Below are 274,331 nucleotides of genomic sequence, written 5' to 3'. Positions count from 1 at the left end.
TTAATAACTGAGCTTACTTATAACACAGACACATAATAAGACAAATATAAAAAGAATTATAAAACAATTTAATACTAAATACATACATAATACATTAATAATATTACAAAGTGCTTTAAAAAAACATTAACAAAGAAGACAAATGAACATATTACAACCAATTATGATAAAACATCTTAGATGGTAGAACACCTTATTATAAGTTCCAGGTAGTTCCAGGAACTGTTTAACATTTTGAGAAATACAGTTATTTACTTATTGCGATCAAGAGAAGATCAAAACCACCATCTATCTGTCTGTTCAGATGGTTAGCTTAGCATAAAGCCTTAAAACAGGGGGATGCAGCTAGCTTGGTTCAGTCCAAAGCTAAACTAAATCAGCCTACCAGCAACTCAAAAGCTTACTAATGAACACTTTATCTTAATCTGTACAAAAAACAACCTCCTGGACTTACCCTGTATGGAGCGGCGTTTTTATGTATCCGTACAGGCATGGACCGCGGAACGCATCTGAACAAGGGGGGGCCATAATTTCAAGTCACGCGGAGGGGGTGGGGGGGCATATGCATTGAAACAGACAATATTACTGATGTATTAAATAACGGGGCAGAGCACTTTTTTTATTCCGATGCCACACAGTCACATCTACAGTACACGCATGAACACGAACACATGCTTGCTCAGATTAAGCCCTCTGATCCCACTCTAACATTCACACACAACAGGCCAAGCCTATTTACACATAAACGCACAGATGAAACTATAGCAAACAACAAAGTACATCCAGTCCACAACCACAACCAAAAATCTTCTTGCTGCACTGAATCTAAATCAACATCATATTCATTATCATCACAAGTCAGCACTCATATCAGACTGATGTGTGGACACACACACACACACACACACACACACACACACACACACACCCAACAACAAAACAAGCGCAGCTGCTCAGTTACTGAAAAGTAACCAGAACGCTGAATTTCTGACCATTACTGCCCTCAACCGCAACGTGTATATCCACTCCTGCCCGCTCCCGCAAACTCTGAGAATTTATGCTCGCACAATAATAGAGATGCATTGATTTTGTGTCTTCTCCCGTCCTGCAGGAGAAAACACGTCATTTTATAGGCTATTAATAAAGAGATTCATGGGGTTGTTTGTTTCGTTTCCCTGGTCTGCATGTCTTTTGACACACTGATCAGGAATAGCGCTCCTATTTCGTTGTTTTCATTTAATTTTTAATGAAATAAAGGCTGTTTCATATTCTATTTTCCTCCTCTGTATTTATTTATTTTTCTACCTTTATATAATCACACAGTGATTGGGGTTAAGGCAAGCCCGGTGCCAGGATGAAGTGTGTAATAGATGCAGATGTGTGTAATAGTCGCGCGTAATGACAGCTTGTCGCCGGTGAAACACAATAAACTGCACGTCTTCTTTCATGTTTGTCTCATGACAGATGGAGCTGACAGACAGACAGACAGACAGACAGACAGACAGACAGACAGGTGGAGCAAGCGGCAAATTGGTATGAAAGCTGGTTCAGGGCATATTCGTCCATTTATGAATAAATATGGAGTGGAAACGCTCATGCCTGTGCACCAAGTTTCTGTGTTGACATCCTGTCGCTAGGCTACATCTTCTTCTTCTTCTTCTTCTTTTTCTTCTTCTTCTACTGTTTAATGAGGACCCGCGGGACCCGGCAGGACCCAATCCCAATGCAGCCCTCTATGTCAGAGTACAAAAGTTACCCGGGTCATGGCCCCCCTGGCCCCCCTGGCCCCCCCAGTTCCGCGGCCTATGCGCACCTGTGATAGCCACAGCCAAAGGGCATTATGTTTTTGGGCTGACCTGTCCCATTCCTCTGAATGCGATATTTCAATAACACCTTAGGGAAATTACTTAAAATGTGGCACAAATGTCCACTTGAACTTAAGAATGAACTGATTAGAACTTAGTGGCACAAATGTCAAAGGTCAATGTCACTGTGATGTTATAAAACATGTTTTTAGCCATAACTCAAGAATTCATACACTAATTATGACAAAATCTCACACAAATGTCTCATACAAAAAATTATGAAGTGAAGATGTTTTATACCCAAAAGGTCAAGGGTCAGCTTCCCTGTTACATCACAATGGTTTCTGGCCAATATTTAACACCATATCCCACCAACAGAAGGAGAGACATTTGGTCAGATAATGAACTTGCGACTTAAACTGTGGTGATTTTCTGTGCTGCCAGGGATAAGATGTGTGTGAAGCATCCATGTTTTAGAATTTTTAGCTTCTTTGCAGCAACATCCATATTTGAAGCATTATAAATGTCATGGCTACATATGAATCTGGACAGAAATGGATGTAAACTGTAAACTGTGACTGCAACTTGACTGGTTCGTGGAGGCATACAACCACAAGGTGGTATTCTAATTGTTTCATTTTCTGAGCTACAGTGTTTATTTTCTTCAACAACCTGTTTAAGTTTATTAAGAACATATGAAATACAATATGGATGTTTACAAAAATCCTAACCTGGAAATCCAGATGCCCCGCCCCTAGCAAATTCGAATTTGCACTGCACGGGGATCTGGCCCCGACAAGCAGAGCCCGGTGAATCGCCATCGGACCAATAGCAGAGGCGGGCTCTGGGCGGGCATAACATGATGAGGACAGCGCTGCGCTGTAGGAGTCTAGTAAACAGCCAAGATGGCAGCTGCCAAAGGAACGCGTCCATTCAATTTAGCTTTGGAAGAAACGCTAAGCCAACTACACTTATCTTTTTTCCTTGAGAGAGAAACAGAAGACTGCCATAGAAGCCTTTGTTTCCAGGAAGGACGTTTTTGCCGATTTGCCATTGGGATACGGCAAAAGCATAATATATCAGTTATCCCCACTGGACGGCAAACCAGTGGGGCTTACTGCAATGAATACGTCACCTTGTTTTTTGCTCTGATTGGCTATCGTGCTATCCAATTGCATGTGGCAGCATTTAATATGCCTCAGTTAGTGCCACCCCTTGGGTAGGAAGGGTGTATCGGTGAGGGCCAGACTCAAAATCTTTCTAGATTTGAGTCTGGATTTCCAGGCTACAAAAGTCCTGCATTTTCTTTACAATATATACATAAATAGTGACAAGCTGTGGTAAAGCAGTTGAAAAATTATAACACACACACACACACACACACACACACACACACTGTTACAATTCCTTCCTTGCATACTGTCTATAACATTTACTTTGTATACATCAAGTTTGAATGAATTTTATTGCAGAGCTTCCCCAGTTACGTCCAACATACAAGATAAATCCTTGCCCCTAAGACATCTTATAAATGGTCCCCAGATACATTCTTGTTTATCTTTAATTGTGTATGTATTTTTTTCCAAAGGAAAACACATAGACATTTCCTTAAGCTAATGCCCAGTGCTTGGTCTCTGGGTGCTTTTCCATATTATAGATCTTTTGGCTTGTAGATGGTATGTGTCTCTAAAAATGTTCTCACTGCATTTTATTTTATATCCCTTTGGATAACTGCCAAAAACAAAGAATTTAGGATCTCCAGTTAACTGAACTGATAAGATCTCCTGTACTACCCGTCAAACATCTGTCCATAATTCCATAATCCTGCTCTGTTTATTTCATTTTCGCATTCCTTCACATGAGGCTTCTCCACATTCTTCATTCCCTACTGTAGTTGACATGATATACAAAGCCCCCTGCGATCCTCACAATGACATTGGAGTCAAACCGCAATAGAAATATCCTTGATTCGCTATTGATACTCATGATGAAAAAGATTGGTTTAAGATTGATTCGATTACTATCAATGTGTTCCTCTCTGATACGCATAAAAAGCAGTAATGCCAATATTCCCAGACCAATCCATCTATGTGCAGGTGCTGACAGTGCACATTGGTTTGGCCCTGTTGCCCTTGTAATACAGTTGGTATTGATCAGCAGCACAGACAAGGCAAGACAAATTGAATCCAGGCCTCACCAGTGGGCAAAAAAAACACCAAATTCACTCTCAGGGCATCAGGTCGGTGGGTCCCAGTTCATTCACTGTCTCTCTCAGTCAGGCAGACGTTCAACTGGCGTCTGACATGAAGACAGCCTATCATCACTTTCCTTTGACTGGCAACAGTCCTAGTAATTAGGCACTAATAACTGCAGTGTGCAGAGCTGAGACATGAAATGAACTGTCTGTGCTCTGCTGGAGTTCCCCACTGGGCATGGCAGCTGGAGAGCTGCACAGTCGGGAAAATGCATGTGTAAAGCGTGAGTAAGGTGTGTGTGTGTGTGTGTGTGTGTGTGTGTGTGTGTGTGTGTGTGTGTGTGTATATGTGTGTGGAAGGAAACAAGTTGAGCATGTGTGCGCGTACTGTATGCGCATGCATGAGTGTTCATCTTTTCATATTTGCACGACTTTTGGCTGAGTATCCACATAGTAAGGTAAGACAATAGACTTTAATAATCAGGAAGTGCTTTTTCCTATTTTTCGTCAGACTATAGTTGGTACGGTTTATAACAAAGAACTTTTTCATATTTGCTGAAACTGTCACTATATATCATTCAGCGCTAAGTGAGACAGATATCTGTAAAAAAATACTATCTGTCTGCCAACTCTATTGCCCTATAGCACCTCTAATAGCCTTACAGTATGTGAACAAAAACAAGCAGTCAGGGCCCAGGAGTCCCAAAAGCAGCTGTCAGTCATGTCAATCACGGCCCGTGAACTGTGATGAATCACGATTTTGGTCCTGCTTTGCCTATTTCTCGCCACCTGTGCTCAGAAACATATTTTAGTGTACTGTTTAGCTGTAAATGAGAAAGTTGTATTTGCAGTAACAGAATCTTGGTTCATATTTGATCAGCACTCCCTAGTTTGACTGCAGTTCATGAAAATCTGACATGATTGACAGCTGCATAAGAGACTCCTCGGCTCTGATTGGTTGTTTTTTGGTGCGCTGCAATAGATTCTAGCTAATGTTCCTAGAGGCAGTGGGAAGACGAGGAGGGACATGATTGTTTTTGACAGATTATCTCATGCTCGTCTTTCAGAATATAGTGACAGTTTCAGCAAATATGACACAAAGTTCTTTTCATAAAAGTTACGAACTGAAACTTTAAAACACATTGAGCAACATTAAAGGAAAAGTTTGACATTTTGGGAAATACACAGTTTAATTATTTGCTTTCCTTCAGAGAGTTGGACCACTGCAACCACTAAAGTAAACATGAAGCTACCACAAGGAGATGGTTAGCTTAGCTTTGCAGAAAGACTGAAAATGGAGAGTTAGTCACCTTGGCTCTGTCCAATTCCAACTGTAAAGCTCACCAATGTTTAAAGACACTAAGTTGTGTTTTTACAGAGAGTTATGTGCCAGACTATTTCTTTGCCAGGAGCAGAAACTTGCTGAAGTCTCTGCTGGTTGTTTGGCAACCTCAAAGTGATGACAAGACTCCAGGAAGTTGGTGTTCCAGCAGAGAAATAGTGGGACACATAACGATCTGCAACTTGTTGCCTTTTTTATTTATTTATATTTATTTAACCATGAAGTCCCAGTGAGATTAAAAATGTCTTTTACAAGAGAGACATGGCCGAGGTAGCAGCTAATCAAAGCACATTTAAAATGCAACAAATACAACATATAATACAAAAATCCACAATAAAACAACAACTATTCAAATATAGTGACCTCTCAAGACAAACAAGCACATGTCTCTGTCACCACATTCTTTATGATGCCCTTAAAATCATCAATGGATATCATTTTAGATCTTTTTGGAGATTGTTCCATGTTACACTTAGGTTTTTGTATGGATCAAATAATGCCGTTACCCTCAGACAGAGCCAGGCTAGCTTTTCCCCCTTGTTTTCAGTCATTATGCTAAGCTAAGCTAACAGGCTGCTGGGTGTAGCTTCATATTTACTATACAAACATGGCAGCGGAATCATGTCATCCAGCTCTTCTTTTCTTTCACCTTTAATGGTCAAAAGTAACTCAGACTTTCTTTACTGATAAGAATAAGATAATGCTGTGATCTACTGTACCAGGACACACTTTGGTCCCTAATGTCTTCCAGCACTGATCCAGTGTATCCGTGTTTTCCTTGTCCGCTCATACACACACAGAAAGCATCTCATTAGCTCTACCCTACTTTGTCTTCAGTGAGCTGTGTGCTAACAGAGGCTGATTGGCTCTGTGACTTTCAGTGCCCAGCAGCTAGCACTTATTATAAAAATGGTTCGGCACACTCTGATGAGAAGCAGCATTTCGCCATGCAAGGACCAGGCCTCAGCGGACGATGCTTTGCAGAGACGGGGAGCATCACTGCAACAGACAGTGACGAGGATTGTGACAGCAGTTGGGAGCCCCACAGAGGAGGGGATTATAAAGTAAGGACATAAAGCGGAAGACAAAAGGAGAGTGTGGAAGGAGGGAGAGAGACAATGGCTGTAGATCATGAAGAAGAGGATTCCAGGCAGGCAGAGCTGTCAGGTTTTCCCTGTGTGTGATTTCATTATGCGGCTGTCCCCGGCTCTCCAGTGGTGGCTGTGCTCACAGGATTAGATTAAGTTGCCAACCACTGTCATAAAAACATGGAGAATGTCCCTGGGCTTTTTTGACAGTGTTTGTAGAGAGTGCGAGGAAGTGTGTGAACACACACTCAAATCAGTGATGGTTGGCCACTAATATGAGCTAGAGTATGTAGTAAAGCTTGAATGTACAGAGGAGGCAGCTGAAAGGGCAAAAGGTTAACGCTGCTTTAGGTCAGTTTTATCATTATAAAACATCTCTAATCAGACTGAGTCACAAAATCACACTGCAACATCAAACAGTAGCTCCATCCATCAATAATAAAAATGCAGATTTCTCCATTAGGAGGTCCATTGTTGACCTTTTATTTGAGTTAAAGGAACAAGGAGAAGCAATGTTTGACAGGTCCCTTAATAATAGAAAAGGCAAGGTAAGGACTTACGCCTTAACTGCTCTGTACACTCATTATAGGGGATATGCATGTTAGTTATGAGCCATATAAATTGGTCTAGGTGATTCGAGCAGATGCAGCACAATCTTAACATTGCACTCACACACCCCAGCATCCCTGACCAGAATTATAAGAGCCGGACTTGGAATGGGCCGGCTGTGTGGTTGTACTTTAATCAAACGTGTGGAGACAAGAGATGTAGCACTGAGCGATTTAATGGCTCGAGGCTTACAAACAGAACAACCTAATACGAGAGGGATGAGGCTGCCTCTTTTCTGCACCTTCTAGCTTTGTACTGGGACTTGGCCCCTGGCCCACCGACAAACTAACAGACAGAAAGTTAGCAAAGAGTAACTCTTATCATATCAGTCCAATCCAAAACATAACAGCTCTGAATCCAATGCTAATGAGATAGTCTGTGTACAGGTGGAAAATCAATGGTGCAGGGATGACAACAAAGAACTTAAAGAGGACCTATTGTGCTCATTTTCAGCTTCATACTTGTTTTTTTGGGTTTATCCTAGAACATATTACATGCTTTAATGTTCAAGTGACATTTTATTTTACCCATACTGTCTGTGCTGGAACATCTGCATTCACCCTCTGTCTGAGATGCTCTGTTTTAGGACCTGTCTCATTAAACCACCTCACAAAAAAGTCCAGTCTGCCCTAATTGGTCAACGTTTCCAGGTCTGCACTCTCGACGTCTCTGCACTGTCACTGCAGCCAAATTATTCGAACAGAGTATGGCAACACCGTCTTCTGTGAGCAATCACAAATAAAACTTCTAAACCAAACAACATGATCCAAAATTGGGGAAATTAACATTGGCAACCAAGGCTACATGTTTCCCTGATGTTAGCATGTGGCTAAGCAGTGTGCTTGCAGCCTGAAAATGACTGTAACGAGTACAGCAGCACTTCCTGGCGTGAAAAATAAAAAACTAGAAGGGTCACTCGGAGAGGGCAGACTTCTGGCAAGCCCAAATGCCGGTGGTGCTCATATGACGGTTACTGCTGTTAGCACTGTTAGCTGCCGCCATTTCTGCTCAGCCACCTTCATGTTTGTGTATGACATCCGAGGTCAGAGCTTGGTGCATACATTTCAAGTTTAATGTGAGTCGAAAATAACTGGTGTATCTGCTCCAAATTTGAATGGGTTCCTCCTTGACCCATGCTTCACCACTCCACATAGGGTCATGAAAGTCAGGCCAGTAGTTTTTCCGTAATCCCGCTAACAAACAGACAAATACATGGACAAACACACAGTTGGCATCGAAAACATAACTCTCTCACTTGGAGGAGGTTATAAAAGCTTCTAAGCCAAAATCTTCAGAGCCGCATGCATTTCAACAGGAATAAAGTCCAAATTTACATGATGAATTACATGATTACATGTTTCCCTGACACAAGCATGTAGCATTAAATAGCAGTTTACGTAATGTAAACACTTGCAGTGGTGTAGCCTGAGCACATGACCATATAAAGAAATCCATCGTGAGCCGATGTCATGGGGACTACTTTGAGATACGTCCAACTCATTATTTGAAACGTTGGCCATGTTTAATATAAACAACTGACACTGGAACATTACATATATAACAGAAAATAAGGAAAAGCACATTAGGTCCCCTTTAATGTTGAATTCTAACAAAATCTCCATCTTAAAATGACATGGTGCTCTAACTTTATTAATCTGTACATTAGTAGATACATCTGTAGCTTAGAATTTGGACAGAAACACCCAGCTGCATGTTTCAGTTTCATAGAAAGTGATTAAACTCTGTCTTTCCATGCAATGGTTAAGTTTTTAATACTCAGTAGGGCTAAGGTTAAGTACGGTAAGGTTAGGATTGGGTAATTATAAAACCTGGGCAACGTTAGGGAAGGATTGTGGTTACATTTCCACCACCCTGATCTCCACACCTTTACTATCAGCCTCACTATGGGTCACACTATTTTCAATATTGGCACTGAACGCCTGCACAGAACTGCCAAAATGCACCTAATTTCTGGGCAGACTGGGCTGGTGTCTGTGGTAACAATGACCCTCTGTTGTTCAGCCTGAGCTGCACAAGATGCAGCCTACACCCACCATCACAGTTCACCTTGCAACAGAAAGACCGCCAGAGGTTCTTGCTCTTGAACAGAGAAAGGCAACATATTTTTATTTCACTTTCAGATTCTTGTTCTGGAGCAATTTGAAGTTGTTTTTTGAGTCTGTATTTCTAAAACAAAATGATGAGCTGAAGAAGCATCCTACATGAAGCTGAATGCTCTTTACAATAAGGCGCTCAGATCACACAGAAAGCATTTTAGCAGCTGGAACGTGGCTTTTTGTAATTGTTTTAATGAGAATGAAGCTTTTTGCTTGTTTTTGTGTTGCTACACGCCTTGTGTTTCTGTGCTCTAGGTGCCTGGCGTATTTGCCAGAGCCCCCTGAACTCAACTCAGAGTGGAAAAATGCCCCACGTCATCTTCTTGTTTTTTTCCCATTATCCAATCAGATGATCTGAGAGGCGGGCCTTCTGTGGTGGTCACGACAACCAGTTTACAGTTGGTAAACAATGGAGGAGAAACTGGTGGTGGCAGTTGCTGGATACTCAGAGCTATACAGCAGGTTGTCAAACTGTACCTGAATCATCCTAAAATATGCCCACAAACAGCCATCATGGAGGCGAAGCTCCTGGACCAACTGGTGGTACTCCCCGTGATCCACCCTCTTTTTTAGAGTCTCATGTACCCACACAGATCTCCGTTTCCCTCTGCCCAAAAAACTATTTACTGACAGCCTCTCACCCTCAACCAGAGCTACAGCAAGTACCCTCTGCCTTTCCATTTTAGAAACTAGCGATTAATTACTGTGAAATAAATGAAGTAAATGAACAGTAGATTGATTAAAGGTTAGAGTAAGGAGGTGATGGCGTGGTTGCCTGGTAACAATAGGCACAGCAAGCCTTTTTTTACTAGTGGCATTCAGTTAAAAAAAAAAAAAAAAAGGCAGTGTGGTGCACCTCGTGTGTGCAGCCTGCAAAATGCTTTCTGTTGTGGCCTAACTCTGCCGTGCTCACCTTTTCATCGTCCTCATCTTCCCAGTTTGCTATTGTCTTTCTATACCTCTTTCACTCTAAGCTCTAATTCCTCCTCCTCAGTCATCAGAGCATCCCATCCTTTCCCCCTCACTCCTTCTTGCTCTAAATCAGCTCATGCTTCTTTCTCACTTTGACCTCAATCTGTGCATGCACCTTTGCACAAGAGTCCATAGCCCGGCTTCTCCAGTTCTCATATTCACTTTCTTCCATCCCTTTTTTTATATAATCTATAGCTCAGTATCTTCTTCCCATCACCAGCTGGCTTTGTCTACCTGGACTTCTTTTTGCTCAAAGGCCCCTTTGATCCTCTCACCTCTCTTCTTCCAGGCAGCTCTGATCTGGTCGTTCTCCTCCTTCTGAGCACAGAGACTTTCCTGGATGGAGGTGGTTTCCTTTACATCTTAAAGTATTTGGTGTCATCTGGTTTGCACCGTATGTTCCCTTCTGTTTGCTTTTCTTCCTCTTAATGTTTTTGTACACTTTATGTCAATATATAGCATTGAGCTGAAAGTGTGTTGGTCCTGAACGTCTTCTGCAGATTTATTAATTTTCTTCATTCACTTATCATTTAATTAACTGCACAGTTACACCAGGCTGAAAATGGACTATTATCTCCTTCTGCCAAGATCATATCTGGCTAATTCCAGTCCTAACAGCAACATTTACAATACTGGAAAAAAGAGGATGTGTGAAAAAGAACATCCACTACAAATAGAGCTAATGTGGAAGGATAATATTTATTGTTGCCAGTCAAAGCCAACAGTATTATCTGTGTGTAATTGAAAGCCATGGGCATGTTCTTCTTCATGGTGTTAGTGATACATATCAGGGGTCAGGTTAACTGCAGGCAGCAGTCTGCAATTGCAGCACAGCTTCCCTCTGTGGAGTCTGAAATAACACAATGATAAAGATAAATCACTTCCCTCTGCAGATACAATCATATTGCATGGTACACTGCGCGAGAACACACACTGCTATGTAATGCTGCAGGGCGGATGTGGATGTGTGGATTGTTTTGGACTGTGTATTCAACTGTGCATCATATATCTGGGGATGTCCCTCGCAGTGCACAATGACTGTGAATTATACTGTACACTTAGCTCCTGTTGTTTGAACTGTGCGTACTGTGAAACTCGGCAAGCTGTCACTGAGTCCGCACCAGTGTCACCAAGACAAATCTGTGTGCGTCTAATGTACTCAGTGATTCAGGAGACTGTGAACCTACTGCATCTGAATGATACTAAAACAGCTTATAAAACTTTTCCGGACAAACTATTGTATAAAATCGGGCTAATCTCATGAAAACATATGATTTCTTATCAGGCCAACAGAAGCAGTGTCAGTATTTTAAATTAGAGCTCCATGAATTAACCATCTCAGTCTGGCTCTGGCTTGAGATCGTATCTGGTCATATGTTATCGCCAGGGCTGGACAGTGACAAAGTTCATTTATTTAAGTGCTGTACTTAAGTAAAGTTTTTGAGTATTGTTACTTGTACTTTACTTGAGTATTTTTTGGAGAGTTATTACTTTGACTCCACTACACTACACATCTGTGGTTTGTTTGTCGAGGTGGTGCTCCCATACCTCTACCTCGTGCATGCAGCTCCTCAGTAGAGACAGGTAGATTGGAGAGGTCATCAGCAGGCAGTTGTATTTGGTAATATGATGTTACTATGGCTACGGCAGCAGATGGAGATGGAGATTCCCACCAGATCACCCATGGCCTCATGTCAGGTTTTAAGTTTTTGAGATGAATAATGATCTGTATGAAATGTCTGCTCTTTTCTCTGTGCACAAACTTCATCACGGGCTACAAGAACTCATCATCCAACCTGAGAAAGCTTGGTATGTAAACATTTGTTTAATTCCAGATTAATATTCTCAACAGAATTGTCTGTGCTTGTAGTAGTTGCAGGTTTTGTGGCATGTTTGGCCAAATGACTGTTTATGGATTTACCCACGAAGTTGTCGGACAATGTTAGAAATATTTTTACTCAACGTTTTTACTTTAGCTGTGGATTTATGTAGGACCTGGTGTGTGTATGTGTGGTAAATTAAAACAAATGTTAATTGGTGTTTCTATTGCCTTTGCAGCACATTCAATATGCTTTTTATTTTACAGGCTGTTCAAGCAAGTCAGTAGGTTGATTTAGAGTCATTAAGTTCTGTAACTGTACTGTGACAATATACTTTATATTTATATACTTTATATATATATTTTTAAGTACTTTAAATACTTACATTTTTAAAAGCAGGTTCTTCCTCAAGTAATAATGTGACTCAGTAACTTTCACTTGTATTGGAGTAATATTTGACCAGGAGTATCTATACTTTGACTCAAGTAATAGAGTTGTGTACCTTGTGTACTACTGGTTTTAACTGCACTGAATATTCCATGTGTGGAGTTTACTACATCAGGATACATAAAATAATATGATATTGTATGTCAAACTGATTTTTCATGTTGTAAAATTGTAATTATATAAATTTCTGTGACTGTCTGTGTAAAAAAACTGTCTCCATGTGGTGCTAACAAACACTATTTAACAAATGTCAACCTAGTTGCTAGAACGAATGTTTCAAGAGCCACGTAAGCACATATTTTGGTAATAATATATGTGTTCATATGACATATCACATAGGTTCTGCTATTATTTAAGTTTGCACAACTGTTTCTGTATATTTTAAATAGGGTATAGAAGTGGACAATGCTACGGTTATGTTTATACTTTATTTGTTAGAATACAAGCACAAGTTATTCATGACAGGTGTGGTGCCGTAAGGAAGATAGAGCGCATGACAGACACTGTCATGCATATAGACAGCATAAAGTTGTGTTGGTTTGGATGGTAGTAAGTTTTAGACCATGTTTTGCAGTGTTGAAGTATAGCAATACGTGAGAATATATAGAAAGAGGACACTGAGTCAGTAGTAGACCGCATGGGATACAATTTTGGAAGAACTTGACCTGCTGTTTTGTCTCTGTTTTTTGTATTCTCAATAAACCTAATTGAACATTTTCTCTGCCTCATGTGAGTACTGTGGATCTCCAGAAAAGGACCAGAAACAGGAGTCAAAACCGAGACACCTCACAAACTAAGTGACCTGGGAGCTTTGGTATGTTGAAGCAGCCACTATAAATGTTGGCATTGTACATTTATGCAAATCCTGTATTTGTTACGTTTGTATGTTTCATATGCAGACATGTTGTATTGTTTCTTTATGTTTCAATTTTCAATTTTATGCCGTAACACCACTGTGGTTAACATATGATTATGTTGAGGCACAAAAACCACTTCGCAGGGTTTGGAAAACATCATGTTACAGCTGAATATGCATGGTTTGGTTGCCACAAATACAGCTGGACATTTCCTGAACTGTTATTTCTGATGAGAAACTCAGCTCATATACATTTAATCTGAACTACCTCATATGTCAGAAATGTACAAATGTAACAGATCTGTGGTTTGCAGAAATGTACAATGCCAACATTTATTCTGGCACGCTTTCAAAATGTTCAGTTACAACACACTTTATTACTGCCTTACTTAAGCCTTACTGACTTTACAAACCTACATTTTGTATTATTCTGGATGTCTATATCTTTCCTATACAGTTTCAACTGGCTCTGTGAAGGCGTTTATTTTTATCCACCTCGCCCTGCAGTAAGAAGGGCACTGAGGTCACTCTCTTTGTTCCTGTGCATCAACCTGCTGGGCTGAGGTCTGCTTCTTCAGACACAGAGAGAGATGAAAGGAACACCAGTCTGAGGTCAAAATGTTCTTTGGTTCTCCTTTGATGAAGATGCTTTATGGAGGTGATACGGAAGACTAACGTTGTTGAACACACACCAGGTTTGTTAACTTTAATATTTTGACCCTAAGATGACACTTGCAGGATCAGTCTCACTGTCTCCTTTGGTATTCTATTACTATTCTATTCTATACTTTTAAAATAAAACCACGCCATTTTCAATCCAGGTGTTTGTCGATCACAAAAGACCGGAAGCAATATCAGACAATATTACATCACATATGGCGCCTGGCAAACCATGGATATTTTTACGGTGACATTTAAAATGACAGACAGCGTGGGCTCTCTGTGTGTTTATTTGGAGCTTGCAAACAAAACAGCAAAATAATTTCAATCTTGGAGAAATCTGTGCAAACGTCTCCGAAAGGCCTTGTTAACATACATTTACATATATGTGTGCAACACGCCGTGCATGGTATAAAAATAGAACGTGTGCAAGTCTCTGAGGGAGGAGGATCTTCAACACAACAAAGCAGAAAAAGGTGTTACCTCCGTATAATTCATGAGTCGAAACCCTGATGGAAATATAGCAGAGCAGTGTCGTAAAATTTAACAGAGGAATATAATGTGATATACAGACACAAAAGACCTAACAGAGAGCTCAAAGGAGCAGCGGACAACATGATTTAATCAGTCAAGATAATAACAACTTCAGCTTTCAGTCACCATGCATTTACACTGTGTGGAGTGCAGTTTGATTATTACTTTAGAGGAGTAACAACTACAGTCTGTACATGCATCATACAGTATGTTCACTCTCTTTTAAGCCTGTAAAAGCACTGCTGGTGATAAGCGCAATATCACATACAGATAATCTGCACACAAAAGAAAAGATCCACTGAAACTGCACCCCATTCTAACTCGACAAATACTGCCACATGATAACCATCTCAGAAAATATTTTGGTTTCATGGTATCATGGTATTACAGAATTTACATTATTATCAGTCAGGATGAACCTTAAAGGATGACAATGGAAGGGTTATTGTTGGTTGAATAAAACTTTTTATTACTATAACTGTAGTCTGAGTGGGCAGAAGTTCGCTGCATAGATCAGCCTCTCATTGGGCGGAACGAGCCACCCGCTGAAGTCCCGCCCTACCACCTCCGGTTGTGTAGCAGTTTTCAACCGTTTTCAACGCGTCCTTTACTAATTTTTGCGGTGTTTGATCTTGCGGGGATGTAGCCATTTTTCTGCCATGGTTCGTGTCCTGTAGGTGGTATTTTTGTGGGTGTGTTACACCAAAACCTGTTTCCCCCTGGCAATATTTTTGCAAGCGCACCGTTGCTGTGGCACCGCCCATAACGATTGTGATTGGTTGAAAGAAATACAAGCAGCCGGGGCGTTTTTTTCTCCAATCTTAAGTGAGCGAGACTACTATATCACTATCATGAAACTCACTGAGTGGTCAGTGGTGTTCGCTGATGTTCTGACATAAAAAATGTAGCAATAAATAAAGGGGAGATTCGACGTCCAGTTGCATTTTTTTTTCCAATGTCGTGGATAAGCAAATGTACACAGTATGATAACTGTCAACATTTACATGACGGTATGGGGTGTCTGTGGCTTAGTGGATAGAGCAGGCGCCCCATGTACAAGGCTGTTGCCGTAGCGGCCCGGGTTCGACTCCAGCCTGTGGCCCTTTGCTGCATGTCACTTCCTCTCTCTCTCTCCCCCTTCTCACTTATCTGTCCTATCAATTAAAGGCTAAAATGCCCAAAAAATATATTTAAAAAAAACCAAAACAAACAAAAAAAACATTTACATGACGGTATACCTTGAAACCAGTATATCACTGCAACCCTATGTGTCAGTGGACCTAAATGTGAAAATATGATGCATAAGGTGGCCTCCTGTATCAGTTTTAGACGCTCACGCACTGTGTCTTAATTGACGTTCATTACACACATTGTGTCTTTTCAAAATACATTTCCATTTTCACAGGAAATGTGCAGTTTCTGCTAGTTATGTTCATATAGTCTTTTTCGAAATAAACTTACGACATAGGTAAAACACAAAACAAAAGCATGTGGTTAGGTTTAGAAAACAAAACACCATGGTTTTGCTTAATATATACTCTACAGTTTTTACTAATGTCATGTCACGTCCATTGACATACATCATGTGACATGTGTAACTAGTAGGGGTGTAAATCACCAGTTCCATCGCGATGTGATATTATATTGATTCTTTGGATATTTGCTGATATTACAAAGTCTGCCTCAATACGACTGCCTGTCCTGCTCGTCCAGGCAGGTAGCATTACCTTGTTTTTTTCCCTATTCTCTTCTCTTTCCCTATAATAACATTGTTTTCCCGAGTAAATAACAGTATCCTCATCGTCTCTCTTGGCTGCTTAGCATCTGCCTGCTGCTGTTTGATGGTGATACAGACTTTCAAAATGTGACACAGACTTTCAAAATAAAAAAGCATATCCTAAAGAAGATGATACAGATCTATGTTTTCACTTTGCATCAATAATACTGGATCGCTGAACACTGAATCGATATTTTGATCCAGATCGATGGATCATTAGACCCCTAGTAACTACTGCAGCATGCTACACATACTAGCACAATACTTATATTAAAATAACTCCACTGACTATTGGTTTCTCATGGGAAACTAACAGTGGGCTTAGGGGAAGTCTGTTTGTTTGACCCATCCATAACACCTTTCGCTCGCCCTATACAAACTTACTCACTCTTTATACTAAGGTATTTGCCAGACACGTCAGAAATAGCAGCTGCCTGGTACGTATCAAAAGGTGCCACTGTGCTACGAAATCTGATGCTATGTGTATTCGACAAGTTGGGAGTGAGAACGGACTGGAAACCGAGTTAAACAAAAGTAGAGCTTTTGCTAGACCTCCATCCGTCATTGTTATGTACATAAACTAGTTCCACATTTACCACTTTAGAGACTGCAATGTATCAATCCACTCTGCCCTGAGCAATCAATCCAGGTGTCACATGAATGATGAACTGTACCAAGCTGACGTGAGTGACTGCAGAGTCGACGATATCAATCCTGGATCCAGAGCCCTGCTGGTTTACATTAGGGTCTTCTCATTAAGGGCTGTTTTACTCAGGGAACTATTCTAACCAGGTGGGACACACACACACATACTGTACATACACACACTGCCAGCGTACATTTCCCTTTATGGTTCCCCTCTATCCATTGTACACAATATGCAAGCCTTTGCTCCTGTGACTTACACATCACATCTTGCCTTCAGGAGGTGTTCACTGTCTCCTGTGGGACTACCAGCTGTTTCCCAAAATGTCCCTCTCTCCGCCACTAGCTGGCCGACAATGTGCCTGCTCATAAATGTTTCACTGCTGTCTGCCCTGTGGACAACGTTGTGTTCTTTTTCATTTCCTCAGCTCCGATCATTTGCCTTTTAGTTGCTGCTGTTCGACACTTAAACATTTGTTTATGTTGCCGAGCATACTGGTCTCAAGACGGACTTCATTTACAACCTGAAGCTACACCTTTATCGTTCCACTAAAGAAGTTTCCTAATTCATTGAGTTTACCCTTCACTGTCCACATGTCTGAACACATACATTATGCCTCTGAAAAGAAATACATTAACATCATTATGCTCAAAATCTGTACAATACTGTATAACACTGATGATTTTCAACCAGCCTTGTATCATAACAATGTGGGTAGTATGTGTAAATGAACTGTGGCAAACTTCCCTCCATCTTGCCAGTGCCCATATCTCCCTGCTCACCTCTCAGCTTAGATCTACACTACTGAGGCACCCAAGGACTTTAGGCCACTTCTTCTTGTGTCACGATCTGACCTGTGTTTCTAACTTCCCTGCAGTTAATGTACATTATACAACAGTTAGTTCCGGCCTTGCAATCTGATTGGTCGAGAGACAGTAAAACCGTGATGATATTGGAGTACAACATCACGGTTATTTCACTGTGTATGTATCACTCCGCCTCACAGCTGATTGCAATCAACAATCAAATCAATACTGACGGTCAGTGTCAGTTAGGTCAGCAGTTGCGTTGTAGGCTAATTAATTCATCCACTGTCAAACAGCCAAAAATATGGATTGATTTCCTAAAATGAGTTTTGAATTGAACTATGAATGGTCATCAGAGGAGGATGAGGGAGAGGAGAAGCTGAATCCATCTGAGCACACATCCAGGTTTGTCAGTGTTTCATCAGCGGAGCTCAATGACTTGGAGAAAAGCAACATACTGTCAGATCAGAAGGCAGAGTCGGCTGTGCCTGTGAAGCGACAGTCCACCATGCAGTCACCAGAGACTTATTTCACCGGCTGCACAATTAATGGAAACGTGCAGATAAATGTGTATAAAGAGTAAGTGCCTGGCGCACCATGTCTGCGTTACATAGCAACGGTGACAGCGGAGTCCTGAGGGAACTATTTTTGTTGGTGCAAGACAAATAAAATGCTTAAATTATCTATTTTGTCCTCATTTTTCAACATTTCTTAACCAGCCTTGCTTATTTAACTGCTGAACTGTTGTATAAAAGCAATATCACATTCGAGCTCGTGATGTTGTACTGTGATATCGTCACGGCTGTGATTCGGTCGTAGGCACGAGGCCGCAGGCCTCTTGTGTGATATTGCTTAATTAAGTGTCCTTTACACTGTGAAGGACAAAATTATCTTGGCTTTAACTCCACAATGCAGGCATCGCATATGGTGCTGTGCTTCCTTAACTTCATAAGCTTCCACAAAAGTAGCAGTAGCATCTGCAAAACTGCATGTCTTCCTTCCCTCCGACGATCTTAAAGGGACAGTTCACCCCAAAATTGAAAATACATTGGAGATATCAGCAGTAGTGATATCTGCCTTCTGATGTAACTAGGTGGCCCTTGGCCTGTGGTGCTCAAAGTGCCAAAAAATACATTCGGAAAACTCAACAGCAATGTCTCCTCCAGAAATTATGACCCAGTTAGTCAAGCTAATCCACAGACTTTATTGTGAGCAGTTTCATGTAGGACCTATTTTCTTTCTGCTGAACTACACCCGCCGACCGTATCATCGCACAGAGGGATGCATGTATCTACTCATGGATGAAAGGCTCGTGCTCATGACAGTGCTGGATGAAAATTAATGGCTTCCTCCTCAGCTGATCTGTAACGTTAGCTGGCTCAGTGGTGCTAGGTGAGCTAGCAGTAGATACATGCTTCCTTCTGGGCAGTGATACAGTTGGTGAGTGTAGTTTGGTAGAAACAAAATAGTTCCTACACAAAACTGCTCACAAGAAGGTCTGTGGATTGTCTTGAGTAACCGGGTCATGATTTCTGGAAAGAGACATTGCTGTTGAGCTTTCAAGTAATTTTTTGGTGCTTTGAGCAGCAAGCTGAATGCCACCCAGTTCCATCAGAGGGCAGACATCTCTAAAGCCAATATCTCCAATGTATTTTCGATTTTGGGGTGAACTGTCCCTTTTGAGATTGTTGGAGGGAAGGAAGTCATGCAGTTTTGCAGATGTTTCTGAGATATTTGTGGAAGCTTATGAAGTTAAGGACGCACATCACAATATGTGATGCCCGTATTGTGGAGTTAAAGCCAAGATGATGTTGTCCTTCACAGTGTAAAGGACACTTTAAGTACCAGTGCAATCTCCTCTCGGCCGACATCTCCAACACTTGGCAACTCACACCAAAACATCTAGATCAGGGATGTCAAAGTCATTTTAGTTCATGGGCCGCATACAGCCCAATCTGATCTCAGATTTATTTTGTGTGAAAAGAAATACAAGTACGTTCTGTAGATGTTCATCCTTTTACAAAACAGATGCACAGCCTGAGAGGTCGCAAGAAAAATAAATTCAATTTCAGTCTTCTTCTCACTGTCATTACATGCGCATTTATCCACACATTTCCTGATACAGATTCTTTTGAACTGAAGCTGCTGATTGACAATATTTTGCACAATGTTCATTATCTTTAAACATGGTCACAGTAAGTATTCACTGTTATTTCAGAGAACCGTATTCTGGTCAAAAAGCCTCCGAAGCAGAATACACATTGTTTAACTTACTCCTGAAACCTAGCACCTCTTAGTCAAGTCATCAAGTGGGCCAGATTGGACCCTTTGGCGGGCTGGTTCTAGCCCATGGGCCATATGTTTGACACCCCTGATCTAGCTTGACAAATAGCACTACAGGTAAGAGGAAAAAAAAGTGTTTTTAATTTGGGGGTGGACTGTCCCTTTAAGCAGAGTAATAGGACTGTTTTTGCAGAACAAGGACCCCAAAGCCATTCTTCAGTGCAAATCCACTCCAGCTTGTCAGGCGCATTGACAGTTACCCAGAGACACACAGGTCAGGTCAGAGCGGCAGAGATGTTATGCTTCATTTGTAATCGGTTCCCTATTCTCCCATCCATCAAGACTCCATCGGGACCTTACTGGTGCTCCAGTGACGGTCCATAAGGAAGCTGAACAGCCTTCACGTTGCATCCACATCAGAGCTTTGTGAATATTGGTCCTGCTTCTCTTTGTCTCAAACCATTTCCATTTAGATGTGCAGGAACCAGATAGAGGTTTCTCTGGATTTTGGATTGGCGTTGCTGCTTGCCATTTGAATGCTCAATCTAACAAACACAGCCTGTATTGACTTTTACAAATGGATGTATGGATTTAGGACAAATTATAATTACCACCCCTCAGTTTGTGAAATTGATGTTGAAGGGGATGAAAAGGAGGGAATGGAAGGAGCTGGGTGCTGTTAGATTGATGCAAAAGGATTATACAAGCCCGCTGGAAATAGGCACTGTTCTGTCTGGAAAAATCCCCATTACTTTTTATTTCAACTAAGAAATTTAATAAAGTTAAAACGAAAAGCTCGGTCTCTCTGATGCAATAAATTCAACATGCTGTTGTTTGGGAATTCACCAGAGAAAATCTAATTAGCTTATTATACCGCTGTAAACCTTTACTAGATATAATTAATCCTACAATAAATGTGAGGGGAGTGCCTGGCAAACATTTCATAAAATATAATAACTATAAAATGTAATGTAGAGACATTATATAAACATTATAGTGGATTAAAAGGAACACATTTTGTTACAGTGAAGCACCAGAGGCAAACGGTAAACACCCGTTTTTGAAAAGGGAGGATAAAAAGCCAGAACATAATTTTACTTTAGAGCTTTTGTTATGAAGCTCACACCCACGCACTAGTGCACACACTCACTAGGGAGTCACTATGGTACATGTAGCCCAGTGAAATAACAATTTCCACTGATGACATGATGACTGGTGCATGAAAATGCCTCCCAACGCTCACATTTGTTGTTCATCAACAGGAGGCAGAAGCTCCGTTTGGCTGATTCTGATGAAAAGGGCTTACACAGCGTATGAATATTTGAAGGAGTTGGGTGGTGACTTGGGAGACATATTTGCCCACGGCATTCCTATTGGTTTATTGGTGACGTGATGACACGGAGGAGTTGGGCTTAACACTTTATAACGCTTCTCTGTCCGCGGCGAGCCACTCTGTTAAAGACCACTGCTGAAACTTCTCACGTACTGGAAGCTGCCGAGAAACCTCGACGTTACCGGCCATCATGAGCGAGGTAGGACTATTTTATGTTTTAAAACAAAGACGCGTCGGGATTAACCCAATTACGCACGATACGCGCGCGCTAATGCGCAGAGGGAAGCACCATTAATGAGAGTTTTTACAGCCAGGCGAGCTGTCGCTGTCGACGGATTTCTGTTAACTGATGAGATTTCTGATCCGACATTTAGTGATGCAGCGCGGATACAATTCATTACAGAGTGTCAGATGCTGCACAGCTGCTCCGTCAAAGCGTAAGGAACACCAGGGCGCATCAATGTGCTGTGTACTACTACCCCTGGAGCAACACTGGGGATTTACGATAGATAACGGTATTTATTTTTTACAACAATAGTTCAGACCTACTTTACGCACAGTCCTTATTTAATACTGTGTGTTTTGACAACAAATGTGGCTAAAATTGAGCGCAATATGAACAGATTCTACTTGGAAAGCATAGTAATGTAAAGTCTCATGTATTGTAGGGACACAGAGAAGCGTCTGTGGATGATAGTACATAGTGGGAGCGCAGGTGGTTACACACGCACCAACTACACTGTATATCACTGTAGGTTTATCTCTCAGTATAAATAACCCAGCAGTCTCGGGTATCAGAGATCTGTAGGGGGGTTACAGCTTGCAATGGAAAACTGCTGTAAGGTTTTCCCACAGCTCGCTCCCCTCTGACTCCATACAGTCACAGATGTTCCTGCTCCATGTATTTAAAAGTGGATGGAGGAGGATATTAATAGCTCCCTATAATGGATAGCTTTTACTCTGCAGCAGCTCTAAAGTTCAATGCCCTGGAGTATTCTGCTAATGTCACTACTAGTATTTTAGGTTTTTTGGAGGGTACTTGGGTACTAATTTGGGAAATATCATGCAAAATGTCAGCAGAGTGTTTATTTTACAAAATAACATGATAATGGTGAATAACTGACATGAGTACCCGAAAACGCTGATGATGTCTGGCTGATGCTGTGATGTTTTCTCCACAGACTCATTGTTTTTCATTTGCTTGTCAGTTGAGTGACACAGTCATAAGACTTATCTGCGTCCATGTGGCACCTAGTTGTCAGCGTTTGAAATATTCGGGACACGTCAGCAGGTTGTGGGACATCAAAGATGTTCAGCAAACACCTCTCAGTTGTAAGCAGCAGGGACGGGGGCTAGTCGCGTTCAAGTTCAGTCAGTCAATGCAAATTGTGAATTACAAATCAGCTCACAGAAGTCGAGTTTGATCTATTTTTGAGAAAATCTTTAGAATTGCGGTTCTCACTCTCACTGATGCGCCCCATTGTTGTGACACTTGGAAAGATGGAATGACTTTGACTTGCGATTCTGCTCTGAAATTCTGCTTTGACATTTTATCAGACAAGCACAGTATAGCGTACCCTGCTCCATGTTAGTATTGACAGAAGCTAAGTGCATTTCTGGGAGTATTCTTGTTTGCACACTTATATGTGGGTAAATATTTGCTTTTTAACAGTGTATATGCTTACATGCAAACTGGTGTTTGTGTATCCCTGTGCATGGAAAAACACAGGCGGATATGTATGCACAAAGGGTAATTTAGGAGCCTGAGATGTTGAGAGTCATTTGGCTCCACGGAGTGAGTAACAGCAGCAGTAAACCTCCTTAGACCTGGCACTTCAAACTCAGAGGTATTAAAAAAAAAAAAAAAGTCCAAATGCCTTCAGGTAAAGAAGGCAGAGTTATTTGAGTTCAATCCTGCAGTCTGGCGGGTATACAGTCTGTCATTCCCTCAAATGGATCGGTGGCAGACATTACCGTACTTCCCTGCGAGCTGTTTATAACAAGTCATTCACTGGCCGCCTCAATAAAAGATGAATTCAGGGAGCGCACACAACAGGAGCTATAACAGCTTTTAAATAATTGAATCCTTTGCTGGGAGCGAAATCACCTGAGCCTTTTGTTTGGTTATAATGTGCAAAGTAAAGGGAAGCTGCCATCTCCTGTTGATTAAAAGATGTGTAATTTTAGGGAGAACATGGCCCCGGTGCAAATGTGAGGAGGAGGAGGCAGCGGAGGGGATGTGAATTTTTCTGCTTAGTAATAGCTTATGTTTTGTCAAGATACTGCGCAGGGTGGAGTTGTTCTCAATCAAAGTCATGAATGTATTCGGTCGCCAAACTTGACATGAAGCCAGAGTCCGAAGCAGAGCAGCTCAGCATGTTCTGGATGGATGAGTCTCGCAGTGGTCAGCACTGCAGCACCCTCCCTCATCCAACCAACCACACTCTGCCCTTGTTCTCTGCACCTCCCTTTTTTTTTACCCCCTTATCTACACAAACCTGCTCAGAACAAGTACAATACTCTAAGGTAATGCTGTTACACAGTTTCACCTCCACATCTCAGACTTTTACCTCTTACTCCCTCTCTCTTTGCCTCTTGGCAAGTGAACCAAAGCTTTCAAGGGAACAATCTAAGTCCCCAAAGCTTCTGACTTCTGTCAGTGTGTTCATGAAAAACTGTCAGGTGCTCCAGATGGTGGAAAATGGCTGACTCAGACACTTTAATACTTTTCTGTAATACTCAGAGTTTAGCCACTGACACGGTTACTAACTATCATCACAGCCAGTCTTAGTTATAACTTGCTGTTTGTGTTTGTTTGTTGTTGTGGATTACAGAGCAACATTGTGATATTTTAGAAATGTGACACAAAGTCATTGAAATTAAATAAGGGCAGATGCTATGTGCACCCAGGTGTCTGTAGCCAATAATGCTATATGCACCCAGAGTGGAATAGCCATGGTAGCTATTTACACCCTGGTGTATATTCCTGGGCGTCCTAGCAGCGTCAAAATATGATGTTAACACAAACGGGTCTATTCAGGTATTCTGCGTAGGTGCATTCAGCAGCTTTATACATCCTATAAACTGAATTTCATTGGTCAACTAAATCTAAAATTTATAAGCCAACATTGACTCACATGGGACTTAATCCCAGTCTCCTGTGTGAAAGTCCTGTGCTTAACCTACTCACCCACCGTGGACTGTGTGGCTCTTTATACTACGTCACCTGACTTTCGGACAGTAAATTTGAGTATCTGAGACTAACTAGTAGCCCCCCTGTGACCCTGAAAAGGATAAGCAGACACAGGTAATGAATGAATGAATGAGATTGGCTAGTACAAGCCCAAACCATGACCCCTTTTGCCCTAATCCTAACTGCTTCTGACCTTGGGGTGTTAATTTGACAAGTACGAACCTATCATAGCACGCAATGGGATTTATAATAACACATTGTAGGGTTGGGTATAAATAGTTGAACAGCTGCAGTGTGACGATTCGCACTCAGGTGCAAATAGACACTCAGTTAAAGAAAACTCCACAACCCCTCTCAGAATAGGCCATTTCACAACAGACAGTTTGACTTGTCCTAATAGGAAAAGGACAGGTGTTACCAGGCCAGCCGTTGGGAAATATGGGCAGGGGGGCTACATTTTCCAAAGTGGGCCCCTCTTCGACACCCATCAGCAAATCACTACACATATCACGATGCAAAATGTTATGCTTTCTACAATGATAATCCAATTTATCATATTTCCACATGTATTTTATTATTATTTTTTGCCAAAAAAAAAAGCCCTCCAATGAATGATTAGAGAAACGTAAACTCAAACACTGACTTAAGAAATTACTACAAGGTTAACATCATATAATCAAATCATGATCTGACCCTTCTGTCAGATGGACCGCACCATTTCACAATGCCTGCAGGGGGTGGGAGCATCAGATGGCATGTTGAAATGTGTTTTAGTGATAGAAATACATTTATTTATCATGTAGATACATATAAACTGTATTGTCGGTGATATAAGTCAGTAAGTAAATTGTTGTACTTGATCCAATTTAAATGTCAACCACAGACCATTTGATGGGCCCCCCATTGGCCTTGGGCAGGCATCATCTGTACCCTTTGACCCACCCCCCGACGGCAGGTCTGGGTGTTATTAATAACCTTTATACTGCATCCACACAATGTTGACAGAATGAGAAGAACAGAGGAACCTGTAGGAAACACTCACTGGGAATGCATTCGTCCAAGATGTTCAAGATTAGCAGCTTTTGCGGGGTGATGCATTAGCAGCAGTTTGTTAACATGTGCAGCCAGATATAAACGGTTTATAGATCCTTTTTAATTTAGCTGAATCAGATAATATTGGACTTAATCTACACATAACTGCCAGCAATGGTGGCTTTGCGGCCAAGTTGCCAATCGTTGTTGACCCTCCCTGTACCTCTTTCCATTAAGTGAGAAATGCTGTCACTGTCCCTCTGACTCTGATTTCCAAGTCAGAGGCTGACTAATGTGTTTTTCCAACTTGGTTGCTCGTAATTACAGTCTAAATGATTTGAACGCAGCACCAGTGAGACAACACTGGAGGTGGGCATGGCACACCTGAATGCAATGCACTCATACTTGATGATATTGCTTGCACCTGTGCTTCTTCTGCTATGACAGCTGTTAAAAGGTCCCATTGCACTCAGAAGGGTTTTCTAAAAAGCACTCAAAAACAACTAAAATCAAACCCAAATTCTACGGAAACATCCGCCCTTTGCAGCAAAACATTTGCTCAAGACACTAAAGATGGATGTAAAGATGGCATGACTAGCAGTAAGTTTCCTGTAGGTGGTCAGTGTGTTTCTGTAGGTTAGGTAACTTTGCACTGAAAAAGCCACTGTAAAGAATTACGGCACATTTCATGGAATATTTTTCCAAGTATGCTTGAACTCATGTTGACTCACAGGTATTTTTGGACAAAAAAATGCACTCTGTTATTTTCCAGCAGTCACTGACTCACAACAAAGCCATCTTCAAGCCCACAAAACTCATACGACAGCAGCCAATCTTGAGTTTCTGCAGCGTCCTATAAGAATTAGTTTGTCTGTCACTGTCACATCAGCTCCGTCAGTGTTGGTGAGTGCAAGAAAAAGAAGTTTAGACTTTGGAGACGGTGTCAAATTAAGTCAAAGATATTCTTAGATCTTATTGATCTTACCTCGACACCTCCCATCCATATTCTGCTCTGTGCCAATTAACATCAAAGGAGCGTTGTTACGTACTGCTGTAACTTAATGCACCATCACAGATGTGGTGGGTGTGTTTATGAGCAAGTATAGGGAAAGTTGTATGTATGTGTATGTGCATTTGGGAGCCGATAGGGTTTTTTTTGTTTCCACCATTAATTTTATGACTTGCAACATTTTTGAACAAGTTTGCCCAGCTGGGAATGGACAGAAATGCTAATTAGCTTGATTAAAAAATTAGCATAAACTTAGCCTTGATTGGCTGCCAGATCATTACTACAAGTACCAGCTTCTTTGGGAGACTTTTTAATGATGATAAAAAAAAGCCTTTGGTTATGTCGGTGACTGCAGTGGGGAATCGTACACGGTATTCAAGCTACGCTGAATAAGCCCTGCCCTGCTTTAAAATCCAACAGCCCATGGACAGGAAACATAAATTTGACAGAAAAAAGCTGCTAATCCACTTTAAGCAGAGATTGAAATTTCTCTAAGTACTTTAACTGAAATAACCCCGACCAGGGATGTAACGATGAGGTCATCACATTAATAGTCAGCACAAATCAGGCACTTCTGAATAGCTTTTTAAGACCTTTGCTTACTGAGCAAAGTGAGCCTATTGTACTGCGCTGCACTCTATGGTAAATGGAGAGGCTTCAGTTTCATTTTGTTGCTGAACTTGTCTCCAGTAGATCTCCCTTTAGCTTCAGCGTTCTTCAGCAAATGACTTTCTCCTCACATGACACTGAGCAAACACCATCACATAATTCAAGGCAATGACTCTCCATCCTCTAGTCGTCTACTTTAATGCAGGACTGACACCCTCACACATCTTCACCCCCACAGACCTCAGATTGGACTGTTTTATCAAGTCAACACTAAGCTTTGGATAGGAACTGCACCAGGAGGTGTATTAAATCCACTATTGTAATGTCTCCACCAGAGATGGTGACTCAAGTCAGACTCAAGTAGCAAATTTGAGGACTTAGGACGTGATTGACGAAAACTAATGAAAGACTTAACTTGACTTTGACTTGGGTATTTATGACTTGAGACTTAAGACAGATGACTCAAAATGACTTGACTTTTTTAAGTCTTTCTAGATACTGAGAAATTACCCTACATTTTACTTTTGAAACATGACTGGGTGATTTCCAGAGACTGAAACCCTAACCCTATAGAATAATGGACGTAGCTACCGTGACATCAACCATTGATCTCTGGACTCCTGTTGTTACTCCTCAGTTTGGACAAGAGGGTCAAACTGTGGAGGAGCAAGGGGTGGGACTGAGAACCAGACACTCTCCACAGACAACCTGTCACACAAAGTGGCCACACCCTTGGTCATGCATAACATGGGGGTCTGTAGGGATAAACCTGCTTCTGGAGCCAGCCTCAAGTGGCCATTCAAAGAACTGCAGTTTTTGACACTTCTGCGTTGGCTTCATTTTTAGCCCTAGAGATTGCTGCTTGGCAATTTTTAGAGCAATGCGTGCAAACCTGGCAACCTTCTTGGATGCAGCAGGCCAGCCAACTCATGGAGTGGGCTTTAGTCCAAAAATAATAGCATTTGAAATAAAATACAGGAATGTCTTTTTTTTAATCTAACTTATTAGCTAATTGGCTGGTCAAACATTAGAAAGTTAATGTTCGACCAGATCATCAGAATTTCATATGACTTGACTTGTGACTTGCTTGACTTATAGTAGGGATACAACTTGACTTTCTTGATTCCTACCACAGTAACTTGTGACTTGCACATGTGTGACTTACTCTCCAAACAAAATTGGATGCATTTTTCACTACAGTTTGATGCCTCATGTTTAATAACCTAAAGTGAGACTAATGGCATCCATTTTTATTCGGGGTCATTATCTGGGGTAGCTGTGGGGATGTAATTTAGAGAGTGATTTTTTTCTCCCCCCCTCTCTTTGGTCGCTCTCAACACTTTTCATCAGCATTTGTTCCCAATCCCATTTAAAAACTGAGTTCAGCAGGTTTCACCATGAGTACCATGAGGTGCTCAATCCTTGATATGCATGCTGCGTCGCTGTGGGGAGAAATCAGCATTTACTGTATACTTAGCAAAAGCCAAATGATAGGTCTGTCCTAGTCTCTCCAGATTGGCGAACCTACAACAGGAAGTCGTCTGTCCCTACGTTCAAATATTAAGCAGCTTTAGAGCATGTACTGCTGGATTAGGGGACTTTTGTGATTTGTGTAGATCTGCTGTGTCGCGGCCTCCAATGTTGTTGGCCAGATTCTTGTTAGCTGTCCAACAGACAGATGGAGCTCACTTGGAGAGATTGTTTTTCACCCTAATGGTACATGGGGTTAAATTGGCGTGGCTTTGTAAATGGACTAAAATTTACAGAAATAAATACACACTCAGTTGTGATGATTTATTGCTGTCAGTCTGTCATTGTTGTAATGGACTGTGTGCACCAGCAGTGAAAGCATTTTGATGACATTTTGCCTCTACAGATGTTTGTATTGTAAAAGTAGTTTTAATGTCATGGAGAGCTACATCTGTTTGGTGAGTACCACATGGCTGTTGGTTGGTTCATCACTTTTGTCCAAACTGAAACATAAAAACAACTCTGTACATGTATTCATAGTCCCCAGAGGATGAATGCTACTGACTTCGGAGATCTCCTCCTTTAGCGCCACCATGGCATTGACATTTGTTTTTGAATAACATGCCTCTATCCAACTATTGCCAGAAAATCTGGTACACACCTTTGTATCACCCTCAGGATGATTGTAATAACTCCAGTGACTCCTTTAACTTTTCCTATAGCTGCATCATCATGTTAAATGTATTGTATGTGTTAATAACTGATGACCAGTACTTTGGTTTGTGACCAAATATCTGCTAAATAAAGACATTCCCGTCAGCCTCAGCTGTACTTTGTGTTTAGTGCTAATTAGCAAATGTTAGCCTGGTAATACTTTAAAATAAGAGGGTGAACATGGTAAAATTATACCTGCTGATGTTAGCATTTAAACCTAGTTCAGACCAATGATTCAGGACGAGACAAAACCATTTCAGAACGTTGCAAAGAAAAGCTGCAGCAGTGTGAACTGACCGGTCTGAGCTCAACTCAAGCCGGCTGATGATGTCACCTGCAACTTAGCTGGTCAAATTGCGAGTGACTGGTTTTAAAAAGTAAAGCACGTCACCTGTTTCAACAGCCAATCGGCTTGTAGTGAAGTCCACTCGTCAAAACCAAATGACCATAGACAGCTTTGCCAAGCCATCTGTAGCCAGCATCTCCAGTATTTTAAGAAGTTACAAATTATATTCAGCAACAAAATAAGCCTGAAATGCTGGAAATTAGGACGGAAGTATAGAGAGTTGTTGCATAGAGATGATACACCATCTCATCTAGTTGCATTGGCGTGAACTGGCAGGTTTATAGAATGTTGCAGAATGGCACATTACAAGTAGTTGCTAGTTTCAACTCATCTTGTTGCGAATCTTTGGTCTGAACTGGGCTTTAGCTGACCTGTAGACTCTAAGTCTTGTCCAGCAGAAAATAAAGTTAAAATCCATTTAAAGAAAGAAAAGCAAAAGTACTCAGAGCTTAAAAGGTACTTTCTCATAATGTCAGGCTGTACTCTTTTTCTAAAAAGTGCTGGTTATGTAACCATTTACAAACGACAGTCACTTTGCAAGTATTTTCTAAATAAGAGCTTTAATCTTTAAATGGTTTAAATAACTCTATTATTTCCACTTCAAAACAATCCACAACCTAATAGTATTAGCGTATTTATTATCTTCATGTTGATTCATATCAGGTTTCCCTCGTGAGTCTAATCAACAAACACTCCATCAACTAACACGATCTTTATCAACAGCAAAGAAGATATAAATGGCAATTTACTCAACCGCAGCATCATAAATCACTTGGATTGCTGCCGAACGCACGGTGAAACTATTACACTCTGGGTGGTTAAGTGACTTGGATGAAAGCAGTTTTTGTTATGCATGTGTGGCTGTTTTCTGATTATTATGCAGCCATAAATTCACAAGCTGTGTACACAAGGCTGACGGGCTCCTGTTCCTCAGATTCACTGATTGTAATGTAAAGTGAATCAATAAAATAAATTGACATCTTTATTAAGCCTGTTGCTTTAGTGAAGTGCTTTGGAAGGTGTTTACCAAGCTTGTTTCATCCTGCCGCTGATGGATGTGTTGTTGTACTACATGTATGCAAGAGAAAAAAATCCTCTTTAAGTTTCTGCTTTTCATGTGGATGAAAAATTATAATGAAAAATTAACACTAAAGTATGTTGTTGAATATTACTCTACATCAGCATCCAAACTGTAACATCGGGATGTGAAAAGACAGTTTGACAACTATAAAATGTGTTAATGTATGATAACAGGTGTCATCTCTGTGTAAAACAAAACACATCCTCTCATCTTTGCTCCGTGCGTACACCCACAGTCATGAAAATCACACATTCCAGCGATGTCAGCAACAGCGTGCCATGTGTGCGTGCTGGTGTGTACATTTCAGTCATTCACCTTACGAGTGGAGTGGGTGGGGAATGGCTGAATTAGCAGAGCGACATTACTGCTGCACGCTGCAAATTTACCTCCCACAAAATCATTACAGCATCACACTCCACAGATTTGAGGCTGAAAATATCACTTCAGGGACTGCGGGGCTCTGCAGGCCAATCTAATAAGTAAGGAGGTTATAGAAACAGGTTTGTGACTGCAGGGTCCCCAGTATAGATATATATGGACAAATGGAAAAATCTTGCTAGAGGCACATGAACGTCCCTCAGTCATCACTATCAATGTGATCTTGAGCAATGAAACCTCAATTACAAATGAGTAAATATGTGTTACTTTGCCCTCCCCATTCTCTCCCTCAGGCTGTAAATTAGACTGTTTTTGTTGTTAATTTGCTTTGGTTAAATAGGATTTTACAAATTGTATTAATAATATTAGATGTTGCCACAGCAGTGATTAAGATATCAAGTTATACAATATAAGGTGTTATCCTTCAGCTGCTTTCCTAAAATGTAAAACCGATACCAATTATTTGTAATCAAGGAGACCCATAAGTGATATTTGGGAATGACATAGTATTAAAAATGAAAATCAGTAATTCTGTTCATTCACTCTAGGCATTTAGTTCTAGTCCAGTTGTTTGGGCAGTTTTGGCGTTTGTCATCCTGCACCATCACGTAGGGAAATCAGATTCCTGTGATTAACAGAAGTTTACGCAGCACTTTTATGCTTCTGATGTGTATATTTTAGCTCACAAAAAAATAAAAGATTCTAATCACTATTGGTACTATTAGACTGCGAATCAACTGCATGTCGTGAATAATGACTAACGGGGGGAGACAGGGAGAAAAGAGGGCTTCTTGTACAGCTATGATTTGGGGCTTATTACTGCGGGATCACTGTCACACACTTTTTAATAGACTTAATGAACTGACAACTGAGTCAGATACAAGCACAGCAGTTTTAACAGCTTTTTAATCAGGGAAAATACCCATGCTGATGAGCATACATGTTGCCATGGTTACCAAATGATGAGGATAAATAGGTTGGCCTCATACAGATCAATTATAAGACTGTGGACACATCTCTGAGCAGCAGATGTTATTTATTGATAGTTAAGCTTTTGAAATTATGCTAAAATCACATAACTGCAATCATAAAATTTTGTGGTTGGGTTTGTTTACTTTCACACAACAAACAAACTGCACCAGAGTCCGCTTGACGGCAGACTGAGAACAACTATTAACATGCTCTTGGTTCGGTTGTTTGGTCCACACCAAGGTTTAAGTGACAGCTTTCACACCAGGTCAAATGAGCCATAGTAACCGGGAAAATGGACCCGAGTTTGTTCTCAATTGAATAAAACTGATGAAGTGTAAAAGCCCCCTTAGAGACAAAATTTAGAATAACACAAACTCCATCACGTAACTTTGTTAAAATGCCTTTCAGTACATTTTTAATCAAATGCTGCCAAAGAGCTTTTCAACATTATCTTGAAAAAAAAAAAAAACCCAAAAAACAAAAAACAGATGGTGACAGAAGTGTAGGCACGATGCACAAACTTTCTTTTATCACAAATCTTTGATCTAATCTTAATGTGCAGTTCTCTGGTTTATCAGTTAAATGCATGAACTACACTACAGACTTAAGTCTCTACTTTTTCCAGAACAAAATGTCTACACAAGCCACTGAGGGGTGAACAGGTGAACTTGTTCCAGATGCGTGTTCTGGGCTAAAAATAAACCAATGTCCAGTGCGCTTAATCTGTCTGGATTTGTTGATCCATTTATTCTCAATTCAATATACGCATTCTCACTATAGCACACAAGGGTGACAGCATTATCCATATATAATCATTATTACATTCAGCATATTCAGGTTTACACACCAATACTTTCCACATGCTTCCATAACATGGTCAAAAACTGTTTGCTTCTCATTCCACACATCTGATTCCCATTACCTGGAGCATATGCACTTAACACATGAATGCTCCACCCTGTATGTGTATATTTACCTTGTTTAGATAAGGATAAAATAAACAAAAACTACATTATGGCTCCAACATTACTCACAGTGACAAACAGAGTGAAGGCCAGGTCAACAATCCGTTGACTCTTATTGTAGATACCACTTGAAGCTCAATGAGACTACGTCTATGCAAGTCTATGCAGTCTTACAGGACGAGCATAAGATCTTGACAGATTTTCAAATTTTCGCTTTCTTAAATGTTTTTTTGTCTGATATGGTAGATGACGCATGAACAAGACATTAAATGTGGGTGAAAATACTTCTATGCACATTGTACAACCATGAATCACAGTGTTAAGAGTTCATACTTAGATTTGTGTGTTCAAGAAGAAGAATTAAAGTTTGAATGGTTCCCATTTGTCTTTATGGAGACTTGATACAGCAGCTTAGATTTAGAGCCCAATTGTATGGTTTTATGATAATGTTAAGGATCAAGTCATGAAGACAATTTTATGTTTGATTTCCAGGGTCAATCTTTTTTTTTTTTTCGGGACATTTAATACCTAAACTGAGGTCATGACTCATTTGTTGTTATTGTGATAGAAGCCTGTTTGAGTGTCTACCATGGTACCCTTGGTAATGGTAAAAGGCAGATCAGTAAGTGTATATATCCTACATGGAGGAGGTTGGGGTGGCTGCTCATCCTGTTTACATTTACTCCAGTTAACTTTTTTTCTTCAGCAGGACTCCTGTGTTAAATTAGCAAAATACCTTTGACTCCACAGAACATTTTTAACATTTTACCCGACAGATTTTGGTGCTTAATATCCTGTGTTTTTATTGTCATGAGCTGTGGAGCACAGAATTGGAAGAAGCTGCAATAGGATAGAAGCCGAAATACACTTATTTATCTCCATTTTAAGTTGATACTACTTAAAATTCTTGACTTTGCTGAACTAAAGAATTGATTTTAGTGCAAGTATGTTTCCCTCATTTGGTGGTGGGTTGTATGTCTTTATATGAAGACTTAAAAAGAAGGTCAGGACAGTTGCATTAGACTGGTTAGGCCCAAAAGCATTAGTTTTATTGATGCTATTCTGTGCTCTTCCCATTATGGACTAAATGGAGCCTAACTGCTGTGCTCATTTCTAAAGGAGCTCATGTGGAAAAGAAAACCTGCTGCTCACAGTTAACATGGTGTCTCTGTGGATGTTGGAGTAAGAGACAAAGATGAGACAAATTGGCAACGTGGATGGAGATTTGTAGCAGTTGGCAGTGAGGTGAGACATGGATTTACTTGACAAGCGGACATAAATCATGAGCTGACAATGAACGTCTGTCATCGCATCTCGACGCTCGATTAATTTGGGACTGACCTGCCTCCTGAGAGCACAGTAGATCCATATGCTACTGTTTATGCTCCTGGATATTGATGCCAAATCATAGAAACCTCTTCTGGGTCCATTCCTGATAAACACTAAGGCACAAACAGTGAAATAAACAACACAAAATCAGTTCACTGCTCATTCTTAATGAAGTTTAACTGTGTTTTTGGACAGATGTTGAACTAATATTTAACATGTTATCACTCTGAGAAAGTATCAGATGGAATCAGCCACACTCTTTCTTTCCCCATAAATCCTGCAGGACCCTCATGTCCCGCAGGTCTTTTCTATCACCGTCTTTCCTCAAAGCGACTCTGTCACAAACCCCTCTCGTCTGAGCAGGCACACGCCAGAAGCCAACACGTGCCCTCTGCAGATGTCACTAGAAATTCACTGCAACTTTTGAGGAACTGTTTTATAAGACACTGCCTCAGAACCACATTTAAACACGAGAGGCAAATCGTGTCTGATGGTCTCATTACTTTGAAGAAATTTGGAGCAGTCGGTCTGGTTTCCTGCAGGTTTTTTTTTTTAGCTTGTTTCCTTCACACAGAAATTAGCTGGAGTGAACCCTTGATGTCCTGTGCGTGATCCTGAGCAGGTGGTTTCTCAACAGATTCTCCCCTCACGGAAAACCAGCAACTCATTTTTTTCTCTTGCCTACGCTTGAAGAACAAAAAGAAGAAGAAGAGGCGGTTTGGCCTTATGTTCTTTCTGCTTGAATTGTCTCTGGCCTACTTCTGCTTTTTTAAATTCTTAATGGCCATTGAGTGTGGCAGGGAACTCTTGGACTCTGCAAGCTGCCAAGTCTTAAAATAACCCCAGAGATGAACGAACAGCATTATTAAATTATTTCCCCGATTCCTCACCCTGCATTTTCCCCCACCACTTTACTTTGATTGAAGTTACTAAGCTCTACACTAAAAAAATTGTTTTGATTAGGACCTCACTGAGCATGGAGAAAGCATCTAAACTATGAGTCGATTCTGATTCCTTACATTACTATGACATCAAACACCTGGCTATCTCTTCCCTGGGAGGTTGTTATATGAGATGTTTCCACTCGACAGTCTCTGGTGGGACAGCTCAAGCAGAGGACAGATTCATCATTCCTCATAATTAGGGTCTTAATTTGAACACCTTGCTCTTTTCAGTTCATTGCAAAGCTACTCTCCTGCTGCTTGGCCCACAAAAGCAGACTGGAGAGTTATCTGGGTCGCCTGGTTACGTATAGCGAACGCTCTCTGTGTCACATGGACCCCCCTCGCAGCTGATGGGCGCTTGGCAATGGATGGAAGCAACAGAGTCGTCCGCCAACAAGCTGGCCTTCCTCTAAACAAGCCAGTCTCTCCGGGTCTCAGCTCCCCAGCCCAAAATGGTCAGTGTTGCTGAGCCAGATGAAGTAGCGGAAGCCAAAACATCAATCATCGCATTATGCCAGCCATGCTTATGAATCAGCTACTACAGATTAACAAAGTAAGAAGCTTTCGGGATCCACAATATTGATTTTCTCATTCTAATCTGCTACGAATAGTGAGATGCTTCAATGTCCCACGCATTAGAATGAAGCCAAGAAGCTACAGGAAGCTGCCATCTGACAACAACTTCAGCCTTAAAATATAACTTCTCTGGAGGAAGAAGAACCAACACAGTTTTTTGAAGCAGCAAACAGAAGCGAGAGAGAGTGGTGATGAGCACAAAGGCCAGGTAGGGCTGAATTCAAATCCAGGATGCCACAATGTGATGGACTCAATAGAAGAAGTACTGGTACTAAATCTCAGGCAGCCTGTACGTATACCTACCAAAAGTAATACACCACAATTCATATATAATGTGCATAACTATGAGTCAGTAATGAGCCACATAATCTGGAAGGCTGCGATTATGTGACCAATGCCAACCAGGAATAATGAACTAAGTCCTATTATGACCAAAAGCTAGTCTAGGGACACAGGTTGCGCTGGTGGATGGATAAAAAAAACACAGGACTTTCCCCAAAGGAGACTGGTGTTCGGAAACATATGAAACCAAGTTAACTTTGAGTTATTTTAAGGTACGCTGTTACCGTGTTTCTTTTCCTAAACCTACCTGCGCAACTTTACGTTAAGTATGTAGCTTTACAGTAATTAACATCATTCATAGGGTGCTAATTTGTTAGATATCATATGCCTGTTGTATGAGAATACATTGAGGCAATAAAGGTGGTTGTTTTCGCTGGACAATAACTGAAAGAAAATTTAAAAAGATGATATACTTTTACACTTTGAATATGGCGTTTTCAAACATGTTAAACAAGCAAGATATCACATTTAATTAATTAGCTTTAGAGGTGCTGGTAGGCAGATTTTGTAAGCTTTGGACACTGCTAGGCTAGCTGGTCTGGGCTAGCTAAAGGAGGCTAGCTAAAGAAAGCGAATGGCTAGCTAAAGGGAGATAATGGCTGCCTCTCATTTCACTCTCAGCAAAAAAGAGAAGAATGCAATCTATTGTACCAGGACCTCGTAAAAAACCTACCCGTGACATAGGAAAATGAAACAGACATTCAAGTCAGAACTCCAAGTTGGTAACGAGATCCATCTAGCCCGAGTTCTCAGACATAATCAAACATGATGTCACAGCAAAAATGGTGGCGCACACAATAAACTTCTTATGTAGTGCCTGTGTTGTGAAACAGGCTATAGCAGCAAAAATGGATGCACACAAGTGCTCCAACTTTAGGCTGTACACAGTAATATACTCCATTTGCACAATTTTGCACAATTTTGAGCTGTTGCACGTTATTTGAACAGCAAAGATGAGCAAGAGAGCTGCCTTATTTTATACGCCATTTCTCTTCGATAATGTGCCATGGTAATTGGTAAAAGGTCCTCTGTAGATGCTTGTGAATCTCAGAAACTTGCCATACAAACATCAATTTGCTGTGAGTGTCCATATTTCCCGAGCAGATCCAGTGGGACGCATATAGATTAGAAGTTGGGAATACCCACTCAGAATTATCAACTTCCAATATATATATTATACAGCATCTGTATATCTTCCAAAATGTCGATCTGTTCCTTCGAATCAACTGAAATGTCTGTTGAGTCCATCTCATTTCTGTACATTCTTGAACTTGCTCTGAAAACAAGTGTTGCTGTTTCGACTCACTGGCAGACTGTTTTTATTGTGATTTAATTGAAAAACAGATTCTCGCCCTCACCACACGATTAAATGTGTTGCAGAGAGGAGCACTTTAACCCACTGCACAGCTTCTGTAAATCAGCTGGCTGATTGAACCAAAACCCCGGATGATCACAGGGAACTCCCTCATCTATTTACTGGCCTGCTGGTTAGTTTGTTGCTCCTTTCATCACTGCAACACGCTCTGTGGCAGCACGCTTTATAATCCCAAAGTGAGGAAACCAATCCCCAGAGATTGGCGACACCCCCACTAATGAAAGGAACGCCGAAAAATGTAATCTCGCCAATTTCAAGGCTCATTAAGTTGTGTAACAGACGGGAGTTTCAAGAAATAATTCGAAGAGGAGCTGCAATGTGTTTCTTCCCCCTCCCCTCCTCTCTCTCTTCTCCTTTTTGCTTTTTCTTCACTGGAAATTGCTGTTAATCAAAGTATTTTTTAACCACAGCACCAGCTGTATTAAGATGAAAATAAATGATTTTTATTCTAGAGGTCCTTTATAGTTTTGTGATTTCAGGCTTTTCTGGGGCATGACGGCATTAGTACTTATTGGCTTGGTGTCGACTGCATTATGTGAGCAGAGAGTTTTACTGCTGCATTGCAAAAATCCCCCCCAAATAAAATGTTAGGTTTAACAAAAAAAAAAAAAAAAAAAAAAAAAAAAGTTTGTGAGTCAGTGTGAGTGGTTTGATCACAGCTTTTCTGGGGACGGCTCCTTGGTTGCATGACAGCTGGCCTGCTTTTTGCTTAGACTCATAATTTTACCAAAAAGCTCAGAGGAATACAAAAGAAGCAAAAACAACTAAATGTGTGTCTCAAACACTGACAGGCGCATGCAGCGTGTGGAGGTGGCTTGACAACGGCTGCAGAAAGAGAACGGTGGAGAAGCTGCGACTGCTTTGGAAAGAATACAGCTAATATGAAAACAGAAGTGTTCGTATCATCTTCAGCGTCAGGGCCTGACAGCTGTTCACCTCAGCAGAGTGTCACCTCAGGAGTCCTGGCTGCCACAGAGGAAATGGAAAGTGTGCAGCTGAGTTTCTGTGCCTTGTGGTTCGCCAGGCAAGACCGTGCCAAGGTCCCAGCGTCGCCAGTCACAGTCAAACAGCTGATGTTTATGACAAGCAAATCAGCTGCTCTTCCTCTCCCCCTGCTGACTCGCTGTACTTGTCCCCAAGGCTCCGCTGAGGAGAAAAAAACCCATCTCCGCACTCGACTTGTAGATAGTAAAAGATACCAACCCACCTTCATCTCAGTGTCATTTCCACACCTATGCTCAGCGTGGGGATTAACACGAGCCCTTGTGTTGAAAATGTCATTATTTCTGTAAAAGGCACAGTAGGTGTATTTCCTGAATAGACTGTGGAAAGGATGTGAGAGCATTTAAGGATATCAACTGTTGTAAAAATGATTTAATGAGAAAAATCAAATGACATGAATGGTATCGTCATTAAATGTCATTTTCTCAGTTTCAAAGGCTGCAGAATTTTTGAGGCACATCTTTGGACTGGGAGTTAAGATACATTTCAACCTTAATTCATGCTTCTATTTGCCTTTCAACTGGCTTTCTTTATGTTCTAATTACTGTGGTCAAACTACTGTCTGCCTTTTCAGAGAAAAAACGTCCCAGGGAATGTCACTAATTATGTTTCATGGTAATTACTGACCTCTCTGTTGCACTGCAACAATACGAACCCACCCACTTCCTCTTCATTTTTACCCAGACGTGGACTGGCTGCCCAACAAAGAAAAGAAAATCCAAAAAAATTCTGCAGCAGGGAGTTATTGACCCAGCACTGATTTGGCAGTGTTTCAGTATGCCCTGTAGCCTTTATGACAGTATGGTTTATGTAACTGCCAATGGAGCTCATACAGATGAGTGGTCTGTAGCACACAACCATGTGCACACACACACACACACACACACACACACACACACACACACACACACACGAAAGCCCTCGTAGTAAAGAGCACACACACACTCCCACTGCCTGCACTGTGAGGATGAGCAGGCTGATTTCTGAAGAGCTGAAGAGGCAGGAGGAGAGTGAGGTTAGAGGATCAAAAGGGAAACAGTGTTTTACTGTGCAGGCTTTCAGCTGAGCAGCGTCCTCCATACGCTGAACGTCGCCAGAGTTACATCCCGTTATGAATGATACCTACACAGATAGATTGATCGGTAGTTTATTTGCCCCCTCGGAGGGAATCCTCTTCCACAGTAGGTGCATACGCAGACATACAGGCTTGTAAAAAATATATATGTATACAAAGAAACAAAGACATGGAAACACGTACAGTACAGGCCAAAAGTTTGGACACACCTTCTCATTCAATGTGTTTTCTTTATTTTCATGACTATTTACATTGTAGATTCTCACTGAAGGCATCAAAACTATGAATGAACACATGTGGAGTTATGTACTTAACAAAAAAAGGTGAAATAACTGAAAACATGTTTTATATTCTAGTTTCTTCAAAATAGCCACCCTTTGCTCTGATTACTGCTTTGCACACTCTTGGCATTCTCTCCATGAGCTTCAAGAGGTAGTCACCTGAAATGGTTTCCACTTCACAGGTGTGCCTTATCAGGGTTAATTAGTGGAATTTCTTGCTTTATCAATGGGGTTGGGACCATCAGTTGTGTTGTGCAGAAGTCAGGTTAATACACAGCCGACAGCCCTATTGGACAACTGTTAAAATTCATATAATGGCAAGAACCAATCAGCTAACTAAAGAAAAACGAGTGGCCATCATTACTTTGAGAAATGAAGGTCAGTCAGTCTGGAAAATTGCAAAAACTTTAAATGTGTCCCCAAGTGGAGTCGCAAAAACCATCAAGCGCTACAACGAAACTGGCACACATGAGGACCGACCCAGGAAAGGAAGACCAAGAGTCACCTCTGCTTCTGAGGATAAGTTCATCCGAGTCACCAGCCTCAGAAATCGCAAGTTAACAGCAGCTCAGATCAGAGACCAGATGAATGCCACACAGAGTTCTAGCAGCAGACCCATCTCTAGAACAACTGTGAAGAGGAGACTGCGCGAATCAGGCCTTCATGGTCAAATAGCTGCTAGGAAACCACTGCTAAGGAGAGGCAACAAGCAGAAGAGATTTGTTTGGGCCAAGAAACACAAGGAACGGACATTAGACCAGTGGAAATCTGTGCTTTGGTCTGATGAGTCCAAATTTGAGATCTTTGGTTCCAACCGCCGTGTCTTTGTGAAACGCAGAAAAGGTGAACGGATGGATTCCACATACCTGGTTCCCACTGTGAAGCATGGAGGAGGAGGTGTGATGGTGTGGGGGTGTTTTGCTGGTGACACTGTTGGGGATTTATTCAAAATTGAAGGCACACTGAACCAGCATGGCTACCACAGCATCCTGCAGCGACATGCCATCCCATCCGGTTTGCGTTTAGTTGGACGATCATTTATTTTTCAACAGGACAATGACCCCAAACACACCTCCAGGCTGTGTAAGGGCTATTTGACCAAGAAGGAGAGTGATGGAGTGCTGCGGCAGATGACCTGGCCTCCACAGTCACCGGACCTGAACCCAATCGAGATGGTTTGGGGTGAGCTGGACCGCAGAGTGAAGGCAAAGGGGCCAACAAGTGCTAAACACCTCTGGGAACTCCTTCAAGACTGTTGGAAAACCATTTCAGGTGACTACCTCTTGAAGCTCATGGAGAGAATGCCAAGAGTGTGCAAAGCAGTAATCAGAGCAAAGGGTGGCTATTTTGAAGAAACTAGAATATAAAACATGTTTTCAGTCATTTCACCTTTTTTTGTTAAGTACATAACTCCACATGTGTTCATTCATAGTTTTGATGCCTTCAGTGAGAATCTACAATGTAAACAGTCATGAAAATAAAGAAAACGCATTGAATGAGAAGGTGTGTCCAAACTTTTGGCCTGTACTGTACATGTATCTCTTCATATCAGTGTGTTAAATCAACAGTGCTGATATGTTGCTATGCAGCAGTGCAACCAGGACATTAAATCAACATGGTGACTTTGATTGTGAGGATGTCTCACAGGATCAATGTAAAGCTCTTCCTTGATTTACGCTCTGTTAGCTTAGCATAAAGACTGAGAGCAGAGGGAAACATAATCTGCCTATGAGCACCTCTAAAAATCAGAAATCAACACACTAGATCTTGTCTGTTTAATTGGTACCACTGACTGTAAAAATAATGGATGTAGCTTCCGTGATGTCACTCATTGGTTTGTGGACTCCAGTTTTGAAGCCATTTTGACTGTTGCTATCTTGTTGTTTTTTTTGTTTGTTTTTTTTTTAAAGCGACTACATTTAGGCAAGAGGGTGGCGCTGTGGAGGAGCGAGGGGTGGACCTGACTGAGTAGCTGGGGTCACTATTGCCACTCAGAGTGGTCCCGCCCTTAATTATGCATAACTGTAAGCCTTAATAAAATGTAAACAGGTGAGTTATATAAAAAGTCCCCCCCCCCCCCCCCCTTTCAGTTGTCATGACGGAGGAAATTAGCTACAGAGCCCAAATCCGTTTTTTGTACCAGGCTGTAAACATGTAAGTTGGGCATTTTAACATGGGGTTCTGTGGGAACTCACTGACTTTTGGAACCAGCCTCAAGTGGCCATTCAAAGAACTGCAGTTTTTGGCACTTTGGTGTAGACTTCATTTTTCAGCCCCACAGGTTGCTGATTGATCTGTACTAAACCCAAAGTGTAAAAGTGACATGTTGTGTGGTCACCATGAGTTTCCAAGGAAAGTGGTGGAGACTGCAGTAAGTCACTCTGTATCACCAAAGAAGGGAGAATTCACCACCTTTAATGTGGACGTCCAATCTGTGCGGATGGTACATGTAGTCGATTGAAGCGGTGGTTCCTCAGCATGTGCTATACTGATGGAAAAAGCTGAGTTTGCAGCTGCAACATCGTGTTCCTCCTGCATCCAGTGCTGTCATTTGACATGACAGTGATATGGTTGGACACAGGAGGAACTACAGGCTATTTCAGCTTGGTTTTTGCCTCCGGTAGCCGGGGGGGGGGGGGGGGGGAGTGAGCTTCCATATTGTCTTTGCTTGTACTGCAAACTGACAATGTATACAAGAGTGAAAATGACATCTGAAACATGAGTGCAGAGGATGTTTTAGACACAAATAAATTTGAAAACATTTTGGCTGACTTGGATTCAGCCATATTTATTTGAGCCAGAGTTTTTGGGCAAAGAAATACAGGTTAGAGAGGCTGAAGTTCACAAGAGATGCATTCTGGTACATGTAGGTGCTGCCAACACAGCTCAACAAGCAGGAGAACTAAGCTTTCTCTATCAGTACAGAGTGCACTGAGGAATTTATTGCTTCAATTAAATGCATTTGCCATCAGCACTGACTGGACACCCACATAAGAGGTAGTGAATTTTCTCTTTAAAGGATAACTTCGGTATTTTTCAACCTGGGCCCTATTTCCCCATGTGTATGTGTGCGTATGATTCATAGGTACAACTCGTTCTAAAATTGGTTCAGTATTGAGGGAGCTGGGAGCCGTGAAACGAGCTAAAACGGTAACGGGGGCAAATGCGTCCCGTATAAGTTTGCGCATTAAAAGTGCTTTTTTTGCCACTGACTGGTTCAGATCGCCAATAAATTCTGCAAATAGCATAGTAAACGTTTCCCTTACCTCTGGGCTGTGTGACGTCATCTCGCGAGAGCTTTGCTCCACTGTGTCTGTAGCTCTCTCTACTCATGGGACAGCCGTTTTCTTGAGGAAGAGGTGTTTCGGGATTGGATGTCTTCTCTTCTTCGGCTGGCAGTAGTCATCTTGGGAGAAGTGAGCACTGCAGACTCGATGGTCTGCAAGGCGCAGTGTCTGGAGAGGAGTGTTAGCATCCATTTGTAGCACAACTAGCCACAACTTCAGCATCTCACCATCCGACAAAAGCAGCCTATGAAAGCTGTACGGGGTGTTGCGTGACGTCCTGTTCTTGCAATTCGGATAAGCACAAACACGAACCATTGTTTTCAATCGATGTGGTAAAACTCTAAGCTGTACTCTGGGACAACCAGCGCCACTCGGAGCGGCGCTCAGCATGGCTCCTCTGTTTTTTTCTGGCAACAAGCAAAGCTCTCACGAGATGACGTCACAGCCCAGAGCAAGTGAAGGGTAAGGGAAACGCTTAGTATGCTATTTACAGAGATAACACTGTCGATCTGAACCGGTCAGTGGCAAAAAAAAGCACTTTTAATGCGCAAACTTATATGGGACGCATTTGCCCCGTTACCGCTTTAGCTCATTTTGCGGCTCCTGGCTCCCTCAATACTGAACCAATTTTAGAACGAGTTGTACCTATGAATCATACGCACACATACACATGGGGAAATAGAACCCAGGTTGAAAAATACCGAAGTTATCCTTTAAGAGGTGAAGGTAGGAGTACAGATCCAGGCTAGCTTTTTTCCCAGTTCCCAAGCTAAGCTAACTTGCTGTAGCTTCATATTTCCCGTATACATGTAGACATAAGGCTGGTATTAATCTTTTCATCAATGCTAATAATCCTGTTTCTGAAAATGGTGAACCTTTCCTTTGAAGTTTCTTTTTATTAAAACATGAACTCTTCAAATTGGTTGTTAATTGTAGCATGACATTAGTACATACTGTTGAATGAATGAATCTTGGTGATTTTGTGCAAAACAATAAACGCAATGCAAACAGCAGGAGAGATAATATAAAGCAGAAAAAATTACAATACAAAATATGAAAAAATGTATAAAAATATATCTGTTTTTGAAGTGAAAGAGCAGCATAAGGCTCCATGTCCGCGTGGATCCATCTGCTTTATTAAGGCGTAACCGCATGAAGATTAAATTTAAGAGTGCAGGCTTGATTTTTGGGCTTGAATGCACATTAATCTCCACATCCACTGAAATAGAAAGGAGAGCTTAATCAAAGTCGTTTTCACTCATATTGACCACACAAAAACTGAAAACACTTGCCTCCAGCATCCTATTCTGCTGGGCAGATAACTGTGTTTGGCTCAGAGTGAAGAACATAAAGGCTTGCTCTCGGCAGAATGAAAGGAGGTGGATGTTTTGAAAGGATTCTCTGTGAAAACCTCCACATACTCTCTCTCCTCTCCGTGCCCTGATGAATGTGCCCAATTGGAGATAAAACATATTTACATTCCTCTGATTTGCAATGTGCTTACAGTATATGCTCACTGAATCTTCTGTTATTCTGCTTCACTGTCCCTATGGTTGTGTGTATGTGAGCCTGTATTCTTGTCTGCATGAATGTGTATGTGTGTGTGTGTTTATTTTTTCTCCTTGAAGTATCCTAATTGAAAGCCTGAAGGCACAAATTCTGATGCAGCCATGGAGTTTGCCGGCAGTGTGCTACAGTAGCTCTGCTGTTTGTGTGTGTGTGTGTGTGTGTGTATTCCACCTAAAGGCACACAAAAACACACACATCAAAACACTGTTTGTTGACCTTGTGTCCCTCAGAGTCTATTAATGATTAATGAGAGGTACAATATGTATCTCTCTGCTCTCTATCTCCCTTGTCAACATCACATAATTACTGTTTCTCTTCTCTGCTTTTTTGGTTTCTGGTTGTCTCTCCTTCTCCCAGTGTGTCTCTGTGCAATTGTGTATGTCCTGATGTCTCCACAGGTGTGCGCATTTGTTTGCCAGTGTTAGCGTGTGTGTTTTCATATGCAGGTTTATCTGCAGTGTGAGGATAGCCCCTTTTCCCCCTCAGTAATCTCACTCATCGAGCTGCTGTTACTGCAGTTTACATTTGGCTTTGCCCCAGAGCGGCTCAGCTGTAATGGTTCCTCCTCCCTCCGTTGCCCTCGGCAGTGTGTTATAGTTTCTCATCACCTCTGCACCAAGCTGAGCTCTCTCGTCATAAACAGAATGACCTCAAGTCATGTCTTGTATTCAGGCCAAGTTGTGACCTGTGAAGCCCCGCAGAGCGTGTTCTGAGTGTAACATCGTGATCGTCCTGGCCGAGCAGCGCCCACATCCACAGTGTTTCTATCTCAGAGGAGAGATTCAAAGCTTTCTATTGGTGTGGACATGGTAAAACCAATAATTCTGAACTATTCTGAAATGAAGATCATGAAAACATTTCAAGAATTATCTAGGGGTGTTCAGTATAAGAACACCACAGAAATTAAGGTTTTTACACTTGGGGGAGGTGGAACAGTTGGCGAATCAATAAAAGGTTAATATGACTAAGTGCAATGGAGATTGATTCAGTGAAAAGAATGATGACAGTCAGGATGTACCTTCATTGCAAATGCCACTGCAACCTCTCTTTGCAGTCTTTGGATGACTATAACACACTCATGCACACAGGGCTGTTACCACAACTCTTCCCAGAACACATAGCTGTAATATTACTTGCTCAAAACTCTATTTCCATTGTTGAGTGTGCTCTCCGTTTTTATACATCCACTGCTTTCCTTCATTTGAAGTTAGACTGGGGCTCTTTTAATTACGCCATCTCATTGTGCCTTTTTCATCTGCACTGGCAACTGCCTGACTTGAGACTCTGCACCACTTCCTGCTTGTCTCGTTCATTCAGCTCCCAATATTCCTATAACATTAGTGGATGGAAAAGCACATACATTTGTATTTTCTTTTGCCAATTTTCTGAAAATTTAGTGAAATTTGTGCTACCTTGTCCTCATTAACAGTGACATAGAAACTTGAGCATTTCAAAGACAGACTGTCTTTAATGTTAATGCACATTTGATGTGGTTTTCGTATGTTTTTTTTTTAATGGCAAACCAAAATGCTGCTAATTTTATTTGTGGTTTTCAGATCTTGTTGAAAATTATTTCAGTGTGTGCATCACTACTTTTGGACATTTCTAGCACATGTAACAATACCACAATAATACTGATAACCGTGATAATTTTGGTCAGTATAATCGTGATATGAAATTTCCATGCCATTGCATCTCCACATACAGAGCTGGAATGATTAGTCAATCAACAGAAAAATAACTAGCAACTATTTTGATAATCCATTAATCATCTCAGGAATTTCTTTAATCAAACGTGACTGTTTGAAATTGTGAGAATGCTGCTTTTCTCTGTGGCATGTAAAACTGAACTGAATATCTTTAGGTTTCAGAGCTTTAGTTGGACAAAACAAGCAATTTCATGACATCATTTTGGGCTTTTGGAAACTGGAATTGACAATCACACTATTTTTCTGACATTTTAAAGACTGAACTATTTATTGACCGAGAAAATAAGCAGATTCATTGTTAAAAAAATGTTAGTTACAACCATATTTGTTAGTGGATTGATGTCATGAAGTAGAATCACTGAAAAGAGCTGAAACTATAAGTTGATTAATCGATGAGTTGATCTGAAGAAAATAAATCACCACCTATTATGAGAATTGATTGTTTCAAGCAAAAATGTCAAACATTTGCCAGTCCCAGTTTTTGAAATGGGAGATGTTGCTGCTATTGTCAGCTTTATTGTCATTTACTATCATAAATGAAGAATCTTTGGGTTTTGGACTCTTGGTTGGACAAACACAACAAACCGAAGATGTCAGTAGTTATGTTTCCATCCAAAAGTGATTCGAATCATTAGGAAATGCGCATTAAAACAAATACGAATCCTGTGTGTTTCCATTAAATGTACAGACTTTGGTGAAAACTATGAACTCGTGCCAGTTTTCCGCAGAACCAGAAACAAAACAAGTCTTGCATTCTTCTTCTTCTACGTTTTCTGGCAGTTGGCAACCAGCTTGTAAATGCATTACCGCCTTCCCGACCCGGAGTGTGGATATCACCATGGAGAGAGGTGCGCTACTTCAAGACTTAATTCGAACATAACTGTTTCCATCCACCATTTTGCAAATCAACATTTTTTCAAATCAACCAAAACCCGGCTAAAGCGAGCGTGTTTTAGTTTGTGCGAATCAGGGGATTTTAATTCGAATTTTGGCGTTTCCATCATAATTTTTCGATGCGATACTTCTAGATGCGCATCTAAACAGGCTGATGGAAATACGGCTACTTTGGGGTCTGGGTAATTGTGATCAGCATTTTTCACGTGTTCTTGACATTTCATAGACTAAGCAAGTAGTCAATTAATTGTGAAAATAATCAGCAGATTCGTCGACAATGAAAATCATGAGATGCAGCCCTGTTGCTGACTAATATCTGTTTGAAACATAATGGCACTGAAGGCTAAAAAAGAAGAGGAAATAAACAACATCATCAGCGAATTGTACCTCCACCTCTATGCACACTGAGGTATAAACTGTGAAGAAATGATTAGTTAATATATTTTTTTAGGATTAAGAGATTTTCACCAACCACCTGAAGTAAGACCTGATGTATAACAGTCAAACTAAAATGAGAGGAAGATGATTCAGGTTTGAATGTATCGTTTGTTACAGACATACAGTGTCTCAAATGGATTACAAGAATCAGAACATGAAGAACATTTGTCCATAAGTTATGAACCAAGCTGGTTTCTCGTGCCTTTGAATCTCCTTATAGGCCTATGGGACTGTTTAAATGATGCAAAAGCCTATACAGCCCTTGCAGCTGGCCTGTGTGTAATACAATATTAATCTTATTGCAACAGTGCTGCAATATTACATCAACATTATATCTCCAAAAGCAAACACAAGTAACTTAACTAGATGAGCTTGAGGGCAGTTTTGTTTGCAGAGAGCATCGATGCAGTAAAATGTTGGGTTTCCTCTCTCTCACCCAGCTGGTGCTGTAGTAGTTTTTGGGCGCCACATTAGCGTGTTGTGAAGGAGCGGCTGCAGCAGCTCCAACACAGGCACCAGTTCATTTCATGGCCATTACGAGAGGCTGATGGAGAGACTCAGCTCCTCTCTTTGAACTGGGATTAGTAACAGGGAAGAACAAAACTGTGCTCTTATCTGGCTCTGATATTTGTTTGGAGCTGCAGGGGGGCCGGAAGAAAGCTCAGCTGTGAGACGGTAATGTGAAACACCACAAAGCAATTCGATAAGTCGTTTCACTTCAGGTTTTTTTCCTGACAGACAAATGGAAACAGAGAGCAGGAATCATTCTGATTAGCTTCACAGGTAAACATAAACTGTAGTGTTGTAAGCCCGTATCGCACACTTCAAGTTTTCTTTTTTTTTATTTTTAAACAAAAATTCAGAATTTCATCAAAGACCAGCCTCAAATTAGACATTTCTTCCCAAAAGGGATGGATATGTTGTGCTCTGAGCTCGCACTCCTCACCACCCATCCCTCCCCCCAGCATCAAAGCACAGCACACGCTGTTTGAAATTCATTGAAAGCATTGGATTAATAATGCAGAAAGAGAAGCTCAGAAAAGAGGACACATTGCACGATGCCTTCTCGACTCCTCAGCTATTAAAGCATGGAAACCTTTCTGACATGACCAAATGGGAAACCTTTGAACGAGCGAGGGAATAGCTGTGAAAAGGTTGCAGTGAAAGTAGCTGGAGCTAAATCTCCCAGGAGGCAGCCAGATACACGCTACCTAAATGAAACCATTTCCGTGCTCTGTTTTGTTACTGTGCCGACTCCCCCGTGCCTTCCCTCCAAATGTGTTCAAGATGGAATAAAAGAATCAGTCTATATGAAATGCTTGATTGAAATACAGTTATAATAAATCTTGCTAATACAGCAATTTTCTTACACAGGTTTTGCAAAAACAAAACAATGCTTTAAAAGGACAACTTAAATATGAACAGTATAGGAAGTATTAGGGTGCTTTCAGACCTAGAGTTCACTTGCTCTGGGGTGACTAATTTTGTTACAAAGCTGCATAATTGCCTAGAGTTGGTTCGTGTTTTCACAGCAGCATTTAAGTGGACCAGATAAAATGCCTTGTGTGAGAAAGCTGCTCTTGATTGGTCAGAATTTCCATGTGGGAAAAATCCAGAAAGTAAACAAAATGTTGAAGAAGAGTACACTTGCAAGATAAATGTGACACTTTCTAATGTCACAATGGAGGGACAACTACGCAGGTTGATTTTAGCGCTGCTCATCATGGACTATATTGCTGTCATTGTTCATTTTAGTCAAACCATACAGTTTGAAAACGAGGTGCGGCTCCAACTAGAAAACAGTGTTTTGATGCATTGGATGTGTTGAATGTGCATATTAAGGCAGTACAGGAGGAGGTGCACATTAATAATCCTCCAGGACTGTAACATGCTCATGTTTACCCCAAACAATGTGTCATGTGACTGCAGTTGGTTCAGATTGAGGTCGAAACACGTTCTCACCACAAATGAACCGCACCACAGTTTGTTTGTAACCAGACCAAAACCACCTCTTCAAGAAGGTCTCAGTCAGGTTGTTTTGGTGCACATCTGAGTGTGACTACTGTGTTCACATCTGCCCAAACAAACTGCTCTTAGAGGGCAAACAAACTTGAGTTTGATTGAACCGAATCAAACAGGGCAAGAGTGAAAGCACCCTTAAAGTGTGTATTTTACGTCCAATTATTTGCGCGAATACGGCCACTGGAGTATTTTGCAGTTAGCAAATATTTACCCTTAACAGCTGTGCTAAGATTTTTGCTTATAACTAAGCAGTAACTATGGTAGCTAAGGGCTAACTTGGTTTGAAGTAAAGTACTACCAATAGCTGTCATGAAGTGTTGTAAACATGGTGAACACAGAGGCTCTTTGCTCTGAAGCCGGCAGCACTCTATTATTTTTCACACTGTCACAGCAACATGCTACCGCTTCACTCCTTCTGTTCTTTATTTTACGCAATAGAAAAACAAATTAAACTACTCACAGCATTTTGCTATGCGGCAAGTCAGCAAATCAGCTTACACAAGTCCCAAATACATATTATCAGAACTTACAATGTAGCCCTGTGGCTTCTCTAACTAATCCACGAGCCCTCTCCTTGTTTGCTCTGTCTCTGTATAGTACTGAAGTTGAGTCGTAGAGCTCCAGGTGCCCACAGACACATCCTCCATTTCTGGTTCTCGGTAAAATCAGGAGAATCTCTATTAGAGCCCAACACTGATAGGCTGTCCCAATGGCGTCACATGAATTTCTCGCCAAAGTTGAAAAATTGCAACTCCCGTAGACAGCATGAATTTTGTGTCTTTGCGTCATTCACATCGTCATGTCTGCACTTTGACTTTGTGTTGAAGGCATTTGAAGGTATGATAATTCATCTCTGGTCATTACCAGGCTCCAGGACTTATTTGACTGCAGAGACCAGAAGCCTAACTACTGCAGTCCTAACTCTCCCTCCCTATTTTCTTTTTTTCCTGCAGACAAGAGCAGGCAGTTGATTCTGGTCATTTATCTTCCAAATGCCAATGTTGGTAGAAGTACGTGTTAACTGCAGAGGGAGGTATTGATCCAGCTATTCTCTCTTCATCCTCTGTTACTTCTTCACTACAGGAAAAAAAAAATCCCATCATCACAGCCCCCACCCAGGCTGTGCATATGAACACACAAGCTGACAACTTGTCTCCCAGCTGGCAATAGACTGTGCAAGTTAATGATAAGAAGAGCGACACTGTAAATGGTGCCATGATTTCATATGAGGGTTTTTTGCCCTGCACAAACATGCCCAGGTTCAAATTGACACACATTAATTTATTGGACTCTCAAGACAGACAGAAATCAAACATGACAAAACACGTTATTAACGACATCATTTTTAACTCACTATCTGGTCTGAACAGTTTCTGGGAGTTTCCATCAGGGAGCGTTTCCTCCACAGTGTCTGATTTTAAATTTATGTGAATGTTTTTGTGACGTTTGTGACAGTGACAGAGTGTTGGACTTTGGAGTTTTTGCACTCCTCTCAAGTGAATCCCACCTGCTCTTTGGTGGTGGCTGTGAAGATAAATGGGCCACCAAGGCGGCCCAAACACTGCACCAGGGACATCAATTATAACAGGCAGAGCTAATGATGAATTAATTAGCAATGGGCTGATATGGAGGGGCAGCAAACAAGAGGATCATTTGATGGCAGATTTTTAGTTGCATTAGCACTGAGGTCGATGGTCCGCGACGTATACGTATTTACCTCTCAGTAGTTATTTTACTTGTTCCATCCATCTAATCATCTGACTTTCTGCAAGTGAGCAATAGTTTAGTTCACAAAATATCAAACTATTCCATCAAGAATCGCTATGAGGTGTAGTTTAAAGATTATTTTTCTGACTACAGCATGAAGTTTCCATTCAAAACTTGCATTCAAAAATTTTGCTGCAGGCACTAAACCTCTCACCACAGCCCATTCCTCCTCCTTCCCTTTCCTCAGTCTTTCCTTGCTCTCTCTTTGCCACACTTGCTCTGGCTCCTTTATCATTTCCTGTGATACCCCCTCTCACTCTTGTCCTGATGCAAGTTAAAAGCAGGATTATAATACGCTTCTAAGAATAGCTTCCCCTAATCTGCTCTTTGTGATGGAGTGTCACCCCTCTCTAACACGATATCTGCTTTTCCCTTTTCACGCCTCTAATGCTGTCGGCACCTGCCCGAACCCTGTAGACCTCAGCGTACAAGTACTGAGGAAGGATTTATGTAGCCTTTTTCTACTTCAACTTTTGAATTAATCCCCTAACATAAAAAAACATATATAGATGACCAATTATTTTTATTTCCACCATCATTTTGACATTTATATCAGCAGTCAGGCAGCGGACATCTCGTTATGAAGCGAAACTCTTTCAGCTCTCTTGTGTTAACTCTGTTTTTAAGTGTACATTGACAAACTCACACATCACGTCAGAGGAAATGGGGGAGACCTACATTAACACAGCCACTCTGTGTGTTATTTCTCTGGAGATCACTGCCTATTTGCAGTTTAACATGAGGAAAGAGTGTGTTTGGAATACAGGAGTAATACTGCAGTGGGAATGAATGGCTGCAGGATAATGAAAGCTGACATTTAGATAAATGTTGCTGCATTAGTATGTAAGAGTATAATGATTATGTTATATTGGCTAAGTGCGGCCGTGTACAGTTATGCAGCATCGCATCTGAAAGTAATTTGTCGAGTGAGAGAGAGTGTACAGTACCTGGTGAGACTTTGTGCTTCGGGCTGTGTAGAGATGTTTGGTTCTACAGTAGGTGGTTTTCTCATTTGCATCCATCAATCTGCCCGTTTCTTACACTTGTGAGTCTTGTGGTGTGGACTGATTTTAAACGAGTGTGTGAATGTGATTATGACCATATGGCCAAGAAGAACAAACACCATATAATCAGTATGAATTCTCACAGTTGGGTAGTTTGAGATGTGTTTTTCTCTCTCCTTCTTTATAATGACTATAGACTGTTGAATGAAACTCTCCATATAGACTGTTTCATTGCTATTCTGTTGCTACAGCAACAGCTTTGGTCCCTGTTTACTTCCTGTCAGCTACCAAGGAAATTATAAAAGAAGGAATGGCCATGACGACAGTGACAGCGTTCGAGGAGCTAGACTTCAGTGTCAATTACATTGGAGTCAATGGGGCGGGCACTGCAAATCACACTTTAACCCAGAGGTTTCTAACTGGTAGGGTCATGGGCCCATCCTGAACGGACCACAAATGACTTGCAAATATGTCAAGTTTTTAAAATACACACTTTATTTTGACATCTAGTGAAGTCTAGTCTAGAGTGAATGACTAACGGACAGTTACTTGACAGACACAGCAAACTAGCTTGACGACATGGCCAAATGCAAGTATGATGCTGAATGTATTAAACTGTGTGGAGCTTGAACTAATGACTAAGGAGAAATCTGGACCCCGTGGCTGGACCAGTTGGGAACCACTGCTTTAACCAATGATATCCATGTTGTTTCAACTTTGACTGAAAAATCCTTCCACCAGATTAAAAAACACACAGCATGTGATGTTGACTGACATTTTATATCTAAATATCCACGTTAGTTTCATTATGATTGGTCTCCAAACTGATCATGGCTCTGTCCAGAGGCTGAGATGCAGGTGCTGGACAGAGCCATGATCAGTTTGGGGACCAAAAACAAGGACTGTTTCTTCTTTTACAGTTTCCTTGTCAGCTACCAAGGAAACTGTAAAAGAAGGAAGGGTCATTACGTCAGCGACAGCATTCAAATTTTACATTAGTGCCAGACTTTGGTACCACTTTTATTGAAGTTATTGGGGCAGGCATGGCAAGTCCCACTATAACCCATCATATCTGTGCTGTTTCACCTGACTGAAAAAGGCGTTAACCAAATAGAGAGACAGATATTATGTTGTTGTTTACGTTTTACGATGTTTGGAACAGTCTAAATGCTGAATGTAATTATTAGATCAATGTGTAATATATATTTTAAGCAGTATATATCAATGCCACTGCATTATTTTGTAAAATTAGATTTAATTTAGAGGCACTTTACACTTACAATAAAGTACACTCTTGTATGTATTATTAGGGCTGGCACAATATCAGATTCTGATTGCACAGTTATCATGGCCGAGAGAATTCATGATAATGTTATTTTTGTAGTATCTGTAGAAAGTTTGATATCATGATATCGAATGATTAATATCAGTATTCAATATTTTAATTATCACGGTTGTCGTCAATTCTGGTATATTGCAATATACCCACCTGACACAAATTAATCTCAATTTGTGTAATGGAAAAACACATAATGATGCATTTGACATCTTACAGAACTCTCTGCTTTTGGATCTTTTAAGCTTCCTTTGCTTGAAATAAGCACAATAAAACATAAATGTGGGAACAGTGGCAACGAGGTCATTTTCTCTGTTTCATATTAACATGTTTCTGACCTCTGTGGTGTCACAGTGCCAAACTGTAGAAAACAGCAACACCTCTGGCATCGTTTCACTCGTGGTCATACCGTATATTGTCCTCAGGCCTTTATATTGTCACAGGGCCCTCCGCCTGCCGGGTCTCCTCTGCCTGGCTCATGTGGTCAGAACAAGGGGAACCCACTGGCTAAAATACTCCCGAGGGGAAGCTTTAGAGAGCGTGCTAGCAGATTAGGTGGCAGCTTAGCCCCCAGTAGATGTCAGAACAATCATGAGGACGGGGCTTAATTAGTAAAGGGCACGGAGCAGTGGCTTGTATTCAACTCATTTGGATATGATGACAAGATTGTGGGGAATTCTCTATCGTTTTGCTGAAGTCCGGTGGATTTCATGGAAAACTGCAGTTTGACAGAAATGTACTGTGAAAAGAAACGTCCATCTGATTAGTTTTTTCTTTCTTGTTGTTTTTGCATCACAGAGACAAGGATCTGGAGCAGCTGCTGGCAACAACAAGACATCTGGAGCACAAGGTAAGGAAAAAAAGGCATTTATTTTCAAGACATCCATCCGCAGTGTTATGTTTAAGACAAACTCTAACAGCCCCGAAATTAAGCTTTTAAAAATTTGGGCTTTTGCACCATTTTTCAAAATAAAACCATCAACTTGATTTACAGTATGTTCGGGGAGACAGAAAGCAAGTCAGAGGATGATTGAAGTGACGACAGGATGAGGGGGAGGGAGGGTAAGTGGGCCACAGTTTACAGTACACGTGGGCCCATGTATCTAAGATCTTTAAAAGGCACGTCACATCATTGACAGTAACGGGGTCTGAAGGACAGCTGCCATCAGAGTCTACACACACACAACCTCACCTCAGGGCTTTCCGTCAGATCTCATCATGATCTGACATGAGTTTAGGGTGCCATGTCATCGTTTATATGACATGGAGAAGCTTTTATAACGAGCATTTGAATTAGTTAATTTGCCATTTCTTATCAATTTCCTTCATCTCGGTCATGTTATGTGATGCCCTCGAGTCAGGACTGCACTTATTCTGAATTTATACATGATTGTTCATCAGTAATGACTCACTTTCCAGAACAGGAAACTGAACTGAATCAGCGGATCAGCTTTGCTAATAGTTTGGCGTTTCACAGAGGTTCTATACCACACCACTCTACAGTTTCCCTATAAATCTCTTGACAAAGCTGAGGATTGCTCTCAGCTTTAACGTCCTAACTCAGCTGGGTAAAATAATACAGACACCGGGAGACAAAACTGAGATGACCATCAGCTCCTGTAAATCCAACTCTCTGATGATTGCCTCCCTGAGCAGAGATAGACTGCCTGCATCATTTCTGTCCTGGGGGAAATAAAGATCAGCTCCACGCACCAAGTGCATTACAAATCATGTTTATTGTTGAGCTTTCGGTCATTAAACCTATCATAGCGAAGCAAATAAAAGCTTCAACGAGAAAACTAATATCTTCCCTGCTTTCACCTCGTCTAAATCATGGCAGTGATTTGGTGCGTTGCCCTGACTCAGCACCACTTCAGTTTGAGATGGCTGCAAGAAGAATGAGGCTTGTGGTCTATCTGCCTTCCTGACTTACTGTATTCCCCCTTTTAGCCTATAGATCAACAGGAGATCAATGTTGGCACTGCACCTTCAGAAACTTCACAGACTCTCAGTCTGAAGAGGTCAAAAAAGACACAGCTGACCCTCCCATGGCCATGTTGGTTTTACATGCAAGTGACAGGCAGGCCGCTGTGATATCAGAAATATGACTATAAAAATGTGATAAAGAAGGGAATAAGCATTAAAGGAGTACTTCAGCTACAAAATGATTACTTGCAAATCAGTTAGTTGTGCCATGTTGCCTTGAATTCCTGAAGAAAACTTTATTTTCTCACATGCCTCCATGGCAAACTGATTGGGGATCATGCTTAACAAGAGCAAAACTTTAAAAGAACATCCATTTACAAACTCTCACACAACTTGAACAGTATAATCCAAGTCTCATTTGGTAAGTACTGACTGTACGAGTAGTTAAATGAGACTTTGATTATACAGTACAGATGTTTTGATTAAGGGTGCTTTCAGACCTACAGTTGTCTTGCTTTGGTCCGAATCCGGGACTAATTTTGTTATTAAGTTGCATAACTGGCTTAGAGTCGGTTCGTGTTCTCACAGCAGCATTTACAAGCGGACCAGATCAAATGCCTTGCACGAGAAAGCTGCTCTTGATTGGTCAGAATTTCCATGTGGGAAAACCTGGGAAGTAAAGCAAACGTTGAAGAAGAGTACACTTGCAAGATAAATGTGACACTTTCTAATGTCACAATGGAGGAACAACTACGCAGGTTGATTTTAGCGCTGCTCATCATGGACTATATTGCTGTCATTGTTCATTTTAGTCAAACCATACAGTTTGAAAACGAGGCGCGGCTCCAACTAGAAAACAATGTTTTGATGCATTGGATGTGCTGAATGTGCATATTAAGGCAGTACAGGAGGAGGTGCACATTAATAATCCTCCAGGACTGTAACATGCTCATGTTTAACCCAAACAATGTGTCATGTGACTGCAGTTGGTTCAGATCCAGGTCGGAACACGTTCTCACCACAAACGAACTGCACCAGAGTTTGTTTGTAACCGGACTGAGACCACCTCTTCAAGAAGGTCTCGGTCCAGTTGTTTTGGTGCGCACTTGAGTGCGATTGCTGTGTCACTGTGCTCCTGCCCAAACAAAAAGCACTGACGGGGCAAACGAGCTTGAGTTAGACTGAACTGAACATGGCATGTTCAAGGCATGAGAGCAAAACAAAGTTTACTTCACAAATTCAAGGTAACTAACTAACTGATTTACAGACTGTCATTTTGTGGATGAAATATTCCTTTAAGAATAATCTCAAATAGTCTTGGTTGATTTTTCTATTTCTTAAAACAGTCCATCTCAAAGGGTGAGGAATAATCCTCTATCTTTATAAATAGCAAGTAACCACCTGAAATGCATGTTAGATAAATACCACGTTATTCATGATTGAAGGAAGATTTAAACCCGGCTTAGACCCTGTTTGAAAAAAGAAAATAAATCACCCTGTTAAAAAGTGTCACCTTTCAGCAGCATTATTCACCAACACCAATTAATGGGATCCAGATTACTTGGAGCAGTTGGCTAAGTTGAAGCACTGTGCTGCAGGAGTCTAATTTTTCACTGCCTGTAGGATTCAGGTCCACCTTTCTATTCACTTAATAAAAAGAGTGAGGGGAAGTACACAGCCTATAGTACACACACACACACACACACACACACACACACACACACACACACACACACAAACACACACACACACAAAGCACTCCTTTGTTGTCTGACCTTGACAATTAATTTGATGCCTGGAAAAACTGCTTTCCCAGCGTGTCTGAAGCGTGCCTCTCAATGTGGAGAGAGATTGGGAGAGAGAGAGCTCTTAGAGTGGGCGAGGAGGGAGTAACGCTGCTATTGACTCTCGCCCACTCTGCATACCCCCAGCACACAGTCTGTAGAGACAACCTCTCACAGGCTCAAGGACAGCCACACAGAGATGTATTCATATTCACTCAAACTCTTTGGTAAAGTACAAGTACATGCAACCGTGATGCACCTGAGTGATGCTGCACAGGCTGTTTACCTGACAACAGCACTAACAGGGCGGCTGGACAATGGCAGTGTTTATTGTAAAGATAACGGCACAAGATTGAATGTTCATCAAGTGGAAACAATTGAATCAAACTTTTTACGCTCTGCTGCATCTTGCTGTTTATTTCCAGACACAAAATACAAACCGCACTGGGGACATTCAAAGTCAGGGGACATTCAGCGTTCATGTTGATGATGTTTATTTTGTAATTAAGAAAACTTGGATCATTAAGATCCTTTACTTTAGAAGCAATACTGAAGTGTAAAAATAAACAAGTGTGTTGTTTCAAAGAGGAAAAGTACAGAAGAATTAACAGCAACAAAATAAAGGTGCTTAAAATGCAGAACAGCCTCTGTTACTGTGTTTTATTGTGTTTAATTATTGGATCACTACTACCGATGCATTAATGTATTGAGGTACTTTAATGTCAGAGCTGGTTGAGGTGGACTTAATATAATATTACTTTGGTGTAAATTCTTTATTAGTTAGTGCCGAGACAACCAGGCCTTTATTTGAAACTGGTATATATAAGGGACAGACCTCTATTTCTGATTTCCTGTGTTTTCAAATCATATTTTATCATATTTTGAATAGAAGCCTCCCTGTTTTTTATCTGCTTGTTATAATTTGTTACTAAGGCAATCTCAAAACTTCCTGTGTTTATCTGTATAATGTACATTTCCACTGACGACACCGATTCCATCAACAACAACAACAACAACAACAGGCATGTCGGAGTTTCTCTTCACCAACAGTACCATTTTGAATTATTTACTCAATTCTTGCGCATTAATTTTGCCGTTTTTCTGTTGAGCTTCCATCAGTGGTCACATTTCCATGTAATTGTCAAGTGAAATTTAAGTGAACTTTTTAATGCCACAAAAACAGAAAAGCGATTAAGGCCCCTTTCCATCAAATGGTTTGGGGCAAATAAACATCAGAAGCTGGCGGTATAGACTACACTACACATGGCTATATTCTGCCAGTAAACAGGGTCGAAGAAGTAGAGATTGTGAATTGGAGACAAAGCAAGTTGCCTTACCTATCTACGGGAGAAAAAAAAGTGCGTATTTTCATTGCTCCTTCATGTCAGCTATTATTGGCCTGGTTTCATGCTGCCTGGACACAAAGACAAATCATGTCGTTATGGGAATATCCAGGAAGACGAGATAGCTGATCAGTTAAATGTTTGCTACATCAGAACTTAGCTGCTGAAGATGTTTTCATATCAGATTTCGTGCATCAACTCGTTTGCAACAAAATGCAATAAAACCAGCCCACTGAGGAGGTTTTATTGCATTTTGCCATTTCCATACAGCTCTTCTAACATGATACGTCAAAATGTGCATAAGAATACATTTACGAAAAACACAGCTAGTTAAGCTCAATGCAGGAAGGAATATAATGTTTAACATCAAAAGTTTTCCAGCAACTCAAAGGGTATAAACCCTTTCATTCCTTGGAGAAATTTAATTTGGAAAATCTGAAGGATGTGTGGAGCTTTATCGACAGTAACTTAACAGCTCTCAAGGGGAAAAAAAAAAAAGAAATACTCGATGCAACAGTGAATCTAGCTGAATAAGTGAGTGGGTGGTGGCTGTATTTGAGTTATAAGAAAAACAGAAACTCATGGCAGCAGATTGGTGATTATGGAATGACTCTGTTGTTGTTTTGATCGAGTTAGTGCTGGGGCAATGAACATAAAGTTAAATATAACATGAGTTATCAGAGTGCTGGTAATTCCATCTCTCTGCACACCAACAACACAGTCTCACTCTGAAGTTGTTGAAATCCGGCGCTTTGTCAGTGACTTGCGGCATCAGACACCAACAAAAAAAAAAGCCATCCTTTCATGCCTGGCTGGTAGCATCAGGGGGAAATACGGCAGGACAAAACAAAATTTAAGGCAGTGACAGTCCAAGTAGGGTAGGTGGGACTCTCACCTACTTTCACTTGGTAGGTCGGTGTTTGCTACCCGTAAGATTGTAAAACCAAACCCTGTTCTATTTTTCCTAAACCCAACCATGTGCTTTTGTTGCCCAAACATAAACCATGTGCATTTTTTGTTGAAGGAAACAACGTCAATTTGCAGTCTTGTACCGACATAGTGCATTTATTTTGAAAGAGACAGATGCAAACGGTACATTTCCTGTGAAAATGGAAGTATATTTTGAAAAACTACAATGCATGTAACAGACAGAACTTGACATGCAGCCCAGAACGTCAACAGGAACTGCCCATTGGTCCGACATCCCATTGTTTCGACCATATTAAACCCATTGTTCCGAAGTCCCGTTGTTCCGAAATCATCATGGTGCCCTGTGGTTAAGGTCTGGTTAGGTTTAGGCACAAAAAACACTTGGTTAGGGTTAGGAAAAGATCATGGTGTGGGTTAAAATGAAAAAGAAAGTGACAAACACATAAGCTGTGAGCCTGCTTCGCCTCAAGCCTTTCCCAGCTGACCCAGAGCCGGTCGCGGAGCCGCCAGGAGCTGTTCAGCACCGCAGAGAGCTCCACACACAACCCCGACCCCAGAGTTAATAACAGGAGGTTATGGTGTTTCACTCTCTTCTCTCTATGACACTTGTATCTCGACCAGTAGCCTACTTTTGTTGCATTTGCTGATCCTCTATGGTACACAAATACAGTATAGCCTAGTATAATCACATAATGGAACAACGGGACGTCAGACTAATGGGATGTCGGACCAATGACATGGACCCAGCGTCAACAACCAGCACACCCAGGGTACCTTGCACGTCAGATCTAGATGTGGAAAGTCCATGATCAAACGTTGATATGTGACGAGGTCGGAGTGAGAATGTGTTGCACACAAATACAGTCATATACTGTATACCTGGGTGAAATAATAGGAAGATATGAAAAAATATATAGTACCCAGGTCTAACTGAATAAAGTTATTTAAAAAGAATAAATAAATGCAAAAATAGAGTTAATGTCCTTTGTCACGTTCCACCACTGATTCCAACATGCTCAAAGTCTCAGTCCCTGCCCCTTAAAAGTCGTCTTATATGACATTGGTCCACATGGTTGGAGTCCAGATGTTGTGTATTTGGGCCATACACTCCATATGTTAACTGACCTTTTGAATCCGAGCACAACACAGACCGGTCCCGGTCATGTCAACAGCCAGGGCAGCATCAGCATACTACAGCTTTACATCAGACTGTATAAACAAACCACATTGACAGGAACGTTAAGGCATAGCACTCAGTAATCCTTTGGTATGATGTTATCATATGTGAAATAACCATCTGCTTGCTCATAGATTAAAAATGCTCCATTTCCTTATGTTAATGTTAAGCCTGAACAGTATTGTCAAAGAACAATGTGGAAACTGCTATGCCAACAGCACCTCCCCCCTCATTTCAAACAGGCACAGGCATAATTTCAAATTGGCTCACCTTAGAGATCAAAGTCATCCTTTTATAATTAGCTGGCGACAAGCTCTCAAAAGTGAAGTTGACCCATTTTCGACACACTTTTTTAATTAGCTTTACTGTACTCAATTATAGCCATAATGAATTTGTCTTATTCTGTCAGATATTGTTAGTAAATCACACCATATTGCTGTTTCAGAAGCATTCAGTGCTAGAAAGAGCTGAAACCACACATTTCCTCTGTAGGTCTTTGAACAACCCACGTTCTTTGTTTTTTTTTAGAATGCACGACCACATCCAAGTAGGTTACACAGACGCTCCCTCGGCAGAGCAAAATAAAAGTCGACACACACAATGGAAAAACCGAGCACACAGTAGCAATCAATAGAGAACCACTCCTTCATGAGCATGTGTGTATTGATCGCCGTGGTCCCTCTCATGCTTTGCTGCCCCCCTGGTGTGTGAAGGCCTGAGGGGTCGCTGATACTTTCCTTTCAACTTTCACACACTGACTTTCAGCCACAGACGGACACAGTGTGCACATACACACACATTCCTAGGCACATAAATACACACACTTTTACACCACACACACTCTCTCTCTCTTAATGTCTTTTGAAAATATGTAGGATGCCTCTGAGACCGGACTTTCAGCTTTGAATGATGTTACAGCAGTGCCTCACTCCTGATCAATATGGCTTCAGTAGCTTTTTTAGAAGTTACATGAATGACAAGATGGAAGGCAATTATAATGAAATTTAAAACAGTGATGAGAAACATAATTAGTTTGGAAACCTGTGAGTCCAAACAACAGATTACAATATCCACCAATTCCCCCAAAAAATCAGGCAATCAGAACTTCTCAAAGGGTTTCTCAAAACCTCCCTGGGATACAGTAATTTAAAATGCAAATGCAGTGCGTGTGTCTGTGTCACATATATATGTATAAATACATATATATATATATATATATATATATATATATATATATATATATACACACACACACACACACACACATACATATACATACATACATACATACATACATACATATATATATATATATATATATATATATATATATATATATATATATATATATATACAGTACAGGCCAAAAGTTTGGACACACCTTCTCATTCAATGCGTTTTCTTTATTTTCATGACTATTTACATTGTAGATTCTCACTGAAGGTATCAAAACTATGAATGAACACATGTAGAGTTATGTACTTAACAAAAAAAGGTGAAATAACTGAAAACATGTTTTATATTCTAGTTTCTTCAAAATAGCCACCCTTTGCTCTGATTACTGCTTTGCACACTCTTGGCATTCTCTCGATGAGCTTCAAGAGGTAGTCACCTGAAATGGTTTTCCAACAGTCTTGAAGGAGTTCCCAGAGGTGTTTAGCACTTGTTGGCCCCTTTGCCTTCACTCTGCGGTCCAGCTCACCCCAAACCATCTCGATTGGGTTCAGGTCCGGTGACTGTGGAGGCCAGGTCATCTGCCGCAGCACTCCATCACTCTCCTTCTTGGTCAAATAGCCTTTACACAGCCTGGCCTGATAAGGCACACCTGTGAAGTGGAAACCATTTCAGGTGACTACCTCTTGAAGCTCATCGAGAGAATGCCAAGAGTGTGCAAAGCAGTAATCAGAGCAAAGGGTGGCTATTTTGAAGAAACTAGAATATAAAACATGTTTTCAGTTATTTCACCTTTTTTTGTTAAGTACATAACTCCACATGTGTTCATTCATAGTTTTGATGCCTTCAGTGAGAATCTACAATGTAAATAGTCATGAAAATAAAGAAAACGCATTGAATGAGAAGATGTGTCCAAACTTTTGGCCTGTACTGTATATATGTATATGTTGTTTGGAAGGCAGTTCAGGCTACAACTAATTTAATTATCATAACTGTATACAATATTAAGTTAAAAATTTTTTGAAGAATTAATAATAGTTGATTAAATGTCAACAGTGACATACCCGCCACAAGAGACCAAAGTAATGCCTTGAAAGTGCTTCTAGGATAAACAGTAAAAACACACAAAACTAAAAACAGAACTTAATTTAGCTCTAAATTTACCTGTAGAGCTGCAACTAACACTTTTTTCATTGTTGATTAGTCTGTTGATTATTTGCTCGATTCAGTTTAGCTCTATAAAATGTGAAGAAAAATGGTGAAAAGATGACGTCCTCAAATGTCTGGTTTTGTCGACAGCCCAAAGATAGTCAGTGCACTGTCAATGAGTTAAAAAAGAAGAGGAAAACATTCACATTCAAGAAACTGGAAACAGAAAAGTCTGACTTATTTTTCTTACAAAACTACCCAAATTGTTTAATCGATTATCAAAATTTTGAGTTTGAAAACTCAACCGGAGTCAGTGATGATGAGTTTTAGAATAAGGTTACAGTGCTAACGTTAGATAGTAGAGTTAATGTAACTAGTAAGTGGAAACACACAAGGAAGATCACGTTAATGTTTCAGAGGCTACGTTACAGTAGGCTCATGTCAGCCATTAGCAACTGGATGCTGTGTTGTCATATAACATTATGGGCTCTAGTTCCCTGGCGCAGCGCAGGTGGCGCAGGGTGGCAAACTCCGCGCAGAGCTAGTTTCGAGCAGCGCAACCTGAGGCGCACTCAGTTTGGTAGTTTGGCAGACCGAGGTACGCTGAGATGGGTGTGGCGGCGCAGCAGGGGGAGGTGTCGACAGATCCAGCTTGGCACAGTGACAGTTTCATGCCAAAAGGCTTCGCCAAAGGTGCGCTAAAAGCTCGCCATCTGAAATCAGATCTACTGTCAGCGCAGGGGGAGCGCAGCCGGTGTAAGCCGAAGTTTGGCTGACTGGCGGACAGTGCACACACGTCACCAAAAACCTCACAGGCAGGTTTCCAGAATATCAGGCACATTAACAAAAACATAAATAGCCACAAAACCACTATTCAATGCAATTATCTGCAATCAGCACATAAATTTATCTCTATATCGACTGTCCCGTCACATGTCAGATCAAAGGGGTTTGGCACCGTTTGGCACTGTTTGGCACACATAATGGAAACCCAACCTGATTTGATTAACACAGCTGCAAACTAATGAGTTCACATCCCTCTCAGCCAACCACAAACAGCCACAGCATCAGATAGGGAGTATATATTCAGCATCTGTCATCTTAGAAAAGTCAAAAGAAAAGAAACAGAGTGAGACTGCGAGAGAGAAAGAGAGAGAGCGCACGCGCATGAGAGAAACGCAACATCGATTTACAATTGTGGTGACCTCCTCCCAGGCTACCTTTGCATCATCAGCCCGTGGAGGTCTGCTCACAGTTCCATATATTCGGACACTGCGAGCTTGGACCTCCCAGACCAAAACACAAGTTTCAGTAAACTCTCATTACACCTTCGCGCGGCGCATTTAAGGGCGAGGAGAGGGGCTCATTTGATTGGTGTGATGTGTGTAAAACCCACTCCACGCCTTCTCTCCTCCCTCTTTCCAACTTGCGCCGGTAGGAGAGATGGAGGTGGAAAAGAGGAGTAGCTGCGCCAGGGTGCACGGTGTGCCAAACTTACAAAATCCGCCTGGCCACACCCAGTTGGCGAAGCACAGGTGCGCTGCGCCCCCGCCGCGCCCGGTCTGCGAAACTAGAGCCCTATATGTTATATTAGAAGCAAACTAGGTGGGAGAGAGATGTCATTCGTGCGGTTACGTCAGTCGGAGGCCTCCACGTGGGGAAGACAGACAGGATGCTCGGCCAATCATTGCACTCGGTCCGAATGCAATGTTTGGTCAGAGTTTTTTTAGAACAATATGAGAATGGTATAATTATGAGTTTTTATCTAAACAAAGAAAAGCGTAAAATTTCCAGAAAGATAAGTGTCGCTTTAATAGATGCCAACTAATTACTTTATCGATTAATTATTGCAGCCCTTTTAGCTTTGTAACCGACAAACTGACAACAGTAAATGTTTTACTTTTTAGTTGATAAATAACTGATGTGATTCCTTGATAATGAAGATAGTCATCTAACAATTTTTAAACTAAATATTTTTTCCACCTATAATTACATTTCATAGTGCTAAAATAGTAGCTTTCTGAAAATCCAGTGCATAGAATGGATAATATATATTACCTTAATTCACTTTTTTCTGACTAGCAGCTTAGGAAAAAGTGCAAAGTTCAAATATGCAGCCAGGAACATTTAAGTGACAAGTGCAGCATCTTAAGCCCGAACAGATGTCCACACACTGCATACAACACTACCACAACACTACTACAACAATACCAAGTCTAACTTTACTTTCTACAATCTGTCCCTCATGTCTCAAGGTCTAAAAGTCCGTGTTTAATGCCTCCCGTCCTCCGCTTCCACAAATCCCTCTCATGGCTCAACTGGTTTTAAGCAGTGAAATCAATAAGACGTCCCAGCCTTCACTGGGCTTCGGAGCAGCTTTTAAAAGACATTTTGAAAGACAGACAACCAGGAGTGGTCTTATCATGTCACTCATGATCCCATTCCATCTAAACTATAGATAAAGTTGGCAACATGCAGGAAAGTCATGTCTGGAGAAAGTAAATCCATTGAGCCTCAAACCTAGAAGCACGTAAGCCTCTATTCCAGTCGTTGCCACACACCAACACCATAAATAAAAACATTTTTCTCCCCCTTGCTGAAAGCGCAGTCAAGATGATCCAAACTGGCACTCTGACAGCAGATAGAACACTCCCATTGGGTCAAGACAGGGACACTGAAAGTGCTGCCAGAGGTAATAGGTTTGATAATCCGTTGTGTGTGTATGTGTGTTGAGGAGGAGATGAATCCTCAAACGGAGACAAATGATCCGTCATTGTCACATTCAGCCACTGCCTCCTGTCTTATAAAAATTGATGAAAATCTGCCCTCAGGACTCGAAGCCTTCATCAAGATGATGATGGTTCTCTTTAGATAAATGATTCCTCTTAAATATTAAACTGGACTTGATTAGTTTGCGTTGTTACAAAAACGTGTATAGCACATGCATGACTGAGAGCTTAATTGAATTGGCTGACACTCATATTGATACACAACATAGAGAAAATGTTGCTCTGAAGTGATCGCTCTCAAAGGCTGTTTATATGAGTATCAAAAACTAGATGGATGCCAACTCAGGGTTGGCATCCATCATTGTCAGTCATCGACTACTAAGACTGGAATTGACCTATGGCTAAGCCACGCCCCCCTCCACTCACTCGGACAAACTATCAACATTCAGTGACCGGCGCTATGGCAGGTGTCAGTACACGGCATTTCGCAGGAGGCAATTGATGATTTTTGGGGACATAACGATCAGATGTCATTGAGAAGTAACCAAAAGGGCCTAAACTACGCATTGGAGGGATATATTCATCATTTTATTGTTGAGAAGGTCGATGAAAATCTTAAATTACAAGCCAAAATTTACAAGTGACAGTGTACGCTTGTGAACCACATCACATTGCCGTCGCCATCAAAGACAACAAGTTAAAGTGCCACTGAAGTTAAGGGTTTTGGCTCAGAATATGAGAAAAGGATAACAGCCTTTTTACCATCTTTACCAAGAGTGTCTCTCCGTTAGTTTGGTGTACTGTATTTACATAACGTTTGCCAACCTTTGTTATCTTTGCGATTACAGATAAATTACTGAAGCTAAGCTCCAGGAGTTAACGTTAGCTTAACTAGAGCCCTTTGGACAACAGCTAACAATGATGTACGATCACCAAAGTACAAAACTAGAACAAAATAGGCTAATGAACTCCCAGCAAACAAGGTGACATGATGAACAACGCAGCTAAGAGCTAACGTTAGGCTAACTTTAGCTAAAGTTAGCTAGAGATGTTAAAGATAACTTTATATTTCTTTCCAGCAAAGTGACAATATGTTGCCTCAAACACAATGTTGACTTACCTTAGAACAGATGTAGACATCCTCGTTAATCTTATTCAAGTTGAGTTGATGTTGTGGTCTAACGTTACCACACAACTTTATCCAAAGGAGACACTTTTCTCTGTTGAGATGTGGTTTAAAGTGTAAAAAATACACCCGGTCGCCCAGCCTCTCAGGATACCTTGTGTCAGAGTTGCATGTACCCCATGCACACCGTTTGACCATTTTTAAACTTCAAATCCCTGAAAAAGCTCATAAAACTGAACAAAACTGACTTTCTGTAATGCATTTCAATGAACGTCCAGGCAGAGAATGTCCGAGTGTATGGGAATGGCTATACGCACTGTGATTGGCTCATCGTGTTTGAGGGCGGGACTTAGCCATAGGTCAATTGTGATTTAAAAGCCCATGTCCCCCATCCCGGTACCATTTTGGTCATCTAGTTTTGCCTGATGAAAGTCTAATCACGAAACGTTGCAGCATTAAAGTCATTATTTTTGCAACACACACAGTGGTGAACGTTCAGGCAGAACACTGAAGTCGCACTTGCATTAGCTGATTGCCGTTCATGTTTCACAATCACTGGCTCCTTCATAGCCGTGTGGTTATCAGCTGACTCATAATGCAAGTGCACAGAGTGATCATACTGCTACTGCCAATGGTGACACAGCTCCCTCCACCACCCCAAGCTCCACTTATATTCTGTATTTCTGGTATAAAACATTTATTACGGGGGAATTTGTGCTCCCAGCAGTATCCTTGCTGCTACTTGGATTCTGAGTTCCCTAAAAGAGCTGAACCTTTTTTTTTTATTCTCAAACTAAACAAGTTTTTAGGAGTCGGCCATTATTAGTAATCAAGGAGTTAACGTACATTCAGTATATACCATTTCTCTCTTGTGATTCTCTTTTGCTCCTGTGGCAGATGGTTACCAGCAGAAGCACTGGGTGTTCCTGCAACTTTAGCATAGAGGGTTGTGATGTTTATTACAACTTCAGTAATATCTGCTGCCTGATGTTTGACACTCAGCTCGGCTCGCTCATGGGAGCAGCTCCAGTCTGTGTTTGTCTTTGCCCGTCAGAGCTACAGTAGCCATCAGTAATGCTGATAGGCTATTACTCATGATGTGTAACCAATCAGGACTACAGATGCTTTGATGATCTAATAGGCACTTTCACTGAAGCATATATGTATAACCATTTGCCATAAGTCACTGACTAGAACAAAAAAACTTGACTTCTTTAATTACTTTTTTGAGCCACACATTCTCTGTTGTCACAATTATAATACTCCTTCCAACACTTAAAGGCAGCACTGGATCACATCCTGCGTGCGCCTCGACTCCGATGATCCAGACATCTTTAAAAAAATGTCACTGGCTTGTCTTACAAAGATTATGAACATGTCTGGTGTTAACACGGAGGAGGGCACAGCTCGATAGCTAATGCTGGCGGGGCGAAAGCAGCAGGCATTAGAGTGTTGGAAAATTCATTATCAATTAATGCAGGATTCAAAGCTCGGCTTGACACAGCAGTTAATGTTTCCTCCTTGAGCAGCGAGAGAGAGGTACTCAAGCTCAGCCCCAAGGGAACCCGAGGATTAGCTGCACAGTCAATACACGAGTCGCCTCTCTGCTTTTCTGCCTTCAGTTCTCCTCTATCACCCATCTCTCCTCTTCTTCCTCACTGTCTGACATGTGTGTTTATCTACACTATAGGCTCTGCTGATCAAACTCAAGCAGGTCAGTGCCTTGCAGGAGTGTTGTAAGGCAGAGAAGAAGAACAGCCCCCATGCTGAGCTTTGGAGAGAAACAATTAGTTCCTCTGAAATATTATAAGGTTAAAACAGCTAACTGATGATTACGTTTCATCTCAGCGTGAGAATCATTTTAATGTCAGTCAGTGACGACTGGTAAATGGCTAAACAGGGACTGATAAAAAGAAGCTTACATTAGCGACACTTTATATAAACAAAGTAAATCAGTCATAATCATCCTGTATATTCTGAGTGCAGAACAAGGATCATGATTTCACAGAGCCTGAGAAAGACATATTTCCTGATTGTTATTCTTGGCAAAATAAGCTGTCGCAGACAAACGTCGGAGTCACAGTGAAACCTGCTTCGGTAAATGTTAGCCTGTCGTGGCCTTTCCAGGTCCTGAATATCCCCGCTTCATTATAACCTCCAGCTCAGCTGGTCTCCCTTCAGCAGCACGTTCATGCACATGCACATCACACATTTTAGTCAATAGAAGACAAATATCATGTGCACCACATCTGCTCTTCAGCGGATCCTTTTCTCCTACAACTGCTGTTTTTATCGTATGTGTAAATGATTACATGGTGCTGTGCATTTTAAAATACTTGCGGTACATTGTACATTTCCTGTTTAAAACCAGGTCCAGTCACAACATAATCACAGCGTGTCCAGATTGAGTCAAACATACATTTCCGTGGATTAATTCAGGAATAAATTCTCTTTCTAATCCGTTCAACAGTCTTCTTTACGTCTACTTTCTTTAGGTCTTCATTCACCAGGAGATAAAATACTCTTGTCTCTCCTAATGCCTGCTGAAACCAGTTTTTACTGGGATTACAGTTGTGCCCTCTTGGTCAGTGTTGGCTGAGCTCCAGAAGGGATTAAGAACTGGAGATCAATTCATGCTTTGGCCTTTGACCACTGAAACAACTGCTCGGGCTCCCTCATAGGAACTCTGCTCCACTATTATAATGAGGGATGGGGTTTAGGAACACCAGTGGAAATTCACTGTGCAACACTACATTATATTACACTCACAAATGAAGAGCTGGCGTTTTACTGTGTCAGTATTAATGTCGAGATAGACTTTCTGAGAGTATCAGCTAATGAGTCCTTGTAAGTTTTTTAATCAGTGTCATTTAAGACTGATAGAAATGGTACAAACCTTATATAGAAGAACATTGTAGTAGTTGAAATCATATCCCTGTTTTCCAAGCTCACTGTTCTTGCACAGCATGTATAGTTCACAGCGATGACGGTGCCAGACTTAAATCTTGAAATTCATGGTTACTTTCAATTGATTTCAGAGAGAGGTAACCAAAAAGCTTTTCATTTCCAACCAGAAATTATCCCTTTTGTCTCTTGAAATGACAGCTGTAACTGGCAGATTGTATTAGCTGGGTAGCTAATTGAGTTAACCTTAGCTCCACAAATTAGTTGAAAACGCCATTTTCGGTGGACTCAATGTTCTAAGCTGACCCATTTTAAAACAAAAACCCTGTAAGAGGGGCCTTAAATATATAATTGATGACTACATACATGATGTCATGCTAAAAGACAGAGGCTAAAGCTGCATGTTTCAGGCAAAAAGTCACCCTTCTCACCAGTTGATGATCCATGTGGAAGACATGAAAATAAATATGTATATTTTTTATTGCAGTGTAGAGCTAGTTAGCCCTTTACATGTGATAACAAAAATTTGGGTTCAGACTGCGATTTGGTTCCAAAATAACCCTGTTTGGCTACATACTTGGTTATATTTTTAAATGTGACAAGGGGGTTTTTGCAAACATAAACCTGATATAGTACCATCCAGGACCTACTACCATGCATTGGAGGAATATTACACAGTGGATGTGTCAGTTAAGATCGACAGCTTTTTATAACATTACCGGAAACCACAAAAACGAATGGAATTAGAAAATGACGTGCTCCTTAGCCTTACGAGTAATGGTAGAAAGCCAGTTAGTTGGACATGCTAACAAGTGCAGCATACATTAGAAAACACAAACACACAGTTTAATCCATTCCCTTCACTTTTGCTGTTCTGTTTTTGACAGATGACACCCTCCAAAGTTTTTATTGACTATTTATTTATTATGACTCTTATTAGAACCCAAAATCTACACGACTGTAGCATTTAGAGAAATCCAAAGATTGAGAGACCTGCCTTGTTACAGTTGCTAAGCTATGATGCACAGTGCTGTCCAAGGGCGGGGACATGGCCATGTGATTCAGACCGCTCTTTGTTCTCTGCTGTTAATAAAACCAGTAATTTCCTTTCTCTTCCAGATGCATCCAAGACGGACCTCCCAGAGGACTTTGACATCGACATGGAAAACCCGGAGACCGAGAAGGCGGCTGTCGCCATCCAGTCCCAGTTCAGGAAGTTCCAGAAGAAGAAGCGCGATGAGAAGTCCTAGTGAGCGCCACGCTGCTCTGCCACTGTGTGTAGAGACGGCAGGTGGAAGCGACGGCACAGTGACGATGGTGTGATATTTGCATGTAAACAAATTCATACCTGTTGGAACTCCAGGGGTTATGATGGGGCTGGGGGGGAGCGAATGCAATAGCCTGTTTATCATATGACATGTCTGTGAATTTTCATTATCCTATTATTATAATTACTATAATTTATTATTTGACTGCTGTATCAAGAATTAAGCAACAGGAGGAGTTAGAAAGAAAATCTGGTTTCTGTCCTGTTCCATGTATCATGAAGTCTAGCTGGTGTTTGTGTTAGAATATGTTTTTGTACTTATCCAAGCCTCAGTAGTTAAACCTGCAACATCACTTTCTGTACAGCTTCGGACTACGTTTCCCAAAAAACACCTGAGTATGTGTGAGTAGATGGAGCAAAAGCTGATGTTGGAGTGATGGTTGTTTTTAGGAAACTTAGCCTTGAGCTTTCAATCTTGAACAGAATATTTCACCCAGAGGCAGTTTTCTTACCCGCATGGTACTATCAAGGTGTGTATCAATGTACATTGAATAAATAAAGAGTCTGTGTGGAACTTGTGTACGTCTATGTAAATACAACAAGACAAACACCTCAATCTACATATCAAAAGTGGCTGCTGCAGAATGTCTAATACATTGCATTATTATACACTCTGCAGGGATAGCAGTGGGACTTATATTTTGATGACAAGCTATAAATAGAAACCTCTTCAGAATGAGCTCGGCTGAATCTATTCCCTTCACAGCTTGATGACCTTCCCCATGTAGAGCCAGGCTAACTGATTGACTGATTCCCACTGAGCTGTTCTCAGCTGTGGGCACTTTAAAACCACCCAAAACAGCATACACCTCCATAAACACTGTATATTTTAGTCCAGAATAATAGGTTGATATTACATGGTGGAGTACAGAATAATTTGACAAGGCTATTTCCGTCTTTCTTTAGTTCTTGATAGAAGTTTGAGTTTAAAAAACTAATTTGAGAAAGCACTGGCATTTGATTCTTGTCTCAGTTGCCCAGCTTCTGCTCCATACTTTGTTTGACTTTCCTTCTGCTCTCTATAAATAACTGGACGGCCAAGACTTTGGCTGTGAGGCAGCTGTCACAAACAAGCCTTCCTCCTTTCAAAGTTTATCACAGAGCCGCAGACAGTTTCCATCATTATACAGTATACTGCTCAGGCACATTATGTGGTCTCCCTCATTAGCTGCATGAGGAAAAATGGGAAAGCACACAAACACTGGCAAAAAATACTGCATGTGATACAGCTAGAAGATGAAGTCCTATATTTCAAAGGAATAGCGTATCATAACATATCGTATGTCACATAGAAAGACATAATTTTACAGTTTTCTGGCATAAAATCGATCTTTATTTTATGGACTATTTTAAACAGCAGGGTTCATTTGCTGGTGGTGTGGCTTTATGGACGGCAGTGTTTGTCTGTTGGTCCACCACTTTGGTCCCAGTTGAAATGTCTCAGAAACAGTTCAATGGATTCAATGAAATTATGTGCAGAGAGTCATGGTGCCCAGAGGATGAATCTCTCTGCCTCTGGTGATCCTACGGCATGGCATTATGGAGAAAAAACAAAAAAACAAAAACACTGACGATATCATGAACCTAAGATGATACCCAGCCGCATACCACCGTGTCGATATAACACCAATATTGATCGCCCAAATTGATCCCCTAGCTTTTCCTCTGTTGTAGCATTACCAGTAGGTCAAAGTTCTCAACATTTACCGGATGACTTGGCAGAAAATATTGTACAGACATTAATGAATCCCAGACGATGACTCTTAATGACAATGGTGATGTCTGACCTTTCCTCTTGCGCCTCCATGAGGTTGACATTTGTGGTTTTGAGTGAAATGTCTTGGCAGTTACGGGACGGATTGCCATGAAATTTAGTTCAGACATTTATTTTCCCCACAGGGTGAACTGAAATAACTTTTGTCATCCCTTAACTTTTCATCTTAGAACCATCGTCAGGTCAAAGAGGAGAGGAGAGGAGAAGGCTCTGTCTTATCTCTTTAGAAACTAAGGTTATTTTGTGCGGTAGATGCCTCATATCCAGGTCAATTTACACACCTGTGAGTAAAGCATTTAAACAAGAAACTTTGTGCTTACTTGAAGATGTCAGCACAACAATTATAACAACAAATAACGGGTAATGTCAACAATGAAGCAAGCAAAACAGATCAGCCCTACAGCTTCAAGTGAATATTGCACTGCAACAGGAATAACCACAGAAACACATAACTGTGAAATGTAAATTTGAAAACTCCATCTAGATACAAAAAAAGTAGGTATTTCACATGCACCAATTGTATTCTTCCTGGAGGTGGGCCTTACTATGTGCAAGGACCACTGTGACGTACAAAAGCTGTCAATCTCAAAGTGAACTGACAGATTTCCTCACAGAGATATTAATGTTATATATTGTACGAGCCCCAGACCTTCTGGTGCCGAAAGGAGGGGCAAGGACACAAAAAATTTGCACTGCTACAACTCCATCCTAGAGAAAACAATACAATTACCTGCAAAACTAAAGACTGTACCATCATCCTCTGCTGCACTTTGTGTTAAAGGCTAATTGGAAAAAGTTGGCATGCTAATATGCTGAACCAAGACAGTGAACATCGTAATCATTGCACCCACCAAACATCAGGATGTTAGCATTGCCACTATGAGTAGGTTAGCATGTGGATGTTGCACATTAGCAAAGCAGGCTTGGCCCTGTTTCTACCAAACACTTTCAGTACGGTGCCTTTGAAACTAAAAGTAACCCTTCAGGCATGGTACCAAGAACCTAGGTCCACTTAGCGTTTCCACCACAAACAGTACCCTTAAATGTGGGCGGGGTTGTTGTCACTCACTGCTCTGTCCAGCACCTGCTGTATTTCCTTATCACTGGTGACACAGAGGGAAGTATGCACCTTGTTTATCGTCCACAGAACAGGGTTGCATGCTAATATTTTCAGAACAAAATAAAACATGCTGCAGTGAGAGTCTCTCTCAATAGGTTGTTTAAAAACAGTGGGTTTGCGCATTTAGTCCTTCTCAGGCAAGCTCAGGGGTTTAGTGTTGCCAGAGCCCACAGGAACGATGCTCCACAACGCTTTTTTTTTTTTTTTCCTCCAAGTGAAGATTAGAATATACACAGTTCACATAACCTGGGCGAAATTAATATATGTAAACACTTAAAGATCCACTCATTACTAAAAGTGTATGTCATCCAAGAGAGAAAATAAAAAAAATTTGAAATTTAAATTGTGATGGGGGATTCACGTTGTCACCTCATGCATTGAGTAACACTACAAGTTAACGTTCCACCTTAAAAGTCGCCAGCAGTCTGCCCAGTGAAATTTTTTTTTTTTTTAACTCCAGCTGCTGCAAGAGGCAGCAAAACATCCTTTCATTTCATAGTAATATTTTACTTTTCTATGTAAAACTCATGAGCCTCAAAACCAGTCACAACTCAGCCCTGAGCAGAGTGACCGTCCGCTATTGACCAATCAACAGACTGCAGTGTTCACAGCTCCACCTTTTAGTACCAGATCTGGTTGCTATGTACCCGAAAATGGGGACGGTACAGAATGGTTCCATTGGTACCATCCACAACTTTTCACAGTGGAACCAAAAAAATGTGCACCAAACTGAACTGAACTGCTTGGTGGAAACGGGGCTTTACAGAGCTGCTAGCATGGCTGCAGACGTTTGTCTTGTTTCTACAGTAGCAGGATGGATGCAACACCTTAAAATCTTAGTCATAACTGTGGGTTTGATTTTGTAATAGATATCAGGGTTTTTAAAAATGCCCCAATGCATTATCTTAAAGAGTACTTGAATAATAAGGGGCTCCACTTTGCATTACAAGTTTAAATGTGGTGGGACATTTCTAATAACCAAGAGTCATTTAAGGTCTGTATACAGCATCAGTCTTAATAAGAATTCTGCTCCGAATAAATCTCCAAACCAGCAGTTAAACAATAAATACGTGACTATAATCTTTATCTATAAGAAGTGGTTTTACACTTTACAAGACAGGAATTTATACTGTCAAAGGTTAAGATTCTTTTACAGTCAGGATCAGGACACTACACAAGGGTGGGTCGCTGAACTGTATGATATCAAGGTCAGTGATGACCTTTGCACCCCAGGGAATTGATCCTCACAGCAGATCAGCTGTGTAAGCCTGAGAGGATTAAACTATCATGACAAGCTCCCCCGATTCCTTGATATCCACAGCCAGATGGTTTATAGTGCAAAACAGCCAAATAAAATGTGTCCATTAGATTTTTATATAGTTGAAAAAATGCCAAATGTCTCATGTCTGATTTTCCTGCGAAGAAATCATTATAGGCAGGTTTGGTGTCACAGTTTTCTTCCATAAAAGGTTGCAGCACAATGACCTTTATGTTTCCAGTGAAGGTCATTGTCTCATGGAAATAAAAGACTCACTGCTGTTGTTTGTTTGTTTGCCTTTTTTATTTCCACCCAGATGACTACTAAAAAGGATCCTGCCAAGTCAACCAAAGGCCCACAGAGAATAACCGTCCTCCCGAGGCTCTGCTAGTCTCTTTCTTGTGTTTGTGAGAGTGTGTGGTAATAGAATTTAAATCATAATATTAACATATGGAGATTTTCTTCTGATCTTGCATAACAACAAGTCTCTCTCCTCTCCCCTCCTCTGCGCTGCTCCCAGCTGATGAAGAGAGCCAGACTGGGAGGCTGACAGTGAACTGTGTCATCACCTCTGGGTGCTCACTTCGTCCCTGGAGTGTGACTGGAAGGTGTACTTGTCTCACCTCAAAATTGGAGATAGATTACAGCACCACAGTCTCCAGGCAGAGGTGCACTATTTTGTGCACTCTATTCCAAGTTATTGCTTGGAATAGAGTGTTAAAGTCAAGAGAGGCACCTTACCATGTGCTTTACACAAAAAAGCCCAGCACTCATTCATACAGTCTGAGTCTAGACCATGTTTGGGACCGAGATCAATCAATCATTCTGGGGATAATGATATGCTGATAAATGCACTGAAACTGAACTATGGTGAAAATTTTCACATGCACTGAGAATGAGATTGTAAAATTCATCACATGCCATCTGTTCTGCCCGTAGAAGTATATCAGTCCTGCAGACGTCAGAATAAATCTTTAACATCCGGTGGTGGGCATTTTCCCCTGAGAGCCAGTAAAAGCAACATATAAGGCCAGCCTTACACTTATCGACTTCTCAAGCAGTTTCACTGTTGCAGACAAATTTCTGATCTTGGAATAAAATAATGAGAGTCTCTCTGGAGTTGAAGCACGCTCCCGTGATCTTGATCGTCTGGTGTATAGTAGTAGCACAAGCTGTCTTTTGAGTTTTCAGTCTTTTTCTTGTCTTGACGTTGCGATAAAATCTAACACATATGATACTATTGTGTTTTTAGTCTTGGTTCATGCAAATAATGAAATTCAATGATGCAATGAAGCACCAAACAGGAAGCAGCACACTGGGTAGACACTTAATGTGCAGGGGACAGTGGGGAGACACAAGGGTATGAGCAAGTCTTGGTGTTCTTGCACTTTGTAAAGGGAGGAGAAACTGGTGGAGTTGTGGAGTAAACGAGTTGGTTTTAAATTCAAAATAAATAAATACCTAGCGGACCAATTCACAGCTCACATTTTGGTGCCAGATTGTGTAAGTAGCACGTGTGCAGTCAAAAAAGAGAGAGCTTGTGTGTGATGGTGATGTATGACAGTGTGGCTGAGGTGATTGGAGCAGAGTGTGAAGTTAAACGTAGCAGTGATATGTGTGTACAGTTTAGGCTATTAGTCAGTGAATATCAAGATCAAGATTAACTCAATTGTCCAACAAAGTGGGAAATTTGTCTTGAGCTCTACATCCATGCTGGAGCCATAAAAATACATCATACAACACATGACATTAACAAATAAAACAAATATAAACATTATACACATAGCAATAACAGAAAAACAAAAAAAGATAAATAAATACCTCTACAAAAATACAAATCAGCAAATCATGATAACCCAATGCGAGTTCTGGCTTTATCTGCCATTATTTAACAGATTTATAGACACAGGTATGAATGAATTTTTTAATCTGTTCAGTCTGCAACAAGTCACTTTAAATCTCTACCAGAGGGCAGCAGCTCGTACTCTATATGCAGACCATGAGAGGAGTCATTGATCATCTTATTGTCTTGACATAGAGTCGTCTGCTCAAAAATAGTCTGCATGGAAATGTGTTCTTTGACACCAATTATTTTCTATGCAGCATCGGAACAGTTTAAATCCTACAACTCCTCAAGACCTGAGATAATTTATCGTGTCTTGCTTGCTACCTGCTCATTAAAGTGAAGTGGGTTAGCTCAGAAATTAGCAAGTGAAATTAGCCTAACAAGGCTGCCTTAAGGTGGACTGTTAAGGTGGACCATCTGTTCTCCTTAATCTTAGCTCCACCTTAACAGATATTGTAATTAGTACTGTCAGTGTCATTACATGTTATTGTAGTTGGGTTAGATTTAAATATAATATATTTGAGTACTTTAAACTGTTCTTTGTTCAACTTTCCAGAGCAGTGGTTCCCAACTGGTCCAGCCCCAGGGTCCAGATTTCTCCTTAGTCATTAGTTCACGTTCCAAACACTTTAATACATCAGGCATTATACTTGCGTTTGGTGATATTGTCGAATTAGTTTGCTGTCTCTGTCAAGTAACTGTCCATTAGTCACTCAATCTACAACAGGAAATGGCACTATTGAATAAAGGTTCTGTGCCAGAAATTCACTGTCCTTAAAAATGAAATGTGTTTTTTACAAACATCACACATTTTTGAGTCACTTGGGGTCAATTCAGAATGGACCTGCAACCCACTTTTGCGACCCACCAGTTGGGAACCACCGTTTTAGAGTATCGCTGTAGCGCTGGTATTGAAAACAAATCCAAAAGATACCCAACCCTTCTATTGACAGGTGACATCTGTTGTCTTGTGTGTCTAGAGCTATGTGTTTTTGCTGACACTTAAGGCAGTGTTCATATGTCAAAGCTCTTAAAGGGAGTTTGGTGTAAATTTTTTCACCAGGAGCAGGATGGGAAATAATCTCTAAAGGAATCTACTTGTAATCTTGCAATTAGTGGTCCTGCAAGATCTCTAGTCTTTGCAAAATCTAATAGTCTGTGACTTAAGTCTTTTAGTGTATGGTTGGCATAACATGAAGGCAGTGTCAGATATATAGGCAATCAAATTATCTTACTTCACCACACTGTAGAGGGCAAAGAAGGTATTATTGTTTTCTTTGTTTATGTCAGGACAGCTACAGAAATCAATTTCACACTATGAGGTTATTGATAAAAATCATCCACATTTTCATGATTGGTTCACACACTGCTGCCTGCATCCACTTGTGCATGCACTGAACATATTTCTGTGGAAATAAAAAACAAATCTGGTCATATTGGATCTTTTCATGCGTATTAGTGTATCTATGGAAACCGACCATCTCATGCATTCTTCTGGCGTTATTTGATTTGTTTGACACTGTGGACTCACGGTCCCTGCAGATGGGGAGATGGATGATTTCACTAGGTTTGATTCATTAAATTTACATTAGTCATTAGTGGCCTGTCACACTAACAGTAACGTGAATTTGATCTAATCAGCGAGTGTGTGTGTCTGCAAGCATGGTGTGAGGAATTTCACTGCCAAAAATAGCAGCCTGCTGTGCGTAGAAGTGACTGATGCTTCCACTGGAATTACATAAAAGACTTTAACTTTATCATACACAAGGTGTAAAAGGTGTTTCTATTCATTATAAGCGCATACCATCAGCAATTCCTTCCTCTCTCTGTTGGCTACATGCAGCATTTTGCCTCTATAGTTGAAGTCTTTGACGTTTGCACAATAAAGTTTTTCCACTGTTAAATCGACTGCAGTGAAAAGACAGGAAATTGAGTTTTGATGGATTAAATCAAAACTTACTTCTCACAATGAGGAACAAAACAAAAATCTTGCCGTCACTCTAGAAGCTGATTAGAAGTTCATATATACATGCTTGTTGTCAGAAACACAGACAGGTGCCTGAGGAGTTGGTTTTAATGTCTTCACATGAAACACACCTTCATGTTGTTCTTCCTGTTGTCAAACTTGAACAATAACTATTTACAGAGTTTACAGATCTAAAGTCATCCATAAAGCAACAGAAGCTTTATGAAACATCTGTCAGCTTTGATTGATTTTAAGTGAAGTATAACAACAACAAGCTCTCGTTTAAACTTATTTTCAAACTATAGTATTTTCAGGACACAAAGTTCTTCTCAGTTTCTCTTGAGTGATTTGGCTGATCAAACTCTAGTGGTGATGATTAAAGGAAAAATCTAGTGGTTTCCAAGTTGCTGCAAAAGTAAATCCCTACACAGTTAGCTACAATAGCGAACTCATTTCTGTGTTCAATTCATCTGCTCACAACAGGGTCTGTGCATTATCTTGAGTAACAAGGTCAGAGACATTGCTGAAGAGTTTTTCAAATGTATTTTTTTTAGTACCACAACACCATCTAGTTCCATTATATTTACGAGAGGTAATGGCTATAACGACTATGTATCGATAGTTTCAATCAAGATATAGATTTAGACAACACTGTTTATATCGATATGCACATGTGACGCTAAATCAATCTGTGAGATGACTGAAATTATGAGTTACACACGTGTGATGCAGCACTGTGCTGCTAGTATGTGTGTGAGGTCGATCACAGACACAGACATTTCATCTTTAATATTTTCTTGTCTGTGCCTGTGTCATTCCAATTTTGCCATGTGAAGCACTTTGGGCTGCATGTTTGCATGAAAGGTGCTGTATAAATAATGCTGAGTTGAGCTGGGCTGAGTTGAGTTGAGTATATAACGCGGACAAAGTGTCTCTCGCTCCTTCCCTCCCTCGGCCTCTCTGTTGATGCTGTGTACAGAAATAAGATTATTAGCCTATATAAATGAAGAATATTTAAATCATCTTCCAGCACTAGATTCATTTGAAAGGCCATGAATAACGACTTTTTAACTCCCCCCACAAGGATTTTTAAATGCTCCAAATTACAATGGATTTAGACCTACATTATACTTTTATATTCATGTTGTAGTTTTGTATCTGTGCTGTGTGCAAATGTTAACGTACAGCCCTGCTATATATTTTATGTCATTTTTCATTTACATTATGTGCAGCTGGAAAACAAAACATGTTTTGCATGTTCTTCTTCATCTTCCTGTATTTAAAATACACGGGCCAGACGTGGCCGTCAAAGAGGGTCTGGCACCGTGTAGTTCCTAGAGCACCTCCTCTTTTTGCATTCTTGATATGGGATGGAAATAAAGTAACTTTGGTTGAGCACGCCGATCAAAGGTCGGTAGGTGTCTATGCAATTTATTTTGATCACAGTCTGTTTTTATAAAAGTGCTTGTGACATCTCAAATGTGGCTTTGACTTGGGGTGCCAGTGCTTTAGTGGACAGAGCATGGCCCCATGTACAAAGGCTCAGTCCTTGCTGCAGTGACTGCAGGTTTGATTCCAGCCTGCAGCCCTCTACTACATGTCACTCCCTCTCTCTCTCTCTCTCTCTCTCTCTCTCTCTCTCCCCACTTCATGCTATGCTGTCCTATCATTAAAGGCAAGGAAAGCCATAAAAATAATTAAAAATATAAACAAATGTGGCTTTGACTTGCAATGGAACATGTAGCCCATTTTGTAGAAAATACAGATACATAGCGTGTATTGCTGTTCAGCCTTAAAATAAGGAGATATGAATATTTGTCCATGTCGCCAGCCCTATGAGAAGGTAGACATCTCTATGGCCAATATCTTCAACAATCTGCAACTCACACGGAAAGAGTCTAGATTCATAGATTGAGCACTACAGGTAAGAAGAAAAATATGTGTTTGTTTTTGGGGTGAACTGTCTCTTTAAAATTAGATCCAGGTTTCCTTTATCTTACTGCCAACTGTCTGATACCTGTATGTCATCCGGTCTGCTTTGTCTCAGGTGATTAACATAGTGAATATTAGACATTAAGTATCTAGGGTAAGGTTCACACGTTTGCTTTTTGTTGTATGACAGCTGACTATCAACTCTGAACTTGTGATATGGAGTCATGGCTGAGGTGTTGTTATACTGCATCTAAGTTTCAGTTAACTGTCAGCAGCCTCAAACATGAGCTCTCTATTGAGAGCAGTGAGGTCCAGTCCAACAGAGCAGTTACCAGCTGATCCTGTCGAGGGTGATGTCATCTACAGAGACATAATTCAGTAAGTACAGAGTCTATTAGTCATGTTATATAATGCAACGTGATAAGGATCAAGTGGCATTTTTATGACTACAGCAATACAATCGATCGTCGTACCTAATGGGACTACTCTTTGTTAATATTTTACCAACAGAGTTTGCTACATAAATACTTCATGAATGCAACTCTATTTACTGTGCAACACAGCTGCTAGTAGGGCTTCTTGAGTTAACTTTATACAGGTAGCAGTTACATTTGGCGGTATGACACAGAGAGTGAAGTTCCCAACACAAACGAAAGGCTATGCAGTGTTCTTGAGCAAACACCTCAGTAAATAAACTGTTAGAGGCATATTTATTTATTACAATATTAGGCGAGTGATTAAACATGACATACTGTAGCTAGAGGATTACTAGCAGCAATTGCAGATGCATCTATATATTGTCTTTGCAAGATGTAAATCCTGCAAATGGCTCATGGCATTTTCATCAGTACGCATATCTTGAGCCTTAGGGCGAAGCAAACGTTCAGAATCAGCTGATGTCAAATGACCCATAGCTTTAAGCTTAGATACAGGGGTGACGGTTGCTGCAGCTGTAGCCGCTCCAGCATGTAATAAGTGAGCGGTATAAAGTCTAGGAGCCTGCAGGACAGGGAGATGACGATGATGAGAAGTCACTGGTTTCTTCTCCTTTGTGGCTCAGGCTGGCATGAGGATTTCATTTCAGATAGCAAGCAGTGATCAGAATAACTTAATATTTCCTGTCACGTTCTGCTTAAGGAAGATGTTGAAACAGTGTGAATATAAACATTTGTGCAGCAGTATGATGATGTGAGGGGCGAAGGAATCCTTAGCGTTCAGTAAACCAATCACCTTTAACAGCCAAATGAGAAGCTATAAAGAAAACTGCTTCAATTTCTGTGTTAAAACTAAAACATCCAATTTGGACCAGCGTCTGCACAAGTGAAAGATCATTTCTGCCCAAAATGATCCCTCTTTCTGTCTCTCCCATGTGCCATCTCACTCTATCTATGTGTGATGGAGTGTATTTTCTCATTTCATCTTCAGGTTCAAACAATGTCCTAGAAACCTCCCCCCCCCAGCAGCACTCCTGCTCCACTGACCTTGTGATTGTGAATCAACCCCAGAAACCAGGTGCTATTTATACCTGGTTTTCTCCCTCGCTAATGAGACCTCACCTTCACAGTTGCAAATCCCTCTTCAGAGGACTATCTAATATATTTTCACAGGACTATAATGACTATATCTTTCACTAAAGATTTTTTCTTTTCTTTTCACTTAATAAAATTATATAAAATACAATTTCAGTGAGATGTAATGCTGCCAGTTCTTTCAACGTGTACATTAAGAAAAGACTGTAATAATGAATATTAAACTGTGCAGTCTTAGGCAGTGTCTTCATTTAGGATCCTTGTGGCCTGAAGGTAGAAACTCTTCCAGCGCCTCTCAGTACTGACTTAGTGTAACTGGCACCTTCTTCCTGACCTCAACAGGGAGAAAAGGTCATTATCTGGGGGTGGTTAGAATCTGGAATGACTTTCCTGGCCTTATTCTTGCAACGCCTGGTGTAACCATCCTTTAGGCAAGGTAGAGAAGCGCTGATTGTATGTTCAGCCGAATGAACCACTCTTTGGTGCTGTTTCTTTACCAGGTGGTGATGTTACCATCAGAGAGCTCTCGATGGTGCAGGAATAGAAATTCCTCAGTATTTGCGGGGTCACTTGGAATTTCCTCCAGCGTCCAGGTAAAACAGGCTCTGCTTTGCTTTCCTCACCAATGATTCGGGGTGCATCACAGTAGTACAGTACACCCACAGCAGAGCGCATTCGTTATACTCAACTGAAGTTGCTACACTGACCACAAAAACCATGCTGCTTATCGTTCTTTTTAGATGCCCGGTCTATCTTTTTTTCTCTATGTGCAGCTACGTGGCCCTTCAACAGGTAAGAACTTCATAGAACTGTGTAAAAAATGAGTACACTCTATTTAAAAATTATGAAAATTAATACCTCATTGTACCAGAGGCAATGCGAAGCAGCAGAGCAACACTGTGTGTGTTTTTACATTTCACACTAAAACAAATAAATCAGTGCATCCCGTAGTTAAAATGAGCCAGTTAATTACCTCAGTGGTAGTTAGTGTTGTGTATACTGCCAAACCTTCCATAAATAAGTACATTATCAATTGGTAAACTCAATACACACACCGTGAAGCTGGCAGCAACCACACGCTGCAAAGACGGTGTTAGTGTAGCATGTGAAAAACACTGCTCCGCTCCACCTACGTGACACAACGCAACTCTGCTCCATGTATTTCAGCTGTAACATGGTACATGTCTCAGCCAAGCAGGCAACAAGGATGCCAACACCTGTACATCTGATAAAGGCAAAGACCCTCAGAGGTGGTTAATCAGATCTGATAATATATCAGAGGAGGACGGTCAGATTTGTTTGGGCCTAACAAAAGCTCAGGGGGTCATTTTTGACTGCACAACCTTTTTAACCTCACAGCAGACGGGTTAAAGCAGCAGGTCCGCTTCTATGTCCGTCAGCTGACAAAAACACAACGAGGAAGCAGTGTTCCATTAATCCCAAAGCGGTGTGACTGAAAACTGTAAAACATTATCAAGTCAAACTGATTGTCTTGATTCTGTTGTGCTGATGTCAGAATTTGCCTTAGATAGCGTGATTCCACGGATCCACTCTGCATTGTGTTCAACTCACTGCACAGGTTAATGGTTTTGGAGTAATATTTTTGAGAAGTGTTGCTCCCCCCATCCTCCCTCCTCTGGAAACTTTAAGCGGATTAATACACCATGTCATCATCTCAGGACGGCGCCAGGACCACGTGGGTGCAGTTTACCCCGATGCCTGCACAGACCATAACCCAGCACAGCACCTCAGGCTAAAAAACTGCAGAAACTGCATGATGCCATTGAGTCACTGCGGACCAAAATCCCTGTGGAAAAGAACCAACAAACTGCTGATGTATCCTCAAAGAATACAGCCTTGATGCAAAATTGGGTCCTGCAGAGTGTACTGTATCATCTGGCAAATCTACCTGGAGGTGAATTCATACTTCTGTGGGGAAATTAGAATGTCACAAATATATAAACATTTATTTGAAGGAGCGCTGCATTTTGAGGACATTTCTCAGAGACTGTGGATTAACCTGAAGGTCAGGATATAATTCAGGATATAATCTCCAAATAATGTCCCATTTTTTCTCCATTATTGCTGAGAAAATAATACACACAGGCACAGTGGGACACAAAAGGTCAGAACGGTTTCATCTGTCTAGATAAATATGTGAAAATGACAAGACAATCTGCTTTAAATTGGGGTAAGTCACATCATTTTCTGTTGTTTTTATGGAAATAAAAACTCCCTTTTTGTGGAAATCAGCAGAGAGACTACATTAGGACGTGCAGTTGTAATGTATTATGTAACTGTGTGCAATACTATACCTTGCTAGGTTAGAAGAAACTACAAAAGATACCAACATAGCACGAGTGGCAACTGAAAAAAATGTCCCAGTGTTAAGTAACTCGGGCAATCTATAGCACTCCTGGTATGCTGTAACTCTTGTGGCCTTGAAACGTTATAGCATGTCACTAATGGCATTAGACCGTCGGTGAAAGAAATCACTCTGACGAGCACAAGAAGGGAAATGAAAGTTCAGAAAGTGAACAAGCAACTCAAGTCAAGAGGGCGTAAGATCACAACAAACTTGTCTTATAAGGTAAGATTATCAAACAGAGCATTTGTGTTACTTGTCCATTGGCTGTGGTCTTTGCGGTGTGTCCAAATGCAACTTTTTGGCCGAGACACAGGCGACGTGGGGCGACACAGTCAGCCATCTTCACCACTAGTTCCTTGATGCCAGCTTGGTGTGTCTGGGCCTTTAGGTTTTGGGTGGATGACATTTTTTTTCCTCTAGGTCTTTGGTTTATTTTCCAGCCTTCTTCCATCTCAGGAATATTACCCACCTCCGTCCATCGCTCTCCTTTTCAGCTGCACAGACTCTCATCCACACATTCATCACTACCAGACTGGACTACTGCAATAGTCTCCTCTACGGTTTGTCGGCCAAAACACTCAAGAAACTACAGTATATCCAGAACTCTGCTGCTCGTCTTCTCACACACTCTCGCATTCGTGACCACATCACCCCCATCTTTCATAACCTCCACTGGCTCCCCATCCCCCAGTGCATCCACTTCAAACTCTTCATCATCACAACCTGGCTCCCCCCTACCTGTCTGAGCTCCTCCACCGGCACACTCCCTCCCGCACTCTCAGGTCTGCTGATGCAAACCTCCTGTCCCCTCCCACCAGGAATAACCACCACACCTGGGAGGACAGGGCCTTTTCCATTGCTGCTCCCACCCTCTGGAACTCACTCCCTAAAGACATCAGAGACTCCTCCTCACTCTACACCTTCAAGAAAACCCTCAGCCCTTATTATTTTTGATGCTTGCCATTTGTGGGAGGCTTACACTTATTTTTTTTATATATATATTTTACATAATTAAAATATGTATTGCATGACTTCTGTTGTGTTTTAGAGTCTACTGCTAGAAAAACTGCTTCAGGTTGAAGTAAAGCGGTGTTATCCTTCTCAAGACACTGACTTAAGTTAAGCAAATAAGGAGACTCTCCAGACAAGTAGTGTGCAAACAAACAAATCACTGAGCTGACAACACGCCTCTCTCGCAATCCATCATTGTTGAATGATGAAATAAGTCGCAGTACTCTGAAAGATTTACTCTTGTTTGGTTTGCCAGTGTTACAGTCCTACTGAAAAGTCCCTTTTTGAGAAACCAGCTGTGTACAGTAGGTCACTCTAAGTCCCTCTGTTGACAGCTTGAGCTCAAATCAGATCAGTTATGTGAGCAGTTGGTGGAAGCTTATCTCAAGCACATTACAATAGCAAGAGTGAATGCAGCAGCGGCTCTACTGAGATTCAAACCCTTGGACGCTGGTGGTATTAGTGCCTTGCTCCGCACACAGCTTTATTAAAGATCAAAATCTAACTCCTTATTATGTAGCATGCTACAATAGATTATCCGTCTGTGATACAATACATTCAGCAGACACGTGGTTCATGTCTAATTATCTATGACCAATTACAAGTATGATTAACAGCCCCTTTAGACATTGACGCCTCTTAATAAGACTCTCCATCATTTAATTGTGGTCATTAGCATGAGACACGTAAAGACCATAGCTGTCCATGCACATCTGTCCCTCAGACATATTGTCAAAACATTTAACATGTAATGTCTTACCCTACAGGATGTACAGAGAAAAGTAAGGTGGTTACTTTACCCTAACTGACCTGGAAGGGAAACCCATAATGTTTAAAAAGGCTGCAGCTTTGACCACCAACCTCAAATCAAAGTTCAGCAACAGCAGTTCAATGTCAGATACTGCAAGATATGCATTCGCTTTAAGTCCACGGCCTTAATCCATGGGAGAAATACTGTAGGTGTGGTGGTGTAACCAGTTAGCTGCTGTGAACAGGTCACTTTGTCCTGTCTGACAAAAGAACCTCATGGGAAATAATTTTCTTGTCAGAAACAACCTGTGCTCCTCAAGTCCTTCACTGAGGACAAGGACAGACGGACTGCCAGATCAATAGAGTAATCTGAGACGGAGAGAGGAGGAAGATGGAGGTCAAAACAGAGTAGAGAAGAAAAATAATGATTAGGGGAGTGCTGTGAGAAACACAGGGGGAAAGTCCTTCCGTTTCATGCTCTCTAATTTACCCCCCTGTCTCCTGCCAACTCTTCAGGCACCTCATTATGAAACCCAGCTGGGAGGACGCAGGTCTATTTCGAACCTGCTTCTGCACACTGACATTGCACGTCATGCTACAGTATCCTCTGTGGACAGTTAAAAGAAACTGACTCCCGGCGGTGCTTAGTTGACAGGGTTCGTGAAAAGTTTGTGAGACAACTCATTTGCATTTGATTTTGGTAAGATATTAACATATATAATCAGCTGTTGCTACCAGCACCTACAGCAGGTGTGGCAGTGTAGAGTGCATAAACACATAAGGGATAAATGTATGAAACAGAGAGTGACGCTAGATGTAACTAATAAACTGATGGTTTAGTTAAATATGTTGGATGAAAGGTTAAATAATTTCACTAAAATAAGTGGACCACTGGTTAAATAGATGGCTAACAGTATTTGGTAAATGTTTAAATAGTTGCCTAAACTATTGATGATTACAAAGGGGTTGCATCAAAATGTGTTATTTTCAGTCAAAAGCAGAGGTGATTTGAGGACAGTGCAGACTTGACCAAGACCTCTGGTGGGTGGGTCTCGGGGTGATCAAGCTCTATTTTAATGATTTTTTAAAAGAAATGTATTCTGGCATCTTATTTATTTTTCAAATTTTATTTTCCAGATTAATTATGAACTGTGATATTAAAAATATTAGTAGTACTGAGTATAAACAGAGTACTTTGCATCTACTGTAATTAAAATTTAGATAAATTTGAGGTACTTGTATATGAGTATTTCCATTATATGCTACTTTACTCAACTGCACTTATTTGTCTGCTTTAGTTGCTTTAAAGACTTTGATTAATAATACAAAATGTAATCAGCAACTAAATGATGATATATAATTATAATTTCAACTACCCTGCAGTATATACAGCATTTAAAGTGAGCAACTTTTACATAAAAAAGTCAGGGCTGAAGCCTCGGACACCCAGATCTAACAACGCCACTGGCTAAAAGTTCATATAGAATAAAATATTCATCCTGTTGCTTTGCATCTATTCAGACATGCCTTCTTTTGGCACAGCCTATTTACAGACATTTTCAGAAAGGTAATCAAAAAGTAAGTTATTAAAATACTTACATTATTGCATTTAACAGGGTAACTAGTAATCTGTAACCTATTATATTTTGAAAGTAACCTTCCCAACACCGCCTCAAAGGAATTGATTCAAAGAGTTGCTTAAACATAGGCTATTGAATAGCCTGACAGTAATGGATAAATGATTGAAATAGCTTGAAAAATGCATAAGCAAGTGGCAGATAGCTAAAAGTGATGGATAAACAGTTACAAATTTTAGTTTAAAGACAAAGAGGTTGTCTAACAGTAAAAGGTGGGCTAAATGGAGCTAGTTGTTGATAAATCAGTGGCATTGACAGAAAATAAGAAATGGGCAGGCCTGTAAATGGATAGGTCTAGGTGTTTTGATTTGTTTCTTTGGAGTCTACATGTTCCATGATCATTGTTTTGTCCCAAATTTACGTTGGTGATGCCCTCAACAATAAATAAATAAATAAGCCATAAATATTTCTTACAATATTACTCCCTGATAATGAGCACAGGCTTGACATAGTGGCCTCTCACATTCACTGGACAAGTGTAACTGTGGTAAGTAAACTACAGCAGAGCCAAAGGAAAACCATCCAGACCTAAACAAACACCATCAAACATCTTCCAATCTCACGTGTCCTCCTGCAAACACAAAACAATTAACCACTCTCACAAGCAAAGCCAAAACAAAGTGACAAACCATCTCAAGACTCCGGTGCATCTTCCGTGACCGCATCATATTCATTATTAATGACCTCAGTATGTATAGTCATGAAAACAGCCACGGCGGGCTCCACAGTAGTTTTATCTTACCGTGACTACAGCCGGTGTACATCATGGAGCAGGCGGCGTGGCTTGGAGCTGAATATGGAGATGGTTTCAATATAATCCACACCATCTGCCAAGTTTTGGCAACAAGTTTCATTGATAGCCGCAGACGCGTTTAAATCCCGTTGGTTGTAGAAAACAGTCTCCTCACGCTGCAAGATGTCAGTGAAAGTTTGGCAATGACTCCATGAAGAGCAGGTGACATTTCCTGACTTTAGTTCGTGTTTCAGTGAACACTGGCCCCAAGTCTGCTGATTTAGCTTCATACAAGACAGGCAACTCTTCACGTGTTTCATTCACGTTTTACTCCTTCAGCCATAGTTTCTTTAAATTTGTTGCTATGGGTATTTGCTTTGACATGTTTATTATATAACTAGTAATAAGCAAAGTTGGAATACTCCTGCACCTAGCCCCGCGGCAGCACGTGAAAGCAGCCCATGTCAAAGGTTAACTCCGCCCACACCAGTACTCCAGGCTTGTAATTGGACAGAATATACGGAAGCGTGATGTGTTCACTTGAGAAATAAATTCTGCTGTATTTTTCTGAATGGTTCACTTTATACATTTATGTTCTGAAATAACGAGATTATTATTATCATTTTATCTTTATTTTATTTTATCTTATTTTATTTATTATGAGCAAAGTTTTCATGGAAAAAAATCTGCTCATGTTTAGCTTAATTCTGAAAAACAAGACCAAAATTGTTTTTTCATTGAAATTTTTCTTTTAATTCTGCTATAATAATTTAATTTATTCCGAAAATAACACAGAAGATTTTTTTAAATTAAAACTTTTCCCATAATCCTGCTATAATAACATAATTTATTTGGGAATTGAGCAGTTCTTTTCATCAGTTTTTTTTCCAATAATTCTGACACAATATTTTTTTTTCAGAATAACAATGCAGATTTTTTTTCATCAAAATTTTTCCCATAATTCTGATGTAATAACTTTTTTTTTCCCAGAGCAGAATTTTTTCATTATTTTTTTCCCCATAATTCTGATACAGTGATTTCATTAATTTTGTTTCTCAAGTGAATGCATTATGCTTCTGTAAGGATATACCAGTGACATCTCCAGACCACACATAATATTAAATAAATACATTTGACAATTCAGTTGTCAGAAAAAGAAATATTTTAACAATATCAACTTCTATATAAAATCTAAAAAAAAAAATTGGAGCACGGAGGGTGGTGTAGAATAAGGGACACCTAAGTTCCTCTGACAGGGCCGTGGGGGTACATCAGGCAAAAAAAGGGAACCATTCTACAATCTTATTGTATCTGAAACCTCCTTCTTCCATTTTCCTATCTCAGAGTTTCCCCTCTCTGGCTGCTGAGCGCGTTGGGAGGTGTGATAATAGCCTGCAGCCAGGAGGCGAGTCACACACTAACACTCAATCCTGTTCCTTCCTAATGTATGAGGGCAACTGCACAGCCATAATGTCCTCTCAGTGTGTAGGTGGGCCATCTATCTTCATTATACTGCCTCACACCAGTGAGGGGAGTGCACAGATATAAAAAAAAAAAAAAAAAAAAAAAAAACTGCAATTACTGTAATCCACCCACAGTAAATTTTATCTCTGGTGTGGCCATTTTCTTGGAATCATTTGCATGAAGTTTTCCTGGTACATCAGCAGGCTCAGTATTCAAATATGCAGCAGATGTTTTTTGTTGCATGACATTTGCTTCCTCTCTGACACAGACACACAGAAAACAGCAGATAATGTTTTTTTCATTTTCTGCTAAGCAACAGAAATACCTAATTCTACATCAGTGGGATCGATTTCCCTAAAGATTATTATGGCATGCGTGTGTGTTTATATGCATATATAACTGTGTAGATGCAATCTTTCCCCTGCCACTGCTGTCTCATCCACACACTCAGGCACAGTGGGGATCAGTGTGACAGTGTAAACCTGATCTAGGTTCCTGTGTCAGTGCTGGCATGAATAATTCACTGTGTTCAGGGTGGTGTGCTCCTGCAAATGGCAGACACACACTGGAACAGACTGCTGGGTTGCCCTTGATGTCTCTCTCCAGGTTGTCACAAATAGTTTTGGTGCTGAACCATCCTTTTTCCAGTGCTCAGAGTCCTTATGCTCCCTCCCTGTGAACAGCAAATGGACACAATTCAGTGACTGCACAGCGCCATCTGTTGATCAAAACCAAGACACAGCTGCAGCAATGCAAACATGTCATATTTCATTTTTTTAAGGGTGGTAGTACCATGTTTGTGATACGCCAAGGTTGTTCTTCACCTTTGTATGCTTCCTGCTGGAGAGTTGGAGAAATCACCTCTCACTGACTTTCCATTTGCTGCAATTCATTAATGCATGAAAACAACTTCTACACATGAATAATCCTACTCAGTAAATATGACAGGTTTGTTTTATTATTAGAATAATAATATATTTGTGTGCCAGAGCTCTGTTTATGTAGTACGTGGATGTGAAAGTATTTCCTATACTTACTGTCAAGTCTTCAAGGTAATCCCTTAAAAAAAAAATCATCTTAAAAGCTTATTGCAGAATCTGTTTTTTTCACGACACCTTTTTGTTCATTTGAAACAGGCTTTAAATCCAAGTCTGCTATTTTTAAATGAATTGTTAAAAACATAAACAGCTTTCCAAGCTTTATTATCTGGGGAAAATGTAAATTATATGCAAACAGAAGTTTGTGTGTGTTAAGAGTACTTCCACGAGTAATCGTATTGCCCTGTCATAGAGTTGTAAAACTTGTGACGCCAATTTTTTAAGTCAGTGTAGAAATGACTGACTCCCCGAAACCCCAAAACACCAGATGCCACACGCCGCATCATGCAATTCAACGGTGTCTTCCATTAGACCCCTTCAAGCCCCAAGAATGTAACTGAGGCTTTCTGTTGTAAACAAGCACTGCAGGTTGCAAGCCCAGGCTGAAATATCTGTGATGACATTATGACTAATGAACTGACATAAATCATTGTAGTGACCCTTTAACCCTCCATATTGCAGCCAGATATTTGTCATCTAATAAGGTCACAAATTAAACAAAAGTATGACGCTTGTGAAGCTTAATCGATGACTGTTTGGTCACTGCTGTGTTGGGATATCAGGTTTTAAATGGATTGGATCTCAGCAGTGGTTTGACCCTCTGTTTGACCCCCTTTAGGCAAGAGGGTCACCATTGTTTGGCAGGTCAGACTAGAGAGTACTGTGCAATTCACATGACCTTAGTTTAGTCATTCCTCAAATAAATCAGTGTGGAGAAGATTGTGTTAAACTTAGAGATACAAAAACAACGAAGTGACTTGGCAAAAAAGAGAGGAAAGAGTGAGTGTAACAGAAAGGGAGAGAAACCAGCGCTGAAAGGAAAACCGATGCACTTTGACCCAAACTACTGCAGGAACAAAAAGGTCTAATCCTCAAAATTCATCAGTGGTTCACGTCACAAATCTGAGGGATCACGACATGATAAACCGGATAAAATACAATCAGTAATATATTCCGCAAAACCAAATTATGTTTATATCTTCAGGCTTTTCTTTGCTATTATCTTGTGTTATACTGGATTTTACCGGCCCCTCTTATATTTAACAATGTGAGGAAGGAAATTACTCGTATAAACAGTACACCCCATTAAACCTGTGACAATGGGAACACAAGCCATTAGGTGCCAAAGTTAATAACCACATGCCAGTTCTCAGCATAGTTCCTGATGTCAAATTGAAGACGTAATTATCAGGCATAGATTTAAGGATGGTCCACTTCAAGTCGAACCAATAAGAACCTAAGTAAATGGTGAATGGACCTACACTACTCAGGATTTAACACACTCACACACCAATGGAACAGCCATTGGGAGCAATAGGGGGTTCAGTATCTTGCTCAAGGTTGCTTTGGCATGCAGACTGGAGGAGCAGGGGGTCAAACCACTGATCTTCCAATTAGTGGACAACCTGTTCTACCTCCTGAGCCACAGCTGCCAAGTGACAGGTGGAAAGTGTGAGCAAAACATAGGTCATAGAGAGTGGGACAAACAGAGACATGGACGAATGTTGGGCTCCACCAATATGAATCAAAGTCAGATGTGTGCAAACATGACTAAGGACTTTATTAACCAAATCATTTTCCCCGTAATATCCACAAATAAAAGTGATCTCTTTATATATATTCACATTGTATAATTTCATAGTGTGACAAAAATTCTCTCTTTTTTTTTTTGGATTTCCAGCCATTCCTATTAATTGTCATTTGATCAGTCGCCATGCAGTCGTCAGAAAGGTTGAAAAACATTACGATTGGTCAGCATTGGCGGTCATGTCCGGCATCACTCTTCTTCTCCTCTATTGGCTCTTTGTAGTGCTAAAAACCCCCTCAGTTACCCAATCACAGATTTCATCACACTGCGACAATAAAATAAAAATAAATTAAGAAAGCAATGTTCTCCTGCAGAGTCCTCCTCCTCCTCCCTTTCCCTTCTTGTTTTTTAGATATTTTTTTCTTTTTATATAATAATAATAGTAATAATAATAATGACTATAATTGTCCTTGATATAAATTCAATAGTATTTTTTCTCTTTCTCAAATTTTTAAATAAATCATTTTGGCAATCCTCATATGTTGTCACTTTAGAATAAAAGAATACTCAAGTAGAAAATAAAAACTGTGAGAGAAAATTCATCAGAAGAGGAGCGAGGTGTGAGAGAATGAAAAGTGTGAAAGCAACAGAGAAGAGCGAGAGAGGAAAGAAAGAAAAGAGTGAAAGAAAGAAAGACAGACTCAAAGAAAAGCATCCACTTCAGAAAGGCTCTATATACAACAATTTCTGTTGTGGTAAACTGTCCATCCTGTGCCTGTCGTCTGTCTCCTGTCCTTCCTTCTCCAGTGTGTCTGCAGTAGTCCTGTTGTCTGAAGCAGTCCAGTGTGTGTCCCAGTGTTATACCAGAGTGTAAGACTTGGCATAGGGGTTGTTGCTCTGTTTCAGGTGTCCTCTGGAGTCCAGCAGTGACTCCTGGGAAGTGCTGAGCTTGGCAGCCTGTGCTTGGGCCAGGTCTCCCGAGGAGGGGACCTCTGCCCGGACCTCACCCCGGGCCTCTCCCCTCTCCCGGACATCCCTGTGGGGGAGGGTGGAGGCAGTTCCTGGCTGCCACTGCTGCACCTCCCTGGGTGACGGCACTTCCATGGGGGTGGGCTCCATGGGAGGTGGCCTCTTCAGGGTACGGCTCCTCTGGGGTTCCAGGCAGGTCTGGCCCATGGCTCCTCCTCCACCTCCTCCTGCTCCTCTTGTTTCCCCTGTAGCACCAGCACCAACTCCACTTGCTCCTGCTCCTCCTCCTCCACTACCACCACCTCCGCCTCCTCCTCCTCCTCCACCACTGCTGCTGCTGCCACTGCTGCTGCTGACCCCTCCACCTCGGGCTGCCAGTGGCACGCCGCGGTTCAACAGGAAGTCCATACGGAGGTAAGGTGGCAGGTGGACCAGCTCTCCTCCTGGGAGGACACAGGAGATAATTAATGTTTAGTCCAAATATAGTTTGTCTTCATGCACAGTGATATTCTAATGAGCTGTTGGACAGTAATGAGAATACTTTAAAGCAGCCTTGACTGATTTCTTAGGCCACCTGGGGGCAGAGGAACAAGCTGTAAAAACAACAGTCATGTGACCTTATGAAGTCGATATGAATGAGTAACAGTGATTGGTTACTGCAGACAGTAGAAAAGCCTGTAGTGCACTGTGATCATGTTGACATATCACCAGCTTAAAAGTTTTTGTGCTCAACATGTTGACAAACAGTTGCTTATTCACACACCCAGCAGACTCAGCACACTTTAAAAATGTAAGCATGCATCCTTTTAGCTCTGTTTTTGGTCTCCACACACTCCTAGGGGAAATATCTGACTCTTTAGCTTCTAAATACACCACAATGTTCACCAGCTAGTCACTAACTGTTTCTGTCTGCTGTTGGATGGCAGGCAGGAAACTTAAAGTGTCTATTTTTTAGCTATTTTGCTAAAACAAAAACAAAGAAAGTGCTGAAAACCCTTATAAAAGTGGGTTGTAAAACCCAGTTGCGGATCTGCCAATGGGTGGCCCCGTACCCAGAGGGCCTCCCCCACAAAATTCCGACATAAAGACATGGGGCACAGTCATGTCGCGTCACGTATTGGGGGCAGAGTTGGGATTTTACTTGATACACAGAATCAGTTTTTGCAGTGTGTGGTTGCTGCCAGCTTCACTGTGTGTGTATTGAGTTTTGCCAAGTGATAATGCAGTTGGTTAGGCAGGATTTAGAGGCGCATAGGTTATATTACTTGCTTCTAAATGAATTTACTGGATCATTTTAACAACAGGATGCATCGATTTGATCATTTTTATCATTTTTAAACAGGTTATACTTATTTTTTACCCACTTCTATGTAGTTTTTACCTATTGGAGGGCTGCGAAGCCACACACAGAGAAAAAAAAATACACTCGCCGCGTAAATATAACATTGAGCGGCGTGGTGCCTTGGCTGGCAAGTGCAGCTTTTGTGGTCAGTGTAGCAGCTTCAGTTGATCATAATGGACTCGCTCTGCTGCGGACATGCTGTGGCAGACATGTCTTGCTGCAACTGTATCCCATGTATTTTGGGCGTCAGGGAAAAATTATTTCATTATCAACTGCATGTGAAACTGCATGAGAATAATGATATTACAAAACTGATATGTGTCGTGAAGATATTATTAAAAATTTAACGATAACAACAAAAACTCAAACACTGACATTTGAATAATTCTTTTTAAAAGACACCCAGGACTTTATTTTTCTTTTTTAAATGCTTTGAGCTACATGTATATTCTGACTGTAAGAAATATCCAACACTGCAGACAGGATGGTGCCAGCCCGCAGAGGCCTCAGCCGCTCCCCACTGGTACTGTTTGCAAATGGGGTCAGTTTGGTTCCATGATGATATTCACCAGAGAGTCTCTCGCCCCTGCAGACTCTCTGGGATCCCCACTGTGTACAGTATGTGCTCTTGAGATTTCGGAGTTTCTCCATTTGTATTATGTCTTCCTCTTGGTTTGAATTAACTGCACAGAGAGTTGAGAATCCATATTTAACTCACATTCACACTGTTACACTTGCACACCTCGGGCCCTTCTGCCATTATGATTTGCATAACTATTATTTTAATGTAATACCAATTTTCCACCTAGTGTGAATCTATTTGATTTTATAGTTGCTATCAGGAGGAATGTGCAGAACATAATGTAATAGGGAGCTGGATATTACAATGTTATCTTTGCTATCATAGTCAGGGAGTGACGTAGAGATTAAGTTATTGAGTTATCTTTTCTTACTGCGAAGAAACTGAATGATGGACTATGCCTATATATATATATATATATATATATATATATATATATATATATACACAGTACAGGCCAAAAGTTTGGACACACCTTCTCATTCAATGCGTTTTCTTTATTTTCATGACTATTTACATTGTAGATTCTCACTGAAGGCATCAAAACTATGAATGAACACATGTGGAGTTATGTACTTAACAAAAAAAGGTGAAATAATTGAAAACATGTTTTATATTCTAGTTTCTTCAAAATAGCCACCCTTTGCTCTGATTACTGCTTTGCACACTCTTGGCATTCTCTCCATGAGCTTCAAGAGGTAGTCACCTGAAATGGTTTCCACTTCACAGGTGTGCCTTATCAGGGTTAATTAGTGGAATTTCTTGCTTTATCAATGGGGTTGGGACCATCAGTTGTGTTGTGCAGAAGTCAGGTTAATACACAGCCGACAGCCCTATTGGACAACTGTTAAAATTCATATAATGGCAAGAACCAATCAGCTAACTAAAGAAAAACGAGTGGCCATCATTACTTTAAGAAATGAAGGTCAGTCAGTCCGGAAAATTGCAAAAACTTTAAATGTGTCCCCAAGTGGAGTCGCAAAAACCATCAAGCGCTACAATGAAACTGGCACACATGAGGACCGACCCAGGAAAGGAAGACCAAGAGTCACCTCTGCTTCTGAGGATAAGTTCATCCGAGTCACCAGCCTCAGAAATCGCAAGTTAACAGCAGCTCAGATCAGAGACCAGATGAATGCCACACAGAGTTCTAGCAGCACACCCATCTCTAGAACAACTGTTAAGAGGAGACTGCGCCAATCAGGCCTTCATGGTCAAATAGCTGCTAGGAAACCACTGCTAAGGAGAGGCAACAAGCAGAAGAGATTTGTTTGGGCCAAGAAACACAAGGAATGGACATTAGACCAGTGGAAATCTGTGCTTTGGTCTGATGAGTCCAAATTTGAGATCTTTGTGAGACGCAGAAAAGGTGAACGGATGGATTCCACATGCCTGGTTCCCACTGTGAAGCATGGAGGAGGAGGTGTGATGGTGTGGGGGTGTTTTGCTGGTGACACTGTTGGGGATTTATTCAAAATTGAAGGCACACTGAACCAGCATGGCTACCACAGCATCCTGCAGCGACATGCCATCCCATCCGGTTTGCGTTTAGTTGGACGATCATTTATTTTTCAACAGAACAATGACCCCAAACACACCTCCAGGCTGTGTAAGGGCTATTTGACCAAGAAGGAGAGTGATGGAGTGCTGCAGCAGATGACCTGGCCTCCACAGTCACCGGACCTGAACCCAATCGAGATGGTTTGGGGTGAGCTGGACCGCAGAGTGAAGGCAAAGGGGCCAACAAGTGCTAAACACCTCTGGGAACTCCTTCAAGACTGTTGGAAAACCATTTCAGGTGACTACCTCTTGAAGCTCATGGAGAGAATGCCAAGAGTGTGCAAAGCAGTAATCAGAGCAAAGGGTGGCTATTTTGAAGAAACTAGAATATAAAACATGTTTTCAATTATTTCACCTTTTTTGTTAAGTACATAACTCCACATGTGTTCATTCATAGTTTTGATGCCTTCAGTGAGAATCTACAATGTAAATAGTCATGAAAATAAAGAAAACGCATTGAATGAGAAGGTGTGTCCAAACTTTTGGCCTGTACTGTATATACACTACATAAATTTGTGCTTGCAGTTTTATTGAACTCCCTCTCTGCTGCAACTTTAGCTACACTGTAGGAGAGGAGGAACTGGAGTCTTATTAGGAAACAGAAAACTTGTACGCGCCTGTAGCAAGATAAACCAGGTCAGATTTAATACCTTGACTGAGTGATACAGCACGATTAAAAGCTGCCTCTTCAATCTTTAAGTAATTGTGTGAAGGGTTAGATAAAAGGATGAGAAATAGAGGGAGAGACACTCTGATTCAGTTCACTGAGTTTATAGTACCTCTACCGTTATTGTATCCCTTTTACTGATTGGATTACATATTTAACAGAGCAAATTAGTCTCTCACAAAAAGGGTGTTGGGTTGCCAGATCTGGTGTGATGCAACACTTAATGAGCAGAGGATCTGTCTGTATTGTTTCATGACTGTGGAAACATTCAACTTTCAGTGGACCAGAGATCACCAAGCGTTTACAGGTGTACAATTCATCGCTAAAATCACTTTTCAACACGTGTTCGCTCTCCCACACGTGCCGGCACACTCACATGTAGACAGCCCACGTGTGCACTAATGTAAGCGTATACCGTATGTATGTACACGCACGCTTCTTGCCAGCCACTCAGCGTTAATGCCGGCACAGACAAGGCCGTCTCTGCAGATTCACTCCAACATGTGACCTTGGAGAATGGATTTCTGGGTTCACAGGGAGAATGAATAATTTACTGTGTTTTATAATAAGCCCGATTAGTGCCAGCAAAGATGATGAATGGCTAGGAGTGTTAATTGAATTAAATATAGATTTAAGTGTTTCTGTGGGAGCTCATTAGAGATGTAGTTTGAAAATTCATCAGCCAGTAAATTGCAGCTTGTACAGTAATGGGACAGTATGTGTATAACCAGAATACAACAGCAACAGTCTGCCGAGCCATTGATCTGTGTAAGCGTCTGTTGCATCTTCGAAGGCTCATGTTTCCTCCGACCTGCATTTCTATACTGTGTGTGTCATTCAGGGACACATGCAACATTTTTACAAGCCTATCATAAGCTGCCTGTTGCCTGTAGCCCTGTAATTACCTGCACCGCTGTAAAAAGTTTACGAGCAAAGTGCTGAGGAACAAGCTGTAATGGGACACGGACCCAATGGATTTGCTTTTATGAGGCACTGAAGAGAGAGAGCACAGATAAATAAACTGTTACTCTCATAACAAGTTTGTCAGATGTGGGTGGTCACATGAAATGAGATGAGACTGAGAGAGAGCGAGATGAATGAGAAGCTGCCTCCACAACACAAGGTGAGGTCAGCTCAGGTCAGTCAGATGTAACAGAGACACAGATGGGGTTGAAGCTGGGTCATTCGCCAGCTGTCAGTCAAACTGCTCTGCGCTGGGTCTGGGTTTCAGTACATTAATACTGTTATACACTCTGCTTAGAATTTACAGGAGGGGAGAGAACATTTATTTTTACTGCAGATTATAAAGGTCAAGGGTAAACGAGATAAAGAGGTACAGTTATATGGAGCAGACTTTTTGTTTCGCTTCGTCTTTCCTCATTTTTGATTTCCCTTTTCTTCCCGTTTTTTTATCTCCAATATTTTTGATTGGAAATCACCAGTTGATCCATTTCAACGTATGCCATAGGATATACTGGACTCCCCAGAGGAAATACATCACCAAAGCCATTCCTAATCTTTACTGAATTTTGGGTTAGAACGACAGTGATATCTGACATGATTGGTCACCGAGTCCCTAGAGACCCAATTCTTCTCTTAGTTAACGATGACTCTAAACTGAAGGCTCTCTGGCTCAACCGCAACAAAGAAAATGATTGCCAAAATCACTCCACATTTACCAGTGCTTAGCTTATTTTAGTGATGATGATATAGTGATGCTCGAACTATCCACAGTAAGGATCAACAAAGCAAAGTCCTCAACTCTCAGCCTTTGGAAAGACACAATATCACAGATTTCCAACCTAATGTTCTCAGTGCCTCAAGAACCAGTACTCCAGTAATTAAGTGTGACATGTTAATTTGAATAGAGACCGTAGGGGTGGGGGTGGAGGGTGCAGGGGTGTTTGTAAATGTTGAGGGTGGGAGAGGGAATGTTCACACCATTTGTTACCTTCTCTGTACCCATAACATACCTGTACTGAATGAACAAAAAAAACAGTCTGTTTGTAAATTGGTAGCAAACATATAGTATTTAGCAGTCTAATTTCATTGTAGGTTCGCTCAGGGGTTTTTTCATCCCACTGGTACATCTTCTTATGTTACTGTATATTTTTTCTTTTGTTTTAAGTTATTATATGCACAAATAAAGAACTAAAAAGTGATTAACTGATCACCATAACTATAAAAAGTAGTTGGACTCCTCTTGTTCACATACTTTTATGGACTTTTGGTCTTGGACTCTTTTTCATTGTTTGGGCGAGGCCCATTTGTTACAGTTAACAGTAAAGCGGCACTCAGTATTTTTATATAAATGCTGGGTTGTAGAAACAAGGGACAAATCACCGCACTCACAAACAGAGTATGCCAAGGTGCCAGAAAACCATGTGTAAACTTGTGTAAAAATAGGATCTGCACACTTGGATCAATGCAAGTATCTTTAATTAACCAAGCTTTGGGTCTGACTGAAAGCTTGGTTAATTAAAGATACTTGCATTGATCCAAGTGTGCAGATCCTATTTTTAAATTAAATGCTGGGTAAAATGACTGGACGCAATGTGAGAGGGCTTCCTTTATTCCATATCAAACCCCGGTTTTGAAATAAGGCGTCACAAATGAATGAAATATTTGTGTTTCCACATACTTTTGGCCAGTGTTACCATAGTAGGACTAGTTAACAAGAAATTAACAGTCAACTTATTCATATGCAGCAACAAATTCTTACAATAAAAATTAACATTGGTCAGAGCAGTCATTTACAAAGGCTCATCTCTAAGCGCTTGAGATTCTGTGATTAAAAAACGTGTGAATCCAGCTACTCCTTACTGTATCTGGGTAAATCTAGGCTGAAGATTTCTCTGTTTGCTGCTGCCTTTTAATAAATCAAATTATTCAATTCTAACACTGCACTGTAACTTTCATTCTCTTTATTTTATACCCCTCTTATTCTATTTTACTTGCCTTGCTTTACACTTCATAGACTGTAGAGTCAGCTGAAATACGTAACACTTGACAGAGCTAAAAAAGCTGAAAACGCTAACACACTAATGTAAATATATAATACACATTTAGGCAGAATTACCCAAGACATAAGAAATGTGCTTCCAATTTTCCTGCTTACACCAAACTTTCTATATGAGTGCATATATATATTTTTTGCAATATTAAAACACAGTTTGTAACAGTCCGCAACCGACCAGGAAACTGTAGAGGCAACACAGCCTGATTCTTATGCCGATAATGTTTCCCCCAAAGTAACTGACACCAGCGTCTAGCACTCAGCGATGCCACACCAGTCTAAGAGTCTGCTATTACACTGAACTCCACTGTGGCGGCTAAGTGCTGTTTTGTACTGAGTGACAATAGCGTCAGATAAGGTTGACAGATAGCCTTTAGGTGCCCTCTCTCCCCAGTGAAATGGTGATATGAGTCTGCCGTCCTGTGCCATCCTGTGCGCAAACGTTCAAAACATAATGAGGCTTGAAACTTAAGACGCAGATCTGATGGCCTCAACCCTTGTCTGATCAAACTGAAGATTATGGGAACGTGTACCCCTGTGCGCACACACACACACAAACACACCTATGTTACCAGTCCTCAGATGGGACACCTCCAACAACGCTAATTATCAATGGCCCCAGACACTCTATAACATGACGGTGGACAGGATGATGGATGAGCTGTGTACACATGTCTGTCTGTTTGAATGTCTGTGTGTGGTCTGCAGCTCGCTGGCATGTTCTGCCAGAACTTGTAATTGATCTGCAGGACAACTCGGAGGAGCAGCGGGTCATGTAAGGTAAGACTACAACCTGAGAGGAGAGCGCAGGACAGCAATGCAGCTTTCCTCAAACTGCAGATGTAATGAAAGACTTTTGAGACAGAACCTTCATGTAGTTTAAAAAATAACATTCACTGGCAAGAAAAGTTTTCTGTTTTCTTTCAATAAAAGGCATCCCTGGGGTGCTATAGGAAGAACTGAATCTCATAATCCGTGCTCATGATGTGTGATGGGCTTGCCTACTGGGTTGAGGCTCTGAAAGTTGGAGAAAAAATGAGCTACATCCACAGAGGGCCTAGAAAAATGCTGGTACACTTCCAGTTAGAGTCTTGTGTACTGTGTGATAGTTTATATGGTGTATAACAGCAGTCTGAGGACTAATGTGATGCACAACAGGATTAAAAGCTGATCAAAGTTGAAGTGGTGGCTGTCGTGGAACAAATATGAAATATTTAAGTATGTGAATGTCATCATGAATAACAATAGTATGTATGAGGGTGTACAATTCATCCATGGTAATGGTTAAGGTGTTTTTGAAAGGCCTCTTGGTCCTTCAATGTCCACATGCAGGCATGTAACAAAGCTCCAGGTGTCTGAAGGTTCAGATACTGTAAGATGAAGACCTTATGGATGTTCAGTGGTAAACAGATTGGACCAAGGGTTACATGACATTGTTTTGATCCCTCTAAGGTGGTTACACGTGTTTCTGTATGACATAAGAGAAACACTATATAAGGATGGATGATTGTGCTGTTAACCTTTTGGTATGTTTCTGTCCATGCACACATGCTGTGCCAAGAGGTCTGATCAGATTTGTGTTGTCATAAACATACACTGCACCAAAATTTAGATGCAACACTTGTTTTTGCTCTCATCTTTTAAAAGTTTAAGATTTAAGACTTTTTTCATGCACTCAATAGATGTATTTCTGTCAAATTTGTGTCAAAAATTTGTTAAAATCCATCTTAATGAGCACTTCTCCTTTTCCAAGATAATCCATCCACTGACAGGTGTTGCATTTCAAGAAGCTGATTAAACAGTGTCATTACTACACAGCTGTGCCTTGGGATAGTCACAGTAAAAGGCCGCTCTGAATTGTGCAGTTTAATTACACACCACAGTGCCACAGATGTCACATGTTTCGAGGGAGTGTGTCATTGGCATCCTGACTGCAGGAAATCCATAGGAGCTGTTGCCCGTGAACTGAATGTTCATTTCACTACCATACGATGTCTCCAGTGTCATTTGTGTGAATTTGGCAGTACATCCAACCGGCCTCACAACTGCACAAGTCAGGTCAAGACCCTGGTAAGAACAATGAGTATGCAGATGTGCTTCCCTGAGACAGTTTCTGAAGATTTGTGCAGATATTATTTGGTTGTGTAAACCAACTGTTGCATCAGCTGTTTGGGAGCTGGTCCCAGATGATCTTGCAGGTAAAAACGTTAATGCCGAGGTCCTGGGCTTGAGTGGTTACATGCGGTCTACAACTGATAAGGCCAGTTGGATGTACTGCCAGATTTACAGAATCGACATTGGACATGTCTTATGGTAGCTAAGTGAATATTTAATTCACAGCTCTGGTGGACATTCCTGCCGTCCCTCAAAACTTGCAACATCTGTGGCTTTATGTTGTGTGACAAAACTGCACATACCAAAGTGTCCTTTTATTGTGATCAGCAAAAGGCACACCTGTGTAGTAACGATGCTGTTTAATCAGTTTCTTGATTTCCCACCTGCCCGTTGGATGGATTGTCTTGGAAAAGTTTAGGTGCTCACTAACACATATTTTAACAAATTCCAAATGTACTGAGTGCATAAAAAGTCAATCTTTATGAATTAATCTTAAGAGATATTTGAGGGGTTTCCTCAAACAACAAACGAATAAGTGATACCATATAGTTTCCTACAACCTGATTGGCAAAACAGCTTTAAACATAGAGACCACATTACTGACAACTCTTCTGCCAAGAAAAATGATGTGACACAAGTTCTTATCCTGTGTCCCTGTGTTAACTGTTCTGTTATCTTTTATTATATGTTAAAAGATGAGAAAGGTGTGGGTGAATGCAAAAGGACCTTTCAATATTTGCTAAGCAACTAATATCACTCTGTAGTGGTTCTAAACTGGTTTCCTGTAGAAAATAAAAATGAAAGCTAGATGATGATTTCAAAATGTACTGCCAGAAAGGTAAGGCGACGGAGGGGTTGCGTGATAATTAAGGGGAAATATAAGGCTGAATGAGCTGTGTGGTAAACTTCACTTCCTCACCAGGTCTGTGTGCCTTGGGCACGGCCATGGTCATGACCCGACTGACATCCTGAGGTTTGGGCGGCGAGGCGGTAAAGCGGCAGATGCCCGACTCAGACGGTGTGCTGGAGGTCAGGCTGTCAGTGTAGTCGTTGGTCCCTGCTGTCATCTGTTCGGATGAGGTGTCAGAGATGAAGCACTCGGTGATGGTGAACTTGGCGTGGCGGAGCTGCTCTTCCATCTTGGCGTGTTCGTAGGCTCTGGCCAGCTCCTCGTAGGTGGATGACGCACTCTCTGTTGATACCATGCTGCTCCGTGCACGATCTGATAATCACACATCAAGATACACAACTTTAACTGGTGTTGTAGAAGGTGAAAGGTGAAATTTAACTTTATTTATGAGGTGTTTTTTGGTTTGTTTTTAATTTTTTTTTATCTACTAAAAAAGTATCGAAGACAAAGTGGGAAATGGTGTAAGTTTAAGTTGGAGTCACACCCTGAAAGCCTCAGCCAAGAGCACGCCCCAAAGTTACACTTTCAAATGGAAAAGCTACTGCCAGTGTGTTTTGGATTACACAGAAAGCAAAGTGAGAGCCATGCAGGTCGCCATCACGCTAAAAAACATCACAAATCAACATGATTTCTGTCACACACGCCCATCTCTTCAATCTTTACTCTAAAAAAAGGCTGAGTCCATGTTGTTCCTGGATAGCTGTGATGGTCACACTCCACCCTGCTCCACTCTACCTGTGTCCTGTGAGGGGCTGACACTGTAGCTGTCGCTCTCCTTGTCCACAGATCCGGTGGCACGTGGTGTAGGGAGTCTCCAGTCAGTGGTCAGGGTGTGTGAGGAGCTGGTGGGGTGAGGCCGGTTCAGGGTCCACTGGCTGGCATAGCGGCTCCGCGCCGCGGCAGGACCAGCTTTGGCAGTGCGTCTGGCAGTGGGATCTGTTGAGAGCGGGACAAACTGTTGATGAACAGAGCTAATAACAGCTACTCCATTTTCCACTTCTCTGACACATTAACTTGCACTTTTACTGAACTCAAAATTCAAGTCTGGGAGCTTCTATTCTGTGAATAAATAGATATTAGTGCTTGAATAAAACCATAAATTATTATTCCATTTATAAGCACACAGTGTTCCCTGACAGAGTCATGCATAGCTGGGATTGGATAGTATAAACTGCATTTCTACAAATTTCTCCTTCAAAATCCAATTATGGCAACTGTGTTAGTCTCCAAGAGAGTATTTCATTTCCAAATAACTCTGTCAATAATAGAATGGAAATAAAATATTTCTGTCATCACTACACAGAATAAAAAATTCTGTCTTTAGGGATGGCATCAAACACACAAACAAACAAACAAATACATTCAAGCCAACAGGGACACATTTGCCTCCAGCAGCATTTAGGAATTACCGCACCTTCAGCTGCAAGACAAACAGCTGAATTTTTGATCATACATACAGTGACCCAGCTAATATCCAAACAGCTGTTTAGATGTGTCTCTTCAGAAACCAAAAACTACATGATTTATAGCTGGAACCTTAGAATGAGAAAGGGAATATGTGTCTTTCCTGCTGTGTTGCGTTACAAATCCACAGTTCACCCCTTCAGCGAGCAGTGAACATTACCATCCCGCAGCTCCCTGCAATGACATTATCATCCATCTTGAGATCTAACTGTCTCTATATAGACATATAAATAGTATCATATTCAGCCTGACCCAGACAGGCGGCTGCTCTGTGCACCGCTGGGCCAAATCAGAGTGGGAGCCTTTAGAAAAGGGTCTGGATTGGATCTGTGCAGAGAAGAATGGTGCTGGTAATTGTAGTAGGTCAGACAGTAATCCTATCAGCGGGGACGGGGGGATGAAATGATGGAGGTGTTTGGCTAACAGCAGGGAGGGGGGAAAAAAGGGATGAGTCAGCAAAGTGAGTTCATGCCCCACTGGCCAGGTTAAACGAACCGCTCATACCACTATAAGCTGGTGTGTAAATGCTTGTGTGTGTGTCTATGAATTTTATATCCTTGTGCATGTGTTTTTATTATACCGAGCCATGTGTGTGTGAGTGAGTGTGTGTTTCAGATGCCCTAATATGTGGCCATACTGTTGCTGACTGCAGATAATGAACATACTTATAAAGCACGGTATGTTCATGGAAAAAGCAGCTTATATCCTCGTGATATTTGGCAGATTGTTGAACCGATATGTTGTGCTTCTGTTTGGAGTGTGCAACTTAAGTTTAAAATTAGACACAGAACTTTAATTTTAAACCAATCAATACGCACAAGACAACCTGCATGTCTATCTGTGCTAAAACAATCTCAAAAGTGAACATTAGTAATTAGCAATTTTTGCACTGACTGCACAAAATTATTTCAGTGCACCACTAATCTGAGCGTGTGTGTCCACATCTGTGCGTGCATGTGTGCACTCAGGCCCAACTGGCCACTTGGAGCGGGGCAAACAGGTGAGGACGTGTCAAGATGAGGCAGGGAGATCGCTAGTTTTCATCTGTTCTGCTTCAGTGGAGCTGAAACACCAGAAGCTCTGCAGCACGGCCGCAGTGTCTTTGTAATCTCACTGCTGGAAGGCGGCTCACGTGTTGTTTATGGTTAAGCAAAGACAAAGTGGAAAAGCTATTTTCCTTGCTTGTTATTTAGATGACTGTGCAGTGAAATGCTATTACAAGTGTTTGTATTTTATGGTGCTTAGGCAAATATTTTTTAAAAGTGCTGTATGTGGCATTCAGAGCATTATTACAGCAGCAAACTACTATTTGTTTTGTAAAGGTATGGTGGAGAAATGGCGTCCTGAGCAGAGAATGAAGTCAGGCTCTCTCTCTCTCTCTGTTGTAATCTAAACTTCTGTGGCGCGTGCATGTGAGTGCATCTAAGTTCCTGTGTGTGTGTATATCCCACTGGCTAGCTAATCACTGCCACTCTGCACTGCACTCATTCAGTGGTTACTGCTGAAAACACTGTCCCCATGCAGAAACATAAGTCCACCCTCAGCACTGTTGCTGTTGTTTGCACTGTTAGTACTGTTAGCATCATTAGCTTCTAGCTCCCAGCTCAGCCACCTCCATGTTGAGAGCCATGTGTAAGCAATCCCAGCTCTGACTCTGAATCAAGGAAACACTTGATATCTGCAACTTTTTTACCTCTGCTGGATTATGGTGATTTGCTTTTCATGAATGCCCCTGACCAGTACCTAAAGAAGTTAGACACTGTGTACCATTGTGCTTTGCGCTTTATTACTGGTTGTGGAAATCGCATACGCCACCGTACTCTATATGCCACCGCTAAATGGCCATCTTTGTATATCTGCAGGCTCTTGCTTTGGTTGTTTTTTATATAAACATCTATTCTTGGCCTGGTTCCCTCTTATCTGTATACATACATGCACAGAAACCAAAATCAATATGGCCTTCGCTCTCATAATATTCTACAAATGCTGGTTCCAAGGGTGAGAACAGAACTCGGCGAAAAAGCTCTTAAATATGCTGCTCCTTCTTCCTGGAATAATTTACAGAAAGATGTGAAACTGGCAGAGCTGGGGGGGGGGGGGGGGGGGGGGGGGGGGGGAATGCAGCAAAGGGCCACAGGCTGGAGTCGAACCCGGGCCACTGCAACAACAGCCTTGTACATGGGGCGCCTGCTCTACCACTCAGCCACCAGCGCCCCACTGTGAGGGAATTTAAGTCGAATTTAAAGGATTGAGAAATTAGCTCTTTTGGTCAATGTGATTGTTCCTTAATCATTTTAGAAATTATACTCAAATCTTTTTTTTTTTAAGATATTTTTGGGGGACATTTTCAGCCTTTAATGGACAGGACAGACAAGCGTGAAGGGGGGAGAGAGAGAGGGAGTGACATGCAGCAAAGGGCCACAGGCTGGAGTCGAACCCGGGCCCCTGCGGCAACAGCCTTGTACATGGGGCACCTGCTCTACCACTAAGCCACCGACGCCCCTACTCAAATCATATTTGTTCTTGTTGCAGTTGTATATGTCTGTTTGCCTTGTTGTAACTTGTAACAATGCTTTATGCTGCCCTCTTGGCCAGGTCACTCACAACATGCTCTGAATGTCACATACAGCTCCTTTAAAGTGACACCCATCTATGAAAATATAACTGTGTAGATTGAGGAAGAAAATCAGCAGTGTGACGTTCATGGCTGCAGAGTAACCAAATAAACCACAAGACACTTATTCAACATTATGTTAATGTTAGTAACACAGTACTGGTATTATTATTAGTAGTAAAGGAAATAAATGATGAGCACTGACGGTGGTGGGACTCACTGGTTCCAGGCCTGGCATCGGACACGTCCACCAGCGGTCCGGTGGCCTGGGACAGAGACTGGTAGTGGACTGTGTGGGTCACTGTGGAGGATTTTTGCTTATTTGTCTCCCCGAAGTCATTGTCTGTCAGCAGCACGGTGGACCTGTCATCTACGAGACAGAAAAATAGCAGGGAGAGAGAGGAGAGGCAGGAAGGAACAAAAGGAAGTAGAGCAAGGAAACAAAACAGAGATAGGAGAATAAGACATTCATGTCATTTGTAAGTACAATGAAGATGGAGGCTGACGAGCACAAGGTCTCACTTCAAGCATCTTACCGATTGTCTCCATGGTGTCCCTCTCCTCGATGAGGAGCTGGGCTCTGGGGATGTCGATGTGCATTCTTAACGTCTGCTGCTGCTTGTTCACTGTGTCTGGAGTCCGTGTGTTCTTACTGCGCAGATTAATGAGAAAATTTCATTACTTTTCAGCTGCGTGGTTTTGCATTGTATCACAGAAATGCTAATTCAATTCCATTTAAGTTGATAAGTAGCTGTAAGGAGGCAAGAGGGACAGCATATCCTGAGTGCAATATATTTGATTTTTACTGATAGGTACTGTAACTCTGGGCTACACTGTGATTTATGTCCGCTGCTTAAAGGAAAACAGCGGGCATAAATTAAAATTAAGCATACATACCTCATCAGCATTTCTGCCAGGCTTTTGGCATCTGTGAAGTCAGCAAAGAGGTAGTTAATACCATAATAGTACTGTCCTAGTTGATAAGCTACAGCGGTGGAAACACTGTACAGTCACTGACAATTCAGCTTACAAAAAGGCAACGACAGCATGTGAAAGACTTTGAAAAATTAACATGGAGGTGTTTCACTTGAAGAGACAACTACGTTCTTAATTAAAAAGGCGAAGTTTAGCCTCCGTTTTGGTTTAACTCAGCTTAACTGGTTCAGGTGCAGCAGAGCACAAAATGATTTTAATTACATTGCACTCACACACTGGACAAGTGCACGTCTTTTTACATGTGTGTATTCAGCATGCGAATGTGCTTAAGGACTACCTGATGTGGAGTCTTCTTTTTGTCATTCAGATGAAGTGTATTCTTACTCTATAAGATGAACATCATACAAAACAAACCATCATTTTATCTTCAGCTCACCTCTGAGTCTCTTGAGCCTCTGCTCCCTCCGTCTCCTCTTTAGCACCATGAGCATGATAAAGACCAGGACGGCCACCACGAGAACAGAGGTGATGGTCACCACCATCTTCAGTCCCCCGCTGCCTGACATGTTGTCCGAGATGGGATCTCCTGTTTTGAGCAAGGGGGGGATCGTACCTAAGGAGAAGAAACATTTATGAGCAATTAGACACCTAGAGCCTCATCTGAACATTCACCTGGAGTGTTGCAACTTGAATCTATTTGCTAGGCGAGGTATGACATCTTCTTTTCTTTCTGTTTAGTTTTGTTGCTGTTTATGTGAAACATTTCTTCAAAAGCAATCTGCTTTGCTCACTCTATGCAACACCAAATAATAATGTGCAACACCAAAATAACAATGTTTAAAACAACGATAAAGGGTGGAAGAAAAAGTCTATTGCAGCCAGACCACTCATGTTTATTTCAATAGAAGAACATAGTTAGAATTTGGCGTCTAGACTCCAGCCTCATCGCTCCCCGCAGATATGTTTACGGGAGATATTGGGGAGAGGTGATTAAATATTGCCCCCCTTAGCCGGGGCCTGCAGGTGGATGCTGGGATGGAAGTGGGGCTGAAAGAGCAAGCAGCAGTACTGATACAGGGCAGCAGCGGTATTGACAAGGCAAAGAGAGAGCTGGGAAGATTTTGCAGAATAATTTGGAAGGATGTGTTTTGTAGATGACATATATAGAGTGACGTATGATGTGTGTGTATGAATCAGTGCAGCTCGAGTTGACTGCCTGAACTAGTGCGCAGGTGTTGCTCCATTTATGCAACACATTCAAAGATTATAGGGATGAAAAATGCTCAAATTAAACTTTGAATACTGATATGACACATGCATGCTTTTACTGTATAGACTTTGTTGTAATCCTTGAACTCCTTGAACAGAAATCCCTGAAAGGAATGCTTCACCCAGAAAATGACTGTTTTGTAAATCAATTAGTTACTGCCACGTTACCTTGAATTCAAGAATAAAATTTTGTTCTTCTTGCATGCCTCCACTGAAAATGGCAAACATATTGATTTATTAATTAATTGATGAGCATGTTCAGCAACAGCAAACTATATCAAAACATCTGGTTACAAACTCACACAACTGTGAGCAGTATAATCCAAGTCTCAGCTCACTACTTCCCAAACACATGCTTTTTCGTTAAACATTTCCTTTTAAAAGTTAAGTAAAAATTAAACGTATCTATACTCTTTTCAAAGCTAGACTCCAAATTCCTTTAAAATTCAGATTTAATCTGTTTAAAATTTTATTTTATTGGCAAAATTGCATGTGTTTGGGAAGTACTGAGCATACAACTGGATAAACGAGACTTGGATTATACTGCACGAGTTGCGTGAGAGTTTGTAAAGGAATGTTTTTATATAGTTCTGCTGTTCTCAAACACAGTCTACAATCAATCATAAATCAATATGTTTGCCGTTCTCTGTGGGGAATGTAAGAAAAAAAGAGTTTTCCTCACAAATTCAAGGTAACACGACATGATTTACAAATGACCATTTTGTTGAGCTACACATTTAAAAAGCAATCCTAGCTAATCTAAACACAATAGAAAGCTAATTCAGGTCTTTTATTAGCCTCTTACTTGAGCTTTCTACATATTATCTTTATTGATATTATTAGTCATTAGCCATCCATCCCTCCATCCTTTTTTGAACAGGGTCACAGCAGTCAGGAGCCTATCTCAGCACACACTGGGCTCGTTGTACAGAGGGCCAACACATACATACACATTCACATGCAAACCTCAGACTGGTCGGTATATTCAAACTTATCCCTTGCTTTACTGATATTGTTTGGTTGCTGTTCACAGTAACTTGATCTCTATATGCTTTAAATTCATGTTTTTTTTCTTTAAATTTGTGTTTTAATCGCAATCACTGTTAAATATATTTTTCTCCTCGGTCATGGTAGAAAAGCTGCGGCTGATCGAAGCTGGGGCACCAGGTTTGTAGATGACTGAATCTGTGCTTTTAGTCTCCTGGGCTGCTGCTCTGCAGCTGAGCTGAGCTATAGACCCACTGTCAAACTGACAATAGTACCCATACAAATATGTCCACACTCACACACACACGCAAAAGCACATCCACACACACACAACATCCTGACAGGCATCTTACACGTCTCAGCAAAACCCTTCAAAGGAAATTAATGAATAGTCTGGAGTGTACCACAGAGCTCTCACCACCTCCTATCCTTCTTCACAGCTTACACACTTTCTTTGTGTGTGACTGACACAATCTGTAGCCCAAGGCAAATAAAGCTACAACATGGCCCGTGGAGAATCTGAAGATCGTCCCCGTTTTCTTACTCAGCTGAGCCCTCAGAATACCTGTCAATTTGCTCAAAGGCTTACAAAACTGTCTTAATCACAAACAGTCTGAAAGCACATACCGCAGGCAGAGCTGCAGAGCGGCTCTTTATGCTGAAACACTACCTTGAAACACTACCTTGAACAGTTGCATAAAGGGTGCAACACTGTTTTAACTAATGATGTAATGAATTAAAAATGGTGATTTCAGTCCTAAGCTCTTTCTAATTTCTTTGTCTTTGTGTGTTGATGTGAAGCATTGTGGTGCTCTACTTTAAAACTCTGACCTACTGTGACACTGTGTCATAACATGCTCAACAGGATGAGGTCTTAAGAAGAATACTCATTTCCTGATTCATAACATTCAAGTAAATTAACTAAACTGACACATTTGGCCAAATTTTGCAGTTTGGAGAGATGTCTTAAATTAATCCTAAGGTTCTCCTGATACTTCTACTCCATCCTGATCCAATGATCCGGCAATCTGTTTAATCCAAACTCACTTCCGTCAGCATTGAGAGTAGCGAAGGTGATCCTCTTTTCTGCTGAGCCGGCGCTGTTGGTGACCTTCATCTGCAGTTCATACCAGGTGGCCTCCTGCAAGTCATACAGGATGTAGCTCTTGGTCAGCGATGTGCGCTGGGCAGTGGTCCAGGTGGCCGAGTCCACCGCTCGGTACTCCAGTATGAAGGAGGTGATCGGACAGCCACCGTTGTTCCAGCCAACCAGGTTGAGCCTGGCCCTGGTGGAGTTAATGCTGGTGAAGAGTTCATGTTCTTTGGCAAACTGCGGCTCTGAGGAGAAGATAGGGAGAGGGGGTAAAGGTGACCAACATTTCACAGTTTGGAAAAAAAATCTCTCTGTCAACTAACATGAAAACTTTTGAGGACATAAAGGAGCTCTAAGGAATATGATTTAGTGGATGTTATAGCAGTTTTGAGTTATGAGTTTTTAAGATCAATGAAAACAAAATCCCATCATGTCACTATATTTCAGTGGCTGAGAAAAGAAAATATTCCCTTACCTACTTTCATTTATTTTACCCCACCGGTATTAGAGACAATTGCAATATCAGTTTGGGGAACATGACTCCCATGAATGAACAATCTTAGACAACATGATTAGTTGCTATCACAGTGCTCCATTTTGTCTGAGGCTGAGACTCACAACTTGAAATGTAGCAAACAAATTCAGTTCCCTACCTTTCCCATGGGTCTTAGCTTCAATGATCTCACTGATGCGCCCTGGCCCCACTGCATTCTGGGCCGTCAGGGTGAATTTGTACCAGGTGCCACACTTCAGGTTCTCCAGACGATATGAACGTTCACTGGGGCTGATGGGAAAACTGCCCCACTGCTCACTGTTGTCCTCTGAGTACTGCAGGATGTAACCTGGGGAGGCAAATGGTGAGATGGGAAGACAAGGAAGAGACACAAGATTTGTAAATGAATTATACAGATTTCTTTTCTTTTTAACATAAATTATGTGTCCTTCCTACAATAAAATTATCTTGATGTAAAGTTTATTACAGCTGTAGAAATCTGTATAGGAATGCGCATAGAACAGAGCTGGGAAGTACCTAGTGGTAGCTGTCAAGTTTTGTTGGTGGCTTTTTGTTTCTCACTCTGTAAATGGGATTCCGCTGCCCTGATTTCCAAGTTTGGAAAACCTTTCGCATTAAGAATACACAAAGTCGCATATGCATTTTCTTGTACCAGTTAGGCCATGCCAAAAAATCTCAGTTAATTTGCGAATTTTTGTTTAATTTGCAATTGTCCATGTTGTTCAGGGTACTGTAAAAGCTAGCTACCAGACAGTAGATCCTCTGCTCTGAGCGTCCCAGCCAGAAACAAAACATGAGTGCTGGTCTATGCTATCCTATGAGGATAGGACTATCCTGATCTGCGTGATGTTAATGCTAGAGGCATTCAGTAAATAAAATTTTTTAAAAAGATGCCACCAAGTATTTTGAGATCTATAATGTAATGTCAGGAAAAAAAGATTCATAAAATCATTCTTCCCATGTCTCAGCATTTTTAAGCCTTTTAGAAGACTCTCAAGATTTTAAAATCAATAAACTCCTTATTTTTAGATTGATGAATTCAGTGCCTTTTAAGACTTTTTTAAGGATCAGTGGGAATGCTGTTATAAACTCATTAAGTACATGTTTAATGAGGTAATAAAGCAAGTGAGAAATATGGAAATATGGTCATTTGTTTATAGACTTCTATACAATTGGACTTCTTTTTACAACCAGTGAAGTCACCCCCTGTTGGCCATTAGAAAGAATGCAGGTTGGACCACTTCAGCATTGGCTTCACTTGTCAGACCCAGAGATAACCCCTTGGTTGTGACTCAGCTTTAATGACAAGTTTCTGAGTTGTAAATGCTGTTTGGATCTAAATCCAAGTGGTAATAATGAGTGGAAATGTATTATTCCAATTAAGTTATCCTATTCAACCCGACTTTGGGCTGAATAATGTGTAAGTGTAGCATGAGGGAGTCTGAAAAATCGACAACCATAGACACATTAATCAAGGTGACAACACTTTAAGTATCTATTTAAAGAAATTGGTAAATGCATACACAAGATTAAATCTTGCAGCTGCTGACAGCAATACAGTCCTTAGTTCTAGTTAAGATAAGCTAGTGAATAAGTGATGAACATGTGCAAATTGTTGACCTGTTGGTGACACTAAATAAAAAGTCAGAGATCATTAAGATTCATCCTCAGGGCACCATGAATATCCGTACCAAATTTCATGGCAGTCCATCCAATCATTCAGTTATACAGTTACAGTTAACAGGGGCAAAAGTGTTGGAGTGACAGTCTAAGGACAGGCCGACCGACCAACATCCCCTTCCCTAGAGCCCGCTGCAAGCCTCGCTAAAAATAGACAATTGTAAGCTTAGGTGTGTGTATTTTGGTGATGGATGACGCTGTGAGCAGGGAAGCAAAACAAATATCACAGCGAAGGCATCATGAACAGCTTTTTTTAGTGACTGCAACTCTGAAGACAGGAGGGGATGATTAGGAGCAGTGATGAATCACCACAAATAGTCTCACTGTGATTGCGCTTTCTTTAAGACGGAGCGCTTTAATCTTTCACTTAAACAGACCTAATCTTCCCTGCTGCTTTTTAATCTACCTTTTAGGACTCGAGTATTCAGCCTGAACCACCAGATAATGAGAAACAGGGATGTTAGACCAGAGTAAAGGAGGCGGTGACACTGGTTATCACAGGGAACTGAAGGGAGGTGATTCTTTTTATATAAACGATAATGTTTGGAGTTGTAGCGCATTTATGTATGTGTACATCACATTAAGCTGTGATCAAACTGCACACTGTGCTGTCTCAGATGTATTCACTGTATGTGTGTGCCACTGTTTCGTTCTCACCTCTGATGGAGCTCCCTCCGTTGTCTCCGGGTATCCATGACAATGTGATTGATGTGGTGGTAGTCTTGGTAACTGTGAGGCGTGGCTGGTCAGGAGGGACTGAGGACAAACAAGGTGCACTGCATGGTTAGTATTCGTATTAAACTGCCTCATGTCTTCAGTGCCTAATCTGTAACAGTATGATGACCCCTGTTTGGACACACTCCTAGATGAGGACCATTTGTTGAGGATGTTTTGTTCACAGTCCTTCAGTTTCTTTTTATCTGAGGGTTTTGGGAGCTATATGATTTGTAAGGGGCAGAAACCTTCTGGTGGGCTAAGAAATGTCATATAACCTGACAGCTGCTCAAGTTTCAAGCCCACTCCTGTAAAACTGGCTGTGTTCAGCACGATAAAGAAACCCAGCACAGCATTACTCTTTAAAGGGTAACTTTTCAATGTGGACCCTACTTTCCCATGTCTCTGTGTCTAGGTGACTAATAACAACACTTCTTGAAACTGGTCCAGTATTAAACAAGAGGGCTGCAGCCGGCAGCTGTGCAACGATGGTTACGATATTGTAACCCTAGTTCTATTAGGATAAGCAGAGCCCTCTACTGGACTATATGGGTAATACTCTCTTTCCATCACAGGCAGGAATTCGTCCACTGAAATTTGCACAGATGTAGCTGGCCAATCAGGACGTGCCTAATCAAATACATGTGGAGCCCACAGTATATAAAGGAGCCGCATGATGGCGCCAGCGTACACTCTCTTCAGCAAGCACCGTAGGAGCAACAAGGCCCCGCCTGTGCTAAAAGAACTAGGGTTACAATATGTCAACCTTTGTCATATCTCACACAGGCTCTGCCCTCTACTGGACTCTACAGGTACAGTGGATGAGCCCAAGGAATGAATGCCCTGTCATGACATAACTTCAACCCAGCCACAGTGATCCTGACAGGCTAAAGGTTAGTCGCTGCCTGCCTTAATAACCTAGGCTACTGCAGAAGAAGGGGGCCCCACTCATCCAAGGTAGTATGCAAGCGAACAGGGCGGAGCCATGGCCTAACCTTGCAGGGTTTAAAGACAGTGGGCAATCTCCATTGTTGCAAAGTAAAAGGATGCTGACGCCATCAAACGGCTCTTTTATGTACTGTGGGCTTTCCACGCATTCGGGTAGGCACCCAATTAAGTGGGTGGTGGGTAGTTAAAGAGTAAGATCCTTTATGTTTAAACAGAAACAGCCCTTAATCACCATCACCAAACCCACCAGACTCCATATAAATAATCAGCAATTTTAGCATGCATAGAGCCAGCATATTTTCACATCTAACTGGGCGGACCAGAGTTGGTGTTTGTTGGAATACTGAAAAGAAAAAGCAAGACAGCTTTTGTGAGTATTATTTTTTTTTTCTGTCAACTTTGAATGAAGTGTGTTTTACAGTGATAAAATTACTGATTAATTAAATGGTGGGTTTGGTGATAGCAATGTCAGGGCTGTTTCTGGGTGAACAACAACGATTTTACTGTTACAGCAAAAGGTCTATCTCTGTAGGGATCCTTTCCATAATGCTTTGACAATAATAATCTGAGCCTGTCAGTGGCAAAAACAAGCATTTTCAGTGGACGTAATTTGATGGTACACAAATGCCTTGAGTAATTACATTGTAACCTGTTTTAATGCTGCTTGCTCACTACTGCAAAAAATTCCAAAAATAATTGTCCCCATTAGTCACTTAGACGCAGGAACATGGGAAAACGGTGCCCAGGTTAAAATATATGGATGTTACCCTGTACTGTGTGCTCTGTGACTACTTGCCTTGGACCTGCAAGTTGAGTGTGATCTCATCCGACCCCCAGTTGTTGCTTGCCACACAGCTGTAGTTCCCAGAATCCTCTGCTTTCACCGTGCGGATGATGAAGCTACCATTGCCATGGACACTCCGACGACCATCCACAAGGACAGGAGTAGGAGTTCCATTAGTGCTGGAGACAGACGGAAACAATGTTTATTCCTTCATTACTATAGACCATGTTGAAAAGCCATTACAGTGTTTGATATTCTGTCAGTACGTGATTGTTGGTGTGTGACTTACTTTCCCTTGAGCCACTTGATGGTAGGAGGAGGGTCTCCAACTGCCTTGCATGGTAAAACAATGTCCTTCATCCAGGGGGTGGTCACTGTCCCGTTGAAGGTCAGAATCCTGGCTGGAGCTAAAACATACACAAACACACAACTTTGTTGTTGGTTGAAATGGATGATGCTTCCAGCAACTGTCAAGGAAGCAAGACACAGGTTCACAAATCCCTTTGGTTAATTAGAAGTGCTGCATGTGATTAACACCTATTCTTGCTATCTGTTCTTAGTTGGTGTTGCCTGACTGTTCAATTATACCTTCATGAAAACCAATGGTCTAATAACGATGAACATTTTTACAGTTGTTAACGACACACTTTTAAGTTTTATGTATTTCACGCAGAAAGAGAATCTACTTATTATTCAAAATGCTTTAGCTGTATGAATCAGAACAACAAAAGAGGTTAATATCAGGCCAGCTCAGTATGGGTGGTGCACCTTTGGCTAGAGGCTCCACTGTGATCTTCTCACTGTTGTTGCCATGACCAGCAGCCGTCACCGCCACCACCCAGATACTGTACTGTCTGTTACGAGCCAGATTGGGGATCCTGTAGAAATAGGCATCTGGAGACGCCTCAAACTCACTCATCACCTGCAAAACAGAGAGGGAGGAGAGATTAATGTATTGTTGGGCAGCAGCAGTACAGAAAAGAGAGATGACATTTGTAAACAGAAAACTATCGTTATGGCGAACTACAGATGGTTTGATCTAAAGCTTCATGTAGCAGCGTGCTGTTTTAATGTTTGAGCTACTTAATAGCACAATCCCTGGATTTGCTGTGTGGGAAATTCAGAAGCGATTACTAAAAATCCATTGGTATACAAATGCTATTACCATCGGATGCAGGTTAGAGCAGAAGACGATGTATTTCCTGATGATGCCGTTGAGTTTGAGCGGAGGCAGCCAGGAGACAAACACAACGGAGCTGCTGGAGGCTGCAGCCTTAACCCCCGCTGGAGGACCAGGAACTGGGGGAAGAGGAGAACAGTGTGGGGTTCAGAGGAGCCAAGATATACATACTGAATATGCATGCATACGTTTAGTATGTATTGCTAAGCATATAAATCACACTGAAACACGGTGTGTGATGGAGGCTATTAGTTTGTTTTATACTCTTGAAAAAGGTCATAAAAATGTGTTCTACGTGGGCATTAAGTATTCCTGCACTACACAGCACCTTGTAACCTTCACTTTAGGTTACTGTATGGGCTACACTGAACTGGACCAATGCATTTTCAGAGCTCACTATTCAAATCAGCCAATTCAATATGGTTTACGATAAGAACTTGACTTAGCAGTGGGGTAAAGTTATGAAAACGACAAGGGTAAAAGCAAGCAGTGGTAAGATTTACAGCAGGGTGAACATAAATTTGAGTGAGTTGTTTCTGTTATATCTGGTAATGTATCATACCATCCTCTTTAGTGCGGACGTAGATCTGTTCACTGCGGACCCCATCTCCAGCGTTGGTGAAGGCTAAGACCTGGATGCTGTAGTTGGTGTACTTCTCCAAACCATCCAGCTCCAGAGACGGCTGATTGGTGGTCACATTCCTGATTTCCCCCAGTTCTGACAGGGGAGGGGAGACACATTAATAAGCCTGGGTTTCAAGATCACTACACACTGCAGTTCAGAAGTTATCTCAATTTTGGTTACCTGTGATGAAAACAAAAAAATGACTCCAGTTTCCTGAATCAATGTCTGACTGAATATACAGTATAGATAACATATGGGAAGCAATCCTCTGCATAATGAGATATTTTAACTTATAAAAAACAAACAAAAAAGGTATTAAGGGATTTGACTTTTCATTACTGCTCTGATTCCTCTCGCCTTTCCTCTACTCCCTTGTGTCCTGTCACTCAGAGCTGAGGCAGTGGGCCTCACTGAGTTATTGCATTGTGAATTATTGATGGAGAGCAGCCAGACTGCAGGGTTGGATCGCTGCTATAAAGCAGGGTATACATCAAGGGAAAAACACAGGAACCACAAATATTCCCTCTGTGCAGTGCAGACTTTGTATTTCCACTGTTGATCAGCATGAGAAGCACGGTCAGCTCGTACTGTGATGCGGCACAAAGTGTTTAGAAATCAGACATTGTTCATCCTGTATGTTAAATAAAATGATGAGAAATGTGTATTGTAAGTGCAAATAAGTTCCTGAAAATGACACTTTAACTTTACAATTATGTGCTGCATTCGTCCCCTACTGAGGTCAACCGTTGTTGCTCATTTATTTGGTAATAACTTAATGCCAAATGCTGCAAAGTTATTGAAGAAAACACACACAAGACGGCCCGAATTTTCCAAGTTACACCACCTCTCCAACTCACAATAGCTTATTACAGTATACCACAGCTTCTCCTAGTGGATGAACCATGACGAGCACTAATGACAAATCAGCTGATGTAAACTATAGACTTATCTGGCAGGTAAACTACGATCAACACATCATATCAGTGTTTGTGTGTGTTGATGTTAATACCTCCATCGGGCAGGTTGGCCCAGTAGATGACTCTGTACCCCTGCAGGTTCCCGTTGAGAGCCTCTCTGGGCAGAGGCATCCAGGAGAGCGAGATGACCTCTGGGGACTTTGCCACAGCCAGGACATTTTCAGGAGGCCGCGACGGCACTGCCAGAGACACGAGCGAGAGATACGTAAGTGTTGAAGTGGAGGCCTAATGGAGGCTTATGAAGTGGCAGTAGTAGTGACTGACTGTGCAAGTACCCTCATGTAGGCAATTCACAGAGTACCACAAATGAGTTTGAAAAATAACTGCTGACACCAAATATTATATCTGGAACATTTGTTTAGATACATTAATCATTTCTGTGTCACGTCTAACAATGACACAGCACTCGCTTCCTTATTCTTTCTCACTGAGACAACAAAATCTTATAATGACTAGAGGAGACATCAGTAAAAAGTGGTATTAAATCTTAAAATGATTGAATGTTTTAGTTGCCTAATAATTCATAAATAATGACAATTGCATCCTCAAACTAAAAAAAAAAATAGATATATTAATGTTGTCAAATGTCAAAGGTTATTGTGTATTAAACCTACCCATCCAAATTATTGTTAATAAATGGTAGAGTAAATCAGGGGTTCAAAAACTCTTTATATTTTGTAAAATAAGCCTACATATCCTTCATAATCAGAGACTTTGGGAGAATAGTGCTGAGCATCAAGCATCTGTTTGTCTGATGTAATATCACAAATATCCAGCAGAGGGGAGCCTTTCCACAAAAATATGTTGAAGCTTCATTTTTTTTTTTTTTAAAGCCACTGCATCTAAAGGGCCTACAGGAGGTTGGAGAGATGTATTTCAAAATAACAAGTCAAATAGGAAGTAGTCTACAATTTAAAGAAAACTATACGGTTATATTAAAGCAAAAGACCAATTAACTAATATAAGACGCATGAACTTGGGCTCATTCACATTTACAGTAACACATATATCACATCAGATCCCCCTCCTTACCGTCCTCCAAGGTTTTGGTGACGACCTGCTGTGAGGACGGCCCAGTGCCTGCTCTGTTAGCAGCCTGCACCACCACGCTGTACTGGGTGAACTTCTTCAGGTTGTCCAGCACGATGCTCTCTGTGGTGTCTCCTGTGGTGTCCACGCTGATGATGGTGAACTGGTGGCTTCCACCTGGGCTGTACTCTCTGTAGCCCACCTGGTAGCCACGGATCACACCGTTCTGCAGGTGCCTCTGGGGAGGCTGCAAGATGACGATTAGAAGAAAGAACAGTTAGAGGAGCGGTACACAAACTAGTTAAAGCAAACAAAAAAATTGATATATTGGATGTTGATGCAAGGTTATGCAGCTTGACTTGATCTGTTACATGTGAAATATGATTACTCATCTTCTCTCAATGTCATATACACTCATCAGCCACTTTATTAGGTACACCTGTTCAAATGATCCTTAATGCAAAAAGCTAATCAATCACGTGGCAGCAACTCAATGAATTTAGGCATGTAGACATGATCAAGACGACCTGTTGAAGTTCCAACCGAGCATCAGAATGGAGAAGAAAGGTGATTTAAGTGACTTTGAACGTGGCATGGTTGTTGGTCTGAGTATTTCAGAAACTGCTGATCTACTGGGATTTTCACGCTCAACCATCTCTAGGGTTTACAAAGGATGGTCCCAAAAAGAGAAAATATCCAGTGAGCGGCAGAGGACAATGGCCAGACTTGATCAAGATGATAGAAAGGCAACAGTAACTCAAATAACCACTGGTTACAACAGCAGGATTACGCACCATGTCACAAAGCTCAAATCATGTCAAACTGCTTTCTTGAACATGACAATGAGTTCACTGTACTCCAGTGGCCTCCACAGTCACCAGATCTCAGTCCAATAGAGCACCTTTGGGATGTGGTGGAACGGGAGATTCACATCACAAGCAATTATGGGATGCTATCATGCCGGCAGTCCTGAAGGCAAAAGGGGGGTCCAACCTGGTACTAGTAAGGTGTACCTAATAAAGTGGCCGGTGAGTGTATATTTATAAACAATCATGACCAAATTATTATCTTGAAACTACCACAGGTTATGATTGTTCCCATATGCTGTAAGTCACTATTACTCCTTCTGATGCCAGCCTTGCTAGCTCTTCTTTAACCATGTACATAATTTTCAAATACTTTTATGACATTATTCCTAATTCAGATCATGATTAGCTTCCACATAGTGGTTGCTAGCCTTTTTGGGGTCTGAATAAAATATTAACATATAATAATGTAGGTTTAGTTCAAAGTCTGTTTTACAACTATCTATCATACATTCATGACAGCAGCTTGTCTCTGCAGAGAGGAAAAATACTCTTCTTTGTTTGGACTTTACCTTCCAGGAAACTTTGATGCTCTGTGGGGATGTGGGCTCCAGAGTGACATCCTGTGGTGGGCCGTCAGGAGCTGTAAATAAAGCACTCATTCAATATGACTGTATGCCTCTGTTTAAATGGAGGAGATGATCCACCACTGAGAGCGTGTCACTTTTGATCCCATTCACTTTCACTAGATGGTGCTGTTGAGTTACGAATATATTTTCCTTCAAGCTCTTTTTTTATTTAAGTACTTTGCAGTTTCCACCTCGACTCAATAATTAAAAAAACAGTAACATCATCAACTTTAACCTTTAAAATAATGTTGAAATGATACATGCTTTATTTAATTTGAAGTTTATGGCTTTATTTTAGCAATGAATCCAGCAAAATGGGGCATTATAATGTAGTGGTATGCCTGTGGGGGGATCATTACAGGCAATAGAAGATAAGTGAACACTGATAGAGCCGACTGAAAGCAACAGTGAACTGTTCTGTTTCCCCAGATATAAAAGATGATGGCCTTCATTTCAAGCAACCATAAAATAATTATGTGTAAGTTGACTCAACAGGTTTAAGGGCCAGGAGGAAGTGAACACTAAAGGTGAGGAGTTTCTTTCCAAGCCAGCATTAGGACAGAGAGCCAGTTCTCTATGGAGCAGAGTTAAGGTATTAAAATAAATTATGGTGACAGTGTAAAGTGAATAATAGCCAAATGAACACTTTCAAAGTGTGTGATCGGATGAAAATGGAGTACAATTTTAAACTCTAGGTGAAGTAATTCCATCTGCACCAAAGTTTGACTACTTACTACCTTAGTATTTGCAGTGTTACGATCATTATCAGTAACAATGTTATTTTTGGGGAGCTAATTTTGCTATGAATATTACACTCAGATGAGATGAAACTGTTAAAATTACATTTTAATAAAAGCTGCCATTCCTGTAGAAAGCTTTGCAGTGAAATGTGGATGAAAATTGGGCGTTTTATTTGGGGATTTAGAGCAAGTAACCAGGATAAAGGCTGATGAAAATCATGTGATTTAAATACAACACACTAAATGTTTGTCTTTTATGTGTCTTTGTTTAATTCTCATAACCTTTATTTAAAATACCACATGACAGTGTTTCTACAGGATTTAGTATCATGCTCCAAAAGCTCAGTTACCTGCTTCATCCGTAGTGATGGTGAGCTCGTTGCTAGGGTTGCTGTTGCCGATGATGTTCTTGGCAACCATTCGGATGTTGTAAGTGGAGGACGGGTGGAGGTCGATAATCGTGGCCTGGTTGAGCTGCGGTGACACATCTTTGGTTACCTGGGCTGATAGCCATGACGCTAGAGGAGATTAAGGGGGGGAGTGGTTGTTAAGAATGGACTGCGACATCTCTCATGTCTGGATATCTGTGTCTCAGTGTTACATAGACGTGACAGGTTATGTCTTAAACGTGTGTCTACCTGATTTGTTCTTGCACTCAATATCATATCCTGTGATGGGGCTGTTGCCGTCAAAGCCCATGGTCCAGCGGAGAGCTATGGTGCGATCTTTAACCTCCCGGATCTCCACCTCTGGAGGGTCGGGTGGTTCTGAGGGAAAGTGTGAACACAACAGAGTTACAGCGACGGTCCTGAAATAGAAACTGGACGGCGGGCAGAACAGACAGATGTATCGGTTTTACTCTGTCTGTGATTTCCCCAGTGAGAGATTAAAGAGAGGACTGCAAAGAGCAGGAGTCACACTGTGAAGCAATTAGATTAATAAATGAATGAATTAAGTCATAAATGATAGAAAACTTTACTGCTCCAGGAGGGATTTTTTCTTCCAAACAGACCCAGTGAAGAAGCCGTGAGCTGAACTGAGTCTTACCTTGCACTGTCAGCTGTATGATGCCTCGGTCCTCACCGAAGGAGTTGATGGCGTGACAGGAGAAGAAACCTGAGTCCTCACGAACAGTTGGCATAATCTGCAGAGAGACACACCATGTGCAGGACATTAGAGTGGGCAGAGAGTACATTATGTTTCACGCCAAGGAGGTTGGGCAGTGGACTCAGCGTCAATATTCTTATACTTCTTATACTACTGGAGAGGTGGACAACCCCTCTTCATCCTGACCTATGTTGGAGACTTAACCACTAAATTATTAAGGCAAATATTCCTTGCGATGTTAAAATACCACATTACAAATGCACTTGTTCATACTGTGTTTTAATAACCATTAAATAGAACTGAAAGGGAGCTCTTTAATATTTTATACTCTACTTGAAGATTTTAAGATGATGTGAATGTTTTCGACCCAGTTTTTTTTTTGCCATTTCTTCTCTACTCTTTCTCCACTTTACTTTCCATCTGCACAGATAAAAGATAAAATCAACTGAAGGTTTTGCGCTCCCCATAATTAGCCTGAAAACATGTCTGCGTGACAGTGAAACTGAGCGCTCACCACCAGAGTAGAGATGACTTCGTCAGCCACCTCTTTGACGGTGACCACATATCTGCTGGTCTCCGGGTTGATAATGCGCTCTTCTTTCTCCCAGCGCACCATGATGGGTTTCTCCCCGTGAGCAATGCAGCTCATCCTCTTCTCCTCGCCCTGTGTAGCCAGAGTGGTGTTGGGGTAGGAGGTGATCATGGCTGGGACTGGATGGAGGCAGCAGAAGGAGTAGGAAGAGTAGGAATAGAGAGAACAGGGGAAATTCAGGTATGAGCAGAGTGACATCCAACATCACCTTTTCTTAACAGCATATATACAATTCCTCTTCCACCAAAGACCACTGTGGAAATAATTGCTTTTGTGGTGCCATGTGTTGATCTTTTTATTCCAACATACAAGAAATCAAATTATATTTTGAAAAACAAAGCACATGTGCATCCTCTAACTGTGTTTCCTGCCTTTTACTGAGGAAACTCCTTTTCTCTTTTTCTCTGACAATTATGAGAACGATTTGAACACTCCAGGGACCATCGTGAACTCATGTTTGAGTCTACCTGTCTCCCACAATACTTAGATTGAAACGCAGTCTTTCAGGTAAGCCTGCGCCTGCTTTGATAATGACAGCGAAAGGTAACGTGCTGCTTTCTGAGGATGAGGCAGAGGAACGGAGAAGAAAGTGGTGACTCCTGACTGAACTCCCATCGGTCTGAGCGTGGAACCAGTCTGGCTCTACGCTGTAACCGCACACCAGGCTCATTAGCAACACATCTAGCCCCCGTGTGTGTGTGTGTGTGTGTGTGTGTGTGTGTGTGGTGTTCAGTAGAACGAGTATCTGTTGTGAATGTCTCTCACCCAGACTACTCACAGTCTGTACTCACACTCACACTTTCTTTCATTCTGTCTTTTTCTCTCCACTGGCATGAAGCCGTCTCCCGATTATAACACTCACAGAGACTTTCAGGTGCTATTCACAGTATAATGATCTCTAAAGTGTGAAGCTCCTGGATCGGAATATTAACTTCTGCAATTTGAGCAGACTGGATGAACATGTTAATCTTTATTGAGGTGGACATCTTGGACATCTTGAACATCTTGAACATTTTTTTTGTTATTTCAGATGTTATAATGTGGGTAAGAAAATTCAGATGATCTGATTACTGACAGCTGTTTGATGGCTGTTAAACTTAGAATAGGAATCTATTCAAAGCTCAGTGCAAGAAATGCAACTGTAATCTGCTGTGTCTCAAACAACACTTTGTCCTGTCCCACTTCACTTGGGATAGGACGCCATTCATCGATGTCCACTGTGCAACAATAAGACTCTAAATTGCACAAGGAAAGGACAGAGACATTAAAGAGCTGTAATTTTATGGTCAAAAAAGGCCCATTTAGCTTACAGTGGCGAAGTAAATATTGAGAAAAACCTATTTCATCATCAACAAAACCAATACTATTCCCCTTACAATGCTGAATAAACTGAATTTACAATGGCCACTATAATAATGCAGCTTGTGTTTTATCATTTTATTTTGAAGGTCCAGTGTGTAGGATTTAGGAGCATCTATTGGCAGAAATGATATATAACATTCATAATTATGTTTTCATTAGTTTTTATCACCTGAAACTAAGACTTATTGTGTTTTTGTTACCTGAGAATAAGGGTGTCAATATTTACATATGGAGCAAGTCTTCTTCCATAGTGCCCGCCATGTTGTTTTATAGTAGCCCAGAATGGACAAACCAAAGACTGGCTTTAGATAGGGCCATCCATTCGTGTTTTTGCGTCAGCCACAGTAGTTCTCCTACACGCTTGGCACACAGAAGGGTTCAGTTCTGCAACCTCACTGTTAGATGTACCTGATTTCAAATTCATTGCGGGAATGTACTTGTTTGTGAACAACAATCTCTGAAGACACTACATGAAACTAAGGGCACCACAACTGGCAATTATTATTATCTTTTTTTTAAATTGTTTGATAATCTGGGACCTTTTTTTTTATTATTTAGTCACATAATCATTTTGTCTATAAAATGCCAGATTACAGTGAAAAATCTCAGAGTCTAAAGTGACTGTTCAAATTGCTTGTTTTATCTGACCATTAGTTTTAACCTGTTTATTCAGTTTACAATGATTTCACCTTTTTTGCTGAATAATTATCCATAATTCCTATATTATGCTGTCTTTCAGGTTTATACTTGTTCTTGTTCATACTTTGGGTCTCTACAAGAACATATTTGCATGCTTTACTGTTAAAAAAACACATTAGCTTTTTCATACTGTCTGAATGAATATACCTGTATTCACCCTTTGTCTAAAATGCTTCATTTTAGCACCGGTCTCTTTAAGCCCCCCTCCTGAAAAAGCCCAGTCTACTCTGATAGGTCAGTGTTTTTGTTTTTCACATCTGCACTCTCTGCGTCTCTGTACAGCCATAGCAGCTGGGGGAATGGCTGTAACTGCACTGTACTGGGTCCATGTTTACTTCCTGTCAGTTAATTTTGTTCAAATACACTGAAAAACATTCCAACAGGAAATACAAAGGGACCCATCTATGTTTGTTTTTTCCCAGTTTGAAGTGGTATGTAATAGTTGTGGCATCACAGCTACACGGAAAGCTTGACAGCTTGTTTAAAGGCACAGTTTCTGAATACGCACTGTGTGCATTTTATTTGCAGTATATAGCACCTATACCTGCTATATATTAAGACATTTAAATCTGACTTCTAACAATATGGGACCTTTTAAGTTGCATCAGTCTACATTTAGGCCACTTGGGGGCAGTGGGACCACACTATAAACACAGCACTGACATATCACCACCCTACAAAGCTGATATGGCTAACTTGTTAGCAAACAGTAGCCTAATGACACATCCAGCAGATGTTGAGGGACATTTTCATTAATTTGGAGTTGAGTTTCTGTCCACCTGATAAATGTGGGTCCAATGTTCACTCTCCTTCTAGATGTGGTTTGGTCTTTACCCGTTCCTAAAGGAAATGCATCACTTCAGCTGCAAAATACTTAAGTTTGTTTACTAGCTCGTCACTTCACTTTTAGTGCACAGTGGGGTTTAACATATGAGTGACTCCCTTTACATAAAAAAAGCCATGTGATACATTGCTCTAAATACTGATTGGAGCAGCTTGAAACAACAGACTGACTGTGCTGAATGATCAGTCACTCTCTCTTTATTTATGTTAGACAGGCCAGTGTTTATTACCATATGTTCTCTGTAAAAATGTGCCACGGTGAACACTGTGTCATTAAAAAGGACAGCAGTGGCAGCTACATGTGGCAAATACTTGTGTAGCAGAGGTCTGAGGCCCTCTCTGCCACCAAGAGATGCAATATGTGTGTTTGAGTCAGTGTGCGAATGTCTGTACACTCCTGAATAATGTGTCCGTGTGCATGTGTGTGAGTGTTACACCGTGCGTGCATATGTATGAATGTGTGTGCATGAGAGCGGCTGTGTCTGAGGGGAGCTAAGTGGGCGAGCACAGAGAGCAGAAAAGACTTGTGCTCATGACACATCTCAGCCACACTACACGATGGAGGAGAGAGAGAGAGCATGTACCCCTGCAGCGCTAACTATGATCCCTCTCCCTCTCCCTCGCTCCCTCACTCCATCTCCCTCCTCAGGCTCCCACCAGGACAGCGATGATTTAATGATGAGAGAGACCACTTTGATTATTCATACGCAGCAGACAAGTCCGCTGGCCGTGCTGTTGTCTCACACAGACACACACACATTCGAACATATACAGACATGCACTGATAACAACAGACGCACACACACACCTTCGTGCACATTCTGAAACACACAAACAAAGACAAATACAGAGATACTGGCCCTGCACGCTCGTACAGTATGCAAGTGTAGGAACACTGACAGGATAAAAAAAGAGAATCATAGCGATGCACATTCACAAACAAACCAAAACAGAAGCAATTGCACACACCAACAACTGAAAACACTACTTAGGAATACACACACACACCCCACCACACACAGTATTCCCCTGGGTCAAAACAGCATTTGTAGATAACTTTGTAATCATTTGTTTTGGCTTCACACAGGCGCCAGTCTGGTACAGTTTGCTCGTATTAGGAGCACCAGGAAGGTTAGACAATCACAAGTCAATTAAAGTACTTGAATTTATAATGAATCATTTATTATACTGTACTTGTGTGAATGGCAAATTGCCCCGACGTGTTAATCCTCACCCATTCTGCAGCAACACCAGGCTGAAGAGAGTTACAGATCCTGCTCTGTTGTCATTTATTATTTTAGAGGTATGTACTTTTATGGATGCAGGATGAACACATTCCTAAAGCCTGACTGATTCTGAATTTTTGAATCTCATTCTGACATAACATTAACCTTGCTAAAATGCTGATGTTTCGCAGGTATAATGTTGACCATGTCACAAGAGTATGCAGGGACCTGGAAGTAGGGGTGTGGGGGGACCTAGCACCAACCTTACTATTATTTAAATAAGGAATTGGTGCTTGAACTTTCATTTCTGTCTTTCATATTGGAGTTACATGAACCACGCACAGCACACATAACAGCTCTCATTTCCATCAGTGCAGGCAAAATTCGTAGGAGGTTATTGAAATAGTTTTAACGAAGGTATAAAACCAAAAGTAGCAAAGTAAAACACTAAAAAAAATACTCCAGCAAAGAGTAAGACTTCTGAAAAGTGTCTAAAGGGCCAAGGTTCCATATGCTCCCTACGCTTATTGTTGGTACTTGTTTTTCTTTTCCGCCTTTTTCTATTTGGCTTCACATTTGTTAAATATTCGTCTACATATGAGTGGTGTCTTGTTCAAATAGGCTTCAAATATTGTGCCTTCAAATACCTATGATTTGTCCAATGACTTTTGGATTGCTACTTTCTATTAAAGGATTTTATTAAAAGTATACTATGTAAGTCCTTCCTAAAATAACAATGTATAGACTCATACAAAAGTAATCTGTCTTAACCATCACGTATGACCTATAAGAAGTGTGTGGCGGTGTATTTATCGGCAGAGGCTCTGCCCTCTGCCTGTATTTTCTTATTTACTTCTCATTTTGGTGTGTTCGGAACGACCCTGGGCACAGTGCTCAGGAGGGGTTGGGACTTCACAAAAACAAAGCGACCAGGTCTCTGACTAGTAACATGCATCCAAGTGGAAGCTACAAAAATGGTGGAATACTGCAATACTGTTCACAAACAGTAACTGACGATTCCTGCATAGTATACCCTGAAGGTATCATGATTGATATGACTACGAACATGCATAACATGGGCTATGCCTCTATGATATAAAGCATTTTTATTGTGACAGTAATGAAGACGCATTATAGACATCTAAATCCTACTTTCTGGTTTTCTAATTAGCTTTATACTTCTCAAATTATTTGAAGCCTTGGGTTGGGCTCATTAACAGCTCAGTCCAATCAGCACTGCTGTGTTGGACAACACTGTCCAGGGTGGGGCATTATAAAAGAAGTACTTCAAACATCGTTACTAATGTAGCTTAGCACAAAAGTATCTTTGAAATGTCTGGTCACTGATACCAGTATACCTGTGATAAGCTGATGTCTGACAACACCATCAGCCATGTCGCTGTATCAGCTGGTCTTTAATTTATATATGTGTTCCATGAATTCAAATCAAGAGAGAACATACGCGCACAAACACAAATCCCACACAGCAACGCCTCCACACAGACAAATGAACACATACACTCCATCAATGTGTTTCTGACTTTTTTTCTCACAGTACATTTCCTTCTTTGATGCAGCCAACAAAAATCAAAGGGGGGTGCCACTTGTATGTGTGTTTGCATGCACACACGAGGCCTGTGCGCCCGTGTGTGCGTACGTGCACCCTCAACCCCCGCCCACCCCTGACATGATGAAATGTGTCAGACTTGGGACTGCCAACGTTTAAACCTCATCTCTTATTCACTCGCAGCCCCTCCCTCTCCCTCGCTCCCCACACCATCATCCCCTTTCCCACTGCCCCCGCGCAGGAAATTGCTGATTTATTTTGCATAGCAACTATGAATTTTAAGTGAGTCCTATTAAAAGAGACTTCTCAGCCCCTTCTCTAAATGTTATTGCTCCTTAACAGGGGCTATTTTCTCCATCTAAATCTGAGGCCTTGGCAGCGCGAGTTAACATCGATGAAGCTTGTGTTTGCTCATCGAAAGAGCTCCAGAAAGGGCATGATAGCATATGAGAGTATTAGTCATTTATGTCTGCATGTATGAGCACATGCTTGTCAATATGAATATGCATATATGAATACATCTGTCTGTGACCTTGCATGCTGTGACTGTGTGCACATGTGTGAATGAAACATGCTAAACGTTCATGTATTTGAGATGTGTCGTGGACTGCGGTACGTATCTAAAATGTTCCACAATCTTCACCGATCTTGGTCGTGCTTCGGTGGCCCGAGCCGAGGTGAGGCTACTCACTCGCTTCCTCCTCATCTCATCTCTATGCATCTACCGTGCAGCACTAGCAGGGCCCCAGGCTAAACCTATTCTTTTTGATAGCCCATAATTGCTCGGTTGATGTATATTTTTTAATATCCAGCGATATTACAGGGGCCTGGTAATAAAACATGGGCGGGTAGAGGAGAAAGTGTGAGTTTGAAGAGAGGAGACAAGGGAGAAAGAGAAAGCTGAGGGGGTAGAGAGGGACGGAAAAGGAGGGAAACAAAGACAGAAAGGCGCAGACAGGAGGTGACGGACTGAACAATGTGAAGGATTCCTTCTAAAAAAAGAGATAGAGCTTAAATGTGGTATAATAAATCCAAAAGCACCATTTTAACCAGCAGTGGCTTTGCACAACATCTGTTATGTGGAAACTGGCACAACTTAACTACGAGTTACAAAATTACCTTGATGCTGATTTTGCCAAAACATTTGCAAATTAATTACAGCTCAACAATAAGTTGATGAATTGAAAAAGAGAACATGGATTGCTAACCATTTGAAAGACAACTAGTCTCGGTACGCCTGCCGCTTTTTTGTCCTTAATGGAACATCAAAAGCAGCTTCTCATTTCTAGCTAGCGACCGTAGATTATGCCGGTTGCAATAACACACGCTATCAGATTTTATCAGTTGTCGCCTTGAGTTCGGTACTCTGGTGTCACCATTTTGAATTCTTGGAGCCAGAAGTGACCATATTTGATTGAGAGGGTGAAGCTGCTGAGGGGCAAAGGGTGAATCCGACCCCGAGGTAACACCTCACAGACAGCCTGTCACTTAAAGTGGCCCACCCTTAACTATGCGTAACTTTAAGCCTTAATAAAATGTAAACAGGTAAATATCATAAAAATGTACCCCACCTACAGTTGTCATGTAGGTGGAAATAAGCTGTAGAAACCAGGCTTTAAACATATTTCTGCTGTAAAGTTGAGCATTTTAACATGGCAGCCTGTGGGGACTGACTCGCTTCTGGAGCCAGCCTCAAGTGGCCATTCGAGGAACTGCAGTTTTGGGCACTTCTATGTTGGCTTTATTTTTTAGCCCAGGAGGTTGCTGCTTGGTTGTAGCTAAGACCAATGACAAACCGAGATGGCCCACATTAGATTCAGTTCCTGTATCTGTGTCATGTGGGTTTTGCCACTGCCCCGGCCCTTTAGGAGACAGTCTATTCATTCCAATGGGAAAAGTGAACGTGGGTGTAGATTATAAGCATTTCTTTCACTACACTGTCACTGAAGTAAATATTGGACCCATTTTTCACAAGCCACATATCTTCCGAACATTCTGACACAAGACAAATCAGGTGATAATGAATTTTGTTTGAGACCAAGATCTGGCAACACAGAATCTCTTCTTTCTGTTGGTTTTGAACCATCGGTCCGATGCGGTTTTACTGCACTGCTATCGACGCTGCTTTCCAAACGGATTAACAAGAATTAAAATAGACTTATACGTGTTTCTTTGCTTAATAGTACTATTATCATTATTATTTAACTGTTTTTGGAGGGGGAAAAGACAATGTTATCAGACTGATATGATCTTGTACTGGGTTGACATCGATAATAAACTAGCAGGTAAAAACGAGTGGCAGCATAAAAAACAAACATTACATTTGTGCTGTATATAGTGTCGTATTGTTTTGAATCTGCTTTCCTCCATCCACGTGATGTTCACAACTCTTCCAAACTAGGTGGGGGGATAAGCAGGAGAGGACTTAGGAGACCGGTGGTGCATACCATTTCATACCATTAGCACAGCTTGTAATGCGTTATCTTTTGTTATAGAGTATGTTTGTTTGTGGTTTTGGACAAGGCCAATATAAAGACACAACCTTACTCTTGTACAAGCAGAACTATTCTCCTTTGTCACTTTACAGGATTCACTATGTTGACATTGTTATTTAGAAAGAGGACTAACAGCAAAACATGCACAGAGACACACAGAGAAGCAGCAGAGACTGATGTACAATGATTTAAATATATGATACATTGCTCTAATATTCATCTGGGATTAAGACTATTTTGTTAGGAGGTGATTCATGAAGCTAAAAAATGATCTGTAAATGATAAATAAATCAATGCTTTGTTGTTGGCGATGGGGGATTTAGACACTTGGAGGACACACACAGCTGCCAGCAAATGAACAAGGGCATAAAATGAAACAAATAATGCATTATTTATCTTTCTAATCTTTCTCTCATTGCTGAAAATGTAAGAAACAAAGACAGCCAGAGAGTGCAAATAAAGCAGAGAAACATGCGGACTGCTCTTCCCTAGAGCCCCTTCGTCAGCTTCTAATTGAAGTATTGACGGATTTAAATGAGGCTGAAATGCACTCAAGAGTTCCACCGTCTCATAACACACACACACACACACACACACACATATGCACAAACTCACACACTGCATGCAAGCAGAATGAACACAATGTACCATGAATGGAGACACACACGCACAGAAAAACATGCCTACAGTATGTATAAAAACAATCATACTGTATGCTTAAAAATGAAAAGAAATGTGTACACGCACACAAATGGACATGATGGTGTTGGTGCACAGTAATGGTCTCCCTTTTTCAAAACCTCTCATGCGAGTAAGTACACTTTTACAGAAAGCATCTTGAGTGTATGAGTACAGTTTGGGGTTTAAAGGGCATGAAATGTGATCTATTGATGAGTGACAAGCATGTAGCTGAGCCAGCATGTAATGAGTGAGCAGCCAATGGCAGCAGGGGGAGGACAGCACGCGGTATTATCATAGGACCAGAGAACTTACAGCTGTTTCTTCTAATGTGAGTTATTGAGCTATGAAGATGACACGTCGATGCTAACTGAATCACAGATGACTTGGTGGTTTACAGTGACACTGCAAGAGAAATTTAATTCAGGGGTAAGTGGACAGAGTGTAAAAATGGTAGTTTGCTCACATGTGTTTAATCCATGTTCAGTGTTAATGATAATGATAAAGTCTGGTGATGTCATGAAGCAATTGCTAATCTGCGCTCACATGGAATCATGGAAATGGAAGATGTCAAACTGAATATATGTTAGTAGACAAGAGCAGGATGGTAAAATTTTGAGAGGCTGGTGTAGAACTACAGCAACTGTAATGGTTCATGGCATCACCATTCAATTTATTTCAACTTTTTGCTGTTGTCTGCAACAGAATTTACAACAGAATGTTACATAGCTCCCTTACACAAAGCCAAAACACAAGTGATGTGGACAATTACTGGACGTTACTGGAAAATATTACATCAAATAATAACAGAAAATAATTATTCTAAATAATAAATTCTTGTGTCTTTACTCCTCTGGGACAGTAGAGTGAATATCTCTGGGTTGTGGACAAAACATTTGAGTAAGTCATCATAGGCTTTGGAAACACTGATCGACATTTTTCACAATTTTCTGACATTTTATAGACCAAAAAAAACATTTGATTAATTGAGAAAATAATCAACAAAAAATATTTGTCAATGAAGACAATCATTAGTTGCTGCCCTAATTACTGCAAACGTATGATTGCATATTTCCTGAACGGACTTATCAGGTTAGAAGAGGAGGCTCTGTGCAGGTGTGTCAGAAATTCTAAATACTTACGGTGCAAAAACAATTTTTTTTTTTAAAGATTATTTTTGTGGGCTTTTTGCTTTTAATGGACAGGACAGTGAGTGAAATGGGAGACAGAGAGAGAGTGGGGACTGACATGCAGCAAAGGGCCACATGCCAGAACCGAACCCCCGGCCGCTGCAGCGAGGCGATGCCTCTGTACATGGGGCGCCGGCACTATCCCGTACGCCCCATTAATTGCATATTTAAGGCCCCTCTTACAGGGTTTTTTTTTTTTTTCAAATGAGTCAGCTGAGAACATAAAGTCCACCAGAAATGGTATTTTCAACTAATCTGTGGAGCTAACATTAACTTACTTAGCTATGTACCCACAGCTGATAAAATCTGCCTGTAGCAGTTGTCATTTCAATTGACAAAATGGACAATTGCTGGTAGGAAATGAAAAGCCTTTTGGTTACTTTTGTCTGAAATTAAGGACCCATTTTGAAAGTTACTGAATTTCAATTTAAATCTGATGCCCCTACCGATACCCCAAAATGTTATTTTAAAAGTACTGTTTTTTTTCCTTTTTTCATAAGTAGACTGTAAGGAGCCACTGTGTATGTAACTATAAAGAGAGCAATTAGTTGACAAGCAATCAGCTAGTGTTGATTTCATAGCCTACTCTGCTGTACACGATCATGTTCAATTTGTGGTAAGAGTAATAGAATAATAATAATAATAATAATTTAAATGAAAACTTACAACTAAATTATTTTTCATTAAATTACTAGAAAAAAATGTAAATTAATCTCAAGGGGAAAACAGTTAGTTGTTATTAATGATAAATCTGTAAATAATAACGATAAACAGCTCATGTTAATGAAACTACCACTCACGAGGAGTAACCTTACATTATTTAGCACTATAGCTGTCAAAATTCTCTTTGATAGAGCCGAGTACAGCATGAAACTGAAGCCTAGAGCAACAGCAGAGTGTGTTCGGTGGGTCAACCCTCTCTGTTACACACACACACACACACACACTTACTCTACTATGGTAGATGATACAAATGTCTATATAGAGCAGTGAAACCGATACTATGCACTCATCCCCATCTCCAACATCACAACATGCACGGCAACAAAACTATATATGTGTATATGTGTGTGTGTCTGTGTATATCCCATTACTCTTTCTAGTATGTCCTATATACACTTGGTATAGTGTTCTCATCTTCTCCAAACACACACTCAGACTCAAACTCACAGTGGACAGTGACTGTTGCACCTCACAAAGTGACCAAAAGACCTCCTGGACCAAAAACAAAAAAGAGAAACTCAGTGGATGACTGATCTATACAATCTCACTCTAACCTGTTTACGGTCTTTCAGTCTTTTCTTTGACTCTGAAGAAGTCGCATTAGTATAATAGAGTTCAACAGATACAGTGCAAGCCTATCATGAGCAAATGCAGTTCAAATGAGATGTATTTCTCAGTTATATAAGCTAAAACACAGTATGACATTCTTTGCCTGTAGTTTTTTTTTAGTTAAAATAAATAAAAAAATGTCTTAAAAATCAATGTTTAGTGTTCAGAGTTAGATATGCTACTGAGAGTTGAGAGTTGAGTGTGGTGCAGCTGCAGCCACAGCGTTTGCTCTCTGCTTGGTAGAAAATGGAAGAAAAAAGGTTAGTGCAGCCATAGGTCAACTTGCTGCATAGCAACTGGGTGCTACAGTCAGCAAACTGACCTATGAAAACACAGAGAGCAGGTTCTTCTCTGCCACTGCCACTGTAGCACTCACAGCCTCACACAGTGGCAGCTCCCAACCTTGTACACTGCGAGGCTTAATTACAGTGACACATGAATATCCACGGCATGCCAGCTGATATTAATGATAACACGTGCTGATTTATCCAGAAGGAGAGTTCTGACCAAATTTTTGTTTGCTTCCCTTTTTACAGAGAGGTCAGAAGTCAGGGTCGGTTACAACTTCCATCCCATCACTGAAAACAACCCAGTTATTGTGTCATGTAAACGCAGTCAAGTTCTTGTATATAATGCATTTGCATTCACTGGGCTGGTGAGGAGAGAAAAAGAAGAGGAGACAGATAGAGAGAGATGGAGACAGAGAGAGGACTGCCCCTCAGCGGGGCTCCTTGTGCTCCAGTTTGATAACAGTAGCACGGTGAAAATAAGCCCCACTCGCATCTAAGCGCCATGAGGAGCCACTCCTAGCGCTATAGGGGAGCTACATGCTAATGCTTCCTGGAGGCAGGGAGACCTGTAGTCGGGGATATTACCATGCCGACCACTGACAGAAAAACAGTAATGTGCCTACATATACGCAGACACAGGAGGGGAAGCTGTCTGCATACAGATACATTTGTGCAGGAAAATGCTCAATAACGTTACTATGAGCATAGCATCTGGTTTTCGTCATCTTTCCCAGTAAGGAATCAGGATCATGACCTCTTTAAAGGGATGCTTTGCCCACAAAACACTGCCGCATATGTATAGGGCACCTGGGCCAGCACATATGTTTGAACTCTGCTTGCGTATTCCACTGAGCAGAGTTCAAATGCTTGCCAAGGCGTGCTACTTGTCCATGCATGCGAGTGTTTATGCAGAAGTGTTTTAGATAGTAAGGTTTTATGGAAAATACATGTGTTTGGGAAGTACTGAGCATAAGACTGAATAAATCTGACTTGGATTAAATTGCATGAGGTGTGTGAGAATTTGAATTTGATATAATTTTGTTGCCGTTAAACGCAGACCCCTTATACTTCAGTTCATCAACAGTTTGGTCCTTTTTTGTTCACCACCAAGGCATGTGAGGAAAAACAGTTTTCCTCACAAACTAAATGTAACACTGGGTGAGTAATTGATGTATAAATGATCATTTTGTGGGTGCAGTATTCCTTCAACTGAGCTGGACAACCACAAAAAGGTTCACAGACTGAGATCAACTATTTAGGACATCTGTGCACAAAAAGAAGGGTGCTCAAAGTGCAAACAATAATAAAAAGCAAGTAAAAACAGCAGCAAACGCCTCAGTCCTTGACTATCATCAGTGCTACCTGTGCAAACATTTGAGCACCTTTCTGTTTGTGCAAAGATGTCCTAAATAAATTGACATTTTTTGCATTGATCTCAGCCTGTGGACCTTTTTGTGGCTATCCTGCCCAGCTGCATTGGTGTGCAGGAATCTCCTCTGCTGTCCTTTCTTGGCTGTCCATTATACCAATGCACTCAAGATTTTTTGTTGCCCTAAGTAGGCGCAGGTTCACAGCAGCCCTGAGACTTTGCAGTGGTTTAGCTGAAGCTCATCAAAAGGTATTGTGACCAATGAAATGTGCCTCAGCTAGATTTCGACCAGAATCTGTTGCTCTCACACTCATTTTGTTCATCATTTGCACCGTTTGTGTACTGAATCTGCCGACGTGCATCTCCCTTCCTTCCGTTCTTTTACACAATTAATGTCTGACCGATCAACTTTACGAGGAGTGTAGCTATCTGTAAAACCCTGCAGCTGGTAATCCTTTTTAACGGCTGCCTGTCTCTGCCGCACCGAGCTTCACATTAAAATACACAATAATTACTGCCCATCAGCTGTTATTGATCGTCCATCAGACGTTGGCTCTTACTTTTGACGGTGAGGTACATGGACTTGCTGACATCAGCTCCCACGTCGTTGCTGACCTTACACAGGTAGAAGCCGCTGTCGTCCTCCAGCACGTGTTTGATCAGCAGCGAACCGTTGCTCAGCAGCTGCACACGAGAGCCGCTGTTCAGAGGGATGGGCTGAAACTGGGGGACACCGGCGCCTGGGGCGAGTAGAAAGAGACAAGATGAAGGAAAGAGAAAAATAATGTAAATAATGAGAGAATAAACATTTAGACATGTAATACCAAATTCTTTATATAGTTCAACCTCATACAGTGTGTTTAAATGCCCCCACACATGTTGATCTGTAATTTTTAGTAGAGAAAATGGTGTATAAGGCTAACATGGATACAGTACTTAACGATAAGCTGACCTCCAGTTTGTCAGTGTGTGTATGTGTGTGTGTGTGTGTGTGTGTGCCTGCGTGCATTCATTTGACCATGCGTCTGTGTTTACAGATTTGATGACAAAGCCTGTCAGATTTAGGGAGGATTGTAAACATGTTTCTTAACACCAGGCCTAAATCCTTAAACCGCCAAACAGCTGCTGAGCACAGTGAAGCAGACCGAGCTGCTGGTGTGATGCAATCAGAACAGACATAATGCTCATGTTTAACAAGACAGCAGATTGGTGCAGAGGAACAACAGGCAGAAGGAGAGAGGGGAGAGCAGAGAGGCCTTGTGTTGCTGCTGGCCATCAACACTGAGACAAGCCAGTGTGATCCAAAGATGTAAACTGTAGCTAGACGAGGATTTCTTTTCTGAGTATTTACTCCTGCGTGTGTGTGTGTGTGTGTCAACTCTCTGGGTTAATTCTCTGCATTTATGTTTGTTGAATTACTAAATCCAGAGGAGATAGTTATAAGGACTACATGAATGGCCTTGGTCGAGGACAGACTAATCCTAAAGGCATGAATTTGTGTCTTTTCTCAATTCTCAAAAGTCCAATACGACTGACACTTGATATCCATCACTGAAGCATCGCTGAAATAATTGGACTTGGCATCTCTGACATATTCTGGCCTGCTGCCTGCGCGTAATTAATACCTATCTTTTTTAATAGAAAATGATATAATCACTCTTGTTCTATTGTCAAACAATACAGTATCTCATTCTGCAATAGCAGCCTTAAATCTGTGGGAAATGTCACTGACAATGAATCATAAAGCTAACGTCTTTGGCACAGCCTGCTCTTTCAGTGATGAAAGCACTGTATTCCACCTTGCTCATGTACTATTAAACACATGTGTGAACTGAGCCAGGCGTTGCATTAGCTCGTGTTAAAGTTAGCGTGTAGAGATTAGGCTATTTAGTGAGCTGTGGGTTTTTGCCTTTTAATTAAAATGCAGTCAAGTGGCCGTGGCTAGCAAAGGGTCAAGTGGTGACTTTGTTCCTGCTCCCCTGGCTCTGACAGAGAGAGGGAGAGGGAGAGGGAGGGGGGGGGTGTTCTTCCTTGAATTATGGATTTTGCATATCCAAATGGTGCTAGTCGTTATGCTAATAGCAGTTGACCTTTACTTACTGTTCCATATCTCCCAGAGACACTCATCTGGCTCTTAGCTACTTCTGTTGCAGTAAAAGCATGCCAGACAGCCATTCTCTGGACAAACTGCACTCTGGCTTGCAACAAATTAGACAATCACTTCCCAAGCCACCTACCCTGGATACATTTTTGTTTTCTGGAGGTGATTTTCATTGCTTCTCTGCTCTGACTGATATCCTGTGCAACAACATATCACACCAGGATGTGAAAAACGGATGTAAAAAAAACTGACCTGCAGCCTGGACAACTGAACCATGGGGGCACTTCCTGCTGGATAGGTAAAGCTTGTTTTTAATGCTACAATTGAGTAGACACACACACACACACACACACACACACACACACACACAAAAACACACTGCTCAGCCTAATCTCTCAGTACTGATCAGGAAAAGTCAGACAGCACTAATCAGGCGTGAGGCCTGCTTGTCTCACATTCATACACATGCACGCCCGCACACACACATCCAATCAAAGGGTGAAAAACAGACCTGATTCTTTCATTCCTTTGATCATGGGGCCCATCGCACACACACACGCACCACTCCTCGTTGGTTGTTGTCCGTCTGTTGGTGAAGCTTTCATCCCTGGTTATATGGATGATGGAGCAAACACCTGGGGCCCCTCTTCATCTGCCCCTGCTCAAGTGGCTGAACTCACCTGCTGCCTCCCTCCCTGCCTGTCTGTCTGCGAACGCTCTCTCTGTATATCTGTCTGTGTGTTTTTGCCTGTCTCCCCCTCTCTCTGATGATTCTTTAATGGTGCAGGTGGAAACCCTGCAAGCCCCCAGCCTGCAGTTTAAAGAGCAGATGGCTGTGTGTGTTTTTGTTTGTGTTCACACACACGCCTTGGCTGTGGATGAAGAAAATGGAAGCCACTCACCTGCAACAGCACGACTGCACTCACCCTCATACACAGTTGCTTAAAGAAACACAACCTGAGACCAAAGTGTGGCTCAGCTAGCTGCACACAATGCTGGACTGTTCTGGCAAAATGATCCTGAAACTGTGAAATAACTCTTAAAAATATAACTTGTCTAAATTCAGATGTTTTTCAAGTCAGTCACTATTAAGTGTCCTTTTCCCATGATTGTGCATTTCCCTATTACGTGCACTATAGGCATGTATGAAATGATTAACAAATGAACAGATATTCATTAGAAACTAAAGACTGCAACCTTGAATCACTGCAGTTTAATATAGACAAAAAACACATTATTGAGTCGTGGTCACTTGGCAATAAAAGCTGGAACTTCTAATATTGCCTTCACATTATATTGTGTGGACAGTAGAGAATGGAAAGATTCCCATATTCAACAGGAAAATGCATTTGTCCGCCTCAATAAAAAAACATGAATGTAGCAGAGGACTTTTATTTTGCTGAAATTAAAAATATTTCTACCATAAATTGATGTCAAAAAATCACCAGTATGCAGCATCAAACTTCCTTGGGGGGCGATCCCAAACCTCCAGTGTCCCCCCGGTTGTTGAAACAAAACCTCTGCTCTTGTCCATGTTCACCACTCATAAATGTTTACGTAGTTGAACTAAAGACAGCTATGTGATTGCAGTTTTTCCTGTGAGGATTAAACATAATGCAAATTGTAGCACTATATTCATTCATCTGGGTTTAATTACCTTGAATGATGGACTTTGGTTGACATAAGTCCGATATATCAGAGCGAGGGCTGGGCAATATATCGATATTTCATCAATATTGGGATATGAGACTAGATATTGTCTTAGATTTCAGACATTGTAATATCATCAGTATTGTCTTTAACTAGTCTTAAAGGCTGCATTACAGTAAAGTGACATTAATTTCCTGAACTTACCAGAGTGATCTAGCTGTTCTATTATTTGCATTTACCCACTTAGGCCCCGATCACACAGAAAGCGCTTTGCAGGTTGCAAAACGCGAGGCGCACCACGTGCCTTTTTGTTTTTAAATTGAATAGTAAAACCTTTTTATCATCACCTCCTTACCCTAACCTTGCCATGTAATCAATCGACCATTTATTTATGTACATTTCTTTTTGATTAATTTAAAAACTAATTAGTAGCTTGGTACTGAAACATGAGGGTAGTTGCAGAGGGTACTTGCTGTAGCTCTGGTTGAGGGTGAGAGGCTGTCAGCAAGTAACTTGTTGGGGACAGGGAAACGGAGATCTGTGTGGGTACATGAGACCCTTAAAAAAGAGGGCGGATCACGGGGAGTACCACTGGTTTCTCTGTCATTGTTTAACAACTGTAAGCTTGTTGTCGTGACCACCGCAGAAGGCCCGCCTCTCAGATCATCCAATTAGACAATGGGAGAAAGTGGAGACGATGGGGAAATTTTCCACTCTGAGTTGAAGTTTTTTCAACTTGAGGAGCTCAAAACACTTTGGCAAAAACACCAGGCGCCTAGAGCACATAATGTGAGGCACATAGCAATGCAAAAAAGGCGAGCAATAAGCTTAATTCTCATTAAACACAATTCCAAAAGACTGCCTCCAGCTACTAAAATGCTGTCTGTATGATTGGGACCTCAGTCTTTACATCCACATTACTGATGATTATATATCAAAATTCTCTTTGTGTAAATATTTTGTGAAAGGACCAATAGTCAACCACACAATATTGTCGCAACATTGACATCAAGGTATATGGTCAACAGTATTTGAGTTTCTCCATATCACCCAGCCCTAATCAGAGTTTTCAGAAAAGCTGGAGTTACCCGATCCTGATTATGTATTTAGAGAAATTGTGGGTCTATTAATAATCGTCTATTGTTTTTAATTCCATGTGATAATTCCCCTGTAGCTGGGAAGTTCACCTGTCATAGATAATGCATGTGTTTAATGTACCTTTGGAGTGTTCCCATACGATGGTGGGTGGTGGGTAGCCTTCAGCTGAGCAGTTCAGAGTCACAGTCTTTCCATAGATCCCATCTTGATCCTCAGGCTGAACCACAAACTGAGGAGGAACTGTACAGACACATAAAGTAACAGCTTGATCAGACATTGATACATGATATTTTAAACTTGTAGCTTATGTATGCAGGTTTTCATACCAGTCAAAAACTCCACCAGTCGATTTTACCTTCAGCCAGACAGGAGGAACTAATAAGTGAAGTTTGGTACTGCGGGGATTGCTTAAAATGAAAACCTGCACACATACTACAGATTATAGTAGTCCACTAGGTGCCATTAGATATATAATCTGCTCCTTTGTGCTTCCTCACCTCGTACAATGAGCTGACTCTGGTGCTCCACTGCAGCAGCCTCATTGCGGGCGATGCAGGTGTAGTTGCCGTTGTGGTCGGGCGTCAGGTTGGAGATTCGCAGTGAGCTGGTGAAGTCAATGTTGTCCACAGTCACACCCAGGCTGACGGGGATTGGCCGTCCATCTTTCTGCCAGGTGATGTCCAGGGGGCGGTCGCCCGACATGACCACGCAGGGGATGAAGACACGCTGGCCGATGGTGAAACGCTGGAACTCAAAGGGCTGAATGTAGGGAGGGACTGACGGACAGAGAGACACACAGGAGATCAAATGTGATTTCAAAGACAATCTTAATTCTCTGAATTCTGTGGCAGGTGCTGGGTCCTTTTCTCAGAGCAATCCTACAATCTTCTAACTATCTGCCTTTAAAGAGGTCACTGAAGGAACATAAAAGACCCGAATAGCAAAGCATTCTGCAATAATTCCCCGTCATTCTCAGACTGGAACATTTTGTCCTCTCAGCACAAGAAGCTACAAGAGCACACAAGAGACAGAACAAAAAAATAACTTTAAGGTGACTCATTCAGGTTGCTCGGGAAAAGAAAACCTAACATGAAGCTTTTTTTTTTTCTCGTTGTCTACTAATAATCCACTAACCTACATTCTACTATTTTATCCACCCATCTAAAGCCTTGATTAAAAGAGTGGCACATATTCAGAATAAAAAAACAAGTGTTCACAGTCAATCTAGCTGCATAATATAACGACACAGTTATACAATAAGATCTGTTTAAATTGCCTGCGCTCCATTCTCCGGGAAATCTCCAGCCATCACACAAGTCATCTGTGTTTGAGTGTCCAGTGAGTTCAAATAACACTGAAATAAGCAGCACTTTAGCACCTTATTTAATTCACAACAAAGTGGAGATAATGGACTCCAGGGATCCCCAAAGACACTTGCGCATTTTAAGCATGAGCAGAGTAAATTAACAAATGCACTTGCTCACTATAGCACCACTGGGAAGTGTTGCTTTATATCATCGCTCTCTCTTTAGTCCTCCCTCCTCCCCCCGCCTCTGTTTCCCTCGCTCCATTGGAAAGTGTAATATAGTGACAACAACCTCGCATACTGTACGGAGGGAAGGAAATGGGGCATAATGGGGAAGCCCTTTTTAGCATTACGTGTTACAGTTGTAAGATCTCAGTGGAGATCAGTCACTCAGCCCTGTGCTATCAGTGGCACTGATACAGTCTTCATTAGATAGACCTGATGTACTGAGGAATATCTGGGAGATTAATTTAGAAATATGGTGAGATCTGTGACATATGGTATAGCTGTTTGCCTCTCTGCATGAGTGGGTCTTTTTATTTATGTATCTTCTGACAGGCTTTTTCACAGAGGCAATTTTTAGATGCACATGTAGACAGAGAAAAGAAGTTCCTCAGAATGTTCCTTCCTATTTAAATCTATCTATCAAATTTAGCGCTATTAGAGCACTAAATGTGGGACTTTGGCATGAAACCATTAAAAGTTTGAACGCAGAACTGTGACAGTTTAAAGAAACAGTACGACAATTTGGGAAATATGCTTATTTATATACCAGCTGAGACTCCTGGGCAAAAAGAAGTATTATAGATAACCAAACCATAAAACAAACCATCATTTTTTTTTACCTTTTTACCTTTTTCTACTGATTAAAGAAATTAATAAAATATTAATCTGTGAGCTTTAGATGTGCTGGTAAGGCAAGGTAAGGCAAGTTTATATAGCACATTTCAGCAACAAAGCAATTCAAAGTGCTCTACATAAAACATCAAAAGCATCAAGACAAGATGCAAAAGAAACACATTGTAAGAGGACATTTAAGAAAAAAAATCAATAAAGAATTAGTGAATATAGTAGTATAGTATACTAGTGAATATTGGGCTACAGCTAGTAGCTGGTTAGCTTAGCCTAGCATAGAGACTGAAAACAGCCCGTCTGCCTACCACTGCACTGCACTGTAATTTTTATTATTCAAATACTTTTAAAATAAGAGAAGTTAAGTCTTCCTAATCTAACTCTCAGCAAGACAGCAACTGAGTGTATTGACCTAATTCATAACAAAAACGAGCAGAACCTGAAGATGATTTCTTACTTAACAACCACAGAGCTATGTTTCTCATCATTTTAAAAAAAGACAAAACATGGTGGTGATTGTTTGATTCATATTAAGTTAAGTTATTAAGCTCTATATTTAACAGCAATTAACCTGTACAACATTGTATCATCTATCAGTCTGCCTTAAGCTGTAAAAACTAAAATTAGAAGGAAGGAAATTCTTAAGTTGGTTTATATCCTTTTTACATATTTTTTATGTATTTTGCAGTATATTACCAACAGAAAATGAACATTAAATATAATCTAATTAAAGGTCCCATATCATGCGCATTTTCAGGTTTATACTTGTATTTTGGGTTTCCACTAGAACAAGTTTACATACTTTTAATTTTCAAAAAACACTTTATTTTCCTTATAATGTCTGCCTGAATATACCTGTATTTAGCCTCTGTCTGAAACGCTCCATGTTAGCGCCTGTCTCTTTAAGACCCCTGCCTGAAAAAAGCCCAGTCTGCTCTGATTGGCCAGCGTACCTGGGTCTTCCACATGTGCACAGAAGAATGACTGTGAAGCCACTGTAGCGGCACTTTCTATCTTTATAGACCATTTCACTGGAAAGGCTAGAAAACAGCTTGGGTCTTCGTTTACTTCCTGTCAGCTGATGTCATTTAACACACTGCAAAACACTCAGACAGGAAATACAGAGTGACCCATGTAGAATGCTTGAAATGGTCTATATAGTATAGTTGTGACATCACAACTTCATAAAAGTCCAGACAGCTCATTTAGAGGTACGGTTTCTAACTATGGACTGTGAACATTTTTTCATGGATTGAGCGTTCTGATACCTTCACAGTGTTTATACAGCATCTATACCTGCTTTATAATAAAAAAAGACCTTGACAAAATGTCCTGCAAGCTTTGAAATAGTTAAAGCTCAAAATGCAATGGAATTTAAATAACTGGGGACTAACCTCTCACACGAACGTGGACACTCTGAGAGTCCATCTTGTTGGGCTGCACCATCACCTTGCAGTTATACTCGCCAGCATCCACCTGCTGCACGTTAGTCAGCTTCAGAGTGCCGTTGTTCTCAAACGCTCGCTGTCGGTGGTTGAACGGTAGCAGCGCCGAGTTTTTGTACCACTTTATGGAGTAGTAAGGGTAGCCAATCACACGGCAGTGAACGAATGCGTCCCGTCCAGCAATCGCTGTGATGTTTTTCATTGGACGAATGCTGGCGCGACCTAGAGAGGGGGCAGAGAATGAGAAAGGTTCCTCTGTAAAGACATTCAGTGGAAAGTGACTTCAAATCAAAAGGGCTTGATTTTTGGTGTTTTTGTAAATAAAACCTTCTGACTCGTCACTTTCTGAATATATTTAATATTCAAACAAGGGAGGGTTAACGGGTACACAGAGAACATAAAACAGAGAACATCTCTCTCCGCAGCTTCCTTCACATATGGTACCTGCCACCGAAATACTTAGATATGCAAAGGAACTGTTGTTTAAAGCTTTCCTTGTTTGTTTTACCACAAGATCGCAGGCTTAACTCTAAGTAGAAGGCGGTGAAATGACAAGCAGATTAAAGTGTGCTAACCATCTGAAGGGAAACAGAGCATTTAGATAACACTGTACTGCTGATACTTATAACTCTGCTCCTGCTGCGCACCCACATAACAGTAATACATTCTGTGTCTCATAAAATGGAAACAGAGTAATCGCTTTAACATCTGATCGTGAAGAGTTGAATTGGCTGCTTGAGTAAACACACGCAGACACAGACACACATGAACACTCCCCTCGCATACACACACGAGCATACCACAGATAAATTTATTCATGCAAACAGAGGAAATATATTTTTCTCCCGGCTATTTACAAACCAGCCCATTTTGGAACCCAATATCCAGATACGCTTATGTGCAGCAAACCAGGATAATTCATTTGACCTAAAAATACAGGCATGTGGGAAAAGCACAGTAATAATTTGGAGAGAAAAAGACGAGGCTACAATATTAAAAATTATACAAGGAGCAGAGAGAAAGGAAATAACGCATAAAAACGAATACAAAAAAACCGAGGCAAATTCAATCACTGGAGAAAAACCTAAAAGGAAATGTAAATGTGATCAAAGATTTAATACTAGAACTAAAAATTACTGAGCAAAAACCGCTGAGACAAACTAAACTTGGAGGAAAAAGTAACAACTCATCATCAGAGCACACTGTACAAGCAACAAATCCTAATGAATCCAAATTCTCAGACCCAAACAACAACCAGTGCTCATGTGCTGCAAACACCAGACAGCCAGCCGGACACAGGAACACAGACAGACACACAGAGAGACAGACAGGTATGTGTATTGTTGTTCTTGGAGGAGCTGATTTGACAAGCACCTCTTACGTTTATTCGAGCCTGGTGGTACACGACCCCGGCCGAGTTGCTGCACGTGCACCGGTACACCCCGCCGTCCTGCACCTGGGTGTGCGTGACGTTCAGCTGGCTGACCACGTGGCCCTCGTGGGTCTCGTAGTGGCCCAGGTGGTGGTGGCTGTCTTTGATGACGGGGTCGTCGTCCAGCGACCAGGTGCAGCGGGGAGGTGGCGTGCCCTTGACGTTGCACACCAGGAAGACGGGCTCGTTTGGGTTCACCACCTTTTCACTGAAGGAGGACAGGATCTTTGGAGTACCATCTGCAGTGGAGGACAAGGTGGAACAGGACAGGGGACAGGAGTACAGCGGTGAATATAAGCAGGGACCACATTTACATGCACACTAATCTTCCCCTGTTCCTCTGAATATGATGATATTCTGAGTTTTATACAGGTTAGGTAATTTTCCAAATTAGGCCTGTGTCCAAATGAAGCACTTCCTGATTAAGACATGTGGTATGTGCCAATATTATTCAGGTTTTAGAAGCAGTCTTTTGATGTGTATACAACACATTCACAATATGTGTCTCAGCTGGGCTTTTTATTGCAGTTTGTCGCACGTTGCCTCTCGCCTGTTTACAGTCACTCTGTGTGTTGTACACAAACCAACTAACCAACAGTTTGCAAGGCTGTGGGGTAGAGATACATGCCCAAAAGAAAAACCCACATGTCTGGGCGGAAGGAGATGCACACCTTTTAAACATAAAAGACTTGGATATCAACAGGTTTCATGTGCAAATATCGCAACGCTGACCTTTCTCAGAAGGTGGCGACATGAACGAAAGAGGGAGGCTGGGTTTACACAGTTGAACAAATTCACCACCGGGGGAAACTTTGGAAAAATCCTATCATGGTGCAAGAAGCGAAATGGCAAAAGCAGCTCCAGCTGCAGCTTTATGCGCTAAACGACATTTTAAGGCACTTTAATCTGAGTATGCACATCTGCATGTAAACAGCAATATTAGTAGAATTTTTACTTTTTATTATCTTATTATTTATTATTATATTTTATAGTATTTATTTTTTTATTTTATTATTTATTATTATATTATATAGTATCTATTATTTTTTATTTTATCTATTTATTATCTATTAATTGTATTTTATTATTGACTATTTTTATTATTTTATTTGATTATTTAATTATTTATTATTATATTATATATTATTTATTATTTTATTTTATTCTATTCTATTATCGCTTTTATTATTTTTTCTAGCTTAGCAGGAATATTGTCTTTCTTCTAATATGGACAAAAAACTGAAAATGTTGTGAATGTGAACATAGTCAAACTATGACCATCATTAGCATTACATTTTTTAATAAAGAACTGATTTACAGCCAGTTATAGCGGCACACTTCTATCTTACATTTCCTGTAGTTCACCTGGCTGACTGTCGACTAACCAGGGCCTAGTTTCAAACTACCTATTGTATCTTTATGTACCGTGCATGGCAGCATTATGAAATATTTAGTTACATGATCAGTTAAAGCCTGTTTAGTTTATCTGACTTTGGCAGTTTGGGATGTGTGAACAGACTGACTAATGATGCTTTATCAGCAGAGAAGGCTGAAAATGAGAGGGGGTAGTGTCATCTCCACGAGGCATTTCCAAACTATTATTATAGCTTAAAAAACAGTCATTTGCATAAACAATGAAATGATTCAATCTCACATTACAAACCCAGCAGATTGCTTTAGTTTGACATAGCAACAATCTGTCAGCAGACCCCGTTTGTTTTAGCTGGAAGAACTGCTCTTTGTTCTGGTTTCTTTCTTTCAAAAATGTTGGAGGAGTTGCATTTACATTAAATTTACATTTATTGATTTGGCAGATGCTTTTGTCCAAAACAAGTTCTCTCTGCAAACCAAAAGTGGGTGCAGTGAGTTTGCTGTATCGACTGTGTGCTTTAACACTGAGTGCTCTCCTTGTGAGGTTACGATTGGTTTCTTGATTTTTATACATCTTACGGTGTGGGGGCTGGAGCAACATGTCTTATTCTTCTAAGAGAGCTACTTACTGAGATCTTACTGCATTCTGTTGCACTAACAGTATAATGGATGTACAGTGTGTTCTTCTTTACAGCCATGAGAACTAAAAAAGTCTCAGATCACAAAGCCTCTAATAAAAAATACATCATGTCATCTGATTTGGTTTGTCATTTATTAATCATTTAAAACACTCCTGTTGTTATTCAACAACAGAGTCTGGACACAGGGTTTGTGAGTGTCTGAGAGAAGACATATTTCATTATTCCAGGGGTCAATATTTGTTATAAACGCCTTTTTTGTGAAATAATAATAAGGCAGCAAAGTGAAAAGGACAAATCTTGACTTTTTGTCACCATTCTTTTATTATGAACAGTGATCCAGGAGCTTTCCTCTCAGACACAGAGAGCAGTCGGCTTTTGAAATGTCTATGTCTGCCTGCTGCTGCTCTCTGATAATCTAGATCTGTTCCACATGATTATAGATTATCAATATCTTCTTTTTACAGCTCCCTGGCCACAGGAGACAGTTGCCTGAGCAACGCTGCCAAGGTAAGCTATTGGATTCGAGAGTGTGTGTGCATGTATTTTTGTATGTGTTTGTGAAGTCTGGGATGATCATTCTAATGGCGGCCTATAGCAGAGAGTCGCAGCAGGATGCCATTAACACATAAACCCTGTATTGATCTCCCAGGCCTGAATCTGTTTCTGCTAACTCACTGATTATGCAGAAGACAGCTGCTACAGTGTGGCTTTTGGTCAGCATTTGTGCGATACTCCACCCTGCAAATCACATGCATGCATTTTACCTTCAAGGATGACTTGCACAAAGTCCTGTGCGGACATCTTGCCCTTCCTGGCGAAGCACTGGTAGGCTCCGCCATCGCTCTTTGACATCCCCTCCATGATGAGGTTCTCCCGGTTAAGCCCAGTGAAACGAACATTGTTGCCGGGGTAGATGATCTCTCCGTTGCGGTACCATGACAGCTCATACTCGTCTGAGCCGCTCACGCTACAAGACAGAGACACCTTGCTACCCACACTGCCTTTCACCTTCCGAGGGCTGATGACTGCCTTCAAGGGCTCTAAATACACAAAATAAAAGAAATGTTGTCTTTAAAAGGAGCATTCAAATGTTGTTTTTGTTTTAATGACAGTAAGATTGACAAGAAGACAGTAGGGGGCATTGTGGAGAAAGTTCAGGTGAGATTTAAGCAGCATGGTTACATAAGATTTTACAGAAAATGGCTGTAAACACTATCTCCGGATTAGATCTGAACAATTAGTTGATTAATTAAGTTGTCAGCTTATAGAAAATTAATTGGCTGCAATTCAAATTAGAATAAATTAATCATTTAAAGGCATACACACCTACAAAATGACCATTTGTATATTAATTACAGACCCCGTGTTACAGCGAATTTGTGAAAAAATACGTTTTTTCTCACATGAAATTGGAGTAAGGGGGGGCAAGTTTAACTAGGCAAAATCACATTAAAACATGTTTATAAACTCTCGCACTACTCATGCGGAAAAATCCAAGTATCATTTATTCAGTCATATGCTCGGCACTTCCCAAACACTTCACTAAAACCTTAATATTTCTATGTATACATTTACGGGACGCATAAACAGTCACACACATGGACGAATGCACAAGCAGAGTTGAAACCATAGACTGTACAAATAATGCACTAAGCTGCCAAAATGTCACCCATTAGTTTGTGGAGTCACATTTTGAAGCCTGGAGTTCGGCATTTTGGCCATCGCCATCTTGTTTTTTTGGAGCCAGAAGTGACCATATTTGGAGGAGAGGCGGGTCTGACTGAGAAATCGAGGACACAATTGGCAGACAGCCTGTCACTCAAAGAAGCTTGCACTTAAATGCAAACAAATGAGTTGTATGAAAATTTGCATCCCGTACAGTGGTCATGAAGGGGGAAATTAGCTATAGAGACCAAAACAGTTTTTTGTACGAGACTGTAAACGTGTTTATTTCTGCTGTAAAGTTGGGCATTGTAACATGGGGGATCTATGTGGATTGACAGGCTTCTGGAGCCTGCCTCAAGTGGTCATTCAAAGAACTGCAGTTTTTGCAACTTCATTTTTCAGCCCTGGATGTTGCCACTTAGTTCAAATGGGTACGCTTGGAGCGCCACTTTTATATTTAAGTGTTTTAAATAGTAAGGTTTTATGTAAAATGCATGTGTTTGGGAAGCACTGAGGATATGACTGTATAAATGACACTTGGATTCTGCTGCACCAAATGAGAGATTGTAAAGAGATGTTTTGACATAATTTTGCTGTTATTACCCTGTTCAGAGCTTAATTATGCTCCGTGTGGTTAAACAGATAATGCAAATTATCCTCTCCTTTAAATAAAAGACTTACGTTTGACATACAGGCGCCCCATGACCTCAGCGTTGCCATAACTGTTCCACACTTCACAAACGTATGTCCCAGAGTCACTGGGCTGTGTGCTCTCTATCAGCAACCCTGTGATGGTCTGACGGAAGCGACTGTCAGGCTCCAAAGGGCTGTTGTCCTTCAGCCAGCGGTATTTGGGCGTCGGGTAGCCTGAAGCCTTACAGGGCAGCTCCACCCGATGATTAATCATCACCTCTCGGTGGTCAAAGCCATCCAAGATGCCTGGCTCAGCATTGGTGGGGTCTGGAAGGAGCAGAGAATTTAGTGTTAATTAGTGGTGAGTGTTGCCAGGCACTTGACAGTGTAATCCAATATTGATTCTTGAGGTCAAGATTCAGTTCTATATACTATATATTTTGCTATGTGAGGGAGGCAAGAGAGAAACAGTGTGTTTCTAAAATTTGTGGGGGGATTTTATTGTCCCCCACAATCAAATCAGAGACAGCACCATGGATTGCTCCTTTTCTATCCATTCACCCACTTATATAATACAAAACATGTGAAATAGCTCTCATTTATCGAACCATGCTACAGTATACAAATCAACCTACATCACAGTACAGCCTACATTACAATGGTTGTTTACTTGTTACTGTCTGGCTCAAAGAAGGGCTGCATAATTCATGGTTGGCCTTAGAGTACATCAGTCTACGTGACAGGATTGGACAGACTGTAAACTTGATCCCAGACCTAAACGCACCCATTTACTGGTTTTGCTTTACAATCTTGCAAATCAATCAAAATTTCTGAGGAGGACCATATTTCATGATGACATTTTTATAGTGGAAATATTTTTGCTGTCTGCAGTTTTTAAATGTCAAAACCAACTCAAAAATGTAAGTATGTGTTAGGTTGAGCTAAAGCATTCTCTACAGGAAGTATCCAATACATTATCTACATGCATATTTGCAAGGGCGTAGGTTTTGTTTTTACACTGGGGGGGGGGCGCATATGAAACAGGGGGCTGTTTGATCATATGCTTAATATTCTGCATTCTGGTTCATTTTTATACACCAATTTATGTCTTCTCTGCAACAATTCATGGTGTAAACATCTTTAATTTTGTCAAAATTAATGTCTTCCACTACTATCAGGCGGCATGGTGGTGCAGTGGTTAGCATTGTTACCTCACAGCAAGAGGGTTCCTGGTTCAAACCCTTCCTCCCACAGTCCAAAGATATGCAGGTTAGGTGAACGGATGACTCTAATTTGCCCATATGTGTGAATAGATGTCTCTATGTGTCAGCCCTGCAATAGTCTGGTGAACTGTCCAGGGTGTACCTGGCCTTTCGCCCAGTGTCAGCTGGGATAGGCTCCAGCCCCCCTGTAACCCCTTACAGGATAAATGAATGAATGAATGCATTACTTTAATGTTTTAACTGGAGGACACATATGCACATGTTCTAAATATTAAAGAGTATGGGTTCCATGTGTCCCACTTAAATCTACACCTATGTATATTTGTCCTGTTGTCCTGTATGTAAGGTCATAGCAGATAATTTGATTCCAGTTTGAATGCAGTACTGACCTGACACGATGAGACGCGCGCTGTTGCTTTGACGAGTCTCACCGGTGTAGCGGTGGCGTGTTGTGCAGCGATAGTTATTCAGCCCATCCTCAGGCAGGACGTCCAGAATATACAAGGCTCCCGTGGATGTGATGAGATATCTTTGTCCTGGAAGAGATAAAAAACAGAGAGTGGAAACACATGAAAGGCAGCAGTTGTGTAGTTGTTATGTAGGATCAAAACAACTTTTACAGTATAAAGAATTTATTCACCCCGCATCAACAGAAGGATTCTTTTCTCCATAGGGTGTTTGCAGAGTGCACGGCAAATCTGTAGAAGTTTGAATCTCATGGCACACAAAGCCTTTAGAAGTTATGCTTTATTTCTACATGAGATAAAAGAGTTTACAGGGGCAAAATGCAAAGGAGTTTATCTCATGTAAATAAACAATAGCTACAAGAGATCTGGTGTGTAGTGAGACTTGAACGTCTACAGATAAACTAACCAATGTCTGGACTAATACTGTGAATTACTGTGGTAAATTCACCCAGATGATGGACCACAAAATGTATCCATAAATTCCAAAAAGGCACAAACTACATTCATGAAATCAGATCTGCATATCAAATCTTTGCCCTTTAACAGCTTTTATTGTCTCGTCTATGACTTCTGCCGTTTCAGTAACCTCACTGGCGCCAATGTCTGGTACAGCCAGCCAATCCCTCTTTAGCTGTCACAGCCAGTTCAGTATGTACGGTAATATTATGTTAATTCTGCAGATCAAACCAGGCTGAGTGGGGTTGTCAACATCCATAAGGAAAGAAACCTTCCTCTCCGCCATCACATGAATGCCCATATTCCCATGGGAGCAGATTGATGTCAAAACTGATCGAAAAAGCAATTTACAGGAGATTGTCTTCACTGCACAGTGGTGGGCATGCTAAGACAGAAGCAGTTTAGTAAGCCTTTAAGGTCCCGAGGAGATACAGCCCTGTAACACCTACACCCAATGTTGACGGGTTCCAGAAGCCAAACATTGTACGGTGATAGCACAGAGTTAAAGGGACAATTCACCCCAAAATTAAAAATACATGTTTTTCCTCTTACCTGTAGTGCTATTTATCAATCTAGATTGTTTTGGTGTGAGTTGCTGAGTCTTGGAGATATCGGCCATAAAGATGTCAGCCTTCTTTTGAATATAATGGAAGTGGATGGCACTCAGCTTGTGGTGCTCAAAGCACCAAAAAATACATTTAAAAAACTCAACAGTAATGTCTCTTTCTAGAAATCATGACCCCGTTACTCAAGATAAAACAAAGACCTTGTTACGAACAGTTTCATGTAGGAACTATTTCTTTCTACCGAACTAAAGCGGCCAGTTGCATCACTGTGCAGAAGGAAGAGTGCATCTACTCATGAACAAGAGGCTTGTGCTCATGACAGCATGACATATAAACATTAATGGCATCCTCCTTTGCGGAGCTGTATTGTTAGCTAGCTCAGTGGTGCTAGGTGAGCTGGCAGTAGATGCACTCTTCCTTCTGCGCAGTGACACCATTAGTGGGTGCTGTTTTGTGGAAAGAAAATAGTTCCTACACGAAACTGCTCGCAACAAGGTCCATGGATTATCTTGAGTGATCGGGTCATGATTTCAGGAAAGAGACACTGCTGTTGAGTTGCTGATATGTATTTTTTGGCGCTTGCAGCACCACAAATCAAGTGCCATCTAGTTTCATTATATTGGAGAGAAGGCAGACATCTTGATATCTCTAACACTCGGCAACCCACACCAAAACAATCTAGATCGATAAATAGCACTACAGCTAAGAGGGAAAACATGCATTCTAGATTTTGGAGTAAACTGTCCCTTTAAAGAAAATACTGGTGTGCATCTCTACTGTCTGATTATGTGTAAATACAAAATGTGAAGTGGAACAGCAAACAGAACAAAATATTTACTTATTTTTCAACATTTCCCACGACAGATACTTTGCTATCTTTATATTACCTGCTTACAAAACTAATAAAAGATGCAAAACACCAAGAGAACTTGTAAGTGACAATATAGTCTGTACATTGACACGTTTCATGAGGGATTATTTTGTGGAGGAGGTTTCTATTTCTTCCTACGTGTGTCATTTGATTGACAGTAAGCATAGCGTAACATAATGTGCACATTAATAGGAAAACTCAGCGTCTTAACATAATGACTAACAGGGAAACTTAGACAAAACCAAATTAAGGCTTTGTGTTTGCTGTGATGGATTATCAAGCTCGGGCGATTCATGTCTGTGGAAGTTGTTCATACTGTACATGAATAAATGGCAGCAAAGTGTGTGCTCTTAGGTCTGACAATATATTGGTACGTCTAACTACAGATACCTGCATGAAGATGATCAAGAAGATGATACATGGCACCAACACTGGTGTAGTCTTTGGTGGCTGATTAAGGTTACATTTTTTGACTGCTTAGATTAGCAGAAATTCTCTCTGCATATTTGATTTTGATTGCATGCCGTGTCTGAAGGCAGTCATATCAGCGATTTATCCAAAAGTAGAACGAACTGAGGCTGTGTGGGAGCAGCTAAAGCAGATTAGCAGTGGGTAATTCATTTAAGTTGAAAAAGGGGAGCAGTGGGTTTTCTTGAGATTTTTCTCTACAACAGACAGTTATATGATGTGTTTTTTAAATTCATGATAAAAAGGATGTAGTCTGTCAAACAAAGGCAAAAATGAGCAAATATCATATCTTAATTGTGTCAAACTGGTGCTGTTTGAGTATTTACTGTTGTGCTTCTGGTCAAAATGGCCTCTCAAATAGACATCTCAAGATCCCATGAAAAATGCATGGACACACAGGTGCAGAGATTTCTCTTTTCTGTGCGGGTTAACAAATAAGATTCCACCTCCCTGAGGTCACGTAACACCATCCCCTATAGAACAGTGAGAAAACAACTCTTATAATTGCATGCTTCTCCTACATTTCATGCTGCAGTGCTGTGTTGGGTTACAGCGTTACCAGACAGAATAACGGCACAGTCCAAACCAATTAGCTGAACAAATATTAATAAGAGAGAACCTCAATGTAATTTTTTCAAACATTACAGTCTACGCTAATGTTAACATCAAACCACTACATGTTTTAATATTCCACTTGAGACTAATATGTATGAAAGAAGCAAAGCATGCTTAACACGCTTACATTTTATATGCATTTTTGATGTTTATACATGCAAGGGAAAATCAACCTTGTGGGGTTAAGCAAACAGGGGGAATACAGACAGAGGCGGGAGAAGAAAAAAAAATTGCACAGCTATTGTAAGCGTTGACCTAGATAGAACCGACAACAGATTCCACGGATTTGATGTCCTGAAGGGGTTTCACTGGTTTACATACAGGGCTGTTAGATGGGCAACCAGCAAGTGGAATCTATAAAGAGAGGGGAGGGAGGGAGGGTGTGACTGTGTAGTGTGTACATGTATGTGTCTGTGTGTGTGTGCAGATGCCGGCAGCCATGCATGCATGCCAGTGTGCAAGACGATTGGTGGGAGGAAATCTTCTCAGAGGCTGAGGGGGCCAGATGCAGAAAAAAAAAAGCATTACTGCCCCCCCCCCCCTACTGGTTCTGTACACATCTGTACACAGCAGAGACACAGATCATTTTTTAATATGTTTTTGTTGCATCATAGTATTTTTTTATTAATAGTTTTTATATTGTAAATATTAAATTACTTTATTGTTACTGGTTGCATGTGGCTGTGATCAGTACCACAATCACACACACACACAAAAATATCTTGACGTTATAAACAGTGTGTCTGAAAAAGGTGAAAACCCTGAAAAATATATATTAACAAGCAGCAGCAAAAACAAAATTCAGACATCTCCTCCAAAGCTGTCCACTCCACACACACACTGCCTCTTTCCCTTTTTTCTCTCCTCCCTTCTGGCTTCTCCATTTTGATTCTGTACTGGTCCTCTGAAATCTCACTGTGGAATCCATCTTGAGTGAGACAAAATGGTATTTCACTCCAGCCGCTGTGAGCTGCTGCAATTTTCTCTTCAAGCACCTCTATGCTCCTGCAATGCCTTTTAAGACGTCAGAGCTCAGTTATTGTGTTATGACAGAATGAAGTGCAGGCAGAGGGGACGCTACAGTAGGGAGGGGATTCAAAATGAGAGCTATTGTATTGAATTGTATTTTATTGTATTTCTTCTCCGCGACCCGCTCCCTTTAATTCCACTGCTTTGTCTTTAACTCACTCACTGCTTTGGCATTTAGGAGTAATTTCCGTCCACAATGCCAGTATGTCAAGTAAGAAACTACACACAATGCCCTTTAAATGCTAAAATGTAAGAAGGGTAAACTGGTGGTGTAGTGCAGTGTAGTGTATAAACTGCTATGGATTAATTAAGGCAGTAATTGAGGCCTCAGTTCCCAGATGCATTAAAAATCCTCTGGACAGAGATTTCTGTGTTATTGTCAGAAAGTGGAGCCCGTCCCTCCATTCATTCACAGGCACCGCTACTGTAGAGTGAAAAAGTGCTTCACTCCACTACACACACTTTATCTAATCATCCCCACTTTGCAAGAGACAGAATCTAATACGAACAGCGGGCTCTCACTCTCAGCAGGCTAAATAAGCCTCGACGTACAGATGAGCTAGTGTCACAGCATCCTCGCTGCCAACAGATGCTCTGAAGTCGCTGTGATTTAAATGAGAGCCGAGCTGGTCAGATCTTAGCTGGCAATCTGCAGCTCAGTGACTGGAGTGAATTAGTTATGAACTGCCAATGTGTTTATTCCAATCGCCCGTGTAAAATGAACATCTGTAGTCAAATCTGGTTGCATATTTGCGGCATATTACCAATAATAGACCCATATTTTAGTATCTGGGGCCACCTGGGAAGGAAGACTGCTTGGTGCTTATGACCTGCAGGCATGATCAATCACTACATGAAACACTGTAAACTATAGAAATAAGTCAACAGCCATGCTGGCCAACACATTCTCACTCCTAACTCATCAAATACAGATGCTTGGTCAGTGGCCCCATGCATCAAACTGTGGCGCTCTAGGTACCCTCCTGTGTCAGTTTTGGACAGTTAGGGACGGTGTGCGTGTGTCAATTTATGCTCTATATATGCATTATGTCTTTAAAAATAAACTTCTGTTTTCACAGGAAATGTATAGTTTCCGCTATCTAAATGCATGCATTCTCTTTGTGAAATAAACTTAGAATGTAGGTAAAAAACTTATTAAAGTTTGGCAAAAAACTGGCTAGGGTTAGGGTTAGTTCCTAACATAATGTAGCCTCATGTGACATACGTGACATACATCCCATGACATATGTATGATTACTTAGATTTTGGGAGTGTAGGGAATGCAGGGATATTTCCCTCTCAATATTTAGACCACTTGTCCCCCCCCCCAATAAAAACATGCATGTAGCAGAAGACTTTTATTTTGACAAAATGTAAAGATATTTACACCAAAAATTGATGCAGAATAGGCACAAACTGGTGCAAAAAAAATCCACAGAATGCAGTAAATTAAGTCTCGATGCTCAAAATTTTCTGACGGAGGACCTCCACATGCCCCATTTTCATATGCATCCCCCCCTCCAATGTTGAAAAGAAACCTGCACCCTTGCTCCCACCCTATGCTGACTTTTTTGCTCTTTATACCAAAGCAATTGCTCAGAGCATCAAAAACTGCCGCTGCCTGGTGCGTGCCGTCGTTAGTTTAGCATGTAAGCATGCTAACATTTGCTAAGGCTGATGGGATGTTGTTGGTTTTGCAGGTATTCAGTCATAAACCAAAGTATTTGTCAATTTTAAATTTTTATTAAATGATAACATGTTAACAGTCAGAAGATCATTAAAGTTATTCAGACCCTCATCATGAGGGACAACATGAATTGTGAACAAAATTTCATGGCACATCCAGTAATTGTTGAGACATTTCACTAAAAACTACAAATGTCAACCTGTGCACTAGAGGAAAAGTGAGAAAAGTTCATGTCAGACAACGTGTAGATACTATATGTGCGTACAGTTTGAATGCAATAGGTTGAAAATGTTTAGTACAGAGAGTAATCTCTTCTATAAAGGGTGAGTTGGTGAGTCAGAGTTGTTGTTGTTTAAAGAGGAAGGTGGGACCAGCTCTCAGTACACTGTGAGTCAGACAGTGAGGAGGGACCCAGTTCTTGTCGGGTCAGCAGAGACAGAGAGATGATAAATGGGCTTATGAATGTTCTAGGTCTGTGTGGTAACTTCTCTGGCCCACTTCAACTCTCCTGGGTCCCTTCAGACATTAAATTAAAATTAAAAAAAGATGGCTGTCTATCACGGGCTTACTGCACACAGCATGCTGTTGAGAAAATGCACCACAATTGTTTTTTATCTTGCACATTACTTAAAACTGCTATTACTGCTACTGGTGTAACCTGGATACAGAGCATTCATTCTGCAGTGGCGTGCTTCACAACACAAGACTAACATTTAATGTTTTATTTTTGCAGAGATAGGGATACAATCCTAGAAAAACAGTAGAGAGGAAACACCACATTGACTCCTGTAGTGGTAATATCAGAGGATTTAACAATATGTTCTCAGACTAATTTCTGCCTGCACAGAGTCGGGGGTATGTTGCATCGTGAAACAGGGCGCGGGGGGCCAGACATCTGATCACAGCTTTAATCTGAGCTGATTGAGGTCAGATCGCAGGACTGACCTTTCCAGCGCAGAGCTCCTCAGGGCTGCATGGCTGCATGCAGAGAAACTGAAATGAGTACAAGGACTATTCTACAGACCAAACCATGAAATACCCATTGTTAATCTATTTATCCAACTGTATGGCAATTTAGATTACCATATATAATCAACAGTCATACAAAATGACTCCTATAAGACCTAAAACTGGCAGTGCACTCTTGGTGTCATACTGATCAAATGCACATAGCAGACCATCTGGTGAATGCAGACACTGTGGCTCTGTCCTGGATCCATTTAATTAACATGATGACTCTGGAATCAATAAAAGACATGCTAATGGTCAGCTGCTGCAACACTCCCTAAATCAGTGGATACAACCCTCTCTGATGCCACAGTTCAGTAATGGACGGACAACATGATACTTAACACCAAGAGAGAGAAGCTGCTTGTGAAACAGAATTGAAACCTGCCAAAGATTTAACAATATGTTTTGGTGAAATGGAAATAAAGATGGGAAGGTGATTTTTTTGTATCTGCAGCATTAAGACGTAGGTTTTGCTGAGGGGTAATGTGGGTAGTTAAATATTTTCTGTAATTCATAGTGCCCAACTAAAACTGTGTTCAATGTATGTGAGGTTTAAATCTGACAGGGAAACATCTTTGACAATCGTTTCTACACTTTAGTTTTTGTACAGATTTAATAGACAAGATATATGTGTTAATTTGTGAGCTTTAGAGGTGCTGGTAGGCAGATTTTGTCACCTTTAATAAGAGCCAGGCTAACTATTTCCTCCTGTTTCAAGTGTTTTGTGCTGAGATAAGCTAAGCAGGTGCTGGCTGTAGCCGTATATTAGACAGACAAACATGAGATTTGTATCAATCTTCTCATCTCACTCAAAGGCAGAAAGCAAATAAAGCATGTTTCACGAAAATGTCAAACTGTCCCTTTAAATCAGTGGTTCCCAACTGGTGGGTCGCGGTCCAAAATGGGGTCGCAGGTCCATTCTGTGTGGAACGCACGTGACTCGCAAATGTGTCAAGTTTGTAAAAAAAAAAAAAACACACTTTATTTTGAAGTTCAATGCATTTCCAGCACAGAGCTTTTATTTTGGAGTACCAGATGCTGCTGTAGAGTGAGTGAATGACTAGCAGCTACTTAACAAAGACAGCAAACTAGTTAGTCGACATGGCCAACGCTGAATATATTGAAATGTGCAGCCCCTGAACTAATGACCAAGGAGAAATCTGGACCCAACGGCTGGACCAGTTGGGAACCACTGCTTCAAAACACTTACATACAGTCAGAGCTGTATTGTGACAACTGATTTTACATGTATGTGTCTTACTTGATCCAAAGCTGTGCTTGCACTGTCCATTAGCAATCAGTTAAAGAGGATGCTGATTATGCTATTATTATCAGTTTTGGGTAAGGGTTACTTTAAAAGTAATCAAAGTACGTTACTTCGTTACTTTTTAAAAAAGTAACCAGTTACTTTATAATAATAATAATAATAATAATAATAATAATAATAATAATAACTTTATTTATATAGCACCTTTAAAAACAAGAGTTTACAAAGTGCTTTGACAAACAAAGCAAACGCAGGAATATCTATAGCAAGAGAGTCAAAACAGTGTGGGCAAGCAAAAGCAGGACAGAATTAAGCTCAAATTGAAGTAAACTAAGCAAAACACAGACAGAATGAAAAGACAGAATGTTAAAAGAGATAAGAACAATAAAGGCAATAAAACTATTATTTGTAAATACTAGAAACAAATGAATAGAAGGATAAAAAGACAACATTGCATAATGACAATAGCATAACAAAGAATAAACAATTAAAAGGAATAGAATAAAATAAATAAAAAGAGTAAACAAAAAGAATAAATAAAAAGATAAAAAGACAACATCACATGAAGGCAAGTCTATAAAAATAGGTTTTAAGAAGAGATTTAAAAGATGTTACCGATTCTGCAAGCTTTATCTCCTCAGGCAGGTCGTTCCAAAGTCGAGGGGCCCTGGTGGAAAAAGCGCGGTCGCCTCTAGTTTTAAGTCTCGACTTTGGAACGGCCAGGAGGGCCCCACCTGAAGATCTTAGGCTGCGTACTGGCTCATATGGGGTCAACATTTCTGATATGTAACTTGGGGCCAGACCCAGACGGGCTTTAAAAGTGATCAGTAAAATCTTAAAATCAATTCTAAAACGCACAGGGAGCCAATGGAGGGAAGCCAGGATTGGGGTGATGTGATGTCGTCTGTTAAAACCAGTAAGAAGCCTAGCTGCTGCGTTCTGAACCAGTTGGAGGTGGGAGAGTGATTTATGGTTTATGCCAGAGAGGAGTGAGTTACAGTAATCGAGTCTGGAGAAGATGAATGCGTGGATTATTTTTTCTAAGTCAGAATGTGGGAGCATGGGTTTGATTTTGGAGATTGTTCTTAACTGATGGAAGCAGGACTGGACAACTTTATTGATATGAGGCTGGAAGTTGAGGTCTGAATCGAATATTACTCCTAAGTTTCTGGCTGCGGATTTGACATTAACGGACAGGGGACCAAGGCTATTTTCAATTGGACTGGTGGAGGTTGGCGGAGTGAACAGTATGATTTCGGATTTGGAGGTATTGAGTTGAAGAAAGTTTTGGGCCATCCAACAGTTGATATCCTTGAGACAATCTAACACAGCAGCTAGGCTTCTCGGGTCATCCGGTCTCAGCGGGAGGTATATCTGTGTGTCGTCCGCATAGCAATGGAAAGACACATTGTGGCGGCGGATGATCTGACCGAGCGGAAGCATATAAATAGAAAATAAAATTGGACCTAAAATTGAGCCTTGCGGTACACCACAGGTAATCTGAGATTTCGAGGATGTGTAATTACCTATGGTGACCGCAAAAGTTCTATCTAAAAGGTAGGAATAAAACCAGCTAAGTGCAGTGTCCTTGATGCCAACCCAGGTTTCCATACGGTCAATTAAAATGGCATGATCAACCGTGTCGAAGGCTGCACTTAGGTCTAAAAGGATTAAAATTGCGCTCTCTCCCCTGTCCGCAGCTAAAAGAAGATCATTGGTTACTTTGAGGAGGGCAGTTTCTGTACTGTGTAGGGCTCTAAAACCTGATTGAAATCTTTCAAAGAGATTGTTATGACACATAAAAGCTAAAAGCTGGGTTGAAACCACTTTTTCTAAAATTTTTGATAAAAACGGGAGTTTAGAAATTGGCCTAAAATTGTTAAAATCAGAAGGATCAAGGCTGGGTTACTTTACTGCGTTACTCCCTGAGTAAAGTAACTCAATTACTTTAAAAGTACTTCCAATGTTACTCTCTGAGAAAAGTAACTCAAGCACTTTTAAAGTACTTTTGAGTATTCTACATTTCCTATTGGGCAATGGACCACAGGGCGCTAAGCCTACATTTTTTTGTCTCCAAAATAAAAGTTATGGACCACTTGCCCTTCACTGAGATCCAGTTCTCCCATCACAGCCGTCACTTTGACCAGTAGAAACACAGAACGATCTGCTGCCGTAGACAACTGTATGACAACAACACCCCAGCGTTTTTAATATGTCCACTAGGGATGTTACCACACAGAGTAAAAGGGGGAAATGATGGTGTGAAACAGCAGAGGCACTTTGTCAACCCGCTGAGTTAACGTTACTGTCATTAGCATCAAGCTAGCAAACAATGGTACATCCTCACGGTCGGACATAAAGTAATAACATTAACAAATAGCGGCGGGGCTTTTACTCACCACAACTGCAGAGGCTCCCAGCTTCATTTGAAACAAACTACATTATTTATTAATCCCTCTGTGTGTTTATATATTTACTTTTTATCCGTTGTCTTTGTAAAGTTAACATATCGCACCGTCATTTCAAACTCATCACTTGTTTCAAATTAAAAACCCCTTATAACCTCGGCTGAGAGAATCCCTCCATTTTCTAAATAGGCTTTTATTCTGAAACTACTCCACCTGTTTAGACTCCACCTTAGACAATGGCAGCATTTCTCCGACCACGTAGCGAGCCACAAGCTCCGTGGCTTCTTTCAGACTGATAGGTTTAACATGGGTCCATGTCATTGGTTCGACATCCCATTAGTCCGACTGTCCGCGGTGCTGAACGGCTCGCGGCGGGCGTATGGTGCACCGCGACCGGCTTGAGGCCGAGCAGGCTCACGGCTTATGTGTTTGTCACTTTCTTTTTCATTTTAACCCACACCATGATTTTTTCCTGACCCTAACCAAGTGATTTTTGTGCCTAAACCTAACCAGACCTTAACCACAGGGCATCTTGATGATTTCGGAACAGACTTAGCAACAATGAGTTTAATATGGTCGGAACAATGGGATGTCGAACCAATGGGCAGTTCCCGTTTAACATTACCTCCGTTATTAGAACCAAACGACAGCTGTTGCTGTTTCGGAGCTGAAGGACCAGCGTTCTAAAAGTAACGGAAGTAAATGATGTCTTGTTTGAAAATGTACTTAAGTATTTGATTACTCAAACAGCAAACTAACACGTTAGGTTACTCGTTACTGCAAAAACTAATCAAAGTACTCTGTACTTTGTAACGCATTATACCCAACTCTGATTATTATGCTGATTTTCAGGTTCATACTTGTATTTTGGTTTCTACTAGAATGTTTACATGCTTTAATATTTTTTTTTAAAAAAAGTTATTTTCCTCATACTGTCTGTGCTGGAAAACCTATATCCCCCTCTGTCTGACACTCTGTTTTAGCTCCTGTCTCTTTAACTAACTCTAACTCCCAAAAAAGCACAGTCTGCTCTGATTGGTCAGCATTTCCATGTCTACCGTATCTCACTGTAATTGCAGCCAGGAAATAACTGCAACGGAGAATAGTGACACATTCTATGGTGAAAAGTCACCAATAAAAGCATCTTAACCCAACTGGACATGTTCCAGCAGGAATATGGTTCAAAATCAAGGAGAAATTAACGACATCACCAACCAAAATTTGTGTTTTCTTGATGTTAGCATGTGGCTACATGCAGCAGTGTAGGCTACCTAATGTAAACACTTTCGGTAGCGTGCCTGGAACAGATGAGCATATAAACATATCTGTCATGAGCTCATGTTAAACAAAAACTAAATATACAGAATGGTCTGAAGCTTGGGGTTTTGCTCACAGGGATTACGTTTACATACGTTTACCTCATTATTTGCAATGTGGGCCATATTTAATATGAACTTCCAATATTCCCTTGGGCCATAATTATCATTAAAGGTTTAATGTGAGCAGCTAAAATGTAAAATAAAGACATGTATTTGTGGGGAGTGAATGACTTTGTAGGCTAAAGAACAACAAAAGCTCTTTTCTGTGGAAGATATTCTGGATCTTAATAAGCAAATGTGGTCTGTTGCACTTTTGTTGTACAAACACTATGGATTTTAAACAGTGCTGTTAAGTAGGCAGTTTGTCATGTCTAAACTTTCAAGATGATTCTAATAACTTGGTGGGAAAAACAATGAAAATGGATTTTGCATGAAATTCTAAGCGGTGGGAAAATAATCATGAAAAAACAAGAGTGTGTGGTGGATTTGTCTCCGGGCAGGAAATCTGCAGAAAGAAATCAATCCTACATCATATAACTTATGAGTTAGCAGTTAAAATATAAAGTTACTTTTATAGTGCCATCATCTGGCCAATCAGTGCGACTCAAACATCAGGAATTGCTCTGGGACGGCAGAGAACAAACAACAGGGCACAGACTATGACTGGACACATACAAATTAGCTTGTGAATGCTTAAACTAATATTATTAAAACCAGGTCAAACGAAAAAGCCTTCAGCACCTGTAAAAGTCACCTATAAAAATCCCTTTCTCTCAATGCACCTGCTGTGTGAATAGATTTTAGGAATACAAGTAAATGACAGAGCTGCCATTGAGGCCTCAGTGAAGAAGGCATCCTTGGTTCAGTGAAAGTTTTGGCATCAGAGACTCTCTGTCTCTTATTCAGCCTCAAAAACCTCTGTGTTCCTGTTTGGCTCATTCTGCTTCCTCTCCTGCTTCTTCTCTCTCCACTGCTTGGTCTCTCTCTTTCTTCCCCTCTCTGTCTCTCCCTCTGTGTCCTGAATGCTAAAACAGTGGTTGGCTGTGTCAGAACACTGCAATGAAATCCTGCAGTCTCAAAACGCCCACATCAAGTAAACACCTTCCTCTACCTAGACGTTGACCCCCAAAAGCTATATTTCACCTATGTTAAACATTACGTTGCATACTATAAAATCATGGTAAATATTGAAATGACTGAATGCCCTGTAATAGATTAACATAAATAAAATGTTTACAGAGGAATTACACACGTAAAAATAAGACAAAGAAAATATGGATAGACTAGGTCTGGGTGATACAGAGAAAATCAAATCACTATGTTTTCAACCGAATACCTTGATATTAATATCGTGACATTAATATAGGGTTACGTATTGTTGCGTTCATTAAATATTTACACAACTTTTTGATTAATAATCATCAGTAATATGGATATAATTATGAAGTGGCTAACGGGAAATAATAGAACAAGCAGTGCAGCCTAGGAAGTTTGGAAAATTGCATCTCTTTACTGTAATGCAGCCTTTAAAACCAGAATAACAACATTAATGATCAGTACAAGATACCGATATCATAAGCTGCCCAGTCCAAAGAAGGACTCATAAAAACTATAGCTGCTGCATAACAGTGAGTCGAAAAGACGAAGATGAAGAAAAGGAAGAGAAGGAAGACACATAAGGAACACAGGAGGGTCTGTCAGCAGAGTGGCCCAGGCCATGACTATAATAAACTTCTTAAATCAAAAATAGCTTAGAAAATCATGTGTCTCTAATCCACACAGCACAATAGCCCCTTTATCATGGAAGACATTTTGACACGTCACAGTCGGAACAACGCAGGTGTAAATAATGACATTAATGACGGTTGAATTCCATTTAGCTGCTTTGATTTCAGGATAATTGTATCTTGCACGGTTGCTCACCGTCACTCTCACCGGAGCACTTGAATAGAACAGAGCAATTGTTAGGGTTGTTAGTAACACCTGTGCTTTCCCTACAAGTCAAAATGTCTATTCCTGATCAGGTATCAGCATGTTTACTCTGCATCACCCAGGGCTCAAGTTTTTGTACTTCCTCTAGACCACAATGAAATTAATTTATTTTTGCAAAGATTTATTACTCCATATGTGAAAAACTGATGTTTAAAGATGGTCAAATTTCCACTGACTTATAGTTTGTGTGAATTATTGTATTGCTTAAACTGTTGTGTCACGAATATGTTCTCTTTTATAATGTGTTTTTTATATAATAGTATCTTTAAGCAGAGAAATTATTCTCCGTTTCCTGTCCAGGGACTACAGATGAAAATTAGCTTAAATTAGCTGTGCACTATCCCTGTTAAATAAATAAATAAAAAATACATGAGGATAAAATTCAACATATTGTCAAAAATTCAGTTTTTCAGACACAGTTCTGAAATTTCACACACTACTTCTACCATGACAAGAACATGTTGTCCTTTCTTTCATGAAAATAATAATAATATTTACAGTTCTGCTCACACTGAAACATTCTGCAACCTTATAATTTTTGGCACTTTAGGGTCAATTTTTGAAATTTCAGAAATCTAGTGGGATCATTTGTGGAGGTCAGTGGATTGGGCAAAACATGTGCGAGGAGATAGGTTAATTAGTTTTACAGTTTTTGAGAAAAACAGTTATAGACTTATGGACATAACTCCTGCCAGGTCCAAATGTACGAAAATTTCTGCTCAACTGGGGCTACATCTTGGTGAGAAATTCAACGTCATAGCCCGCACAAGTTCTAGGCTACATATTTGTTATGAAGAAGGTTGCTGTAGCACTACCATCAAAGCTATTAGTCCCAAATATTAGATACAGATCTTTGGCACTGGACTGGACCTATGTGCAATGTTTGGTTTATTTTCAAGAAGAAGAACAACAACATTGGTACGTTTTTCAGTCTTTCTTTCCCCAACAACATGCCTGTGTTTGAATCCCCTAATCCACCTCAATTATATAATGACTAAGTCACTTGCGCATGAACAATAAATGTGCATTTCAGCATAATGATGTGTACTGTTGTGTTGCACCCCTGGTGTTACAGTTAAAACAAAACACCACTTAAAGCCATGAGTCTGGATCCATCACTCAAACCCGATCTGTTAAAGTAACACTTAAATGCCATGCAGTTAAGTATTAAATTAACTTGGAATTATTATTATTTTTTCTTTCTCAGAGGTATTCTCAAACAAGAAATGGCAGACAGAGTGAAATGCACTGACTGTCAGTGTTATACTCCATTGTATTAAATTAAAAATGGGTTTTCATTTATCATAAATAATTTGTGTGTTGTAATCCATGCAAAAAATGTCCAACTGCCATGAGATGAACAATTCATATTTAATAAGCAACTGAACAAGTAAAAGATGCCATTTCAATAAATCATGTGACCCATAATATTTGCTCGTTCCTGGTACTGGTCAGATTGCTACAGAATATTGAGGTATACAGATTAAGTGGACACAGAGGTATTTAATCATGTACAATAAATAACATTTAATTATCGTTTGGCCATTTCTGTTACGTTTTAGGAACTCTATCATAATTTAGAACCAATACAGTTTAGTAAATATTTTCGTATTTCGTATTTTTAATATATTTTAAAGGAGTGTAAAATGACGAATGACTCATAGATGAAAGCCCTGCAATGCATTTTGCTAATACAACGCTACTCAACATGGAGTCCAAAGCAACTGTGAAACAACAGTGTACTACAATGATGGAGGAAGAGCAGCACTGAACCCGTGTGAAAACAAGGTTCATGTCACGATGGCAAAGCACCCACGTACAAGAGTACACGGCGAGAGGATTAATTTTACATTAATGTATGGTAGCTTGCTGAGCTTGGCTGCAGGCGTGCACTTGGACACACACACATCACAAAAACTGCTGAAAAGGAGAGTCAGGTCTCCAAGGTTAAAGAGTCTGGGGGAAGTCGATGTCTTTGATGAGGTTAGCAATCCAGTAATCTCTGCTGAGGCCTGGAGCCATTAAACAGCATGTTGCTAAGCAGGTCTGTGCATTGAAGAATGTCTGAACAACAGCAGCAAAACAACAACACCAGGTTGAGGCAATTTTTCAGTCAGGCAGCAGGAGAGACATGCTATCATCATGTCAGAGACAGTAACTACCAGTGCAAAACACATAACTGTTAATACATGTCTCTCTCTTAGCTGTAGTGCTATTTATCAATCTAGATTCATTTGGTGTGAGTTGTCGAGTGTTGGTGATATCAGCCATAGAGATTTTATGGTGCTCAAAAGCACCAAAAAAATAATCCACAGACCTTGTTATGAGCAGTTTCACGTAGGAACTATCATCCCTCTACCGAACTACACCCACCAACAGTATCACTGCGCAGAAGGAAGTGTGCATCTACTCATGGACAAGAGGCTCATGATTGTTACAGTTCGAGATGCACACATTAATGGCGTCCTCCTTGGCTAAGCTTTAATGTTAGCTAGCTCAGTGGTGCTAGGTGAGCTAGCAGTGGATGCACACTTCCCTCTGTGCAGTGATACTGTTGGTGGGTGTAGAAAGAAAACAGTTCCTACATGAAACTGCTTGCAACAAGGTCTTTGGATTATCTTGAGTAACCAGGTCATGATTTCTGGACAAAGACACTGCGGCAGAATAAATTTTGTACACAGGTGATGAGGGTTTTATTTAATGTTACTGGCACTTAAAGCACAATTAAGTCAGTGAGAAAACAACAAGGAAAGAAGACTAGAGAAAGACACACTCAGCAGGCCTGAAGGCATAGTAGCAGGTAGGCATGACTAACACTGGGCCAACTCCCACAGCCTCAGATAATGCCGTGCTCTCTCGTCCACTGCACACTGCAGATCCTCCCCTCATCTTGTTACTTTCGGAAAGTTACAAATATTCCCCACCAGCCCTCCAACAAGAAAGAAGCCTCAACAGTACTTATCCCCCATTTAATTCCATCAGTGTTTATTTAATTATATTGGACTAGAGATGCTGAAGGTCATTGGTTATTCACTGCTGCAACATGTTTGCTAGTTAGATGCTATTGAGACACTCATGATGACTAGCAAGTTTGAACGAAGGACAAACCAAATGGAATTGGATGGCTGGCAATGGAGCACTTTGTTACTCTTGTTTTTAGCTTGTGGTAGCTTTTTAACATGTTTTTAGCTGTACAGTGCATAGCGGAAAGTTGGCAGAGTTACCAAGGCCTGTTGTCTAATGCTGCATTCACACTACAAGCAACACAGCAGCAGGCTACAAGTCCTTTTCAGTGGAAGCTAATTACACTAAGCTTTAAACTGATGCCTAAAACTTGTGGCTGTGAATGCGTGCATGATGCACAACAAACAAAAGATGAGCTGGCATCAACTTTTTTCAGTGCTCCGATCATGTTGTGAGATGTCAACCAATTATATGTTTTTATTTCAAGCTGTGGTGCTCTTACTTAGCTTAGTTAGTTGACACTATGTGCACTGCAGTGCACACCGGGCGGCAAATGTGATGTTAAAATGAACACTGGACAAAAGCATAGATATTTTCATGAGCAAATACAAACTTTAGATGACATTCAGTCAAAGGAGCCAACACACACAAACCCCTGATGATGTAACTGTGTTAACAAGTGTTCAAGCAACACGGCAACCCGGCAATAATGCACAGTAGCTGGGCACGCTGTCGTGTGAACACAGCATAATTCATATTAGGCTCATGTGTTCTAGGTATACTGGTCACTTGTATAAAAAGAAGACAATGTTGGAGATCCTAAGAGAGATCCACAACCATTTCTCTAACTATGTTGCTACCAATATTTATGTGTTGAAAAGGAAAAAGATATCAGCTCATACTGCATCAACCTGTATCCCTCTGCCTCAATGCTTTGTCTCTGTCATCTTGCTGCACACATATTTCCACAGCCAAATGGCCAGCTAACTAATTTAATAATTTACTACTTACCTGTAGCATTACAATATTACAGTCTACTGTAATTAAAAAGGAAAACATCTCTCTAACCCACAGCAGGAGAAACTGTTGTCAACTGTTGCACTCTGTGTTTGACTCTATGTCTGGAAAATTATACTCACAGATGGATAGTAAAATGAGTAATTAAATCTAGCTTTCTATTTCAACCATACTGCAGAGAGGATGTTGGCTTTGGGCTGCTTAGATGCGTGTGTGTGTGTGTGTGTGTGTATGTGTGCAACATGTGTAGCAGTCTGCCATCATAACCTAATTATTGCAGCAGCTTAACAACAGCAATTAGCACATTTCCATCAGACGACACTAATTTGTGAATTCCATTCCAGCACCATTCAGGACCAACACACTGAGAGAGAGAGAGGGAGAGACTTAATTCACTGTTGAGCTACTGGCAATGCTAAATCCATATCTATAGAGCTGTGAAAATTGCTTATGGTAATTGCAGTTATTGTAAAACTAGGCTGAGGCTTTAATGAAATTTCAAATTTTAATCATTTGTTTTCTGTATAGTCCACATTTACCGACTTCTCCCCCGAGGGACCCCATGTTTCCTCATCTGACTTCCCAATAAAACGCCTCTCCCCAACAGATAAATGGAATTGTTCCATCAAACAATTATTTCCTCTCGCTCTGGGGGGAAGGAGAATCCCATTTTGGCAGTATTCATACCCCTAAGTGTATAGCTTTAGAGTCTTACATATTCCAATCACAGATCTGTAGGAAATATATAATGACAATTATTTATAATTAATTAATAACTAACTTACAAATGTCCAGCGTGCGAGCAATACTCTCAATATTAGCTGCAACCTGCAAAAACATGCTGTAAACACAGCGCTGACATATCACCTTTTAAGTTGGTTTGTTAGCAAACAGCTCATATTTTACACATCCAGTAATATTAGCTAACCAGTTGGACGCTGACTTTGTCTTTCTCCCGTTTGGTGCTGGAAAGTGGGTGTTCCCTGAAAACAGCAAACCAAAACAATGAGCTGAAAGACCCAACAGAGGGTGATCATTCTTTGAGGGTTTATCACTCAGGGTATGTGCAGGAATCTTGAAGTCATATTTAATACTCTTTTTAAATACCCTTTCCATATGTTTTAAGATCTCGTCGGTGACATTAGCGACACACTTTAACTTACATTTACTGTATATTAATTGTAAGATAGTACGACTAAACAGTTTAAGTTGTTATAACTTCTTGGACGACTGAATGCAACATAATACAGACAGATGGGGCGGCAATGAAGGAAAGGAGAATGAATTGAGAGTCTAACTCATTGCATTATTTATTATAAAGAGTAATATCAGTTATACAGGAGAGCTAGAAACACAATCTTGTTCCCTATAGCACACACACACACACACTTTAACTCTTTGCTATTACACCATTCATTGGATCTGTCATTGTTTTTTATATACAAACATGCTCTGGCACAATTAAAGGAAGTGGGTGTTAGGAATTTTACTACATCTACAACTTTAATAAAAGGTAAGATATTAAACTTTGGAGAGCTTCAGGGGGGTTATGTCATACAGGAGCTCCCTCTTAAATCAAAATACCCATCATGGTATTTGCACGTGCAGCATATGATGACAGAGACTATGGACCAGATTTATAAACCATGTGTGTGCACAAAAACCATCAACACGTCATCTTTTAACAGCAAACTGTTTCATACAGTTCAAATGTTCTTTCTAAGCTGTTTCAGTGTAGATAAACTGATGACCCTTTGGCGTCCCTGATTGACTGAAACTCCTCTCACACTGCTCACAGACTTAATGCTTCTCTCCAGTATGGATACACTGGTGACTCTTCAAGGTCACTAATTAACTGAAACTCTTCCCACACTGGTTACAGCAACGTGGTTAGGCTGATGTTCATCCAGCTCCAGTAATACTCTTCTCACCTTCATCATGAGTTCTGGGGTTTTGCAGGTCTGGTTCTATGAAACAAAAAACAAATGAATGGACAAAGTCAATCACAAGTGTATGAGAGGATATAAAATGGCAAATCCTAATTACATAGCATTGGGTGTCATAACACAAGTAAAAATTGGACTGGCAGAAGTGAAAAATGGAGTTGGGTTTCCTTTGTCTATTAATTTCTATGTAATGAAACCTGAAAATGCATTCTGACTCAAGGAGGAAACATTTAAAGTTAAGTCTAAGGGTGATGCCTGAATGGAGGACATGATATTATATAGTATCAGCTGCAGTTTGAGCTGAAAATCAGATATTTTGAAATCCTATACATGGTGGTTTTAAAGACCAAACAGATCGTTTTAATGATACTACTATGATGTGAACACCTGGAGCTCATCTCTGTCAGTAGGTAGCAGTTGGTAGTCTGTGCAAATAGTACTCTAAGTAGTTGAGGCATTTCTTTGGCTCAAACATAGTCTGTCAGATAGTGGTTCCTCCCAGCCAGGAGCTGGTTGCAACAGTTTTTTAAACTCAAATAATGTGTGAAGATTTCTAAGTAACCAAACAAAAATAAATGGGTTAGATCGCACAAACTGGTGCTCATGTCATATTAAAGCTATAGTATGCAGGTACCTCTAACTATAACAGGGACTATTAAATTACATTTCACCAAATCATTAAATGACCAAATAATATCAGTTGGTTGCATAATCAGGTATTTCAATCTGTCACTAAAGCATACTCACTATATGCTATAGTGACTTCCTATTTTGTGTTTTTTTATTGCCTTACCAGATGTTCTCTAGCAACAAATTTATACATTACTAGTATGACATACTGATGCCAAAATAGGAAATTATCAAATACCACACAATACCTTAAAAGTTAAAGTAACTTACCTCTTCTGATGAACTCATTTTGCTGTTTGTGTCACTCCTCTTTTATACCAGATTTTTTTTCATCCATCTGCAATAACAGCAATTACAATTAAACAAATTGCACTTGAATAACTACACAGTTATTTTTTATTTTGGAAAAATAATCTTGACCTTGAAAACAGATTTGATAGGAAAATAAATCACTTCATGTAGCTATAAGAGAGATAGTGTTCATCCACTTAGACAGTTGCAACTAAAATATGAAAATGGACTTACAGCTGATTTTACCAAATATCAAAACAAGTTTTATAGCTTAAAATGAATCAACAGTGGTTGGTTCCTGAGTTCTCTGTCAGTCAGGCTCTAACAACTTAAGTTTTTATGATACCCTCTTCTAAAGTAAAGACCATCATATAGGAATAAAACAGCTGAAGGAAGCTTGTTTCTTCTTACCGTTAATGTGTGATTAAAGTCTAATCAACTCCTGCAGGTTAATGGATGTCTTCGTGTAGGTCAGAGTTAGACAGGTTTGACGGATGCTCGGATGGTTTCCATGGTAACCAGAGCTGGATCCAACTCAAAAGGTTTCACTTCCAACCCCAACAGTGTTGTAAAATTAAACATGGAAACACCATACAGCATTCCATAACTAAATATATAGTATCTGTCAGTAACCACTGTACTGCACTGCACACTGAGCAAAGTATTAATGAACTTATATAAAATTAAAGGAGAAAAAAAAAAGAAATAAAAAAAGTTATTTGTGGATTATATTCAAGATCACTTCACTTCATGCAGCCATCTAAAAGTGAGTCAAAAATCCAAAAGCTACCAGCAGGGAGACGACAGCTTCTTCACTCCTCAGTGGGCCGAGGACCAACCAGAGCCTCTCCTCGTTACATCTACTGGAGCTGGATCGACTGCGTGTCGTCCTTGTTCAACTGTAATTGTCTAGAACTACAGACTAATACAGTAGAAGATATCGGTGTTCAACAAAGTTTTATTAAGCTTTATATACGTAGGTATGTTCATGAATTTTCACATACACTGTATAGATATTGTTTTAAACATCTACATAATAAAGCAAAACAGTTAAATTGTTGAATGTTGCAAGTACTCCATTAACTATATGTAAGCGGACTATCCAAAAAAGGTGTAACCTGTTTTTTTATATGAACTGCAGCACTGATGCAGCTGGTTTTCATCTGAAACAGTGACAAATTATGATGAACGAAACAACAAACTAGACACAAGTGCAAATAAAATGAATTAGATAAACAAACAAACAAACAAACAAACTTACATTTCAGTTTAATGCCCACACATAAAGGGACCTTTGTCTAATGTTGTCAAGCAGCAGTCAGTCAGCGTGTCAGTTACTGAGCATGTTTGCAACCGTTGTACTTTTATGATGACATCAAATCTAACAGGATGCCATAAATAAACTACACAGAATCCCACTACGTGCTTACGGAGTGATTAAACTTACACAAACTTTAGCATATTACCTCTTTGGCTGGACAAATGTACAAACTGAAAACAAGCTGCAAATGTGAATACCTTCGAAAATAACATTTAAGACTTTGAAATACTATTTAAGGGTCTTAATTGTTGCTAAATTGATTTATCAACTATCAGTTGTTATAGTTTTCTTTTTTTCAATTATAGCAGCTTTAAAGATCTTCAGCAGAGACAACAGCTGCCATTTTGTCACTAATCATATTGTTTCTTGTTGATGTAAGGACATATCCAATCTTCACTTCTACTTATTGCCGTATTTTGCGGTTGCAAAAGTTTTAAAAAGTTGTTTGGACATTCTTCAGTTGCTCTTTATGACCATAGCAAGGATTTTTAAAGACTTTCCGCTTGAGCATGCAGCATTTGTGCATCAGAGGAAAAGTGTTGAAGGTGGACAACACCAGCAGTTTTTGTCATACAACTGCCTCAGAATAACATTCTCCCTCCTCCTTCCTCAGCCCCCTTATTTTCCCATCTCCCTGCCTTCCTCTACCCTCTAACCCCTCCCCTCCTCCCTTACATCCTACGCAGAGATGCATGTTGAGTGATAGGCCTGTGGATGAGTCTGGACAGTGCGTCTGAGGCCCTGGTTTTTAATAGGGTTCTGTTCCCAGTAATTATGCTGACACAATTTGATCAGCACGGGGCTAAGTATCTTCATCTGAGGGAGATCGGGGGGAATTAACGCTGATGTAATAAGTACAATTTGTCACTATTAAGACGGAGGTGTTGACAGGCGCTGGTGTTGTCAGGGCAACTGATGGCGCTCCCTTGTTACAGTATGTATTCTACTGCATCCGGCGAGCAGAGCTGTCAGGCCCCCTCAATAATCGATTCCTTGGGTTGCTCTGCACAGGCTAAAGCACACATACTATGACATACTGATATACACAGCACAGTACAGTATAATAAAGACAGACTGCACCTGGATGTGCTGTAGTGGTACACACTAACATACAGCACATACAAAAAGCGGACAAACACATGAGCAACAAACCAACTGGAAAAATTTGTGTTTTGTGCAGCAGCTACTGTACATTAACGTCACGACTGAGAACGGCTGCCAACTTCCTTCAGCTCCAACACTGAGATGTGGGCCAGTGGACACTCACAGCCCTCTTGCTACCCCACTACTCTGCAAGGGTGCAGGGTTGCAAGGATAAAAAATGCACTAATGAGACAGGACTTCACATCTCACTCGTTGCCGGGGAGACAGCCAATGCCAAGATCTTGACCCTCCAATCCATTTCATTGAGGATTTTTCTGAAAGGATTCCACATTAGTGATTTATACAACATGTAGTTGTGCAGACTAAGCTATACTGCTTCAGGGAAATCTCAGCCTCTGGCCACAACTGTATTGTCAGTGTAATAAGGTTTGATATGCACTGTATATAGGACTCGGCAATATGGCTTGAAATAATATCACAATATTTTTAGGCTATATTGCGATATACAATATATATTGTGATATTTTAAAATTTCCTCTATAGTACTGTAGACTACTGTACCTTAAATGCGAGGATGTATTCACTGTGAGCTGGAAATAAACTAACACCCCCGCAGTTCATACATTGATAATACTTGTGCTCCATGGTTGCAAAATGTGACTAAGCAGTCGAAGCCTGGAGCCCCACAGGTACAAAAACATGCTTCCTCTGCTCACGCTTGTTAATCTCATTGAGTTAAACCATCACTGTAGAACCGTTAAATCTTAGGACTTATTTACCATTAGCTGGAAACAACTAACAGCTCTCCTGTCCATATATTAATAATATTTGCAAGTCACAGTGGTGCTTATCCTGCAGATAAGAAACACGCTTCGCTCTGCTCACATACTATTGCTTGGGAGAAAGTGATCTGGAGTGTGTGACATATCATATTTGCGAGTCTGTCTTTTTTTGTATTTGTCTCTGAGGGGGAGAGCAAGAGAACCAAAACATCGAAGCAAGTCTCATGCCGATGGCTTAAAAGAAATTATGCGACAATTTATATTTATGTTCGTGATATAGTTCTTTTATATGTGGAACAAGCGGTGATACATCAGGTGTGTGCGATATATCGCCCAACACTTACTGTAAGAAAACCTAAGATCCATACCTCACACCAAAGTGGTCATATTGTCTTTTAGTTAGATGAAACCCACTGTTTTTCTGAACTTACTGTATGTAAATGTGAGATATCATCTTGCTACATCAAAATGCAATTAAGTTATAATCCTTAAGATGTCTTCCCTGTTTGGTTTAGTGTCACCTTTGGTTATTGGCAGTAACAGCAAGTGCATTTCAATACTATGGGTTCTGTCAAGTGACATGCAGCAAACACGACTTTAGCAGTTACTCTGTCATAAATGCAACAGAAGATGAGCAACTCCTTTATGTGTTTACAGCGCAGCCAAACAGTATGTGGGCTGAAAGGATTCATTGCGTCACACTGTTTTACATTAAGAAAGAGAACTAAATAAAACAATGACTGCATGCATTATTTCTTATGAATCCTGAGCAGGCAAGGTAGACTTTGTGAGTCTGGCAGTAACAGTGAACTGGCAACCATACAGTACACAGTATCAAAAATGGACACTATTCAACAGTGGTGGATCTTCCTATAAGCCACATGGGCGGCTGCCTAGGGCGCCATCAAGACAGTAGCCTGAGGTGGCGAATGTGCTTAGTCTGGCACTGCTATTCAGTGAAAGACTAAAAGTAGTATTTCACTGCTGGAAAGATGGTCTTGTCATAAAGGAAAGTGTGCAAATACTTTTGACAATGGTGCTACAGAACCGACAAAAACAGAAGAAGGATACTTTTGCTGAAAGAGGTAGAAAACCTACAATTACCAGAATGGCCAGCGTCGTACCAGCCCAATAAATGCTTCCGCTGGTGGGTGACGTAATGTGAAACAATGGCAGCCTGCTGGCAAGAAACAATCTAGCATTGCAGTTAAACAGTAATCTAAAATATGTTTCTGAAAACATTTTAGGTCAGAAACAGGCACAGAATCTTGGCTTATAATTGATCAGCGCCGCCTAGTTTTACCATTTGATCTCAGTTTTTTCACTGTGCAGGAAACAGTATGGCGGCCACTGCCTGCCACTCACTACTCAGCGAAAACATGGCATTAAAATATGGTTCTTAAAACATTGTGGGCAAGAAATGGGCAACACAGTAACTGAATCTTGGTTCATATTCAATCTGCACCGTCTAGTTTTACCGTTCATTTGGATTTCAGTCCGAGTTTGAGAGAGAAAGAGGGGCGGCTCTGTCTCTTGATCTGCTTCTATACTCTGTGTCCACGGTGGCGGCATGGGTAGCCAAGCAATACAAAAATGTGTAGTTCGAGCAACATCCTGATGAAATCAGGCGGAGTTTCGCCGGGGTGAGGAGGAGGAATATCTAGGCACTGGTTAGAATGAAGGAAAGTTTACCACATTTCATTTACACACACTTTCCACATTGTTTTGATACAGAGCTGGTTCAAAATCAGAGACATACCTTTTTAAGGAGAGGTATTTGTCATGGAAAATATTTTCAGATGTCATGGTAAGGTAAGCACAGGTAAGTAATGATAGAGAATTACATTTAGCTGCTTCAGTGTCGGGGTCCTGGTGGTATATTGTTCATGTTGGCTCAATGTCTGCTGTGAAAAAGGCCTTTTATAACCTTGAATGTATTAATATATGAAAAAATGTTGTAGCCTTACATTAGCAATCTACTCATATTGAAAAACTGGTGGAGATCCACCTTGCTTTTTTTAAATCCCCTCTCTGTGAAGTCTGTAGCCCACTCTGCTCCAGACTTCACAAAAACATGCAGGAGGGATTTAGCATGCAGACATCTTGGTCTTTACAGAAACACACACACACACAATGTCATACACAACAAGCCTGCCCCAAGCTACAACAATACCATCGATTCGTCCACACACTCAAATATCTCCACTATCAAGCTGTGGGTCAGTCGCCTGCAATACACAACACAGTCTCCAACACAATCTTCCATTATTCTCAAATCCATGTCAACAATGGAAAATAGCTTGAGTCTTCAGTGTGTAAGATGCTGTCCAGTCTCAGAGCCACGGTATAATGGCAACTCATGGGTGGGTCAATTATGTATCCCGGTCACTGATCATCACAAGACAAACAAACACAGTCACTCACGAAGAGCTGTATGCAGAACAAAGAAGTTAACAGAAGCTTTCAAGTTGTGGTTGTGGTTTACCTTCGACTACATCATTGCCTAAGTGCTATAAAGTACCATAAACAACATGATATAAATCTATCTATTGATTGTTTTACTGAGAAACACATGCTATCAAAGGTATCGACAGCATTTGTCATAAATTAAGCCGAGATTGGAGAATATAGCGTTATTGATGGCTGCCCTTTTAAAAGCTTTTGGAAAAGGTCAGCATATATGCAGTCCTGTTAGATCACAACACACAAGCTGCAATGCAAAACTGTGCCAATGCTATTTTACGTTTAGCCACACAGCAGCTAATAAAAGTAGTAAGTAAAGTAAAGATAGCACTTCATTATGCAACTGATATTGTTTTTGTTCCAGTTTTTCAAGCTCTCATTACTGCTGGACACTATAAAAAGACACATTATGCTATGTCATTCATCAAAAAATCATTGCATCATTACTATTTCCTCTCCCAACTTTCCTGAGCAATAACACAGTGAAACAAGACGAATGATCCCGTTAAGAATCTAGGCTAAATCTGGCCTACAGTACATGGCAACTTGAAATAACCCACATTACTGCATATCACACTTCTGACAGATATGGCTCCCAGCGAAATTATCATTTCTGTGCTTCGATTTTAAGCAACAGGAGCAACGATGAAACCATCTCACAATGCAGACATGTTGTTCTTCATGGGAAATGGTCAGAAACTTATTCAGAACTAGGGATGTTAGGTAGAGTAGGACACAACAGTGCGTGTGTCTGTTGTGTTATATGCAGCTGCTAATAAAAGTCAGTGTTTGCAGAGAGCGGAAGACAACAAAGAGAGAAAGAGCAAGTCAGGAAATGTGAGGAAAAGGAAGGAGAAGGGCAAGAGTATCAGAGCTCCAGGAAACAGATGACACACGACGTGCAAGATCTCACTCTGGCAACACAACCTGTAGCCTCAGGCATGTTATTGTACTATGAGCAAGATGCAGTCTCTTTTCAAAGATATGTACAGTACACACAGAAGGTGGAGCTAAGCAGCAAAGCAGATTTCCACCTGAACACTGCATTTTATATATGTCTTGTTTTCACTTAGCCTTACTCATTAGACTAGGAACTATTTTCTTTCTAATTAACTACACCCACCAACTGTATCACCGTGCAGAAGGAAGCGTGCATCTACTCATGGACAAGGGGGTTGTGCCTAAGAGTATGAGAAGTAAACATTAACAGTGTCCTCTTCGACGTTAAGTAGCTCAGTGGTGCTAGGTGAGCTAGATGCATGCTTCCTTCTGCGTGGAGATACACTTGGCGGGTGTAATTAAGTAGAAAGGAAATAGTTCCTATATGAAACAACAAGGTCTGTGGATTATCTTGAGTAACTGGGTCAGGGTTTCTGGAAAGTTTTTTTTTTGGCAGACATCTCAGACACTCTGCAACTCACACCAAAATAATCTAGTTTGATAAATAACACTACAGATGAGAGGAAAATATTTATTTTTGATTTGAGGTTGAGCTGTCCCTTCAATGTCATTAGTATCACCTGTGCTTTTCTTGCTATAGTAAGTCAAAATGGCTGCTAGGCACGTGCAACCAAACTAACAGGAGGGTCAGTACTACACTAACACCCTCCTCCGTCAGGGTCTAATCAGACACAATTAGTGACCACCTGTGAGGGTGGACTGTAGGTGTGTTGGTCCCACACAGCAACTTGTAACACCAGTACCTGGATAGGCCATGTTGTTTGTTTGAAGTGCTGAGTCAGTGTTTGTTCTTTATTTTAATTTTTATGCCTCAAAACACTAAAATGTAAAACACACACAAATATTGGAAAACAAACCCAAACCTGGTAAAACTTGCTGAATTCATACTGTACAATATGTCAGATGAAGTCCTCATGTATTGCTAATATATTTGCAAGCCTGGTCTCACTCCGATTTCGTCGAAATCAAGGGGGGAAACGCCATGGAACAAGGACGAAAGTTAAGGCAGCAAATGTCCAAGGTGGGGGGTGGATGGGTCCAACAAACACCGTCTTTCACCTGAGAGCTGTGTTCTCTTTCTCTAAACCTGGTCATGTGTTTTTGTTGCCTAAACCCAACCATGTGTGTCTGTTGTTGCAGAAAAGTGCGTTTATTTTCAAAGCGACTGTATGTAAACATTAAGTTTCCCTGTGAAAACGGAAGTGTATTTTGGAAGAAGACAATGCATGTAACAGGCCGAACTTGACACGGTGTCCCAGAACGTCAACAACCAACACACCCAGGGTACCTTGCACGTCGTACGTGGACGTGGAAAGTCCATGACCAAAAGCCAATATCTGCCGAGGTCAGAGTGAGAATGTGTTGTATTTACAACTATGCTTTCCTCCATGGTAAGTGAACCTGCCCTCTCTCATAGCAGCACATTCAGACAAATCTGTGACGTCTACAGATGAAACCTACATATGACATCATCACAGTACGTGACAAGTATATTGCTTATTATTCCACAGCCTGCCAAGCTGAATATGCTAATTTTGTCAGTAGAAATTTGTCATGACAGCTTTCATTAAAGTTCTATCCAAAATAATGTTGTATGTTAAAGTTTGAAAGAGGAAATGCTATATTATACCAGGATAATAGAGTCTCCTTTGTCGTTCTATATGACAAGCTTTATAATCAAATAAACAACAAATATCATATTCACCTTTTTTTACTCCCTCTTGTTTTGCGTCTGCTCCTCCTGTGCTCAGTCTCTTCTGCCAGAGTTTTAGGTTTGAAATATTGATGCTTTTTTTGTTGTGAACTTCAGTAGACTTTCCTGTGTCCATTTTGATCACCAAACACTCAAAAGCCATGCTACTGCAATAATGGAGGGGTCTGTCTTTGTGCTTTGAGTAAAGTGCTTTGTATCTGACTCAGGCTTTCGTCAAAGAGATGCATATCAAAAAGAAGAAAAACAAAAAGCTCTGAGATGCTGAAAGTTCAAACTGATGTGCGTGTGCCTGGCAGTGGAGATGAAATCACCCTAGATACCTCCCATGACCTCTGTCAGTGCTCTCTGCAGGAGTCCTCAGGGTAACACACGCACAAATATACATTTGCAGAAGAGCACAGTCACTTTTGTACAACTGCCCTCCTTCCAACAAGAACACTCGCAAGGATAATTAATGTTGCCCCACTGCTCTGAAACATCCTTGATGAGGCCCTGCATTCTGTGAAGGAGACCACACTCTGGGAAAAAAAAAAAGTCACTAAAGATTCCTGTCATGTCACGTTGTCATCAGGGTGTGACATAAAAGTCTGTGACGTCTGACATTAATCAAAGGTCGCATGCAGACTCCTTCCACAGCCGCCATGGCTCTGAGCCTCGAAGGGATACGCGCTATCCTCCAATCACGCGGGCGGGGGTGGGGGAGTGGCGGGGCAAACAGGAAGTGATACACACACTGAGCGGTGCGGACCTGTGTCTCGATTGGACGGCGTTGTGACATAATCACCTCTAGCAGCTCAAATCTGGATTTGGATGCTGAGGACTCATGATGATGAAAAATGGGGACTATGTTGTAAACCTCTGAGATAGAGTGTGATGGCACAGACAGGAATTGGATATAGGATAGGATAGGGCATCTGTTATTTTTGAGCACCTCATTTGTGACCCACACAAACACACACACACACACATTTGCTTGCTTGCTGTGATGTCCAATTGTCAGGCATTGTCTTGGCAGGCATTTTCTCGTGTGTGTGTGTGTGTGTGTGTGTGTGTGTGTGTGTGTGTGTAGGGCTCAGTCAGCACTTCCACAATGTGCTGTCCAGCTGACGTCAGGAGGGCAAGAGCTACTGTACCAACCAGGCAGGCAACCCCCATCCACAGCCCTGTTAAAGCTCTGGATCTATGCATCCATATGGTTCTCTCTTTCTGCTCTCCATCCCTTTCTTTGATATCACTGCACGTTCTTTTCTTTCTCCCTGTCTCCTCACATCTCTTATACCCCCCTCCTCTTTCATCACTCTACTTTCTTTGTCCATTCCTCCCTTGTTTCCTTGCATACTTGTCATTCTTTCTGTGTCTTCTTCTCCGGCCTCTTGTCATCCTCTCCCTACTTCCTCCTCTTTCCCTCTGTCTCTCTGCATCTGTCTCCATCCCTCGCTACTGTCTCTCTGTGTGCATCCCTTCCTCTCTCCTTCCTCCTTTTCTCAAAGCGAACACTGCCTCTCCTTGTCCACAGTCAAAGACTCTCCTCTGTCCTCTATATTCACCGTTTTGGAGAGCCACTGCAAGCCTGCCGCTCAGTATGCACAGTGGCCACGTGGCCCGACAATGGCTCATTTCAACCTCAATTTCCCCCGAAATGAATGGGAGCCCACCCCGGTGCACGCGGCATGCCTTTTAATTGGCCCAAGTTAGATTCAAACCATTAAACCACTGATGTCGACACATCTCCACCGCGCCCATTGGCCTCCTCCCCCCCCCCCACCCCCATTCACATACACACACACACACACACCCTCTCTCCCTCTCCGGCTGCCAGAACATAAACGTCTTATCTCTCGGCCCCAACCGAGCACAGACGCAATGAATATTCAGCAGCTTCCATCTCCGTTTCGGCAGACAACAGTAGGCGCATGCACGCAACTGCCTGCATATACACACACACGTGCAGAGAAAAACACACAAATACATAAACACACGCATACATACATACATACACACACACACACACACACATGCAAGGCCTTTCTCCTACACCCACTCTTTCAAAATGGGCATTGTTTACGCTTTGCTGAGTTTAGCTCGTTTGTCTCTTTCCCCTCATTTGCTACAGTATGAGCAGTGTATATCTGAGAGATATTGATTAAAAGCCAAGGGAGAAGCACCAGTGCAGTTCTCACAATGTGCAGATATTAGCCCATTCTGTAGACACCAAATCAACATTTTTCACTTTAGAATATCAATAAGACTTACCTGTATTCAAGAGCGGGATGAGCAGAGCATGAAACACAGAGAGAAAGAAAGTTTTAGATTCATGCTGCGAAGAATCAGAATGCAACATGACCATTTATAGTGTGCGATGATATTTATTATATAAGCACATCGATTATGTAATTTTCTGCTGAAAAATATCATTAACATGTGCTCAACATCTATCAACAGTAATTAAAATAAATCCAAAGGATGCAACCTTTGACACTGAGCTCAACTGATCAAGAATCTGTTCCTCATTGCATCTGACAACAAATAATGTGAATAAATATGAAAGGCTTAACCCAATAAAAACAAGGTTAACAAAGACGAGTTCATTTAAAGACAAAAGGTCTGCCTTTAATGACTTTGCCAGATACAAATGTGCTTGAAGAATATTATCTGTTACCATCAGTCAGTCATTAAATAAAGACCAGATTAATCAGCGAGTGCCCGTGGCATAAGCTACAAAACCTCGTCTAATCAGAGGAGAGGCTGGGAACCAGGTGTGTTTCATCTCTCTGAAACACAGCCTGAACCCGGCCAAGAAGCCCAGCCCCAGCTCTACTCCAACAGCCCTTTGAAATATTTCACTCCAAATTCACAATAGCCCAATCCCCCTGTGGATGTTGTCAAAGATGAAAGAGGCAGCGTGCACTGGTGCTCTGTCCGCACTGCTCTCTCTTTCTCTCTCTGCTCATTCTCTCTGGAATAGAGAGAAAAAAGAAAGTGAATACTCAAGCAGCTCCTGCACTCTTCAACCATTTTACACCACCTGCTTTGATCTCCTTACAGCATGCCGCCGTCATAGCAACGGATCAAAATCTCATTGTCTTTGTATTAGAAGCTTTTCTCCGTCTTTTACCTTAGTTTGACTCACACGCATTTATTTGCTTGTCTAAACCATCCCTCTTCTCTCCCTTTCTCCTTCTGTGTCTCTCTACTGCTCTCGTCCTCCAGTTGCTAGGAGGGTTTTCCTCTTCGTTTAGCTCGTTAGTCTGCGGCGATAGCCGGCAGGATCAATTACGGGGGAATGTGAGCTTGCGTCTCGGTATCATTACCCAGCAAAAACTATATTAGTTCAGTCTGAGGGGAACACATGGGCAGAAGACAGTCTGATTATTATACCAGCCTGCCAGCCGGCTAGCTGTTCCTGTTCTTTGGCAGCATCTGCTACTGATCTCCAGCCGGTACCGGCCTCGCACACTCCTCTGTTATGTTCTGAGCTAGAGATCCTCTCATGTTCACTTTGATCAGAATCAAAAATCCTAACTGACAACAAAGGCACGGGAAATTTTCCTGGTGACAGAGTAATATTCAGAATCAGACTTCATGTAGACCAGTGTTTCAACTGGTGTTTCTGGGGAAGACGTTTTTTCCACTGATTTACTGACACACAAGCTTCAAAGAAAGAAAGCCTGCATACACAGCAGAGACAAAGCCATACAAAGATTTATCTTCAGCGTTTAGTGGCCTTCATGGAGCTGCAGGCCTGGAAGACTAATGATAATAAAGGGAGTTGATCTTTGGTGTACAGAAAAATGTATTTACCTACATGTATTGTTAGCAGTACAGAACTAAGATACATCCCTTTGATCACAATGGTTCAGAGCAGCTACTGAATGACCTTCATTTTTATTATCAACTGCTGTTTCCAAGCTCAGAGAGAAACCTTCAATCTCAACGTTTTAAGCCAGCACGGGACGAAAAAACGACGAAATCTAAACATCAACTCCGTCTCCATCTCCAACATACTCCATCCATCATACTAGAGTGATGGTTCAGTGTGTCACTGTGTTTTATTTTCTGACATGATGCCCTGAAAACTGGGAGTAAGATAAAGGCGAAGCCCTTTAGGTTGCAGCTTGACAACAGCAATACAATAAAGAAGCATTATCCTGGTAACAAGGGGGTTAACTCAGTCGAATAATGTACAACTATTTGCTCAGCCTGCATAATTTGGGTGTATATGTGTCACCACGGGTCTTGCAGGTTAAGCAGATACTGGATGAATGTGGCTTGTCTCACCTCTGGCTCACACAGAAGTGGAACAACATTAACTGTTGAACAGAGGCTAAAAGATGAGTTTTATGACATTGTGTGATATATATGTCGAAATTAAACAAGTGTTTAAACTGGAGAAGTATCTGTTGCATGAAAACCAAAAGTCCAGACATGCTATTTGTAATTTTAGAGCAGACAACACCAACTTTCTAAAGTCACTGGAAGATATAAAGAGCTGGAAAGAAACCAGGCAATGTGAAATTGCTGTGCTGATAATCATGTGGGATGTGAGTATTGTATTTTGTTTGAATGTCCGAATGTAAGCTTAATGACTTACAGAGAACGGTATTATTTAAACTGTCCATCTATGTTTAAATTAATTTTGTTATTACAATCAGTTAAAATTATCATCTGAAGGGTTGCTTTGATGAGTTTTGATCTCTCCTCTGTTTGCTCTTTATCTCAGATGATCTTTCCCACCATTCTCTCTCTCTCTCTCTCTCTCTCTAATGTCTCACACTCTTTTCCTCCATCTCAGAAACTCTCATCTGTTTTGCTGTTGTTCTATTCTGCTTTCCTCGTCTTCGCCTGCCCAAATCCCTTTTGTTTCACAGTCCTCATCCCTCTCTTTCTCTGTCCCCATTTCAGTCTCCACGTCTATTTATTTCTCTTTCTCTCACTCTTTTCTTCTTCTCCCTCTCGCCTCTCCCTCCGAGGGCAGACTTTAGGGAGTAATCCAGCCTCCTAGACAGCTGCACATCACCAGCTGTCTGAGAAAGCTGCACACTCTCTCTCCTCTTCCTCTGTCTGACTCCCTTCCTCCTTCCTCATCTGCCCTCCCTCGGCTTCTCCTGGCTCATCTGAATACACAGAGTGGGTGCAGCCAGATGCAGCCCGTCACTGATGTCAGATTGTGACACAAATTACCTCTATTTGATCGTTAATGGAGCTATTTAGTGTCAACCGATGCTACACTGCCGCACCAGAAGAAAGGGATTTTACTAGAGTTTAAACTGTACTCCCATAGAAAGACCAAATAAAATTTTAATTCACAGGCTTGCAGTGATTTTAGTATCCCTTAATGCATTTATCATTGATTAGAAGGCAGAAAGGAACCTGGAGAAAATATGATATGATCCCGATTAACATAATGTAAAAATGAGGGTGGAAAGTGTAGGCAATCAACTTCAAAAGATCTGCAGCATACTGTATGTTTATATTAGGGGTGGGGAAAAATCCATTCTTAGAAACATCATGATTTTCTCTTGAAAGATGATGTCTTGATGTAGAAATGTCAATAATCAGAAAATCAAAACCCAATTCTCAACATTATTCGTAACAGTTTTGTTAGAATGGGCTGTACATTCCTTCTGGCTGCACCGACTGGATGGTGAAACGTGAGAGATGTAAACATGTGTGCCATATTTATGTAGCAGGAAGTAGTCACACAGTGAGAAAAAATAAATCATGTACAGAAATCAAAAATTTTGATGCATCAAGATTCATCAAGATACATCAATAATCATTTTGTAATTGCACAAGGTTCCTACGGATTCCCACTTCTAATATACAGATATATCAGAGCTGTGTTTCTGCAAGAATTTGGCAATATGACGTGTATCACGATACAGGGGTTATGGTTCAATACCTTGCAATAACTGTGATTTTTAAAATCCAATTTAAGGGAAAGTATCAATGAAGCAGTTCACTCTTGATGACTTTCACAGGCCAGTGTTCTTAATATTTAAGCTAGTGATGTGTCTTTACGTAGGGCTGCCCCCTGATAGTCGACCAAACATTAGTCGACCAGAAAGGTCATTCGTCTGCAAGATTTCGTTGGTTGAAAAACAACCAAAAAAAAAAAAAAATTATTAGGAGCTTTGCCTTATCAAAATAAATCAAAACCTATATGACTGGACTATGTGGGAATTTAATTTGAAAGGACAGACACATGAAGTGGCCACGCTCAGCAGTCAGACAGGAGTCACGTTAATTTCCAGGGCTGGTACCTGCAGTTATTCCACAGGCTAGTTAATAACATGTCGGGCAGGAAATCCAAAGTGTGGGATCATTTTGAGAAGGTGAAGGACGAACCCAAGGTGATATGTAAACTCATCTTCATTGGTCGACTACAAACATGACGTTTCATCTGAAACATGGAAGTAGCCCATTAGCCCACAGCGTCATTAACAGGCGGCTCGCTCAGTGTGTGACGTGCACTTGTAGATAAAATATAGGCCTATATTAATGAAGGTTCATTAGTACGGTTTTGTATTTCTCTGTAATGTAGCACAGTGTTAACAATGTTACTGATACTATTCTGTCTCACACCTTCAACTCAAACCATTGTGTTGCCCCGCCCAAAATATATAATTTAATAATTGAATTAATACCATAAACATGCGGGCGACTAGTCAACTATTGGCTCTAAATGACCACTATTAGTCGACTATCAAAATTCTTAGTCAGAGGCAGCCTTATTGTTAGGTTTAAGTGTAAAAGTCAAATGGCTGAAAATAGATTACAACAGTGAAGGATCTGGCCTCCAGCACGCAAAAAAAGTCATAAACAACACAAAATAAACCACTACCATAAATCTCTATATACACATTATCACAGTATACAGATACAGTATCACAAAACATTATATAATATTTTAGTAATATTAAAGTAATTTTTCTAACCAAACAAACTCATCTTATCCACTTCTCATTACTCAGTATTTCTAAAGCCCTGGCTGGTATAATCATTTCTGTGTTGTGCTACTATATACTGAAAAGTGTGTATTTTGTCCACCCTTAATTATGCAGGACTGATAAAGTAAATTACATAATCTTGTACATTAATCTGTATTTTAATAGTCACCGAGTATAATTTCTTTCTTTTAACTTATATGAATATCTTGTTTGATCATGTTCATCCATTTATTCTGTAATGCACTACAGAAAAACTGTTTAGAAAAAGTCTGTGCAAATGTTGACTATTGTTACTGTTATGATTATTATGTCGATTTCTGTTTTTATTATTGTTATTATTAATGTTTTAATTAACATTTACCCAAAAAAAGAAAGAACAGATAAACCAGTTTTACCCTCCAGCACATCTCTGTGTAATGTGTGGTACACAAGGATACTGCTGACCCCCCCTGAGGTGTTTTCTGCAGCTGGCCTTGTAATGAATTATTTAATGCTGGGGATCATCCAGGTTACCAGTAAACAATGGCCAGTTGTTTCGTGGGATGGGATTATAGAGGACCACATGTCCACTAAAACACAAAACAACAGCCTCTGCTTAGGAATAAGGAGTAAATATGAAAATCTCCCTGTTAATGCAAAGCATGTGTAGCAGATTAAAGTCTAATACATGATGGGTAAATGTACAAATCCTTTACATGGCATCCTTGTAAACAAGGTGAATTAAAATGTAATCCAGAATAATTACTGCACAGAAGCTACCTTGGTGCAGCCTGATATTTGGATTTGTTTAGATTTAAAGTGTTCATATGTGGGGTTTTACACAATTCTTTTGCAAAACAAAAACTTATCAAGTAAAAGAACAATTAAAATCATCATCCTCAGCACACCCTGCGTTTGTCGTGAAGCATTTTAAGATGCATGACAGGAACAATCCTCATAGTAACTGTCCCTCCCTTATTCACTTTTATCCTCTCATAACTTTCTGACAAGGCTGTGTGTGCTCTCTGCCGGTATCACATGGTTTATGCATTTCTCATGTGTGTAGAGCGAGGACAGAAGAAGAGAGGGAGGAAGGGCAGCTGCTCGTGAGGTAGAAAGAAGACCCTGGCTGGAATTTTAATGATGGAGTGGATAGGACTGGTGAGAGAAGTCCACGTGCCACAAGGTCACACTTTTCATTCGTCAAGGCATATTAATTAAAGGCTGCTTTCTGGGATGGTGTACACGAAGCAAAGGTCACGTTACACCGGCTTGCTGCTGCCATAATTTCACACTTTTTGGGCTGGAAAGTTCTGTGACAGATTCAGGACTTTGTTGGAGTTTTGGTGCCATAAAAAAACTAGTTCAAAGGTGCCAAGCAGTATTAAGGAGGTCCAGCTCTACAGGACACTGGCTTTTCATCTATACCAATGTCTCGTAGATTTCACCAGTCTAAAAGTGTACTTCATGCATCCTGAATACACAACAGGTAACATTTGTGGGTACATTTTAAAACTTAATAATAACCCTGTAGTTACAATTAACTACCATTCACTTTTATTTAAAGCTGCAAAGATCAATATCTTTATATTAACAATAAATCAAATATGCTTCATGTAAACCAAGGGGCAGGCTTCGGGGCTGAAAAATAAAGCCAACAGGGAGGTGCCAAAATCTGCAGTTCCTCTAATGACCACTTGAGGTTGGCTCCAAAAGCCAGTGGATCCCCATAGACCATCATGTTAAAATGTCTGACTTTACAGCAGAAACTTTCCAAAAAGCAGTATTTGTCTCTGTAGTTAAAATCCGCCTTCATGACAACTGTACGGGGGTTGAATTTGTGAATTTTCCTGCCTCTGTACCCCCATAAAATTACACATAATTAAGGGTGTGGCCACTTTGAGAGACCGGCTGTCTGCGAGGCGTCACCTCGGGCTCTCAGTCAGATCCCTCAGATCACACCCCCTTGTCCTATTATGGTCACTTTCGGCTCAAAAAGTCCACAAGGGTGAGACTCCAAAATGCCAAACTCAAGCCTTCAAAATGTGAACCCACAAACCGATACGCAAAATCTACTCATTTACAGTCTATGATTTAAACCCACAAACAAACATAGCTCTAAAGAGCAATTTGGTGACTTTCAACTCAGTGTTTTGGTTCACTCTTACCCCTCTCATCAACCTTATGTCCAGATATATCACATGAAGCTGTTTTCAGGTTCCTGACCAGCATAACGATAGTCAAAATTAGCAATTACCTGGTGAACCCAGTGGAGAATTTAGCAGCTTAAGAGACAGAGATTTCACTCGGGAGGTGGCGGAGACCAAAACAGAGGGAAAAAAGGAGTAATTATTGGACTTACATTCATCAGGAAACCAAAAATATGACGTCAAACAAACACTAATGCTGCTCTGTCATGTCTGTGGTGTGTAAATAAGCATTTAAGCTACAAAATTAGTTCACGTTTAGTTGCTGTGCTCGTCAAATATAGTTTGAGTTTTTCCAAATGTGGTTCAACAAGGCCATCCTCCTCCAAAATACCACAACACAGGGTAGCATAATAAGCAGAATTTATGGCACATATTTACAATTTTTGATTGGCAGCGACTCCTAGCGGCTATAGTAATTATTACAGGAGCAAAGGGGGGAAGTGAGGCAAAATAGTATAAAGAGCAACACAGTCTGTGTAGGGCAGGAGAGGGGGAGGTGGACAGGTCAAACAAACACAGGACTTACATCCATGAGACTGGTGCTCATGTCCAGTGTGAAACCAAAATTCAAGGCTGAGTTATTTTAACAGCATAATGTAGTACATTAGCGTATGTCATCTGACACTCGTCATATGATGTATGTGATGTATGTCCATGAGATTCATCACATTACCTTACATTAGTATTAAACGTACTTATTTCAAGTGGAACCATGATCTTTGGTGCAACTGCAACTGTTTCACAACATTAAACACGTTTTAAACTGCAACCATTTGCAGTCACATACAAGTTAGTCAGCTGCCAGGGGTAGGGGTGCTAATTTAGGAAATGCTCCTATGGGGCGTATTCAGAGGGTGGGAGCATATGACCTATGAGGTTGTATGCATTGTCAGACTTGGATTAAAAGTAAATTACTGCTAGTGAAATGAAATCGTATGGATGGGTGGCTGCAGAATTGGTATCACTTTATTTGGGGTGGCTGTGGCTCAAACTGGACCCCAGATTGCTCCCAATGCCAGTTCCATCAAAGTGTGAGTGCATTTACACTGAATAGCAGCAGGTGGCACCTTCTATGTTAGCCTCAGCCACCAGTGTGTGAAAGCTTGAATGTGACATGTAGTGTTAAAGTGATTTTCAGTGGTCAGAAGACGAGAGAGGCGCTATACAAGCAGGTCCATTTACCATTTTGCCATTTATTTTGATGATGTGGTTTAGATACCTGGTAATGACCTTAGCTTAGGTCTGAACCTCATCCTGCTTCTAACGGAGACCAACTCAAATTCTGAGAAAAACAATATTGTATGCTCTTTTTGCAATATTTGGGTAATAGCCTGAAAATCAGTGTAATAATCAAACTAGATTATTGAAATAAAGTGTGACTTTCTGCCTCAAAAATCAAGCTGCTTTCTCTCGTCTTTCTGTGCGTGTTGTCTGTCTCTCTCTCTCTCTCTCTCTCTCTCTCACACACACACGCACAGGAGAGATTAGTCACTTCTCACTGGGAACTTAAACAGACAGTCAACCACTTAACCAGCCTAATAGGGGTGATTTCCAGTGTAAGATTTCATTTAGCAACTGATGACAAGCCTCACATGACTCCTCCCAACAGAAATAAGGAAGATAGAGACATTGTTGCCACAGAGACCGGGAACGAGACACTCCAGGATTTGCATAGGGCTTAATTTGATCTACTTGAGATTGCAACTTCCTTCCACTTGATGTAATTAAACCGAGAGATGTGACTAATTAAGTTGACGGTGAGAAACGAGAGCACGGAAAAGGCAGCTGATGAAACGGCAGAGGCAGATGATAGTAAATATTGACAAGGGAAGTTGATTGGGAGCGAACGCTGTCATAGGGTGAGGACTGTAAGGGCTGGAGCAATGTCAGGGCATTCATCATTCATCACGCAGCTGATGTGAATGTCTGTGGTGTATGTGTGCTGTCTGGCTATATACTTCAGTGTGCCAGTGTTAATTACTCTGTCGCTATGAAGGTGAAGTAACAAATGATTTGAACTCAGACAGACACAACCGTGTGTCTGTAACATGAGAGTCTGTCTACACGTTTGTGTAGGTGTGAATCCTGCTCTGCCAGAGTACTAACTGCGACACCAGAGAGACATGCTTTGCAGAGCTTTATGAGACAGGCATTAATGACACAAATACATCTTCTTGTGGTGTTGGGCATAAAAAATCAGTTAGTACAATCTGTGGGGATGCACCAAATTTGACATTTTGGGTCGATAACGATGTTTTTATTTTGTTGTCATTAGACTACCTTTGAATGAGCACAGATTCAATCATTATCAAGTTCATAAAACAACCTTTCACATGAAATAAATCATTTTTAAAGCAACAACTGCTTCACAGCTTTTTTTACTGTACATCACATTCCCTCTCTAATAATATTGCTGTGAAAACATCATCAAATATCTGCTTTAAATGCCTGTATTTATTCAAATTTCTCTCCAAAAACTAAATTTTACAAGATTCCATTGAACACATCATTATAATATTATAATTTACCATTGCACAATTCTCATTTTTACTGAACAGAGCTGAATGCGTCATAATGTAACTCAATGCAACCTCTGTCAGCTGTTAGTTGCGGCCACTGGCTGCTCATAGCCAACGTTATCTAGTTCTCCTGCTGATTTTAACACAGATTCGTTGCTCACAATGTAGCATTATCAGGGAAACAATAGAGTGTGTCCTCTGAGGTGCTGATACTTAGTTTACAGCATCCTTTTGTCCCAAAGGCGTTCCGAGGAAGCTCTTGTTTCATCGCAAACATGTTCTCTATTGTCCCTGGGGGGATGGGACACTGGCTGCTACTAGCCATCTTGTCACACAACAGTGAGATCAAGGAGCCCATTTGCCAAACAGTCATTGTATTCTTCTTGTACCTGCTCAATAATGTAAGTTTGTGGTCTTTAGTCTCAAGCATTGCTGTTTATCCTGCGCCAAATTAATGTGACACAACAAAAAAACATCGGTCACTTCATCTGTGAATGCCATCTTAGGCTGATGGTAGTCAACAAAGCAAATATCGGCTGCTACCGATGTTCAGCCAATACATCTGTCCACCCCTAATCTGTTTGAGAAACAGCCCAAGAGCAAATGAGCAGGGAGATCTGGCCGCCGGTAAGATGGAGGTAAGTTCACCACAGTTCATTTACGCATACTTCCCACATTGTTGTGACACAAAGCTGGTTGAAAATTGGCAAAGTATCTCTTTAATGACACAGTGATGGCTGCATTCCACTTAGGGGTGGCTCTGGTGTTGTGCATGCTGGATCACTGGAATACCTTACTGGGAAACTTAATGGAGCTGAACCATTGTTAATGTTATGAATTTCATCTGTGCTTTTTCTACTTCGACAAGGCAAAATGTCTGCTGTGAAAAAGGTCTATTAAGCACAGTCTATACACCCACACAGTCCTGAGAAAGGCTTGAATCAGACAATATCAGTGAAAATACCTGTGTGTGTGTGTGTGTGTGTGTGTGTGTGTGTGTGTTGAGGGGGAGCCTTGGTACACTGTTCAGGTTAAATGTGAAACCATCTGACTGATTTAGAAACTCTGTTAATGACTGTCCCAGTGAGATGCTAGCTAATGACACAAACAATTAATCCTCCATGTAAATGGGCCTCGATTGAACCTGGGCTAATCGCCAATAACAACCAATAAAACACCAAACAGGTAGTGCCAAGTCAGCCCTCAAACATTAAACACATATACACACACACACGCACAATTAATGCACACACATCGCCTTGGCGAGACTATGCACATTCTCCATGTGCCCTTATACACCCTATATTTGTTCCAGCGAGTACACACACTGTGCTAATTCAACCGAGAGCCTCTTAACCTGTTGCACGCACTCATATTCATATCCAAGAGGCCTGCCTATTAACACTTGGCAGATGTGTTTTCCCAGATGAAATACTCAGGTCTGAACCACTAAAGGTCTCCTGAAATGTTGAGGTGTATAATTGCCAATCTGTGCCGAGCCCAGAGGCCTCGTTCACTTCATTTAGGCCTTTTATGGTGCCGCGGCAGACGGAGAGACTTTAAAAGTACATAAAGGAACAGATGTTGACATCATACTACTGGTCTGCTCTGCCTTGTCTGCTCTTTCTCTCTCTCTTTACATGCTGTATCTATTTGTTTATCAACCTTGATGTGAGGCCGTCATATAACATTATCACTGTATTAAAACTCAGTTTTATTTCAATTTGGCTCCCATCAGCTAAACGCACATTTTCAGTCTTATGACATACACGAACATTAGATATAATCACTGAATGTGATTTATTTGGTTTAAATGGAGCCACTCAGCAAAGCAGAGCAGGCAGCACCCGCACACACTTTTACCTTTAATTGAATTTTAATCTGTGTTTGCGGTCACAAATCATGCAGTGCAGGGTAATTATCTATTAACGATAATGTTATTGGATTTATATGGAAATGCCCAGGCAGCAAACTGAACTTGTGGTGTGGTCATGAGCACACACAGTGTAATCAGTGGATGTTGCTGGCAGGGCAGAGGCTTTTGTTTCTGGAAGGATCCTGGCTGGTTGACAGAGCGCGTTTTCTTGTGTGCAAAGAGCAGATACAAGACAATGGCAATTCTGCCTCCATGCTGCCTATCTTCCCTGTGATATATCTCTGCTTTTCTCTGTGTCTGCATCTCTCTTCCACCCCCTTGCTACTCTCCCTCTCTCTCTCTGTCCTCCAGTGGTCTCATTAGGGCGGGACTGTGAAGGGAAGGTGAGATGGTTACTGTGACAACAGCAGAGAATGACGGGCAGAGTGGCAGAGGAGTGTGTGTGTGTGTGTGTGTGTGTGTTTGTGCAGATGTGTATGTGTGTGATTGCAAGAAGCTATTCGACAGTATTCATTATCATATGTCTACTGAACAGTATATGTCCCTGAAGGTGGCTATTTCATGCCACTTTTCAATGCACAATAAAGTCTTGGAAGTCGGCTAAAGCTCAGTAGCGAATATCACTTATTTTGTCTCTGAAGCAGAGGAGTTGATGAATGTTTGCAGAAGAGGTGAGGACAGAAGAGAAGAGAGGAGACACAAAATGGAAAGATACAACAGGGCAGACCGGAGTGGCGCAGTATGGAGCACCACAGCAAACAACGAGATACAAGACAACAAAACGTCATTGCATAATTGAGTAGGCCATCCATTAAAGTCCTTATCTATTTCAGGGGAATTAGGCACACAGAATCTGCTCACCGCTCCACAGTGCCAGGAAATGATGGGCAGCACTGAGGGGCAGAGCTAAGATTAGACCGGAGTGATTGACAAGTTGATAGAGCCAACTGGAAGCCTGCCATTCCTCCCTTAAGATAGTCTCCTTACAGTAATGAAGCAGAGTGAGCCAGCTCTACATGAGGGCATAAGCAGCCAAGGAGATAATGAGGAAGTTGAGGACATTCTGTGCAATCCTTCCCTCTCTGTCTGTCTCACTCGCTCTCTCTTCGTATCTGCTTCGCGCTCACGGGTTGAAATGAAGAAGAGGAAGTGTCACTGCAGCCTTGAGACCGTGGCATCGACCTCTGACCTCGACTGAGTCCATTCACCAGTGAAAACACACACAGAAAATTCCAACAAAAACAAAGAAAGAAGGTCCGCGCCATCTTTCGATGGAGGAGTCGAGGAGACAGAGTCAACAGCACTGTGGGGTGTCAGCAGTGTGGATGCTGCCTCCTGTGGTGTGGATGACCTTTCCAACGCCACGTAGCTCTGCAAGACTCTGATAAGACCAGCTGGGAGGTGACAAAATGCCCTTGTGGTGGACACAATACCCACACTGGAGACACACACAGGGGTAAAACACACACAGAGGGCAACCAGCTGGCCTAGAAATATAGTTTGACTGAGGTCACTAGTTCAATTTCCGTTTTTGACAGCAGGGTGTATTCCAGGTCAGACATGGCAGCTGGACGGTAGCTAGCATACCCACAACAACACTGAGGCATTTGTAGAAAGGCACTGAGCCCTTAACACTCATAATGCACTGCTGATGACCTTGTGTTATACAGAAAAAGAGTGTGCATCGATCAGTCATCAATACATGTATGTAAGTCTTCTGCTGCACATGCACATACGTGATTTTTACACCTGACAAGAATGAAATTAAATTTGCATGTACAGTAAGTCTATGCATACTGAACTTGGCAGTAAAAATGAAATTATGTTACTGAAAGGACAGAACTTAAAAAAATCTAAATTAATGCATGAAAAATGAGAATCTGGATGTGATAAGATGGCCCCAAGGGAGAGCCAAAAAGCATTTGGAGGACTTTGCTTAAAAAAATGTCCTTTTCAACATTAATTAGCTTCAGAGAATTCAACAAGAGTCGGAGAGTGAGAGGAGGAACATGGAAAATGAAAGATGAAAGGGAAAGATGAGAAGGCTAGTGTGCCTGCATTAAATGGAGCAGAATATGTAAAAGCACAGCTTGTGTGACACACTGACACGCTATGCTTCCTTTTAAGCTCTGCTGTTCTGGTTCAGATACCTCCTGTGAGCCAACCTGCACCTTAAAACATGTAACATACACACGCATGTGTGTATAACACACAAACACAGGAGCGGTGACCCTGTCTTTGGACTGGCTAAAGCACAGAGGTGGTCACAGGATCAGACTGAATGAATGTGTCCTGGCCACATACGCTGACAGGCTCACCAATACTAACAGAGCTGGGTCCAGTCCAAATGACCAGACATTAACACACACACACACACACACACGCCCAAATTGAACCAGTAGTAATCTGATTATGTAGCAGCTGTCACAGAAGGCTTTCATTGCCGTGCTTTATGAGTCACTACACACACGCACACACGGTTACATTCACAGACACTCATACACTCACACTTACACATTGTACACACACATTTACACAAACAAATACTACTCCATGGCTCCATCAACTTATGAGAAACAATTCTGCATAAGCTGAACTGCCAGCAGAGGTCAGCAGATAGGTCACTACTAACATATTAACATTTCTTGCAATATCTGTCTGTAGCAGTAATAGCATTACTAAGGTATGGTGTGGGCAGCTAAAACCAGTGGGTTTAAGTTACAAAAACTTTACCAGTACCAATACCAGTACACTTACACTGACACCCATACCATTCTAGTAGTCCATTCAATAACCGTAATTAAAAGTGAAAAGAGTGGCGTGTAGTATAGCTATACTTAAGAACATATTGCTGGCATCTCGGCACGCTGAATAGTCAATATCATCAAATACACTGCGCTTGACTTCACCACAGACTGAATGTTGCTGCTGTGAGTGTTACCTCTGCCCTGCTGCACATGCACGTTGACAGGGCTAACTCTTAGCATCGCACAGCTAAAGCTCAGTTTAGACCAAAGACATACAACTACTTGCTATGTGCCGTTCTGCAACGTTCTAAAAACCTGACAGTTCATACCAATGCAACTAGATGAGAGGGTGTATCATCTCTATGCTACAACTTTCTGTTCTTCTGTTCTAATTTCCAGCTTTTCAGGTTGATTTTGTGGCTGAATATAATTTGTAGCCTCTTAAAATATGAATGAAGGTAGTGATAGTGAGATACTGGCTGCAGTTGCAATTGTAGTAGTGATGAATTGGCAAAAAACTGAAACAAAACAAGCATCAGATGGACTGTATTTATAACAAAAACGCCACAATAATATAAGGAACCGAGAATTTGTGTGGGTGGGGTATAAGCACACACAGTGAATAGCAGCAGCGACCCACCGCCCGACACTGGCACACTGTGAAGGTAGAAACCAGGTTTAGACCTTTCCTTACCTGTACTGTGTAAACCTAATTGCTGTACAGCCAACAAATATTCCCAGTTAATGTAAATCACTGATACAAATTAGTTGCACGTGAATTAAAGTGCGTATACCATCCCCCTATGATGCTTGGTTCCACCCACATCTGAAGCCATGCAAGTCAGATAAATGTATGTGCACAATGCATTCTAGGATGGGTTTGCCCTCTACAGCCATGATGGTCAAGCAAATGGCTGAATCGTAAATGAGCAGAACAATGCACAAATAATGATAAAATATTACATATAAATTTGTCTGACCTAATGACTTCAGGTAAAAGCTCTGATCACTTATTGATTTCACTTACGCCGTTCATTTCAGTCACGAGGGACGGATGTAGATAAAGGAGAGACGAGGCGGAAGAAAAAAAAATTCAAAGCCCGCATGTGAGTAAGAAATTGAATGTGCAAATCAGGCAGCAGCTCAATATCAGCAACTTGTTCCGAATCCTTTCTACACTGATTGCACATTATAGACAAATGCAACAAGATGGATAGAACTTAGTCAATAATGATGAAACAGACTGGATGGTTGGTCTCTTCCATTTAGATAAACACACACATACAGCCATCAGTCTATTTATTCCCAGACTCTTTTCATATCTCTTCATTTCATCCCATTTCTTTCCATATCAGAGCTAATGGGAAAAAATGGAAATGCGCCTGTCAGTCAGAGAGTCGTCGCGCCGATATCAGGAGCAGGGGTTTCCTTTCCGCGGTGATGAAAACACATCCTGTGACAGATGAGTCAGGGCGACCGTCAGTTGGTCAGTCTGCAGACAGCAAGTCAATCACTCAGTCAGCAGAGAGTCAGGAATTTAGTGGGTCAGTCAGTTAATTAGTGAGTCAGTGAACCAGCCATGTGGCTGTGTTAGTTAGTAAGCCGGTCAGCCAGCCAGCCAGTCGGTAAGTCTCGACTTAAGTCAGTCATTTAGATGGCCAGCCAGACAGTCAATTAGAGTCAATATGTTAATCAGTGACTGCTGTCAGTCAGCCAGTCAGTGCGATAATGATGAACCACCAGTTCATGAAGGACAATGACAGCCAGCCTCACACAGCCAGATGTTTCTTCATAGCTTGTTTCAGAATGTGACAAAATTCAACTGACAACTGGGAATACAGCTGGAAAGGCCTGCAGTACAGGTTAAATAATGCACAAATAAATTATGAAATACAAAAGATTTACAGTGAAACAATGGGGGGAAATCAGGGTTGACCCTCTATTGACACTGGAGGTAAAAGCCACCATTTCCCAGGAAAACAACCGCTAGCCAGAATAACAGATCAAGAATTAGCAAGCAGCTGGAAACTGTTTGCTCTCGTCTAGTGTGAGTGTTTCCCGTTACAGCAGGAGGGGATAGAACAGACTGCATAATGCTGAGAAAGAGAAAAAAGAGAGAGAGAGAGAGAGAGAGAGAGAGAGAGAAGAGAGTAGCAATGTGAGGCCTCTCTGATCACATCCATGCTGCACATCAAAAATCAGAGGCAGAAAACGTTCACTTTCATCATCTGAGAGTCGTTTGCTGAGGGGAATTGCGCTTTGTCGTTGTCTTTGACTGCGACAGGAAAATTGTGTCTGTGCGTGTGAGTGTGTGCATGGGCGTTCATTAAACGTAGGTGTATGTGTCAGTGTCTGAGCGTTCCTGTGCATATGTGTGTGTGCGTATTTAAGATGACACAGGGGGTGGTCGTACTTACAAATAGAGTGGCATATGGTGCCTTGCTTTTTGGCAATCACTGGTGACAAGTGAGCGGGGGAATCAACAGTGAATGCGGGGTGTGTTGAGGGGTTGGGGGTAGCAATGGGAGGGCTTTGCTTAACGATCTCATCTGCGTATGTGTGTGTGTGTGCACATGTCTAGTTCCACCCTTAGGCAATACAGTACTGCTTTATGTAGATGAATGTAGAACAGGTCGCGCCGTTTAGCAGCGTTATATAAATACATTATAACAATACTGAGCAGGAGCTCAGCACAGAGCCGCTCTGAACGCAACGTCAACAGTTGCCTCAGGGCACGTTTTTCTTCCTTACGTTCAGATTGAAAGATGAAAATGTTTCGCACAGTCCCACCACCCCTCACCCCTCCACCTTCCATTGCCACCCTAACACACAAACACCCTCCTTCCTATGGTGCTAATTGTAGGCCCCAAGAGGCAGCAGGATGGGGCCCGTTTAAGTAACGTTCAATTTGTTGGCTGGTGTCTCTTGCGTCATGAAATGGTTGACTAATGAGCATTCTGCTCTTTATCCAGCTGATTCACCTGTCTTTTTTGTCAGTCAACATCTGATTGAGAGACATAATGTTGCGTTTCAGCCAAAGTCAGAGGTCAGAATTTCCCAGTTGAAATTTCCAACAAAAACATGGCTGACTGTGACAAACTAGTGTTTCTTTCATAGGTATAAACACAACTGAATTCTCAGCATTGAAACCTCCTTGGATATATAAATATATTGTTGGCGACATGGTGGAGCAGTGGTTAGCATTGTCACCTCACAGCAAGAGGGTTCCTGGTTTGAACTCGGGATGGGGGAGCCCCTTTGTGCACAGTTTGCATGTTCTCCCCATGTCAGTGTGCACCTACTCCAGGTGCTCCAGCTTCCTCCCACAGTCCAAAAACATGCAGGTTAATTGGTGACTCTAAATTGTCCGTAGGTGTGAATGTGAGTGTGAATGGTTGTCTATGTGTCAGCCCTGTGATAGCCTGTCCAGGGTGTACCCCGACTCTCGCCCAATGTCAGCTGGGATAGGCTCCAGCCTCCCCACAACCCCCAACAAGATAAGCAGTTACTGAAATGAATGAATGAATGAATGAAATCAGGGTGGTTAGATTTGCCTGAGTTTACAAGTAGGAACTCCAAGTTTGAGTGGTGTTCAATTGTACTTCTTCTAGTAGGAGGTCACAATTTTTCGAGTTCCTAGTTGTCTGGAACGCAGCATTAGTCCAGAGTTTTACCCCACATCCTCAATGGAGGAAGCGGAATAATAATTTCTTTGTGTCTAATTAAGATTTGAAGTACTTCAAAAAAGTCCTGTATTTTGGGGAACTTTCCTGTGCATTTAAATGGGGGTTGCAGATGTACCTACCCACCTTAAAAATGTCAAAGAGAATGTGTCTATCTTTGATTTCCTGTTTTAGTCTGCATGTAATCAACAAGCTGTTTGGATTGGGAACCCTTTCTTACACCACAAGGGGCTGCGCTTCATATTGAGCCGCCCTCTTTCATCTTTGCATTTTCAGTGCTGTTTTCAGAATGACCGCCCACTAACCCTGCGCCTAGGATATAACAAAGTACAGTTATCCTGAGGACATCCCTTCGCTCTGGCTCGGAGAAGGTGATGTTGCCTATGGGCTCATGTATAACTTTCCAAGGAGACCTGTAGGTCATGAGGATTAACAAGTAGTTCTAACTAGCTAATCCTTAACACGCACAGTAGACACTGCAGTTTGACCCTAAACATGTAGAGTCTAACTGCAGAGTCCACTGTAGCCAGGTAGAGCAGAGCGTCCCCTGCCTCTGCACACGCCGCTGGACAGGAGGCAGTGGCACATCTGCATTTAAAGTGACAGGCACTGAAAACAGCCATCTCCAGGGAGAGACAAAAGGATGAGACAGGCACCAAAAATGCTGGATTTGTGATCTGCTAAACACTTAAGAGACTTTTTTTAGACCTCAGGGAATTGTATTAACTTGTTAAAAAAATAGGGGAGCTTTAATTCAGATTAACCTGGACTATAACCCTCCGCTCAGTCCAGCAGAGCTCTGAGTAATGTAGAGAGAATTATATTAGCTAGCGTTAGCAGAATGACAGCTATTGTGAATCTTGATGTGCATGGCCGCCATGCTGATTGCAGCCTCACTGTACATGGCCCCGGCCTCCTGGATAATAGGAGACTATTTTTAGAATGGCAGCGAGAGAGAAAGAGAGAGAGAGAGAGAGAGAGAGAGAGGGGGGGGGGGAAAGGGGGAGAGAGATTGAGAGAAATGGCTGAGAAGAATAGGGATGAAGCGGGGAGGGAGAAAAGGAGGTGAGAGAGAAAAAGGAGATCGCATTGACAATCGTGCAACACTGAAGTAGCGGAAGGAAGACAGGAAAATGTTATGGGCAACCAAGCAACTAATAAGCTTGAACCTCAGCACTCTGCATAATGCGACAGCTCATTACCGCCCAATTAGGCATTACAATGCCTTGCTTACTGAGGTTTATTGATGCAAATCAACCAGGAAAAGATACCCTGGTGCCAAAAAAACAGGAGGTGAAATTGGATGAGAATTTGTCGAAAGTACAGGCTCTGTGGCAGTTCAATCAATTTACAAAGTCTCTGTGGGGGAGGTTATCCAAATTAGTATGTGATTCTGACAATATGGAGCTGATTTTTTTTTTCATCCTCTTGTTATCAAGCAGCTGAGGTTTCCTCTGATGATATTATGATGACCCCTTTTTACAGCATAAAGCCACACGCTCTGTTTCCAGTGATGTCATTAATTACACCATCTGTCTGATACTCATTTGCGTGGCATGCAACAGCCTCCTTTACCCCCCCCCCCCCCCCCATCATCCTCACTGCTGATCAGACACATGATCATTCAGACATGCACGCAGAAAATCTCCCATCACAGTTACAAATCATCTCAATCCTTCAACACACACACACACACACACACACACACACACACACAACCCAGCCTTAGAGTGTCATGGAGAGGCCTAATGTTCCCTCCTACAGATCTGCAGACAGCCACCAGGACACTTTAATTTCTTTATTTTCTTCTGGACTTCTAATTCCCCTCCTCCCATATGCTGCCTACATGGATTATCACATGCTACTAAACTCAGTCTGGATCAGGCCTGAGGTAATTACTTTAAATACATAATACTGTGCGTGTGTGTGTGTATGCGTGTGTGTGTGTGTGCGGTGCTGACAGACAGTGGTCCGCTGCATTGATGTTTAAGTGAGAGGTTGTCTCGACAGTTGCAGTCCTGCTGTGCACTACTTTGTTAGCTGAGGTCAGCATTACTGTGTGTGTGTGATGAATATACGCAAAGTGCTAATTTGATCTGCTAGCCATGAAAAAGAATTTCTGTTGCAACTCTCTCATGTTCACAAACAAATATGGCAAAAAATTAACATTAAAATGCAGACTAATTTATGTATATAACACACACACACACACACACACACACACACACACGTGTCCTTGTGCAGATGTTTACTCATGACTATACACACTCTCCTAAATTTTTTCACCAGCTATCTGGTGAAACAGAATTTGGATAGTTTGAAAAGATGTCAAATTTAAAAAAAAAACAAACAAAAAACAGCTATTAAGGAAAAGTAAAATATCAGTGTGAGAATGTTTTTTTGGAAATTTTATTTAATCTTTTTTTAATGCAATTAACTTTAGGGTTAAAAACGAATTTCTTGGTTTATGATTGTTTATCATTTGTTGTGTTATTAATATAAAAATTGCAATATTAATGTGATTATTTTTTGCCACTAACATTTGTTTAAATTTTTAGCCGCCCCAAAAAACATAACACATTAAAAATAAACTTCCTCTGTGTTCTGTCTGACTGAAACACAGATATCGAGTTTAGAAAGTTAGACACATAAAATGCTTCTGTGGGTGTTACACTTAAAAGAATAGTACTGAAACATAAATACTAAATAGGACTGTAATTAAATAACAGGTTAAAAAGAAACACCTCATTATAGTTTACAGCTCGAAAAGCTCATGAAGTTGACGTTAAAATAGTAAAACACTGTGTTTCCACAAATGATGCATCTATTTTAATCTGATCTATAACGCATCAAAATTAAACAAAAATATAACTCTAGTTTGAAAAAGTAATTAAAATTTTAATAGTCACACTCCACAATTATCAGTTCACTAATGTCTGCCTATGTTAGGACCGTGTTATATTATGAAACAACACTGTGTTCACACTCACAAAAAGCTCATGCAATATGTATTTTTCAATATCTGCTGTATAGATTGCGTTAATATTGCCGGCAATTATGGCCACATCAACAACGAGGTGTTTGTAACAGCTCCTGTTTAAATTAAGAAACTGTGCTTCAGGTTTGGTTTGTTCATGTTGCTCCCTGATGATGTGTGGCCTCGACACCAATTGCAGCTGTTTGCATTTAAATAATTCAACAGACAATTATTGTAGTCATATATCTGGAAGTGTAATACAGTTGTTTAAAATGATAGGTCAAATTCACTCTCGCAAGAGCTGGCTGTGGAGGGATCTGGGTTCCTTTGCTACATCATTTTGAGAGGAGGGAGACAAAGCAGAGAAAAGACCAGTCTCCATTTTGTTTCACTCCCAAGGACACAGAGGAAGGAAGACACTTGCAGAGCATTTCTCCCCAAATACGCCCAATTCAATGAGAGATATTGCCGATCAGTCACACACACACACACACACACACACACACACACACACATGCACACACTGCTCATAGGCAGTAATAGACACAGACATTCAATATACACACAGAAAAAAAGAGCACACACACATGTACACACACACCCTCAGCCTGGGTCGAGCTAATATTCACGCGTGTCAGGTGGAACGGTCCATTCGGGGTGAGAACAGAGGGGTGCGAGTGTGCTTACAGGTCCAGTGTGGTTGCTTTTAATGGACCAGTGGTGTAGTCCGATAAAGGGCAGCCATCTATCTGCACCCACCCAGTCAACTCTGACACTGTTTCCAAGGAAACGCCACCCGCGGGAGGCAGAAAGGGAGGGTGGGACCTTGAGGGAGCATATTCTCCTGTGCTGTCAGAGTGCCAGGAGGAAGGAGAACAGGAATGGAGTGATAGAAGGGTGGAGGAGTGGTGGGAGAGGGGAAGGGGAGATAGAGAGGGGGGATGGGGGATACATGGGAGGGGTGCACCAGCCGCCTCACAGGGGTTAACTTTAATCAGACATGACACACACACACCCCAGGAAAAAAGAGTGACAAATGCAACTAGAATCACACACTCGCACAGATACACTTTCACAGGGAGAGGCGGACTGTCACACACATAGTGTATGCACAAATGACATACAGCAGACACACTGAGTGCATGTGTGTGCGTGCAGGCGTCATTTTCCTGCAGACGGGCATCGCGGGACCCTTTGCAAAATGTGCAGCAAATACAAAAAAATGACACGTCATACTTCATTTTCAGATCATTTTCTTTCGCTCCTCTCCCAGTTGCACGAGAGACAGAAAAGCCAGTGATGCAAACGGCTCAGATAGAGATGCCTTCCCATGGCCAGGCCCACTGCATCATCATCCAGAGACCAGATCACACTGTCACCTCCAATAATGTCACACATTAACAACTTCATCATTCATCATATGGGTTGTGTCGGGTATTTGTTCAGCTTGATTCATTCATATGCAGAGTATACTACTCCTAAAGCTTTAAAAGCACAGGCGGCACACAAACATTGATAAAACCTTAGCTAACATGTTTGTGTTGATATAAATTAAGGTGTTTATATGTGTGTATGAACCTCAATGCATTTTGGTACTACTGACTGAAATGTGTCTGTAGCACAGAATATCAGAAACGACTCAAAATTTGCATCAAATCTCCTGTCAGAGTCAATATCTTGTTGAATCATTGTTTGATTTAAATCACAATTTAGCCCATTTTAAAGGTCCAGTGTGCTGGATTTAGGAGGATATGTTGGCAGAAATGTCATTTAATATAATAGCTGTGTTTCCTTGAGTGAATAATCTCATGAAAATAAGAACTGTGTTAGAATGACCTATTTATATCTACATAGAGAGCAAGTCCTTGTCTAGAGATCACCATGTTGCACTGCCATGTTTCTACAGTAGTCAAGAATGGACAAACCAAACACTGGCTCTAGACAGGGCCATTCGTATTTTCCGTCGGCCATTGTAGTTAAAAGGATCTCTGTGACGAGCAGTGTCGGAAAAACACTGATCTTTTTAACATGAAACAGCTTAATTCGATGCTTTTACCGGTTTAAATTACCAAGTCCGTTAGTTTTTAAGAGGAACAGACGTCTGCAGATAATACGGCTCTCGGTAAAAACCTTATGAACATCTGGATCTTAAGTTATCAGAGAAAAAAGGTGTGAAGGTGAGGTGGAGAAACACTCATTTGTAACATAAAACTGCTTTATTCAATGTTTTTTCTGGTTTTAATCACCTGGTCTGTTTGTCTTGGAGAGAAAGAGACCTCTGCCAATAATTTGGCTCCCAGTAAAAACCTCCTGTACAATGATGATATTGATGATGGTACAATCAGCAATTGTCACCGCTGGATGCCTCTAAATCCAACACACCGCTCCTTTAAGCGTAATTCTTGTGCAGGTGCTTGGCTTTTTTCCTTTAAGGTGCTGTATAACTCTAGAGAAGGATAACTGTTTGTTGAGTCTCACTCCTAGGTCGTCAAATACGACGCTTTGGGTTGTTGGTTGAATCGATTATCCAGTCCAAAGCAGTCTTCCTCAAGAGTTACATACAGCACAAGGTTTAGTCGAAAAATAATTTTCAACATAAGGTATTGTAACACATATAGATCTGGTATCAGCTCAGAAATTCAAGCATTGCATGATTGGACTGTATATTAAACCCCTTTAATACTGATATGCTGGACGATGCTGCACCTTTTCTTTAAATTACACTAACTCTCTCTGTAGAGGTGGATAGTACGAATTTTAGTGCCTCCCCCTATTAGGGTAAATATGGCTCATCAGCAATCAGTTAAATTTGGGTGGGAAAGTAATGACTAATGGGAACAATGGGTTCTCTCTGTTTACCCTCTCCCGACCACATGCTTTGGTACATTTCACTGCCATACCACAAACACACCATTCTACAGTCATTATCATCATTATTACAAATCCACGCTGCATAAAAACCAGTCCACACAGCACTAAACTACACTGAACTACACCGGCCCACAGACGCTAGCAACAATTAGAAGGTGTAATCTCTGCACATCTATCTGCCAGGAGGCCCAGGCACAAACGCTGAGCAGAGAGAGAGAGAGAGGAGAGGAGGAGAAAATAACCATTATTATTAGCAGACAGGGCTGTCTGCACTGGAGGCTTGATCACCTTCTTTACACACACAAGCTCTGAGTTTCTGGGCTTTGTGCAATCAGATGACACACTCACACACCTCCTATTTTGCCTTGTAATTCTGACTTAATACGGACAGTTAGGAGCACCACTGCTTTTGTTGTGCAGTCTGTCGCCATACTGTAATTGGGAAGTTGTAAAACCGGAGGATTTCTCATCCATCTCTGTCCTAATGCTGTCATCCTCCCTCTGCCTGGCTGCTGATTACAGTCTGTGTACTGTCTAGCTGTGCAACACTGACTTAATGTTATTTTGCTTGAGCAGAGCCATTGCCGCGACCCAGATGTCCATATACTATAATCTAATCTAACATGATTCTGGCTCTGGATTGGCTAATCCAACACTGCTCTTCCTAATCTGACATCTAATAGACGACATCTGGACAAGACGACATAAAAAACACAGCCCGGAGACAATCTGATTGACTTGTTTGGGAACGATAATCTTGTCTGTACAGTAACTTTTTGTTTCTGTAAGCATGAGTTTATCCACATGTTTACCACTAAATAACACAGACAAATGTTATCTTGACTTTGGGACAAAGCTTACTGCACAAGGACCCGTTGCAGTGGTGGTCTGGCATTTAGGTTTTTGATTAAATGATTTCACTGAAACATAATAATATAATTTTTTGTGTTACATACCAGCTGAACACATTACTTCTCTTAGTTTGGAATTTTTGATGCAAATAATGACATTGTAAATAATGAAACAGCTAATAAATAGTTAAAACACACCCCTTATGTGAACCTCTTCTTTTTCCGGACAGCATGTGTCTCACTGCATTCACACCTCTGCCTAAAAAGAAATGAATAAATATAGGGTCTATTTCTGCTGGTGTCAACACGTTCCTTTGAGTGTGTAATGGATCAGATCATCAATAATCAATTGAATGTGTCACCTAGCAGAAGCAACTCCCCTCATTTCTTCCGTCCACTCCTGAGGTGTGATGCGACCCCTGAGTGGATGCTCCCCGTCTTTTTCCGAGCTGCAGGAGACCTTCTCAAAGAGCATAGCAACAGACCTGTCTTCCCTGTAAAAATAGGATTGGCTTCTGTGAAGCCGGCTCGACGCCACAGATACAACACACACTTCACTTCATTGATTATGCGCCCAAGCCCCTCAGAGCCCAGCTTTACAAGTGATGTCTTCCCCTCTTCGCCTTGCTCACTCTCCTTATAGCTCCCATTTTCACCCTCTTGCTCAGATTTGGAGCCATTTACCTCACAACTGCATCAATATTTTAGCCCTCCTGGATGCGGAGACTTCCCCTTTTTTTGTACATTTCTATTGTTTCTCCTGCATAATGAAATGTTAATGTTATTTGGGAGTATGAGAGACATGCTGTAAACACAGGCCGGAGAAAATCAAGAAGGCCATCTCCATGGGTGGATCCTCTCTTAGAACGAAAACATCAAGACTTCAGAGCTACTTTGATTTGGGCACTCTCAATCTAAGTGGACACTTCTACTTAAAAGTTACAGTACCTACAGTAGGACATTTTCAAGCGATAGTCTTTGTCTTAAAGGCTGGCAAAACTTGAGATTTTTAATTGTCAACAAATCCCATGAAAGCCCCAAAACCAACATTGAGTTGACCCTGCTTGTATCGTCTTGGTAGCCAAAACGTGATCCACTGTTGCTCAAAAACTACTTCAATGAGAACCTTTTGTACCACTGAACATGAGAGCTGAGGTGTATTTTGTGTCAGACCCACATGTACTGTCCTGCTGTCCTGTCCTGCTGCTGTAAGCACTCACTAGTGCAACAAACATGTATTATTCCACAGCTGAAAATAGTCCCCAATAAAAGAAGTATTTACACCTGTTTGCCTAAATTTTGTTAAATCTAGTGTGCAGCTATTTTATGAAATTCCTGCAATGGCATGTCACACTGCCATGTTTCTACAGTAGACCAGAATGGACAAACCAAGCACTGGCTCTAGATAAAGCCATTCACGGTTTTGCATTTTCCCTTCGACCACCATACACTGTTTAACGTGAAACTGCTTCATTCAGTGTTTTTACCAGTTTTAATCACCTGGTCTGTTTGTTTTGGAGAGGAAGAGACCTCTGCAGATAATTTGGCTCCCAGTAAAAACCTCTTGAACAATGAACACTAGGGCCGTAACGGTACATGTATTTGTGTCGAGCCATTCGGTACACGACTTCCGGTTCGGCACGACCCTGTACCGAATTATTGGGCGCAGGATATTATTTTATTTTATTTTGTTTTATTTTAATTCCGTTTTTGCGAGCCGAACCATTTAAAATATCTAGTTCCCCGATGGACATAATTGAGTGACACCCCGAGTCCAACCGTAAATCTCCGCTTTCACTTTGTACAGCGCATTCTCGCATTTTGACAACATGGCAAGTGAGCCTGACGAACCTGAAGACCCACCCGCAAACCTTAAGTCCTCCGTTCGGGAACACTTTGGTTTCAGGGTAAAATACGAAGATGGAAATAAACAAGTGGACAAGACAAAAGCAGTGTGCCGACACTGCAGAACAGTGGTCGGGTATGTACTTGGAAACACGTCTAACATGCTAATGTATCTAAAGTGACACCACCCGAGTTTGAACGTTAACCGGCACGACTAGAAAAAGCAATCTGGTGTAAACTACGATATCGTCGTCGTTTAAAAAGAAAGAGCGTTTCCCTGACCATCGCGCTAAAGAAATAATCAGCGCCATTGGAGTTGAGTAAAATTGTTTAAGCTGCACTTTAGATATAAGCATGTTTTGTTTACTGCACTTTAACAAAGTGGGAAAGCTAAGTAAGTTCCTAGTAAAACTGAATCTAAGCATGCTTTAAAGCTGACCAGCTACACTATACTTTTCATTTTAATTGAGTAAAACTGTTAAAGCAGAAATTTATATTTATATTTTTCATTCAAAAAATGTGTTAAAAAAACAGCAGGATTTTATTTTTCACTTTTATATTTCTATTTTCATTCAAACAATGTGAAAAAGCAGGATTTTATATATATTTGTTTCATTCAAAAATTGTGTAAAAAGAGTTAACTGCTGTGGTGGTATGTTTTAATAAGGTTACCAATAAGTAAAAGATATTTAATAGTTGTCTATTTTTTTCATTACTGTACCGAAAAAAAATGAACCGTGACTTGTGTACCGAGGTACGTACCGAACCGAGATTTTTGTGTACCGTTTCACCCCTAATGAACACTGAAGGAATTCTAACCGGGAGTTCACATTTGGCACATTTCAGCTGGTTACAATCTGCAATCCTCACCATTAAATGCCACTAAATCCCACACACTATTTAATTATCAATTTTCAACCATCTAAGCCTAACTGTTCATAAGGATGCTTTTAATTGAGATAAATGCATGGCAATTATAATTTTATTTTTTGCTCATTCATTGATATATTGAGCTTTTAGGGATGTGGTGGATCTAAATTATGGTGCAATACATCAAATGATTTTTCACAAACCATGCCAATAAATTAAAAAATAGAAAAAAGATATTTTCATTTTAGTGAACCCTTCATAATTGAGATGGTTTTATTACATATGTTGTACTGTTGTTGGACATGAGAGCTCTGTGTGATGTACAATACGGGGTCCACACACCGTAGCATGCTGGTATTTCATGCTAGCTTTCAGCAGCTGTCTATTACCATCCAATAACACATGGAGAGAGGTATGAAACGCAGGCGCCGGGGCAGAGGAGGCTGAGCAAACAAACACACTGAGCGGTGGGGGGAGAAAGGATGGATGTATTGAAAGCTGTTGAGTGATGTGTTTTTTCTTTATTGCTGTGCATACTGTTGACTGAGAGAGAGGGAAGTGAGGATATGCAGCAGAGAGAGAGAGAGAGAGAGCGAGGGGGGGAGAAAGAGGTAAGGTGTGTTTCAGTAAGAATAAAATCCTTTCATATGGGTGTTAAACAAAACAAGGCCAGACTGTACAGTACAGTAAAGTACGTATGGAAATGTGACACACAATGTACGGCCATGAAAATACCAATGGTTGCTTTTCCATAAAATTAAATTCAGCGTCAGTCATTCAGCAGCACATCTCTGATTTAAAAAAACAAAACAAAATCAAGCCTGATTTGTGATTTCAGAGTTTAGCTCAAATGCTCGAGTTATTTCTGGACAAACCGAATTCTCCAAACAGCATGTTCTCATTAACGGTTTCTCACCACATTTATTTGGGCATGATTTTAAAGAACTCAGATTATGGGTTATCCTGGATTATGCAAAGGACCCTGTGCACAAACACTTATCAGTTTCATTTCTTTGTCCTCCCAATGATATTCATGCCAAATCCCACAGCGCCGTATCTTTGCTCACAGCTGGCAAGTGTAACTAAAGGATTATGCAAGCAGCTTCTACAAGCAAATAGATTTCTCCCTACTTCAGAGGAAACTGCTAGTTATGCAGCGCCTATCTGTCCGCCAGGCATGCACAAAAACATGTCTCCCATTTTCGTTTTTTTTTTTTTTTTTTTTTTTTTAACTTGTTTTAACAGTGTATTTCAGGGGGAGATGGAGAGGAAAGAGGAGAGACAGGAGAGTAAACAAAACAAGCACAACGCACACGTATGCTGTCGTCTATGTACGGCCACAGCCTGTATCTGTATCACCAGGTGATGCTATGGTGTCGTCACCTCTGCATTTAGGTGTTGCATGTTTTACTGGAACATGGCTGCTAAAACAAGAGGGCGGCTGAATTCATCTGAACTGGATTTGCATTTAGACAAGGTGCCACCACCTTCTAAACAACCAATCAGCAAGCAAGTACGCCACTGGACATCCACCAAGCATCCAGCCTTAGTTTACGACTGAAACACACACGAGGTGGAGCTCCAACTACCTCCCGTATGCAAATATTTCTGAAGGTCTCGTATAACCGTATACCTTCCAGATGAAGCCTAGCCTATGATGGTGATTTCTGATTCTCTGCGTGGCCTCCCCACTGTCCCTGAGGGAGATGTGTATTAATTAGCATTGATCTGTAGCAAGAAAACACAGAGCAGATTGAGACAGGTCCAAGGCTATCACAGATACAGGAGCTTACTTGAAATACAGCACGGAATACATTTACATTTTACATTTTAGGCAGCTAACTGACAGCTGGATCGAGAGAAATGCAGCATGAGTGCAACAAAAATATCCATACAGGTTTTATGCAGTCACACATAAAGACTAAGACTTGTTCCCCTATTTGCTTTACAAATTAAGTATTATTTTAATATCACAAATACTCCCGTTTCAATTTGATATCAACTAGTATGTTTTGAGGAGTAAGATTTTAGTATGAAACTCTTTCTATCTTCCTCAGATACTCCTCAAGTCCTCTTTTCTGATACACTGCACACTACTCAGGGTCATAGTGCTGATCTAGGCTCTCTCACCTGGATCCTTTTGACCATTTTTCTCCTGTAATGACCTGAAAGCCATAATGTAAATGTTTCTAGATCAGCAGTCCTAATCGCAGACCCAACATGCAGTCCATCTCTTCTTGCTGAGCAGGCAAGGCCTCTTTGAGCCATTAGGCTCCAAACAGCTGTGAATGCCTTGTTATGCACACAGCAGTGTATCATTGGAGTCAGAGAGAGAGCTGGTAATATCTAATTCAGATAAAAAAAGGGGGTCCATCTGACATCTTTGTATGTGCCGCAAACTCAATTTAGGATTATTCCGACCTCCTTCTCCGCTCTCTTCCTGTCTGTGTCTAAGCCACGAGGCCTCATTTAAAATCTCTTCTTCCACACACACATTTTGTGCTTACCATCAAATCCCTGCGAAAGTTGTGACACAGCAGTTTTCATTGATTATCTCCAAACTCCTGCAATACAGTTTTATTAGAACTAAAATGGATTTCTGCTGTATCATTATCCTTGATGTGATACGCTCTATCTGTGACTTCTGGAATGATCGTTTTACACATCCTGAGCTAAATATTGTTAAACTCTTCCTCATTATACTGAACATTTGCTCATTTAGGCTCGCCTCGCGCTGAGCCGATACGTGCATGGCACTATGTGAGAGTGTGGCCGTTTCATGTGATTCAGCAGATCTTGCGCTGTGATAATCAGCCAGGAACAACAGCAGCATTTTTATTTTGTGACTGCAAAGATCTCTTTCAGCACGTGGCCAAATCTTTAATACACTGACCTGCACTGAGACACAGCAATAAGTCACACGTATCATAAAGAATGGAATTGTGAAATCAAATACATTTCCCTTTTAATTAAACCTGTTTAGATGGACACAATCTGCTATTTTACATTCAATTAATCCTTTTTTAAAGCAAAGGTTGGCATTTTTCACTATTATATGACACTGTATAGACCAAACAATTGATTAGCTGTACAAATAATAGATACATTAAACTGAAATGTGGGATTGTAAGACAAAATTGACCAGTGTACCTAAATGTTGTCAGGATATTAATAAAAACAGGTTTCCAATATTGACATATAAAACTTTAAATGTATACATAATCACATAAGAATGATAAGGAAATATTAAACTACTGTCCAATCTTACTGCGTCACATCAGTTTTTGTTGTGATTTCAACAAATGCTTCTCGAGATTGACTCCTTCAGTAGCAAATGACCAGCTGACTTCACTGCAAGGTGACCCTCTATCTTTTTCTTGATGTATGAGGCATCAAGCATCATTATTTTTCTTCAAGGCTCGTTTTCTCTCCTCTTGCCTCTCCTTTGGCATGAGCCTTGAGAACACACACACACACAGACAAACACATACACACCGAGTATACTTGCAGCCCGTCTTTGACCTCACCTTGCCATTACACAGCCAGCGACTAAGATCCAAACAACACCCAAACTCCCTGCAGACTGCAGGCAGTCAGTTCCTGTCGTAACCTGACTGTCTGTTAGATGATCAGAGCTGTTCTTGTGAGTGTGCGCAAAGCAGCCGAGGTTATACGTCTGATACATTTATGATTATGTTGTGCACTTGTGATTTAAAAATATGTCATGCATCCTGTCTAAGATGGTTCCTAAACGTGAGAGGATTCATCATGCAGAAACACTAAAGGTGGGATGTTGTAAATCTCATGTTACACTGTGAGTGTGGCCAGTCAAGCTGTCATTTGCGGCAGTGACGTCACAAGGTGACAACCATGAGCAGAGTGGCCTTTTGACAGGCGCAGCCTGCAATCTTCACATCAGCGTAGGAGTGGAGCCAGCCAATCAGAGGCGAGCGCCCATCGCTGCACACGCTTATCACCTGCATACAGCTGCTGTTGCCCCTCCGAGGGAGCGAGTGAAGAGGAAAGGAAAGAAAGAGCAAGAATGAATGGTGTGCCTGAGACAGAGGGTGATTTGTGTTGAGTCGGAGCACATTCATGCCTGCATCTTTCTCTCATACAATTTCAGAGGTGTTCGTGTTTGAAGACGTATTTTTCTGCTCTCTATAATCCACATTTGTCGTTTACGGGGAATGAAAAGAAAAATCATTGCGTTTTGTTGTGACTAGTGCTGCATCAGCCCGGCAATAGTTAAATTGTGATTCAGAGTGGAAACGTGCTTTGTAGTCCTTGTGAAATGAGAAGGGAGCGAGAGAGAGGGAGAGATAAGCTCAATCTGAATTGATTTTCCTGTTACTTTCTGCTGTACTTGAGTTTCCATAGCAACGTGGTCAGGTTCCCTCGGCCTTCTAGGGCAAGTGTAATTGTTGTCTGTTTCTCCCAGCCAAACTCTCCATTTCTCTTTCTTTCTCTCTTTTCCTTCCTCCGTCTATATTCTCTCAACAATGGAAACATGGTGTAGATCAGATTCCTCTTGGACTCTTCTGCAGTCGGCTGAGATAATATTGAGCACTTTCACCAACCAGCCGTATCAAAAGGCATCACAGACCTTTGTTTTTAACAGAGGCAGACTTTGCCTACTGTCAGTCAATATAAAGTTTACATTCATCCAACCATTATGGTTTTATTCATTATCAATTAAACATAAAAAGTCAACCTTCTGTCTTGAAAGGAAATAATACAGTCAAGTTAGGGTTGCTAATGGTAAGCACTTTCATTGATGGATCATTGGTAACATTAAAGATCAATTAATTAAATAATCGTGTTTTTAACATGACATAAAACATAACACATAAGCTTATACCAAACAATACCAAATGCATTTTTTCTCACTCAAAACTCACACCAGCATATTGCATATTCTCTGACAGCATTACACAGCCGAACAAACATGTAAAGATGTAGCGGGCCTAAACATATGAAACACACAGGATATAACTAAATAGTGCTTTGCTTTGCCAGCTTCATTTACTGAAGTACTCCTCGCACTCTTCTTGCAGACACCAAGATGGCCGCCTTGTCATAAAATAGTTATACTGTGCCCTTTGTTTGCTAATGCTAGTCACTGAAAAATACTCTCAAATACACCATTCTACTAATAGCTAGAATGTAATAGGAGACTACTCATTGTTTATATTTCAGAATCAGATCTTTACTTGATCGATCAAGTAACTGATCTTCGATTGTCATGTTTAAAAGTACAAATTTCACCAGCAAGAACAGTGTCACAGGTCGCCCATTAATCGGGAGATCAGTGATTCGATCCCCGGCTCCTCCGGTCCGTATGTGGAACTATCCTCGGCAAAAGATTAGTGGTCGAAAGACTAGAAAGGCGCTATACAAGTGCAGTCCACCATATTGATACAGACAATATAATAATAATACAAAAACGATATTAGAATAAAAACAACATTAATGATCAAACCTACGGCCGATATCTCTGACACTCTGCCAGTCACACCAAAACAATCTAGATTGATAAACAGCACTACAGGTAAGAAGAAAAATTTGATATTGGTGTGAACTGTCCCTTTAAGTTTGTTATTCAGGCTTTCTGGTAAAATGTATAATTATCAGTGTTAGTAATTCAAACTTTGGAAAACTCCCTTGCTAGTCGCAGAAGACATTATACTGTTTGAACAGGCTGTACTTTTTGGGGCATGTAAACTTAACTTTATTGTGTGAAACCTGTGGCTTTCCAATTTTAAGATAACAAACTCGATTAGATCTCTTCTCATGATTGGTGTCCAGCAGGTGCTCTAAAGCCACGATCATGTCTAATCAGTGTTAGAGATGCCCAGCAGGTGGGCCCAGGCACCGAGGCTCTGTGTGAAAGTTTAAAGAGGCTCAATGTGATTTACTGTATTTTTCCAGATTTACCACCCTGGGAGCAGAATAAGACCGCGTATTAATCCTTGATTGGATGGAAGATGGGAGAGAAAAAATGGAGCGAAAAATCCTTATTAGGTCAGCAGAGTGATTTGAGTTATTAAGTGCCTTTTTTTACTCTAATCAGTCACTTTTAAGATGGGATCAGACACTGTTGCATTATGGGATGTGACTGAGCACACACCAGTTTGTCTCCATTTCCCCCAGTGCTTCAGTTGCGAGCATATGGGAAGGTTCCTCTGTGAACCACGCCACCTGTCACTAACACACGCAGACACATACATAAACAGAGGGAGTTTGCACCTACACAGCTACAGTCATCCAACAGCCCACATCCAGGAGAGTTTATAAACAGAAATTAATTGCTTGTTCCGGCTGTAATTAGCTCACACCATGCTTATTACTAATCTGTGTCTTGGCCTGACGCCAGGCCAGTACTGGCCCGGCTCCAGTCCATTTTCAACACAGTGTTGCTCTACAGTAATCCATAAGCTCTGGCAGGATGGACCCGTTCCACTAACTGAGCTTTACTCAACTCAACTATATACACATATTTCTGACTTTTGTGTTAATGAGTCCTCATATTAGCCTTATTCTATTACTGTTCTGTGGTGCTTGGTGATATGGAGAAAATTAAAAATCAGGATATTTTCTTACGAAATATCTCAATATCAATATTGCAAGGATATTGCAGAGTTGACTATTGGTGCTTTCACAAAATATTTACACATGAGACTTGTGATATATAATCACCAGTAATGACATGAGTGGGTAAAGGCAAACTCGTTAAACTCTGTTTTCATGCAGTTTGACGTTGCGTTCGCTCTAACTAATATCCATGGGGGAGGGTGATTCTGTTTTTCTGCAACCAATCACAGGAGACTAATGTCTCCAGCTGAATCATGACAGTTTAAGTTCACACTGATGCGTAGCCATGCCAACATACCTGTTTTGCCGGGTTTTTAAGAGTGGAGCAAAGTGAAGTAAAAACAAACTACGAAGTTGGACGGTATCAAAAACTTGTCAGTTTAGGACAGCTGGGTTAGTAGGTATGTTCCTAACAACTAATATCCCTGACGTTTAGACGGAAGTTGAAACTCAGTTTAGTCAATAAGTCTATACGTAAGAAGATACTTCATTTGAAATTGTTGCATCCTAAAAAACAAGACATCTCCCAACATAAAAGTTAACAACTAACATTTATATAGTATTTATTGTTCTGACTTATCTCCATTTAAAACAACATGGGTTTCACTCCAAAGTCTTTGCAATCTGGTGCTTGGGCAGTGACTTGCGATGTCAGACACTGGCGACACTGACATAGTGCTTGATGGCATCAGGGGTAAACGCGGCTGGAAAAGAACGAAAGCTAAGGCGGCAAAAGTCTGAGAAGGGCAGGTGGGAGGGTTGGTGGATGGGTCCAACAAACCGCGACCTTCACCCAGGAGAGAAGCTTTGCTGTTCTTTTTCTTACACCTTACCACATGTTTGTTGTGCTGTACGGACATTGTGCCTTTATTTTGAAAGAGACTGTATGTAAATGTGAAATTTACTGTGAAAACGGAAGTTTATTTTGAAATAAGACAATGCATGTAACAGGGATAATTTGACATGGTGACCCAAAATCAACAACCAAAGCACCTTGGGTATTTTTTACATCGTATCTGGACTGGGAAACATCGATATGTGACGAGGTCGGAGTGAGAATGTGTTCAAAAACACAACCACACTCACGCAGTAACTCTCATGCAGGGGTGTGCACACAAACTGACACACAAACATAAGCATACGTCCAGGCTTGTGGGGATCTACTGTGCACCCAAAAGTCCTTCTCTCACCCACCCAACCTGGTAAGAAGACATTCAGCCGGCCCGTGTGTCTGTGAGACTCAGACATATTTTCCACGTTGAACGTCCGCAGACAGCTGCAGCCTTTCCATTTATTGAGTCGGAGACTGCATGTGTATGTTTATGTGTATGAAAGACAAAGACGAGAGCTGCTGGTTGGTCTCTCGTGTGGGCCAAATTTCTCCCATTTTCCTCTGGGTATCTTTATAATGAGTTTATAGTAATTCCAGTACAGACAAGCGAGGACTGCAACATTTAATGGTGTAGTCAACTTAGCGTGCACATCCCTACTTGATAGTAGCATCTATCTTGTCTATAGTGCTCACCATTGTTGTCATCCCTCCTCAATGGTTGTGGTGCACCGCTTGACAACAGCTTGACGATGGCATTACCACCCATTTAGCTGATTGACTAATCGAGTCCCCCTCACTGTACTTATTGGTTGTTTGATATTCTAACCGAGAAACCACTGTTTCATGTAACAATGCCAGATGAATCAGTCAACTCAACCTAGTTGAAATAATATAACAGCTAGAGCAGTCTGGTAAGTTCTGGAAATTACATCACTTAACTGTAATGCAGCCTTTAAAACAAGAAGACAACACTCACAACATCACCTCATCCAAAATCTAAGATGACTTCTTGTCACATATCACGATACGGCACTACTCTGATGCACTGTCTGTAAATCTACGGTCCTAATTTGACCCCAGTAATGTGCTGATTGCATAAAAAAACTGCATAAGATCCACAATCAAGTTAAACTAAATGTACTCCTGATATTCTGCACTCTGTCTGAGTGGAATTCATTTGCATGATTCACGCACAGGCAGCCCAAAACTATAAAACAAATTCAGGATATTACTGTAAACCAGATTCCTGCAGTATAATGATAGCGCACTCCACCAAAACACTGCTTATTTAAGCTTCTGTCTTCAATCCAAGTGGAAAACAAAGGGGCATCCCCATCACAGAAAGCCAAATTGCCTATTAAAGATGAGAGCATGTTCAGTCTCCCAACGCGCCCAGCCATCACCACCCTAATCATTCCCTGCCTAAACAGCCTAATGGATGCCATATTGCTACTGTTTATTAGTAAACACTGATGGAAGAGTGCCCGCTTCAACAGTTGTTGATTTTGTCTATCCGTATGGAGTATCAGCTGGGAATCACAGCCACCGTGCCAGAATGTTGTCTGCTGTTCAGTCTCCCGTCACTAAACAGATTGCTTTATTGTTTTATGTGCATAGTGATTAGGATGTCAGTAGATGGCATAATATAATACGTAAACCTTAGATAAAGCATTTAACAAATCTGAGCACTGAGAAAATCCCTTCTTCTACAAATTTCGACTTCACTACATTGTTCTACTGGTGTATTATGAAAGAGAATGTTAAAGCAACGAAAAATTTAAATGTGCATTGTATTGCGGCACAAATTACAAGTGTGTGTGAGCAACTGAGTCAGAAGGACACTCCAAAGATGACCTTAGGTTTAAGATGCTTTTGGGAAGCCCAGTCCAAGATCGATTTCCCTCCATCTCTGTCTCAGTAACCCTTCTATCGATCCTTATCAAATATGTATCACGTCCTCAAGCCTTCACCGCAGCTAAGATGGAGACTTCAAACAGCTGCAGCTCAAAGAGAAAGTCAAAGGAGAGCTGGGTTTCTTTCTTTCCAAATGGCAAATCTCATAGTGGAGGGAAGCTGTGAAAACCCAAATAATAATGTTAAAATACTAAAAATGTCAGCCAAAACATCCTGAAACCACTACATATTATAACAAGCTTTAAAATAAAAATGTAATCTCGGCTATATTTCAAAAGCTGTGACATCAAAGCTTTCGAAATAATACTGAACGAATGCTGTCCTAAAGCGAGCTGTACAAAAGACAGTGGGTTTAGTGTTCAACAAAAGGCAACAGAGAGACACACTGTGCACACAATGCACGAAGAAAACACCCCCCAACTATCTCGCTCTAACCTCACTTCTTACTAAAAGGGTCTTGTCTCGTCCTCTTGCAATTCCCCAAACTCCCCTTCACACAGCACTCATATGTTGCAAATGCACAGAATGCATCCTTCAGCTCATGTTCCCATAATTCTCTGTGGCAGCAGCGTGATTAATGCACACAGCTATTGATTTTTTTTTCTTTGCTCTTTTATTATTTCTTTCAGGAGAGTGCCCCCCCGCCCCCAAAAACACTTCCTACTTGACGTTATCACACTTTGCACTCACGCGTACGGACGATGAATATACATTTCAGTGAAAAGAAATTCACAATAACAGCACCTTTACACACTCACTGCACAAACAATAAGCACCCCCCATCTCCCTGAGCTTTCACGCAGCTGTGTGTGAGTGGACTGGGAAAAGGGGTGCAGTGAAAGACAAGGGTCAGCATTTCACTAACTGCTGATCTGTGTGGGAGGAGGGGGGGCAAAATGATAGGCTGTGTTGTTTTCATAGGGTTTCACTGCAGGATGGGTGGAGTAGCGTACAAAAAAAACCCACATCAATGCACCCACAAACAAACTCAGACACATATATGTACAGTATATTTGCATGAATGATCATGCACATGTACATAATAATATTTCAGATCAATAACCCATGTTTGTGCGAGGAAAGAGAAATCTGGAGAGAGATGGGGAATGAGAGGCAGGGATGGAGCGAAGGAAAAGTGAGTGAGGAAGGAAAGTGGGAAGGGGAAGAAGGCAGAGGGAAAAGATCATGTGGCTTAATGTGACGCAGTCCCTTGTTTACCGAAGAAAAAGCCTCGCCCACTCCCCTCTCTCTACCTTTCACATCTCCTCCTTCTCAGTCTCTTGTTTCCCCAACTCTCCTCTCACTTCCTCTCCTCTAATCTGCCCTCTCCTCCTCTAGATTTCCTTGCATCTTCTTCCCTCCCGAGCTCATTTCTACCACTGTGCCCTCCTTTCAAGGTTGGCCTGACTTTGGGCGTGTTGAATTTACAGCCCCGTCTCCGCCTGCCTCTCAGTGCCCTCACTGTCAATCTCAGTGAAAAATGGAGGCAGTGGCACATCGCTGGCATGATAAATTCCTGCTGAGCAGTGATCCTGTAAACCAAACACCTACAGAAGCCCCTTTGAAGACATCCTTAACATTCCAGCGACTGAGCTGGTGGCTGGTTAAGACTGTGATTCTATTAGCAAGCAAACTGTTTAATTAGCCTCTATAAGCACTCACAAGAACCCATGAGAGAGGAGTGAGCAGAATGCGAGAGTGCAGAGGCACTTTCATCGTTTAAATGCTAAACGCACAGTTGGGAAGCGGCCGACATGAATGTGACTGGAAAAAATGTAACTGGAGATTTTTTTTTTACTGATGCCGTGAGTATTGGAGGGACTTATTTGCATAAAGCAAATAAAAAAAACAGCATTTTCCACGCAGGAGGAAATTGACTAGGGCGCTGTGCCAAGCAGGTTATGCAATGAGATGAGAAGAGAGGAGAGAAGGCCGATAGTCAAGGCCAGCGGAGGAGGATGAAAAGGAGTGGAGGACGGAGACAAGAAGAGAAGAGTAAATAAAAGGAAACAAAAGAAGAAAACAAAGCGAAAGGTGAGAAGGAAAAGTGAAAGAGAGAAGAGGAGGCACTTACTGATATCTCTGTATTGTTTCCAATGTGAGTGCAACATAAACAATCTCAGCATCTAATACATATTACAAAACAGATACCCTATCTACAGCATATATGAAACTGCAAGACTCAGTGTGAGTACAACTAGGGCTAACACCTTATATGTAATTTTATATCAAAGTATCATATATCATGATATAACACATTCTCCATAACTAAAATACACAGACATGGTATTACCTGTTTTTGGCAGAACAAATAAATTTAATAACAGACAAATCAAAGAATGGACACAAAAATATTCAGATTTTTAAAAAAATCAAACCACTATTGGCCATCTTTTAGTCAAACATAAGAGAAACAAGAAGTGATAAACACCCACAGACAATAAAAAGGAGGGAATAGCAAGATGGAGGCACATCCAGGAAGTAGCAAAGGCTTATGGAGTCTTCCCCCTTCCACTGGCGTTGCTCTGTGCATGCGCCTTAATACGGAATAAAGCTTCATGCCCTCCAACTCTACCCTAATCTCCAGCCTGAAAAGATGAAAGGCCTGCTTGTTTGTTCCACGGAGGAAACCCTATCTCTCCACACCAGAGTAGACCTCTCTCCCTCCATTACTCCTTTCTTCTCTCCTTTTTTCTCCCCATCCTACCTCACTTCTCCTCACCTTTCCCCTCTGTTCCTGTCCTCTCTGGGGGCGATATACTGCCAGCCTGTCTGGCCTGCACTTCCTTATCTAAAGCTGTGTCAGGCTTCCCACTGGATGAGCAACTGGATGAAGGCGTTGGTGCAGTGTTGTCTTTGGGTACAGTTAGCATTTAGTATAGTTAGCTGGGTGTTGTTCTCAAAATTCTGGAATGCAAACAGTGAATCAAATATTCAATCCCTGCATAAAGAGTAAGGGTGAGAATTGATAGAATTGTATAGATACCAGTGACATTTTTGATTTTGCTCATTGGTCTGATTCCCAATCAATTCCCTTTTTGATTACTGATCATTTTTCTGTCTGCAAAAAAGTAGGCCTACGCAGGTTTTTAGCATTATTATGAGACAGGATATTTACTCTCGGTAACAAACATGCTGCTCACTTGTGCGTACAGTCAAATACATGGCACTTAAGCCCATAGTGTACAAAAAGATGTTTCAGCTTATTGCTCGTCTCTCCTCCCTTACATGAAATTATCATCTGACAGACACAACAAGCAGCACTGTCATCTTTGTTTGTGAACTGAAGCCATGTTTTGGACCACGTCTTCCTCTCTGCTATGACTCCGTCTTATTGCAAATTTTCAGCAGCATAGACGCATGGCTTTGACGTCATTGTTGCAATACGCAACTGTCAGAAAACATGCCGGCATCGATTACAGGAACTGATAAACTCAGAGCCATATGATTCTGGAGATATACACCCAATTGCACATGCTAGGCACTGAGGAAAATCATCTGCGGCAGATCTGAGCTGATAGATTAGAAGTAATAGTGCACATCAGGAGGACTGGAGCAGCTGAAATGTTATTGCAAGTCGATAACATACAACTGCATGCATCTTAAAGACGCATGAGTTTGATGTCATTGTTGGACTACGAAACTCTGGAAAACGTGTTGGCATCGATAACAGCAATTGATAAATTTGAAGCCATAACATTCCGGTGGATTGGACAATTTGGAACCGGTTCTCAATTAATCTACAGATTATGACTGTCACAAGTTCCCTGATGTCTTAAAATGTCTTGTTTTGCTGATCAACTGTCCAAAACTCTAAGCATCCACTTAACAACCAAAGAGGACTAATAAAGCCGGACTATATTCACATTTGAAATGCTGAAACCGATGATATTTTTTACCTTCTTAACTTAAACAATTATCAAGATAGTTGCCCATTAGTTATCTGTTTATCAACTAATCCATTAATCAACCAACTGTTTCAGCTCTAGAAAAGTGAAAGAAATACAATTACTACCGAGAATGATTTAAAACTAGTACTACACTTTTTTTTACTGAAAATTGTGTTCAATCTTGAGAAAATGTCCTCCTCGCCAATTATGACATCTCACTCTCCCTTTATTAACCTAACCTAAACCACAGTGAATTTAGTAAACTAATCCTACCATTATATGTCTCTTATGTGTCTAAAATCTGAGCAGAATAACATCCAGTATTGCTACTGTCACAAAACCTAATTTGTGGTATTGTCCAATGATTCATTTCAATTGGATTGGTCCAGGGCTCTAAATTTGCAAGATGCCTACACTTACACAAGATTTGAATGGATGCAAATGTCGACACATGCATGAAAAGCTCTGAGAGTGGCACAGTGTATATCATTTGCTACACAGATTATGTTGACTCCACGCTAATGTTGCTTCTACATCCGTAGAAAGTAAGAAAAGTCAATAAGAACTTGCTGTGTGGGAGATGTACACACAATTGTACATGCTAGGTACAGAGGAAAATAATCTGCGGCAGCTCTGAGCTGATAGATTACAAGTAAGAGTGTACATCAGGAGGACTCGAACGGCTGCAAGTCGACACAGAATCTGTGCTCAAATTGCACAACATACAACTGCATGCATCTTAAAGAAGAGTGCAAGGACTCAAAGACAACATGTTTGCAGCTCATTCAGTATCTAAGCACTGATTTTGTTGAAGCGCTTCTCTGCAACCAAGGCCGTCTGACTCATTGCGCTGCCTCATATCATAAATGATGAGAGACAAAAGGTAGGTAGATGGAAAAACACAAAAACACACATCACCCCTTTTCAAATGCATGGCCATTTGAAACACACAGCAGCATGTAAAAGAACACAACTGCACAGACATTAGCACGTGCAAACCGCCGCACAAAGGTGCATGTGACAACACCGATCGACACATGTATGAAATAAAGGTCCACCATATAAAATCCTGGCAGCAACACAGTAGGACACAGCTCGACTCCTCCCCTCCCCGCTCTACTTTCTTTCTTTCTTTTTTTTCCCCTCCTCTTTCATCTCTCTATTAGCTCTGTCAATTGTTTATCAAAAGCAGCGAGAAGGCGATCGGAGCCGGGCATTTGAAAGCTCGTGTTGCGAGATCCATTTTAAAATTCATGACGGGTTAATGGTATGTTAGTGGCAACATTAGGACCCAGTGAGCTTGCGTCATGCTCATTCACATTGAAAACAGGCCGCTTCAAATGACTACTAAGCAGTCCTCATTCTGAGAGGTAATTCATATTGTAATTAACTTTTCAATCACAGCTGATTAATTAAGACAGGCCCTAGTCTGTAATTATGCATCTATTTTTGACCCTAATGTGAATCAGTGGATATTCAAAGATTTCAGCGGCCGTGATTTAAGCCTCTATGCTGATCTTAAAAACCACATTTACACCTGACGACATTAAACTAGCAGATACATAATCATTAGTGATCAAAAGTTTCAAGTTTTGTAAACTGTGGATGTTCGTTTGTTTAATAATCATGTGACATCATCCACCTAAATTGTTCAAGAACACCATCGTGGTGTCTCGAAATATCTCAAACCTTAACTGTTGTTGCTCACATTGTGATGCACAATGTGAGGGTAGGGAAGTGCGCTTGATGTTACCGTTCCCAACAAAAAACCAGAGATTAATAATTCAGTGTGGCTGTTGGATAGCTTTATTTTGTGTCCACTGAGACCAAGTCTTCTTTCATGAAAAATTGAAAAAAAAAGAAAAGAAAAGAGGGGCTGGAGAAGGCGTCGCAAAACCAGGCTGGGTCAAACTGCATCCTGTTGCCATTGTCAAGCCCTGTTGGTATCCTCGTGGCCTCTCCCTCTCGCGCACAGGCTTTTCGCTCGCGCACAAACACACTCACACACACATCCTTCTAACCCTCGCTCCTAGAGTAAACATACCCTCTCCATAACAGCGCGAGGTGAATCCGCTCATGCATCAGAATCGACCATCAAATATTTATCACGGAGCAGCAGTGATTTTGACAGTGTGCTCATGCTTTTGACAGCACTCGCCTGCTGCAATACTTATTGGAGTAAACACGGACAATCCAATATCGTTGTTCTTTTGAACGCTCGCGAAAGAACTCAAAAGAACACCGAGCATACAATATAATCCATCAAAACTTCACTGCATATTCTATAGGCCGTCAGAACTGCTGTAGAAAAAGGAAAGATGTCACTGCAGACACTACAATGAGAGTTGATTTAAGAAATGATTGGCAATTATTGTACTCAATATAAAAGGATGGCAAACACACAGAGACATGTGCACTTCAAATTCAAGTCACAGACAACGAGAAGGTCTATACATTTCCTAATTCAGGCCAACAGACCTTTGATTAAGATGTAGAGGAGACATGTTAAAGCATTTTATCCTCATAATGGACACTGCTTTCCAGCCACAGACGTGATAAACATCATCTCTGAGTCTTGTCTACATGATTCGTTTCATTTACAGAAGGTAATCATATCTGCATGCTGCATATTCGCCTGCTCTCCGTGACATTAGGCAATGTCTTCAACCGGCAGCTCACAGCGAGTAACTCGAGTAACCTCGAGTAAATAAGTCGCTGGCATGGATCAGAAGACACATCTTCATGCTTGAGCAGACACATTTAAAATGCCACCAAAACACCGTCCCAGATTCTGCCCTCAGTCAAATGACATCAAGTGCTCACTTACAGGTCCCTGAACGCCCCAGTATGAAGCGAAATCAGCCAGCGGGCAGTACATGGAGCAATCAAGAGATAAGCATTGCATTTAACTTGAGTAAAAATCCAACCCGCAGAACGTTCTGGTGTCTTGCCTTATCATGCTGTGCCACTGGATTCAAACAAGGAGGGTAACTAGGTCAATGATGCTATGTAAACTGTTCCACTTTACCCCTTGCTGGACTCAAAATGGAGTTGGCTGAGGTGAAGTGTGTACAGGAGAGAGAGGCTCAGTGATTCAACGTGACAGTTATCAACATCCTCTGGCTAGTGAGAGGACAGGGCTGTGCTGAGCTGCAGAGCCCCAGTAATGGCAGACTACGACAGAAAACAGGTAAGAAGATGACTCACAGTGAAACAGAACATAGTGTCCAAAGAGCATGGAGCGGAGCAGAGCGGGGAGGAGGGCTGGGATAAACAGCGAAAAAAGAAGAAAAAAAAGCAACACACCTCACCCTCCATCAAACATTTCACCTTCTACAGACTCATTTTAACATTAACACTGGCATTTTACCTTCAAATATTACACATTCAACCTGATTTTTAACAGGCTGTATCCCTGGACTTATCTGAGCACTAAAAGCTCTGTTTTAAATCACTCAATTTACAGTGTAGGAAAATAATTACTCGTCTTACCTGAGCTGAGTGAAACTGTGTCTTTCTCCCATGATACAACAGTGACGTAGGCCTCCACAGAAGCAGGGATAATGCACTTGAAGACGGCTACACTGCCTCTCATAGCCTTCTGGTCAGCCACTCTGACTGTGTAGGGTTCCCGTGAAACTGTAGATCAAGAAAAAAAAACATAAATACATGACAAGTCGCATTCAGAAGGGATCAACTGCATTACTGTATTCTCAGTTTCATTTTTGGGGACGGGATGGGTGTCCAGGTGTGGACCCAGGATCAAGCTCTCATCTAGGAAACCTCAACAGGAACAGGGGGCATAGGAAGTTGACTCTAGCATCACAATATTGCTTGCATCTTTTTGTTTTCGTCTTATTGTCTGTTGTGGACGTGTATGGGCGTGTGCCCCCACAGCACTCAGGTGAGGTTGGGGCTTTATAGAAAGGTAGTGACCAGGTGTCAGACCATAAGCGGCAAACATCCAAGAGAAACAGTGCAGAACAAAAGGAAATATAGCGAGGCGAAACACCAAATGAGAATAAATCCGGGGTTGGCTTTTACTTTTACTTTCACTTTCACTGGTGAGCGTGTTTACGGACAGTAACAGACAATCCTGCACAGTATACCTTTAAGTGTTAATTTTTTATCGGCAGAAATTTGGATCAAATTTGGTCACACATGCAAAGCTAAATTTGGACTGTTATTGTAAGGCAGCAATACTTGTGCAGCTTCTAATCTTATCACATTGTATTGCATCATATCGTATCGTATCGCATCGTATTGCATCATATCATATTGTATTGTATCATATCGTATCGTATCGTATTGTAATGTGAGTACAAAACCAAACTAGGTAAGAGTTAATATCGATTGTTGTTTCCAAGGTCAAGGATTAACTTTCAGTCCTTTTTCAATTCTTGTTCCAACATGGATGAAAAATCCTTGAAGTGCTCAGAAAAAATGAAAATCCACAACTCCATCTGCAGAGGAAAATCATGTGATACAGCTGAAAGCTCAAGCGTAGCTACTAAGGATGATTATTGGCACTTGATACCTTTAAAGTATCAACTGAAATAACCTAGTGCGAAGTAGTATTTAAAGTTCTCCAGTCAAACAGTACTTGCATTTGGTCCTTTTTGTATGCAGATCTAGAAAAAAAAGACTATATGTATTATTTTGCTTGAGCCAATCACTGCAAGCATCCTTCGATTTAATATGATGTGTGATTGGCCCACTACTGCAGCAGCTTCAATACAGTCTGTGGTGTATATATACTACACGCCTGTAGTAGATATAGGTATCAAATGGTACTCTGCTGGTACTGGTATGATTTTAAGGACACTGGCATTGGTACTGGTATTGTTTTTAATCAATACTCCACCCTAGCAGGTGCTGAGTGGATCTTGCAATGAGAACCACATTGTCCTTGACTGTGATTTAAGTGTATTTTAAAGAGTTCACTCAAGTGGTCGATATGAATACAGCTTCTACGACCTACTGACGCCTTTTTATATCTTTTGACATATGTGCTCTTACAAAGTTCAGCTGATCTTTCCAGTCACTTATCTAGGGCAAGATACCCATCCATCAGACTCAGATCAATTAATTAAAGTCATGCTCCAATCACTTTGAGCTTTTGCTCTTTGTCTGAGATACATGACAGGGTTATTACAGTATTTTTGGATTTTGGAAACCTGCACTTAATTCATTGGTACCACCACCATTTATACACCAAACATCTGTCATTTGTCTTTAAGTGTTTGAGTTTACCACTCAATTATGACAAAATTATCACACCGTTACTACACACAGACCTCCTCTATGGACTCACCAGCTTTGATGTGGACATCCTGACTCCTGATTTTGCCAGAGGGGTTCTCGGCAGTGCAGTAGTACGTGTTGTCGTGGATCAGCTTGCTGAAGCTGGATGGCAGGAAGTTGAAGATCTGGAGGGTTCCATTGGGGTGGACGTGGCGGATGCCCGGGACATCGTAGATCTCCTCGCCGGTCGCCAGATACCAGCGCAGCGAGGCGGGAGGCGCGCCACCAGCAGGACAGGGCACAGAGGTCCCTGTGGTGCTGGCAAATACTACCTCTTGCAAAGATGCATTGACAAAGTATAAGCTGGAATGTAGGTCCTCACTGAAAACTGCAAGAGAGGAAACACAGGATGTTTATCGTTACAACCATGAATTGTTTTTGATCATTTTTCTTGTGAACAGTTTGGAAGCACAACCTTGAAAGTAGGTCTCAAAAGAAATCTGGAGCAGAGGCCACAGACTTTTTGGCAAAAATATACTTTTGTTCTTCTTTAAATTCAGATTGTTCAGTATGTAAATGTGAAAAATTAGAAAGCATAAATTAGTATTCCTCTTAGTCATTCACTGTAACTGCGTCTATTTATGGAACATGATCAGCAGATTAGGATTCATCAATCTATTCCCATCCCTGGGACTTCGGGAACATTAAATTAACATAAACTACTATCAATTATGAAATAAGGTCAGTTGCCTTGATCATGTTCAAGCTTTAATTCAAGCCAACATCACAGTAAAGAGACTAACGTTAAATGCAGTTTACGCAGGAGCATTCTCCAGAGGAGAGGAGGGTAATAAATGTCAATGTTGGACCAATTAGCTCCACAGTAATCTACAGCTGTTTGATTTGAGTGGTGAAGCCAGCACATATTTAAAATCTGAGGTTCTGTGTTTGAGAGACACAGTCTGTTTGTATACTTCTGTATTTCAGGCAAAAATACTCAGATATACAGTATTTGTGTGTGTATCTCGCTTGCCATCTCAGCCTGGTGACGAGCCCAGAGGCTCTGCACTAAATGGCTTACAGTGGCACTGGCAGCTGGCTTGGACCCTCCCTGGGGAGAAAACATTTTAGCACTTCATAAATTCCTAACAAGGTTTCAAATTGCAGACGTTTCCATCCTTTTCTCTGCTCCAGCAGCTCTCAACCAGCAATGAGACAGGCCGATGACCTGCTCATGTACACGTCCACACAACGCTCGTTTGCCGTTACAAATTAGGAATACTCATTAAAAATTATGAGCACGCTAGAGATCAATACTGCAGCATTTTTCTACAAGAATCTGTTGACATATTGGAGATCTGGACATTTGCACCATTTCTGTATGCAAACAACTCTGCAGTGTTACAGAGGCTGGTATATGCACTGGCAAACCTTTTCACATGACGTGGACTGACTGTGGGGAGTTGTCCAATAATTGATGTATGTGCACAATATATTAGGATATGAGTGCAATTATTTGTACTCATTAATTCCTGCATCAACAGAATTAAATATGGGCAACTTTGCCTGTATTTCAGGCACTTAATATTATGGGTTAACATGGCAAAGAGAAGGCCAGGACAAGCGACCCAGAAAATCTATAAAAGGTACATTTGCTGTTAGCAATATGGCAATATATTGCAGGGGTGGAAAGTCAAAAAGTACATTTACCCAAGTACTTAAGTACAATTTTTATCGGTACTTAACTTTCCATTGCAGCTGCAGCACTAAATGATGCTTACACTAGAATACATCAATATATTCATTATGATCCAATAAAATAATATACAAAATAATGTCAGCTCTGACAGGGGTGACTCTGCATAATTAATGCTTTTACTTCAGATACGTGAAGTGCACTTTGCTGACGATATTTATAATTTGTACTTAAAGTTTTGAATGCAGGACTTTTACCTGTAGTACTACTACATTTCTACATTGTGGTATTAATACTTTATCTTTTATTCTTTACCCATAAACTATACTATTTTCACAGCCAGAAGAGACCATATTTGGACAAGAGGGCGGAGCTAAGGAGGAGCGAGGGATGTATCAGACTGAGAACCCTAAGACACTGCCATGGTAGCGATTACGTCCACAGGAATAGTGCCGACCTTCGGAGCCAGTTTTACATAGTGGCCAAATTGTGGAATTACAACATCCGTGTCTGTCACATGATGCCATCGGGCCCAAAAATACAATCCCCCATGTATACATTTTCTTGTGTCACTATCCCTGCAAAATGACTAGTTTCACAATCTGGATTTTTTAGGTTTCATGTGCCATATAGCAACCTTCACTGGCATGAACAGTGCCCTTCCTCCAACGCTGTATCCAGTTATCTTTATACAACTGATAGTGACTTGTCAACCACAAGGCAGTCACGCCTTAAAGCATACCCTGCTTTATCAAATATTTCACTCTAACTGGAACCATGATTTACAAAATGAACATCATGCTGAATTGAAGAAATCTTTAAATTAGACTTCTTTTTGCAACCAGTGGAGTTGCCCCCTGCTGGCCATTAGAAAGAATGCAGGTTTAAGGCACTTCCACACTGACTTTGCTTTTCAGACTTGGAGATATCCCTTGCTCCCGCCACTGTTTAGCGAGATGGTGCAAATATAAGCTATCACCTTTAAGGATAAACTTGGCTAAAGCTATGTTAAATTTGGCATTGACAAATAGCATTAGCAATGAGCTAACACTGATGCCAGCATCCAGCAAATAGGTCAAAACAGAAATGGTGTACATTTTACCTGTAGTTGGTGTCTCAGGTGTTAAAATGCTAGATCCTATAAGACATTAACTAAGTGAAAGCGACCGACAAAATTTTAGCTAACATTAGCTTGCACTCCTGAAAGGGATGACCTTGCGTGAAGAAACACAATGAATTGGAATTATAATAACAGTTTCTAACATATATTTGTGTAAATGATGCATACTAGAAAATTAACAAAATGTTTTCTAGTCGTTTTAGTATAATATGAAGTACTGATGCTGTGTTTACTGACGCAGCTGTTTTTAGAAGTCCATCAGGCCTCCCTGTAACAAAACTGCACTGTGACTGGGACATTAATCCTCAAATAAACATTATTAAACTTTGCCAGGAGACGAAGGAACAAGCACACCATCCACACCCTGCAGACACTGAGGTGAATTACTGCAGTACAGCTTGTATCAAAGTGTCAGGCCTGATTGTTTCAGTCGCAGGACAATCTGATGACTGAATCCATCTATCTGTCTACCTGCCTGTGTGTGACTCTGCCTGCTGTCTCTGGATGTACACTGATTTCATCTGTAAATGCTAACAATGCACATTTCAGGCCCACTGCTGCACATAACTATTTGTTACTTCCATCTGTGAATTGTACAAGGTGGTGACTAACAATGCACCTCTGGTTTCTGCACATATTCTGCACATATGTTCAGTCTCTATAGATATACTGTGGACAGCTTGCAATGCTTATTAGCAAGTCTGGATGCATGTCGGTGCGCGTTTTCCCGTCATTACACCAGGAAATGGGGATAGGTAACAATGCACACTGTCTGTCTATCTACTTCTAAATAAATATCTATATATAAATGAAAACAATCTCATGTGAATGAATCACTGAAAAATGTTTTTCTCCTGAGCTGGTTAATCCCCAGTCCTCCTGGTAATGAGCAATACAAACAGTGTTGTGCTTTGACAACTACATACAAGCAGACTGTGTGAATTTTACATATAGCATATCACATCTGAAACACACTGGCTCTTTAATTAACATATTTGACTTCAATAAAATATTAAGAAGTGCTGTATATATGCTCCCAGCAGAGGAACTTTTGTATACACTCCCCGTACAGTCTCTTACATCAAAAAGTTTTAGCCAATTTGAATCTTTTAAAATGCGGTGGGATAGTGGGCTGGGTTCTCAGTGGGTCTGTGGCACCAGCCAAGATGAAAATAATACATCAAAGTCATATTAAATTCTGATTCATTCTCTTTTTTCCAGCTGGCACAGGGAGTATCAATCTTCTCAGTGCTCTGTTGATAATACAGACTGGAGCCATGAGGGGTGGGCTGGGGGGATCAAAACCCCACCTGTTCATGGACGGTGCTCAAGGTTAGTGAGAAGGAGAACACACTTTCAAATCACTCATGTCTATATTTTAAAACACTCAGCCTTTACTGATGTTACATTCAGTAGACAATCTCTTTGTGTTCAAGATATGAAATGTTCTGGTGATTATACTAAAGACTCTTTGTACATTTGGCTTATGTATGAGTATTGTTATACGTCAGCAGTCTGAGATCCTGCTTTGATGATGTCGTATGATCATATGGACGGATTCTGGGACGTAAGTGAAGGCAAAGACTGTTTTTTTTAAAAAAAAAAAAATAGCGTAAATTAAAAGAAGAGCAAACTATTATTTTTCTTCATTAAAAGAATCCTGTGACAGACACAACCAGCACACATCAAAGTTTTCTGCAAATACAATTTGGGTACTTAGTTAATTGATACTTTGAACATTACAGCGCCACAATAGCAACCGGCTGGAGAGAAGTACATCAAAGAAGCGTGTGGTTGCTTGGAAAGCTTCTATTCTGTGCAAGCATCGGAGAAATTGGATTAGGATTTATGTCATGGCTGTTTTGATATTCGTCTATTTCACATATGAAAAGTACATGAGAGCGACTCAATTTAGACTGGCTGAGTGATAGCGAGATTGATTTAATTAAAACAAGAAATGGACTCTGGTGGAAGGGCGCATATCACCGCACTACTCGTTTTCCTAATTGACTAAGCTCAGGAGCCAGGCCACAAATGCTCCGGTGACGCAGGTACATCACCCCATCAGACCTCACAAAGAGCACCGTGTCATGCCCCAACAAACGGCCTCAGGGCCCAACCACTTACTACATTGCCCGAGAGGAAATCAGTAATTGGCATAATTTTTCATGAGCTCAACCGTAAAGGTGAAATAAATGACACTGTTCAATAATGCATTATATGCATCTATAATTGACTATGATTTTTTTTCCTATGGGATATCTTCAGGGAGAAGGGCAGAAGGAAAAAAGCTGTTTCATTTAAATCATCAGTGGGGATAACACATGACTGGGTCATACAAGTAACTGAATACAGTACTGTTCCTGTAACATTTCAGATGAAGACTAAATTAAAAAAAGAAGCAATTCAGCCTTGTTGTGTGTGCGGTGTATCTGCTTATGGACTATCAATCTGATACGTCCTGCCATCACCTGCACCAAGCTGTAAGGACTGAAAACGCTGTGCATGGGGCATGTGCTTTTAAAACAGTACTGTTCCATTTACTCTTTTTAAGATGTATGCATGTATTGTCCTAGTTTTGGTTGGTATGCTACATCAACATACTGAAAGATATCACTCAAAACTAACATTGTAGAGATTCTATATTGTCTTTTGCATTGGTGCAGGTTCCAGGTTTCATGCAGCTGACTTAGGAAGCAGCTACATAATGGACACTGGGGTAGCAAGCAAGATTATGTGTCTGCTAACTTGATTTATTCTCCTTTTAGCTCTGTTTTGGTTTCCACCAACTCCTGAGAAAAAAAATCTGGCTCTGTAGCTGTTAAATGCTCCGCTATGTTCACCAGCTGATTGCCAGATTTGTCTGCTTTCCAGTTTTTGCCTGTTGTGGCTGAAAATTGACACAAATGGGAGTGATGAAAGTGAATGAAAACAGTTAAGTTGTTCGACAGAAAACCAGAACAATCAGATACATCCTGCATAAAGACCGGTTATCACTGGCAGAGTTGTCGGTGAAACTCCCTTCTCATTGCACATAGTCATTTTGTCCATGGTTCATCCAGAAATATCGATTAAAGCATCTCTTTTCAAGCATATTGTCTAAAACAGTGGCTCCCAACTAGTGGGTCGCAGTCCAAAACAGTCATGGGACCATTCTGAATGGGCCACAAGTGACATCCAAATGTGTCAAGTTTGTAAAAAACAAATTTTATTTTTAAGCATAGATAATTTCTGGCACAGAGCTTTATGTTAAAGTGCCGTTTCCTGCTGTACATTGAGTTACTAAAAGACAAGTATTGGAGTAACCAAATTAGCTCAACCACATGGCCAAACGCCAATATGATGTGACAACCTCGAACTAGTGACATAATAATTCAGCTGTCTAGATTTATAAATAGCACTACAGGTGAGAGTAAAGTATGGATTTTGAGGTGAACTGTCCATTTAAAAAAGCAGAGCAGCATTAACTTCTCCACAAGGCTGTGTGTTGCCTTTACACAACAAACAACTGTAAATGTGCCATGAAATTACAGTAAAAATGTGTTTTCGTCGATTTTCAGTAAAGAACAATGGACATAACTTAAAGCTGCAGTAGATAAACCTTGTGCAGTTTCTTATGACATTTCAGTCATCCAACAGCCATTACTATATTAGACTTTTTGTAGATGCTAACACTCTTGTTCGACAACAATTACACTGATCTGCATTTAAACCTTGGGCTTTACATCATCTGTTGTACTGAGTGCTGCGTTACATAATTTTGCAGCACTGTTAATATATACTGTAACTGGCATTTATGATTTTTTACACAGAATGATAACTTAAACCTAATCAGACATAACCATGTCATTGGTACCAGAATAAGCCCAAAGTGTTGTCTGTTTTTAAATATTAAGATAGCCACAATACAACAATTTAGACCAAACTCTCCTTTTCACAGTATTTACACTCTGATGATTTATTATTTAAAATGTGATTTGGGAACAGCCGCAGTAATTTTCCCACAGAGTTACTGTATACAATCAGACAAACAACACCTATGGCTTAGCATCATCACGGGACTGTGATCCTTCACACAACCTAGCTGATCATTTGACAGGGTGTAACCAACCATGACAGTGTGCTTTCAGAGCCACTGGGGCGCTTCATTTAAGTAAACGTGCAATCAATGCCGATGGGAGCGAACAGCAGGTAAAGATTAATTCACTAACTGGTTGTTTTCTGAATCTCAAGAAGGAAGAAATTGCCACAAAAAAAATCACATTTTCAATCTTGTATTCTGAGCGTTTGGGGATACAGCTGCTCGGACATGTGATCAAAGCATGTAAAAGTCATGCAGCGTTGGTGAGATTTTTACTGTCTCATGTACCTGCAGCGTTAAGTGAAAAGTCCCAATGCCACAAGGGAAACTGGTGACAACCTATTAACTCTCACTCCATAGTTACATATTCTGTCTTTCATGCAGCCAGCTGGCTTTTTTCATGAACACTCTCTGACATGGAAGAAGAGAGAACAGCAGAGAGCAAACAAGAAGAGGCAAAAAGAGAATCAGAGAGACAGTGGGATTGATTCAGCTTCCCATATTTCAGAGGGCACTCGCGTTGCATCTGTTGAGCGAGCAGAGCCATTGTCTGAGTTGTCATCGCCGCCGCGGTAGGGGGACTCAGCACCACATGGCAGCGTGGCATCGGGTGCTTTACAGTGACAATGTGACAGCGGGAACCCTGGGTAATTAAAGCAACTCTCTGCTCTGTGCCCTCAGGGCAAGTCTGCCTGGAATGTGGAGATCATACCTGGCTCGCTCACATTCTAGAGTCACAGTAGCCACAGCAATTTTCCACCTTAACAAATTTATATTCCTATTCTGTGGATTTATGGACAGCAGCATTGGTAAGATGTAAAGCATGTCATCAAGCTAGCTTCACAGCAACTAAAAGGAGGAGTCTGACCTGTGCATGACCCAAATTGGAGATAAAGTGTACAGGTATTTTCTTTTTCATTTAAACTGAATTAAATAGCTGAAAATCCTATTTTACCAAAGTAAATGTAGCCACTAACCAAAGGCCATAAACCTGAAAGTAACATATAGCAGCTAGAGGTCCTGAGACAGACAGACAACAACCCTTCAGGGCCAGGCAGTCCAGTATGAGTAAGCATTCCCACTGATCTGATCTGCCCAGAGGCAATACACCATGCATGGAAGTTAAATGACTGTCTTCCAATTTGCTCTCATGAATATTAAGCAGTGCTGTGACAGTAGAAAGGGTTGGCTGTATGCAAGCTGCTGATCCACACCGACAGATCTGTCCTCTGATGTCTAGGAGGGGCGGGCAACGCTAAAACGAGGCCCCCACAGCAGATGAGCCTCCTCCTCCCCGGTCTATTTTCACATCTTAAATGGGCCAGAGTGGCTGCCTGTCTCATCAAGGGGAAGCCAGAGACCCTGGACTGTTTCTCACTTTAGTAAAACTGAGCGATAAAGACAGTGATGTCTAAATTATGCTGCTGATGATGATGATGAGTGCATGAGAGAGGATCTGATGAGGGATTACACTGTAGCAAACTATAGCAGCTCCCTCTGCTGCTGCCGCTGATGAATAAAACCTTCCACTAGAACAAATCTAATATTGCTATGTGATGTAACCAGTGCACTAGGAAGTGTAGGGAAACCCACATCTGTGATAAAGTAAATAAAAACAATAGATTACAATTCAAAGTGTCCCCTAGATTCACTGTATGTTTACAATGAATGTAAACCCAGAAACTCTCACTGATCTACATAAGCCTTTGCAATTAGAGTGAACTTATTACACATTATTTAAGATTTCAACACCTGCAATCTCACCTATTAATTAAAATAATTTTCTAATTTTACCAAGAACTGAGGAGAGCGGCACTGCGGTGTTGCCTCTCCTCAACCTAATTAACAAGAATGAAAAACTATGTATTTATAGAAAGCTAATGCTAATCCTTTTGACAAACAGTGCGCATATACTTATAAATATTTTTATGGTTGATCTATTCTTGTGAGGTGTATCACTGTTGGCAACACACAGACTGCCAAAAAGACAGGCTTTGGAATCCAGTGAGATGTGCTGTATGTATGGTGGAGATCACTGCAACCATAAACATGACGTTTTGTCATGTATATCCCAATAAAATAGTATACAGTGTTTTCTGTAAAGACACACTACATAATTAAAAGGATTATGATGTTAGGTTTGTCATCAAATCCAAGTCTGAAACCCCCTAAACTCTGGACGCACCTACTGAGTTTCCCCAACATAGCTTCAAAGGTAGAAAAATAAAACAGCATCAAATATATATCCTGCATCCGCATGTTCCAGCACTTCACTGAAGGTAGTATATCATGCTTACATCCTGACAAATCAAATAGGGTATGATTCTTTTATACATATTGCTGCAGTTGACCCTGACAGATTTGTCATCTTTACAAATGTTGTGACCTTATTATGGTATAAAATTAGCTGATTTGAAAGAGGCTTTGCAGCATGATGTGTTGAAACAATGGACCAATGGGTGAGTCTACAGGGGCTGAATAGGTAAAGGAAAAACTTGTTGGAATAATCAAGAAAACAGAAGGTTAAGCGGTAAAATAACCATTTAGGACGACAGAAATGTATTGCTACAAACCACGAGCCATCGAACAGAACAGAAAACTGCAGTAATATAGAATCACCTGGCACATGGTAAACATCTGCAAATGATGGATGGAGTTCTCTGCATGGTTTAATAACAGTATCCAGTGTTCATGTGCTCGTGCAAAATCACATTTCAACAAATATATCCACTACCTGTTCTCAAGTATTGTTATGGCCACAGTGGTGGAATGTAACCAAGTACACTTACTTAAGTACTTGAGGGGTTTTTGGAGGACGATATCAAACGTTTTACTTCACTTCATTTATCTGACAGCTTTAGATTATTTAGATTATTAATACAAAATATAATCAGCTAATTAACGATGACATATTACTACTGGATTAAGCTACAAAGCAGCATATAAAAGATTTAAAAATGAGATCCATCTTTACCCGCTGCAAGAATAGAGATGTTTACACACTAATGTGCAGTTAGAATCCAGTAATATATTATTCTGAAATGGGCCATTCTGTGTGAGTACTTTTACTTTTGGTACTTAAAGGGTATATTTTGATGCTAATACATCTGTATTTCCACTTGAGTAAGACTTTAAATGCAAAGTATTCTTGCACTGTGGTATTACTACGTTTAATACCCTGGAACCCGAGCTTTTGTTTGGTATGCATTTTTAATTTATCTCTGCTATTTGAGATTAGGACCTGATAAGCATAAAAAAAGTAAGCATTGTCTTTATACTGCATAGTTTTTGAAAAAATAAATAAATAAATAAATAAAAGACTCCTCATGTGGGGAAGTAAAAAACAAATAAGTCTGCACACCAAGTAGCTACCATTTCGAGATCTTTCAAGCCACACGGCTCTCCCTCAGACTTTGGAGTGCAGATTTATTTGTTTTTTACTTTGCCAGACATATCTTTGGTCCGGCAACCACTACATCCACTGTCTTTTGTATTGTCCTCATATGGGGACAATGGGTTTATCTTAAATGTCACAGGTGTGTCATTAAGTATAAAACTGTTTTGTCTGAACATGGCTGTGCAAAAACAATATGGCAAATAATGCAACATATCTCAAAGCCTTGTGATCTGCTCATTTTATAACTCTGTATAAATTTTCTTTGCTTCATACTCCAAGCTAGGAATGTCCTTTGTGTCGCTGGAGGCTACAGTAAAAGATCTGAGTACTTCTTCCACCTCTGTATGACTATTATTCAAGCTCAGTTTTGCTGTGGCCCGCCTGTCAGTAATGCATTGTCTATGTCATTATGACATATGCTATACTTTGGATGACGGGCCGCTGCTCCAGTGTTACAGTCAACAGTGGATATCAGGAACTTCTATCTTTTAAGAGTCTCTTTGTAATTTACCATCATACTTAAACATGTCTGATTGAGACTTGAGTGGATATAATTGAATCCCCTACAAACTAATGTAATGGTCAGCATACACAGCCTCTCGTGATAACACGATTAAGCAGCAGCATTCTCGTTGTGCAGATGCCTGTTGGCAGAGACCTTACCTCAGTTAAACAAGAAGACATGGCACATACCGGACAACCAACCTTATTATGTCACCAAACATTAAGGTTAAGGGCCTTCTGAACATGACCGCTGTCCACCTGCATGCCAGCTGAGGTAACACGATGATGTCCACGGAGGTTTCAGTGAACACAACACTGCGACATGAGGAGCGCTCAAGAGAATGACCTGACACTGACGGACTTTGGCCCTAAAGGATATTATGTCACTTGTGTTACCTGATTCTGTTTGCTACCCATGGCACATATTTCCTTTGTGAAATGGCGGCAAAAATAACCTTTTCACTTTAGAAGCTGTTTCATACAAAGCATTGATTTTCATCTAAAAAATTTGCACAGAAATTTAGAAAAGATGATTTTGTGGGTTCTTATGAGTGCTTGCACACCCCCGCGGAGCATTCATGCAGGGGAAAAATATTCTGACAGACCTCAATTTCAGCAATTTTGCCTGTGGAAATATATGTTTGACAATTGAAATCCTTTGTTCTAACTGATGTCATACCTCCAGGTCATAGCTGTCAACATGGGGGAACGTCTTGTCTATTTGGTTTCTTAACACCCATTATTGTACGAACAACTAAAGGACAATATATTGCTTAAGCAGCTGGGATACAATGAAGATGGTGATGTAGCTGATATTGCTAACTTTATATGTTGGTCACAGAATCAAGCTAGCCACAACAGTTAGCATCAGCAACAAATTTGGGATCTGATTAATTTATGTATTGTGTAGTTAACATTAGCCCCTTAAACATTCTCTATCTTGGCAATTTGCATGCAGATTTTTCATATTCCTGCCCCACATTTTTGCATCACACTGGTGAGAAACAGCTTTAAGTCTGGCCTTTGTAGTCTGTATTATTAGGTGGTGAGTCACCTCAGCTGATCACCATGTAGCCTAACCAACTGCATGCTTGCAGGCAAAAGTCAACACCTCATTCCAAAAAATTAAGATTAATCTCAATCTACATATATTTAGAGGGTTTATCACTCAAAATAAATCACTGCAATTCAGCAAAGATACTGGTGTAGGACAGACCACAGAAAGACTTTATATGTTGTGGTAGCGCTTAGCTTTGAGGGAAACATAACAGCTGACAGGATCATGTCCAGTGGCAATGTTTTTTTGAGTGAAATGGTCAGAGTGAATGGCAAAATACAAATTATGAGAGGACTTAAACACAGGAGCTTTGGGTTTGCTTCCTGACTGGTAAGGTTTGGACAATTTTGACAATTGTTACGTTAGTTATTGAAAGAGCACATATACACAGTATTTTCTAAGATAATCATTCCCACAGCTGGGAAATTTGCAGTGTTACAGCAACATAGAGGATAGTGTAATAATAAGAAGCATCAGCAAGATGTAATGAATATGTAAACAGTAAAATAAAAACATCCACTGCCCATTGTCCCCCCTCTCATCTCTGTAAATAATTATCATTGACAAATATTTCAGATAATACTAACATACGTTTTCCGTAAAATACTCTGGTTACTATACTCCAAATCTCACACATTTGTGCTGTTGTCTTCCTGCAACAAGTGACATCTCGTTAGATATCAGAACGCAAGCTCTGTTTAACAAGACAATGACAAACAGACTGAATCAACTAAAAGGTAAAGAGACAGTTCGGCCATTTATAATAACAATCTGAGCCTGTTTGCGTCACAAATAACCACTTTTAATGGAGTTAAAGTGATGGTGCTCAGTTGCCCCATATGCTTGCATTGCTGCTCATTGCGCGGCTGCCAGCTGATGTTGTCTTGCTAAATACTGGACCAGTTTCAAATACTGTTGATTACATGAGTCTTTTAGATGCATACACACAAGGGAATAGGGTCCAGGTTGAAAAATGCCAAAGTTATCCTTTAACATTAATCAAGTGCCTTAACATTACTGAAACAACCACCAATCATCAGTCACTAAAAGCAGATGTTATACTGTAAGAGTGGATATGGTAGGGGAAAAAAAAGAAATACATTGTTGAATATTTGGGCATTTTGGGACTTGTCTGATAGCCTAATTTAAAACACTGGATTGAAATCATAGGAGGCATTTGTTGTAGATGTAATTTGTAGAAACAGGGTTGCCATTAGATACTACTGCAACTTTTCAGGATCATCTCCCAGTAATTGTAACTGCTTGATACTTAATGTTGCAGCTTGCTCTTTGGTTTGTTGTTTATATTGTATATTCCAAATAAATGTTTCCTGTATCCCATTTTTCTTTTTAATGAGCCACTGGTTTGCCTTGTGTCACCAGTGGAAGTCCTCCTTTTATTCCACCCGATTGTTTTGTTTTTCTTTGCATTTTACAGCACTTTTGAACTTTACTTTGAAAAGCGCTTTACAAATATGCTGCACTTACTACTAATGTCGTACAGGTAATAATGTCATTATAAGGCCATGTCTGCCCTTTGAAGATATACCGCCACCCCTGTTTTGTCCAGAAGACGTCTGTGACCGGCAGCTGGTGGAGTGTGTTAATGTTGATGTCACAGCAGCTGGCTGCTCTCATCCTGTTAGCTCTGCCTGCCATTATCAGCCCCCCTCCTCCTCATCCTCCTCCTTTAAAGCTGCTGCTACTGCTGCTGCGTGCCATGCTCATTTTAATACTCCAGACTCATTTGACCGTCTTTATGGACTTATCATATTAAACATTTATCGCAGCCATTTCCCTAAACCAAGCATGTTTATTCAACACTTAGGGGACCACAGCACGGCTCCTTTCAGCACCCCCCTCCCCTACCCCACCACCGCCACACACACACACACACACACACACACACACACAAACGCATGCACACATATAAACACACATCCTTATTTTCTCCTTTTCCTTGTTTCTCCCCTCCTCTCTCCTGCAGCCCCCCGGCTTGCTTTATTACAACCCTCCTTCTCTATGTGCCACTGCCTGAATAAAAAGGTATTTTTGTACAATTTCTTCCTTCCTCTCTCCTCTCCGGTCATCCTTTCCCCCAGTGGCTAGGACATCGAGGGACTTGTGCCGTGTGAAGCCAGTCAAGCAGACACAAATGTATTCTGAGCATTTAGTACTTTGGATAAATCGAGTTTTAATTTAATCATCTGATCAAACACTAATTAGCATAATCACTTGTGGGGATGGATGGTCTAGATAGAGAGACACAGAGCAACACATAATAGACTTCATCCTGGCAACAGTCTACAGGGACACTTAGCAACATGTAAACAGCTACATGCTTCTAGGGACCCATGCAGGGCCCTGTCCAAATTACCTGCCTTTGTACAAACAATACATCCAATTCTCTGCTTCCTTTCAATTGCACAGCCACTGCAAAATGATCTATTCACTGCTAGGCTACCCTAAAATAAAATGCATTGCTGCCAGGCCTTGTGCCCTCTTATTTGATCTTGGACAAGATGGCTTACTGCAGCATCACGCCGTGGTCTGAGCAGAAGAGGCCTGGGAATTCTAGGAATACCACAAAGTGCTAAGATTATTGACAATGCACTCAGTCTCACACCGGGCCGGGGGATCGATGAGTGGCTAGAAGGACATAAATCAGACTCCTGTGGCTCCACTCCATGTCACACCCTAACCCACCCACCCAGTTCCCCAATTAAACGCACACACAGGCGAGTATGCACGCATACAAGAACGCACACTCTGCAAACCCCACGCCTGCCTGCGTATATAGGTGCTTACACGTAAACACCCGCAAGTACACAATAAAGCGTCCACTTTATACACCTCGCACACACATGCACACACTCTCGCACACCTTACCTCAACTCCAACAAGATGACAGCGCTTTAAAAATGGCTGGCTAAAAATAACCGCCACTAACTTGGTCTTAAATCTTAGCATCTGTGCCAGGTTTAAAAATAAAGAGCAGTGTCGAGAAACCAAGCTGGACCCATTTGTCTTTCTGTCACTCTGTCTATCCAGCATTGCCTCCTCCGTTATCCCTTAGCCTACTTTAATATTCGGACCGTGGAGCATCAGAAACATGGTGAAATATCTCCTGGAAATGCTGCCTTATATAATCTAATTGGGATGTCGATGTGAAATGAACAGCAAAGATGGAATGACTGAAAAACTGCAGAGAGGTCAAAAAACTGTGATTTTTTTTAAGTCGGCACATACAGAGGAAGTCCATGAAATATGAGAGGAAGAAAGAGAAAGAGACAGAGCGGGAGACATGCTAGTGAGCCACAATTCATCAGGCACATGCATCATGCCCAGGCCGGAGTCGCAGGGATCAATTCAGCCTTGGGCCTCGGAGTGTGTCGAGTTCAAAGCCTGGCCCTGGTATGTGGAGGACTGGATTAAGAGGCAGTATTTATGAGGTCCAGCGTGAATGTTTGTCTTGGTGGGTGATGGATAGCAAACTCATCACACCTCCGCCACCTGTCCTCCACAATGAACAAAAGCTCTGGTGGGGAGCTCAACACAAGGACTGTGGGCCCAGTGTGCAGTGTGCATCACACACACACACACACACACACACACACACACAGTAGAGGGCACGCTGCATGGACTGCAGGGGTCTTATGTGCCTGTACAAACTCTGTTTGGTTAAGGTTAGGAAAAGCTTGTGGTTTAGTGTTGCTGCAATAAAGTAAACGGCCTGTTGCATCCTTTAAAGGAGCTGTATACATTAGAGGCAGGATTGTCTGCACACGGCTCTCAACATGGAGTTGGCTGAGCTGATGGCTAGAAGCTAACAGTGCTAATAGAGCTAACAGTGATAACCTGAGGGGGGGGGACACTACACTTCCTTGACGACCCCATCACCATGATCAGTGGTAACCGCCCGTTATCACCATATGAGCATAGCGCAGAGTGGTGATAACTAGCTAGCCAAAGGGATACACACACAGGGAGTCACATGCACGTGCGGCCGGACCGTCTACCACAACAAAGAACAGAGAAGCTTGGATTACAACACACATGGAGGGGGTGCAACTTCATTCTCTAAGATACATTGTGAGTGAAAGATTTGCATTTTTTTGTTGTTGTTGTTGTTTTTAGTATAAAGATTTTGTAATTTGGTAGATGAGTTAATCACCAATGTATATCTTGTATTCTGGGTATGTCAATCACCAGCACCTGCAGACAGAACAAATTCAACTTAAGGTTAAGAGTCTATGATGAAATATACCATGAAACAATATGTATTTGTCAGCCATCAGAGATTTTGCCATACTGCCCACACTGTGGTAGCTATCCATTTAATATTTCTAGATGTGCACACCTTCACTGTTGTATTTTGATTAGCGATAAAATTGCATTTACCATGATAAAGGATTGTTTCTGTATCGCCAACCCCTGATAATCAGCCTGCAAACATTGTTTTTAACTGTGATTAAGTGGAACTATCAGTAAGTAGTCGGTTTTCAGTCTAATGATACTGAAGCTTTGTCATTTCTGTGTTGTCAGTGCAGACCTTATTTGATTGGTCATAATCTTAACACTGTTACAGTTATATCAAAAACAAGAAACACTACCACAAATTTGGTGTAATAGATAAAGCGAGCATTGCATGCTGGGTTAGTGTGTCATTCTTTTTAAAGCTAGAGCTGAAAACTTTTAGGAATCTGTATATTTGCTGAAACTGTCACTATAATATGAAAAATAATACATGAGACAGACAGTCTGTGAAAAAAATCATGTCCCTCTTCCTGATGTCCCTCTACTGCCTCTAATTGCACATGCTAGGATCTATCGCAGTGCACCTTAAACAACTAATAAGAGCTGAGGAGTCTCTAACACAGCTGTATCACGTCAACTACTGCTTGTCAAACTAGGCAGCACTGACCACATAAGAATTAAGATCCTGTTACTGCATTGCGTATTTCTCACCGCAAATGTTTTTAGATACATATTTTAGTGTACTGTTTGAGAACGTTTGTGACCTGGCCGTCCAAGTTGAAATAGTCGACTGATGGAAAATATGTTTCTGAAAACATCTGAGGTGAGAAATAGACATTACAGTTGCAGAATCTTGGTTTGTATTTGCCTAGTTTGACCGCAGCTCATGAGCAGTGATTGACATGATTGACAGCTGCGTTATAGACTCCTCGACTCTGACTGGTTGCTTTTGATCACATACAGTGAGGCCATTAGAAGCTCTACAAGGCAATAGAGTAGTTTCACAGATTATCTGTCTCATTTAGTGCTGTGTGAAGACAGTGACAGCTTCAGCAAATATGAAAAAAGTTATCTACTAAAAAGATACCAACTACAGCTTTAAAAGGATCAGCATCACACTGTACATCTTGACACAACGACCCTGAGTTTTGGGTCAAGGAAAGAGTTGAGGGACTGTTAGTCATAGGTCAAGATGCCTTGTGTCTTAGGTAGGCGTTTTCTAAACTTCTCCGCTCTTCTCCATAAAATCTTTAAAACTAACTCAAGACAGAAGCACTCCTGCTCAGGAGAGAAGAAGCGCCTCATTCTTGACTTGGTCTGTTTTAAACTGTCAAATAAACCTTTTACACCAGTTCCTCCGCTACAGTACCTGTGCAGCGCAGCACAGTAATATAACATGTCACTTTGACAGGTGCTGAGTGAATTAAAAACATCCTCTCTACTGAGAACCCTGTCTGAGAGGGAAACCCCCGCCAGATGTACTACAACCTCACTTTGCACGCATGATCAAACACCTACATCTGGGTGCTGAGGGCTTTTCTGCTCTTCCCTGCAGATGCTAAATGATATCGTTAACATTTTAATGCAAGAGACATTTACACGCGGGCTTGCGCAATTACACCTCTGATTCAGTGGAATCCAGACAGACACAGTGTGATTGGTAATTAGATTTTACATTGGGTGAAACGCAGCACTTACACACACACACACACACACACACACACACATACACACCAGTCGCCAAAGCTTGCTCCTAATTAGAGAGCTAGACAGGCTCGAGGAGGTACGGTACAGTAGAGTAGCCCTCATTATACAGCTGGGATGTATGAACTAGGGGATATCTATTATGATCACACATCAGGGTATCCATTACCCAACATTAGCAGCCCTTTCAACTGGAATCACACACTGAGTTCAGAATGTAACCCAACAAACCCTCTTATAACTCACACAAGTGAGCAAGAGTTAAGTGGGTTTGTAAACTTAATTTAGCCTATTAGATATTCATATCAGAGCAAGACTGCACAAGATGATCTATCACTTGACTGTACGCAACGTGTTTTCATGGGGTAATTTAATTTCATGAGCTGTGATACTGCTTCTGCAACCAAACCCTAATTGGTAATTAGTAAACAGACTAATGGCTGTGAGTGCACCATGCGGCTGGTCAGGTTTCACTCCGCTGCTTTACGGAGCGGTGCACGGCCACTGTGGCCACAGGGAGGCCGCTGATCTTTGGACATCTTTACACAGGCTTGAGAATCACCTCGCAGCTCCAACAAATGGGGCTCTCATCAGCGCGCCGCCTTCATTGCCTTCATGTAGATTTATTGCCATGCACAAATCCAGTTCCCCCGTTCTACTCGCAGCCAAGTTCAATCTATCTATCCACCCCGGTCCCAGTAGCATTTTCATCCAGTGTTTCAGGTTGCTAATAATGTGGGGTCATGTAAAATTGGCAGGCTAACTGATGTTGGCAGCTATTTACTGTACTGTAAGCTACACTGGGCTAGATGCTTTGGAAGAGCTTCCTTATTTCAAAGTGGATCTGCCTTTACCCCGAGAAATGTCACAGCTAATTGAGATCAAAATTTGATTGCGTGATCCTCTGACCTCCGTGTAAATGTTCATTTATTGAAGACGTACCAGATAAGCCCTTTTAAGTCACGAGCAGCAGGTTAAGCTGCGTGTATGTCTACAAATCATTGCCGTCTTCGTGGGGACTGTGCGAGAGGCCTTGTCTCATTATATCTTTGCAATGAGAATTTGAATAGGCCAGTTTAGCTTGCTGTGGTTTTGCCTAGAGGCAGCTTTCAGGGAGAGATATTTAATATGTTTCCTCTCCTGTGCTGATGACTGAATTTATAGATTCTGCTTTGATAGGCACAGGGAATAGCGAAAGCATGAATCTTAAATAGAATACAAAAAAATAATGTGCCCCTTTGGCTGTTGAACATGTCAGATTTAACTTTTTAATTGTTTTTTGAAACCTTGAGCGTGGCTGTGGCTGTCTCCTGCTTCCTTTTGGTATAATTTGCAATGATTTCCATGATGAAAGAAATTAAAATTTGACATCTTGTGAACATTGTGCTGGTGTATATCTATTTTCCAATCCGTTGCTGAGTTCCTTAAGCTCACATAACTACAGTGAAATGACCAGAATGCAATGTGGAAAAGAATACTGGCTGCCATTTGGACATTTGTCACCCACTGTATGGACACACTGATGTAACAGGATGTGATTAGCTCCTAATCAAGTACTTCTGGGTCAACTCAGTTTATGACAACAGCCAGACTCTCATATACATGCCCAAAATCCTTCCATATGTAGTCTACTATTTCCTGGGTCTGCCATTTTGTAGTGGTGCCCAATTTGTCTTAGAAGCATTATTACACCAAACATGTGGACACAATGATCCTGCCAAATAGTGAACAAGCACCATGGATTCTGAGTGGTGTGAATAATGTTTGATACCACCAGACAGCAGCACACCATATAGTTTTCTACCCCCTTGAGTGAACGTTTTCGGACGCAGACCCTGACACCCATTAAGGAGGTTACCATAGAGACAGGCCAGTGAGCATGTGATAGGCCCAACTCTGAAACAGCAAGAATTGTCTGGAATCCAATCGCTGTGCTGGTTTCTATCTACAAGGTCATTCATTCATTCTGACAACGCCTGCTCAGCCGACGAACGCCTCATTTTCATGATAATCAACAAAACATCCAACCGCAGAGGACAAAGTCGTATAGCTGTGCTCCTGTACAGTGATGGAGGAATCAAATCAAATGACGACGCAAACAGCGAGTGATGAAAACTCCATGATTGCAGCGCAAACGACAAAACACAAAAAGTGTAATGTCTGCACTCAATGCCGTTTTACAGCTTAATCCCTATCAGTTGTTTTGCCACAGGCCTCCTCAATAATCCCTTATGCAATAAACGGACACAATCTTGCATGGCAGTTGATCTAATGTCAGAGTCAGATGATTATGATTAATGAGGATTCCTTATTGTTCCTTTATGAGTTTCAGCACAAGCTGGGCTGAGAGAGATACCATTTTATATGGAGTCAGTGTCAATAAACGGTACCGACTGAGGGTTGCCTCGGCACTGAAAAAGCGACGACACAGAAACAAAAATCCATTTCGAAGCCTTATTTTATCATCCCAGCCAGAAGGGAAAATCCATTTTGGGGACACACCATATCATATCACAGCCCCATTGATGCGGTCAAATGTATTCATACCTGCAAATCCCCAAATTTTTGCTTCGTGAATTCAGCTTTTTCTTGACCCTTTAATACAAATGCAGCCAACCGCGGGGCTTGATTTTGTTTCACTACGTGAACAATCCCCATCTTGTCACCCTGATGTGTTTTCTCACAGACATGTTTCCATTTTCTTTCCTTCTCCCTCTCCTTCTTCGACTCTCCCTTTTTTTTCTTCCCCTGTTTTCGTACACACCCAGTCAGCCATAATCCCTCCCTGTAGAAGGGGCTCTGGCCAATAAGTGAATGCAATAAACTGTATCAATTTTCTGCTATTGATTATAGATACACTATATGAGCACACAAATATGCGTGCGTGGTGTCAGTCGCGTGCGTGTGTGCACTGGTGTACATGCACTCTCGCAAACACACATGTGTGCAAGAAAACACAGACAAGACGCACAACCAAATCTGGGTGTTTGAATACAGTATTTGAATGGAGAATGAGACTTTCGGCTATTTGAATGGAAAATTTATTTCACATTTTTTGTTTTTCTGTGAACTACTTTTGCATTTTGTGCAAAAATGTGACCTCTGTGGAATGTCTCATCACCAACATAACACTTTTTATTCAATTTTATGTTTTAAATTTATAACATGACAAATTTGTATTAGTGGTGCTAATTTTCTCACTACAAACTAAATATAAAATGTGAAATAAAATAAAGCTGCAGTCAAATTTGACACAAAATTGGACGTGTAGATGCTGGAAACATTCTGACAGAGCCATAAATACAATTGAATATTTTCCACCGAATACGCTCAAAATGAAAATATGGATTACTGATTCTTAAATATGTGCATAAATAGACAATTTTAATGCATTTCATTCATTTAGGCCACTTTAAACTTGAAAAATATGCTCACTGTGGGGGAGGGGGAAGGGGTTAAACCAAATGTCCATTATATCAAATACGTCACTTATTACTAAGGGCCACAGTGGAGCAAGGTTGTGACAGAATAAGTATCATTAGGTGTCACATAAAAACAGAAACAGATTACATTCATTGAATGCAAATAAGAACAATTAAAACTTGCACCTATAAAATCATATCCAGCCAAAACAATCAAGCCAATTAATTAAATTCAGGTCCAAACAAACACAATTTACCCGTTTTCTTTCATCTGGCTCAGGATGTATATGTGAAGGCCAGAGATGTGTATAATGGTTTGTAGGGAGAGCTTGAAGGATTTAAAACGCAATTCATGCCTCGCCCGTCTCTCTCCCTCTATCAACGGTGTCAGCCTTTTGACAACCATATAAAATCCATTTCATGTGGGTCACAGGTGACCTCCATCCTCCCTCTCCAGCCACTTAGCTGTCTACCGCTGATTTGCCTTGTGCAATAGGTAATGAGCACTAATAAAAAAAGATGAGCCGGTGAAACTTACCATTCAAGATGCTCTGGAAAAAGATAAAAGCCAATATCCACATGCCCTGCTCCGTTCAATCCCCCCCAAGCTATGCTTTCTCTTCTTCCTCCGACCGGTGCCTCCCTGGGTTTCTCTTCTGTGCGCTTGGGGTAAGGTTAAACATTTGCCACTGTCTTGATGCAAACCGGTCCAAGTCTCTACTTTTAATATCTCCTTCCTACTTTTTCGTTACACTCTGATTTCTGTTTTTTTCCTGAGCCCTCTCTTTGCGCTTGGAACATAAATGCGCCTCTGTGATTGTCTTGGGGAGAGCTGTGCTCAGACTCTCCTCCTCTGCTCCGCGTCTTGCTGCTTCTCCCTGTTATTCAAAAGGATGCTGAAGGGGTGAAGCCCAGGTGTGTGATGCTGAGTCAGAGCCGGGTACGAGCGGATCCTGGAACAAAAAAAATGAATGCAAAAGAAAAAAAACAAACCAAAAAAAAGGCTAAACTATTTTTTCCAAAAAGCTCCGATTTCCTAAATAAAAGACTGACCGGCGGATCATCCTTAAGGAGGGGGAGAAAATAAAATGTTAGAAAATTAAAGTAACTAAAAGAGCAAAGAAGCAAAGAGGGGGGAGAGGGTGGTAGAATAAGAATGAAAAACAGGTTTTTTCTGAGACTCCAAAGTCAGATCATCTTCATCGCCTCTGAGCGTCCAGCAAGAGGCGAGCAAGCGCATCTTCCCCGCTGCCGCTCTCTAATCGCACCACACTGACTCTCTGAGCATTACACAGAATAACCCTCTCCCTGCCCCTGCAGACGCTTTAATTCCTCATTGCCTTAAAGGAGCAGAGGCGGTTACCGGTCGCTCCTGAGGGCAAGGTACTACTGGAGGTGAGAGTGTGAGAGCACACAGTGAGTGGGGCATTTGCATTAAGGAAATGAGCTGCACCTGACGCACCGAGCCACCTAGGATAACATTTTTACGCACGGAGATGTACCGGCTCAAACAGAAAGCGCTGTCTGCTGGTGTGCAGGTGCTCTCAGCATACCGCACTACACACCAGACCTGGCTTGAATTAAACCAATGGGGTATTTCTCCTACGGATAAGAACAGAGCAGAGTCCCCTGTAGGAATGGAAATCTACAAGGACATCCAATGACGCACGTTTTGCGTTCATTTAAGTGCGTAAACGAGGCTTTTATTTTGTTTAATTCAAATCACACCTTTAAATTGATTGAAGTGGTTTAACAAATGTGTGGATAGGAGACAGAAAAGGCAACATTTTGTCAGTGATTGCAGAAAATACAGGGTTAAACTAAAGCATCCCCCACCCCAAAGGCGCGCATACACACACACACACACACACACTCCATACCGCCTCCCTCAACCCCGTAATCCACCACCACCACCACCACCACCACCCCTCCATTTTAATGCCTGCCTTGAAGTCAAGGGTGTAGCTGTAGTAGGCAGAGGGAGCCTGTGGGCCTGTCCACAGAGCCCGGTTACACTGAATGTGATATAACCAGCAGGACAGTCTGCATCTCATTCTCTATTCCACATGACAGAATATACTGAAAGTGAAATCCTGTTTATTTACCCCAGGATACTCATTTTCTCTTATATCTGGACCGAGGAGAGGATCTTTACAATTCTGAATGTGTACAAGGGAAAATAAATAGAAGAAAACAAGGTGTGTGTGCATCACATACTCGGTCTGCCCTCATTTTATTCCTGGTGATATAAATGCTAAGCTCAGGTTTCTATGTCTGGGTGTACAGTTGTTGGATATATGTTTGGCTTAAAGAGCTAATTAGTCGTGAGACGGAGGCATGACTCTACTTTCTCCTGGTGTTTTGATCGACTCATTTTTTTTCCATCTCTGTTTGTCTACACTATCTGTCCACTTGTGTGCCTGTCTCTCTCACAGTGTTCACTCCAGTGCAGCAGACAAACACTGCTCTGCATTTGCTGAAGTCTGCACCAGAACACACTGTTCTAGCTTGCCTTAAAATGGTATGGTTCTCTCTCTCTCTGTGTCTCCCTCTACTATTATTTTTACACTTGTTTGTATTCAGCAATAGCACAAATTAAATTGTTCTTTCATCACAGATGTCCTCTTTTTTAACTACTGTTACACCGAAATGTGTGTTTAATTGAGTAAGAGGATCACTTTACTTATTTTTTTCCACCCTAAGCCGTAAGATAAACCCAAACAAGTTGAAGTCTCTGTAGCGCTGAGGAGAAAACATGGGTGAATCAGGGCAGTGGGTCAGAGATCCTGCCTGTCATTTAGAGTGGATTAGGAGCGCTGTGCTTGTGTTTCAGCTCGGGATTCTTGGCATGGATGGGCAAGTAAGTTCATTAGCAGCAGCAGACTGTGAGATATGATCATTTAAGAGGGAGGATACTATACCAGGCTGCAAATTTGTTTTTCCTCACAAGATCCACACTCTGCTCTTCAACACTACCCAGCTGCATTTTATGTACTGAACATTTACGTCACAAAGGCTTCATCTTCTACTGCTACGGAACAATTTTAGTGGAGGAAAGTGAATGTAAAGCACTTTGCTTAAGGGCACCTCTGTATTTTTAATTTCCTTGTCTGTAAAGTCCAAGGACCACATGTGTGTACACGGTGCCAAAGGAAAAGCCGATTCATGCCTGACAGGTAATCAAACAGAAGTACTGCAGTGGTAGTTTTCCTTGGTTTGGGGGTTTTTTTGTCACTGAAGGTGACATTAACAGCCAGCAAAGACAAACAAAACCCAAAGAGGGAGGGAAAAAGATCTGACTGTGGGCTCAAGGGATTGGGAGAGGGGATCTGTGGAATTAGAGGGTGCCATCTGACATTTTAGGGGAAATGAGGCATTGGTATAATCTAGTTCAGCAAACAGGATTTTATGAGAAGCCGAAATTAAAAATTTGGGAAAAGAAACAGAATGAGTAAAGAAATGCAAATGAAAAGGTTATATTTGTTTGCGTGGGATGTGGAGACTAATGCTACCACAAACAGAACAATCAAGCCCGGAGTCATTTAAGCAGAAAGGAGGAGCGGTGGCTCTTTTCACCCGGCACATAGGCCAGGATAACATTGGCAGGAAGGGGCTGCGTGTTGTGTGTACAGTATATACACATTAACATCACTGTACACACACTCCATACGTGGGAGTTGCCCAGTATAAGCAAAGTTTCACAGTGTGTGTTTGACAGCAAACACAGAGTAACATCAACACTGACCAGATGACCTTACAACGACCAAAAGACAGCAGGTGTCTGATAGTTTCTCAAATTAGTGATATTATAGGTTGAGAAAAACTATATAATTGTGCTTACATAAGTACAGTACTGTATGTGTGATTCCTATCTGATCCATATATAGTGTCTAGTGTTTGGTTAGTGAGGGTAACTTGGCCCTTGACCTTAAAACTGTAATTATAAAATAATTGCCTCTTTCTCTATAGCCACAAATATCTAACTCTGTGAGGGAAGCAGATGCGTTAAGGTGCAGTCTCTTTCCTGACACCCAGAAAATAACAGGAACCAGCCTGATGAAAACCAAACCAAATATTTCTTTTGTTTTATATGTATTATATCAACATTTCTAAGTGATGTAGTTCTAATTGCATGTATATGAGCTGAGTTTCTCATCAGGAGGTGGAGGCGATAGTGGATAGTGTGACACCTAGGTGAGACAGCTGCCAATCAGCAGACCACTGTTTCAGACCAGTGACATGTCCAGCCGTGTTTGTGGTGACCGAACTGGTAACCGCAGCATTGCCACAACATAAAACCCAAAGTTGAGACAAAAAGAAACATAAAGTTTTAAAATATCTGCTACATAACACATGTAAAACTTCAGTATATGAAATGTACAAAGCCAGGATTTATCCTGGCGACTAGGCTCCAAGAACACACTGCGACACATGCAGTTTCAGCATCGTAACACAATATAGCTCGGTTGTAATTTTGGTGATACAAAGATCATATTTAGCCGACTGCGGTGATACATACAGATCAAATGTTTCTGTTGGTGGCACACAGGGACTTCCATCTTTATGGAAAACAGGTGCTGGTGTTTACGCCTTACACCCAGCAGACAGCTGTACAACAGAACAGGCTACTTGTGATGTGAAAGACAATACCTTGATTTTCACTCTGAAGACAAGAGCTTTGACCTTGTGACCAGTGGGCTGAGGTATCCAGGGGTAAACCCCCAACAGATTATATTCTGGCATGTAGGCATATGTTTTCAAAACTAATATTTACGTCTCTATGGAGATAATGTAAATTAATGTCACTGATACATTAAATTGAAAGCCCATAATGCTTCATAATCAGTATATTAGAGTGTGGAGGGGCACTCACGTTTGTCAGGCCATACCTGTGCCATGTAACTTAAAGATAGACTATGCAGGATTTTCCTAAAAAAAAATATAGTCTTACAAAAGTAATCTCTCTAAATCATCAATTATGACCCACTAGAAGTGTGTGGCGGTGTATTTTTCTGCAGAGACTCTGCCCTGTTTGTATTTTCTTATTATTTTGTTGTGTTCAGGACGTTTATGGGCGTGTATCCCCACAGCACACAGGTGATGTCACCACCACTTATAGAAAGGTAGCAACCCGGTGCCAGACTGTATAGGCAACAGGCATCAGAGAGGAAGCTATGAATTGAACAAAGTCAAATATAGTGAGGCAAAAGACTAAGCAGACAAAGCTTGTTCCAAAACAAGTAAATCTGGGGTTGGCGTTCACTTTCCCTGACAGTAACTGACAATGCCCGCATAGCATACCTTTAATCACTTCAAGAAATACTGCGGTAAAATCTATCTTTCTTTATTGCGTAGTTTGTCATTGTGGTTCAATATAAACCCCAATGACAACAGGTCACATTTAGATATATTACATGATACAAGCCTAGAACATGGCCCTAGTAACATAATCCAGTTTGTCCACAGCCATGTTTTGAATATGAGTAGAGACGATTTTTGGTGGGGTTTGGCTTTACTGTCTGGGTAAGGGGGGAGGAAAAGGGTGTAGTTCATATTAGCCCCCCAGCATGTTGCCTAAACAGTAGTAAATGAATGTGACAATGAGGCCCCCTGGGCTGCTGCAGACAGTCTTGGCCTTGCTGTGTGGCCATGCATGCGTGTCTGTCTGTGGGTGTGTCTACATGTGCCACCATGTCTGTGTGTGGGTACAAGGAAGGGAGTATAGCACATATGAGACGATTCATGAACACTGCTCACCCCGGGTCGTGACTCCTCTGACTGTTACACTCACACTGGCATGGGATCGGTGCTCGGTGCTCTTTATTTTACTGCCAACTTCATCATGAACCATAAAATATGACATTAATCAGAGTAGTGGTCACAGTTATATCAGTGGAAGTTGCAGTATTTTAATTTATTCCACATGGCAATGTAAGAGCTACAATATAATGTGTGAAATCATTCTGTGTAAATGCTGTCAGTAACCGAAAGTGAATTAACTTAAAGGGTATACTATGCTGGATTCTCCTAAAAACAATGTATAGACTCATACAAAAGCAATCCCAATCTCAGTTATCACTTATGACCCACTATAGGTGTGTGGCAGTGTATTTATCTATAGAGACTCCACCCTCTGCCTGTATTTTCTATGTATTTTGCTTTGATCAGGATGTTTTGGGTGTGGTCCCCCGCCAATAACAGTGTGCAGGTGAGGTTGATATTTAAGAAAAAGGAAGCAACCAGGTAGCAGCAGCATGCCTCAAACAGGAAGCTGTGGACAGAGCTCTTTCCAAAACCAGAGTAAATCTGAGGTTGTCTTTCACTTTCACTTATGCTGGTGAGCATCCGAGAAGAGGATGGGGGTAATGAGCAAGATAAAGTTAGCCTGTCTTGGACAGGTAGATACCAGCGGTCGGCTTAGTTAGCTTGCTAAAGTATCATCTTTTCCATTACAACAAATGTAAGGTTTCTACTATAGTAGCTTGCAGTGTAGGTACAAGTAATGCAGGGAGGAGGGGACAACTTTGAATGTTGTGTTTAAAAATAGTGACAATTGCTGCATAGTAAACCTAAATATTAAGGGGAAAGCACATTTAAGAATCCAACTCTATAGTAAAAACTTGATTTGGATTCAATCTATGGTAAAACAAAGAAGATGTAGATAAATGGGTATTTTCATTTTGAAGCAACCAACAAGTGGATTCTGGAAAATGAACTGCATCTTAAAATGGATCTAAAATAAAAAACATAATAGCTAGAAGATTTTCTTTTTTGCAGCAGAAAACTAAGACTTCTGTTTTTAGTACCATCACATTGTCCACTTGCAATGACGTCACTACGTCATGCTACGAGCAGTCCAAAAGACGGTGAAAACGCTTGGTGACGCCACAGCATTATCCTGTCATGGCCGCTGTAGATTGTTGTTTATGTGATCCTGCTTAAAATCAATCTAAAATAAAAACTAGAATAGCCAGAGCATTCTTTTTTTTTTGCAGCAGCAGCAGAAAGCTTCACATTGTTGCTTGCGATGACATCATAACATTACAAGTAACAAGTGGTCCAAAAGGCGGGTTTTTTTTGTTTGTTTTTTTCAATTTTAGACACAATTTCAATACTTTTATCAATCATTATGGTTTATTTACTTACATAACCTTTTACCTTACGTTGTACAGATTTTAGGCATATGAAGCATTTGAAGGTAATTCAAGAAATGGCATCACAATAAGTAAAAATACAAACATATGCACTGGCAGACCATGTCTACAGTTCAAAGGGTTAAGGGAACTTTATATGTTATTCAAAGCATTAATATTCAGCATCAAACAACTTTTGTAATGTAAAGATATAGCGGAGTAATGGCCTGAGAATAGTCCTGAGCAGGGAATGAAGTTATACTCCCTCCGTGTGCATTATAATCAGAGCTTCTCTGTTCTTTGTTGTGGTAAGACAGTCCGACCGCACGTGCATGTGAGTCCCCGTGTGTACCCTTGTGGTTTCATTGCTGGCGCTCTGCGTTGCGCTTATATGGCAGTTACTGCTAATATTGCGACACAATGTCGCAGAAGCACAGTTAAAACAAGTTAACGTCGTTAGCTTTGTCAGCATTGTTGCCTTTGTTAGCGTAGTTAGCATTAGCAGCCACCTCCATGTTGACAGCCATGTGCAGACAACTACGAAATCATATAAATGCTCTGGATACTGAAAAGAGCTCCTTTAATATCAGGGAGATTTCCTTAATCAATGTATTGGTGTTCCATCAGAGATGCACTTTAGGGATATGATATTATTATAAGGGTACTTTACTGCATTAACTTTGAGACATTTATGTGAAAATAAAACATAAAAATGTACCAAACAAACCACATAAATGACATATTAGCTTAATCAGTACATAGATAGTGTCTGGTCCTTGAAAAAAGGTTTGTATTAAATGGAAATTCAGGCTCCTTTGTCATAATAACAACTTACTCACCAACTGTGCTACAGCAGCTAGAAAGGTTTCCTCCACTGACGTTACTCTTACTGCTCATATCTCAGATAGCAAGTTAAATGTTATCATGACCAAAAGTGATAATGGACAAAAATATGTGAACAATTTTGTTTAAAAAATGCTGTCAAATTCCCCTTTAGGTGTTCTTGGCCATTAATGTACATTCAGCATCAGGGAAAATGCTTAAAGGAGCTATATGTAAGAAATCTAAAGCAAATAGTCATAAAATCATCCTAATATGTCACAGAGACTAAGAAATAATGTTCATATAACATACTGATCTCACCGACAACAATAGTACAGCCAGAATATTCGCATTTAAAAAAAAATTTTACGGCCCGCAAATCATGTTGATGTTTTGAATTTGTGTTTTGGCCTGTTGCGCCACCCACCGCCGTCTACCAGTCATACAGTCAGTAGAGTCTCAGCATCAGTTACGGTTACGACTGAGCTACAGCAGCACGGCAAGCAGCATTAGCAGTGTCCCGGTGCATAGCATTAGCAGCCGGCTCCTCCACTGTATCCCGGCAGCAGCGTTAGCAGCAGAGAAGCCGGACTTGCTTGAACGGTCCGCTGGAAAACCGAAGATCAAGGACGCGACGACGCGGCCCTGCCACGGCAGCCGCCCATGGGCAAACAAGTCAGTCTCCAGCGTGCCGCTGTCCAGCAACCTCGCATCTGTAGGGGAGGGGGGGCGGACACGACTCGCAGCAGTATTTTGAATTTGAGTGCAGTAACCGTTTTGGCCACATTCTTACATACAGCGCCTTTAAAACACTGCTACCACGCAACTTCACCTTACACTCCATCATGTGCTGTCCTTTACCTGGCTAATGAATTGAGATCAGATAGGTAACAACACACAGTGCGCTTCACTGGTCATACTAATTACATCATAAGCTAAATCAAGTGCCTCTTGTGATTTATTGAAACATATTTCAACACTACTATGGTAAAGCCTGCATTTAATTCCATTCATTTCTGTTGTCGTTGCCAAAATATCAAAAATAATAGGAAGATAAAGCATATGTCTCCCTCTTCATGCACCACACATGGTCATACACACACACACAGGTTCCCCCGCCCTTCTCTGTCCCTCTGGCCGACCCTGTCCCTGGCGTGTGCGCAGACAGGCTGGGTAATCCCTCAGGATGGGGCCTCTTGTTTTGACAACTCCTGTGAAGCCCAGTGTCTCTTACAACAAAACACAGACTGGCCTATCATCAGTAAAATGTCAGCCCTCGGCTCACTCCTTCGTCACCCAAAGGAGGATCAGGTTGCCTTTACACTATGCGACCCATTAACTCAGAATAGAAACATTCTCAGCACCAGTATAATGATCCCCTTTGTTTGCTAAGACAATGACATTGATAAGAGACAAGTCGCGCTCGTGGCTCCTGATAGAAGTGTGTCTAAGGTTACATGTTGCCAGGGCAGGAGTGATGTGGCTCCTAAACAGAGTTCAGGGTGGTGTACTCTTACCCTCAACTGGTCCCTGTGGGATGAAAAGACACCTGCAGGTCAATCAGCATCAGGACACATGCACAATCTTTAAATTAGGACTCCTATAACAGGGTTTAAGAAGTGAGCATGTCAAGGGGACTATTGACGAAATACTACAGAGGAGATGTGTTTCTGTGGAGGTCAGCAGAAAGAGTAAAGCAGTGAACTTCTGATGTTTGATTACTTTCTCTGGAGGGCACTCACATCAAACGTGAACTCAATGTGCTGCTTGATGACGTGGATAAAAGACATATAATCTTAGAAATGTAACTTCAGAACTTTCCATGATCAAACAGATTGATTTTAACTTCTAAATTCATCTCTTGTGTAATTTTGATGAGAAGGTTGACAGTTAGCCTAGCTTAGCACAAAGTCTGGAATCTGTATTCAGTCTTTATGCTAAACTAAGCTAACTGGTTTCTGGCTGTAGCGTCACATATAATGGCTCCAGCATGCTCCGTGCGGTGAGTGTGTGCACACTGTCCACAACAATTTGTGTCTTCATATGTTACGCTCCATTTACCTCAAGTCAAGGTTGGAGCTGGGAATGACATCACACACGAGCTGATCGCGCTCCAGTACAACAAGTCGGAAAACCGGAATGTTGTTAGTAATACCAGTTCAAGCCAGGTTAGCCATTGTTAGCAATATCAGTTGATAGCAACACATTACACTGTATTTTGCACATGCAAACACCGTAGCGATAACGGTCCACTTCTATCAACAGATATAAGTCCGACGGTACTGTGTGTACGACTGTTGTACTGAAACACAAATAAGACAGACTACTGTTGATGTGCGGAGCAGCTATTTTGGATTTTGTGGTAGGGGTTGGTGAGGTTCCTTCAACTTCCTGAGTCAGAAATCCGACTTCAGGGGGCATTTCAGTTGAAATTTCTGACTGGGAACTTGGAAATTCTGACTTCCCGGTGCAAATGGAACGCACTCCCTCAACCCAAACTCCCATAACTCTGTCTCTGACACTTTCGACCAGTCTGCAGCGAGCAAATAGAGAGGCTGCTGTAGAAGATGAGAGCAAGAAAAGCTGAATGTGTTGGTTCTTAGTTAAAACTTTAATAGTGGCTGCATGTTGCGCTAGTTTACAGGTGCTCATTTGTTTGTGAGACCCATGCAAGAAGCATGCAGTTGATTCAAGAGTGGTATCTTCTCAACTCTCAGCGAGAAACTAAATAAGCGCATTCCCCAAACTGTTGAACTATGCCTTTAATTTCTATCTTTTAATTGCTAACTCTAATTTAGACCCTAACTCAAATGACAGGATTTCAAAGGAAATACATTTCTGTATTACAGCCCCACATTTCCTGAATATTGTATTTTAACCTATAGGACTTCAATTCCCCTCCACAGAATGGACCACAGCACATGCACGACAGTAACCTTTTCCCATCTCCCTCTCAATTCATGATACCAACACCCCAGCCTGCTACAGCAACCCCAGCTACTTTCCCATTGGTTAGCCCCAAGGCACAGAGGAGCATATCTGTAGCCAACCTTGACGTGCTAAACTAGGACGCTGAAGGGGACAGAAATGGGAGGAGAGAAGAGGAGAGGCAGGGGAGCGAGCGAGAGGAGGGGGGGGGGGGGGCGAATGAAAGGCTGCTGGAAGAGTGGCAGAAATACGGAAGTGAGGATGGAGAGGTGATAGAAAAGAGAGGATAGAGAAAGAAGCCGGGGAGAGGGAAGGGAGTGAAGGTGGAGTGTCTAAGTAAAAGGAGGGAGAGAATAGGGTGGGTTTTGATGATTTGTACTCTAGCTGCATATGCGCCTGGTCTCCATCTCCTCCATTCTCTGCTTGAAAACTGGAAAAATCAATACATCCACAGTCTAGTGTATCCCCACATGAACTGGATCATTAAAAATATATAATCAAACACCCCACCGTCATTTTTCATCACTATTACCATCATCACGTATCTGAACAGGCGCGGATATCAGTATATCACCAACATGGCTGTAACAATGTAATAACCCAATCAATGGCCTTCTAATTATTTCAGTGCCTCAGTTAATCGTCCAGTTAAAGCAGTCTTTCAGCCTTGACTCTGAGAATGGCACACGGAGACAGGCTGCTTGTTAATAAATGCACACAGCAGAACCGAAGCAGGGCTGTTGTAATAAGAATATCTGACTTCTCAGCTTCACAACTCAATCCAACTCAGGGTCGCAGTGTTGCCTAGTAACGATGGCACACTACTGACCTTATCTATGTGGTCATAAAAATGTATGAAGAAGCCCCCCCCCCCTCGCCTTCCAACCTCCTCCCTGCCTTCGCTCAGTCCTTACAACCACACTACCACCCTCACAGCCCTTATCTCCCCCTCTCTGAGTAGCAGCTAGCCAGGGGGCAAGCACCCTCCATGCTCTCTTACCCCTGCCAGGGCAGCTCTGCGGTGGGTGTTATCTGCGCGGGAGCTCCCCTCTCTTTTATTATGGAGGGGGGGCCGGGAAACATGTACACACACACTCGAGCCTTTTGCAAAATCACAATGCGCTTGTGTGCATGGTATGCGCACGGTACATGCACGCAGAGCACAACAGATACAGCACTAGTGGGCGGGTAGTGGGAGGCTGGAAGGATGCAGATTGCATGCTATGAAACTGATAGATAGCTGTAAGAACAGAGGGACACAGTCAAGCGCAAAGGAGACTCAATACCACACCGCAAGGTGAGTCGGTGCACCAGCCTTCATGAGAATATTACTTCAGAGTGGAATTTTTGTTCTGCCTGCTGTGGGAGCAAAGAAACACGGCAGAGTGTGAGAAAATGTGCGTGATTGTATGAGACAACAACACAAATACAGTAGGCTTACGTCTGCAATGGGCATCACGAATACGCCGTGTTTGTGAAAGCAGTTTGCTTGTGAGAGATGAGATGTACCTGATCTCTATCCACTCATGAGTCCTAACAGCCAGGTTGAGCTTTTCTAATTGGCTATCACCTTGGAGATGCCCATCCTAATGAGAAAACAAACTCCAGGTGTTGCACCTGATGTAACCCCTGAGAGTCACAGGGGGAGTGTGACACGTACTGTATACCCACACACACCTGCTCCATCTGTCTGCTCTACAATTAACACCGACAGGCCGTAATATGTCAGGATTTTCACCATAAAGTCAAAGCAAAGACCTGTAAACTGCTTCCGTGTCATATATTCAACTTTGGACTAGAAACCATGACCCAGAATCAGAAAGTTATTTAGTGCTGTGCAAACTGATTCTACACCAACAAAAATTTTCTTTATTTTGGCAAAATCTAAAACCAACTTCCACACCATAGCAAACACCTATATCTATCATTTTAGCCATTACAAATCGTAGAAACAATCACACCTGCAACACATAATAGCTTCAGATGACCTCAGATGATTTTCACCCAGTGAAAGAAGCACCACAGTTTCCCTGAGGGCCTTGGGGTGAATACTTATTACAATATCTGCATCAAACCCATACCAGTACACAGCGCCCGAACTATGTTGGCAAACAGCATCTCAATAACAAGGACGGCCACCGCTCCCCTGCCCACGACTACAACTACATCTGCTCCGTGGCACCCAGCGCATCAGGTGGGATCCGCGGTATTTGAACAAACACAGACGGCATATGTTTGTGTATGTAAGCGTTAGAGTAACTAGGGAGACTGGTGAGGGTATGAGTAGTGCCTTGAGGCAAGGAGCAGAAGGGGTGGCAGGGTTCCTGACTCCCACCGCGGCCTGTTTAGACGCTAGCCTCTATGACTCATCTACGTGTCACTAATGCTTTTCCTATGAATGAACAAACAGATACAGATACACTGCAGAGAGGCAACGCTACCACCACAGGGGGAAGAGTAAGTGTGAATAGCCTGTGAGACTAGCATGAGCCATCCTTAGTCATACTCCCGCCTGTCTAAGCAGTGAGAGTTGCCATACAGTTACAAGTAATTGATCTAAAAAAAAAGAACCTAAAAAAACAAAATAAATCAAAACCAGCTGTCTTTTATATGGCTGGAAACATACAGTGTGGTACCAGGGAATGAGCAGTGATGTACCCACGCACCTGTTGTCTGGATCATCCCTCTCATCTTATTCAGGCTCTCCTCATTTGGGCTGCTCTCCTGCAGTAGCAGCTGTGAATATGTACACCTTGTTAGGGGGTTGACAGTTCTGGCAGAGGGAGAGACAGGGAAGTAGCTTGTTATGAAGAACAGGCTAACTATATGTCAATCCCTGCTATGCAGAGAGAGGAAACACAAAAACACACAAAGAATAAACAAGAGATCTTCTTTAAAATACGAACACGTAAAATCCATCTTTTCATCTCAGCCTAAATGAATTAATAAAGCAAGCCACATTATATCAATTTAAATATTTGAATGTACTGAGTTAAAAGCTAATTGACCCCAGCCGCTCTGCTAATAAAACAGCATGGTAGACTGGATATCAAAATGAGATTTGCCTCAGAAACATGTGGCCGGCCTGCTCATTATGACCTGCCCCTCTGTAATCCCCATTTGCCGCTCATCCAGCTCTGTCATGCCTGTGCTGTAATTACACTGCATCCAATATCACAGGGAAATGCTAACAGATTCAGCAAATCTCTGATCAGCATTATAGACTTAGAGTGATTGGGACTGTCCGTGGGGCTGCTTATCACAGCCCTGTGTGACGCTATAAAAGGCCGAGAGCTGGGGTCACCGAAGAGGCAATATGGCTAATTCAATGCACAGTTTTAGGGTAAACCTGGCTCGTCTTTGACTGAACTTATGAAAATAATTCCTACTTGTAATGTAGTTCACTGTGATGCAAAATGTTTTAGCGTCTTTGCCGAGAGTTAAATGAGACGGTTCATACCACACTCATATGTACAGTGAATATAAGGCTACACCAAGCAGTTTGTTAGCGTTGCATAAGACTGTAAATGAGGAAACAGATAAAGTGGCTCTGTCAAAATGTAACAAAACCACAGGTTGTCATTATTACACTTTGGCTTACGTACAAATCAAACAATTCAAGATATGCCGTGTTATCTAAAGGAGCTTTAGGATTGCTGCAAGGTGTATTTTGTTAGATGAGCCAAGCTCATAGAGTGTATAAAAGAAGTGGATTTATTTGTGGGCTACTGTTTTGGCATTTTTGGCCTCTGCCATCTTGGGTTTTTTTGGAGCCTGAAGTTACCATATTTGGACAAGAGGGTGGAGCTGTGGTGTGTGGACTAGATCAAGAACCCAAGGACATTGCTGTGGTAGCAATTTGTCAATGACTAGGTAGCCTCACCCTAAAGCAGTGGTTCCCAACTGGTGGGCTGCAGTTCAAAAGCGGGTCACAGGTGCATTCCTACTGGACCGCAAGTGACTCAAACATGTAAAGTTCATAATAAACACACTTTATATTTAGTACAGTGAAATTCCAGTGCAAGCTTTTTTTGGAAGGGCTGTTTCCTATTGTAGAGTGACCGCAAGTATGATGCTGGATATGTTAAACTTTGCTGACCTTGAACTAATGACTAAGGAGAAATCTGGACCCTGTGGCCGCACCAGTTGGGAACCACTGCCCTAAAGTATACCCTGCTTTATCATCTATTTTACTCTAAATGGGACCATAATTTCAAAATGAACACCACGCTGTATTGAAGAAAACTTTAAACTAGCGATAGGTCCATAAACTTATTATGAAAATGTTTACTGAGGTGATAAAACAAGTGAGAAGTAGGGTTATTCTCTCATAGTCTCGTGTACAATCGAACTTCTGTGGACAGTAGAAAGAATGCCAGGTTAAGGCACTTCAGAATTGGCTTCACTTTTTAAACCCGGAGACGATCTCTTGCAGGGCTAGCAATTTTCCAGTTTCCAGTCTTCAGGTTAGGGTAAGAAAAATGTTTATTTAAACCAGTATGAATATTACTTGCTTAAAATTAAGCTTCAGATAACATATCAATTATATATCACTCATTTGATCTAGCTGCAAGAGACATCAGAGAAAGAGAAACACCAATTTTTCTGGTTATAACAATACTCACAACTTGGATTAATTTTTATGAAAAACCCTTTTGATTCTTTTGATCTGAGGACACTTACAGGGTAATCGAGGAATGGACTCATAATTTGAGGTGGCCAACAACCTGAAGAACTTCTATTTAAAAAAAATGAACTGCTGGGCAATAAGACAGGCGTTCATTTGTGAGAATGTGTAGCCACGTTGGGCTAGCAAAAGGGACTGGGCGTGTAATGTAGACAAGACTCTTTTATCTGTATGGCACTAAATTCTCACCACATGACAGGCTTACATCGCAGCTATCATGTTTGTAGCTCATATTCCGAAATAAGCATTTGCATAGCTTTGAGGGAAAAATAGGGTATGATGTACCCTTTAAAACACAAATGACAGATTCACTCACTTCAGGCCGTCACGCATCAGCGGTAATGCTGATATGAGTAGTCGATTAATAAATTAGTTGATTGACAGAGAGTTAATTGCCAACAGTTTTGATAATCTATTATTTAAATTATTTATCAAGTAAAAACACAAACAGTCTGGTTTCTGTGTTTTATATAACTGTGTATTGAATGTATTGAATAGTGTATATTGAGAAAAGTTCAAGGTATAGGTTTATCTATATAAGGGAGGTGTCTCATGTCATGACTTATGGAGATGGGATAGGATTTAATAAGTTTATACTTCCTCTCACTCCTTTTCAAATGTGTAAGTCAAAGTAACTATGTTATGTTGTGTCTTTTTTTTATATATGTTCGAAATAAATATCAAACATCAAAATGTCTTTACTGTAAGTCTGGGATTATTGGTCAGACAAAACGAGACATGTCACCTTGAACATTCACAATTTCATTACATTTTATAGACTTAAAGATCAAACAATGATTAAAAATATTAGCTACATCCCTGGTCAACATTAGCATTAGCTGTAAAGAAAATTATTTAAAAAATGTTAAAAATATGAGGTCACGTTTTCATGAGTGCTGGAGTTTTTCCTACAATCTTTTGGAGAATAAAATGTGAGACCTGCATTTTACTTTTACAGTTAAAGGCGCTGTATGTAAGAATGTGGCCAAATCGGTTACTGCACTTCAATTCAAAATACTGCCGCGAGTCGTGTCCGCCCCCTCTCCCCTACAGATTCGAGGTTGCTGGACAGCGGCACGCTGGGGACTGATTTGTTTGCCCATGGGCGGCTGCCGTGGCAGGGCCGTGTTGCCGTGTCCGTGATCTTCGGTTTTCCAGCGGACCGTTCGAGCAAGTCCGGCTTCTCTGCTGCTAACGCTGCTGCCGGGATACAGCTCATGAGGAGCTGGCTGCTCATGCTATGTACCGGGACACTGCTAATGCTGCTTGCCGTGCTGCTGTAGCTCAGTCGTAACTGTAACTGATGCTAAGACTCTACTGACTGCGTGACCGGTAGACGGCGGTGGGTGGTGCAACAGGCCAAAACACAAATTCAAAACATCAACATGATTTGCGGACCGTAAAAAATTTTTTTAAATGCGAATATTCTGGCTGTACTATTGTTGTCGGTGAGATCAGTATGTTATATGAACATTATTCCTTAGTCTCTGTGACATATTAGGAGGATTTTATGACTATTTGCTTTATATTTCTTACATATAGCTCCTTTAAATATATCAGGATGTGTTAATTAGTTGACAGACAAAACCGATCAGGTAGCAGGAACACGTTTAGCAGCTTCAAAATCAACATACACAGCAGGTGTTAAATTAAACAAACCATCTCTAAAATCAATATTTGTAATAATGAGGCACCACAAAACAAAAGCCTAAAGATCTGGAGTTCATATCTGTGATTAAGTGGAGATGTGTGTGGCTGTTAAGGCAAAGGTGGGTGCGTACGGGACAATGCAGAGTGCTCTCCTTCTCTCTCTCATCAGCTGTAATGATCAGAGCTGTGAGGATTAAGTACCAATGTCCCAGTAAAGGAGCTTTGCACTGCCAAATGTAGGACCACTGGCTCTCCTAAGCTGCCTAATTTGCTCACACACAGAAGATGCTACAGCACCCTCAGATTGGATTAAAGGCACAGGAATGGTGTGGAGTGCCTTGTTGTGGCCAGCAGAGGTACTGCAGGAGGAGGCTGCATGTACACATTAGAAATACTGAATCAACAGATACAACAGAGGCATGTTATCACAATATGACCAACAAGAAATGCTGCTGGATGAATGAAAGTCGTCCAGGGGCTATTGTGCTATTTCTTGGCCGAATCACTTTAGATCAACAATAAAAATTAATTATCATCATAACATAACAGCTGTAACTTTTTCTTGATCTGGCTGATTAATGCACGCCTGATAAGAACATTAAATTGGTTCAATATCTTTTGCCATTTATGATACACTTGTGGCTCTGTGTGCACTAAAGGAAACCAAATGTTTATAACTTCACAGGCCTCTAATTGCTGGATTCTTAAGTATTTTATTGTTAACCGAAGTTGGGTCATGAGCCAGAATCCCTCTAACCCAAGGAGGTAACACACATGATCAACCACTGGATTCAGTGTGTTTTATGGGTAACATCCGACAAACAAACAATGCATTCCTCCTTCCCCCTGTTTTTATACTCTGAGGCTACGGAAGTGTCTCAACGTCACAGGGAATAAGAAACAGGAATTGTGCTTAAATGGGTCATTCACAAGACCCAGTGCATGACAAGCGATACACCGGAAAGATGATCTTTTGTGGTCACAGTCTTTCCCCCATATTATTCAGGTTATTGTAACTCTGGTGATTAACTTCAATGGGAGCGAGACAGAGGGAGACATAGAGGGAGATAGGGTGAACATGTGACAGTGGAACTGTGGACTCATGAGGAATTCAGAGCGAGACAGTGGTTGTCTCTGTGTGGAACAGGCAGCATGGAGAAGGCCTGTGACATTGATCTCGCCTTACCACTGGGATCTTCTTCCTCTTTCTCTGCACTGTCAATGCAGCAAATGAGACTGTCTTGGCTGAAACACGCAAAGAACAAAAACCTCTCAGTTTCTCACTTGGAAATGTAGTGTGTTTTTTATACTTATAATCTATACAAGAGCTGGTATTATACCTCATACTGCAGTGGACAATTATTGAGATGGTGCTAGGGCGCAGATGCATTTGATTTCTGGCTGCTTTGCATTACTTTTGGATGACTTAATCATATGGAAACTAATTGATCTTCATGTATGGGCTGAGTTAAACATGCAATAAGGGTAAACGGGGAATTTAAAACACTTCTGCATCTGGCATTATTGATTTGATTACACTTTATCAGAAAATAATCTAAAATTTGTTGTGCATGCCTGGAAAAAAGCAACATTTAAAGCAACAACTAAACCATACCACAAAGGCCACAGCCTAAATCATATCAGACACTACCAAAAATAGATGCAGAGCGCCAAATATCTGAGTTTTTACTTTAGGTAGTGTGTTGTAATTGCAATTTAACTGAATTGGGATTATTTTGATTTTAATGGATTATAACTCATAATACAAACTGCAAATGACATCATAATGAGCTTATGTTGATTAGTGTGCAATACTGAACGTTTTGAAATCTCAATGGGGTTTGTACTCTATACAATAAGAATACAAATACATGGATATCTGTGGGGATTGTCCTTAAAAATACCTCATAAATCAAACAACAATTATGAAAAAGAAATAAAATATGCACTTTTTAACATAAATGTCTTGGTAACATTAACACCTGTATTGAAACTGTAAAGCATGTAGACTATACAGGTAAGAGATGAACAAAAAACATGTAGGACTGTTTTAATCACAACACAACTTCTCCATTTAATTATAAAGATTGTATAACTTATGGTGACTAATGTATATTAAGTCTCTGATGTAAGCACGGGGGAATTTCCTTTTCTATGTCTCTGTGACTGAACACATTTAAAATACTAAAGTACCATTACAAGACAACCAAAGGCTGCAGGCGGAGGATAGAGAATTGGATTTGCACTGTAACTGCAGCCACATTAAGCGAAGAAAAAACTTTGGACAACACTTTTGTAACTCTATTAAATGATGAGAGAGACACACCATCAAGTGTTGAGTTACCTGTCCGGCGTGTTCACACCATTCACAGCAATACAAGTTATGGTGGGAAGTTTTTCACATGCATGGTTGGTTAAAATCTGTCACCTGGCACACAGGAAATGGAGCACACAGCAGCGTCAAGGCAGGAGAAATAAGACCAGTGAGTAGGCCGCTCTGCCTTCAAAATAAAAGAGGTTTCACAATACAAAAACACAAAATTGCATAATTTAATTCAGATAAAGTGCAAAATGTGAACATAATACACTGTTTTTTTATGCTTAGGGCAGCGGCATACATTTTTAAATGGCTGTATTTTGTATTTATTTTACCGCCAGTTTTTAAAGATCTTGAAAAGTTGCCAAAATTACACCATTTGTCAAAGACAGAAACTGTAAAAATAGAATTTATCATTGGATTTTCAAACTTCAGAAAGTCCTTAAACATATTATGTTATTATATCATATATCATCATATATATATTATTATGGGCTTGTTACTCTAAAAATGTAGCCTAATATATTACTCATTGCTTGTTACTCTTTTCAAAAGCAATAGTATGACTTGACTTATTACTCCCTGCCAACAGTGATTCCTTGCGCTACTCGTTATATTACTTTTCTGTTACGCCACATAAAATTGGTAATTAAACTAAAATTGAGATGTGTGCCTCTGTATGAATGTCAGGGTAACTGCTGCTAAGTGTAGCTAAGGCTAGATAGATGCAAATGTTTTTTGTTTTTTTTTTTACCTGGGGGTCCGCAGTTGCCTATGAACGGTATTTTCCCAAGGCTCTGCCTGGGAAATGGAGCAACATTCATCCATAACATATCCGGACACAAGCTTCATTACTTCTTTGTAGCCTGCAGATGTCCACGATTAAAATCCAATTTTGTTGTTTAGCCAGTGCAGGGCTACAGCCGACCTCCACGGCCAAGGAGGGCTCCCCTTTGGTGGGGCTTATTTCCTGGAGCTTCACCTTGTTGTTGTGTTGGACATAGTAGGTGTTTCAGGCCAGAGGTTTAAGGACGTGTTTTTCACAGTTTTTCTACGACTACCTGCAGCAACAGTGTTCTTGTCATCTTTACACCTGACAGAATCAAAGTAATGGGAACATTTCAAGCCATTTAGGCAAGCATTTCTATCTTCCAAACGAGCTTGCTGATTTGTGCCGTGCTTCTGCAGTGCAATGATTATGAAAATGAGTCCACCCCAACATTTGTGTGTGGGGCCCATGTGGGTAGTAAATGGACATTCAAATTGACCTTATATGGGATTGTCCATAGGTTCCAAATGTGCCATATGCGAATTGCCCACATGGGCGGGCTTACCCAGATAAGATTTCCATCTTTGGCCCATACCCACTTGGTACCCAGGTACTCCTAACATAACCTCGGCGGGGTCTACATGGGTAAACCCATCCATGTAGGCAACTGGCATGTGGCCAATATGGAACCTGTGGGCAATCCCTTAGAGGGCCCATTTTTCAGCCCCATTTACAACCAACATGGGCCCAATTTTATTAGTAATTAGTTACAATACTCATTACTGGGAAAAGTACTATTATTACTGTGCGCTTCTGTCAGAAAAAAAAACATGACCAAATCAAAGGTTAAACTAGTGATATTTTATCAAAACCACATTATTCTACATGTTTCGTTTGAAATTTTGCCAAATTTAAATCGTTTTCACAAACTAACCAGCATGTTTTTCTTTTCTTTTTTCTTGTGTAACACGGTCAATTATAAAGTGGTAATATGTGTAACAAAGTCAAATGTACATTTAAAATATAGTATATATAGTATAGTCAATATATGGAATATTTGATACTCAGTTTCTGTACACCTTTGGGGATACCTCACCCATAAAGGGGTGTCTACTGCCTTGCCTCCTCGGGACCACCATGAATCCCTGTTGTGGGACCTCAACACTAGACTCAAAATCAGTAAATGCCACCAGCGATTCTACTTCCTACGGCAGCTCAAAAAGTTAAGGGTTAGTCAAGCAGCCATGACTCACTTCTATAGGTCTGCTATAGAGAGCATACTCACCTTTTCAATGCTTGTCTGGTTTGGTCACACATCCAGTCAGGACAAGAGTTGTCTAGAAAGAGTTGTGCGCCGAGCTTCTAAAATCATCGGCTGCAGTCTCTCCTCGCTTACATCACTCTGCTCCACAGGAATAATCAGGAAGGCCAAAAAATCATAGCAGACCACTCTCATCCAGCTCACTACCTCTTTAATCTCCTCCCATCAGGCAGGCGTTACAGAAGCATTAAGAGCAAAACATCTCGCTTCAGAGACAGCACCTACCTCCAAGCCATAAGGCATCTCAATGTGCACTGTTAGTACTTTAAACTGTAAGCACTCTTGTGCACTTTTTTGCTGAATGTGACACTGCTGGGTATTGTCTTTCTGTATGTATTGTTATTGTGGTGTATTGGATTGTT

At 41.1% G+C, this 274,331-nt stretch overlaps 2 protein-coding genes across 3 annotated transcripts; one reads left to right on the top strand and one right to left on the bottom strand.

Annotated features, from left to right (window-relative positions):
- Positions 1-21,348: 21,348 nt before the first annotated feature.
- On the top strand, positions 21,349-72,090 carry LOC117259452 (calmodulin regulator protein PCP4). Its single transcript, XM_033630786.2, has 3 exons — positions 21,349-21,488; positions 54,807-54,858; positions 71,369-72,090. Exons 1-3 carry the CDS (start codon positions 21,480-21,482, stop codon positions 71,497-71,499), a joined length of 192 nt encoding a protein of 63 aa, XP_033486677.1. The 5' UTR covers positions 21,349-21,479; the 3' UTR covers positions 71,500-72,090.
- Positions 72,091-93,984: 21,894 nt separating this feature from the next.
- On the bottom strand, positions 93,985-253,621 carry dscamb (Down syndrome cell adhesion molecule b). Of its 2 annotated transcripts, none has more exons than XM_033631714.2 (33): positions 252,881-253,621; positions 231,175-231,492; positions 229,353-229,499; positions 154,294-154,440; positions 152,730-153,008; positions 151,148-151,423; positions 148,314-148,610; positions 146,889-147,161; positions 143,834-144,112; positions 143,457-143,576; positions 139,048-139,227; positions 125,359-125,555; positions 124,785-124,881; positions 124,376-124,504; positions 124,088-124,255; positions 122,941-123,011; positions 121,566-121,809; positions 120,566-120,712; positions 119,494-119,649; positions 118,917-119,050; positions 118,520-118,673; positions 118,041-118,158; positions 117,764-117,930; positions 115,963-116,061; positions 113,765-113,953; positions 113,066-113,356; positions 110,199-110,375; positions 109,724-109,754; positions 109,363-109,478; positions 109,047-109,196; positions 105,484-105,684; positions 104,758-105,060; positions 93,985-95,001 (listed from the first exon to the last, which is right to left on the bottom strand). In XM_033631714.2, the coding sequence occupies exons 1-33, from the start codon at positions 252,921-252,923 to the stop codon at positions 94,448-94,450; spliced, it is 6,252 nt and encodes a 2,083-aa protein (XP_033487605.2). In that variant the 5' UTR covers positions 252,924-253,621; the 3' UTR covers positions 93,985-94,447. The 2 variants fall into 2 exon arrangements, with proteins under 2 accessions (XP_033487605.2, XP_033487604.2); XM_033631713.2 differs by having other exon boundaries at positions 93,986-95,001; positions 109,032-109,196.
- Positions 253,622-274,331: the final 20,710 nt, after the last annotated feature.

The sequence above is a fragment of the Epinephelus lanceolatus genome, chromosome 4 (assembly GCF_041903045.1).
Source record: "Epinephelus lanceolatus isolate andai-2023 chromosome 4, ASM4190304v1, whole genome shotgun sequence".
Lineage (NCBI taxonomy): Eukaryota > Metazoa > Chordata > Actinopteri > Perciformes > Serranidae > Epinephelus > Epinephelus lanceolatus.
This window is presented reverse-complemented; position numbering and strand designations above follow the sequence as displayed.

What these genes read in the sequence shown, in the direction of transcription:
- LOC117259452 (XM_033630786.2), top strand. An exon ending in CAAGACATCTGGAGCACAAG is followed by an intron (nt 54,859 to 71,368) that starts GTAAGGAAAAAA and finishes TTTCTCTTCCAG; the next exon opens with ATGCATCCAAGACGGACCTC.
- dscamb (XM_033631713.2), bottom strand. Translation starts at nt 252,923, where the DNA reads ATGTGGATATTGGCTTTTATCTTTTTCCAGAGCATCTTGAATG. An exon ending in CGTATGGGAACACTCCAAAG is followed by an intron (nt 139,228 to 143,456) that starts GTACATTAAACA and finishes TACTCGCCCCAG; the next exon opens with GCGCCGGTGTCCCCCAGTTT. An exon ending in GCTCTAACCTGCATCCGATG is followed by an intron (nt 118,674 to 118,916) that starts GTAATAGCATTT and finishes TCTGTTTTGCAG; the next exon opens with GTGATGAGTGAGTTTGAGGC.